Consider the following 243793-nt stretch of genomic DNA (forward strand, 5'->3'; position numbering starts at 1 on the left):
CTAAGAGTGTTTTTTATCGCTGCAAAGTTGACTTGCTGCGTAAATGGTTGTAGCGACTTGGTGTGTCACCTCTGACGGAGCCCCTCGCTGGCTGCAAGCAGGAGATCTGCAGAATTAGACAGTGTTTTGTTTTCCAATGTTGTATGGCTTCATCTCTGTGACAAGTGACTGTTCACATCGGTAAACATAAACGCTATACTGTGTGTGTTGACTTGTGGAGTTTGCTTTGTGGTGTTTAGCTGTTCAATTTTGTGTATTTGGCGAATTTTGCTCGTACCTGTTTTACTTATTTGGTTTGTGGATATCAATATGCACCGTTTCAGCAACCGAGTGTTTAAGAAAGGGCACAATGAGTGGAAGAAGAAATCTTTTGTTGTTTCGAAGGGAGATGTTGCTCAGACTGCTACACCGACTACTCCAAATGAATGTGATAGAACTTCTTCCAGCAAGAAACTTTGTGACAGCAAAGAAAAATTTGAAAACTATGGAAGTGACAGTGATGATGTGAATGAAATAATTAACATTTCCTTGCTCTCTAATATTTTGAAACATAATGTATTATGCCAAGTTTGCAAAGAAAGAGGACTGGGATTGAAAATAACTTCACACATTGATTTGGCGTGTAAAATGTTACTGGAGTGTAACAAATGTGCTGCAGAAGTTTCATTTTCTAATTCTAACAGTATTCCTCGTAGTGGAAAGAAGGTGGATGATATAAATGTTAGGCTAGTATGGCTTGTGTTGCATTGGCAAGGGCAGTGCTGCAGGGACAATGTTATGTGGAATTATGAACTTGCCAAAACCAACAATGAAGTTTGGATTTTATAATGAATTGGTGGTATCTCCTGCTGAAGATATTGCTCAAGCAACAATGAAGAAAGCAGTTGAAGAAGCTGTGACAGATAATGGGAACTGTAGAGATTTAACTGTTGCTTTAGATGGGCCATGGCAACGTAGAGGTCATAAATCTCTAAATGCAGTTGTGGCAGCTACCAGTGGAGACAGTTGCAAAGTAATTGATGTTGCTATTCTCTCAAAACATTTTAGATGCAAGGGCAATACCAAGGACAAACATAGTGAAAGTTGTGAAGCAAATTTTCATGGCACAAGCGGAGCGATGTAAGTAGAGGGAGCGAAAGCAATTTTTTCCATTCACAGGAGTGGTATAACGTAAATACACTAACCATCTAGGAGACGGTGATTCTAAGGGATATAAAGCTGTAGAGGAACTCAAACTTTATGGCAATGAAATTCACATTAAAAAGCAGGAGTGCATTGGACATGTGCAGAAGCGCATGGAGGCTTGCGCAAACTAAAGCAGACATTAGGATCCCAGAAGCTTAGTGATGGTGAGACCCTGATTGACAGATGAAGCAATCGATAGATTGCAGAGGTATTATGGGTGTGCAATTAGGCAAAATACAAGAAGCATTAAGCACATGAGGAGAGCAGTATGGGCATTATTTTTTCATACTGCATCAACAAATGGGCACCCACAACATGCACTGTGCCCCACAGGTGATGACTCATGGTGTTAAGTACCAATCAGGAAAGGAATATACCCATAAAACAGTTTGCCAAATGCTGTAATTGATGTAATTAAGCCCAAATTCAGAGATTTATCACAGCCAAGTTTATTGGAAAAGTGTTTACATGGGAAAACACAAAATCCAAATGAAAGTGTAAATCATTTAATTTGGATTAGGATTCCCAAAAGAGTGTTTGTACAGATACAAACATTGCATTTTGGAGTGTATGATGCAGTGGCAACATACAATGAAGGAAACATTATCAAATGTGATGTGCTGAAATGTTTGGGTTTCCAACCAGGACACATCATCATTTCCATAATGCACCTAATTGATGAAGAAAGACTAAGAGGTGCAGGAAGAAAAGACAAAAGCCTACAACATGCAATAAAAGGGAAGAAAAGACCAGTGAAAAGGAAACTTAACACTGGAAAAAGAAGAAGATGCCGATAATCCATCATACGGGGCAAGAATGTATTAAAAAACTTTGGAAGCCATTTCCCGTAACTTCAAAATTTTCATCTTTGAGGAACATTTTCTCGCTAACAGTATATCAATGAAATTTACACACAATATTGTTTACTTCTTTTCCTTCATTTTTATAACAAATTGTAAAAAAATATTGTATAATTCAAGAGTTATAGAAGAAAAAGTGCAAAATTAAAGAGAAAAAAATAAGCATTTGTTTAAAAAAATTGTAATACAAAAACCAATACATATTTCTTAACATGGCATTATAACTTTGTAGAGAAATATTCACTGAACACGTAGTCCAAATTTCAGAGCAATACGTTTAATTGTTCCTTCTATTTACCAAAATTAACACGGAGGAGATGGATCGTTCTGGCCGCCCTTAATCTGGTGTGACTGGTGCAGAGGAGACATAAGACTGTAGATTTCTTCCAGAAGAAGCAGAAGGAAAGGCACCATTTGAGCACACACAGTTTTCGTGTGCACCCGCAAATCTATACCTGGGGTCAGCAAAGTGAACAGAGAGTGAGTAAGGGCTCCTCTAGCCAAACGGTCGCTCAGTTCATTCCCCGGGAAACCCAGACTCGGGACCCAGAGAAAGACCACCGAGCAGGCAGCACGATGAAGGTTAGCAAGGTCACGAACGGCAGAGACCAAAGGGTGGCACGAATAGCATCGGTCAGTAGCCCGGAGACTGCTCACAGAGTAAGTACATATTAAAACACACTCGAGGGAGGCCCGTTTAATGGAGGGCTCGGCTAACATCTATCACCTCTGCTCTAAACGTGCTACACGTTCTCGGCACTGAACGGCATTCCACAGTGGCAGAAGGTGTAAAAGTATAACCTGTCTGATACACAGTTTTAGAGCTGTCAGTGTAAAAGAAGGTAGCACCCCGGAACTCTCGAAGAACCGGACATAACAGATGCTGAAAGATCACGAGGGTGACAGAGCCTACTTTAGGACTTAGGAAGAGTCTGATCCAAATCCATAGCCCGGGCAACATCTGAGGGGGAGTGCCCGAGGAAAGAGGGGGAGCACAATCTGTCGAGCAGAGAGGGAGTTCTCGCAGAGGGAAGTAAGTCACATTCCAGTTGGTAATCCTACCTGAGAGCGTGTATCAGAATGGTGACCCCTCTCGTGTGTGAAGAGAACGGGATATGTGGGACGATCACAGAATAGTCAAATAGCGATTGTAAAGGAGATCGAGAGCTGGTACCTTCGAATCTGAAGTGGGAACAACCCCGCGTCAGCAGAAGACTGTCTCCGGGACTAGTCCAAAAGGCACCAGCAGCCATTCACATACTATGATGGTGCACTGGTGCACTTAGTCTAACAGTTTTAAAGCTGAAGGAGCCATTGACCCATAAACCTGGCAACCACAGTTCTGTCAGGATGAAACCAGGTTCTGGTATATACAGGTAAAAGTAGCACCTGCACACCAACACGTGTGGGCAAGGAAGCAAAAAGCGTTAAGCTTCCATGTGTAGCTGGTCTTCAGGTGATGCATACGGGGCAGCGAGATCAGATTTTTATCGAAAGGAAGCCCACAAAATCAGACTGCGCTACGACGTCTAGGTGCCGGGTACCGAAGTATAGTTCCGGGTCGGAATGGACAACACTGTTATGGCAGAAAAGCACGATCTGCATTTTATAGGAGAGAACTGGAAACCACGGGAAAGAGCCCCTGCAGAGTGGACGGCACCTCGGAGCTGGCATTCGGCAGAGGCTACCGAGTCGGTAGCTGTACCAAACGCAAAAATCGTTGACGTACAATGCACGGGTGACCAGTGGCCCAGCAGTCAGCACCTCATTAATGCTGATGAGGAAAAATGTGACATACAACACAATACCACGTGTGACACCGTTTTCTTGGACCTGTGCAGAGCTGCACGAAGTTCCGGACTAACCCTGAACAACTGGTGGGATAAAAACTGCTGAATAAAAAATTGGTAGGTGGTCTTCGGAAGCCCCAGCCATGGGGGTTGAATAAAATGTGATGTCACCAAGCAGTGTCATACATCTTATGCAAGTAATAATAATAATAATAATAATAATAATAATAATAATAATAATAATAATAAAGAGACTGTGACAAAGTGTTGGTATTTAGAAGAAGCCTATTGGATTGCCATTTCCAACCTAAACAGATGGTCGATTGTAAATCATCCCTTTGCAAACCACACTGATAAGGATACAAGAGGCACCAAGGGTCTAGAACCCAGCATAATCTGCACGCAACCATCGTTTCGTGCGCCTTACTGAGTACATCGATCAAGCTAATCAGCTGGCAACTATCGAGAGACATTAGGTTCTTGCCTGGCTTAAGGATCGGGATAACTACGCTGTCTTGCCTTTGTGAGGGGAAGGCATCTCGGAGCAAAAGACGGTTGAAGATGAAGACCCTGACATGATGATGCCTTCGGAGAATATTTAGGGTCGGATCATCTGACTGTTAATTAAACCAGGGCCTGGGGCTGTGTCGTGGCCGAGGCAAGAGCCTGAAGTAGTTTCCAGTCAGTGAAGGGTTCATCACAGGATTCAGCCTGATGGGGAGTGAAACGTAACAGATGTCAACTTCGCTTCTGCAGTAGAAAGGTAGCCAGATGGAAGAGACACTGATGCTGTCGCACAGTGGGTTGCGAGATATTCTGCAAGAACCAGTGAATCGGTACGTAGACGAGCCCTGAAGGACAAGACCCGAAACAGCTGTTGAATGTTGGCGGCCCATAAGATCGTGGGGCCTGACCCACATCTGAGATGAAGAGGCACGCATCCCCAGCGAGGAAACATAATACTCCCACCATGCCTTCTTACTTTGTTAGAGTAAATAAGCAAACTATAGCACTAAGTAGCTTAAAGCTGACAAGCTTGGTCTGGCAGTGGAGGAGACATATACAGGATGATTCACGAAGATATGCAAATATTTTAATATGTTAGTCTACAAGTAAAACTAAAGAAAAAAGTTCATATAAACAAAGGTCTGCAAATGTTTAGTTACAGAATTACAGCTAATAAAAGATTTTGCCTGAAATTTAGAAACTTCGGTAATATGAAGCCATCACAAAACTGTATGAGGTTAAAGTAAAACACGATTTCCATTTATTTTGTTGTTATTGGTCTGGTGAATCTAATAAAACATGTCCCAGACGTGTATCTGCAGTAGTTTTCCAGAACATCCAGAGAAGCAAAGATTATTATACAAGTAAATTTGTTTACTTTCCATTAAGAATGTAGAAACGTTTAAGTCGTCATTGGCAATCATAATTGAGTTGTTTCAGTCATTTCCTAACCTTGAAACAAGTGAGTTTTCTGTATTATTCAATGAAAGAACATAACAACAACAGTGTATTTAAGTGAAAACACATAGTAACCATTGTAGTTTGTATATTATTTATGAAATAGGGAAGCCTTTCAAATTTACGACAGAGGAATACGCCAATATGGTGTTTGTTTATGGCAAATGTGATGGTAATGCTACGGCTGCAGTTAATGAATATTGCTTACGTTATCCAACTTGGAGGATTCCGAATGCACGAGCCATTAGTGCAGTATTTTGAATGTTACGGGAGACAGGTTCTCTACCTACACATCTGGGCAATATTTTATTAGATTCACCAGATCGATAACAGCAAAATAAATAGAAATCATGCTTTACTTTGACCTCGTACAGCTTTGTGATGGCTTCATATTAGCGAAGTTGCTAAATTTCTGGCAGAATCTTTTATTAGCCATAACTCCGTAGCTAAACATTTGCAGACTTATGTTTATATGACTTTTTTCTTTAGTTTTACTTGTAGAATAATGTATTCAAATATTTGCATATCTTCGTTAATCACTCTGTAGAAAGGGCAGCAGAAGTTTCAGGGTGTGGATGCAAGCTTTGTACCACCAGTACCACAGGAGGTGTGTGTATTGAAGTCTCCAATCAAGAGAAAAAGGGAGGGAGAGGGTTGTCGCACTGATTTGGTCAATTCAGTATAAGTAAGTGGTCTGCTGGAGGTAGGTAAACGACGCAAATGGTAACTGATGAGGTCATTTGCACCTGGATTTTCATTGTCCTCTAATGAGGAACAAATGAGAATCTATTCACCAATGTATGAACCAAAGTACAGATCAGCACAGTTTAGACAAAACGTACAATGACCACGCGGAGCAAGGGAGAATGGTCATCAGTGAAGTGCGTTTCTTGAAGAGCACTGCAAGCAGCAGAAGAGGAGGAAATAAGGTTTTTTTTTCCAGCAGTACATATTACAATTCCACTGAATAATAGTGTAACTAGTGGCAAAGTTAGACATGAATGGGCCAGGACCACCTCAGGATTGCTACCTGTCACCACTGGAAATGGAACCACATCGGCTCAGAATCTGATTGCATGAGTGGGGGGACCAGGCACCTCTGGGGGCACTGGAAGAGCCTTGTCCCAATTCTTTTGCTTCATAACTATTGGAGAACAAGGTTTGTTCAAGGAGCCATCTGCACTGAGTGCAGGGACAGATGAAGAGCAGCCAGCCCTGGGACCCACAGCAGCCTTGGGCCCTTTCTGTACATGCCTGATAAAATGTACTACTCACTTATGGTGATTATTCCAGAGTTCCTCATCTGTTTGGAGCTTACAACCTCTGTGGAAGATAATTCTTGGACCCTGTTCAATTTTTGTGAGGGGGAATGGTCACAGGTATGTTACCCAGATCACACACGTAAAGAGCTGCAGATTGGATAGCAGAGAAAGTTTTAAATAATAACAAACCATTTCATATTTTTCCCAGAGATTAAACAGCCCCAAATTTGTCCTCAATGTTTTCAACAAAAACTAATGGTTTCATTGCAGTAACAGTATCCCCATCAGAGTAGACCATGTACTGGGCGAAGTGTTCACTTCCAGCTGACTGGCTTGTCCCTCTTTCCATGTCATAGCCAGAGAAGGGAACATTATGGGGTCATCGCTCTCTCCATTATCATCATCTTTCCCATGTGAAGAGATTGCTGGGCCACTGCAGCTACCAGTGAAAGAAAACTTAATTTTCTTTATGAGTGAATCTTCTGCAATGGTGCCACCCACTCCAAACATGGGTGCTCTCCCAACTGGCTCTCCCCAGCCACAGGAATGGTTACCCACCCAGTAAACCATTACCCTGAGTCCCCGTGCCCGAGCCATGACAGGCACATACTCCCTGGACTGCATGGGGAGTTTCCACCTCAGCCACCAACAGTGCAATTATTGCGTGGTCACAGGGCTAGGTGATAATCTGAGCAGCCCCTTTAGATTGCTTGCAGATGACACTGTAATTTACAGTCTAGTAAAATCATCAGACGATCAATTCCAATTACAAAATGATCTAGAGAGAATTTCTGTATGGTGCGAAAAGTGGAAATTGGCACTAAACAAAGAAAAGTGCGAGGTCATCCACATGGGTACTAAAACAAATCCGATTAATTTTGGGTATGTGATAAATTGCACAAATCTAAGGGCTGTCAATTTAACTAAATACCTAGGAATTACAATAACAAGCAACTTAAATTGGATACACCACATAGATAATATTGTGGGAAAGCGAAACAAAGACTGTGCCTTGTTGGTAGAACACTTAAAAGATGCGACAAACCCACTAAAGAGACAGCCTACATTACACTTGTCCGTCCTTTGCTGGAATATTGTTGCGCGGTGTGGGATCCTTCCACATAAGATTGGCGGAGGACATTGAAAAAGTGCAAAAGGGCAGCCCGTTTCGTGTTATCGCGCAATAGGGGTGAGTGTCACTGATATGATATGCAAGTTGGTGTGGCAGTCACTGAAACAAAGGCGGTTTTCTTTGCAGTGAGATCTATTTATGAAATTTAAATCACCAACTTTCTCTTCGGAATGCAAAAATATTTTATTGGCACCCACCTACGTAGGGAGAAATGATCATCATAATGAAATAAGAGAAATCAGAGCTCAAGCAGAAAGATTTAGGTGTTCCTTTTTCCCCCACACACCATTCAAGATTGGAATGGTAGAGAAGCAATATGAAAATGGTTCAATGAACCCTCTGCCAGGCACTTAAGTGTGAATTGCAGAGTAACCACGTAGATGTAGATAGTGTTCAAACAGTGCCTTGTTATATAGCATACCAATGTTTGCATTTCTGCCTTCCTCACTCTGTGGTTATGTGAAAATGCTTGCCTCCTACCCTGACATCTGTTGAATTGCCAGTATGCTTTGTTGACTTTGAAATTGCACACCAGCCCAGAGCTAACTACTTCTGTTCAGAGCTCACTTTGTAGAGCCTTTTAAAAATTTTAGACATGTACAATAAATTTATTCTGATGTGCAACAATTCTTTTTATATTGCGAGCTTGAGTTTAATTGTCTTTAGCAGACACGAGACAAAACAATTCGCTCCTGTAGAGAAATGTTTGCGCATTTGCAATAACAGAATATCTGCATTCTAAATTAAATGCAACACAGAACATTTTATTTAAAAAATAACACGGCTCAATGAACATACAAGGGGATAGATTTTTTAGTCAAGTGAACAAATGCTACAAAGGGCAAGGACGTTCTTTGTTGATGAGATTAGAAAACATTTGGACATGAATGTTATTGCTAAAGATCATAATCCATGTAGAAATTTAGAGGGTGTTTATTCCTTAGCGAATGATGAATGGCTAATGATATACATGTGCTTTCTAACTTGACTGTTGAATGTATGGTACACTTGGCACGCACAACTTACTGCATGTAGGGGAGCAAGTGGGAACTCACAGAAATTGCTATTGAACTTTCTACACAGATTATCAATTGGAAAAATATACTGAGAGATGCATTCAAGTCAGTTTCTCTCCTTCATAACAGTAATGTTCATTTTCCTTTGTCTTTGACACTGTAGTTGGTTGTAAGTGGCATATTAATGGCCCTAACACATTTACCTGCAAGCATTCTGCAAAGGTTCACTGAAGATAAAATTTGTAGTTTCTTCCATACTGATAAGAAGTGTAAGGCAGGGCTTCATTGAAACTCAGCAATAAACACAATCAAATTTAAACGCTTCATTTGTCTCATCATGATGTCCACTTACCATATAATTATTTAAGGCATTCTAGGTTCATCTGTGGAATTGCTAAAAATGCATACTTATATCACCGTAAGTATTTTGTTTTATTGGATTAAAGCATTGTCATTGGGCTGGAATTAAACATATTTACAGTTATGATGCGATTGTAGAGTCACAAATGGATTGTGTAATAAACTTTTTTTTATAGCATCTAGCTCCTGTTAGTAAGCATAGTTGTTTAAGAGTATTTTACTGAGACTGTTTAACTTGCACGTGTTTGGAGTTTGTGATTATGTGGGCAGTTTGACGCAGCATTCATTCATTATATTGTCTTGTGTGGACTTATGCATGTGTCAGAGGTGGGGTTCTTACTTTTTACATCCAAACACAGGCTTGAAATTCTACACACAGCTCAGGACTGGATGACAATGCAATATTAACTCAGTTTCTTGCCTGGTGTGTGGCAGAGGGTACTTTACACACAACTGTCATTTCTCCTGTTTTGGGTGTGACTGGTTCATGTGAAGAATTATTGGTGGTAACCCTCTGTGAGCTCAAATCTTTAAATTTTGTCTTCATCGTCTTTTCAGAAGATACACGTGTGGGAAAGCAATATATATTAACTGAGGCAGATGAAAAACTGAAATAAACCTGAAATTTGCTACATCTCTTCTCTGTTATACCCCATAAAAATGTTTGAAATCAATTGAAAAATTTCACACGAAGACAAAAGCAAAAAATAAATACATAAACAAATAAAAATTAAATTTTAACACGCATTTTAAAATCAGACTCAACAGGTATAAATTAATTTCTCCTAGCCCAATATAGACTCCGAATCCCATACAGCTAATCCTGAAAATTTGTAATTATGAATCTTTAATAGCTGCGAAAATACTTGTAAAAAAAATTAAGACAAAAAACATGTAGCACACGCAATACAAAATTGATGCATGAACAATTCCCTCCTCACTATTATCTGTTGCATGTGCCCCAACTTTTCATTTTAAATCTTAAGTATTTTCATGCTATTAAAAATTCACAATCAAATTTTTGGGATTATCTGTATGAGGTTTGGAATCTGTACGAGGCTACGACTTATTATTTTACACTTTGTAGTCAATTTAAAATGTGGCATATTAAAAATTCATTTTATTTGAATAATTATTTATGATTGTACCTGAAACACTGAGTGTTTCTGGTTCAACCACTATAATCTTTATGTTCTTATGTATTGTATATCTTTGTGTATTCAAATGAGAACAGAACACTACCACTATGTATCTAATAGTTTTCAGCAAAGTCATATTGTGAGATTTCTCTCACTCTCACTCTCTCTCTCTCTCACACACACACACACACACACACAAATTTAGTGTTCAGCCATACATACAAACAAATCATGTACACATTGTCTGTACACCAACCAACTCGTTCAACACAATTTAATCTAAACGTGTGGCTGACATAGGGAACATACAAATATTTTTCCTCTTCTATATATATATATATATATATATATATATAATAGAGGGAAATGCGGATGGATATGTGTGTGTGCGCGAGTGTATACCTGTCCTTTTTTCCCCCTAAGGTAAGTCTTTCCGCTCCCGGGATTGGAATGACTCCTTACCCTCTCCCTTAAAACCCATATCCTTTTGTCTTTCCTTCTCCTTCCCTCTTTCCTGACGAGGCAACCGTTGGTTGCGAAAGCTAGATTTTTGTGTGTATGTTTGTGTTTGTTAGTGTGTCTATCGACCTGCCAGCGCTTTTGTTTGGTAAGTCTCATATAATATATATATATATATATATATATATATATATATATATATATATATATATATATATATATATATATATAAAAAGAAGAAGAAGAAGAAGAAGAATCTTCAGTCTCAGGGTTGGTGAAGCATGTTGCTATGTGACTGGGTAAAAGTGTCGGGAGAGTTGTCAGATCATGTCATACTTGGGTCACATTCCTGCTGTTTCAAATGCACAACTCTGTCCATTAAAACAAGAATTTGATATTTATAGCCCAAAAGACATTGGTTCTACATCTGCAAGCACACACTGCTTCTAGTTGCCTTTCTTAAACAGAATTATAATGCTCTTCTTCCACTTATTGGGTATGCCAGACTAAATTTCATATTGCCCAATTTCTGTTTCCATCATAAGCTTTAATCATGAAGATATTCACTACATCTAATCATTTTATTTACTTCTATTTGCACTTTCAAGATGCATTAATTTTCTGGAAGTAATGTAAATATTCACTTTATTCACAGTACAACAGTAAAATTTTGATTTTATGTAATATTTCTGAGCTATCTTGATTTGATCAATTGACTGTCATTCTTTATCTTGGCAGTATTACTAAGCTGAACAGTAAATGAAGTTCCTGGTGTTCTGGCTATAATACAAGTTTTTATTTGAAAGCAATAGAACAGAATATAAATCATCAGTAGTACATTCTTCTCCATTACCTTCAATATTGTCCTCTGTCAACAGTTTCTCAAAATACCAACTCAGCTATGTAGAGAGAAAGGGTGATGCAAAGAATTTTCGATGGCTTTCCAAATCCAGTGCTTGCTTAAAATTTGAATCGGTATAATTGGGCAGGATTTTTAACACCACCCTTCTTACACATTGGCATGTATCTTAACCAACCCCATACGGTCAATTCATTAACTCCATGTATGAAGGCAGTTTTTGTTTTCTCTTGTAATTGTCAAGACAAGTTTGAGAAGTATCTTTTCTATTAAAGGAGGTTCCCCAAAGATCATCAGGGCAGAAGCAGAATTCTGACAAAACAGTATTATGAAGAGAAAATTACCACTCAAGCACACCCTATATAGCAGCATTCCTTATCAGTAACATATCACCCAACCTCTGTAGAATAACTTTTGAATTGTTATTTGATCCTCTGCAAAGAATAAGTTCATCTCTCTTATCTATTATATTTCAGAGCTATGCCTTTCTTTTTCAGTTATAAATGATGCCATCCATACAAAAAGATGCAGACAACATATGTTACATTTGTCTGGCATTTTGGATTAGAGATATTTGCTTGCTGTTGTATCCCTTTATCTGTACTTCACTGTATTTTGAAAAAAAATGTTTGTTGAATTTGTTTTTCAATTGTTTCACACTAACTATGCAGTCTGTATGGGATCATCCACTTATAAAGTGATGATAAACATTTCATTTAACACTGTCTTGTCTAATACAACACTAGGCTTCTAGTTAATATTTTCAGAGAGATTTGTTAAGTCAATGATGTTGGTAAGAATGGTCCAAGTTTGAAGCTTGTGGTTCACAAAAATAACAAGTGCAAATTAAGACAAATGCCACTGACATTTATTCATTAATATTTTGTTTACACATTTTTTCATATGGGGTAACAACATAATGATCAAAATCCTTTTAACAGACAACTTTGGTTACTATGAAAATATTACAAAATAATAATGGCACTAGCAAAAAGATCTTGAAATGGTTGACAGTATAGCTGAGGTATTTTGGAAGACAGTGATATTTCAATCACTAATACTAAAAAGATAGTATTTTTAAACTTCCTCACTGAGAAAATTAATAAACTTACAAATGAGTCACAATCAGTACCTGAACAGTCAAAGATTCATTCTACTAAGTTGCTACATAAACAGTATATAAGACACTAGTATAAGTTTTCTTGTAAGACAGCTTTTGGCATAAATATATATATAGTACTGAAATGCATTAGTTTAAAATGACAGTCCAAAAATCTTTAAAGTAGATTCTACACATTACACACACGCATCCACACAGATGCAGTATCACTAAAATAGAAAGTTTTAACACTGGAAATGATACTGTTGTAGCATAGAAATAACAATTTGGTTGGTTTGTCAGTTGGCTGACAGTTTGGTTTGTTGGTTGATTTGCTGATCCACTGGTTAGTTGATGTTATTCAAGGTTCAACCTTCAGTAACTCAACATCGAATATCAGTGTTGCATTGGGTGGAATAGTAATTTTCATTAAGGAAAGTCTACAATCAACTTGTCTACATAAAAACAGCTAATACACATAATGAATCCCAAAACAAGTTTTAGCACTATAACAAATCATATTGGTCAAAGTAAACACAGAAACAAATCTGTTAAAGTACTGACAGCACAATCAAAAAACAAAAGAATAATAAATACTAGCTTTTACACACACACACACACACACACACACACACACACACACACACACACACACACACACAGATATATACAGACATCATAAAGGTGATTGCTGAGCTGCAGACAGGCACGTACAAAAGGCAATCACACTTTCACAAGTAAAATTTCAGCCATAGTTTTTGTCAGAAAATGAGAGTGCACACACACATTCACACAATCACTCAGATGCAACTTGTGCACACATGAGCACCATCTCCGGCCAATGCGTCTGCAGTCTCCGAGAATGCAGTCTGAGAATCAGATCCAAACAAACCACTCCTCATGCCTCCCTGACTCATCGGCAGCTGCAAGCCGAGGGGCAAGAAGTATGGCAGCACCGACTGCACGCTGATGGGGGTGGTAGGAAGGGGAGAAGCAGTAGTAATGTAGGAGTAGGGAAGAGGCACATGTACTTGACTGCACCCAGCCACTGCCAATACGTGACACCACAACAGACAAATCATTTCATCTACTGAGACAAACACCAAAGTTTTTCCAGTGTTTTCTTTTTTCCAAATTTCCCCGACATGTTCATTACATGTTCTCCCCAATGCTATTCACTACCTCCTCATTAGTTATGTGATCTACCCATCTAATCTTCAGCATTCTTCTGTAGCACCACATTTCGAAAGCTTCTAATCTCTTCTTGCCCAAACTATTTATTGTCCATGTTTCACTTCCATACATGGCTACACTCCATACAAATACTTTCAGAAACGACTTCCTGACACTTAAATCTATACTCTATGTTAACAAATTCCTCTTCTTCAGAAACTCTTTCCTTGCTATTGCCAGTCTGCATTTTATATCCTCTCTACTTCGACCATCATCAGTTATTTTACTCCCCAAATAGCAAAACTCCTTTACTACTTTAAGTGTCTCATTTCCTAATTTAATTCCCTCAGCATCACCCAACTTAATTTGACTACATTCCATTATCCTTATTTTGCTTTTGTTGATGTTCATCTTATATCCTCCTTTCAAGACACATCTATACTCTTGAAACTACCTAGAGGTCTATGGCAGAGGATACATCCCACTGTATCAGTTATTAGGGTTTCTCCTCATTCCATTCACAAATGGAGTGCAGGAAGAATGACTGACCGAATGGCTATTCTAATCTTATCCTCATAATACCTACGTGAGCAATACAAAGAGCATTAAAAAACTAAGAACCCGCCTCGATTGCGAAAAAAGCACCTAGTGTTAAGTGTTAACCCAGGTTTCGGCGTAGATAACTACACCTTCTTCAGAACAACAATAAAACCCCCCAAGTGCCTAAGAAGACCTTTGTCTCAGAACAACAATAAAACCCCCCAAGTGCCTAAGAAGACCTTTGTCAATGATTCTTAGGCACTTGTGGGTTTTATTATCGTTCTGAAGAAGGTGTAGTTATCTATGCCGAAACCTGGGTAAACACTTAACGCTAGGTGCTTTTTTCGCAATCGAGGCGGTTTTTTAGTTTTTTAATATATTAACCAACAATTGCTGACGTGCTGCGATGTTTAAGGTTCTTACAAAGAGCATTGTAGTATATTCACAGGATCACCATTTAAAGCCAATTCTTGAAACTTTGTTAATAGACTTTCTCGTGGTAGTTTACATCTGTCTTCAAGAGTCTTCCAGTTCAGTTCCTCCAGTTTCTCTGGGACACTCCCACAGATCGAACAAACGTGACCATTCGTGCTGCTCCCTCTGTATATGTTCAATATCCCCTGTTAGTCCTATTTGGTACAGGTTCCACACACTTGAGCAATTTTCTAGAACTTGATGCAAGTGATTTGTTAAGCAGTCTTCTTTGCAGATTAATTGCACTTCCCACTACACCAATAAACCGAAGTCTACCACCTGCTTTAACCATGACTGAACCTATGCGATCATTACGTTTTATACCCCTACAAAGTGTTACACACAGGTATTGTTTGCGATGGCCGATTCTAACAATAAATCATTGATATTACAGTCATAGGATACTACGTTTTCTTCATTTTGTGAAGTGCACAATTTTACATTTCTGAACAGTTAAAGCAAGTTGCCAATCTTTGATGCACTATGAAACCTTATCAAGATCTGAATGAATATTTACACAGCTTCTTTCAGATAGTACTTCATATAGATAACTGCGTTATCTGCAAAAAGTCTGATGTTACTATTTATTACTATTAATATACAACATGAACAGTAGGAGTCCCACCATACTTCCCTGGGGGCACGCATGAAGTTACTTCTACATCTGACAATAATTCTCCTGCGAAAATAACACACTGTGTCTACCCTACCACAAAGTCTTCAATTCAGTTACAAATTTACTTGATACCCTATATGACTGTACTTTTGACAATAAGCGTAGGTGTAATACTGACCCAAATGCTTTTCGGAAATCAAGAAATACTGCATCTGCCTGACAGCCTTGATCCAAAGCTTTTTATTGAAGTCGTTCTGAATCATTACCATAATGGCTGCATATAAAACGTCATAATAATGTAAAACTAAGCCTACCAAAGGAACACGCCATCAAAAGCCTTACTGAAAAAAAGGAACAAGTGCATACTCTTAGAGTGAAAGAATTCATTCTGCACACTTTTGCACTCAGCAATTCATTATGTCAATGGCGTAATTCCACCACCACCACCACCACCACCACCACCACCACCACCAAGATAAATCATTAACTGTTCCTTATTTATGATACTGTCTGGTCTAAGCTTCTCTCTTAAGCTTACCAACATGGTTTACTTTCTTCCTCCAAAAGGTGGCGTTTGAAGAAGCAAGACCTTCACATAACAGCCTTTTCACTTCTGTTACAGTAAAAAATAGCATTTTGAACAACATTAAGCCTCCCCTTAGGAACCCTGACCTTGCCGAGGTCTAAAATACGTTAAGACGTACCATAAGTGCAACCAAATCTGAGGGGTATCTGAAGAGTAATGACAAGTGATTCCTGAAAAAGGGCAGCAGCCTTTTCAGTAGGTGCAAGGGCAAAATTCTGGATGATTGACCTGGCATTTTAACATGAGACAATATGATCTTGCTATGCTTACATGCAACAGGAAACTATAGCCATTCTTTCTGAAGGCACACAGCACTACTATATTGTTAAATGGTGAGTCCATCATCTTAGACAAGATATTCTAGGGGTAAAATGGCAGCTCCTTTTAGAGCTTTGGACAGGTCTGATAATGATTCAGAGATGATGAGGCTGTACAAAATAAAGACGTGTGGAGAGCTGCATCAAATAAGTCTTTCAACTGAGGAAACAACACCACCACTCCATCTTAATGATTACAACAAACCCTTCATTTTAGCCATCTCAGAACCCAGAATTTCACTATGAGAGTAATGTTATGTTTATTCAGAGTTGAAATCTTACTTCAAACCTCACTAAATACAGCAGACAAAGGATATATTCCAGGATGACCACGTGACCCGTATGCATAATCTGGAGAGCATGTAAGGCGGGCTCGTTGACCAACACACATCTGAAAATAATTGTAGTTATTAATACAATTATTATCTCACAGTATACGGAATTTACAGATTTGTCACCAGCTTAGAAAGAAAACCAATTATCTGTTATTAATTAATGCAGTGGAAGTTGTTAAAATCATAGAGTGGTAATAAGTGCAAGCTTCTCTGAAGGTTTAAGGAATACATCTACATATGTCCACCTTCAGACACACACATTTAGTAACAACAGAAATTTAGTACAGAGCAAGATGAAGCTACTGATTTTCCCCCTGCCCTCCTGTTCTTTGAGTGTGTGAGTTAACAGCAGCATGCTGCATTAGACCAAGAATTATAGTAATTACTAAGTAGCCTTTCTGTTACCCATATATTTACAGCTTCAGGGATAATGAATGCACTCAACCAGACCTTTCTTATGTCTGGTATCAGCACGATAGAGTAATTTTTTGCCAAACTGCGTTTAAATGTGAAGTGGGCAATACTCACATAAATTTAATATTGGTGGACACCCATTCTGCAGCAAAGTGAAACAAAGTGAAAAAGTAGAACATTTAAATTAATTGGTTGGTTGTTTTTATATAATCAAACAAAAATGATGTGACTTACCAAACGAAAGCGCTGGCACGTCAATAGACACACAAACAAACACAAACATACACACAAAATTCTAGCTTTCGCAACAAACTGTTGCCTCGTCAGGGAAGAGGGAAGGAGAGGGAAAGACGAAAGGATTTGAGTTTTAAGGGAGATGGTAAGGAGTCATTCCAATCCCGGGAGCGGAAAGACTTACCTTAGGGGGGAAAAAAAGGACGGGTATACACTCGCGTGCACACACACATATCCATCCAAACATATACAGACACAAGCAGACATATACAGAGGCAAAGAGTTTGGGCAGAGATGTCAGTCGAGGCAGAAGTGCAGAGGCAAATATGTTGTTGAATGACAGGTGAGGTATGAGTGGCAGCAACTTGAAATTAGCGGAGATTGAGGCCTGGAGGATAACGGGAAAAGAGGATATATTGAAGAGCAAGTTCCCATCTCCGGAGTTCGGATAGGTTGGTGTTAGTGGGAAGTATCCAGATAACCCAGACGGTGTAACACTGTTCCAAGATGTGCTGGCCATGCACCAAGGCATGTTTAGCTACAGGGTGATCCTCATTACCAACAAACACTGTCTGCCTGTGTACATTCATGCGAATGGACAGTCTGTTGCTGGTCATTCCCACATAGAACGCTTCACAGTGTAGGCGGTCAGTTGGTAGATCACGTGGGTGCTTTCACACGTGGCTCTGCCTTTGATCGTGTACCAAGAGTGTCTTTCCACCGTCCACCTAACCTTCGTAACCTCTTAGTTCATCCCTATGAAATCCCCAAACCACCTACCCTACCCTCTGGCTCCTACCCTTGTAACCGCCCCCAGTGTAAAACCTGTCCCATGCACCCTCCCACCACCACCACCACCACCACCACCACCACCACCACCACCACCACCACCACCACCACCACCACCAACTACAGTCCTGTAACCCGGAAGGTGTACACAATCAAAGGCAGAGCCACGTGTGAAAGCACCCACGTGATCTACCAACTGACCTGCCTACACTGTGACGCATTCTATGTGGGAATGACCAGCAACAAACTGTCCATTCGCATGAATGGACACAGGCAGACAGTGTTTGTTGGTAATGAGGATCACCCTGTGGTGAAACATGCCTTGGTGCATGGCCAGCACATCTTGGCACAGTGTTACACTGTCCGGGTTATCTGGATACTTCCCACTAACACCAACCTATCCGAACTCTGGAGATGGGAACTTGCTCTTCAATATATCCTCTCTTCCCGTTATCCTCCAGGCCTCAATCTCCGCTAATTTCAAGTTGCCGCCACTCATACCTCACCTGTCATTCAACAACATCTTTGCCTCTGCACTTCCGCCTCGACTGACATCTCTGCCCAAACTCTTTGCCTCTGTATATGTCTGCTTGTGTCTGTATATGTTTGGATGGATATGTGTGTGTGCACGCGAGTGTATACCCGTCCTTTTTTCCCCCTAAGGTAAGTCTTTCCGCTCCCGGGATTGGAATGACTCCTTACCCTCTCCCTTAAAACCCACATCCTTTCATCTTTCCCTCTCCTTCCCTCTTTCCTGATGAGGCAACAGTTTGTTGTGAAAGCTTGAATTTTGTGTGTTGTTTATGTGTATGTCGACCTGCCAGCACTTTCATTTGGTAAGTCACATCATCTTTGTTTTTTTATATATATGGGGGGGTAGGCAAAAAGATGTTCATTGGTCCCATGCACATGATCTACGATGGCAGAAATCTGAACAATACAAACAACGCAGTTCCATCAAGGGGATGGAATAACGTCCAAATAAAGGGGGGGGGGGGGGGGGGAAGAGTCATCGCAGCAGCAGGAAAAGGAAAGGACAGGAGGGAGTGGGCGGAAATGGGGAGAGCAGGGGTGCCCATGTGATGATGCACCAGCAGCACAACTGGCCCATCCAGACACTCGCGCCATACCATACCATCATCACAATATAATTGGGACAACACCAGGGGAAGAAAGAAAAGGGGAAACAAAACAGTACAACTGCAGACAAAATACAGGGACAAGGCAGAGAGAAACTGGCCAGTGTGGAGGCAAAGTCAAGGCCTACACTGATTGAGGGACTCAAATTTTAGAGTAAAATTCAAGGCCTTTTACCTCACCCTGGACAATGAAGGTGGGAAGGCATATTTAATGTGAAGGGCCAAAAGGCAGGTGCAGTCCAGCAAAACATGAAATCACCATGAGGGAAGCGCCACAACTACGAAGTGGGGGAAGTGGGCAGTCACACTGCGGAGTAAAAGACCATGGGTCAACCTAGTATGGCCAATATAAATACAGCAGAGAATGGTAGATTCCCAGTGGGAGTTGCGGAGCAAAGAATGTCACATGGTGGGAGTCTCCTCGATGGCACAAAGTTTATTAGATAGAGGGTTAACCTCTGAAGAGTCGACCCATGACTGAGCAAAAAGAGATTTGATGTAAAGCCGCAAATCTGTCCCCAGAGGGGTCACAGATAATGGGGACATGGCAGCAAGCTCACCACCCGGAATACCTAAGTGGACAGGAATCCAAAGGAAATCAACTGAACAAGCAGCATCACCATGATAAGCAAGAGGGCATGTATGGCAGAGGCCAAGGGGTGACAGAGAAAACAATGAGTGATACCTTTAAGGCCACTCAATGAGTTCATACATAACAAACCTCAGGTGAGTCAGGACCGTTTAATGCAGAGCACCTGATAGACTGTTATCAATTCTGTAGTAAACACTCTACATGTAGCAGTCAGGAGATGGTGTTCGATGCCAACAGAAGACATGAACACATATGCCACATGATCGGCAGATTTAGAGCCATTGGTGTAAAAAAAATTCCTGTAAGAGCATGTGGAACAAACAACGCAACTCCAGTGGAGAAATGGATGCTTTCAGACCCTGAAAGAGATCCAGCTGAATCCAGGCTGAGGAACTAAGCAAGAGGGAAAGGGGAGGTGGGGGGGGGGGGGGTGTCTGGTCGGGAAAGGACAAGGAGGGGAGATTGAAGTCACAGTGGAGAGACGCAAGGTGAAGCCCAACCAATACACCCACCTGAGGGCAGGCAGCGGGCAGGCGACAGCCAGAAGCCACGAAAAGAATAGAAAGGAGGGGTCAGTGATGCCATAGGAAACCACCAGCTGGGACCACCGATTCAAAAGGTGAGTGATCCCAGTGTCAACCAGAAGACTATCGACAGCATTAGTGCGAAAGGCTCTGGCTGCTAAACGGATACACAAAGGTGAACCAGGTCCAAGAGGAGCAGCATGGAAGGGGCAGCTGATATATAAACTTGACAACCATAGTCCAGATGAGAGAGAATTATTTCCCAGTATAGGTGGAGAAGGGTAAAATGATTGGTGGCACAAGAAGTGTGGTCAAGGAAGCTAAGAACAATGGGTTTACTAAAACAGCCAATCTTCAGATGACAGCTATGGGCCAACCAAGTAAGCTTGTTGTGAAAAAGAAGACCCCAGAAACGGAACTGGGAGACCACGGTCAGGCATTGAGCATTAAGATACAGCTCCAGAGCAGGATCAGGATCAACTGTAGTACAGTGACAAAAGCATCACCCTAGACATAAGGGCAGAGAATTTAAGATTGTGCGAGGCTGTTCACATGGAAGCGCACCGGATGGCACCCTGGAGTCGACGTTCCACAGAGACCACCAAGTGGGAGCCAGCCCAAATACAGAAATCATTCACATCCATAGCAGAGGTGACCATTGGCCCAGGAGCTGCCCCATGTCCATTAATAGTAATGACAAGACGGGTACTTTATACTGAACCCTGTGGAACATAATTCTCCTGGGTCCGCAAAGAGCTGAGAACAGTGTCGACCCAGATTCTGAATGACCAATAGGAAAGGAACTCTTGAATAAAATCAAGAGTGGGGGGCCCAATGACCCCACTCACGCAGCATAAGGAGGATGTGATGGTGCTAAGCTGTGCCATTGGCCTCACAGAGATTGAAGAAGACTGCAAAAGGATAGCAGAGTTAAGAAAAACCTGCCGAACTGCAGTTTCCATTCGAAACAGATGATCAACCACAGACCGTCTCTCCCAAAAGCCACACTCTTAAGGAGATAGAAGTTCCCAGGGTTCAAGGACCCAACTGAGCTGACTAGCCACCATCCAGTCTAGTAACTTACAGGGGACAATGATCAGGCTGACAACAAACAAAGAATGATGCATCCTTGCCAGGCTTAAAGACATGCTGTCTCTCCAGTGAGTGGGGAAAATGCCTTGGAGCCACATATGATTAAACACCTGGAGGAGATCTTGTCACTGTGGAGGATTGGGGTGTTGAAGCAATTGGTTGTGGATGGAATTCAGGTGAAGGTTCACTACAGGATTCAAGGTGTAAAACGTAAGCGGGAAACTTCAGCCCACTGTTTCCAGACGAGGAAGGCAACGGTGGGTTACGAGGCCAACGCCGAAGCCTTAGGTCATGAGGTGTTGCGCAAGAACTGATGGGTCTGTACAAAGGCTATCTGAAAGGCAGGGCCTGAAATGGAAGACTGCCACAGAGCCTTGGAGGGTGCAGAGCATAGCTCACACCTGTGATGAGAGAGAAGAACCTAGAAAGGAGACAAAGTGTTCAACACATCCATTTGCTCTGTTTGATTAAGTAATGGGCTTTGGTGCAAGATAATAAGACCAGCAGAGCACAGGTGCCACTTAAGATGTCTCAAGGTGCAACAATGATTACAGATAGCAATGGAAATGGCCATACTCCTCTACAGGCCAGGGCCTTTCAAGTGGGGACAGCAATGCTAGCAGCACGGATTATCTCATTGGACTATCACAGACAACGTCATCTATGCAACCCAACAAAGAAGGTGGAAACATGACCTGAGAGGTACATAGAGGTCAATCAGCATGATGGAAAGCCCAGCAGGGCAACCTAATCAGAGGGAAGGGAACAGGAGAATCAATGGGAAGCAGTCACTATCACAGAGGCCATCAGGTGGCGACAATGTAACAAAGGAAGAAGGGGAGGGGAAGGTAGTGTAAGATCAATGGCAGAGAAAGTGCCATATGCAGCACTAAAATGAGTTTGGGGAACCACCATTAAGAAGGCATAGGTCGTGGTCCACAAGAAACTGGTCACTGAGGATCTCCCAACTGGGTGAAAAAGCACTGCCCCACGAAGGGTGATGGGCATTTAAATACCCAAGGAGGAGGAAGGGAGAGTTGCTGATGGAGGGCAGTTAGGACAGCAGATGTAGGTAGCCTGTCAGGAGGGAGGTAGAGATTGCAAACTGTGACTGCCAAGTCCAAGCAGACCACGACGGCATCTGCTTCCAACAGTGTACTAACAATAACTAAAGACCAACCTGCAGACACCACCAGAAGCCCTCAAAGAGCTAACCTGGTTCCAACAAAAAGCACGGAACCCAGGAAAGATTGGTGAGTGAGCACCAGTAAAATGAGGTTCCTGGAGAATGACAAGTTGCTGAGTGAAAGGCACTAAGGGATTGCCACTCTGGGAGGTGACTGTAGTATCCATTAGAGTCCCACAGAATAAGCACAGAATGGTTATCCAAATGGGAGGTGAATATGTTGGAGGTGACCACACTGCCGAGTGACATCCATAAATAAGAGGTCAGGCTCAGGTTGAGAGAGGGGGTGGATATATGGCACCTACAGCGACACTAGGGTGGCCTGTGGCCTTGTCCTGGGATTTCTTGTTCTCCTCCTCTTTCAGAGGGCGAGGAGGGTACAGCACAGAGGAAGAGTAGGCTTCTTCAAGATCTGACACCAAAAGAGAGCAGGCAACCTTGAGGTGCACAGACTGTGTGTCCCATGGCCCAGATGTGGCAGCAGGCCTCAGGCCTCTGACACGAAGGGAGCAGGGGGAGGGGGCAAGTCCTATCACCAACAGGTGCCAAACAAGGAGGTACAATTCTTCAACCAGGGAGTAGGAGTGGCACTGGGAAGGGAGGACGTGGGAACTGCAAGGGAGGGTAGAGGACGAGGGACCCAACTGGGGTAAGGAAGATGAAGGAGGTGAAAGAACATAACAGAGGCAGAAGTAGAAGTCTGCGACAGAGGATGAAGTCTGCCAAACTTCTGACAAGCGTCAGTGTAAAATGAACGATCCAGGGACTTACACTCTTGTATCTTCTTTTCTTTCTTATAAACCGGGCAATCCGGTGAGCATGGAGAGTGACAATGTACACGGGTGGCGGAACACAAGGGCACCCCCACAGAGTGCGTGTCTACAGTCACCATACAGAGGGTCCGCCGTACGTTGGGAAGACATATGCCCAAAACGCAAGCACTGAAGGCACCTCATGAATAACGGGACATATGGCTTCACATCACACTGGTAACAAATAACCATAATTTTCTAAGGGAGGGTATCTTTGTCAAATGCCAGAATAAAGGTGCCGGTCCCTGTGCAATTGTTCTAACAACCTTTCTGTACACGTTGAACAAAATAAAACACTTTGTCGTTCCAAATTGGCTCGGAGTTCATCCATTTGAAGGATGAGGTCCCTATGAAAAATAACTCCCTGGACCATATTCAAACAAGTGAGGTAATGGGCACTGGGACATCACCAAGATGATCGTGAGCACAAAAAGCTGCAGACTGGGCGGCAGAAGAAGTTATGATCAACAGGGACTCCAACCATACCTTACTGAGAGGCTCCACTCTGCCAAACTTGTCTTCCGACATACTCCACAAAAAACAACTGCTTTATGGCAGTTAATGTGTCCCCGACCATCCTAGCACAGGCCTTTTAGAGAGAACAGTGTTTCAGCCCAAGCCGGCAAGCCTAGCCCTCCTCCAAGGGCGTAGCCAGGGCAGGGAAGCCTGCAGTGTCATCAGGTATCAGAAGTGTGATCCCTGTTTTGTCAGAAGGATCAGCCAGATAGGTACATAACAGTCCCACCACATGGACTGGCTACTGCTGGTGACCTAGCGGAATGGAGGGGGGCTACAGGGGAAGTAAGAGGGGAGGGGAATCCACGCTGTAGACTGTAGGAAGGAAATTCTTCCTGAAGTGGCACACACTACAGACAGAAAATTTAGAAGTGAAGGCCAAACGACAAAGGGGGACCAAAAATGCCGAAGAGGAAGAATGAAAGAGAAAAGCCAAGGGGAACAAAATGCCAGGAATAAAATAAAACTAGGTGGATAGCCAGGTCGATATAAGTCAGAACACAAGACAGGAAAGAGGAGGCAGTAGGGAAAAAGCGAGGATGGGGACGGACGGGCACATGGAAGGAAATGCAACCTGAGGAGTAAGAATGGGCTACAATAGCTCGGGGCTCTGTGGGTGCCAAGCACGAATTCAAAAACTGAGTATGTTTAAAATGATTCTGCAGCACCTATTTTTAGTATTAACACAGCACTGGATCTTGATGGTGACAACATTTTCAGCACATGTACACAAATACTGCAGTATAAATGTTAAAGTAAAACTACATCAACTTCAACATTACTGAAGTAATGGAAATTCTTGGCTGGGGCAATACATAAAATAAAGGCAGCCATTCATCTATAGCAGATCAGTATGTGGAGCACAGAAACACACACCAGAAAACATCGTTCACCCTACCTTCCAAACACCTGCTGTTTCTCTAGAAAAAGTACACACAATCACACCCACAGCCACAGAAAAACCCAAACCATCTTCAGGTGAGGATGCTGATGCACAAACGCACTGGAACTGAGTTTCCAAGAGACTTGGAGGCTCCTTTGTACATCATGGCCAGCCCCCTGCAGCAGCACGGCTGCCCTCAAGTGGAAGTGAACTACTTGTGCACCAGTGGAAGAAATAGGCAAAATGATATATTGCTAGCTGAACCTCAATTAAAAGACTGCTTGTTGAAATGAAGGCCACTGTTGTTTAGTATCCGCTATAATCAGATTCCGTATCTTGAAAGGAAATCTTTATCCCAATTACTAATATTACCAGATAACAATCTCAATAGATTCCTTTAGAACACATTCCCAGGAACAGGAAGTAGAGCAATCATTTGTGTGACATTAGACATCACTTGACGTCACTCCTTAAGATAGTGTTCTGCCACTGAATTTCTCTGGCTGGAGCAAAATGGTTTGACAGTGGCGTCTACACACAGATGCTGAATATTACGGATAGTTTAGCCAATATGCCACCCCTCAATGATATGGAATTTTGTATGCTCAGATTTTCCTCAAACCCAAGTCATCCTTTACTGACACAAGAATGGCTCTAATCTTAGCCAAAGCATGAACACACTTTTGATGTCAATCTTAAAATTCTTGAAATTTTCAGGTATATATTTCCCGCAAAAGATAGAAAAGCAACAGATTTACAATTTTCCCTGACAGTTTGAATGAAAGAGCATGGCATAGGTATTTGTGGGTCAGCATAACTATTTTGCTTAAAAACAATTTTAAGATGGTCCAATTCTGGTATCAAATTTTCTGTATCGGAAATGGCATAGGCTCTTCTCCAAAGTCCGCAACACCCCATGCATTGGTGTAGTGGATGACAGCTGGTCAGATGGAGATAACTATCAGTATGCATAGGTTTACACACTCTGCTATGCCCCATGATCTCATTGTCATGCCGATAAACCAAAACACCAAGAAAAAGAGTCATCCTTTTCAACTTCCATTGTAAATCTGATACTAGGATGGAGTCAAAGGATCTAAAATACTGTTCAAAGCGAGGATACTTGCAAATATGCTGCTATTTTACCTTTTGCGAGGAATGTATCCTCAAGAATTTTAAGAAGATATGACAGCAAAAGTGTGTTTATGCTACTGGCTAAGATCAGTGCCCTCCTTCCATCAACAAAGGATGACTTGGGAATCAGGAAACCCAGAGTATACAAAATTCCTTGTCATTGAGGGATGGCATATTGGCCAAACTATCCATACTATTCAAGACAGATGTGTAGAACACTATCATCACACTAGTTTGGTCCAGCCAGAGAAATCTGCAGTGGCGGAACACTAGGAGGGATATCAGATGATTTATAACAAGACGCATATTATTGCTCTGCTTCCTGTTACCAGGAATGTGTTCTAAGGGAATCTATTGAGATTGTACTATCTGATATAATAAAGGGGTAAAAGATTTACCTTTAAGATGTGGAATTCTATTTTAGCTGGTATTAGAAGTGGTCTTCATTTCAACCAGCAGATTCTTTTAATTAAGGTTCAGCTAATAATTATTTATCATTTTGCTTATTTATTCCACTGGTGCACCACTAGTTTACTCTCCCTTGAGGTCAGCAGTGCTGCTGCAGTGGACTGGTTGTGGTGAATAAGGGAGTTGCTGATTATCCTGGAAACTCCGTTCCAGTTAGCTTGTGCATCAGCATCCTCACCTGAAGATGGTGGCCAGTTGGTCTGTTGAAATATTGTGTGAAGATGACATTATCCAGCTGCATACCCAAAAGTGCACAATCTGTACACTTGGGTGTTTATGTTGTGGTGTGTGTGTGTGTGTGTGTGTGTGTGTGTGTGTGTGTGTGTGTGTGTGTGTGTGTGTGTGTGTGTGTGAGAGAGAGAGAGAGAGAGAGAGAGAGAGAGAGAACGCTGAACTTTATGTAGTTTTACTATAACATTTATACTGCAGTTTTTGTGTGCATGTGCTCAAAATATTGTTACAAACAAGATCCATTGCTGTGTTAATACTAAAAATAGATGCTACAGGATCAGTTTAAACAGGCTACTTTTTCATTTGTTACAGAACTGGTGTTTAACTTCCAAAGATATTAAATTTATATGAGCATTGGCTTTACCTCATTTTACATACCGTTGAATCCAGGAATTTCCATAATGAGTTCACTGCTTTTACATTCAGTTCACCTCAAGTCTGAGTGGACCTTCTAGACCTTTCCACCACAAAGATTTGTGTTAGCTACTGGGAGCTCAGTATTACTAACCAAAAATGCTACCTGCCACCATGCAATTGGTTTGCTTTTCTCCTGTGACTGTTTTTACTGTTGTGGCATTACAAGACTAGAAAGGCTGTGTATCAAGCCAAAAAAGTTGTGCAACAATGAAAATAATTTTTGACAATATTATGTGATTGGATACATAAAAAACCTACTCATCAAGTGGCAGAATACACATACCAAAATAAATAAATAAAGGTTGTATGTATATAAACTTTCAGAGCCAGTGGCTCCCCCTCCTGGCAGAAGAGTTGAAGAGGAAGAAAGAGGAGTGATGGGAAAGGATTGGAGAGGTTTGGGAAAAGGGATGATGATGATGAAGTCCCATACCCTGTGATGGAGCATAGGGGAACGATGCGGGAGACCCGCACTGCCGTACTAGGCAAGGTCCTAGTAGAGGTGGTTTGCCATTGCCTTCCTTCGACCGTAATGGGGATGAATGATGATGAAGGAAATGGGATAGAGTTTGGATAAGTCACTCAGAACCCTGGATCAAGGGAGACTTACCAGTCTTTCCCTCTCTAACCCTTTTCCTAAACCTCTCTAGTCCTTTTTCTTCATCCCTCTTCATTTCCCTTCAACCCTTCTGCCAGTAGGAGCCACTGGGTTGCATACATAAAACCCTTTTTATATGTCATCCTGCCACCACTTGGTAAGTATATTTTTTTACCTATCCAATTACCAAAAAGTGTGTGAGGTTTAAGGAGGAGAGACACTCTGCACACAATGAATCTGAAACTATAATAAAATCAGTTGGCATAGATTCAAACGAGTCAGCATTACCATCCACAAGAAACAGTAGGCAACAAGTCAAGTCACAGATGAGGAAAATAGTGACACAGCAAAACAGTAAGGGTAGTTTTATGGATACTGCCCATGAAGCATCTTTATCAGCAAAATCCAGATGTAGTGTATATCCTATTACTGTTCTTATTCTAAATAGGCACTTCACAGAGTACTGCAGTGTATGCTATAACTACCTCCTCTCCCTGTTTCTCAGGCATAAACAGCGGTGCTGCCACCCTCGTCAGATAACCAGTTCACTTTGCCAGGTTATTAATAGCAGAGGAAAGCAACAAATAGAAATACATGTTACAAAAACAAAATATGTAGTAAGTAACCACAAAACAACTTACCTGTGCTACACCTTGATCCCAACCTTTAATGACTTCACCTTTACCTAATCTAAATTTGAATGGTACACCTCTGTCTCTCGAAGAATCAAATTTAACACCATTTTCTAGTGTACCTGTAACATAAGAAGTTAATGTCATTTCTTAATATGATATCAAAATAAAATGTCAATCTGACTAACATTATATGCTTCCTTTATTGTGTTGTCATATGTGCCTGACAAAATGGATCAACTGAACCTAATAATACCGGATAACTTTGTCCTCTAAAATAATGATGTGGCAATCTCACGGCAAATACAGACTTGTTTAGACGCTTAAGCAATTCTGTGGTATGGGCTTCCCAACCGAATTGATTAGAGTGTTGTAATCCTAGAAATTTAACACTGTCAAGTATAACATGTCTTCATATGTTATACTCCTGCTGGAAGGAAATCTCTTACAGGTTCTGAACTGCATATAGTGGGTCTTCTCAAAGTTTAATGACAGTGTATTAGCATTAAACCACTTAACGTCAATGAAAATTTGATTAACAGCTGTTTCTAAATCTGTACTTGACTTCCCACTTATTGCAATGTTTGTATCATCTACAAACAAAACAAATTTAGCATCTGGAAATGTAACAGACGAGAAGTTTTAATGTACACAAGAAAAGGCAAATGTCCCGAGATGGAACCTTGAGGACAACCACATGTAATTAAATACCAGTCAGATGAATACAGACTGCTTACTGCACAGGTATTTCGCAACGACACCCTTTGTTTCCTGTTAGATAAGACTCAAACAATTTCGCAGCAATGCCGGTGACACCATAATATTCTTTAAGAGAATGCTGTGGTTCACACACAGTCTAAGGCTTTTGACACGTCACAGAAAATGCCAGTAGCCTCTAATTTATTATCTAATGAATTAAGTACATTCTCACTGTAAATGTAAATAGTTTTCTCCATATGAGAACCTTTCAGAAATCCAAACTGTGACTTGGACAATATATTATTTGCAGTCAGATGCTTAAGGAGATGCTTAGTTTGATGGTGTCTCACTATCCCCTTTCTTATAAAGAGGCTTAACTTCAGCATATTTTATCCAGTCTGGAAATGTTCTGCTGATAGAGTGATTACACAAATAACTTAAGATAGAACTCAATTCACATGAGCACTCTTCGATTAACTTCATTGGTATGCTACGATATCCACCTGAATACTTAAAATTTAACTGACTGCAAAAGTGAGTAACAGCTGCAGCAAGTTTGGCACTTTGCCAAAGTCATCAATCTTTTGCTGAATCAAACCCAGAATACCTGCAAGTAAAAGTAAGTGGATAGTTCTTTGCGAAGGTATACCTGACAGGTATTCCAGACAAAATACAAAACTCCTTGTGGGTAGAACTGAGTACTTTGGACTGCCTAAAATCTTCAAACCACTATCCTACCTGACTGGTAAATAACGGTTGTGGAAGCTGACACTTCTGTCTCAAAGTTTAAAGAGAACTGTCACTACTTCATTGTTTTAAAGAGCACGAATCCAGTCACTGACACCAACACAGTTCTCTAATCATCCTCATTACTGCTGTATTATTTAAATTGCTCGACCTAAGGCTTTCTAAAAAAGCTTGACAATGCCATATGTAACATCCATAACAAAGTCTTCCATTGATGCCACATTAACAGACAAGGTTAATAGGTCTTATCAGCAGCTATCTTTTTCCTTCCTTGCCTAACCCAAACAACAATTTTGTCAGTTCCATGTAATATCATGGCATCACTACCTTTTACAAAATTGCTAATTTGCAGCATTACATAGTAACAAATGACATTACAATGTGTACAACCAATTTTATGTGAAACGCAGATCTGTTTGGGCACTTACAAGTTGGATCTCTTTAAATGCAGCTCTCAGATAGCTCCCTCCCTTTGATTAAACATATAAATCATACAGTTTAATACCACACTGCTCAAACTACATAAATTGCCACCAGTGTAGCTCATGTGGGCATTTTTTCTTCCAACAGTGTTTAGGGAGTTGGTTCTGCACAGTTTTGCTTAACGGGTGACAAGGGAACTGGGTGGTTCATGTGCCACAAGGATTTGTTTCTCTAGTATCAAAAGACATTCTGACTCTTGGTAACCATGCTGTTGAGTGACCACCACCACCACCACCACCACCACCACCACCACCACCACCACCACCACCACCACCACCAGCACGTATCAACTTAATGAGAGCTAAGAGATTGGCAGAATCAAAGTTTGGAGGTTGCTGTGAAAGGGGGCATCTACAGAGGGAAATTTTTTTATGGTTAGGCTGTTGGGAGAATTCAATGGTCTAAAAAGCGTTTAAGGAACAGTATGTGGCAGTTTTCGGGACTAATACAGATGGGACAGAGGTCCCTTTGGGGTTCGGATTTTACTGCAGTGGGAGGAAGCGAAATGCAAATGACTGCAGAGTGGTAAGTGTAAGTAAACACTATACAGGAATACTGAAGGTAAAACTGGGTGGCACACGACAGGAAAACATTTACTAAGTATGTAAAACAGATGTGAGGAACGGTCAGATGAACAAGTTACAGCTCTGTACAATGATTTGTCCGAAAGCTAACAAAGTTCTCACTCTTGTTTACATGCCTTTCAACAATTCAGCACCTGTATTATTTGGTAAATTAATCTCATTTTACCACATTTAATGCTCTTAATTTACAATGCCAAACTATCAAAACTTTATCTCTGTGATAACATTATTTTGACATGCTCCATATTGCTGAGCATTCTCCTGGGATCTCACAATTATCTGAATGAATAAATGGAATGTTTAGACCATAAAAATCACTAATTTCAATTTTCTGTAGTTTAATGCCCCAGACTTCATAATGGTTGGTTGGTTGAGGTTTAAAGTTTAACAGCAAGGTCATCAGTCCCTTGTTTCACATATGGTCCATTCCACTAATGTGACATCTCAGGAAAGTCAGAACAATAAAAGGGATAAAGCTAAAAACGTAAAGGGGCAGTCATGTTGTCAATGGTAAAAACAAAACGACGGAAGTCAGCAAGAGAACGAACCCAACGCTATGCTGAAGCAGCATAGGCAAGACCACCTGTGACTTAAAAGGTACAACCGCTAGAATGTAGAAAGTACCTATGGGGAAAAGGAGACTAACCAAGCCTTAAAAACAAGGGTAAAAACAGAGTAAAAGGGGAAGAAAAGAGGATTTCGGTCAGGGAGGTGAATCGGTAATCTCTGAACACTGCTTACAGTGGGAGAGACCCAAACACTCACCGCCCTGCCCAAATACCAGAGAGAGATTAAAAACCTTAAAACTGAGAATAAAAACCACTTTCCCAGAGGAAACTGAGAACCAGAGAGACCATCCGGGAATCGTCAGCCAACATCAAAGGTAAAGTGTGGGGGAGTCTGTACTTAGCACGCAGAGCCAAAAGAAGGGGGCATTCAACCAAAATGTGGGCTACCGACTGGAAGGCTCCACAACCACAAAGTGGGGGTGGCTCATCACGCAAAAGAAAACCATGGGTCAGCCTGCTATGGCCAATGCGGAGACGACACAGTGTGGTCGAGTCCTTTTGGGAGATGCGAAAGGAAGAACTCCATGGGCCTGGTGTCACCTTAATAGCACGAAGTTTATTAGACAGGGGAGTAGCCTCACAAGAATTGGCCCATGACTGTGCGAAGTGTGATTTGATGTGAAGCCGTAAATCCGTTGCAGGAGGGGTTACAGAAAACGGGGGGTAAGCGACTGCTCCCCCAGCCAAACGATCAGCGAGCTCATTACCCGGGATACCCACATGGGCAGGGACCCACAGGAAGTCAATGGAACAAGCAGCACGGTGAATATCAGCGAGATGGTCATGGATGGCAGAGACCAAGGGATGGCGCGAAAAACACCGGTCAATAGCAAGAAGGCCACTCATCGAGTCCGTACATAACAAAACGCAGTTGTGTTGGGACTGTTTAATAAAGGTAAGGGCCTGGGAAATTGCCATCAATTCCGCAGTAAACACCCCACATGTAGGTGGCAGCAGATGATTTTCCGTTCCGACAGAGGACGTGAAGGCATACCCCACATGATCAGTAGATTTAGAGCCATCAGTGTAAAAAAACAACAGCATCCCAAAACTCCCATAAAATTTGGCGGAAAAAGGAACGGAACACCACCGGGGGGGGATGGGATCTTTTGGACCTCAGCGGAGATCCTTCCGAATTCGAGGCCGAGGAACTAACCAAAGGGGGGGGGGGGGGGGGGGGGGGGGTGAGGAAGGCAGAACAAAGAAGGAAGCTGAAAATCACGGCAAAGAGACTCAAGGCGGAGCCGAACCGGTAAACCCGCCCGAGGGCGGGAGTCGGGTGGGCAACGTCCATGGTCTGTGAACAGGATAGAATAGGAAGGATGAGTGGGAGAGGAACAGATAGTGAGTGCATAAGACACCAGAAGCTGGGACCGCCGAACAGAAAGGGGAGGGGATCCCAGCTTCAACCAGGAGACTATCAACAGGGCTAGTAGGGAAGGCACCGGTGGCCAAACGGATAACACGATGGTGGACTGGATCCAGCACGTGCAGTGTGGAAGGAGCAGCTGAACCATAAACTTGACAACCATAGTGCAAGCGAGACAGAACTAGAGCACGATAAAGACGGAGGAGGAGGAGGGAACGGTCCGCACCCCAAGAGGAGTGGGCAAGGAAGCGAAGGACATTGAGTTTACGGAAACATCCTACCTTCAGATGTCTGATATGGGGCAGCCAAGTGAGCTTGTTGTAAAAAAGAAGACCCAGGAAACGAAACTGTGGGACCACAGGCAATCGATGGGCATCGAGATAAGAGTTCTGGATCAGGGTGGATCGTAGTACGGCAACAGAAGTGGACCACTCGCGATTTTAAAGGAGAGAATCGAAACCCGTGCGAGAGGGTCCATGCAGAGGCACGCCGTATAGCTCCCTGGAGCTGCCGCTCTGCAGATGCCATCAAAGAGGAAGTAACCCAAATGCAGAAATCGTCCACATACAGGGCAGGGGTGACCAAAGGACCGAAAGAGGCCACAAGACCATCGATAGCAATGAGGAAAAGGACACTCAAGACAGAACCCTAAGGGATGCCCGTCTCCTGGGTCCGTGGAGAACTAAAAACAGTACCAACTCTAACTCCGAATGACCAATGGAACAGGAACTGGCGGATAAAAATTGGGAGTGGGCCCCGAAGACCCCACTGCTGAAGGGTAAGTAAGATGTGATGGCGCCAGGCCGTGTCATAGGCCTTGCGAAGGTCAAAAAGCACTGCAACCAAATGGCGGCACTGGGAAAAAGCCTGCCGAACTGCGGATTCCAAGCGAAGTAAATGATCGATTGGAGACCGTCCCTCTCGAAAGCCACACTGGTAGGGGGACAATAGATCCCGAGTTTCGAGGACCCAATTGAGCCGACGGGCTACCATCCGTTCAAGTAACTTACAAACAACATTGGTCGAACTAATTGGCCGATAGCTGTCAACAGATAGGGGGTTCTTACCAGGCTTAAGGACAGGAACCACGATGCTATCCCTCCATTGAGAAGGGAAGTCACCCTGGAGCCAGATATGGTTAAATACCCAAAGAAGATGTTGCCATTGTGGAGCACTGAGATTTTGAAGCAGTTGGTTATGAATGGAATCTGGGCCAGGGGCCGTATCATGAGAAGAAGATAGAGCAGAAAGAAATTCCCATTCAGTAAAAGGTTCATTGTAAGATTCTGACTCACAAGGAGTAAAACATAAGGTGAAAGCTTCAGCCCGCTGTTTCAGGTGAAGGAAAGCAGCTGGATAGGAGGCTGATGCTGAGGCCACTGCAAAATGGGTCACAAGATGTTCTGCAAGAACTAATGGGTCCGTACAAAGGCCATCTGGGAGGTGAAGGCCTGGGAGGGTGGACTGCCGATGGCAACCTTGGAGAGAGCGAAGTGTAGCCCATACCCATGACAGAGGGACAGTAGAACCAAGGGAAGAAACGAATCGTTCCCAACATATCCGCTTGCTCTGTTTGATTAAATAATGGGCTTTAGCGCGGAGGTGTTTAAAGGTAGTAAGGCTGGCTACGGATGGGTGCCTCAAAGTGTTGCAAAGCTCGACGGCGAACACAGATGGCAATGGCAATGGCAATGGCCGTACTCCACCATGGGACTTGCCGGCGACGAAATGGTCCAGATGAGCGCGGGACAGCAAGGTTAGCAGCGCGAACAATCGCATGAGACATGTCACGTAGAACGTCATCAATACAACCCGACAAAGAGGGAGAAAACACGACCTGTGCAGTGTATAGTGGCCAATCGGCACGTTGGAAAGACCAATGACGTAACCTGTCCATCGGGGAGCAGGAAGGGAGCGAGATAATCAACGGGAAATGGTCACTATCACAAAGGTCGTCGTGTGGCAACCAGTGTAATGAAGGGAGGAGAGAAGGAGAAGAAAGAAAGATGAATGGCAGAAAAGGTACCATGACCGGCACTGAAATGAGTAGGGGAGCCATCATTAAGAAGGCACAAGTCGTGGTCTGCAATAAACTGGTCTATAAGAAGACCTCGTCTAGATGGAAAGGCACTGCCCTACAAGGGATGATGAGCATTAAAATCCCCAAGGAGGAGGAAGGGAGGAGGAAGTTGCTGAAGAAGGGCAGCTAAGGCAGCAGGTGGAAGAGTCCTGTCAGGAGGGAGATAAAGATTGCAAACTGACCGCAGAGTCTAGGTGGACCCTAACAGCAACCGCTTCCAATGTAGTTTGAAGAGGAATCCACGTGCTAGCTATGTCTGTACGGACCAATGTACAAACACCACCAGAAGCCCACAGGGGTCCGACCCGATTTCGACAGAAAACACGGAACCCACGGAGGGTTGGTGAGTGAGAATCAGTAAAATGAGATTCTTGGAGAACCACACAAGCTGCAGAGTAAGACGAAAGAAGGGATTTCAATTCCGGAAGGTGATGATAGTATCCACTACAATTCCATTGCAGAACCACACAACTATGATTTAAATGGGGGCTGAACACTCTAAAGCCAGTCACACCGCCGGATCCCCACCCGTCACCGACAAGGAGGGGGCGACATCCATGAACTACAGGTCAGAATCCGGTTGTGAAGTCGGGGAAGGGACCTCTGGTGACACCAGAGGCTCTTTGTCCCGGGACTTATGTTTCTTCTTCTTTTCAGGCTGAGATCGAGGGCGGCTGTGTGGCATAAAGGAGCCAGCTGCAGCAAGATCAGGAACAGAAAGAGGGCAGCAGGCCTTTGGCCTGGAAGGTACCAGGAACGGGCATCCTGGGAGAGGTGCCCTTGACCAGCAGACGCCGAAGAAGTGGGACACGACCTGTGCAGTGTATAGTGGCCAATCGGCGGAGGGGGAGGGGGAGCAGTGCCCAGAGGAGAAGGTGTGGGAGCCGCGGGGGAGGGGGTGAGGGGGGAGGAGAGGGGTCCGGGATGGGGGTAAGGAAGGGGGAGGAATGGGTGAAGATGTAACCAAGGCGTAACTAGATGTCATGGACACAGGGTGAAGACGTGTATATTTCTTACGGGCCTCTGTGTAGGTTAAACGATCGAGGGACTTTTACTCCTGTATCTTCTTTTCCTTCTTATATACAGGGCAATCTGGTGAACATGGAGAATGACTACCATGACAATTACACACACAGGAGGGGGAACACAGGGACTCCCCTCATGGAGTGGACGTCCACAGTCACCACAGAGAGGGGCCTGTGAACAACGGGAAGACTTGTCCAAAATGCAAGCACTTAAAACACCTCATAGGAGGTGGAATGTACGGCTTCACATCACATCGATAAACCATAATAACTTTCTCAGGGAGGGTATCTCCTTCAAAGGCCAGGATAAAGGCGATTGTCTTTAGGACCCTTCTGGACACGCCGAACAAAGTGAACACCCCGTCGTCCGAGATTGTCCCGAAGTTCATCAGTTTGAAGGATGAGGTCCCTGTGAAAAATCACACCTTGTACCATATTTAGAGACTGGTGGGGGGTAATGGACACAGGAATTGTGCCAAGATGGGTACAGGCACGAAGGACTGCAGATTGGGCAGCTGAAGCAGTTTTGATCAGCAACGAACCGGACCGCATCTTGCTCAGGGAGTCCACTTCGCCAAACTTTTCTTCAATGTGTTCCACAAAGAATAAAGGTTTGGTATTGGTGAAAGTATCTCCATCAGTCCTGGTGCAAACTAGATAACGGGGGAAAGGTTTTGCCCCTAGCCGACGGGCCTGACCCTCTTCCCAGGGGGTAGCCATGGAAGGGAAGGCCAAAGGGGCAAGAGAAGAAGCACTTGAAGAATCAGGTCCACGCAGAGATATGGCCGCAGAAGGATGGCCAGAGTTCTGGACCCGTATGCGTTTCATTTGCATAGCGTCTGCCCTGATACCACCCACTCCGATCAGGGGCTCTCCTCACGGGCACCACCCAGCCACAGCAAGAGCCGTCTGGCACAGCGGCCATTGCCGGGAGGTCCGATGCTCCAGGATGACGAGCAACCACTCCAAGGCATACACATGCATGAGGAGGTCACAGCTCAGGTATCAGAAGTGTGATCCCTGTGTGTTCAGGGGGCTCAACCAAAAGGGTACATAGCTACCCCACCACACGGGCTGGCTGCCGTGCTGGCTATGCACCCTAGCATCAGACAATGACGTGAAAGAAAAGGTGGAATGTACTAGGAAGGCGCACGTCGGAGACACTAGGTAAGGTGCTCTTCCCCAAATGGCTCACACTATGGAGGAGAAATTTTGTAATGGAGGTCAAACCCCAGAGGGGGACCCAGGAATGCCAAAAGGAGGAGATGATTATGCAACAAAGCTGGATTGTAAAACCAACAGAACCAGGAGAATAGCGGGGGCCAACATAAGCAAGGACACCAAGAGAGGGAGAGGAGAGGGCGATGGGAAAGGAGCAAGGAGGGGAAGGGGAAGGGGAAGGAAATGCAGCCCTGGAGAGAAAGAAGGCTGCAATAGCTCGGGGCCCCGTGCTCGCCACGCACGTATCCACAAAAGAGTTGTGGACCCCCTTGGGGGCAGACTTCGTAATATAACTAATAATTTGCTTAGTTCACATCAGACAAATATCTCCACAAGTTTATTTAAAGAGCCCTTTTCAGAATGGGGCTAAGATATTGTAATGGGCCCCTTATAAAAATCATGGCCATGGTAACTGATTTGTAGAACAGCCTGAGGTCTAGGTTAGGTGACAACCTCGTTGGGAGTTGGAGAACCTAACAAATGTGTATGTGAGAAAGGTTTTAACAGATTGATCAGTAGCCTAGCTGCATATTAGTGAGTGTCATATGCAGTGCACTATCAACTATAGAAACAAGGTACAACATAAATTAGACTTATTAGACAGACAAATATCTTATGAGTATTTTGTTGCACATTAAGCATTTTTACTATAAATGGAAAGAAGGGGGGGGGGGGCAGAACTATGTAGCTCTTACCACAACTGAGCAAATCACTATCAGCATACCTCAGGATTAAGTATGAGGTACCTTCTTGTTCTTGCAACAAGTAAATAGGTCATTTAAGCAGCTGCCAGTGGATGCACATGCATGTACAGAACTGAAGTCTGCTTTTAAGCAGAGCCTTCTTCTATTTTGGCTGCTCAGTGTGGCTGCCAGTTGCTTATGCAATGAGCAGCAAGAAGCAGCTAGAACCTGCACGAAGAAAGTTTTATAGCACTCCAAAGTTGCACGATTCTTACATGTGCAGAGCACTCCGAGTCATAGTGAGGGATAGTCTCCATGTGACCTGTGTTTACATTACTTGATTTTGCTACTTTCTCTTTGTTTACGGCTCTCACTTCAAATGAAAACAAAATGGATTACTATGACTGGAAGCTATCAAGTGAATTAAAATACATTCAAATAATCTTGAAAGACTAAAATTTGTTAGTTTCAGGTTTCTAAATTTATTTCCATGTTATTAGCAGTCAAGCATTCATTGTCTTGCAGATCGATGAAGTGATTTTTATATGTTTGCTAAAAAAAATTGCTGTTTTTAATCTTTTCTGTAGAGGTATTCAGTTTATATGAAACTATGTTTCATTCCACACTATTGGCTAGTTTCAATTGTTCTCTCAATTTCAAGTGCACATTTTCACTTTCTGGCAGGAATCACATTATGCCATAATAAAGAATCAAACATCAGATGTTACAATAGCGGTACTCCAAGAACAGTTGCATACCAAAAATGAGACTGAAAAGCTTAATATGAAGTACCTCAGTGTGAATGTGGACATACAAATGTGCACTTTAAGACGAATAATGCATTTTAGTACGGTTTACGAAATTCTGATGCTCTTTCAACCTTCTCTGACATTCAGTTTCTTTTACATGATAATGTAAGGTCTCTTAATGCTGTATATGTATGAACATACATAAATATTCACTTAAAGATGACTAAGCAGGCAAATTTGGTTAGTAGTATTTAATAAAATATTTTGTCTCAAATATGCTTTAGCAGAATTTTACAAACCAGCCTTCCGTGAAAAATAATGTTGTTCGACCACAACTTGTTTCAACACTATTATTTTTTTATAATTTACATCATCATAATTCACAGAATGCCATTTTTTGGTAAATTATAGACTGGGAGCCCACCGTGTTTTATCATTGTAACTCCCCACATGGATTTATATTTATTCCTAGAGTAGAATATGAACTGCCAGTCAGTGTTTCTTGGCTTTACAGATAACCTTGTTGATTATTTAAAGATATGGAAATAATCATGAAATAACTTATCCTTAGTTTTTGTGTACACAAGCACCTTTTATTTTTGCAAGAAATTAGTATTTGTTCTTACTTTCTTTTTGCAGTGCTGCGTGCATGTAAACCTGATTGGAAATGCTACATAACAATATTGCAGATAAGGAATTAAAAAAATTATGTTAAGCTCACCACAAAGCAAAGTATTAGGGTACGTTGAGTTGTAGAGTCTAGTTCTGAAATTAATATTATGCCAGGAACTGATTCCTTATTTTGCATTCCTTACCTGGCTACAATATGATAAAACAATTGCACTAAGTACAATAACTCATGACCCCTCAGAGGAACATGCAACAGTGCTGCACATGGTCACATAATGCCCCAGTATGCATTAAATTAGCCCGGAAATGTGACAAAAAGTGTATGAGCAGAGCAAACACCAAGCATGCACTTCCTACGTCATCTTATATGAGCATATACAACAACGCTCGTTTTCTCACAATACTGGCAATTGCTCAAAGTAATCTCGTTATGTCTCTCCACATTTCCTCTAACCATGTCTTCCTCCTGTCTCCCCAGTTCCTTTCCCACCTTGTCATTATGCCTCTACTACTCCCACCAGTTCCATGCACCTTCCCTTCCTTCCCTCACTCTGTCCATACCCTCTATTATCCACCTCAACTTCTCTCTGTTCTCGTTCATCAGCACCTCTAGCCCCTGCAACACAGTTCTATAAAGTTTACCAATGTTACTCCCACAACATACTTGACATGTAGGGCTGCCTACATGTAAGGGCCCACATGTGTGGGCTGATCAGCAGATTGGATTTGACAGGCCGATACTGGTCCCCTACAATATGCCTGTCATACATGGCAGCCTTCATGCCAGGGGTTGAAAAAAAAGATGTTTTTGCCCGGATCCCACTTTTATTAGGAGCTAGCAGGCTATAAACCTCCACAGTACCGATACTTTTGAGGCCTGCTGTCTCTGTGCCAAATATGGTTGGAAGTGATCCAGGGATTGGGAGGAGATAGCAAACAAACACCCCCCCCCAACACACACACACACACACACACACACACACACACACACACACACACACAAAGCCAACATACCTGCAGAAGACCTCTTTTCCCAGTGCTCATCCATTTCACATTAAGTGTCTGTATATTGAAACCACTTAAGTTTGTTGGAAGTAAAAGCAAAAAATTAAATGCCTAGCCTCAAAGTACAAGACATAAAATGAAGCATCATACAATACAAACACTGCCTTTATAAAAACAGCACTTTTCAGCAAGGAGTTCCAATATAAAATTGCAAACACAAAAACACAAGCAACAGTGTTGTGCTAAGTATTTTCTAGAGGTATTGTATGACCATTATGTAAGAGAAAGCATAATATTCATGATGTACAAGATTAAAGAATTAGTATGATTTGAAACCAAAAGGAGAGACTGAAGACAATAGGTTTATACACAAGCATCACATCAGATTTCAACTACATGAAGTTACACAAAAAATTACCTCCTTTTAATAGTTCTTTGAAGCAACAGTGTATCTAAGCATGGCATTTCCTTAGTATGCAATTTGTAATACAAAAATGCCAGATACAGTATTTTAGTTTTGGAATCAGGGAATCCTATGCAGTGTAAATATAAATTTGGAGTGGTTGAGCAGTGCTACAGGCGACCAAGCAACAAAACACACTGCTCATGTGTTAAGGCAGTGCCACAAGTTGCAGTAGCTAGAAAAAGCATATAACACGAAAGTATACAAAGACCCTTACATACCTGTGTAGTGAACAACCACAGTCTGGCCAGTTTTAGGGTACGTCTGTCCTGCAACAATTTGTTTCTTTTGTCAATTGCCATTATGTTAATGATGAACACACTTAATGCTTACTTTGTTAATATCTCAACATAAATATTGAAAAGCATTGATAAATAACACCCTTGTCTAGCACCTCTTCCAATAGTAGTTTTAACTGCTGGCTTCACACCAATTCTTACTATTACTTTCTTGTGTACAGATCCTTTATCTATCTCCTGTCTTTAAATCTTCCATTTTTAAATATCTCCAGGAGTATACTTCAGTAACCTCCACCCTATGTCTCACTCCAATCAACAAAACAGCTGGGCATACCCCTGTTAATTACCAACCCGCTTTATCTTATGATCCTCAAACATCCAATGGCATCTCAAAAGTTACTTCTGAATCCAACTTAACCCTGATCTCTCTTTATTTATCTTTCAAAACTGTAGATCAAGTCAACACACAGCCTTTGAAATATATCATTCAATGACCAATAATGTTTAGATTAGATTAAGTTTTCATTCCACAGACCCAAAAAATGAGATGATTCTCATGGATGTGGAAAATGTCAAAGTATAACATAAAAACATAAAACATTTGAATATAATACTTACTACCCTGATCATTTGGCAGGAGATAGTTGAAATACGTTAATACAATGCAGTAAACTGGAACAGCTAATATTCACAGGATTAACACACTGTCAGAATGAAACACTGTTATGTACTATTAATAAATTTCTCATACACAAAATACCTAATCTTGACTGTTGTGACCAAGTGTTCTCAAAACTGAAATCTAACATATTTTTACTTAAGCTGGCTTAACAGTCTCTGTTAAGATCTTTATCTATGGAGTAGGAGTTGCCTCTCAAAAAGTCTTTCAAAGTTGTTTAAACTGTGTTTGGCCTGAAACCAAGTCTCTAATGGTTGCTGGCAATTTATTGAAAATGTGTGGTCCTGAATATTGGAACCCTTTTTGGACCAAGGTAAGTTGGTTGGATTGGAGAAAGAGACCAAACTACACAGTCATCAGTCCCTCCAACCTTGGAATAACTAAAACTGATAAAAACTCACACTATAAGAGGGAACTACAATGGCAATAAAATTACGAACTATTGACAGAGAAGAAAGGGAGGAGGGAGACGAAGAAAGAAGGAAAATAAAGTGAATAATGACAGGGGCATGACGGAAGAAGCACAGGTAGACAAGATAGACACTCAAAACAGACCTCATCAGGAAAGGAGTGGGAAGGCAAAGGGTGAGGTTGAACCACCAAGCCCAGTCGAAGCCAGTGCAATTGGGACGAAGAGGAGAGCAAGACGGCCTGCCATCCCCTCCACCCACGGATAAGGTTGGAGGTCCCACCCTTAAATAAAGCGATAAAAACCCCCATCATGAAGAAATCTCAAAACTAGATCAGCCGCTGAGGCAGTGTCAGCTACCAGTAAGAGGTGAAGCACAGTTAACATGGATCCACAACACAATGACAGAGAGGGGGGGGGGGGGGGGTGTCCTCACGACAGAGGAGATAACTGAGTCAGCCAAGTATGGCCAATGCAGAGCTGGCAAAGGATGATAGAGGCCTTACGAGGCCCGTAAGGAGGACCACCACATAGGTGTAGAATCCTTTATCGCTCTGAGCTTGTTCGGTGAAAAAAGCGTGCCACTTTGTGTTCCAAAGTCCCAAAACCTGACAATGTAATGCCGAAGGAAAGTATATTTCCGGAATGCCAATAGCAAGAGATGGCCTGTTAGTAGCCAATTTAGCCAGTTGACTGGCAAGTTCATTGCCAGGGATCCCAACATGGCAGGGAGTCTAAATGAAAACTACTGAGCATCCACATTGATCAAGGAGAGGTGGACCAACAGGTGGCGAGGGAAGCTAACTGCTCAAGAAGTCACTACAGATAGTGAAGGACAGTCCTGAGCAGAAGTGGACATGGTCCAGTGTGTGCGAGATGGCTACCAATTCTGCAGTCAAAACACTACAGCCATCTGGCAAGGAACGAAGTTCCATATGTCTTGCATAGGTGCAAGCATAACCAGTGTGACCAGCAACCAAGGAGCCATCAGTATAAATCATTTCTGAACCCTGGACTGAACTGAGGAGACAGTAGAATTAGTGGTGAAGGGCATCCGAGAAACATAATCCTTTGAATTGATGGAGAGATCAAGACAGAGCTGTGGCCAAGACACACCATGGAGGGGTATGAGTGAGAGTGGAGAAAAGAGGCGGCAAAGGGAAGTGCTGAAGCTCAGAAAAGAGCAACTGAATGCGGGCAGCCAAAGGAGACCATAATTAGGGTGCTTTGGGTGCAGCGAATGCGGAGGGCGTAAGATATCATCCGTTGTTGACCCAAAACTCGCAGCAGTGGAATCCCCACCTCAGCAAAAAGACTAATCATGGGGCTAGTCCGGAAGGCACCAGTCAAGTTGTATCTCACAATGGTGGATGGGGTCTAGTCTCTGCAATGTCAAAGCCGATTCAGAACCATAGACAGGACTCCCATAGTCCAAACGAGACTGGACCAGCACTTTGTACAATCACAGTACAATAGAGCGGTCTGCACCTCAGGTGGTACTGCACAGAACATTGAGATTTAACCAGCACATCCTCTTCAGCTGGTGAAGATGAGGGAGACACATCAACCGGGCATTGAAGACCAGACCAAGAAGCGAGTGGTATCCAACACCTCGAGGAACAGGTCCGGATAGGGATGGGCCGAACGGCAACGGCAAAAATGCACAACACATAACTTGGCCATCGAAAACAAAGCCATGGTATAGAGCCCAAGATTGCACCTGATAGATCGCCCCCTGTAGGCGGCGTTCTGCACCACCCGTGACTGAGGAAGTGACGTAGATACAAAAATCGTCAGCATACAAAGAGGGGACACTTGGCCCAGCAGCCGTCACCTGTCCATTAATGGCTACGCGAAAGAGGGACGCTCAGCGTGGAACCCTATGGAACCCCATTTTCTTGCCGTTGGGAAGTGCTGTAGGAGGAACCAACTTGGACCGAGAAAGAGTGACAAGATAGAAAGTTACAGATAAAAATGGGCAGAGTACCACAAAGGCCCCATTTGTGAAGGGTAGTGAGGATGTGGTGGCACCAGGTGGTGTCTCAGGCTTTATGCAGGTCAAAGAAGACTGCAGTGAGGTGTCGCCGATGGGCAGGAGCTGATGGGATAGCAGACTCCACGTGGACCAAGTTATCCTCTGTAGAGGGGCCACAGCAAACACCTTTTTCATTTGATGACAAAAGTTCACGGTATTCAAGGATCCAAATCAGTCGCCAACTCACCAGGCATTAGGGGAGCTTGCAGAGGGTGTTGGTAAGGTTAATTGGACGGTAGCTATCCAACTGAAAAGGTGGCTTCCCAGGCTTCAACACCGGAATAACAATGCTTTCCTGCCACTGGGTAGGAAATACCCCCACTCCACAGACGATTGAAAAGGGTCAGTATATGACGGTGGCCAGTCACTGATAAAGTGTTTGAGCATTTGGTTATGTATCTGATCCGGTCCAGGAGCCGTGTTGGGACAAATGGCGAGGCCGCTGGCGAATTCCCACTCGCTAAATGGGGCATTATAAGCCTCCAAGCAGCGAAAAACTAAAGACAAAGGCAGTCGTTCCAAGTGCTCTTTCAGGAGGAGTAATGTGGGCAGATACTGAATCAATGCAGAGGCTTGGGCAAAGTGTTGAGCGAAATGCTCTGTGACAAAGTCCAGATGGGTACGGACAACACCATGCACAGAAATTCCTGCAACACCGTGGGACGACGATGGCAAAAAATTCACCTGAGTTTTGCCCAGACTTGTGAAGAGGGTGTGTGCGGTCCTATGGCAGCCACACATCATTCCCAGCAAATCCGTTTCTGAAATTTGATTAGGTAACGGGCCCGGGCACGGAATCATTTAAAGGCCAGAAGGGGAGTAGTAGAAGGGTGCCACTTTAAGTGTCTAAGAGCACGGCGGCAGTCTTATGGCCACAGCAATTCCCAGAGTCCATCAAGAAGGGATGGCTGAAACAGCTGCAGAAAGAATGGCAGCAGTCAAAGTCTGTGTAGACCTGGGAGGGTGAAGGAGTGAGACACACTGAAGGAAGGTCAGAACAACCAGGTAATGATCGTTGTCACATAAGTCATCGTGGACACCCCATGAATGGAGGGAAGAAGGCCGGGACTGCAGATGGAGAGGTCAATGGCAGAGAAAGTGCGGTGTGCCACACTAAAGTGTGTGGGAGTGCCGGTGTTCAGTAGACAGAGGTCAAGCCCTGCCAGAAAAACAACTGTCCTTCCAAGGACAGTAGTGGTGTGACTATCCCAAAGAGGGCTGTGGGCATTTAAGTCCCCTAGAAGCAGGAAGGGAGTTTTTGAAGAAGGGTGGTTAGGGCAAGGGCTGTGGGCAGCCTGTCAGGTGGGAGATAGAGATTACAGATTGCTATTGGAGTGTCCACAAGGACCCTGACAGCAATTGCTTCCAGAGTGGTATGGAGGGGAACCCATTGACTAACAATGTCCTTGCGGACCAAGGTGCAAAAACCACCAGAAACCCGCAAGGGGAGAAAGTGCAGTCGTGTTTTCAATGGTGAAAACTAAAGGAGGGAAAACAGCAAGTGGGCAACCTCAAGGCTATGCTAGAGGCAGGAAATATCCCACCTCTGATGCACTACAGGCAAGACCACCTGCTATTCAAAAGCGTTCAACCGCTAGAATGTAAAAGTGTTTATTGTAAAAGGAGACTAACCAAATCTAAAATGTGATAAATGGGAGAGAAAAGAGGATCGTGGCCAGGGAGGGGAGTCAGGAATCTCCAAACACAGGGAAGTGAACAGACTGGAGCTGGTCACACCACCGAGTCACCATCCATCACCGATAAGGATGGGGTAATGTCCATATAGGATGGGTCAGACTGTTGGTTCATTGGCTGGACGAGGGGAAGGCGGCACCTGAAGGGGTACTGGAGGTGCCTTGCCCTTTTTCTTGTGTTTCTGCTGCTTCTCTTGTGAAGGAAGATAAGGGCAGACTGCAGTGAGGTCAGGCACAGAATTACCCATGGCAATCTTGGTGCCCACCAGCTGCAGATCGCACAGCCGATGTGGAGCTGCAGATCACCTTTCAGGGGGTTGCCGGGAAGAGGAGTCCCGGGAGGGAGCTCCAGTACCAGTGGCTGCCGAAGAATGGGAGCGCTTTTCCGGTGGGGGAGGGGGAGCAGCATCCGAAGGGGTGGGTATGGGTACTGATGGGGAGGGGAAGTGGGAGTGGGGTGGGGGTGGGAAGAGAGAGAGAGAGAGAGAGAGAGAGAGAGAGAGAGAGAGAGAGAGAGAGGCGGTGAGGCAGAATGTGTGGGGCAAATGGGGCGGGGCTGGGAAGAGGAGGGGGAATGGATATAACTGAAGCAAAAGTAGAAGTTACAGGCACGGGATGGAGCCGGTCATACTTCCGACGAGCCTCAGTGAGGGCAAATCGATATAAGGTCTCTTACTCTTGAATCCGTCATTCTTTCACATACACCAGGCATGCTGGGGAGCATGTAGGATTCTGCGGATTACAATTTACGCACACTGGCAGGGAAACACAAGCACTCCCCTCATGGAGGGGGCTCCCACAGTCACCACAGAGGGGATCATTGGTGCAGCGGGAAGACATGTGGCCAAACTGTAAGCATTTAAAGCATCTCATCGGTGGTGGAACGTAAGGTTTTACGTCACACCGATACACCATCACCTTGACCTGCTCTGGGAGGGTATCCCCCTCAAAGGCCAGGATAAAGGCGCCTTTATCAGTGCAACTGTTTTTAGGGCCTTGCTGTACACGATGGAAAAATCGAACTCCTCACCTCTCGAGGTATGCACAGAGCTCCTCGTCAGTTTGGAGGAGAAGATTCCAGTGGAAAATGACGCCCTGTACCGAGTTCAAAGATTGGTGGGGTGCAACGGAGACTGGGATGTCACCGAGATGGTCACAAGCACACAGGGCTTCAAATTGGGCAGCAGAAGATTTCTTTACGAGCAAAGAACTGGACCGCATTTTACTCATGGATTCCACTTTGCCGTACTTTTCTTCAATCGTCTCCATTAAAAACAAAGGCTTGGTCATGGCAAAATTATCGTCATCTGTCCTGGTACAAACCAGGTACTGAGTGAAAGGTTTCAACCCAAGCCAGTGAGCTTGACCTCTTCCCAGGGGGTGGCCAGGGAGGGGAAGGCTTAAGGATCAGAAGGAGTGTCATGTCTTCTATCACTCTTAGAGACAGCCACAGAATGGCCAGGATGTTGAAGCTTTTGTCGCTTCATGTGCAAGGCGTCCACCCTAGTACCACCCACTCCAGCCACCCTAGTACCACCCACTCAAGCCACCCTAGTACCACCCACTCAAGCCACCCTAGTACCACCCACTCAAGCCACCCTAGTACCACCCACTCAAGCCACCCTAGTACCACCCACTCAAGCCACCCTAGTACCACCCACTCAAGCCAGAGCCTCACACATGGGCGTCCCCAAAGGAAAGTGATTTTAATTCTTTATGTAGACTGTTCTTATTCCTAGTATTGATACTATGTATTGAGCTATTGGTTGGAAACAGATGTATTATTTGCAACATATTTCATTAAGGAATAAACACTGAGAAGCAGTGGTTAGAACGCGAAGTTCCTTGAACAGGTTTCTACAAGATGTTCTTGAATTTACACCACTAATGATTCTTATCACATGGTTTTGCACCCTAAAAACTTTTGCTCAATTTGATGAATTGCCCCAGAATATGATCCCATATGACATAATAGAATGAAAGTATGCAAGTTTTTTTTATATTTATATCTCTTACATCTGACAACCTCACAGCAAATACAGACTTGTTTAGGCGCTTAAGCAATTCTGTGGTATGGCCTTCCCAACTGAATTTTTTATCGAGTTGTAATCCCAGAAATTTAACACTCCCAAGCTCTTCTATCTGAATATCTTCATATGTTATGCTGGAAGGAAATCTCTTACAGGTTCTGAACTTCATATAGTGGGTCTTCTCAAAGTTTAATGACAATGAATTGGTGTTAAACCACTTATCAATGTCAGTGAAAATTTGATTAACAGCTGTTTATAAATATGTACTTGGCTTGTGGCTTATTGCAATGTTTATTGCATCTACAAACAAAACAAATTTAGCATCTGGAAATGTAACAGATGATAAGTTTTAATGTACACAAGAAAAGGCAAATGTCCCGAGATGGAACCTTGAGGACAACCACATGTAATTAATTGCCAGTCAGATGAATACAGACTGCTTACTGCACAGGTATTTCGCAACGACACTGTTTCCTGTTAGATAGATAAGACTCAAACCATTTCACAGCACTGCCAGTGACACCATAATATTCTAATTTACTTGCTGTGATTCACACAGTCTAAGGCTTTTGACATCACAGAAAATGCCAGTAGCCTCTAATTTATTATCTAATGAATTAAGTACATTCTCACTGTAAATGTAAATAGTTTTCTCTATATGTGACTTGGACAATATATTATTTGCAGTCAGATGCTTAAGGAGATGCTTTAACACAACCTTTGCAAATATTTTTGCAAAGCTGGCAAAAGTGGTCGATAGTTTGATGGTGTCTCTTTATCCCCCTTCTTATAAAGAGGCTTAACTTCAGCATATTTTAGCCAGTCTGGAAATGTTCTGCTGATAAGAGATTGATTACACAAATAACTTAAGATAGAACTCAACTCGCATGAGCACTCTATGATTAACTTCGTTGACATGTTATCATACCAACTGGAATACTTAAGATTAAGGATTTTATGATGGATGCTACTTTCTTTGGGAGACAGGAGTGTCATTTCCATTTTACTGAAGTTATTTTTAAAGACTTGTCGTAGATACTCCATTGTACTGTTCACCAAACCTGCTAACCCCAAGCTGTCAGTAACAGAAATGAAGTACTCATTTAAGAGGTTTGCAACACTACATGTACTTGTTAACGAAGTCATTTATTTCTAGAGCTATCTGTTTCTCGTCTCTCTCTCTTCCCCCCCCCCCCCTCCCCCAGTTGTGTCTGTCTTCACAGTATCCCATACAGTTTTTATTTTGTTACCTGATGCAATTGTCTTTCTCATAATAAAGCTGCTTTGATTTCTGGATTACTTGCTTCAATATATTGCAGTATACTTTGTAATACATTACAATTCTAACATTAGAGCAGTTCCTAGATAGTGCACACAGTCTCCTCTCTGCCCCATATGATATCTTTATTCCTTGTGTAGGCCTAATCCACTGTTTATTTTTTGACTTCCATATGATTTGAGTTACCTTGAAGGGAAAACAATTTTCAAAAGTGGAGGCAACTTTATTAAAGAATGCTTTGTCTTCCATTTGAGTCCAGCCTATTGTAAACATCTATCCAGTCCATGTCTTTGAGCAATTTCCTAAATTTCTCAATTTTTCACTTATTTACTACCCTCCTGTTCTCAAATGTAATAGATTTAGAATCTGCAGTTGTTAATTCACACAAAAAAGATCTACAAGTCAAAAAGAACAATTACACAAACATTTAGTCTGAAGCACCATTCATGAATTAATATGCACTGATAATATTCCCCTGTAGCAAGGAAGCAGCCATAAGCTACATCACCTGGAAAACAACAATCTGATTCAACACTGATTAAAATTTAGTTTTGTTCCAGGATTTTATAAAACCTGGAGTATCATTAATACAAAAAGTAGGCCTATGTTGTGTTTTCATAAGTGAGCAGGCGTTACCTCGTTTTAGCCACAGATTTACTGAAATTTCAGCATTACAAGTTTATAGAGTTTCATCAGGGCAATTATTTTTCAAATTCTTATACTGGTAACTGAAAGAGTGATACTGGTTCATGGAATATACCTAAATCGTGTATTGCTGATGGTACTGCAGGCCCTACTGTGTCTGCAGTGCAGATAAACTTGAACAATTGATGAAAAGAAGTTTCTAACTAGTTAGAAAGTAAACCTGCTGACCAATTAAGATTATACTAGGACAATGTATAATGAAGACATTGTGCAGTTGAAGAGAACTAGACAGACCAGAATATTTTTTTAAAAAAAAATAAGCCTGGAATGCTTTTAGTAAACTTCATATAGGCTTTTCCAAAACCAAGCTGCTCATGTGCGAAGAAGTTTACAATCTGTGTCTTGCCAGTTTTGACTAACGGGTGTTTGGCACGGACAGCTAAAGCAAAAGCTACAGATTACTAGGAGGCTAATGGAGAGCAACATGTTAACCATTCAGACACACGAAAAATAAATTCATCTGTGGAAGGACTACATTGAGAAATATTGTGATCATTGAAAATTAATAAGGTAAATGAGTGGCCTGTACAAACACGTATGTACGGTAGACAGTTCGAGGAATCACTCTGCTGTATTCCGCGAGATAAAGCAAACGAATGTAGCTCTCGAAATGTCTCAATTTACCATAGTGAACACCACTGATGAAACCAATTTCATTCAGTATAACAAGGAGATATAGCTGTCTTCTTGTCACAGCAAATACGGTCCATTAGCTTTTGCTCTTTATTAACTGTATCAAATGCATTGAAGAACTAACTTTTTGAAAGCTTCTAAGAATACTTTGCGTTCATCCAGTGAAGTACACGCGAACGAAACATACAATCTTGGAATAACTGATAATCACCGTATGGTCTTGTGGCGAGTCTTCCTTTGGATCAGCACAGAAACAATCTTATATTCAGAAAAACGAGCGAAATTGAGGCTATTGTATAATGCCTAAGAGCTAAATTTTCATTTTCTGCTTACCATCGCCGGGTGAAATTACTTCTACTTCCACGCCCATTTTAGAAATGCCTCTCACAGTACGTAACTATTACAATTAATGTAGACTAGAGTACTGCTCGATGCTGTACCGAGTGCAAAGCAGGCTATAACACCACCACTTCAGTACACCTGCAGCGGCTAACTGTTCGTGCTTCTTGCCTTTTAGACAATACGCTGAAAATGGCGCTTTCAAGGTACATTTTGGGTCATGATATTTTTATTAACAAGATGTCGTTAGCGAAGCTTTCATGTAATTATTTAGAGATGAAAATAATTTGTGAAGAATAATAATCAATTAATATTGCATCCAAACGTAAATTAATTCTAATTTATTATGCAGCTTGAGTTCACTAGTAGCAAAGGTACTGTTTATCAGGGATTCACTTGCTGAGAACTGTTACTGTAGAGCCGCGCGTTTCAAATTTAAATTTTGTGACTTCTATTCTTACGGTATCAGGTCTGGACTTACTTCACGATAGTCAAAGTTAACATCCAATACCATCGTCAATAAATGTACCATCATTTGCACTGCAGCAAGCGAACGAAGGAAGGTTAAAGTGTAACCGATGTCACCACGATCGAAGTTAATTTCTTTCATTCATTATTAGCTACCAACTATGGCTGTTGCCAAGGCAGTGATCTTAACATTTATGTCTTTGTGTTAATTATCGCGTCTAAATTACTGCACCCACCCAGGCTGCTCTGCAGTTCCACGAATACTCATTACGAAAGACAATATTATCTATGACAGCCCTCTTAAAAGCCTATCACCAGATCTCAGCTGTGGAATATGATGAACAAGAACAAGCAGTTATTACTACTCCATTTGCCCTATGAGGAATTACTTTTATGTAAATTCAATTAAGCATCAGGCGTGGCGCTAGAGGGAGGGAGGCGTTTTTAGGGTCATGACACCCCCAACTCATTAACGACACTTACGAAACGTTTGTATTTTTACGCATATAAATTTTTTTATCTTCATTATATAATTTTCGAAGAAAAGGTTAACATATTGTAAATGACAAGGAATTCTAGAAAATTACAAATAATGTTTAACGGTGGCCACTTCAGTTGCCCAATTGAGAGCTAACACACATAGATGAGCCGACCAACTCCAGAGAGTATTCCAGACTGGTACAGGTGCCCGTTCACGGCCTGGACAAAACTACTGTATAAGCAACAAACCCTACTCCACACATAAACCTGGCAAACCAAAGGAGGTTAGCAACGCAGGTCGGAAAGGGAAAGACCTTCCACTAGGAATAAAAATAACAAAATGGTTCAAATGGCTCTGAGCACTATGGGACTCAACTGCTGAGGTCATTAGTCCCCTAGAACTTAGAACTAGTTAAACCTAAATAACAGAAAGACTAGCAATCACAAGCATAGTCGGAAATAACTGAAGGAAAGAGCATTCCTCTTATTACGTGATGCCATAGCCTTAGTCCTCAGACCTGTGTTGAAAGTTATAGTGCTAAGTGAAATACTGATAATGGTGCGTATGGTATGTTAAAAGTGTCAATGACAACAAATCATTTTTGTGGTGGTGGGGGGGGGGGGGGGGGCGGCGGGGAAAAAGGATGCTGTGATATCCCCCCCCCCCAAAAAAAAACCATACTCCGGATTCATGCCTGTTAAATTATGAATCTGACATTTTTCAAACATGTGTTAACGAAATACTGCAAAGATTAGGATTCTGTTTTGCATACATAATAATAATAATAATAATTTTATTGTCTTTAAGCCAATACAGTAGTAGATAAAGTCATACACATAATGCAATTCAGTTCTCTACATGCTATAAAAGAACAGAATTGTTAATAACGTTACAGTTTAATATCACAGGTCATGAAATCCTTTATATTGTAGAATGGGTTTACAACTAACCAGTCATAAAGTGTTTGTTTGTATTGTTGGTCTGCTAAATTTTGTATAGCTTGTGGAAGTTTGTTAAATAATTTGTGGCCCATAAGTTCATAACTGTTAACTGATTTTCACAGTCTGTGGTAGGGCGTATAGATAGAGCTGTTTGTCCTAGTGTTGTAACAATGTATATTAGCCCTGCATTGTACTTTAGGTAAGTTCTTTTTTGTGTAGATTAAAACATAATAAATATATAGGTTTATTACTGTCATGATTTTTTGTTGAGCCTGTAATTATCCTAATAGCTTTCTTTTGCAGCAATATAACCGAGCAGGGTGGCGCAGTGGTTAGACTCTGGACTCGCATTCGGGAGGACGACGGTTCAATCCCGGGTCCGGCCATCCTGATTTAGGTATTCCGTGATTTCCCTAAATCACTCCAGGCAAATGCGGGGATGGTTCCTCTGAAAGGGCACGGCCGACTTCCTTCCCAATCCTTCCGTAATCCGATGAGACCGATGACCACGCTGTCTGGTCTCCTTCCCCAAACCAACCAACCAACCTTTTGCAGCAATAGTATGTCTTGCACACAAGTGGAGTTTCCCCATAAAATAATACCATAGGATATGATGCTTTGGAAAAATGAATAGTAAGATACTCTAACGTAATTTTTAGGTACACAGTGCATTAATCGCCTTAACAAATAGATTATCCTAGACAATTTACCACTAATATACTTAATATGTGGATTCCAAGAAAGTTTATCATCCAAATATACCCCCAAAAATTTAACACAACTAGGATCATCTGATGGACACTAAATACCATCTGCTGGGTTTTGCTTTCATTAAGCAAGAACCCATTTGCTTTAAACCAGAGTGAAGCTTGCTCAATTGTCTCTGTAATACATGTTTTAAGGCTATTAAGATAATTACTGCTGTTCAGAAACGTTGTATCATCAGCATAGAGTACTGTTCTGGATTTAATAAATGATGGTAGGTCATTTATCATTATTAGGTAAAGGAAAGGGCCCAGCACGGATCCCTGCAGAACACCTACTTTAACTTGTTCTGTACTGGAAATTTCTTTCCCAGCACAGACGGTTTGCTTACGGTTTTGTAAATATGATCTTAATAGCTTAAGGCTGTTACCTTTAACACCATAAAAGTCCATTTTTTCGAGTAGTAGTGTATGTTCTACACAGTCAAAGCTTTGCTTAGGTCACAAAAAGTCACTTGAGCAAAGCATTTATCTTCAAATACTTGATGGATGTATTTAACAACATTGTCTATGACATCAATGGTTGACAGGTTTTTCCTAAAGCCATACTGTGATCCACTTATTAATCCTATGTTATCAAAGTAAACAGATAATTGTTGGTAAATTATGCATTCTAGAACTTTTGAAAAAACTGTGACTATGGATATTGGCCTGTAACTTGAGACAGAATTTTTATCTCCTTTTTTATGTACTGGAACTACCCTAGACAGTTTAAGCTCATCGGGGAAAAAGCTCTCCAGTATACACTTGTTTATACAATATGTTAGGGGGTACACTACACAGTCTATTACTTTCTTCAGCGTGTTACAAGACAGGTCATATACGTCTACACTGTCTGATGATTTTAACTGCTTCACTAGTCTTAACACAAAACCAGGTGAGACCTCAGAAAAATTGAAGGTACTTGTGTTTGTTGATGACCTAGCAATATTTTTTGACAGTAACTGTGATGAGCTGATTTCAGGTTTAACTATAGCACTTCCTACTTCCTCAACTGATTTAATAAAAAAAAAATCATTAAATTCCTGGGGAGAGATACTAATTTTGTCACTTCTTTTATCTTTGGCGACACTATTTATTAGTGTCCATCCTGCTTTGCACTTTTTGCTGCATCTGCAGCATCTAAGAACTCTTTCTACATCTACATCCATACTCTGCAAGCCACCTGACGGTGTGTGGCAGAGGGTACCTTGAGTACCTCTATCGGTTCTCCCTTCTATTCCAGTTTCGTATTGTTCGTGGAAAGAAAGATTGTTGGTCTGCCTCTGTGTGGGCTCTAATCTCACTACATCTACATCCATACTCTGCAAGCCAACTGACAGTGTGTGGTGGATGATTTCCAATCATCTTGGTAAGTATGGTCTGAGATTTAATCCCAGAAATTCTATGTTTGGCTTTCAGAAAACGGACTTTTTGAGATACTTCATTGTGTTAGATGGTGCCAAACTAGACTTTAAGAGCAGTCCAGCCACTGTAAATGCACTTCATTCAGAAACTATGCAATAATGACAAGTATTTCTCAGTATGTCGAATTTCTATTGCAGTCATTTAGAACTTGCTTTAGAGGGCCATGTTCTCCAAAAAGAATATCTGTAGCAAACAAAGAAGAATGGCAAAAGTAAAATTGACTAGATTCCAGAAACAACAGAACAGTTTTAAAAATTGTAAGGAAAATCTAGCCCAAGCAGCACTAATAACTTTTCCAAGGGTGGGTGTGAAGTATTGTTCATGGATGCATCAAACTTTACAACAGGAGCAGCCCTACAACAGAAACATGATGGAATTTTGAAACCTATTGGTTTCATTTCAGACACCTTTTTCCCCCTTTCTACAGTAATTATGCAACTTATGACTGGGAACTTCTCAATATTTATTTGACAATAAAGTATTGCAAATATCTACTCGAAGGTAAGATATCCTATGTCTGTAAAGATCATGCACCATTCACTTCAGTATTCAGACACCAGAAACGGAGGTCTTCACTGTTGTAAGTCCAGCACATTTCCCAGTTCACAACTAATTTGCATCACATATCCAGCACATAAAATTTAGTGCTCCATCATGTGTCTAGGTTGGGAAAATTAGAGAGGATGGACTACAATGAAATGGCTATCTGACAAGAAAAATGACTTGTCCCATATCCTTGTAGGTTCTCCTCCTTCATAGGATCTATGAAACATGATAAATGATTGACTGAGAAAGGCAAATAATTTCTTGACCTCTAGTCAGTTGCAGCACCTTGTGGCTATGTAAACAGGAGAGCAAGTATTGTGGTGAATATCTCTGAATCTAGATGACAGATGAAAAAGAGAATCTTTGTTGTTGGTTTGTAACCCAGTAATTTTATGTAATTTCCTCGAAGTTTAACACTTTTTTTTTAATTTTTTTTTATAGATATTGAGATTTTGGAAGTGATAAAAATTAAAGAAAATAAAGTTACAGCATCTTTTAATTGATTGTGGAATGTAATACCCACAAGTGATGACCCTGGCTATGGCACAAGATAAATTAATTAAGAGTGAAATCAGTTTACCAAAGGGTGTGTGCTCTCTACTCGAGGAATGCAGGGGGAGAATGTCAGACTGTTCCAGTAGCAATGTTAACATCTGAGCAAGTCATGGTCATTTTGCCAACAGGCTGCATCACATCATCCATGTTGCACAGCAAAGTTTGTTGAACCTCTGTATATGCTGCAGCAGCCTGATCTTTGTTTCAGACTTCTTGAGCTCTCTTTTGAAGCCTATGGACTCATGGACAATAACGTACAATTCGTCATCACTGTGGGAGCACTGGACTTGTGGACATTATTGCTACCAGCAGACATGCACAACATGCCCAAAGAAAGGAAATGCAAGTATATACACAATGAAACCAATGTATTTCAACAGGTACACAAACCAGTGAACATTCGCATTTAGCAAGTGCTGCAAAGAGCAATGGGGGACAAGATGCCTTTGGTCTTTTGGCAACACCTACAATCATTGGTTTCTGATGCTGCACTTAGGCAGGTGTGGATGGGCCAGCTACCTTTCGTGGTCAAGAGTGCATTGATTTCTGACACCTCCTCTTCATTTAACCTGCAGCTGCTAATCACAGACCAATTTTATCACATACTGTCGCTCTCAGACACAAGAGGAGCTTCAAAATTTGACAGTACAGCCTAGGAAGTATAGACACAGTTTTTGAGGACAAAGATCAACAACTCCCGCTAGATGAACAGGTGAGCACTCTATGACACAACTTCTACACTCTCCAGTGACAAATGCAAGCAGTTCAGAACAAAAGTTGATGGTACCCAACAGGGGAAACTGTTCTGGTACTATGCACATTTCAGGCAAACAAATGTCATCAGCCAGTTCCTTATCCAAACAAATACAGGATCCAAACTTAGGCACATCCAGTCGGTTCAGTGGACAGTGTCTAGGTAACCTGACACTTGATAATAGTGCTCCATTAAGCCATAGCCGACCGGTGTGGCCGTGCAGTTCTAGGTGCGTCAGTCTGGAACCGCGAGACCGCTATGGTCGCAGGTTCGAATCCTGCCTCGGGCATGGATGTGTGTGATGTCCTTAGGTTAGTTAGGTTTAAGTAGTTCTAAGTTCTAGGCGACTGATGACCTCAGCTGTTAAGTGCCACAGTGCTCAGAACCATTTGACCCATTAAGCCATAACAACATGGTACCTATCTTGTACTTAGCATTGGTAATGTATCTGTCTCGAGCTGGACTAGCAAGCACTTTAGACTTTACAGTATCTCCTTGTCACACCAACTTTACCTCAAAGACAGACACAATTAACTCATGTATTTAGTTCAGGTTCAGATGTCAGAGCCCTTCTGGCAACGACAACTAATCTTTTTCCATACAATCATTGTTAACAGCAGCAAATCAATTGGAAGATTCCTGCATATGGCAATGAAGAGGCAACTGTGAATCTGGGGTTTTCACAAAAATTAAGATGGACTTTTCTGATTGTTGACATCATTGAGCCAATTCACAGAAGTGATTTCCTTTACTATTATCATATCATCGTATCTATACATGATGCTACATTGCAGATGGACAATGAAGCAGTACATGAACATTTGAGGATGCTGCAAAGTGCTGCAGCGTTGACGACTACAACAACACAAGTTCAGGTATGGAATCATACTGTTCACCATACACCTACAATTTCAGGGCTGCCAGTAGTGTACAAGGCATGTTGGTTAGCTCCTGTTAAATATGCAGCTACAAAGAAGGAATCTGAGGAGTTAATTGCAGTGGGGGTTATCAGATGTTCTAACAGCCCTTGGGCATCAATCCTTCATCTAACGAGGAAGAAAAATGGGTCATGGCATCTTTGTGGACATTATCATACCCTGAATGCCCATACCACACCAGGTTGCTATCCAGTTCCACACTTGCATGATTTTATGACCACAGGGGCAGGCTCTAAGAAGTTCAGCATTATTGATTTTCAGAAAGTGTATAACCTTATTCTGGTAGCACCAGAAGATGTGAAAAAGACTGTGGTTACTACACCTTTCAGCCTATTTGAATATGTTTGAATGTCATTTGGCCCTAAGAATGCAGTGCAGACATGGCAACAGTTCATCAACTAGATTCTATGTGGCCTGAACTTCTGTATTGCATATCTGGACAATGTGTTGATTTTTTTCTACTTCTGCGCCTGAGCACAAAAACTGCATACAGACAATTTTTGGAAGACTTGGTGAATATGGATTGCAGATAAACAAAGACAAATGTTCCCTTCTCAAAGAAGCAGTGGATTTTTTATGACACTGGATAACCTTGGAAGGAATGAACCCCTTGCAATCTAAAGTATATTCACTATATGCAGTGCCACTTACAGAAAAATATAAACAATTACGCCAGTTCTTGGGAATGGTCATTTTTAACAGATGTTATCTACCACAGGTAGATAAGGTATACACACTGCTCACAGAAGTGCTTTCAGGCAGCCATTCGCGCAGACACAAGTTATTGTATGGACTCCAGAGATGTTAGTTGCATTTCACAAAGTCAAATTGTCCTTGCAAGAAGTGGTACTTCTACGTCATCCCATACAGATTTGCACCACTAGCAATGTAGGGACAGTTCTACAGCAGAAGATAAATGGATCATGGCAACCACTTGATTTTTTTTCTCTTGGAAAGGCAAAGATGCAATGGAGTGCCTACGATCGGGAACTTCTGGCAGTCTATGAAGCAATCAAGCTTTCCCAAATGCAAGTTGAGGTGCATGACTTTACTATTTTTACAGATCATAAATCAGCTTCCTTTGCATTTAACAATCCATGCAAATCCTCCTCTCCTTGACACTTTTCACCTTCTAGAGTTCACAGCACAATTCACGACGGGTATTCATTACCTTAGAGGAACAGACAAAATGGTTATGGACTATTTCTTCAGAATCAATGCACTCTCAGCAAATGTAGACCCAACACTGCTAGCTGCAGCGCAGGAAACATATAGAGAACAACAGTGGTCCAGACAATACAAATGACAGGGATGCAGTTAAAACAACTATCACTGGGTAACTCTCTCACTTGGTGTGATGTGTTTCGAAGCCAACCTCACCTCTTTGTGCCTGCAAGCTGTAGAAGACAAATGTTTGATGTGATCCATGGGCTAACACATTCAGGGGCCAATGCAACCATTGGCCAGGTGACATAGAGATACATGTAGCCTGGGGTATGACGAGATTGAGAGAGGGAAAATGAGTCAATAATTAAATCACTGGAAACTAAGGACTCTCGTGGATATGATAGAGTGTCTAACAGAATATTAAAGTACGTTGCTGCGTATGTTAGCACTGTATTTAGCCATATTTGTAATTTTTCCATTAGGAATGGTCAGTTTACTGAACGATTAAAGTACTCAGTAGTAAAGTTGCTTTATAAAAAGACAGAAAGGGATAATGTAGTCAATTTTAGACCTATTTCTATGCCATCAGTGTTTGCTAAAGTTACTGAAAAGGCTGTGTATGTAAGGATAATTATCGTTTTAAATCACACGATTTGCTATCAAATGTACAGTTCAGCTTTAGAAGTCTTTTAACAAGTGAAAATGCTATATTCTCTTTTCTCTGTGAGGTACTGGGTGGGTTAAGCAAAAGGTTTTAAATGCTAGGTATATTTTTTGATTTAACTAAGGCACTTGATTGTGTTGATCACAAAATATTGCTCAAGAAGTTGGACCATTATGGAATACGAGGAGTAGCTCACAACTTGTTCATCTCTTACTTTAGCAACAGACAGCAAAAGGTCATTATTCACAGTGTTGAGAATGGCTGTGATGTGTGATCAGAGTGGGGTACGATCAAGTGGGGGGTGCTCCAGGGATCAGTGTTGGGACCACTCCTGTTCCTTATATAAATGATGTGCTCCCTAGTATTACAGGTAACTCTAAAATATTTCTGTTTGCTGATGACACTAGCTTGGTAGTAAAGGATGTTGTGTGCAGCACTGGCTCAGTTTCAAATAGCGCAGTTCATGACATAAGTCCATGGCTTGTAAAAAATAAACTGACGCCAAATCACTCAGTTTTTACAGTTTCTAACACACAATTCAACAAAACCTGATTTTTTAGTTTCACAGAATGGGCATATGATTAATGAAACTGAACAGTTCAAATTTCTAAGTGTTCAGATAGATAGTAAACTGTCCTGGAAAGCCCACATTCAGGATCTTGTTCAAAGACTTAATGTTGCCATTTTTACTATTCGAATGGTATCTGAAGTGAGTGATTGTTCAACACAAAAATTAGTCTGCTTTGCTTATTTTCATTTGCTTATGTCATATGATATTATATTTTGGGATAACTCTTCCCATTCTAAAAGTATATTTTTGGCTCAGAAACTGACGGTTCGGGCAATAATTGGTGTAAGTTCACGAACCTCTTGTTGACCCCTATTCACAAGTCTGGATATTTTGACATTGGCCTCTCAATGTATATATTCCTTACTGTCACTTCTTGTTGACAATATTAGCTTATTCCAAGAATAAGCAGCTCCCACTCAGTTAATACTCGGCAGAAATCAAACATGCATTTGGATTGGACTTCCTTAAATCTTGTGCAGAAAGGTATGCAGTATACTGCTACATCCATTTTCAAAAATCTACCACCAGAATTCAAAAATCTTAGCAGTAATCCACGTGCTTTCAAATTGAAACTGAAGAATTTCCTCAGGGGTCATTCCTTCTATTCTGTCGAGGAGTTCTATAAAAAATTAAGCTGTTTCTTGTTGTATTGTTGACTGCATTTACTTAAACTTGACTTTTTTCGGGTTCATAAACATTTTATTTTTTATCTGTTACTACTTTTATGTTATAATTTCATCTACTGACACATTCCTCTATTTGGTCCTACGGAACTTGATGTGTAAATAAATAAATAAATTTACCAAACAAAAGCGCTGGCAGGTCGATAGACACACAAACAAACACAAACATACACACAAAATTCAAGCTTTCGCAACCAACGGTTGCCTCATCAGGAAAGAGGGAAGGAGAGGGAAAGACGAAAGGATTTGGGTTTTAAGGGTGAGGGTAAGGAGTCATTCCAATCCCGGGAGTGGAAAGACTTACCTTAGGGGGAAAAAAGGACAGGTATATACTCGCACACACACACTTATCCATCCGCATATACACAGACACAAGCAGACATTTTTCCCACGTGGAATGTTTCCCTCTATTATATAAATAAATAAATTGGCACTTATGAGTTAAAACATGCTTACCTTGCAAAGTGCCCAGAGTAGGACATAATGTTCATAAGCCACTTGGCTCATTTCAGGAGCCAACAGGTCGTTTTTCACATGTGCACATAGACCTCATAGTGTCACTACCACTAGTGCAATCATTCAGATAAGTTCTCACAGCTATCAACAGATCTTCCCAATGGGTCGAGGCTGCTCCTACCATAGTCATCAAGGCGGAAACAGCTCCAAAAACATTCATGACTATGTGGATATCAAAGTTCAGCTCCCTTATGGATGTGACAACAGACAGGCACCTTCAGTTTGAGTCAGCCTTGTTCAATGAGCTGACCGCACTACACAGGTTCATTCATCACCATTGCACCAGCTACCATCTGGCTAGCATGGCATGGTGGAATGCTGGCACAGGACACTTAAGTCAGAATTAATGTGTCCAAGTCTTCCTGGCATGACCTTTGATAGTATGTTTTGGCAGTGACTGAGATAATATAGCTGTTGGTGGTGGAAGGGTGCATAGGGCAAGTCTTGCAGAGGGGATGAATTGAATTGAATGAAATTTTATTGCCGTTTAGCTATTAAAGCAATTGGCAAAGTCAGGTTACATATATACAAGTTATACAGCATATATATAAGGGTTGAAGATCAATATGTCACTACTGGTTTTCCATATAATACAATATTTAAAATGAAATAATACAAAAACATTGCATCATAAATTATTCAGTTAAAGAAATTATGCTGCACTGTCCAAACCAGTACCACTATGATATTTTACAGTCATAAAATTTCTGAAGTGAGTAGCAAGGATTTGCAGCTAACCAACTGAGTAATTTGTCTTTAAATAAATCAAATGGAGTTTCTACCCACTCTAGTCGCAGTTTGTTAAACATCTTCATACACACTGCTTCGTAGCTGTTCAGTGACTTGGATAATCTGTAGTAAGGTATGTCAAGATGGCTACTATTTCTGGTTCCATGAGAGTGTACATCTCTTCTACGCTGGTATTCTGATAAGTTGCTCTTTATATGCAGTAGGGCAGTGTAAATATACATGTTCATAACAGTTAATATTTTTAAGTTGATAAACAGTGGTTTTCCGTGAGCCAGTTTATCACTGTTTGTGATAATTCGAATTACTTGTTTCTGAAGTACCAAAATATCCTGAAGGTGTGAGCTATTGCCCCATATTAAAAGCCCATAACATATAATGCTTTGGCAAAAAGCAAAGTAGGCCGATCTTACATAGGCTGCAGGTACATTTTTTTAAAAAAAATTCCTTAACAAATACACCACTCTAAACAACCTTGCACTAATGTATTTAATATGTGGCTCCCAAGTCAATTTACTATCTGTAACAATGCCTAAGAACTTAACACTATCCATGAAGTCTTCTACTGGCAGATCTCTTAAGCTTAATACAATCTTTTGAGTTTTACTCTCATTAAGCAGGAATCCATTAGCTCGAAACCAGACTGATGCCTGTGATATTGTCATTTGCCACATATTGGAGCATATCCATGTCTGAGCTGATATTGAAAAAAGTGGTATCCTCTGCATAGAGAATGGAGTGAGTATTTATGTAAGATGGTAGATCATTTGTCATTAGGATAAATAGCAGAGGTCCTAATACTGAGCCTTGTGGCACACCGCACTTAACTTCAGCTAGCTGTGATCTCTGTTTACCAATACAAAAAATTTGTTTACGGTTGCTGAGGAAAGATTAAAAAATGTTGTCAACTTCACTGTTTGTGATTCCGTAATAAACTAGTTTGTTGAGAAGTGAAATATGCTCCACATAATCAAAGGCTTTGCTAAGAGTACAAAAGGTGGCCTGAGCAAAATTTTTTCCTTCATAAGCATTAAGCACTTTTTTAATCAGGGAGTCAATGGGATGGACTGTGGATTTGCCCTTCCTAAAGCCAAATTGTACTGCAGTAATAATGTTATTACATCTCAGATATTAGCACAACTGGGAGTTGATGATGGATTCCAAAACCTTAGATAAAATAGGAGGCAAGCATTCGCTAAGGCATCCTGCAGCCACAGTTGATGTTCCGTGGACGTGCCTGCATTCCACATGGCAGAGTATTCCCCAGCAGCATATTCAGGCATTCAGGCACTCTTTGATCCTATGCCTTGAAGTCTAGTGGCTCTGACTGCAGCACATGGTGGCACTACTCTGTACTGATTTTCCGCAGTTGACAGTGTATGTACAGGTCTGTAAATCTAATCATTTGTGTAGTGTCATGTCCCTAATCAGTGGAACAAATTTCATAGTGACCACATCTCTCAGCCTTGGTGTTTCAGTTTCTCCAAACAGTACTGTATGTACAACAAAATGGCCTCTTAACAATCACAATTTTAAAAACTACTACATGAACAGAAATGACATAATGCTGGTGAAACCATTTTTAAAACAACTAACACTGCAGAATTATAAAATTCAAGAACAGAAATAAGAATAATCAGAACATACACAAGCAAAAATTACCAAGAAAATAGATGCTGGAGACTACTCAAAATAATACAGGGGGAACCACTGAATAATATAGTGGGAAAATAAACAAGTGACTGACACAGGAAACTTTTATTTGTACTTATCAACAGTCATAGCCCTCATAATCCCATCCTTCAGGCATGAATTATTCTTTGGAGGCTTCTTATAACGAAACAATCTACAGGAATATGGGGGCAGTTAAAAAAAAAAAAAAAAAAAAAAAAGAGAGAGGGGGGGGGGGGGAGAGAGAGAGAGAGAGAGAGAGAGAGAGAGAGAGAGAGAGAGAGAGAGAGAGAGAGAGAGATTACAGAAGATCACTAAACAAACTATGGGACTATGGCAAGGATAATTTCAGATGAAAGAAATGGGGAAGTATTGGACAAACAGGAAACTGAAAAATATTTTGTGTAAAATTGAGTATAGTGGTCCAATAAAGGGCACAAAATGTATGTAAATAAATAATAAATGGATAGATAAAAGATCTACTCACCAAGTGGAGGCAAAACACATGCATAAAAGAAGGTTGTAATTAGGCAAGCTTTTGCAACCAGTGACTCCTTCTTCAGGCAGAAGGGTTTGAAGTGAAAGGAAGAGGAGTGAAGGAAAAGAACTGGAGAGGTCTAGAAAAAGGGGTAGATTTTGCAAAAGTCATTCACAACTGTGGGCCAGGTGAGACTTACCAGATTAGATTAGTTTTTTGTTCGATAGATCCATGCTGAGGAAATCCTCATGGATGTGGAACTTGTCAATTTTTTTTAAAGCTGAAATAACAATACTAATGGTATGAGTATGCACAGTACATCATTTTAAGCTGAAATAACAATACTAATAGTATGAGTATATACAATACATCATTTGTTTCTATTAAAGAATTTGTCAATGGAGTAGAAGGAGTTGGCCACTAGTAAGTCTTTCAGGCTCCTTTTAAACTGATCTTTATTTGTAACTAAATTTTTTATGTTTGCTGGCAAATTATTGAAGATGAGTGTTCCTGAGTAGTGGACCCATTTTTGAACTAAACTAAGTGCTTTTAAGTCCTTGTGCAGATCATTTTTTTCCCTGTTATTGTATGTATGAACTGAGCTGCCTGTTGGAAAAAGAGATATATTATTTAGGACGAATTTCATTAAGGAGTAAATGTACTGAGAGGCAGTAGTTAGTATACCCAGTTCTTTGAAGAGGTTTCTACAAGATGTCCGTGAATTTATTCCACAGATAATACGTATAACACCCTTTTGGACTCTGAAAACTTTTGTTTGACTTGAAAAGTTACCCCAAAATATTATACCATATGACATTATCGAATGAAAGTAGGCAAAGTATGCAAGCTTTTTCATTTTTATGTTGCCTTTGTCTGCTAACACTCAAATTGCAAATACAGATTTGTTAAGGCGTTTCTGCAGTTCTGTGGTGTGCTCCTCCCAACTGAATTAATTATGAAGTTGTAATCCCAGGAATTTAAGACTGTCAACCTCTTCTATCTGCACTTCTTCATACTTTATGCATATGCTGGGTGGAAACCTCTTACAGGTTCTGAATTGCATATAGTGAGTCTTTTCGAAGTTTACTGTCAGTGAGTTGGCTTTAAATCATTTATTAATATCCATGAAAATATCATTAGCAGATCTTTCTAGAACTACACTCGACATACTATTTATTGCAATACTTTTGTCATCTGCAAACAAAATGAACTCTGCTTCTGGCAGTGTAACTGAAGAACAGTGTAACACAAGAAAAAGTAATGGCCCTAAGATGGATCCCTGTGGGACACCACATGTAATTTCTTCTCATTCTGATGATGACTGATGACTTAATTCACTAGTCCCTTGCACTGACACCCTTTGTTTCCTGTTAGTGAGGTATGACTTGAACCATTTTGCAGCACTGCCCGTGACACCATAGAATTCTAATTTATTTAAAAGGATATTGTGGTTCACACATCAAATGCCTTTGACAAATCACAGAAAATACATGCTGCTTGTAATTTGTTATTTAATGAATTAAGTACATTTTCACTGTAGGTGTAAATAGCCTTCTCGATATCAGAACCCTTCATAAATCCAAACTGTGTTCTTGATAATATGTTATTTGTGGTCAGATGGTTGAGAATCTGCATGTACATTACTTTTTCCAAAATTTTTGAGAATGCTGGCAAAAGTGAAATCGGTCTGTAGTTTGATGGTATCTCTTTATCCCCTTTCTTGAATATAGGTCTTAACATCTGCATATTTTAGCCAGTCAGGAAATGTCCCAGTTATAATTGACTGGTTACACAAGTAACTTAGAATTGTACTAAACACACAAGAACATGACTTAATTAACTTTGTTGATATTTCATTGTAACCACTAGAATGCTTTGTTTTTAAAGATTTTATTATGGGAGTTATTTCTTTTGGTGAAGTGAGTGACATATTCATGTACCTGACTATTTGTAAAGGCTAGTTTCAGATATTCAAGGGCATTATTTACTGATCCTGACAATCCCATTCTATCAGTAATAGATATAAAGTACTTGTTAAGTAGATTTGCCACACTATGCCCACCGGTTACTAATGTGTCGTCTACCCTTAATGCTATTTGCTCCTGTTCCTTTCTGGTTCTACCAGTCTCCTCTTTCACTATACCCCATATTGCTTTTATTTTGTTCCCTGACATTGCTATCCTCTTCTCATTGTGCATTTGTTTAGATGTCTGAATTCCTTTTTTTAATATTTTACAGTATTCCTTGTATTCAGCTAAATCATCAGCATTGGAGTTATTCTTGGTCGACAGATACATTTTCCTTTTTGTCTTACAGGAAATCTTTATTCCTTGTGTAATCCATGGGTTTATTATAGACTTCTGTTAAGGATGAAAAGAAAGATTGATTGTTGGGGACTGCATCAGACAAAATTTGAAAACCTGAGAGCTTAAAGGTGGAAGACAGGGTAAAATGCAAGACAGAGATTACTGCTTAAATATCGTGAATAAGTTAATATGAGTGAAAAACTAAGTGCATTGTACATAACAGAGGTGGAGGGGGCAGTGATTAAAAACAGAGAGGTAAGACAATGAAAGATGTAGAAAACTAAAATGGAGTGAAGAAAACAGTAGTTATTGTGAAGAAATGCTGAGATGAAGGAAACTAATGAAAATTAAGGCCAGGTGGGTGGCAAGAACCAGGGACATGTTGTAGTACTATTTCCTACCTGCAGAGTTCAGAGAAACTTGTGTCTGGGGGAAGAATCTAAATGGTGGGTCTGGTAAAACAGAGACTGAGGTCATGATTGCCATGTTGTAGAGCATGCTCTGCAATAGGATAGTGCGTGTTGTCAGTACACAACTCTGCCTATGGCCATTCATCCTAATTGATAATTTGGTGGTCGTCATGCTGATGTAAAAGGTCGAACAGTGTTTACCTAACAGCTGGTATATGACGTGTCATTTCACAGGCATGGGGATGGTCGCAGGGGTAGGTGCCATAGGGTAGGGAGATGGGTGCAGAAGGAGCTTAGGGTCTGACAAGGATATTGAGGAGATTGGGAGGTTGACAGGAAGCAATTCTAGGTGAGGTTGGTAAGATCTCAGACAGTATGGATCTCATTTCAGGGCATGATTTTAGGAAGTCTTGCCCTTGTCAAAGTAACTGATTAATACATTCCAAACCAGGATAATACAGTGTGACCAGTGATGTGCTCCAAAGTTGTTTTTTGGAGGGATCAGCATTACCAGGACTGTACATGATGGCCTGGAAAATCTGCTTTTGAACTTGACTGGTGGGGTAATTACATGCAGTGGAGACTGAAGTGAGAATCATGGTGTATTGCCGTAAAGAGTTTCAATCTGAACAAATACATTTGCCTGGACTGCAAAGGCTATATGAGAGGGAATGTTTGACAGGGAAAGGATGGTAACTGTCAAAATGTAAATACTGTTGTTTGCCAGTTGGTTTAATGTGGACAGAAGTGTGTAGCTGGCTTTTGTTGAGGTTGAGATCAACATCAAAGAAAGTGGTATGGGGGTCGGAGTAGGACCATGTGAAATTTAAGTGGGAGAAGGTATTCAGAGATTCCAGGAGTTTAACAGGTCAGCCTCGCCATGAGTTCATGTGGTAAAGATGTATCTAAACCAAACCAGGGGCTGAAGACTTATGGATCCCAGGAAAGCCCAGACCAAGCAATCCATGAAAAGGTTGGCATAGGAAGGAGCCATCATGGTTCCCATGGCCATACATCTAATATGTTTGTATTTCTGCCCCTCAAAGGTGAAGTAGTTGTTGGTAAATATAAAGCTGACTAAGGTGAGTAGGAAGGATGTCCCAGGTTTGGAATCAGGTGAGCACAGACTGTGGAAATGTTCAGCAGCAGACAGGCCATGTACATGGGGGATGTTGGTATAGAGGGACCTGGCATCAGTGGTGACAATCAAGGTGTGTGGTGGGAGTAGGACGGGCATGGATTTCAGACTATCTAGGAAATGGTTGGTATCTTTGACACAGGAGGGAAGTTTTTGTACTATGGGTTGCAGGTGCTGATCAACTAAGGCAGATATACTTTCTGTGGTTGCTTTGAAGCCCACAACTATAGGATGGTCTGGGTGATTCGTTTTGTGGATCTTAGGAAGAATATGAAAGGTGGGGGTGCATGGTTTGTGTAGGGTGAGAAGTTCTATGGACTGATGTGTTAGTTGTTGTGAGTGGCATGAGATTCTAAGGAGGGACTGCAGGTGAGTTTGAATCATAGGGACAGGATCATGATGGCAGACATTGTATGTAGAGGTGTCAGACAGCTGGCATAGACCTTCACCAACATACTCCTTTCAGTCAAGTACCACAGTGGTAGAGCCTTTGTCTGCTGGGAGGAACGTAGAGCCTGGAGTTCTGCAGAGGACAGGTTAAGGTCATGGTGTAGGGACCTGAGGAAGCGCTATGAGGTAATGCCAGATTTGAGGAATTCAGGGCATGCTTGTAAGGGATGATTTTGAGGTAGTGGTGGTGGGTCAAATTGGGATCATGGTCAAAACTGTTCAAGGCATGGTTCGATGTCAGGTTTGCTGTTGGAAGGTTTTTGGGATTGGGTTGCAAAGTGGTATTTCCATTTGACATTACATATGAAGGGAATTAGGTCCTTCACCAAAGCAGCTAGATTGGATGCAGATTTGGGGCTGAAAGCGAGACCTTAGGCTCTTGTGATTGTAGGTTCTTTTTGGTCTAGAGGCAATGGTGAAGACTGTGCGATGTTAAAGAGGTTGGCCAAGCTCAGTTTGTAGGAGAGGAATGGTGGTTGATGGTGTGGCTGTTTAGGGAGCTGCAGAGGAACAAGAAGGGAAACACCGCTGTACAGGCAATTTAAGAGAAGGTCGAATAGCTTTTTGAGGTAAAGTCTGGCATGTCGTTGCAGTTTGAAGTTGGCTTGGCAGATGATTCCATCCAAGAAAACATGAGGGGCAGATAACTACAGGATTTTGCAGAAGGAGAAAAGTCTGGTGGAGTGTAAATTGGCTGATAAGGCATATAGGTCACATATTAGCTTGGTAAGAGCAAGAGATAACTGTATTGGAAACTGTAAAAGAGCCTGGTGTAGAGTAGGTTTACATCCAGAAACAGGATTTCAGTATTAGTCCTTTCGGAGTAACTCCAAGGGACAAGCAGGTTTCAAGAAACTGAATGAGGGATCTTAATTTTGATAGTGCTAAAGCATGTTTTTGAAAAGAATGGATGTAATATTTGATTGGATTCATCATGGCAAGACAGGTCAGTTTGGAGTGTTAGTGATCGTGGGAGTGGAAAAAAAGATATCCAGAGGGTGGATAAAAGATAGAAATACAGAAGAAAATGCAAGGAAAAAATTCAGAAAAGTTCATATGAAAATCGTGAGAACAGACAATGTTTAATAAGAGGTAATGAATTGGCAATCTATATGACACGAAAAAGATGACTGGAGCAAAAAATCTATTGGGAAAGTGTGAACAAGAGACAAAATTTAAAAAACTGTGTAAATCAAAAGAGAAAGACGTAACAGAAAATGTAAACGACTTATAGAATAGAATAGAATCTTTCTGGTCACATGACATGTTATATATAATTATTTGATTGAAACATTGGTGACCCATCAGTGAATAATTCTATGCCTACCTAAGTATATCTTAAAACAAGATACATTACAATAAATCATATAAATGCTCCCAGAAGCACATTACAACATAAAAAGATAATTACATGTTAGATTTCTTCCTGTTTCTTAAAATTTTCCACAGTGGTTTAAAATCTTCCTTTTTAAGCATTTTTCATGTTTGTTTCTCTAGTTTAGAAATATGGATATACTTTATAAGAGCACATACTTCCATAAAAGTAATACGTATGTATACCTCTAGATATTTAGATACATAGTTTACACAATACATAGTTTATAAGTATGGATAAATATGAAAAGAACATATACCTTGATTAAAGGAGAACATAAGCATACACATTGAACATAATGTAGAAGAAACAGAAAAACAAAACAAATGTAATATCTCCTATTTGTCTTCCTTGTTTATAAAATCATCCACATTCTAGTAACAGTTGCTTTTTAAATATTTTTCAATATTTGCACCTGTGGGCTCTAGCTTGCAGTCCTTGATCTTTGAATGCATTTTATTGCTAAGCTTCAAAGCCATGTAATATGGGCTGTTTTCAAACAATGATAGTCTGTGGCAAAGTAACATGTTATCTTGTTTGTGCATTGTTTCATAATTATGTGTAAACAATTCCACCCCCCACCCCCCCTCGCTCCCCCCCCCCCCCCCCACCCCCAAACAAGGTGTGGGATTTTTAGCTCAAAGAGAAGTGTTTCATATATAAACATAGAAGGAATTGTCAGTAAGTCAAGGCTTGCAAATAAGGGTTTGTGTGATTGTCTATTGTTTGTTCCATTTGTAGCTCTGATAATTTTTTTCTGTAGTTTGAACACACTGAGGAGGCTTCCTTTTTCAATTCCCCAAAAATTATGCCATATCTTGCAACTGATATAAAATATGCATGATACACAATTTTTCTAACAGCTAAGACAGTTACTTTATTTAGAATCCTCATTGCGTTAACAAAACCGCTTCACATGATTAGTCCATGACAAGTTTTTGTTTATGGTCACCCCAAGAAATTTAACAGATTCTGCAGTGATCAGTTTTCTGCTTTCATAACTTAACTGTTTTATATATTCAACAGTTTCTTCGGTCCTGAGGTGTACAATTTGTGTTTTTGTTAACTTTAGCTTCATAGCATTATTATTTGTTCAATTTTCTAGTTCTTGAAGAGTTTGTTTCGTTTTCTGTGTTAACTTGGCACTTTCTGTGCTAGCTTGGCAACTACTTAGCTTGCCCCTTTGAGGGGCAGACATACAAACAGATCAGGTGTACGGCCATGGGAACCACGATGGCTCCTTCCTATGCCAACCTTTTCATCTATTGCTTGGAGTGGGCTTTCCTAGGATCCATAAGTCTTCAGCCCCTGATTTGGTTCATATACATTGATGACATCTTTACCATGTGGACTCATGGTGAGGCTGACCTGTTAAAATCCTGGAATCTCTGAATACCTTCTCTCAGTTAAATTTCACCTGGTCCTACTCCAACCCCCATACCACTTTCCTTGATGTTGATCTCATCCTCAATGAAGGCCAGCTACACACTTCTGTCCACATTAAACTATCCAACAAACAACAGTATTTACATTTTGACAGTTATCATCCTTTCCCTGCCAAACATTCCCTCCCATATACCCTTCGCATTTGAGGCAAATGCATTTATCGGATGCAGACTCCTTACAGCAATACACCACCATTCTCACCTCAGCCTTCACTATACATAATTATCCCACCAGCCTAGTTCAAAAGCAGATTTCCCAGGCCATCACATCCAATCCTGGTACTACTGGTCTCTCCAAAAAACAACTTCAGAGCACATCACTGGTCACTCTGTATTATCCTGGTTTGGAATGTATTAATCAGTTACATTGGCAAGGGCAAGACTTCCTAAAATCATGCTTTGAAATGAGATCCATTCTGTCTGAGATTTTGCCCACCACACCTAGAATAGTTTTTCACCGACTTCCAAAGTTCCTCAATATCCTTGTCAGAATCTATGCTCCTTCTGCACCCATCTCCCTACCCTTTGGTTCCTACCCCAGAGGCCAAAAAACAACATAACCTAGTCAGTATTGAGTCATCAAAAAATAAATTCAAAAACAGCATGGACTATAATAAATTCAGTGGCCAAAAGCAAGCAGAAAGCTGAGGTAGAAATTTCAGCAGATGAATTTAATAACTACTGTACAAAATCTGTTAACCAAATTAGGGAAAGCATTAGGAGGCCACAAGAAACTGTAGCTGATCTCATTAAATATAATGTAGACTACACCCTGAAAGATAAATTCCTCTTAACAGAGGTCACACCAGATGTTGTTTTAACAATTGTAAATAATTTTAGGCCCTCTGATAGTGAAGATATATATGGTATTTCTTGTAAGATGTTAAAAAAATAATTGGGCACATAGTATATCCTCTTACTAAATGTATAAACAGATGTCTAATTGAAGGAGTATTCCCAGATGTATTAAAATTATCCACGATAGTACCCATTTTCAAGAAAGGAGACAAAAATTGCCCATCTAGGGTTGTATTTTTGTAGTTCTATGGCTAAGGTTTTGTAATAGTATCAGGAACTGATTTTTTGATAGTTTTCTTCTACTGAATTTATCACCTCATTCTGATATTGTCTCTTGATTTGCTTCTTATACAGGTGGTGATTAGCATGGACCTCTAATTATAGACCCATCTCCTTCCTTCCAATGTTCTCATAGATTTTTGGAAAGGCTGCTAATGACAGAATATTGAACCGCATTTCTGATGAAAACATTTGAACAACAGCTGAATTTAGCTACCATGAAGGCTTATTCAGTGCTTGATTTGTAAGAAAAAAGGTTCCACTACTTTCATCTTCTAGGGAGGGGATTTCAAATTTAGACTTCATAAAATGTTGTTTTAATGCTTTCCTGCACATTTTAGAAGTGTGAATACAACAATTGTACTGGTTGTTGTGTGGCTAGGGCCTCCTGTCGGGTAGAACTGTTGCCTGGTGCAAGTCTGTTTATGTGACGCCACTTGGACGACTTGCGTCTTGATGGGGATGATGATAATGAAGACAACACAATATTGAGTCCCTGAGTGGAGTAAATCTCTGTCTCACCCAGGAATCGAATCTGCACCCATTAGCATGGCATTCTGTCATGCTGACCACACAGCTATCAAGGCGGACACTTGTACCGGTAAAAATAAAGTTCTATCATACCACATGTCAAAACCTGCAAGTCTAATTTTTTTTTACACTTCCGAACATTTAAAACAAGTTGCAAATCCTTGCAACATTTTAAAACCTTATCATGACCTGACTGAATAGTATAGCACCAGAGATAAAGAGATGCTGAATCAACATTTGGCTGTCAAGAGAGCAATGCATAAAGCCTTGAATGACCTTCATAGCATTGTCTTACTGAAATATCTGTTCATATGTAAAGGCTGTCAGTGGCACTCAAGTTAGTATCGAGACACGAGACATGACACAGGGACACTGTTCCACTCATAAATGGAGCCTGGGAAAAATTACTATCTATATGCTTCTGCGCAAGCCCTGATTTCTCTTACCTTGCCTTCATGTTCTTTATATGAGATATACTTTGGTGGCAGTATGATTGTTCTACCGTCTACTGTAAATACCACTTCTGTAAATTTTCACAATAGCATTTCATGCAAAGAATGTCTTCTTCCTTCCAAGGAATCCCATTTGAGTTCAGATAGCGTTTCCCTAATACTCGCATCTTGATCAAACCTAGTGCTAACAAATCTAGCACCATGTCTCTGAATTGCTTTGATGTGTTCCTTTAAAATGATATGAGGATTTCTAACACTCAAGCAGTACTCAGGAGTGGCCTACACAAGTGTTCTGTACGCAGTCTCCTTTGTACATCAGTTACATCTACTTAGAAGTCTCCCAATTAACTGAAGTCAAACCTTTGGCTTCTCTACAACTGACCTTACAAGCTTGTTCTATTTCATGATGCTTTTGCAGGGTTTTGCCTAGATATTTAATCAGCATGACTGTGTCAAGGCACACTACTAACATTGTGTTTAACTGTTGTGGGACTGTTTTTCCTATTCATTGCATTAATTTATATTTTCCACATTTAGAGCAAGCAGCCATTCATCACACCCAAATAGAAATTCTGTCCAGTCATCCTGTATCCTCCCACAGTCAGTTAAAGATGACAACGTCCCATACACTACAGCATCATCAGCAAACAGTCACAGATTGCTACTCACCCTATCCATCAGACCATTTATGTAAATAGAGAACAGGAGAGGTCTTATCACACTTCCCTGGGCACTCCTGATGATACCTTTGTCTCGATGAACGCTTGCTGCAAAAGACAGTCTACTGAGTTCTATTACCAAAGGTTGGGAACTTATTCCATATACTTGGACCTTTGTTAATAATCTGCTGTATGGCACTTTGTCAGATGCTTTCTGGAAAGTTGTGAATATGGCATCTCTCTGTTGTGCTACATCCAAAATTCACAGGATATAATGCAAGAAAAGGGAAAGCCAAGTTTTGCATGAATTATGCTTTCTAAATGCGTGCTGTTTGAAGATGGAAGCTTTCCTCTTTCAAGGAAATGTATTATTTTTAAACTTACAATATGCTCAAGAATTCTGCAGCAAATCAACATTATGGATATTGATCTGCAATTCTGCAGATCCATTCTTAGACCCTTCTTAGATACGGAACTCACCTGCACTTTTTTCCAGTCCCTTGGGACTTTATGGTAGATGAAAGATTCATGATAAATGCAATCTAAGTATCAAGTCAATCATGATGCAATGAGTACTCTCTATAAAACCGAATTGTGATTACATCTAAATAAGGCAACCTTTTCAGCTGCTTTTAATGCCAAGAATGCCTATTTCTGTGTCCTCCATATGGCAGTTTGTGCAGGGGTCAAACAATAGTATGTGTGTAACATCCTCCTGCATGAAATAAATTTAAAAATTCAGCTTTCCTTTTCCTGACTTCTACTGCCACATCAGACTGGTATAGGAGTGACTGAACTGAAGTCTCCAATCCACTTAGTTATTTTACGTAGAACCAGAACTTTCTAGGATAATTGGCAAGCTCTTTAACATATGACAGTGGAAATTACTGTAGGCTTCATACATCCATCTTTTCATAAATGCAAAAATTTCTACTAACTTTTGCCTCTCACCATTTCTACTTACTTTTCTGAACCAACAGTGGAACAATCTGTTTTCTCCATCCTTAATCTATTTATTCAGCATGTACTTCTCCAGATCATGATTTACAATAAGTTTAAAACGTGCCCATTGGAATTAAATGGCACCCATTCATTGTCTAAGGAGCATGCTACTGACTGTTTCACCTGTTTTCTAGCATAAAAACTTTCCTATCATTCTTGATGGAATTATTAAATACAATAACCATCAAGGCTATGATGACAACATAATTGCTAATCCCTGTATCTGTCTAGAAGGTTGGGTCTGTTTGTAGCTATAAGGGCTAAAATATTTCCATTAACTGTGGATTGAATATCCATCCGTACCACCTGCAAAAAATCTATAGATGTCCCAGTCTACACACGATGGTAAAGTTCTGAAGGTGGTAAAGGTGTAAATTTATAAAGATGGTAAAGGTGTAAAGGTATAAAGGTAGTAAGGGCAATATATTGGTATTGGTGTAGGGGCATATTAGTGGTAAAGGTTTAAAAGAAAAGTTTTAAAGGAATAAGTGTGGTAAAGTTGTTAAGGTATAAATGTGGTGAAGTTTTAAGGGTATTAGGGTGATAAAGATACAAACTTATAAATAATAGGTATACAGATGATAAAGGACACAAGGAGGAGCTCTGTGTACATCTACATCTACATCTACATTTATACTCCGCAAGCCACCCAAGGGTGTGTGGCGGAGGGCACTTTACGTGCCACTGTCATTACCTCCCTTTCCTGTTCCAGTTGCGTATGGTTCGCGGGAAGAACGACTGTCTGAAAACCTCTGTGCGCGCTCTAATCTCTCTAATTTTACATTCGTGATCTCCTCGGGAGGTATAAGTAGGGGGAAGCAATATATTCGATACCTCATCCACAAACGCACCCTCTCAAAACCTGGCGAGCAAGCTACACCGCGATGCAGAGCGCCTCTCTTGCAGAGTCTGCCACTGGAGTTTGTTAAACATCTCCGTAACGTTATCACGGTTACCAAATAACCCTGTGACGAAACGCGCCACTCTTCTTTGGATCTTCTCTATCTCTTCCGTCAACCCGATCTGGTACGGATCCCACACTGATGAGCAATACTCAAGTATAGGTCGAACGAGTGTTTTGTAAGCCACCTCCTTTGTTGATGGACTACATTTTCTAAGGACTCTCCCAATGAATCTCAACCTGGTACCCGCCTTACCAACAATTAATTTTATATGATCATTCCACTTCAAATCGTTCCACACGCATACTCCCAGATATTTTACAGAAGTAACTGCTACCAGTGTTTGTTCCGCTATCATATAATCATACAATAAAGGATCCTTCTTTCTATGTATTCTCAATACATTACATTTGTCTATGTTAAGGGTCAGTTGCCACTCCCTGCACCAAGTGCCTATCCGCTGCAGATCTTCCTGCATTTCGCTACAATTTTCTAATGCTGCAACTTCTCTGTATACTACAGCATCATCCGCGAAAAGCCGCATGGAACTTCCGACACTATCTACTAGGTCATTTATATATATTGTGAAAAGCAATGGTCCCATAACACTCCCCTGTGGCACGCCAGAGGTTACTTTAACGTCTGTAGACGTCTCTCCGTTGAGAACAACATGCTGTGTTCTGTTTGCTAAAAACTCTTCAATCCAGCCACACAGCTGGTCTGATATTCCGTAGGCTCCTACTTTGTTTATCAGGCGACAGTGCGGAACTGTATCGAACGTCTTCCGGAAGTCAAGAAAAATAGCATCTACCTGGGAGCCTGTATCTAATATTTTCTGGGTCTCATGAACAAATAGAGCGAGTTGGGTCTCACACGATCGCTGTTTCCGGAATCCATGTTGATTCCTACATAGTAGATTCTGAGTTTCCAAAAATGACATGATACTCGAGCAAAAAACATGTTCTAAAATTCTACAACAGATCGACGTCAGAGATATAGGCCTATAATTTTGCGCATCTGCTCGACGACCCTTCTTGAAGACTGGGACTACCTGTGCTCTTTTCCAATCATTTGGAACCTTCCATTCCTCTAGAGACTTGCGGTACACGGCTGTTACAAGGGGGGCAAGTTCTTTCGCGTACTCTGTGTAGAATCGAATTGGTATCCCGTCAGGTCCAGTGGACTTTCCTCTGTTGAGTGATTTCAGTTGCTTTTCTATTCCTTGGACACTTATTTCGATGTCAGCCATTTTTTTGATTGTGCGAGGATTTAGAGAAGGAACTGCAGTGCGGTCTTCCTCTGTGAAACAGCTTTGGAAAAAGGTGTTTAGTATTTCAGCTTTACGCTTGTCATCCTCTGTTTCAATGCCATCATCATCCCGGAGTGTCTGGACATGCTGTTTCGAGCCACTTACTGATTTAACGTAAGACCAGAACTTCCTAGGATTTTCTGTCAAGTCGGTACCTAGTATTTTACTTTCGAATTCACTAAACGCTTCACGCATAGCCCTCCTTACGCTAACTTTGACATCGTTTAGCTTCTGTTTGTCTGAGAGGTTTTGGCTGCGTTTAAACTTGCAGTGAAGCTCTCTTTGCTTTCGCAGTAATTTCCTAACTTTGTTGTTGTACCACGGTGGGTTTTTCCCGTCCCTCACAGTTTTACTCGGCACGTACCTGTCTAAAACGCATTTTACGATTGCCTTGAACTTTTTCCATAAACACTCAACATTGTCAGTGTCGGAACAGAAATTTTCGTTTTGATCTGTTAGGTAGCCTGAAATCTGCCTTCTATTACTCTTGCTAAACAGATAAACCTTCCTCCCTTTTTTTATATTCCTATTAACTTCCATATTCAGGGATGCTGCAACGGCCTTATGATCACTGATTCCCTGTTCTGCGCTTACAGAGTCGGAAAGTTCGGGTCTGTTTGTTATCAGTAGGTCCAAGATGTTATCTCCACGAGTCGGTTCTCTGTTTAATTGCTCGAGGTAATTTTCGGATAGTGCACTCAGTATAATGTCACTCGATGCTCTGTCCCTACCACCCGTCCTAAACATCTGAGTGTCCCAGTCTATATCTGGTAAATTGAAATCTCCACCTAAGACTATAACATGCTGAGAAAATTTATGTGCCATTTAAAAAAAATTACGCCAGTGCTACAGAAAACCGCTATGACTCAGATTCAGTGTCGGCATTATTGCTTATACTCCAATTAAAATTACTTTGTGACTTACATACTGCCATTGGAGAGGGGGGGGGGGACGGTATGCAGACATCCATGCTTCACAAAACTCTGTATGTAACCTAAAAAACAGGCAACACAGTGAGCACATGGGGCTTTAGAAAGAACTACGATAAGAGGCTACTCGCCCCTACCAAGCCTGTCCACAACAAACCACATGAAAAATACACAAGATGAGAGGAAACAGAACTTGATGTGTGAGGGCTAGGGTTTGATTGCAGAGTAGTGTGAACTTTTCAGGTATCTTACTAAACAAAAAAAGAACACTTGCCCCCTCCCCCACCACACCTTCTTCGTCTTCTTCTTCTTTTTCTTTTTTTTTTTAAAAAAAAGGAAGGGTTTGACAACCTTTTCAGTTTGCAGCAGCATGTTAGACATCGAAAACCATTGTGTACTGCTTGATGTGTACTTGGAGCTGAAGCCAAAAGTTCACAGAAAACAGATGGGTTCACTGGATGGAGCTAAGGAGTGATGGGTTAAGGCATGTGTTGAAGCATCTTCTCCTTCATGCAGTTTGGATTGTTTCAGAATAACAAAAGATTTTTCAGTTCTGCAAGTGAGTTTCTGTAATACACAAATAAGCATCAACAGCAGGACACAAAAATACTGAATCATAGCCTTACTTTATTTGCATGGCTTCATAGAGGTGCAAGAAAGAAGGTGGCATGGTCTTACTGTTACTATATTCCAACATGCAGTAGAGGCTGGCCCTGGTGGCTTTGTATTGCATTGCCTTGGCTTGCCTTGCCTTGCCTTGCTGTGGCCTGATGGTGCCCTGACTTGCCACGGTATTTGCTAGAAGTGTAAAGAAAGGCAGCTGATTACATTACGAGGGTGCAATTATAAAGGCAAGTTACAACTGCAAGAAAGATAGCAGTATGCTGACAAAATGTGCAATGACAATGTAATACAAGTACAATAAATGGCAACACATACATCCAAGGGTAAGATGGACATTATCCTCATACAGAAAGAGGCACATTACTCCAAGAAATGATTTCCATCATGATACATAAAGTAATCACAGAGCAGGCAGTGTAAACATAAGTCTTCCATAGTGACAGAGTGGTATTTTGTCACTGACATTCACCTTATGAGGTGTTCACCTCCAGCAGCAATGCCACATAGGCTAATAATGGGTGAACATGGAACCAAGGGAAGCACTGAAGTATGTAGCGATGGTAAAGATGATAGATCTGGTCCTCCTCAAGGAAGAACAAAAGAAAAATAGGATAGCATCATTGGTATGGCACTAGGGTAAGAAATTAGAGGGGGAACAAACAATAACTGGTTGGAGTAAGACCACAGTTGCCCACCACCACAAAATGCAGAATGAGTAACTGCATGTCTCACTGAATAAAGCAGCATTAAGATACACACTCATCAAATTTCTTGTTCCGTAGTTGTCTCAAACCCTCTGTGAGAGCAAAGAAAGGCAGAAGGTGAATACAACCTCAGAGTTGCGTCCTCAGTTAGGATGCAATGTTGTTTTCCATACTCAGCAAGAATGCAATAGATTCAGCAAAACACAGTTTGAGGAAACCTAATTCAAATCCCTCTATCATAGACCACACAGGTGCTTGGAACACCAAGTGTTTTTATGGGACCGATAAATAGAAACTTTTTGCGTGTTTTAATCCCTTGTGAGTTACCAGGTACACCTCATGGTGATTCATCAGGAATCACAGCTGCTGGTGGTGTTAAGTGACACAGTTTGAGGAAACCTAATTCAAATCCCTCTATCATAGTCCACCCAGGTGCTTGGAACACCAAGTGTTTTTATGGGACCGATAAATAGAAACTTTTTGCGTGTTTTAATCCCTTGTGAGTTACCAGGTACACCTCATGGTGATTCATCAGGAATCACAGCTGCTGCTGGTGTTAAGTGACACAGTTTGAGGAAACCTAATTCAAATCCCTCTATCATAGTCCACACAGGTGCTTGGAACACCAAGTGTTTTTATGGGACCAAGAAATATAAACTTTTTGCATTGTTTAATCCCTTGTGAGTTACCAGGTCCACCTCATGGTGATTCATCAGGAATCACAGCTGGTGGTGGTGTCAAGTGATTGAGGTATGGCTTTAGCCTGTCAAAATGTACTATCACGGTGTAATCAGTTAATTGTAACTCAATGTTCACAGGTTTACATCTACATACAGACAGGCCAATGTATGGTGCATGGCTGAGGTACCCTGTACCACTAGTAGTTATTCCCATTCCTGTTTCACTATGTGCCTCCATGCCCACCTTAATTTCTCTTGTCTTCACAGTTGTTATGTGAAACGTACTCTTGTGGTAGTACAATCATTCTGCAGCCAGTTGCAAATGCTAAATCTGTAAATTTTCTCAATCATGTTTCCCTTCAGGGATTCCCATCTGAGTTCATGAAGCACCTCCACAAAACTCACATGCTTATCAAACCTACTGGTAACAAAAGTAGCAGCACACCTCTCAATTGCTTATGTCTTGCTGTGGCCACGAGAGCATGTTTGGATGTCTGTGTGTTTGTGTGTGTGAATATGTATACCATTACTAGAAAAAGAGCTAATGCTTGAAAGCTACTGTTAATACTGTTTTCAGTTGTGTGTTTCTGTGATCCATGCATCAATCCACTGGAGGGGCTGCCTTCCTCTTACTTTACTTACTGCTCCATCCAAATTCCCATCATTGTAATAGTAATGTCAGACTTTCTCAGATGATATAATTATCTGTAAATGTTATCTGAAAAAAAGCTGCACAAATGTTCAGTTGGATCTTGATAAGATTTCAGAGTGGCGCTAAGTTTGGCAACTTACTTTAAATGTTCAGAAATGTAAAATCATCAACTTCACAAAACATATCAACACAGTATCCTATGACTACAATATCAATAAGCCATTGCTGAAATCAATCAACTTGTACAAATACCTGTGTATAACAGTTTGTGGTGACATGAAATGGTATGACCACAGAAGTCAAATTGTAGGTGAAGCAACTAGTAGACTTTGACAGATTGGTTGGATACTGGAAAAATGTGTTAGTCAACAAAGGAGACTGTTTAAAAAAACATATTAAATAGGATTAACAGATTACACTTAATGTATAGAAGTATGGGTGGCATGAAGGGTCACAGGTCTGCTTAACTAAGAAGAGCATTACAGACATGCCAAAAAGCCTGAAATGGCAGATGCTTGAAGATAAGATACCAACTATTTTCCCAAAGCCTACTTAAAATGTTACAAGAACCAGATCTTTTCGATAGTGAGTGTGAAAACGAGGTTAGGCTAATTACAATGTGCACAGAGGCATTAAGCAGTAATTCTTCCCACACACCATACACAAATGGAATGGGGAGAGATCCTAATACACGGTACAATGGCTGCCGCACAGCTCATGGTGGTTTGCAGAATATGGGCGTAGAAACTGGCCAACAACAATAAATCCAACAAAAAGATAATTGGTGATTTTAATGTGAAAGTATGGCAAAAACTACAGAATATATATTTTCTATGGGAGTAACTTTGGCTGTAAACCAGAAATGACAGATGTCATACATTAGAAAATTTGTGAAACTAATACATTGTTTGTCATTAAAATACTCTTGCAGAATAAAACAAACAGAAAATGGACTTGAAAGGGGCCAAATGCAATTAAAAATGAAACTGACCATATTTTACCAAACAACAGAGGAATTCTACAGGACATGACAGTCTTCAACCATTTTTGAAATACATAATTTCTTTTGAAACCTTAACTGCAAGTGAATACTAGGACATTTTTTTCTCAATGAGAGTAACTTAAGGAATTCAACCTCCATATGAAGAAAAAAATTCGCCGAAGAAAAAAATTCACGCATCAGATAGGCAGTAGCTGATAATCCAGTATATTGTCCTGCAGATGTAACAATCGATAGGCAAAATAAATACATATTGAATATTAAAGTGGACTACCAAATGGGGGAGAAATAAAACACTTACTTGCATTAATATGTTGTACAGGAGAAACCCAATTGCATGAATGCATGGCAACATATTGAGCCAAGCAGAAACATAATAAAATGGCAATGATAATAATTTGTACACAGTAAAAGTACAGTAACTAGAAATATACTGGCTTCCTGAAGTGAGTAAAATATAACAACAAACCACAATAGCTCAGAAAAACAAAGCATCTAGTACAGATGTAATGTGTGACGTTATCAATGTTATGCTCTACAGAACTAGCATGAACAAAACTGCAGTGCTGCAGTCCTCTCGCAATATCTGTATTCAGAACAACACATTTAACATTGGGACAGCAGCTGCAGTTGTGAGGGGGAAAGAAGAATAGTGATCTTGATTACATGACACTAGTGTGTCATGAACCAGGAAAATAATGATGAGATGCTATTGGCTAAGATACGTGATCACATGGTTACATGTTCATATTTCTGTTGCTCAAAGACTGTGGCAATGGTTCCTGGTCACCATATCTGTTATCTAAAAGTTTCAGCCAAGGACAATCATGAACTTTGTTGCATGGCACCAGTCTCAAAAGAATAGGACCATGATCCTATACCACTGCCAGACTCCCCTGGCTGTGGCTGCTGGAAGGGTATGATGCTCTTCCACTGCAGGCAGGCAGCTTTATAGCAGTGGCATTTAGCTGAAGTGATCAGTTCACATGTGGACTGCTCAACATGAGAAGCAGTGTTTTTAATATTCACACCAACATGTACACTGTACACTAACTTCAGATTAATGGCTGACTATGCCCTTCACTCACACACAGCCCTTTTTTTCTGTAAAGTGGTAGTAAATATGGTTTAATTTGATGAGAATTCAAACCCACTGTCATCCATCAAATATCTCTGAAAGGGGTGCTCTCAGACAAGAGAGTGTCAGTATGTTTAAATATACAGGGTGAACCAGAACCCTGAAGACAAACTGTCAGAGGTAGTAGTATGGACCAAAACAAAAAATCATTCAGTAAACAAGCACCCTAAAGCCCATACCTTAAGAGCCTGTGCAGTTCTATTTCACCTAGCATATTCAGCTGGAAACAAAGACCTCCATGTTTCTACACATTTAACTATAACTGCATAAGACTACAGATACGACATCTTTGAAGCATATGAACATTTTCATTCCAGTGTAATTTGTGATGATTTCACACAAGGAAAATATGTTGAAAACAGGTCTTGTTTTGGTGATGAATATTTTTCAAAGCAAAATATTCATTTTATAGTGAGACCACCTAAATCTCCCACCTAAATTCTATACATCATCTTTGGTAACCCCATAAAGCATGTCTGATAGCACCTTAAGCTCCATTTGCTTGGAATAATTACAATTAATATTCATATTACTTTTTTATGTATCAAAAGAGCACATCCACTTTGAACATTTCAGAGAGGTTCTTAGTCCAAAAGAGGATTTTAATGTTTTATTCATGCCATTTTTTGAGTTCTATGCTTCATTAAGTTTCAGGACACAATTATTTGATTTACAGGTTATCCACAATACACCCACATTCTGGAAACTCCTATAAAGTGCATGTTAGACTGTATCTTGTATTAGGGTTTCTCTGTGTTTCCTGACTGTCTACACATTGAGCACCCGCTTCTTCAGCATGACAATGTCAGACTACACCCAAGCACAGGGACATCTGCAACAATCTGATGCCTTGGGTTCACTGTCATCAATCATCCTCCATATGGTCCCAACTTGGCCCCATCTGATCTTCGTCTCTTTCCAGGACTTGCAGAAAATCTTTGAGAACTTCACTTGGACAGTGATGAAACAGTGCAAGCAGGTGGATTTTTCCTCCTATTATATTTTTCTATTCCTCCCCCCCCCCCCCCCCCACCTGCCATTTTTTTGCAAATATCTTCAAGATTATCACAGTTATAAGGCATGAGCACAGTACCAAAAGTCTCAAATATTTACTCAGGACTTAGCCAACTTGACTTTATTACCCATTACATTCATTTAGTTAATCAGAATCTGTTAGTGTGATAGGTTTACCTAAAAAAACTGTGCTGATTACAAGTACCAGCTATTGCAAACTTCAATATCACTGTTGGAAATATGTTAGTAACTTCTGCACTCATTTAGTTTCAGAGTAATTAGCATTCTTATCTAAAGCATTGTTACTGAAGTAAAATCACACATTTTGGCAAATTAGATGGCATAGTTCAATAGCTTTATCTATAAGTTCACATTGAGAAGCACATCTCTATATTATTCAGTTAACCTGGAATGCAGATGTTTACTATTACTACTGCCATGTCAACATTGTTCACTGGCCAAGGCCAGACAGACTGCATCACATCTTAGTTATTATGTATTAAAAACATTACTAAAACTAAGATAAAAGACAAAAAGCATTACAAACTCTGATGCTATAAATAGTGGTTATAATCAGAACTATTAAATGTTTCCAGTTTGTAACTTCACATGTGATGGTATCATGTTGAACAGTCTACAGTTCCATTTGTAGAAAAAAATTCATTTGCCAAATATAGTGGCTGCTGTTTGAGCACATGTGTCAGTCTAGCTCTGAATATCCTCAGTGGCAATGTTTGAACATCTGGTGGTAGGTGGTTGAACATCTTCAGAGCTGCTGTTGGAAAACTGAAAGTGTGCTGCTTAGGAGACAGCTTGGAATATCAATATCAGCCTTACTTTGTGTGTCATAGTTGTGAATCTCTTGTATCTTGCAGAAGGATCCTTGCTTTTCTTTTATTTAAATAGGAGAGTTGAAACATACTAGTTAAATATTGTCATTATTCCCACCTGCTTGAAAATGGGTCTACAGTGGTCAAATTTCTTGCTGGAAGATATTATTCTTACAACCTTCTTCTGTAGGAGCAATATGTTTTTACTTCAGTAGAGTGTCCCCATAGCAGCAATATGTATGTGATGTGGCTGTGGAACAGTGCACCATATACTGTGATTAAGTACTGATCTGTTTTCACACATTTGAGCTCCCTGAGGAGAGCAATTACTTTTGAGAGCTTGAAACCACACGTGCACTGTGTAAGCATCAGCTTATTGTCAGTTGTGATTCCCAGGAATTTGATGCTGTCAGCTGATCCGTGTGGCTCAATCAGCGATATTCCCGCCACCGGTATGGGTCATCATTCTGGTGGTGTGTGCAGAGCATGTGGTGGTGCTACCTACTGGGCCGATCAGGGAGCAAGCGGTAAGCACTAGCAAGTAGTGTGGGAATTTGGCTTTGGGACGCCTAGCAGTAAAGTCGTTTGCCAAGTCTGGCGGACAGTACAGGTGCCGTGCAAGGAAGCAGGAAGAGCACATCTAAAAGGGGCTGTTTCCCCAGGTGACAGCACTGTAGGCAATATCCAGTGTGGAAGCAGTCACGTTACTGGGAAGCCGTTGGTGTATTTTGCTTGCTATATGTCTCCTGGCACCGGGATCTGCGGCAGCTGGCTTCGTCAAACAAGCAAGAGGGTAAGGGCCTTGCTTGTGCTGTAAATTGTGGCCAGAATTGACTACTGGGTTCAGTGCTGTTGACTTCATTTTCTTGGCAGGACATTGCTACTCCTACTGAGTCTGTCCTCAAATGTGTTAATTTCAACTTGCTTAGTACGCAAGGTTCTAGTGACAGCTGTATGTGATGTGACGATTAACATTTACTAGGGCCTGAAGTGCTGATACATTCTGTTTGTAGATTTTACTGTCAGTGTTAACTGCCGTTGAAAACAGTTTGGCTGGTCCTCGTCTAAGTGCTGCCTGGTTATTGTATTTATATCACAAGATGGAGTTAATCTGGGCAATTGTTATAGATATACATGGATAAAATATTCCCTAGATATATTTTGCTGCAAACTGCAATAACATTACTGTTATGTTTCTATCTAAAGTCATAGTATGTCTGAGAGACATGTGTCTAATTCTAAATAAGTAGTCTCATAAATTCTTACAAGTTACTGAGAGGCCAGCTGTTATTCTGTGTTGAAATAGTTTGAAACTGATTTTATTAATGAAAGTACAAGAATTCCTTCAATGACAGTATGTGGATATGGTAATTAATTCTGATTTAATCACAAATATAAGTGTGGCTGTTTGCTGTAAGTTGCCTTGTGTTTTGTGTTGGGGTGGGGGTTCTCAATATACCGTTAGTCTGCACGCTAGTTACTTGCATTTGATTTCGTTTTATCGGGACTTCTGCTGTTTGGCTTGGTAGTGGGTGTGGGGTCCTGGGTTGCGTCCTGCTTGTGGTGTTCTGTATTTTCCACCCCCTTTGCCTGCATGTGACGGCTGGCCGTGTATCTGGTCACTCGCGGCTTAATGTATAATTGGCCTTACACACATAAGATAATGGATTTGTACTGCTTAGCTGATGTTCATTAATAGGTTGATTGATTCTACAGATGATGTGCTGTAATGAATTATTGTGTTTCTAGTTACTTAAGGCAGACGTCAGTCAGTTCTAGATACCCAATAGTTCTGGGATTTTTCGTGCCTATTCATGACCGTTGCTGCTCCCGTTTGGGGGTCATGCCGAGCCTGTATTGGAAACAGCTGAGTAGGCAGGCGTCTGCTTCTGGGCATTGTTTGTTGAATCCCATGAGGTTGCTAGGTCACATGAAAATTTAGATTTTATTTCCTACATTGTAGGGTGTCTGCCATTTAAGTAACATGTTTGTGTGTTATGGTATCTGCTTTGTTGTTGCCTGTACTGTGCATTACTTTGGTAATACCAATCACTGCAGTAACGAAAGACTACATTTCCTCATTAAATTTTAGTAAATTGTTCTTCAGGTTGATCATAGTTTTTGAGTAAATAATTTTTAACTCATTTCACTAAATGTGTAATACACCATAAGTGTCGTGGTTTATGAATATTTAAGTTTTGAAGTAACTTGCCCTCACCTAAATGGTAATTTTAAAAATGTGTTGATGGTATTATCTCTCAAGTGATGAACCATTAGTTTTAAGGAGCCGTGTGTGTCGTAAAATTGAAAGTTCTGAACATGTATTTGTATGGTGTAAGAGTGGTGGTTCTTTAGGTAATGATTGTGTAGTGCAAGGGGATGTTATGTTTTATTATTGTAATGTTTGATTTTAATAAATCTTTTGTTTAATTAATTAATATTATTCAACTAATCCTACACATTGATCTTGTCAAAAGACGAGAAGCGATTCTTCTTGGTGTTTTAGCTCTCAGGGGCACTCTGGGATGCTCTCAGTGTGAGGCACCGCTGTGTTAACACTGTGACCTTGAACGAGCTTTGGCGCTCCGCCACCGAGCGCGGCGCTGGCGACACTAGTCTTGACTTGTCGCCAGCCGCGGAGAATCAAGTTATCGGAGCATATGACGTCATCCGCGTGACCGTGGTGGGCTATAAATAGGTTGCGCAGGTGCGATTACGTCATTTGCAGCTGCACGAGCAGCCGCATGATGCCTCGTCGACGTTACGTTAGGAGGCGTTTCAGGCCATCTGTTTTTAAAGTATGTAAGAATGTAAGTCTTTCGCCAAAGTCAACCGACGAGGCTTCTCTCTTTTCTGGTGCTCACAGATGGATGGGTTTTGTTGCAAGATGTAGTTTGGCAATGTCCGTTCAAGGAACTGGTAATGGTTGGATTACTATTGCGTTTGTTCGTAGTAGTGATGCGAAGAAGAGTTCTTTGGATTCTTTTCCTACACGGGAAATTGCCAAATAAATGTTCAGTGCACCTATCGATTGTGATTGCCTGATGTGTCACTTGGTCCAGTCCTACCACCCCACAGCCTATTGTGCTGAGCTTGTGTCATTGTGTAAAAGTTGAATTCCATGCTCTGCTGACACTTCATTGGTAGCAGAGTGTGGTCGTGTTTCTGGGTCCCTGGATCAGGCATCACCATCCAGTGTTGTATCTGGTGATAAATTAAGTTATTTATCTTAACTTGTAATTTTTTGTGTGAGCAATCTCTGTTGGCTGTATTATGTTACAGCATGATGAAGCCAGTCACCTGCAGCCCCGGGGGTGTCTGGAATTGAGCCAGTTGAGGAGAGAGCAGCTAGTTTATGAGCTTAAGATACATGGGGTGCTGACTGATGGACAGTGACGGATCTGAGTGTGCATTTGTGGGGATTTTGAACCGTCCAGTATGCGTCGTTGGGGAAGTCTGGTGGACAGTTATTAGTGAAGTATTGAGAGTTAAGGGTAGTCTTTCTGATTTGTGGATAAATTCTCTCCACACATTAAGCATGATTTGGCAGGCCAATATTTTTAACTTGTCCAGTGACAACCCGAGACCTTCGAACAGTATATTGATGAAATTCACGTCGCCATTACAGCGCTGGACTTAAATATAACTGAGAGGGAGGCTGTAGAGAGTTTATTGCAGGGCATCATACCAGAGAACAGGTCACAAGTTATGTTTTCCCCAAAGCCAACTACCTTCAGTGAACTTGAGACTTTGGTTTATCAGATCGAGGGGCTCCATTTTGCTGATAGTAAGAGAGCCAGGGTGCGACCTGGGTGCAACCTCATTGTATTGAAGGAAAGATAAATGATGTTGGGAATAAGAGCTGTTTTCGTTGTGGGAGTTTCGAGCATTTGGTACGTGCTTGTCCAGAGAGATGGAAACTGTGCCCGAGTAGCTGACGGTTAAGGAACAGGGACACCTTTAGTCACGAACATCCAATGAAGCAATGTAATTACATAAGAACAGTTGGTAGCCAGTCACTGCCGTTCGTTTGCAGCACCTTGAACCATGAACCAGTCTGTGTGTTAGTAGATTCTGGCAGTAGTGTGTCCTTATTAGACCATCAATGGTATCAGAAGTATCATTCAGTACGTAACCTCCTTTGCAACCAACCTCAGAGGGATGTTGTGCGGTTAATGGGCTAAGCGTTGCCCCTCATGGGCTGTTGCTGGGGAAGTGTATCGAAACAGTTAGTGGTGGAAAACCTGTCCATTAATTTGTTATTGGGCTGTGATTCGATACAATGGATGGGTTTTGTGTTAGATTATGCCAGTAGGATGTTTCATTTTCTGTTCGCACCAGTGAAGAAGTTTAGTGTGTGTTCATGCCAGGGGCAGATCGAGGTAAACAATATATCTGTTCAGGATTCTGAATTTAGGCTCAGTCATTTGCCAGGTAGTCAGGCAGAGGAATTATTGATGCTTCTGAGTAGTTTTCCTGATGTGCTGACTAATAAGTTCAGTGTGACAGATAAAATTCGTTACCGTATCCGCTTGACCGAAGATGTGCCAGTTCGACATCCACCATACAGACTGTCACTGCCGAAGGCAGAGGCGCTGCGCCAGTTAGTTGATAAGATTTTGGAGGAAGGAGTGATCAGGAATTCGACTTCTCCTTATACTTCTCTGATGTTTTTGGTGTGTACGGCAGAGGCTGAGTATAGCCTGGTAGTGGACTATAGACGATTAAACCAGAAGGTTGTTTTGGAGCCGGTGCCATTGCCATTGTTTTACATGGTTAGCAGGGCAAATGTCGTTACCATCGTGGACCTCAACCAGGCTTACTACCAGATTCCATTATTCGAAGAGTCTAAATCTGTCACTGCATTTAGCACAGACTGTACTGTTATTGAGTTTAATCGGGTGCCATTCGGGTTGTCCACGGGTGCGGCAGTCCTGTCTCGGCTGCTAGATAACATCTTGGGGGATGTCAAGTACAAGATTGTTTATAATTACCTTGACAATGTGGTAGTATAAAGTCCTACATTTGAGGAGCACCTTCAGTATTTGGAGCAAGTCTTACTTCGCTTATGGGAAGCTGGGCTCATGGTCTAGCCTTCTAAGATAAGTATGGCATGTAAGGAGATTTTGTTTTTAGGTCATTTGGTCTCGGTAGGGATCATGAGGATTGACCAGGGGAGAACAAGGGATCTACATAAGTTTCCATCTCCTAAGACTAAGAAGGGAGTTGCCCGATTTATAGGGATGGCTAATTTCTTCCATAAATTTGTGCCCCATTTTGCGCAATTAGCTGCTCCACTAAACCAACTTCAGAAGAAGAATGTAGATTTTCAGTGGGGTGAATCCCAGAAATCTGCATTTCTACATCTACATCTACATTGATACTCCGCAAGCCACCCAACGGTGTGTGGCGGAGGGCACTTTACGTGCCACTGTCATTACCTCCCTTTCCTGTTCCAGTCGCGTATGGTTCGCGGGAAGAACGACTGTCTGAAAGCCTCCGTGCGCGCTCTAATCTCTCTAATTTTACATTCGTGATCTCCTCGGGAAGTATAAGTAGGGGGAAGCAATATATTCGATACCTCATCCAGAAACGCACCCTCTCGAAACCTGGCGAGCAAGCTACACCGCGATGCAGAGCGCCTCTCTTGCAGAGTCTGCCACTTGAGCTTATTAAACATCTCCGTAACGCTATCACGGTTACCAAATAACCCAGTGACGAAACGCGCCGCTCTTCTTTGGATCTTCTCTATCTCCTCCGTCAACCCGACCTGGTACGGATCCCACACTGATGAGCAATACTCAAGTATAGGTCGAACGAGTGTTTTGTAAGCCACCTCCTTTGTTGATGGACTACATTTTCTAAGCACTCTCCCAATGAATCTCAACCTGGTACCCGCCTTACCAACAATTAGTTTTATATGATCATTCCACTTCAAATCGTTCCACACGCATACTCCCAGATATTTTACAGAAGTAACTGCTACCAGTGTTTGTTCCGCTATCATATAATCATACAATAAAGGATCCTTCTTTCTATGTATTCGCAATACATTACATTTGTCTATGTGAAGGGTCAGTTGCCACTCCCTGCACCAAGTGCCTATCCGCTGCAGATCTTCCTGTATTTCGCTACAATTTTCTAATGCAGCAACTTCTCTGTATACTACAGCATCATCCGCGAAAAGCCGCATGGAACTTCCGACACTATCTACTAAGTCATTTATATATATTGTGAAAAGCAATGGTCCCATAACACTCCCCTGTGGCACGCCAGAGGTTACTTTAACGTCTGTAGACGTCTCTCCATTGATAACAACATGCTGTGTTCTGTTTGCTAAAAACTCTTCAATCCAGCCACACAGCTGGTCTGATATTCCGTAGGCTCTTACTTTTTTTATCAGGCGACAGTGCGGAACTGTATCGAACGCCTTCCGGAAGTCAAGAAAAATAGCATCTACCTGGGAGCCTGTATCTAATATTTTCTGGGTCTCATGAACAAATAAGGCGAGTTGGGTCTCACACGATCGCTGTTTCCGGAATCCATGTTGATTCCTACATAGTAGATTCTGGGTTTCCAGAAATGACATGATACGCGAGCAAAAAACATGTTCTAAAATTCTACAAGAGATCGACGTAAGAGATATAGGTCTATAGTTTTGCGCATCTGCTCGACGACCCTTCTTGAAGACTGGGACTATCTGTGCTCTTTTCCAATCATTTGGAACCCTCCGTTCCTCTAGAGACTTGCGGTACACGGCTGTTAGAAGGGGGGCAAGTTCTTTCGCGTACTCTGTGTAGAATCGAATTGGTATCCCGTCAGGTCCAGTGGACTTTCCTCTATTGAGTGATTCCAGTTGCTTTTCTATTCCTTGGACACTTATTTCGATGTCAGCCATTTTTTCGTTTGTGCGAGGATTTAGAGAAGGAACTGCAGTGCGGTCTTCCTCTGTGAAACAGCTTTGGAAAAAGGTGTTTAGTATTTCAGCTTTACGCGTGTCATCCTCTGTTTCAATGCCATTATCATCCCGTAGTGTCTGGATATGCTGTTTCGAGCCACTTACTGATTTAACGTACGACCAGAACTTCCTAGGATTTTCTGTCAAATCGGTACATAGAATTTTACTTTCGAATTCAATGAACGCTTCACGCATAGCCCTCCTTACGCTAACTTTGACATCGTTTAACTTCTGTTTGTCTGAGAGGTTTTGGCTGCGTTTAAACTTGGAGTGGAGCTCTCTTTGCTTTCGCAGTAGTTTCCTAACATTGTTGTTGTACCACGGTGGGTTTTTCCCGTCCCTCACAGTTTTACTCGGCACGTACCTGTCTAAAACGCATTTTACGATTGCCTTGAACTTTTTCCATAAACACTCAACATTGTCAGTGTCGGAACAGAAATTTTCGTTTTGATCTGTTAGGTAGTCTGAAATCTGCCTTCTATTACTCTTGCTAAACAGATAAACCTTCCTCCCTTTTTTTATATTCCTATTAACTTCCATATTCAGGGATGCTGCAACGGCCTTATGATCACTGATTCCCTGTTCTGTACATACAGATTCGAAAAGTTCGGGTCTGTTTGTTATCAGTAGGTCCAATATGTTATCTCCACGAGTCGGTTCTCTGTTTAATTGCTCGAGGTAATTTTCGGATAGTGCACTCAGTATAATGTCACTCGATGCTCTGTCCCTACCACCCGTCCTAAACATCTGAGTGTCCCAGTCTATATCTGGTAAATTGAAATCTCCACCTAAGACTATAACATGCTGAGAAAATTTATGTGAAATGTATTCCAAATTTTCTCTCAGTTGTTCTGCCACTAATGCTGCTGAGTCGGGAGGTCGGTAAAAGGAGCCAATTATTAACCTAGTTCGGTTGTTTAGTGTAACCTCCACCCATAATAATTCACAGGAACTATCCACTTCTACTTCACTACAGGATAAACTACTACTAACAGCGATGAACACTCCACCACCGGTTGCATGCAATCTATCCTTTCTAAACACCGTCTGTACCTTTGTAAAAATTTCGGCAGAATTTATCTCTGGCTTAAGCCAGCTTTCTGTACCTATAACGATTTCAGCTTCGGTGCTTTCTATCAGCGCTTGAAGTTCCGGTACTTTACCAACGCAGCTTCGACAGTTGACAATTACAATACCGATTGCTGCTTGGTCCCCACATGTCCTGACTTTGCCCCGCACCCGTTGAGGCTGTTGCCCTTTCTGTACTTGCCCAAGGCCATCTAACCTAAAAAACCGCCCAGCCCACGCCACACAACCCCTGCTACCCGTGTAGCCGCTTGTTGCGTGTAGTGGACTCCTGACCTATCCAGCGGAACCCGAAACCCCACCACCCTATGGCGCAAGTCGAGGAATCTGCAGCCCACACGGTCGCAGAACCGTCTCAGCCTCTGATTCAGACCCTCCACTCGGCTCTGTACCAAAGGTCCGCAGTCAGTCCTGTCGACGATGCTGCAGATGGTGAGCTCTGCTTTCATCCCGCTAGCGAGACTGGCAGTCTTCACCAAATCAGATAGCCGCCGGAAGCCAGAGAGGATTTCCTCCGATCCATAGCGACACACATCATTGGTGCCGACATGAGCGACCACCTGCAGATGGGTGCACCCTGTACCCTTCATGGCATCCGGAAGGACCCTTTCCACATCTGGAATGACTCCCCCCGGTATGCACACGGAGTGCACATTGGTTTTCTTCCCCTCTCTTGCTGCCATTTCCCTAAGGGGCCCCATTACGCGCCTGACGTTGGAGCTCCCAACTACCAGTAAGCCCACCCTCTGCGACTGCCCGGATCTTGCAGACTGAGGGGCAACCTCTGGAACAGGACAAGCAGCCATGTCAGGCCGAAGATCAGTATCAGCCTGAGACAGAGCCTGAAACCGGTTCGTCAGACAAACTGGAGAGGCTATCCGTTCAGCCCTCCGGAATGTCTTTCGCCCCCTGCCACACCTTGAAACGACCTCCCACTCTACCACAGGTGAGGGATCAGCCTCAATGCGGGCAGTATCCCGGGCAACCACAGTCGTAGTCCGATCAGGGGATGCGTGGGACGAGCTGGCCGTCCCCGACAAACCCCCATCCCGACCCCCACAGTGATGCCCATTGGCAACAGCCTCAAGCTGTGTGACCGAAGCCAACACTGCCTGAAGCTGGGAGCGAAGGGATGCCAACTCAGCCTGCATCCGAACACAGCAGTTGCAGTCCCTATCCATGCTAAAAACTGTTTTGCTAAGAACGTCTGAACTAATCTACAGAGAGCGTAAACAAATCGACAAAATTTAAACGGTTATTAAAATACAAGATTGCCTAGTAAATGCAGTAATGCTGCTACTTGCGCACTGCTGACACTGCTCGGCGGCGGAAGGAGACTAAGCGAAATTACACTATTCAGGTACTAAAACACGATGCTACACTCTCAAATACTATAATACGCCCGAAATTTATGAATTAAACAATGCAAGAACCAAAAACACGCAAAGAAATTAAGAATTAAACTATGTAACAAATGAGTGAGCTAGGAGTATACGACTTGCTGCTCAGCTGCTTATCCAACGGCGGCAGGGAGCACACTGACTGCGACCAACCGACACTGGCCGTTCAAAACAAAACAGTAGACAAACGACTACGCGAATTTACACTATTCAGGTACTAAAACGCGATGCTACAACTCTCAAATACTATAATACGCTCGAAATTTATGAATTAGACAATGCAAGTACCAAAAACAGGCAAAGAAATTAAGAATTAAACTATGTAACAAATGAGTGAGCTAGGAGTATACGACTTGCTGCTGCAGCTGCTTATCCAACGGCGGCAGGGAGCACACTGACTGTGACCAACCGACACTGGCCGTTCAAAACAAAACAGTAGACAAACGACTACGCGAATTTACACTATTCAGGTACTAAAACGCGATGCTACAACTCTCAAATACTATAATACGCTCGAAATTTATGAATTAAACAATGCAAGTACCAAAAACAGGCAAAGAAATTAAGAATTAAACTATGTAACAAATGAGTGAGCTAGGAGTATACGACTTGCTGCTGCAGCTGCTTATCCAACGGCGGCAGGGAGCACACTGACTGTGACCAACCGACACTGGCCGTTCAAAAAAAAAAAAAAAAAAAAAAAAAAAAAAAAAAAAATCCATCTGTGTTGGCTGTACCAGATTTTGGTAAGCGTTTTATTGTTCAGACAGACACGTCTAATTCTGGGGTGGCAGTTGTGCTGCTCCAGTAGGATGAAGGTGAATGTTGTCCGATAGTGTACGCATCCAGGACACTATTGCCTGCTGAGTTAAAATATTCTGTGTATGAATGGGAAGCATTGGCAGTACTCTTTGCTTTAGAAAGGTTTCGTTTCTACCTAGAATATAGACATTTCGACTTGAAGACCGACAACCAGGCATTAAGCTGGGTACTGGCCCGTCCCAGGAAAACCAGACGTATCGCCCGGTGGGCAGTCCGCATATCAGCCTTTAGATTCAATGGAAAATTCTATAGCGGACACACTGAGTAGGATGTTTGAGGAGGGACAGGAAGGAAACCAGTTTGGTTATGGGAGTCCTAACTGAAGTTCCAGAGTTGTTTGGCAGTTTTAGAGAAAAGCAGGGCATGGATCCTACCTTGAGTCCCATAAAACAGCAGCTCCTAGAAGGGAAGCAGGTGCCAGGCTATAGTATAGAAAAGGGCATCGTATGCAAACAAACAAAGAGCGACGGAAGGGTTAAGATTTGTCTGCCGAATGAACTAGTCCCTGCGATTTCCCATTATTTCCATAATACTGTGGTGGGAGGCCACTTGGGAGTCACCAAGACTAATGCTAAGATTCGGGAGTATCTAACCTGGGTGACATTCTATAAGGACATTTGGAGATTAGTAGAGCAGCGCCATATTTGTAAGGAGTCCAAGACCAACTCTAATGCGAGGAGAGGGTTGCTGCGATCTACCAGGGAGAATGCACCAATGGACAAGGAGTTCATTGATTATATCAGTCCATTACTGAGAACACAGAATGGCAATAGATATCATTGATAGTGATGGATGTGTTCATGCACTTTGTATGGCTCATCCGTAGTAGTGGAACAACAGCTGGTTTAACCATTCGCCTTCTGACTAACATTTTTTTGATCTTTGGTCCACCAAGGTCGCTTGTTAGTGGTAACACCCCTGCTTTTGTGTTGTGGCAGTTTGAGAGATTTTGTTTCGAAAGTGCTATACATCATGTCACTACTATTCCCTGTTACCCTCAAGCTTCATTTGCTGAGAGAGTAAATCGCAATCGTAAGGTCGCTCTCATAGCCTTCCACCAGAAGTCACAGTGAAGATGGGATGAGACGATTCCTTGGTTGAACTTAGCCTTCAATTCCACCTGCGATGAAGGGAGTAAGGTATCCCCTCTCTCTCTAATGCTTATTTATCCTCTGAACTCCCCACTTGCCAATTTGTGGTCCATCAATGATTTATTGCTCGAGGAGGTGACCAGCAAGCTCATTCAGCAGAACTGAAAATGTGCCAGGGAAAATATCGAGTTCGCACACTGGAAACTAGTGCAGTCCTACAATGTTGGTTACCGTCCATTTAACGTCCAGCCAGGGGCAACAGTTTTCATTTGTAATTTTGTGGCAGGGGGGCAAGGGAAAGACAAAATCTTGAGCAAGTTATCACTATGTTTCGTGGGATCCTGCCAGGTGTTATGGGTCTTGAACCCAGTCAGTTTGCTGGTTCAGAATAGTTGAGCGGGGAAAACTTCATGGGTCCACACCTCTCTGGTCAAGGGAGGGAGCTAGCTCTTGTCTCTTGTCTTGGACGAATGGGGGATGGTTTCCGGTTTTCTGAGGGGGAGGATGGGCTGTGTGACTTGATCAGCGATATTCCCGCCGCCGGTGGTGTGCGCGGTGGTGCCAACTACCAGGCCATTTGGGGAGTGAGTGGTGAGCTCTAGCAAGCAGCGTGGGAATTTGGCTTTGAAACGCCTAGCAGTAACGCTGTTTGCCAAGTCTGGCAGACAGTACAGGTGCCGCGCGAGGCAGCAGGAAAAGCACATCTAAAAGGGGCTATTTACCCAGGTGATGGTGCCGTAGGAAATATCCAGTGTGGAAGCAGTCACATTACTGGGAAGCCGTTGGTGTATTTCGCTTGCTATGTGTCTCCTGGCACTGGGACCTGTGGCGGCTGGCTTCGTCGAACAAGCAAGAGGGTGAGGGCCTTGCTTGTGCTGTAAATTGTGGCCAGAATTGACTACTGGGTTCAGTGGTGTTGACTTCATTTTCTTAGCTGGCCGTTGCTACTCCTACTGAGTCTGTCCTCAAATGTGTTAATTTCAACTTGCTTAGTACGCAAGGTTCTAGTGACAGCTGTATGTGATGTGATGATTAACATTTACTAGGGCCTGAAGTGCTGATACATTCTGTTTGTAGATTGTTACTGTCAGTGTTAATTGCCATTGAAAACAGTTTGGCTGGTCCTTGTCTAAGTGCTGCCTGGCTTTTGTATTTATATCACATGACGGAGTTAAGCTGGCCAATTGCTATAGATATACATGGATAAAATTTTCCCTCTATATATTTTGCTGCGAACTGCAATAACATTACTGTTACGTTTCTATCTGAAGTCGCAGTGCGTCTGAGAGACATGTGTCTAATTCTAAATGAGTAATCTCATAAATTCTTACAAGTTACTGAGAGGTCAGTTGCTATTGTGTGTTTAAATAGTTTGAAACTGAGTTTATTAATGAAAGTACAAGAATTCCTTCAATGACAGTATGTGGATATGGTAATTAATACTGATTTAATCACAAATTTAACACTTTCGCTGCGGCATCGGTGCAGGTGTGCAACTCTCCAGTGCGGGCCCGGCAACATGCAAATGTGGGCCAGTAATGCTCGAGTGCGGGCCGGTAACACTCTGAAACGGCAGGTACCGCTCGGAGCCAATGCTCCTAAGCACACCTGAGCTACAGGCTGACGTAAGGTCTGGAGGATCATGTTCTATACTGACTTAGTGATGACACCTTAGATGCATTACTTCAAATAAGCTTCGAATGTACTGTGGTCATGTTTTAAAGTCTGTTTGCTGTCTGACGCCTATAGGGGTCACAGGCGTCATTCAAATGTTTGTGATTTGTTGATAATGTAACAAAAAATACAATTCAAACAAGCAACAAATCCACTGCATTCAGGAAAAATTTGGATTCCGAAACGCAAATTCTTAAGAATGAAAAAAAGGGAAAAGGAAACTGGATTCATTTGAAATTAAATTTACTTCAAATGCACATTTTTTAGATTGACTTTGATAGAGGTCATCAATTTAGTAGCATGTTTGCTCCTGGTATGAGAGAATTAGCCGTCTACATTTCCCATAGACGCCCAGGGGACGCCCGGATGTGTAGAAATTAGTAAGTGAAACACACCCTACGTAGAGGCTTCTCTCACTTCCCCCATCACTTCAAATGTGGTGCTATTAAAACAAATTTAGTACAACAAATTCTTTCGCAAAAAACTGAACTTTACAACGCAATAAGGAATAAGTCGACTTAATACAAAATAAAACCTCATTTTCTGAGCACTCGTCAAAAAAAAGTTCTAACCTTTCACGTCATAAAAAGAAACCATGCAATGTCAAAAGAAATAAAAGAAGTTGTCTTTGATATTATCACGTTTTTGCTACTTATGGGAAATTATACAGCAGTTCAAGCAGTATCCAGGTTTGTCTGGGCAGGTTGTACACTCGTATGGTGTATCAGTGCGCTTGCCTTGCTCCGCGCACTTCTTACACCACTTCCTCATAACTTGCTTCTTCCCTGCAGTAGCATCCCGCTTTTGTTCAATGTGTCACTTGCTCCATAACATTTAGATGTTCTGTGGAAATGTAGGAAACCTCTCTTCAATCCTTCCATTTTCCAATCATAACTCCATTAGAATACCGCGTAGTTGTCTCTCCTCTCCCAAGTTTTGCCGATACAATGTCTTTGGGGGTATATTTCCTATTTAATTTCAGAGTACCTGTGGACAGTGTTTTTAGGTCAACAGAGTTGTAGCTAAATAAAAACTGTTATAATAATTGTCCAAGTAAATGTGATGACCAACATGCAGCTTTTCTGCCATCATATGCAAAATGGCCTTTTCAGTGTGACCTTTATTCCCCATATCTCCACTACTTCCCATGTACAGAGTGCACTTATTTATGAAACTGTCTGAATTGTTGAGCATGTACATCTTAATGCCATATTTAGTACGTTTGCTTTTTATGTATTGTCTAAATGACAATCTTCCCCTCCAAAGAATAATTGATTCATCTATTGATAAATCTCTTCTTGGGTAATACACTTGAGACATCCTCGTGTTAATATAATCCATTATAGGTCATATTTTATACAAACGATCATCTGGTTTCGGGTTTCCTAAAGTGGATTTTTTGGAAAATGCAGAGAACGTAATATGATCAAATACTGGTCTCTGCTTATACTCATCGCTATTCCTCTATTCTCAAACATTGATTCTTTCTTCCAGTAGTCTTGTAACTGTGGATATTTAATGCTACCCATATGTAATGAAACACCCATGAAAACTAGTAATGCACGTATATATAGAGGTTTCCATTTACAGATCCTAGATCCCTCTTTTGTATTTTCACTCAGCAATATGTTGACTGCGTTATCATTCGTCAACTACAAGTTGCAACACTTCGTCTGTTACCAATAATCTGAAGAAATCCATAGGAGAATTGCCAGCAGGATGAATTTGCAAAACTTCTTCCTCCGTAAATGGGTGATACTGCATATTATGTGGTTTTTATGCCAGGAATCACCTGGATTATCTCCGCGTGACAGGTTGGGTTCTTTTTCGTTGTCGATTTCCACACAATCATCATGATCCGTATCGTCAGATTCGGAACTGTCATGAAACAGATTCGAAAGCTGTGCTTCTACGCTATCATCACTCTGCAATTCTTCTGCAGTCTCTAAATGACAATCTCCATGGTATGCCTCGTCCTCACTATACAGAAAATCACTGTCGTCTAGTACAAGTAACTGTTCCTCTGTCAGTTTAACACTTTTCCTGCTCCTTTTCACATTGGAAGGTCCAGGTGTCAGTTCATTAGCTGCCATTATGAACAATATACGTTCAATAATTGACCACACAAAACAAAAGTTTACATGCTTTGATGCTAGCTTAGATGCTAACTGAGTAATCTGACAGTGAGTGCGGACGCTTATAAGTGTAAGCTGCACTGGCTTGTGGCTTGTTTTGACGCCTGTGAGTGTTAGCCGCACTGGCTCATGGCTTGTTGTGACACTTATAAGCGTCAGCTGCAGCGAAAGTGTTAAGTGTGGTTATTTGCTGTAAGTCGCGTTGTGTTTTGTGTTGCGGGAGGGGGGCCTATATTTACTGTTAGCCTGCACGCTAGTTACTTGCATTTGATTTCGTTTTTTCGGGACTTCTGATGTTTGACTTGGTAGCGGATGCGTCCTGCTTGTGGTGTTCTGTATTTTCCACCCCCTTCACCTGCGCGTGCCGGCTGGCCATGTATCTAGTTCGCTCGCGGTTTAATGTATAATTGGCCTTATGCATATAGGATAATAGATTTGTACTGCTTATCTGATGTTCATTAATATGTTTATTAATTCTACAGATGATGTGCTGTAATGAATTACTGTGCTTCTAGTTACTTAGGGCAGATGTCAGTCTGTTGTAGATACCCACTAGTTCTGGGATTTTTCATGCCTATTCGTGACCATTGCTGCTGCCGCTAGTGGGTCCATGCCAAGCCTGTATTGGAAACAGCTGAGTGGGCGGGCGTCCGCTTCTGGGTGTAGTTTGTCGAATTCCACGAGGCTGCCATTTAAGTAACATGGTTGTATGCCATGGTATCTGATTTGTTGTTGCCTGTACTCTGGATTACTTTAGTAATACCAATCACTGCAGTACATCTACATCTACATCTACATCTATACTCCGCGAGCCACCTTACGGTGTGTGGCAGAGGGTACTTATTGTACCAGTATCTGATCCCCCCTTCCCTGTTCCATTCACGAATTGTGCGTGGGAAGAACGACAGCTTGTAAGTCTCCGTATTTGCTCTAATTTCTCGGATCTTTTCGTTGTGATCATTACGCGAGATATATGTGGGCGGTAGTAATATGTTGCCCATCTCTTCCCGGAATGTGCTCTCTCGTAATTTCGATAATAAACCTCTACGTATTGCGTAACGCCTTTCTTGAAGTGTCCGCCACTGGAGCTTGTTCAGCATCTCCGTAACGCTCTCGCGCTGACTAAATGTCCCCATGACGAATTGCGCTGCTTTTCACTGGATCATGTCTATCTCTTCTATTAATCCAACCTGGTAAGGGTCCCATACTGATGAGCAATACTCAAGAATCGGACGAACAAGCGTTTTGTAAGCTACTTCTTTCGTCGATGAGTCACATTTTCTTAGAATTCTTCCTATGAATCTCAACCTGGCGCCTGCTTTTCCCACTATTTGTTTTATGTGATCATTCCACTTCAGATCGCTCCGGATAGTAACTCCTAAGTATTTTACGGTCGTTACCGCTTCCAATGATTTACCACCTATGGCATAATCGTACTGGAATGGATTTCTGCCCCTATGTATGCGCATTATATTACATTTATCTATGTTTAGGGAAAGCTGCCAGCTGTCGCACCATGCATTAATCCTCTGCAGGTCTTCCTGGAGTACGTACGAGTCTTCTGATGTTGCTACTTTCTTGTAGACAACCGTGTCATCTGCAAATAGCCTCACGGAGCTACCGATGTTGTCAACTAAGTCATTTATGTATATTGTAAACAATAAAGGTCCTATCACGCTTCCTTGCGGTACTCCCGAAATTACCTCTACATCTGCAGATTTTGAACCGTTAAGAATGACATGTTGTGTTCTTTCTTCTAGGAAATCCTGAATCCAATCACAAACCTGGTCCGATATTCCGTAAGCTCATATTTTGTAATGAAAGACTACAGTTCCTTGTTAAATTTTAGTAAATTGTTCTTCAGGTTGATCATAGATCAGGTTGATTCACTAAGGCTGCATAATAGTTTCTGGGTTTTATCTTAATTTAATTTAATTTTGTTTGCTTTGAACCACATTTTGGCTACTTTGAAAAAAATAACAACATCCTTCAGTGCTTCCACTGAATTTCTACCCTTAGCTATTAATGTTATATCATCTGCAAAGAACAGGGTATGACTATCATCACAACTTAAGACATTGACAAATATCAAAAGAGCAGAGGACCACATACAGAGCCCTGCAGTACACATCACTCAGTCGCCATTTCATGAGATACAAATACTCTGCTGGATACAAATACTCTATTCAGTCGCCATTTCATGAGATACAAATACTCTGCTGGATACAAATACTCTGCCACCTGTCTCTTAGGTAAGATGATAGTGTCATAAATGACACCATTTATACCATAAGATTTTAGTTTTTTCAACTTTATCTTATGGGAGATGCAATCAAATGGCTTGTTTAGATCACAAAGAATTAAAGCCATGCAATAATTTTATTCAAATGCTTACATTATTTTTGTTATTACATCAAGCATTGCAGTAAATATAAATTTCTCTCCTCTAAATCGATATTTGTTATCCAGGATGTGCATAACATCTTCAAAATAACATGACAGTTGATACTTCATAATAGTTACAATCACTTTTGTTAGTATAGATATTGTGGAAATTGCTCTATAGCTGGATGGACTGTTAGAATCACCCCCCCCCTCCCCCCCCCCCTATTTTTTAATACACAGGCACTATTTTTACATCTTAAGAAAGCTAGACAAACACTAACCTCAAGGCATTGGTTAATGAAGTTAGCCAAAGGTTCAACAATATCAGATACAGTATCCTGTCCATATACGAGGTGGAATCCAAAATTTTTGGAACTGGTGCTGTGATCTGGAAAGTAGGGGTAGTAGATCTTTGCACCACTAGGTGGTGAGAGCTGCACATCTGATGAGTCAGTGTGCGGAGTGGCATTCAGCTAGGGCGACGTGTTATGTGTCCACAGTGATTTCCATAATACTCTATGTTTGGTGTGTGGCGATTTTACAATGGATCCACGAACAGAACAGCGTGTATGAAATTCTGTGCGAATCTCGGGAAAAGTACTACAGAGACCCTCGCAATGATTCAACAAGTGTTTGGGGGACAGAGCACGAGCTGTACGCGTGTGTTTGAGTGGCATGCTTGGTTCAGGGCCAGCCGTACAGACAGCGAAGATCATGCTCACACTGATAGGCCCATTAGCTGCACAATGCCTGACATTGTTCCAAACTTCAACAATTGGTTCCTGCTGATCCACGTCAAACCATTCCAGACCTTGCGGATGAAGTGGATATTGGTTATGGTACATGTCAATGAATGTTGACTGATTAATTGGGCATGCATCAAGTCACCGCAAAATTTGTGCCAAGGATCTTGACTGCCGGTCAGAAGGCACAGCATGTTGAAGTGTGCACGGACCTTCATCAGACCGCATCTGATGATACAACCTTCTTGTCACAGGTTATCACTGGCAATGAGAGCTGGATTTATGGTTATGACCCAGAGACAAAGCAACAATTGTCCTAGTGGAAGAGCCCAGACTATCCAATACCCAAAAAAGCGAGACAGATGAAGAGCAAAATGAAGAGCATGATCATCGCTTTCTTTGATACTAAGGGAGTTGCACACAAGGAATTCATCCCACCCAACCAAACAGTGAATTCCGCATACTACTGTGACATTTTGTGACAGCTCTGTGAAAACATGCGTGATGACAGCCCGAACTTTGGAGTTAAGGGAACTGACTGCTGCATCATGACAATGCACCCTGTCACACGTCCTTGCTCACCAGGACCTTTTTGGCCCAAAACAACATGGCGGTTGTACCCTACCCACCGTACTTGCCAGATTTGGCACCTTGCAACTTCGCAATGTTCCCAAAACTGAAAATCAAGTTGAAAGGCTGTCAGTTTGACACTCTAGAGAGGATTCAAGAAGGTTTGATGGCGGTGATAAACACCGTCAAAGAACAGGCCTTCCAGAAAACGTTTGACCAGTGGCAGAAGCGCTGGGACCGGCGTGTATGTGCAGATGCGAACTACTTCCAGGGTGATGGTGACCATAGTCCAAAGGTAAGGTTTTCAACAGATGGCAGCACCAGTCCCGAAAATTTTGGATAGCACCTCGTATATATGGCCAACGGTGTGTTTAAACCATTCACCTCTTGAAGCACTTTCTTCCACCTGGTCAAGTTAAAGCTATTGCTAAAGCTTGTAATACTTGAAATTCCAATTTCTAAATCTAATACTTCAGCTGCTTTCTTCCCAACAACATTATAAAATATTTGTTATAATCATCAGCGCCACAAGTTTTTATGGTACTGGGCTCTTTTTCTGTGTTAGTTAACCAGTTCCCAGGCCACTTTGCATGGGTTGCAGGCTTTAGAAATGAACCTAACATTATAAGCCTTCTTGCTGCTTCTAGTTACTTCCTTTCTGTAGATTATTTTAGCTTTCAGATAATTACAATGAAACATATCTTGGCCCTGGCATCTGTTGCTGTTTTTGCTTCGACATTTAGCAGCAAACTGTAACTCATAAAAAGATATTGGGCAACAAAGGAACATTTTGGAAGCCATTTTAGTCAGTCTGCGGATAGGTATGATGTGAGCAAGACCTGTGCCCAAAAATTATTGCACAACGTATGCAGACAAGTTATAACAAATCACAAGTCATAAGAAGGTGCTCAGTTTTATTTAAATTCTTTGTCCAAGTCTTAATATATTGATTGTTTTTTCGATGATTGGTTGTGATCTCATAATTAGATTCATGAATCGTGTTAATACTCAATAATATTTTCTGTGCCAATAGTAATGGATTGTGGACTGTGTTATTTCTGAATTATATATGAATGCTCGATTTCAAGGACAGTGATTTGAGAACTATATTCAGTGACTGTATTAATGCTTTACTTGCCACACACAAACGTTTGGGTCACTTCAGTGTTAAGTTACTGAACTTGAACAATGTCAATATAGAATATCTTGGATGAGAGCCTAGTGTGGACCACATCATTTAAAATCGCCTGCTTCAAACAACTACTTTTCAGCCTTATTCGACAGAGGCGCAGTTACCAGAGGCATATTAACACAAGTATGTCTACACTTCAAGGTGAAGTTGTGGCCCCTTCTACAAACTCAAACATTTTAACACGACATATTCAAACTGGTCTCTTGTTAGGAGAAATGTGTTCACTGCCAGGGCGATTATGTTGAGAGAAAAAAAAAAAAAAAAAATGTAGACATGAAGAATAAAAATGTAGAATGCTGACATTTTATTTAGAATGCTGATGTTTTATTTAGAAAGTTTTCACATAAAAAAATATGGGCATTACTTTTCAGCACACCCTCATATTACTAACTAATTACCTTTCTTATTGAACACTATATCCAGGCTAAAGTTTTGCAGTAGTTAATAAGTATGTACTGAGTGTCAATTACGATGTGCCTTGTAGTTCACATATACAACACTTATCAAATTCAACACGTGGCTTTACTCCTACCCATCCTTTCACAGCTTGAATGGATAGTTTGCACAGCTGCTGATATCAGACAAGTTATACACTACTGGCCATTAATATTGCTACACTATGAAGATGACATGCTACAGTCGCGAAATTTAACCGACAGGAAGAAGATGCTGTGATATGCAAATGATTAGCTTTTCAGAGCATTCACACGAGATTGGCGCCAGTGGCGACACCTACAACATGCTGACATGAGGAAAGTTCCCAACCGATTTCTCATACACAAACAGCAATTGACCGGCGTTGCCTGGTGAAACGTTGTTCTGACGCCTCATGTAAGGAGGAGAAATGCGTACCATCATATTTCTGACTTTGATAAAGGTCGGATTGTAGCCTATCGCAATTGCGGTTTATCGTATCGCGACATTTCTGCTTGCGTTAGTCGAGATCCAATGACTGTTAGCAGAATATGGAATCAGTGGGTTCAGGAGGGTAATACAGAACGCCGTGCTGGATCCCAACAGTCTCGTATCACTAGCAGTCGAGATGACAGGCATCTTATCTGCATGGCTGTAACGGATCATGCAGCCATGTCTCGATCCCTGAGTCAACAGATGGGGACGTTTGCAAGACGACAACCATCTGCACAAACAGTTCGATGGCGTTTGCAGCAGCATGGACTATCAGCTCAGAGACCATGGCTGCGGTTACCCTTGACGCTGCATCCCAGACATGAGCACCTGCGATGGTGTACTAAACGACGAACCTGGGTGCACGAATGGCTAAACGTCATTTTTTCGGATGAATCCAGGTTCTGTTTACAGCATCATGATGGACGCATCTGTGTTTGGCGACATCGTGGTGAACGCATATTGGAAGCATGTATTCGTCATCACCATACTGGCGTATCACCTGGCGTGATGGTATGGGGTGCCATTGGTTACACGTCTCAGTCACCTCTTGTTTGCATTGACGGTGCTTTGAACAAGAGTGGACGTTACATTTCAGATGTGTTACGACACGTGGCTCTACCCTTCATTCGATCCCTGCGAAACCCTACATTTCAGCAGGATAATGCATGACCTCATGTTGCAGGTCCTGTACGGGCCCTTCTGGATACAGAAAATGTTCGACTGCTGCCCTGGCCAGCACATTTTCCAGATCTCTCACCAACTGAAAACGTCTGATCAATGGTGGCCGAGCAACTGGCTCATCACAATACGCCAGTCACTACTCTTGATGAAGTGTGGTATCGTGTTGAACCTGCATGGGCAGCTGTACCTGTACACACCATCCAAGCTCTGTTTGACTCAATGCCCAGGCGTATTGAGGCCGTTATTACGGCCAGGGGTGGTTGTTCTGGGTACTGATTTCTCAGGATCTATGAACCCAAATTGCTTGAAAATGTAATCACATGTCAGTTCTAGTATAATATATTTGTCCAATGAATACCTGTTTATCATCTGCATTTCTTCTTGGTGTAGCAATTTTAATGGCCAGTAGTGTATATAGTCATGTTGTTACCACATTGAAGAATCACCACCTCATAAAAGCAGTATGTAGCACTTTCCATTTGATATCTCCAAACACATGATGCCTACATTTTAATTTATTTAAATTAATTAAGGCCAGCATACAAGTGTATTTCAAAAGAAAGACTAAATGGCATATTTACATTTAGTCTTATTCTGCTATCTCTCTTTGAGAGAGTTTTACATATAGCCTTTAGGCCACTCCTTTACCTCATTTCTATGGCTGAAAGAACTGTTTGTTCTGAAAGCTTGAGAGCCAGCTTTCTTTAATAATAGTGCTTTTTCTGTGGGCTTTGCTTAAAAGACACAAGAAATGTTTGTGACAGTTATCAATTGAAAAATTAAGACTGCAGTTGGATGCATCAGTAGTGCTGGCACATCCTCAGCAGCTGTAGCCAGGCCTTAGCAAACAATTGTAGACTGTGGTTTGCCTGAAAGTGTGTCAGCTGTGGTTGCATTCCATTAGAGAAAATCATTCCTCTCAGCTTTATTGTGGTGGGAATGATACTAATTTTCCTCAGACAGTTCTCAATATTTTGATCTAGGTTGCTACTATCTAGCAAGTATGTCAAGTCTATTTTGTCATGGTGAGCTAACAACTATTTGTCATAGGGAGCTAACAACTAATTTTCCTTGCAAAAACTCAACTGAAACACATGCACACACAGACTAAAAATGTGTTTCTTGGGCTGACAGAGTGGTGAAAGAGGAAAGATGTCTGGCAGTTGGCAGTGGTAAGATGTTCGGGCCTAGGGTGTGGGAAGTTAGTGAGAAAGAACACCCACACTCGATGAAGAGAAACTGCTGGATGTTTCTCTTTTAATTATGTGATACCCACACTCTTGATGTCACCTTTTCCACAGCTAATGCTGGATCACACATACTGTTTACATTGTTGAACAAAATGTACAAATGTGAACAACGTAAGACTCATTTTGCCCCGTGTATTAAATATGCTCATGTAAATAGAGAAACAGAATGCTGAATTATAACAGAAAGTACTAAATTCTTCTTTAGATAAAAATAATTGGTTTGGTATCTGCTCCGTATTTCCCTAAATAGACAGTGAGTTTTGAGACATCTTGAATAGTACAAAGGAGAGTGTATAGCCATCTACTTTACTTCTGCTCCACACAGTCTGAATGTAATATGCGGAAACTGTAAAAGTATACACGGTGTGGTACATGAGACAACTACTACTTCCCAGGTACTATTAATACTTCATTACATTAAGAAATAAGTCACTAGTGAAACAAAAAATACTGGTGTCTTTATCCAAATTCATTCATATAATACTTGTCACACATTTCCCAATAAAAATTTGTTACATCAGTCTATAACAACACAACCTCTTACTACGGTAATAACATAACAATAAAATATGCCACACCCTCATGAGAACAGAGGTGAATGATGTATCCATATCATTACATACAAAAATATAGGCTTCTCTCTTATACAGTATTGCACATAGGTCCAAAGAAATAAAGAAAAACAATATAATCATTTTCTGTAGTCTGTTAGTATCCAACATAAATGCACAAAAGAAAAATGTTTCACTATTGACACATCACATAAAAGATATCACAGCTATAAAACAAACCAGTACAAAAACATCTACCAAACAAGCTTCAGTGCTTGTATTTTACAAACAGAACTTCAGAAATATCAGTGCTTGTGAAAATATTTGATTTTCAATAATAGCTGAAGTTAATGTTATGTAATTTACTTCTTAAATAACAATTTACAAGATGCCTTGGTACATTTGCAATACCATGTTCTGAACTATTTGAGATTACTGCTCTTCTCCTGTAAGTGAAGTGAGGAGATCTTTTCCCTATTGTCTATGTCTTAGATCATTATACAACTTAAAAAAAAAAAGACAAAATTCTTACACAGAATCAAGATATCATTATTCCCAACAGATAACACAACAATACCTAAAAAAAAAAAAATTACAAAATCGAAACACCATCAGAGAAACAAAATCCATGAAGTGAGCCTCATTAAAGGATTAAATGACAAAAAAATTTTGTTATCCACAATTATTTCAGATCATGACTACTAAATTACATGTCTATCAAGTCCTAAAAATAGAAAAATACTGTAGCAGAAAAGGACAGAACACTTTCAGATACATAATGTAAAATTCACACCTTCAGACAATAATGTCAATGTCTGGGAATGTAATAATAATTCCAGTTCTGATGCAGCAAAAAGCTGAAATGATAAACTACAGTAATCACATATCTCAGGTAGAATATCTGCACATGCAAAAAATAATCTTTTGAGCCACACCTGGAAATTTGTGATCTATTATAAGCATGACATTAAAAAATTCATTTCTGCACATTCAATTTGATTATCACCTTGCAATTAAAGACCAAGTTTACAGTTATGTACTTAGATAGTTCCAGTTTTTAAACATATACATTACAGCCTATATTCATTTCTAAAACATATTTAACTACAATGGACTACTTCAGGAAAGAGAGAAGAGTGTTGAAGAAATGCACTTCCTGGGAAAGCATATTTGGAACATGCAAATGTTGGCATGTATAATGACAATTTGTGAAAGTGGAGACTGAGTAAATCATCCTGAAATTCATATAATCCTGGAATTCACAACAGTGTTAAACTGAAGAATCAGTGACACCTTTAAAATTCCAACTACACAAACGAACAACACAGGACTCTAGTCCATAGGAAAAAACAAGGGGCCACATAATAGAATCAACAACTTACTACAGCAAAGGGGCTCAGAAACACAGAGGATTTGACTGTTTCCATCACTAGCAGTTGGGCAGCTGGACGTGTGAAGGAATGTGAGAATTTTATTAAGCAGAAAACAAACAGAAAGATAATAAAACACACAACGAGAAGTAACAAAAAAGGGATGAAGGAAATGTAATAGAAACAGAACATATGGTACCTCTTAATTTGATTATAAAAAGATAGCTGATGGTAGGAAGCCACAATAGAGTGGTCGGCAGCTACACACCAGTCAGTTTCTGTAATTACATTCTGAAAGGTAGGAACTAGAAGTATGTATTTTCAGCATTTGTCTACTGCAACAAATGATTCCATCACTCCCACTTAATTTTGGATGTCTGCTATACAAGTCTTTCAGTATTTATACACCCCTCCTTGAGCTACTGGTTTTGTGCCTGTGGTGCAGGAAAATGAATACTGCAGATGTGCCCTCACATCATGTGTGCACCTCTCCAGTGGCTCCACTTCTGAAGAAGTGACTTTCACCTGTAACTGGACAGCAGTAAGTACAGTGACTATATGAAAAATCCTTGCATCTTTCAGGGTACTTGTGCAAATTTTGGTGCCCGTTATGTCAGGAAGTCCATCTTCTGTTCATATAATCAGAGGCATTCTTAAAATCATAATAATGTCCCATATTTATATTAATCATAATGACAATATCCAGATTTCCTATATATATGTATGTGTTTAAAACTCACACCTAAACAGTAATCACCAGCTTTGCTGTCATGGCCACTGCTACCCAGTCCTGTCAGTTATTTGTTTCCACCTGAAGCTTTCTGTTACTGTAATATTACATTATTTTTCTAACTTAGTTTCCACACACATCATACTGATAATGACAAGAGACAATTGCCCTGTAAATGCTGCCAGGGAGGAAGTATATTCTAATACTGTACAAATGGATGTTACTATGATTTCCATATATACTGACTGTTAACTATTCAGACTTGTGTTTTCTGTAACTACCTAATGAGCTTTTAATAAACAACTTGGCAGAAACTGCATAAGATATAACTGGCTCTCTACAGATGAACTGCACAGTTATTTAAATTAGCTGCGAATGGCATACCTCTTAACATTCAACAAGCAGAATTGGTACTTTTTGCAGACAAGTGTTATAATAAATACTATTGGAGAGAAAGCTACAGAAGAGACTGATGATGTTTTTCAAAAAAATATTAAGAGGTTCTCTGAAAATGAACTCTACCTCACTTTGGAAAAAACCCACAGTTTATTCAATTCTATACAAGAAATAGAGTCATATAAACAACTCATGTAGCACATGAACAGGAGTCAGTAAATACGGTGAAATGATCCAAATTTTTTAGTTTACTTACTGATGAAAACTTGAACTGGAAGAAGCATATTACAGAGGTTCTCAGACAACTATGTTCAGCTACTTTTGTTCTGTGTGTAATTGCTAATCTTGGAAACATATGAACCAACCTCTGACATATTTTGCATATTTACATTCAATAATGTCCTGTGGAATAATTTATTGGGCTAACTCATCACTTACAAAGAAAGCACTGATTGCACAAAAGTTGGCAACTGGAACAATATGCGGTGTTCACTCACGGTCATCACATAGGGATCTCTTTAAGAAGTTATATCTTCTAATGAAATTCATCACAATTTGAGAAGAACACCAGAGGAAAAAATGACCTTTATTAACAATGATAAAAGCTGTCCGTAACTCAGAAAGGAGTTCAATATGTAACAACAACAAAAGTTTCAAATCATTTGCTCCACAGCATGAAATGTCAGACAGGGAGCAAAAGGTTTCAAATCTAACCTAAAATCATTTCCCCTGGACAGCTCCTTCTGTTCCATTGATGAATTTCTACTTAAACAAATGGTAGCTGTAAAAAAACTAGTTTTTAAGTATAACTGCATGAGCAAGGCCAAAAAATGTATTCATTAATGTTAACACTAATCATATATATACTAAAACTGACTCGTTCTGCATCATTTTAATAAAAGACTCATTCTACATAATTTTAGTAAAAGAATCATTCAAATGAACTTTGGAACATGTAACTAATTAACTATCAAGTTAGTCACTGGCAGAATGTTTTGTCTACCCCCCATAGAGGTACATAAGAGTTCAATGTCATGATGGCTTGGAATTTGCTGTACTATCAAATGCAAAAAAAAATAAATATTTTGTTTCAAAAAAAATAATCCACTGTAGCACAAGACAAGTACCATTTTATTTGCAAGCTAAACTTCTGACTCACTTTTACAAGGTGAGCCACTTAAAGATTTTTTGTATTTCTAAGTGCCATTGCTTCTGTACTCAGAAAGCCAAACAGACTAATTGATGCAGGTAAAATGATTATTTATGATGGTCCTTATGGAGGAAACTCTAACATACAAAGAATGATATTAAAACAATATGTATCTAGGTTGGAACGTACATAAAAGGGAATATGTAAAAGAACTTTTCTTTACATGATGTAATTTTGGTAATAACAATATCACTTTACTCATCAGCCATCATTTACCACATGGTTAAATCAAACAATGGAAACTCCAAGTGGGAATATTAACAATATCAGGAAAAGGATAGGTTGCTGCTCACCACAAAGATGACCCACTGAGTTGCGTGTAACAGTGTGCCTGTCTTACATGAGGTTACATAGGCTGTACTACATTTAAGGTCTCGTACATAGTTCTATGGTATATTATGTGACTACTCTTCCCACTTACAGCCCCCACACCCCGCCATTTTATGAAGTACTTCACTTTCTACATCCCAGGTGTGACTCACCATTCTGAAAGACTTTGATGTACACTTTCATTTTTTCTCAGCTTGTTTTTAATGTTTTCAGATAAATTCATGAGGAATAACATACAATAAATCTCACTGAAATGAGAAGTAACCCAAAAAATGGGGCCATGAATTATATAAATCATATTAGGATACTGTATCAGTAGAAGTTGATCGAATTACATCAAATGTGAACAGTGAATGTTAACCACACTAGTTAGTAACAAAAGACCAAAAACTTTCTTGTTCTGGCAAACAACAATGAAGCTTTATAAATATAATCCAATGACACACTTGGTTAAAGAAATGTAAGAGCAAAATCAATGTAAAGCTTTCCAATATAAAATGTGAAACACAACACCTTACCATATCCCTCAATTAACAAAGAAAACTTCTTCATCTAACCTTTGCTAGTATTTAACATTCCAATAACAATATAGAATGTACAATAACTATTTAAATCAGGAGCAGCAGTAACAATTGCTGGGGAGTCTGAATGACTAAAAATTCCTATGATAGCAAACAAGGAGTTTGACTGGAAGGAACAGGGACATTACTTGTTGAAGATTCCACCATACTTTAGAAGGAGGTGTTAAACATACATTTGGAACTGGTTTTTATGTCAGAAATGACAGTGTATCAAACTTAACAAATTTTACAGCACAGTGAATCCAGGAATTTCTGTACTCTTACTTGATTTGCTATATCGCATTTTACTTGTGTTGACTGTCACGCACCTACATAGGATAGTACACACTAGAAGAAAGATACTTTCTATGTAGAGCTGGAAGACATTGTGGAAGCTGTCCTGAAAGCTAATATTAGAATCCTCATTGACAACTATAATGCCTAAGTTGTGAAAGGGCTGTGTTTTACTTCAGTCGTCTAAGTTTTCATAGTCTTCGTGATAATTTTAATAACAATGGAACAAGGTTTGTCATTTTTCTACATGATATGGCATATTTGTGAGCAGCACTAAATACCTCCACAAAGATACATATAAAGGCACATAGGTATCTTCATATGGAAAAACTGTCAAACACATAAATCACATAGCAATCAAAGCTGAAGCTAAGAGCTAGATTACAAATGTCAGAAGTTCATGTGTAGTTGAAAGCAGATTTGAACATTTCTTAGTGAATAGTAGCTTTTCTAAAATCAGTGAAGAGGAGTGATCTAAAGAAAATGCAGTATTCTGATGTAGTTAAACAAACCCAAGAAGGAAGTAGAAATGATCTGCAATTGAGATTCAAAACAGTTTTGTCATATTGACTTATGCAGAAGAGCAGGGTGCAGAACAACAATGGAAAGGTATTAAGAGTGTATTCATATGTGGGGAAGAGTCAGTCATCAAACAATAAGTAGTGACAAAAAGGAGTGGTTTAAGCAAATCTGTGAGAACGCAACTGGAAATAGGAAGCAAGTCAATGAAAAATTAAACAGTGGCCAATTATTCAAAGCAGCATTTGAGGAGGAGGAGGAGATTAGTGTTTAACGTCCCGTCAACAACGAGGTCATCAGAGACGGAGTGCAAGCTCGGGTGAGTGAAGGATGGGGAAGGAAATCGGCCGTGCCCTTTCAAAGGAACCATCCCGGCATTTGCCTGAAGCGATTTAGGGAAATCACGGAAAACCTAAATCAGGATGGCCGGAGACAGGATTGAACCGTTGTCCTCCCGAATGCGAGTCCAGTGTCAAAGCAGCATTTGAGAAAATGCATACAGACACACTTTCTGCACCAAGGAGAAAGAAAAATCTCTCTTCAAAGTGTAATACATGATGCAGATGAAGATTTTCTGAGATACATTAGCAACGATGTTTACAGAAAGATATCCTTTCTAAGAACAAATCACATATCTATTGTGAAATTCATATAAAAACACTAAACGAGAGGTGTCAACAAATGACTCTTAGATTGCAAATACATAAAAGGAGTGCTTCAGCAATCTACTGAACTGCCCATTCTCAACAACACTGTTTTCTTTTCACAACGAGCACACCATGCACTCTCAGTATGAACCATCAACAGTGGAAGAGATGAAATCAAACACGATATGAATCAGCAAGTGGTATTCAATTAGAAATCATCCATAAATGTGGTGAAGACATAATTTTGAGATCCACAAGTTAATAATTACTTCATGTATGAATAGCTTTCACAAGACTACAAAACTGCTTTACCCCGTTCACTGTCATACTGGAACTATTGGGGTATTGCATTGCTCATTATTTATTATAAAATATTCTCAAAGTGCTTTTTAGGTTGAATTAAGCCCTTAGACCCAATAATTATAGAAGAATACTATGGTGGATTTCATAAAGGGAGATCTACAACTGACTAGATCTTTGCTGTATGGCACATTATGAAGAAAACATAGGAATTACATATACTTTTTGTTGATTTCAAGAAAGTATATGATAGCATCCACTGAGAGAGTATGATCAAATGTTTAGAGGGATATTATTTCAATAAAAAGTGTGTGAACTTTACAAAAGTACACCTGGCTGACACTTCAGTCAGAATCATAATAGTGAATTAGACAGGAAAGGAAAACACTGTCCAAACAGATCTTTATGGCCCAATGGATGTGGATATGGTGGGATATGTGGTCAGCACACTGCTCTCTCGGCCACTGTCAGTTTTTGTGATCAGTGCCGCTGTTTCTCAATCAAGTAGCTTCTCAGTTGGTGGAATTAGGTGACAAGAGGATTCAAAAATCAAAATCGGGTTACAACAGGTTGACAGTCTTTCCCCTGTACTATTCAGTTTTGCTTTGTACTTGATTATGAAAGAGACAATGTCTAAAAAGTTCAGAAGAATTCAGATAGGAAATGAGAGCATTAAGTGGGTTGAGTATATCAATGACTTACAGTTACTATCTAACTTAAGGAAAGAACTACAGGTAGAAGTGGCTCAGACACTGAAATCAGGTGCAAGTAAATTAAGACTACAAAAAAGAATATAGGAGGCTAATTATGGTCAGAAATGGATCCTTGGAAGCATTTCTACATTTCTGAACTGCAGGCAGATCTTACTCCCACATCCAAGAATTCAAATATCAGATGCTATATTCAGACAGGAACACTCCAGCCAAGTTGGAACAGAGGCAAGATTACAAGCTGCCAACCACTGCATATTGTGACCTTCATCATCATTTTCAGAAGTCTGTCAACACATTTTAAATTAAACATATAAAAAAAGGTATCCAAAGCTGCACTATATGGATTTACTACCTGAAGCACCAAGTAACAATAGCTGTCAGTGTTTGAAAGAAAGGTGCTTTTTTAAACTGTAGGATCTGTTGCTGATACACAGAGTGAAGAATCTGTCACAATGCTGAACTCTACATAATGTACAATCAGCCAAACATTGGAGCTGTAACAAAAATACAATGTCTACAGTCAGCAGGATGCACTGTTTGCTTGCTAGAAGCAAGAAAATTCAGTGAAAAAAATTAATATTAACTGTCAAAATGACTGGAACCAGTTCTGTGGCAAGACCCCAAACATAGTGGATGGATGGTTTTCGAAAGGTCGGCAGTAAGTTGGACTGCTGGTTGAGTCATTGCATGAGCAATGACCAGACACCACTGGGGGCAATCACTCAAGAAGGTGCATGGTCCACAGGACCTGATCACGATGGTTCACACTAGTGCATGGAAACAGAACAGATCATGCCTGTCTGACTTGTTTCAGAGAAAGAAATCAGTCATTGCCACATATAAGGATTCATTACATTTTTGCACTTCAGGTGAATTCATACAAACAATAGGGAGCCTGCACAAGAAACCACTTACATAATCTTTATCATGTAGTGTTTCCTAAGCTTATTAACTGATTAATGCCCACATTGTGTTTTAACATATGTTACACATTTGTTTTGATTTTATACTGTCACCACTAGATAGAACAGTGTAGACTGCTTACAATTGTTTTTGTGGACATTCTGCAGATGCTGCTCCATAACATTGGTATTCCCAGTGAAACGAAAATACCATAATGGCACAGTAAAGTCATTTCCTCTTAGTATTACTGTGAACTGGCAAAATAATGTGTAATAGGTAAGAATTTTATCCTATACTGAAGCTGCTTATATTACTACTAATGTTTGGCTTGTTCCTGTTTTAGTATTACTCACAGTAACAATTGAGCACAATGTTGTTTCTGGTTATAAAAGCTTTTTCTAGGCTTCGGTAATACAATAATACATTGTTGTATGATAACTGTCGCTACCTTTATGCCTAACTCAGTTAACATTCCTTTTTTTAATTTTTGGAGTACAATATTTGATGCAATTGCTTGCAGAGGTCATTTTGCAAAATTCTTAGGTAGTATACTTTATTGGTATGTAAAGTGAATACTATTATAATCGAAATGATCCTCACAATCCAGAAGAGATTCTAAAAATGCTTGAGAGCCTCAGTGATGAAAATAATGTCAGCGGTGGAATAGAATGAGCAGTTGAGCTGGATTTAGTCCTCCTTCCACCACATGATGGAAATGATTCTGAATGTAATGATGCTCCTAGTGACGAAAGACACATTAGTTTCAGTGACATTGGTACAGGAGACCTTTTGCAGCAAATGGAAATGCAAGCCATTGCAGAAGGAAACAGGAATGATGTTGCTGAGCAGCCTGTGACAGACAGGAACAATGAAGATAACAACACACCACCAGAGCAATCAAAGAAACTGAATACTATGAATGTTGGCAGTCAAGTAGATTTCACATAAATGCCTTTTCTTGCAGCTGAAATGAAGCAGTTTCATAAGATGCCTATAGACATATTCAAAGAAGTTTTTAATGAAGAATTTATGGAGTATAACTCTAAAGAGAGAGTCAAATATGATACTCAGAAAGGATGTTTAGACTATCAACGTTCTCCTGATGAATTACATAAATATTTTGGCATTCTATTCTTGCAAATTACAATACAGCCCCTTTTAGATGAATGTATTGGGAAACAAGGGCAGATATTTACAACTGTCTTGTACGTAATTCACTCAGTCGAAACAGGTTTGAAAAAATCCATCACTTTCTACATTTCCAAAGATAACACAACTATAGATCCAAGTAATAAAATTTATAAAATTGATCCTCAACACCATATTTCTGCAACATGTTCAGCCAATAGGGCAGTTTTCTCTTTAGATGAAGCCAGGGAGTCCTACTGTGGACATAACAGGATGAAACAATTCATAAGGGGAGAACCTATTCGTCACGGATACAAGTTCTGGTGCCTTGCAGCATCTGAGGGCTATGTTGTGAAATTCAGTCCACACACTGGCGCTGGTGACAAAGCAGGAGGAAAAGTATCGGGAACTCCAATAACAGAAAAAAATGTGTATGTTTTCTTCCTCCTCATTCTGTTTTCTTTGTTAACACGTATTTCTACTACTAAGTAGTTTTTCATAGTAATTTCAACGGCTTACTGCTGGATGTAATCATGCAAAATAGACTATACACCAGAGTCTCATTTCTCTATCTTAATTTTTTGTCATGCAGTTCCACACTGTAATATCACATTTCACAGTTTAAGATTTCATTTTCATTGTTTATGCCATTCTTGAACGTACACTGTTTCAGACACCTACAAGCTCTTTTTACACATTTTTTAAATGAATGTTGGACATGAGAATCTCATTTGATTCCAATACTTCAAGGACAAAAGGCTATTCACCAATTAATTTTTAATCAATATTAATGAACCATTCATTAGACAACATAATTGGAATCTGTATTACTAATCATCAAAATCAATTTGATGTTAGCTTCATCATGAATACATCACAAAATTACTTTTTGTTGTGTGAATACTTCAAGAGACGACTGCTTTAGAGCAGCAAATAAATTATAAGAACATGTATAAATGAAAAGCAGGCGCTTTGCTTCTTTGTTTTAAGATGCATAGCTATGCATTTCTTGTATTTTTGTTACATCAATGATGAAGCAAAATACTGTTTCCGAAGCATGTATTACACATAGAAGAATATAATGTTCCATAAATCAAGCTCATAAAAAATCTACACCACTGACACAAAGAGAGGCGAAAAAGTGCTAAAATGTAAACATTCATCACCTGGTAGAAAAACTCTATGATCATCCTTTCTTTATGATAAAACAAGACATGTAAGACCAGCTTACACCAGTTCCAAAAATAATATAAATTAAATCAAGCACAGTGTTTCCACACACATCAAATTAAGATCAGGCTCTTTTATATATTTCTAATGCATGAGTTAGTGTGAAAATAACACATCACAATGAGAATTAATTACAATTCATAATAACACCACCAATGAAGAGTTGCCTCTTTCTCCTCATTTTTTTTCTCATTTATAAATGGCAGTAAGTAGATATAATACTTCATCGTTGTTCAAAATCTGTCACTAATCCACTGCAAATAGAAAAGAAGAGGTATTATGTTTCTTTTTCTTTAGGCGTTTCATAAACTCGTTCCTTTAGTGCCCTTAAAATACTTCCAGGTGTCCGCTGGTGTTTCCGGATAAGATCTTCCAAAGCAGAAGCTATCTGTAGAGAAACCAAATCAGCAATTACCAAAAAGAACAACTATAAACTTACGACTTACATACAGCATGAAAAATGCTGCAGAAATGTGTTGTTTACTTGCAAAGTTAGGCATACAGATTTTTTCAAACATAATAATTGTTTCTAAATTTAATACTTAACATATTAGAAACCAAAGAATTTCCAACAACTTAAATAACTCCTTTCGTATTCCCAGACTAATAAATCATAGCTAGAACATTATCATAACAATAATACGTTGATATAGCATTGATTTTTCTGTAAAACCACACAAAATATAGTAAACTAGATAAAAGAGTCCTTAAATGGCATTAAACACAACTCTCAAACAGAAAATTTGAAAACAGAAAGTTCATTACATTTCTTCCAGAGCTAGCAAATATAACATAACATAACAATGGAAATTCCTGGTAGCAATATCAACAATTTAGGAAAAGATAGATTGCTACTTAGTGCAAAGATGACCTCTTATTGTAAAGATAACTTATTAAGTTGCAGACAGGCAGGATTATAAGACACTTAGGCATAAGCTATTAGCCACAGCCTTCATCACAAAAAGAGGAATACACACAGTTTATTCACACAAGCAAACAAGCCTCATGCACACATGACTGCTAACTCCAGCAGCTTGAGCCATAATGCAACAACATGTAGGATGGAAACAGCAATCTGAAGAGGGTAGAGAAGGGGAAGGGATAGCAGTGTGAGGGTAGGGGGAGAGGAGAGTGCTTTCTGGTGGAATGTGCAGGATCTAGTGCCAAAAGGTGCAGTGCCAGGAGGTTATGGACCAGGGAGGTGGGGAAAACTGAGTGAAATGCAGTAAGTAGCAGTCTATCTTTTTCCTACATCATTGGCAACAAACTTAGTTGTGACAACAGAAACAAATCTCCATTTACATGGAAGGGCAGAGTTCTTTCTGAATAGGTGTCTTTTTACACAGAGAAGGTCTCTTTATTGGATAAAAATAACCACTGAAACAATATTTAAGTGATATTTCGTATTTGTGCCCCAAAGAAAAATTCTCTTGGCACTTAAATAATTCAATTTACCTTAGCCTGCAGTTGTTCTGGTGTGAGGCTGCCATCATACGGTATTGGTTTACCAATGTGGGTTTTAAGCTTAACAGGAAATCCCCCATATATCGGAACAAGAGGGAACCTTGTGATGTTGTACAGTCTCAACCAAAGACGACCACCAAGACCAATACTGCGAAATGCTTCCCTCAAGTTCTGAGTGAACATTGGGATAACTGGCTGCAAAAAATAAATTAAATAATTTTATTTACATTTGTCTCACATTCTCCATGTGATACCCTGTTCATAAAATGCAGTGGATGGGGTCAAGATAAGCACTTACCAATTAGCGAAGGCATGCGCAGTGGATAGATGTGCAAATAATAATTACAGCCCACTGGAGTCTCAATGCCAGGAGAGGACTATCCATTTGGCAGTGCAGGATTATATTACCAAGCTTGATGTTATTGTGAAGGTAAATAGCACTATCCATGAAAAGGGCCATACAATTTTTAAAATTTTGTTTAAGAGGGAGGATGGGATGTATGCTTTTGGGATAGAGATGGAAAACCATTATACATCATGGCAGATTGACACTTTGGCAGGATAATGCGGATAGGTGAGCAGCGGTCTATGGCTTTTTGCTGATGATGCTGTTGTTTACGGAAAGGTGTTGGCATTAAGTGACAGGAGGAGGATACAAGATAACTTGGACAAAGTTTCGTGGGTGTGATGAATGACAGATGACTCTAAATGTGGAAAAATTTAAGATAGTGCAGATGAGTAGGAAAAACAATCTCAATGTTTGAATACTGCATTGGTAGAATACTGCTTGATACAGTCATGTCATTTCAATATCAGGGTATAATGTTGCAAAGTGATATGAAATGGAAAGAGCATATAGGGATGATAGCAGGAAAGGTGAATGGTTGATTTTGGTTTATTGGAAGAAGTTTTGGAAAGTGTAGTTCATCTGTAAGGGAAACCACATAAAGAAAAAACGTGTGAGCCATTCTTGATTACTGCTGAAATGTTTGGGATCCCCATCAGGTCAGGTTACAGGAAGACATTGAAGCAACTCAGAGGTGGGCTGCTAGATATGTTATTGGTAGGTTTGATGAACATGCAAGTATTGCTCCGATGCTTTGGGAACTCAAATGGGAATCACTGGATGGAAAGCAACTGTGTTTTTTAGGAACACTAATCAGAAAATTTAAAGAACCAGTATTCAAAGCTGACTGCAGAGCAATTCTACTGCCAGAATGAAATTTTCACTCTGCAAGGGAGTGTGCGCCGATATGAAACTTCCTCTACCAACACTTGCCCCCCGAAAGGCAAAGATCCCGAGCTCGAGTATCAGTCTAGCACACAATTTTAATCTGCTAGGAAGTTTCAATTCTACTGCCACAAACGTACATTCTCCATAAGCACCACAAAGGTAGACAAGATATATTAGGGTTCGTACAGAGGCATACACACAGCTGTGTTTCCCTCTCTCTATTTGTGAGTGGAATAGGAAAGGAAATGACTTTTATTGATACTAGGTACCCTCCGCCACACTCCATATAGTGGTTTATGGAGTATGTATGTGGATATAGATAAGTGGAGAAAAGCTGCCATATCTCACATGGAACTTAAAACTTTATATTTCATTTGATTTAGTTAACCTTCTGAATTATTTAATGTACAAAGATGAAACTGGCATCAAGGTGTTCTTGAAGAACTTGATTATGTTTTCCTCATAGACTTATTTACAGCAACAAATTTTTAAGCTGATGTAAAGAATGCTTACAAAAATGCATTTCCTGACAAAGTTAGTGATTTTCTGACAAATGGGAAACTTTTTTGTCACTGAAACTAAGAGTATATATTACACAAACAAAATCTTAAGAATAAATCATATTTTCATCAGCTCTGATGTAGAACTGTGTCACAGAGTTCTAACGTGAGGTAATCTGAGTTACTGTGATACATAATGCTTCTTCCAGTTGCAAGTGAAGAGCTCTCATAGTTGCAGGAATTATTATTTTATTTTTTGCTTGTTGTTTGATGCTGAAAAATATCAGAAGCCAGGGTGTTAACAGTTATGAGTGGAAATGTTGAACACTGTTCCCTCGAGGAGGGGGGGGGGGGGGGGGGGGGGGTGAGGAGGGGGGGTGAGGGGGTGAGGAGGGGGAGAGCTATGTGAAGTGGTCATGAGAAAGGGTTTGCATTTTGTGAATCTATTTTGAGAAAGAAAACTTTAATGGAAGCTTGTTTATCTTCATTAACAAGGCGGTTGAAAAAGCTGCTGCTGCTTTAAATATAAACAAAAACACTTCAGTACTGTAAGGCAGACAAGGATATGTATGAGAATGAAAAGAAAGCTGGAAAATCGTTGAGCAGGAAAACTTGGGAAAACGCTGTACAGGTCAGCGAATTACCAAAATAGCTTATTTGCTGGGAATATAATATATTACGTTTATGATTATATTGCAGAAAGGAATATGTGACACTTAAATTATTGATCATGCTTAAGGAAGCAAGTATACTGAAGAGCCAAAGAAATTGGTACATCTGCCTAATATTGTGTAGGGCCCCTGCGAGCACACAGAAGTGCTGCAACACAACGTGGCATGGACTCAACTAATGTCTGAAGTAGTGCTGGAGAGAACAGATACCACAAATCCTGCAGGGCTGTCCATAAATCCTTAAGAGTACGAGGGGGTGGAAATCTCTTGTGAACAGCACATTGCAAGACATCCCAGATACGCTCAATAATGTCCATGTCTGGGGACTTTGGTGACCAGCAGAAGTGTTTAAGTGCAGAAGAATACTCCTGGATCCACTCTGTAGCAATTCTGGATGTGTGGGGTGTCTCGTTGTCCTGCAGGCATTGCCGAAGTCTGTTGGAATGCACAATGGATATGAATGGATGCAGATGATCAGACAAAATGCTTATGTACGTGTCATGTCACATGTCAGAATCATATCTAGACATATCAGGGGTCCCATATCACTCCAACTGCACACACACCACACCATTACAGATCCTCCACCAACTTGAACAACAGTCCCCTGCTGAGATGCAGGGTCCATGGATTCATGAGGTTGTCTCCATACATGTACACATCCATCTGATCGATACAATTTCAAATGAGGCTCATCCAACCAGGCAATATGTTTTCAGCCATCAACAGTCCAATATCAGTGTTGAGTACCAGGCGAGGTGTAGAGCTTTGTGTTGTGCAGTCATCAAGGGTACACGAAGGGGCCTTTGGCTCCGAAAGTCCATATTGATGATGTTTCGTTGAATGGTACACATGCTGAGACTTACTGATGGCCCAGCATTGAAATCTGCAACAATTATTGGTGGGGTTGCACTCCTGTCACGTCGAACGATTCTCTTCGGTCGTCGTTGGTCCCATTCTTGCAGGATCTTTTTCCGGCCGCAGCAATGTCAGAGATTTATTGTTTTACCAGATTCCTGATATTCGCGGTACACTCGTGAAATGGTCGTACGGGAAATATCCCCACATCATCGTCACCTTGGTGGTGCTGTGTCTCATCGCTCGTGCGCCGACTATAACACCACGTTCAAACTCACTTAAATCTGATAACCTGCCATTGTAGCGGCAGTGAATGATCTAACAACTGCGCCAGACACTTGTTGTCTTCTATAGGCATTGCCGATCGCAGTGCCTTATTCTGCCTGTTTATACATCTCTGTATTTGAATACGCATGCCTATACCAATTTCTTTGGCACTTCATTGTATCTTTCAAAACATTCACATGAGATAATTCACAGCTCTGGGCAACCTGAGCTTTCATGGTTGACATCTCTCTGGACATAAGCTATTGATGGAGAGAGAAGATATAACTGCGTGGCTGATGACAAATCAGTTTCATTATGAAAAACAGATTTCTGAGTTTATAGCTAATCTATTATTACATTTCCTGACCAACCACACAGTTAAGTCTTCTCTATCCATCAATATCTTATGTCCAGAGAAATGTCAGCCATGAAAGCTCAGGTTGTGCAGAGCTGTGAATAATCACATGTGAATGCCTTGAAAGATACCTGCTTCCTTAAGCATGATCAATAATTTGTTAAGTGCCACATATTCCTTTCTGCAATATAATTATAAACTTAATATATAACATTCCCAGCAAATAAGCTATTTTGGTAATCCACTGATCTATACAACTTTTTCCCAAGTTTTCATTTTCGTTGATTTTCCAGCTTCCTTTTCCTACTAATACATTTCTTTGCCAATCCTTACAGTATTGTAGTGTTTTTGTTTGTATTCAAAGCTGTATCAGCTCTTTCAACCACCTTGTTAAAGGAGATATATGAGGTTCCATTGAAGTCTTCTCTCTAAAAGTAGACACACAAAACAAAAAACTTTTCTCTCAATTACTTCATATGGCAATCCCCTAATTGAATGGTGTTCAGTGCTCCCACTCACACCTGCTTCTGACACTGTTCAGCATTACACAACAAACAAAAACTAAAAGAAAGACTCCAGGAACCATACTAAATGAAAACAAAAAGAGTCACAGTGCCCAACAAATCACAAGAACAGCAACGTGCCTCAACCTCAAGGAAACAGGAAGGAAGGAAAATTTGAGTTTAATGTTCCATTGACAGTGTGGTCATTAAAGATGAAGCACAAGCTCGCGTTAAGGATTTGGAAGGAAATAAGCTGTGTCATTTTGACAGGACCCATCCAGGCATTTACCTGGAGTGAGCCAAGGAAATCACTAAAAACCTAAATCTGGATGACTGGTGGAGATTTGAACCATGGTTCTCCCAAATACAAGTCCAGTGTGCTAACCACTGTGCTACCTTACTCAGTCAACTTGAACCATAAAGCAGATTGGAAGTGGTGGTGTGGGGGTGAAGGTTTGGCAATTGTGATTATTGGCCACAGCCACTGGTCTCATGGGATTGGCTGAATGTGTACCATGCTCCCATGTGATCTTCGCCCCACTGCATCCTAGTTAGTAGTTAATTTAACAGTATTTTGAACAGAGTACAGTCTAAAAATATAACCACAGCTTCCATCAGAACTTCAACTATCTCTCATTCTATCACAAGATGAGGGATATCCTTTCCTCCGAAGTGGTATTCAATCACTCTCACCATATGCAACACCCCAAGTCCATCCCCTAGCCACTACCGTTCCAATGTTGTACCCAATACCATATTTACTCAAATCTAAGCCACACTTTTTTTCCGGTTTTTGTAATCCAAAAAACTGCCTGCGGCTTAGAATCAAGTGCAAAGTAAGTGGAAATTCTGAAAAATGTTGGTAGGTGCCGCCACGACTAACTTCTGCCGTCGAATATATGTAGGCATACTTTGCAGGCACAAAGATAAATACTGGCGCCAAAACCTCTGCGTCAGTAAATAAATTAAAAAGTAGAAAAATGTAAACATTATGCCATGTATTCTTTCATGTTTGCTACTATCTCATTTAAATCCTGTCTGCCTAATAAACTACGAAACTAGAGTGAGACAACAGCAAACGCGGAAGAATATAAATATCATGTCATGTTTATATTCATATTATTCTTATGCTGAATAGTGACACATTCAGAAATGAAGCACGACAACTAACAAGATTTTTAAATTTAAGATGACTCATTTCTGCGCAGAATGTAATGTACTAAAGAAGCGTCTGCAAAGATTTTCAAACAGAGAAAAATTTTCGCTAAACTCTCATTCAGAACATCTTCTACAGTCTATTATTTTGTTCTTGTTGATCATTATCAAAGAAAGCAACAGTGTAAGTAACAACAAATAGCAGTCTTTTGCCATTGTTTCGCTTATGAGATAATTGCTCCCTTCCTTTTTTTTTTTATTGTAAGCCACGGTACCGCGCACAAAAACAAGCAATGCTGTGAGCGGCGACAGGTCGTGAGCACTCAGTATCAGAATGCGACAAACAATGCACGACACAATACAATAATGCGTTTTCAGCTTAAAGTGACCTAAACACCTATAACAAAGAGAACAACACTTATCAGATCATAGCAAAAAAGCAATCGATTCAAACCAGATGAAGCACGTGAAAAAGGAAGGGTACCCGTATAAATATGGGCAGAGCGCCTGACACATGGCAATGGCTACTTGGTAAAGCTTAAGTGTTAAACTTACGACTCGACCCAAACTACTGTAGCTGTATTCAAAAAGATTTCGAGCTTGCAGCCGGTTGTCGTGGTAGCTGTGTCTTCATCCATTCGACCTCAGTTGTGTCTCATGTTACAATGGACCGACTGTTTCGGTTTGGAGGGGTGGTCGAAAACTTTTCTCTCACCTTGAATTTTGAGTCTCAAATTTCAGGAGCGGCTTAGATTCGGGAAAAGTTTTTTCCCTCGATTTTGAGTCTCATTTTTCAGGTGTGGCTTAGATTTGAGTGCGGCTTAGATTTGAGTAAATATGGTAGGTCATTCTCCATGGATGACCAATGTGCAAGCCTGTATCATACATCATACACCACTGTCTATTCCATTCCAGTCATAGGCATTTCCTGTCTGGTCAAAGGCAGTGCAAAGGCAATCAGGTTTTATATCAGCTATCCTGTAAATACTTGGAAGTTTTTATGTTTGTATGATAAATAACCTGTTCTCTACATGCTGGTCACCGCCAAACTGTAGCTAATCACAAACTTGACCTGCCTTCAGCATCTGCTCCTCTGAATTGCATGCTCTCCATTCTTACAACTACACTGGCCTCAATGTGTACTAGTTCTCTTTTGAGCCACTCCATATTGTCTCCCACATCCTAACCCTTTCTTCCCCTTCACATCAAACTTGACAGACCTGTACATGCTACTGCACAGGATCACTTTTTGCTACTATTGTTAGTAGGGACAAGCAAATTTTGTGAAAGCAACAACACAAAAATAACAGCTTTTAGCAAAAAATGCAAAATTGGTGATTTTTACAAGATATCACAAAATTTAAATCTTCCTGTTGAAAATCTTAATTTTTGTAATTGCTGGTTATTGAATGTTGAAATAGCATTTTGTCTTCTAATCTCCTCGAGGTTGAGGTTTGTGCATAATCTTAAAATGATAGTTCAGGGGGTTCATTTCACATTTAAATTGGCAAACCACAGAATTTGGTAAAAGAAAAAAAAACATATTTGTAGAAGAAACAACACAGAATTTGTTGGAAGCAACATGTAATCCGGCAAAACGGCACCAAATCCGGCAAAACGGCACCAAATCCGGCAAAACGGCACCAAATCCGGCAAAACGGCACCAAATCCGGCAAAACGGCACCAAATCCGGCAAAACGGCACCAAATCCGGCAAAACGGCACCAAATCCGGCAAAAACAACACCGAATTTTTGAAAACAACATGTAATTTGAGAAAATACTTAATTTCACAAAATACCGAATTTGGCAAGAAATAATGTGGGCAAAAAAATACCAAATTTGGCAAAAAATTTCACAAAAAAAAAACACTGAATTTGGCAACGATCATGGAATCTGAAGAGGACCAACACCAAACCTAGAAAGTAAAAAAAGAAAAAGAAAAAAGTGATTTCACAATCATAATCACCAATTATCGGGGGGGTGGGGAGGGGGGGGGGGTACCATCTCTGCCCAAACTCTTTGCCGCCGCTCATACCTCACCTGTCTTTCAACATCATCTTTGCCTCTGTACTTCCGCCTCGACTGACATCTCTGCCCAAACTCTTTGCCTTTACAAATGTCTGCTTGTGTCTGTGTATATGCGGGTGTGTGTGTGTGTGTGTGTGTGTGTGTGTGTGTGTGTGTGTGTATAAGTGTATACCTGTCCTTTTTTCCCCCTAAGGTAAGTCTTTCCACTCCCGGGATTGGAATGACTCCTTACCCTCTCCCTTAAAACCCATATCCTTTTGTCTTTCCCTCTCCTTCCCTCTTTCCTGACGAAGGAACCGTTTGTTGCGAAAGCTAGAATTTTGTGTGTATGTTTGTGTTTGTTTGTGTGTCTATCGACCTGCCAGCGCTTTTGTTTGGTAAGTCTCATCATCTTTCTTTTTAGATATATGTATGTATGTATGCATACATAGATACATACATAATGTTCCATAAATACCATCAAAGAAAATGGCCCTCTGAGGTGTGGTGTAAGTAAAGTTATGCATTCACACTAGCAACTACTGCGGGCTACTTCTGTAAAATATCTTAACTAATACTGACTAGTACTCATCAACTCATAACTAAGAGAACTACTTTCATATATCCAGTCAGTATGTGTTATTTGGTTTATGGCAATTGACACTGACTTTTAGTAACAAAATCACTTGGAAACTGAGGATGGTAAGAGATATGCATGCATGAATGAAGAGCATCCCTTAATGTACATTCTAAGCAAAATTCATATTCAAGTTCTGAAAGCCTCATTTCAACCAAGAATCGAGACCTGGGAACCTTAAGTGCAGTAACAGAGTCAGAAGAATGTACACACTTTTCTGTTCTGGATGCTTACAATCATAGACTAAGAATTAGGATGTGTACAATTACATGTTTATGACAATTCTTGTATTAATTTTTATTTGTTTCATATATTTGAAGACTACTTTACTAATGTGCTGTTAAATGGCTGCTACATCTAAGTATGTTATCTCTTGAGTAAAATATGTATTCTATATTCACAATGGTTTATTCAGTCTGGATCTATGTAACAATCAATGCAAATAATGAAACAATGTACAACAAGAGGTGTGCATACCTTATTTACCACTGAGAAAGAATGTTAAGGAAAATGGAAGACACTAGCTATTTCTGGTATGTGGTGCACTCTCATCTGATGACCTTTAATTAACTAAGTATGATGTCAGTAGTACAGTTACAAACACACACAGATATACACATATTTACCACTTTGGCTTCAAGTGCAACTTTTGCAAAACCGAGTCTTTTCTTCCACATTAGTCTGTAGTATGAATCTCCAAACTGTGCTTCATACACACCGCCTGGTGAAATAGCAAGCAGGTTATTTTCCTTCAGTATATTAGCACATGTGTGCACTGTGCCAGGTATCACTCCCAGCACCTCAGATACAATTGTCCAACCTACAAAAAAAAATTATACATCATAAAAATATTGATACACTTAATAAGGTACAATGTAGCAGACTTCAATACATATAATCCATTCTGCCAGTACTTTTGTTACCATATTAATACAGAATTATTTAATTTTTAAGTGCACACCTACATATCTAAACTCAAGACATTAACAAACACACACACACACACACACACACACACACACACACACACACACACACACAAGCTGTTAAAGAACAAAAAGAACAGAGAACAGAGAAGACATATGATGACTGATGATATTTCATAGTGAGGGATGGCACAACTATGTGTATTTTAAGCAAAGTTTGTCTTTACAGTCTCAGTTGTGTGACAAAAGTTGTGTGACAAAATAGCTGATGACTAGTTTTGACAATAAAAATGATCATCTTCAGAATTGAGTGTTTACAATTCATGATAAGTCAACTCAAATAAAGAGCATATATATGTGGCTGGCTATTTCGTAGACTCTATGTCTGTTAGTATATGAGGAGGATACCACACCATAAGCAAATGATCACCAGCCTCTCCAGAGAATCTGAGAAAGGCTAGCTGTCTTCACCAAAGCAGCTAGCCACTTGCAAAAACTGAGTATTGCCTCTGAACCCTAACAGAAAGCATCACTTGTGGTGACATGAGTGATCAGCTGGGTGCGTGCAGCATGTTTAATCACCATTGACAGAGCCTCTTGCACATCCCGGACAAGGCCCATACAATCAGAGTGGACCTGCTCATTATTTACTTAAAAGGGTATATCACCTGCCTAACACTGGAGCTCCCAATGAGCAGCACACCCAGCCTCTACACTTGTCTGAAACATTGAGGAAGATCAGGCCCAGTATCAAAATACAAAATATCCAATGTTGTCTCAGATGTACTTCAACAAGTATCAGTGCACCAATGCAAAGCCAGTGCTTTGGCCACAGGGCAATACCACTTTGTTATGTATCACAGCTGAGTAGCAGTGCTCTCAAATATAATCTGCAATAAAAAAATGTTGCAAAATTAGGAGAATATTACTGAAAAATTGGTATTCAGTATAATCATTAGCAACTGATACCACAAAAAGGAAATGTAAAATATTGCACCTAGATAGATAACATTTCTCAATATTGTTTAAGCACACTATCAGCAACAAAACACCTGACACTCTAATATTGTTTTTCAGCTTACATCAGTGTTAACTAACTTAAAGCCAATGAGCTTTTAATAGTGACTTCTCCTCTGCCACTCCCAAGTGGAATGAAAACTGTATGTGATAGTTCTTAGATGATGGTCTATCTATAAGAGTCTCATTAGACACTTAAGTTACTTTAACTCGACTCATCTGCATTAGATACAAATAAAATAAATTTTTAGAGACAATATTCCCTCCAGGGTTCCAGTCAGAAATTGATTTTGTGTGAGAGAGGAAGGGTACATATAAACACAACCCATGCTATGGATGTCTTGCAGCAGAAGTGAGGTAAAGAAGAAATACTGATCCTGTGAGAAAAAATAGTTCAGGAAACCCAAAAATAGCAACTGTAGAGGCCAAGAGTTTCACACATACCAGAAAGACTTCAGCATAAGCAGCTGCACATGAGTATTTAGATCTCTCCAGGAGATGTTCCTGAGGTGTGACATTTATTACGGCAGCAGCACAGAACAAAACTGGTTCACTGGTATTGATACTTAGACAAAAAGTTCAGCAGAGGATATTTCACAAAAAAAATTATGTCTTGACTGGTGAGAGACAATATTAACCCAAAATCAAATACCATCTGATACTCAGTGCTTCCTCATGAGGAGCCCACACAGCAAGATTAAGAGAAGTCACCGATGTGAGAACAAAAGGGATACCTCATTGTCATTATAATTGTCTACCTGTCCTCTAGGCAATTTCTACTCACTGAGTGCTGAACTGTAAGTGGCATGCTGCTTACATCAAGTCATGTCTTTTGGACTTTGAAGCACCTCAAGTGAAATTATATTTATGTCCTTTTGCATAATAGCAAACCACAAATGCATGTTCAATACCCCTTCGTCAACTCTTAACCAAACAGTCGACCTTGAGCTACACTACAGATCAGTCCGTCACAGCATCCTACATTCCAAAAACTAATACAAATGCGAAAGAAATACTCAGCGTAGGTATGATGTCATATGCCACATCATCATTACATTATGAGACAAAATTCAACATGCAGTATTGATAGATTCAGTTGACCATGAATGCAAGACTAGCAGTAACACCAGCCACTATTTTGTAGACTAAAAATTCACAAATACTACCCACCCCATTTACTTGATATGAAATCATGTGGCTTCCTCTTTCCTATGACTGAAGAAAAGATGTAACTGCAGATATTTGCTTAAGCTGAACATAGTATATCAGTGCATCAAATGACATTCACCATAAAAATCTACTAGAACCATTGGTGATGAAGGGAAAGGTGCATAAAGTTTTGTGGGAAATATTTTCATAGGCTTACTGAAAACATTTATTACAACAGGTTCACTAAGGACACTTTTAGCACAATTCTAATAAATGTTTTTAAAACCATATATGTACATGAAATCTGTTAAATCAGAACCGAGAACTAATATTTTAAGTAAGAGGGCACAAAAAGTAAAGATACATGTTTATTCAAGGTATTTCAATTTCTTCAGACATTTTAAGTCTTAACAGCATTTATAGCAAACAATATCTATCATTTACAACAACAGTACAAGAAATTAAAATGATTTTTTTCAGACTGTCTATGTTTTGGTGCAAACTGGAACTCTGTATTCTGCTGCAACGGTCTTCAACAAGCTCCCATCTGATACAAAACAAGAAATTGTGAATCCCTACCGACACAAAAGATTATTATCTGATTACTTTGAATAAAGATTGAAGAGCTCTGTTAGTGGTCTGCAGCAGATGTTAAAGGATATTGGTGTTGTCGAATACAGCCTGTTCAGTAACTCTGTGATAAAGTATGCATTTAGTCACTGTTTGGCATGGGCATTTATGTGACTAGATAGCTGATTCTCTGTCATACCTGCAGGGAACACAGACCTGTAATCGCAGCATAGCTGGTATAAGATGTGGCTGTTTTCACATGTTGCAGTAAGAAATGCCTGTGACTTTACTGCAACAGAATGTGTGGGTGGGTGCACATATGTATCAGGTACCTTGTTAGTCCATGTGAGCACGATCTGTAGGATGGAGGGTTAAAAGCAGGGGCAACAAATGGGTGGACTACAATTCTGTGCATGTCAAGTGGGCAAAGTAATTCTAGTTTGGGTGGTGATGATAGCAAGAGGTAGTCAGACAGCTGGAAAATAATGATGTGGAGTTTTTCAAGGTCCAACCAACACTGGATGATTAGGAGAGGCCTGACTGAAGTGTGATCTGCCAAGCTGGTGACTTATTGGTGTTGCAAGAAGGAATGGTGTGGAAAATTTGCTTCTGGATCAGCTGCCTATAAAGGCTCTGGCACGGTTATCAGCATATACAGATAGTTACTGATTCCCGCTGCAGGAGTGATGTCCATAGAGGCTAAGACAACAAGAAAGGGTCTTTTTGATGTGAAACTGGTGACATTTGTGGTTAGTATATTTGATATGAACAGAGATTTTTATGGAAGCATTTGAGAACTATGAGGGTTGACCAAAAAGTAATGCCTCCACCTTCATAACTCTTCAACAGTTGACAGCATTGGTATGTGGCAAGTACTGGCTTGTTCCACAGCCTCTTCTCTATAGCTCCAGTTGGCGGGAAGCCTTAGCATTGAATGGTTGTGTTGTTACAGTGTAAAGTATGGAACCCTGTGCAGACAGTCAGTCAATGTGATTTAAGCAACGTGCACTCATTGAATTCTTGACAGCAGAAGGTGTCACCCCAAAGGAGCTTCATCAGTGGATGAAAGCAGTTTATGGTGACTGTGTTGATGTGAGTACTGTGCATTGTTGGGTGAGTAAGTTTAAAGATGTTGAGGCGCGAACATATGACCTGCATGACAAACAAAGAGTTGGACATCCTCTGACAGTAAACACCGAGTTTCACAAGCAAAATGTAGACAGATTGATTCAGGACAATGGTCAGATCACTCAGAGAGAAACTGCAAGCACAAGGACGGATGGGTCACATTATTGCTTTGCTTGGTTATCTGAAGATCTGTGTACGATGGGTACCCCGGATGCTGACACCTGAAATGAAAGCGCACAGACTTGAAATTTACCAGGAACTCCTCTTGCGTTTAGAGAATGAAGGTGATGCCTTTCTCCATTCAATTTCAACAGGAGACGAAACGTGGGTACATCATTATGACCCAGAGATGAAATGTCAGTCTATGGAATATCGACACAAACACTCGCCCCAGAAAAATAAATTCAAGACGCAGCCCTCAGCTGGAAAAATCATGGCCACAGTGTCCTGGAACGCAGATGGTGTTATCCATCTTAATTTCCTTGATTGTGGAACAACAATAAACTCAGAGTGTTACATCACAATGTTGCAAACTCTGAAATGACGGCTAACAAGGGTCCGAAAGGAAAAGGGAAATGTTTTCCTGCAGCATGGCAATGCCAAGCCACACATATCATGTGCCACCAGAGCAGAACTTCAGAGACTGAATTTCACCACCATACGGCACCCTCCATACAGTCCAGATTTAACACCATCTGACTTTCACCTGTTCCCGATAATGAAAGACGATTTGCAGGGACATCATTATGCTTCTGATGAAGATGTTGAGAGAAATGTGAGGCTGTGGTTGTGGAAACAGAGTGTCGACTTCTTCCGTGACGGCTTCAGAAAACTTGTTCATCATAGGCAGAAATTCATCTAATTGGCTGGCGATTATGTGGAAAAGTGAATATTGTTAATTAAAGATCACATTCTAAGGATTACTTCTGTGTTTGATTTATTAAAATATTCTCATCCAAACCCAATTAACAAAGGTGGAGGCATTACTTTTCATTCAACCCTCGTAGAATGTAGATCAATGGTGTGATAAGCACCAGGTGAAATGGATCCAGGAGCAGGTATCTACATGCAGGAGGAAAGACAAAATGATGTCTCTGACATCAATCTAAACTACGTAGATGTCATCAATGGATCTGAAATGTGCGAAGGACATTTAGGCATTGAACAGATAGAGAGGATTCATTTAGATAACCTATTAACGTGTTGGAATAGCATGATGCCATGGAAATGCCTATATTAGTTGTGCAGATTTGTTTGCAGATTTGATTCTTCAAAGGAGAAGAGCTGTGCATTACACTGATTTGTCAAACTGATTATGAAGGAGCAGTGTCAGGGCAATGTTAGGAGTTGTAGAGTTATATAGCAGCAAGACCATGGATATGGATGTTTCCATAGTTACAGCATCCACAACAGTGTCACATCTGCAGTGGGAAGCAAGAGCTTTTGAAATGTGCCAATAACCTTGCCAGAGCCATTACACACAGGCAATATTCCATCCAGATGATTCAATAACTGATTTTATATGCCATTTCTTCTGTGACACCACAATCTGACACCACTACAAACCAATACTCCCCTTAAAACACAACAACACTGAAGTATCGAAAGTTCAACCGCATCATCCACAAGGGCTTTGACTACCTTTTGCTTTAATCTAAGATGAGAGGTATTTTACTTGAAGTCCTAACCTCCCCATGTAGTATTCCACTGCCTATTCAATCTGTAACACATTCTGATGAATTCCTACACCATGCACACCTGCTCCCAATCCTCGGCCTCACGATGTTCCCTATGAATGACCCATACAAAATCTGCCTGAACACCCACATGCCGTAGACTCCTGTAGTCCAAACAAATCCACTTCCAATCCAATCAAAGATGAAGAAAAAGTGGGTTTTCACAAAGAATTATTATTAAAATGTAGTGTTGCCCTTGGTAACCAAATAAATAATAGATTGAAAGAGTGAATTGCACATGTTAACCTAAATGTTAGAGATAATTATCACAAAGAAAATTGGTACTGGTGACTTACTACTAGAAGTTGCAGCATTGTAATCAACCACGAAGATTCCAAAAAAACATCAGAATGGAAGAGAGATGGCCAATTGTTTAGACAGATAGTGACTGCCTGGATTGGATGACCAGAAATATGCAGCAATTTCCAGATCACTGAACAGCTACTTTACCGCCTTACTGAGAGTGATGGAGGCACAGTACAGTCTACAACACAACACAGTAGAAAGCTCAGAAGATCGAGGTAAATGATACAGACAACAGAACATTTTATGATTTTTTTATTTTTCTGTCTTGTGTGATACTGTCTATGTTGCAAGGGGAAGGATTTTGTTTCAAGCAGTGATTTTCTAGGAAACTATCAGTAACTCTCATGAATTAGGGAAGAGCTTTGCACATAACATTATCTAATTTGCATGCCAGTATTAACACAAAAAATGGAGGAAATTTTATGAGCTATTTCTGACCGAAGCACTAAAATGGAACAGTTAGGTAGTGACCTGAAAACAGAGATAGATCATAACAATGTTAACTTAGATGTCAAATTAGATACAACTAATCCAAAGGTAGACCAACAAGCCAATAAGTTACAGGAAAATATTGCTGAGTCACTTCAAAAAGAGGCTGGAATAGAAGAAAAAATGTTTTAAAGGACATCATATTCATCGTTGACCGTATAAATTATTTATTTTACAACTGCAGTTTCTGTCTAAGGCCATTTTCAAGTGATGCTGCTAAAGACTTTGCTTGAGCATGCCAGACTTTAAAATCCTCTGACATGTATATATGTCATTCTAAAAAAAAAAAAAATTCACTGTAGAAACACAATAACATCAAATGAGTGTGTAGCTCTGTGTATCACGAAATGATGGAAATTATGCAAACTGTTACCAATGTTAACATCCTTCACATAAATTGCTACAAATCAATGTTCTAACACACACTATATGTTTGTGTCAGTGTTCTAACACATTGTTTATATGTAAAATGTATTGGAACCTTGACTTGCAGCTATTTATGAGATGGATGTTAACAGTGGTAACAGTTCATGTAATTTACATCACTTCAAAATGTGCAGAGCTTCACATTCATTTAATGTTACTATTTTTCTATAGTGAAAAGGCTTATTTTTTGACAATGACATTTATACATGTCTGTGTACTTTAAGGACTGACATGTGCTGAAGCAAAATATTTTGCAGAACCACTTGTAAATGGTCTTAAGCAGGCATTTCAATTGTGAAATAAATAATTTCTGCTGTCAACAGGGAATACAGCGACCTTCAAAAAATTCCACATGACTGTGAACTCTGGTCATGAGAAACTGATCAAACCGAAACAACTCACAATCAGACCAAAACAACTCACAATCAGACCAAAACAACTCACAATCAGACCAAAACAACTCACAATCAGACCAAAACAACTCACAATCAGACCAAAACAACTCACAATCAGACCAAAACAACTCACAATCAGACCAAAACAACTCACAATCAGACCAAAACAACTCACAATCAGACCAAAACAACTCACAATCAGACCAAAACAACTCACAATCAGACCAAAACAACTCACAATCAGACCAAAACAACTCACAATCAGACCAAAACAACTCACAATCAGACCAAAACAACTCACAATCAGACCAAAACAACTCACAATCAGACCAAAACAACTCACAATCAGACCAAAACAACTCACAATCAGACCAAAACAACTCACAATCAGACCAAAACAACTCACAATCAGACCAAAACAACTCACAATCAGACCAAAACAACTCACAATCAGACCAAAACAACTCACAATCAGACCAAAACAACTCACAATCAGACCAAAACAACTCACAATCAAAGACAATTATCTTGAATTTAAAAGGTAAACTACATTCTGAGATAATTAAGCAACATGATTCAGTAGGGCACGAGGTAAATAGATAGTTCAGTGAAGTAAATATGGATCTAAAACAAATTAAGAATCCACTGAACAGAACTGCATATAAGCAAAAACAAATTTCAGATACTAGCAATAGGTTAAATATTTTTGAACAGTGTATAAAATTCAGATCCCCCTCACGAACCACGGACCTTGCCGTCATCGTGGTGGCTCGTGTACCTCAGCGATACAGACAGCCGTACCGCAAGCACAATCACAATGGAGGGTTATCTATTGAGTGGTCAGACGAACGTGTGGTTTCTGAAGAGGGGCAGCAGTCTTCTCAGTAGTTGCAGGGACAACAGTCTGGATGATTGACTGATCTGGCCTCGTAGTATCAACCAAAATGGCCAACTTGTGCCGGTACTGTGAACGGCTGAAAGCAACGGGAAACTACAGCCATAATTCTTCCCGAGGACATGAATCTATAATGTACGGTTGAATGATGGTGTTCTCTTGGGTAAAATATTCTGAAGGTAAAATAGTCCCCCATTCAGACCTCCAGGTGGGAACTGCTCAGGAGGGTGTTGTCTTCGGGAGAGAAGAAACTTATCATTCTATGGATCAGAGCATGGAATGTTAGATCCCTTAATTGGGCAAGTAGGTTAGAAAATTGAAAAAGGGAAATGAACGTCATTGTTTAATTTAAAAAGGGAAATGGACAGGCTGAAGTGAGAATTAGTGAAGTTCGGTGGCAGGAGAAACAACTTCTGGTCAAGTGAATACAGGGTTATAAATATGAAGTCTAACAGAGAAAATGTAGGAATGGGATTGATAATGAATGAGAAAATAGGAATGTGGGTAAGCTACTGTGAACAGCTTAGTGAATTCATTATTGTAGCCAAGACAGACATGAAGCCCACACCTACCACAGTAGCACAAGTTTACATGCCAACTAGCTCTGCAGATGAAGAGATTGAATAAATGTATGAGGAGGTCAAAGAAATTATTCAGATAGTTAAAGGAGACGAAAATGTAATTGTGATGGGGGACTGACATTTGATGGCAGGAAAAGGTATAGAAGAAAAAGTAATAGGTGAATACGGACTGGGGGAAAGGACTGAAAGAGGAAGCCGCCTGATAGAGTTCTGCACAGGGCATAATAAAATCATTGCTAACACTTGGCTTAAGAATTGTGTACATGGACGAGACCTGGAGAGAGACTTAGGAACCAGATTTTAAATTGTAAGACATTTCCATGAGCAGATGTGCACTCTGACCACAATTTGTTGGCTATGAACTGTAGATTAAAACTGCAGAAATTGGGAAAAGCAGCAGAAGACAAATTGGTAGCTTTACGAGATGAAGTAGTGAAGGCAGTAGAGGACAGAATTGGTAAAACAACAAGGCCTGGTAGAAATTCTTGACTAACACAGGAGATATTGAATTTAACTGATGAAAGGAGAAAATTTAAAAATGCAGCAAACTAAGCAGGTGAAAGGAATTACAAATATCTAAAAAATGAGATTGACAGGAAATGCAAAGTTGCTAAGCAGAGATGGCCAGCCCCTTCCCTGTCCCCATTCCAGCACAACACAGCCATCATTCCCGAGTAGCAACTTACCTTTTCATAATATAGCAGATGAGTTTTGCTATTTGGCCATCAGCATAACAGACAATGATTGAAGCAGAGAGGATATAAAATGTGGACTGGCAATGGAAAGAAAAGCATTTCTGAAGAAGAGAAATCCATTAACATTAGAAAGTCTTTTCTGAAATTATTTGTCTGGAGGGAAGCCATGTATGCAAGTGAAACATCAGTGATAAACAGTTCAGATAAAAAGAGAACAGTGGCTTTAGAAATTATGTGCTACAGAAGAATGCTGAAGATTAGATGGGTCGCTCAAGTAACTAATAAGTACTAAATAGAAGTGGGGAGACAAGAAATTTGTGGCCCAACTTGACCAAAAGAAGGAAGCAGGACACATTCTGAGACATCAAGAGATCACCAGTTTATTAGTACTGTATTGCAGGGAAGTGGAGGGAGGGGGTTGAAACTGTAGAGGTAGGCCAAGAGAGGAATACAGTAAGCAGATTCAGAAGATATAGGTTGCAGTAGTTATTCAGAGATGAAGAGTCTTGCACAGGATATAGTAGCAAGGACAGCTGCATCAACCCGTCTTTGGACTGAAGATCACAACAACAAACAAAGATTCAGAAGTAGCTGTCCCAGACTCCCTTCACAACACTGGAATGTAACAGAGGAAGGTGGGATTATTATAGTTGTTCATGTACCACTCCTGGTGCAAAATATTTTTTTCCTTTCTTTTCTGGTCTCTTTTCATCAGTTGCTCATAGAAGAATAGCTACACAAAAAAAACTAATTTCTTGTTCAAGCAGTATTTCATTATTCATTGGATAATTTTCTGATCACTGATTATAATGATATATTTAGTTCTTATGGACATATTTTATTTAAAGAAACATTCACGACTTATTATACTTGCAAACTATGAGAATATCATCCAAAAACTCCATTTTTCAAAAGTTTTTCATATGTTTTTAAAACTTTTATGTTCCAGAATGTTCCAATCTGTAAACAATATTCTTTAAAAAAAAAAAAAACTGATACTTTTTTCCTAAATGTGATGCCATAGTCGTGCAGCCTCAGTTTTTCTATTGGCAAAAATATGTACTTTTACTTAAATAACCTGTTAGTTTGTCAATTATTCAATTAGAAGATTTCATTCTCTCAAAACTTTCCGCTGAACTTTGGGAATCCCTGTGTACATTTAAAATAGAATTGATAACTTAGCCATTTACTGGTTATATAGCTCTTTCTAGGGGAGGTCCCCATGGAAGGGTCTGACTTTTTGAAATCATCTGCATTATGGTGTCGGTTAGGGTCCCATGTATCCCTCCAGCAGCCATTCATCAATGAGGGTCTTTGTCTGCGAGGAGAGTGAGTGACAAAAATGAATTTTTCCTGATGGTCTACAGCCTTAAAAGTAATAGAATTATGTAGAGCAGTGGTGTAGCATATTGGTTCAAATCCTATCAGATGCATTTAAACTTTTTACTTTTGAATATTTATGGAAATGACATGGTCTTTTTTTATTCAGTTAACTAGTTTAAAAATATTTTTTTATTTCTAATCCTTTGCTGTGTTGTCTTCTTCATCATACTGACTTTTTTATTTGCTCTTATTTTTTTCCTCTTCTTTCATTTTTATTTATTATTGTATTTAAACGTTCAAAAATGCCAATCTACTGATTAAACAGAAAAATATGAAATAATTTACTTGAAGTTGCTGTGCAATGGTATCAAAAATGTCTGTTTCATTACAAGATACACATTTTTTCGATGGTAATTGTTATAAGAACATTCAAAACATAAATTCTTGTTTCATTATCAACAAAATAACACAGATGAAGATTTAAACAACAGAAAGGATTATAAATGACACAAAATTCCAGCAGAATGAGGAATACACTCCTGGAAACTGAAATAAGAACACCGTGAATTCATTGTCCCAGGAAGGGGAAACTTTATTGACACATTCCTGGGGTCAGATACATCACATGATCACACTGACAGAACCACAGGCACATAGACACAGGCAACAGAGCATGCACAATGTCGGCACTAGTACAGTGTATATCCACCTTTCGCAGCAATGCAGGCTGTTATTCTCCCATGGAGATGATCGTAGAGATGCTGGATGTAGTCCTGTGGAACGGCTTGCCATGCCATTTCCACCTGGTGCCTCAGTTGGACCAGCGTTCGTGCTGGACGTGCAGACCGCGTGAGACGACGCTTCATCCAGTCCCAAACACGCTCAGTGGGGGACAGATCCGGAGATCTTGCTGGCCAGGGTAGTTGACTTACACCTTCTAGAGCACGTTGGGTGGCACGGGATACATGCGGACGTGCATTGTCCTGTTGGAACAGCAAGTTCCCTTGCCGGTCTAGGAATGGTAGAACGATGGGTTCGATGACGGTTTGGATGTACCGTGCACTATTCAGTGTCCCCTCGACGATCACCAGTGGTGTACGGCCAGTGTAGGAGATCGCTCCCCACACCATGATGCCGGGTGTTGGCCCTGTGTGCCTCGGTCGTATGCAGTCCTGATTGTGGCGCTCACCTGCACGGCGCCAAACACGCATACGACCATCATTGGCACCAAGGCAGAAGCGACTCTCATCGCTGAAGACGACACGTCTCCATTCGTCCCTCCATTCACGCCTGTCGCGACACCACTGGAGGCGGGCTGCACGATGTTGGGGCGTGAGCGGAAGACGGCCTAACGGTGTGCGGGACCGTAGCCCAGCTTCATGGAGACGGTTGCGAATGGTCCTCGCCGATACCCCAGGAGCAACAGTGTCCCTAATTTGCTGGGAAGTGGCGGTGCGGTCCCCTACGGCACTGCGTAGGATCCTACGGTCTTGGCGTGCATCCGTGCGTCGCTGCGGTCCGGTCCCAGGTCGACGGGCACGTGCACCTTCCGCCGACCACTGGCGACAACATAGATGTACTGTGGAGACCTCACGCCCCACGTGTTGAGCAATTCGGCGGTACGTCCACCCGGCCTCCCGCATGCCCACTATACGCCCTCGCTCAAAGTCCGTCAACTGCACATACGGTTCACGTCCACGCTGTCGTGGCATGCTACCAGTGTTAAAGACTGCGATGGAGCTCCGTATGCCACGGCAAACTGGCTGACACTGACGGCGGCGGTGCACAAATGCTGCGCAGCTAGCGCCATTCGACGGCCAACACCGCGGTTCCTGGTGTGTCCGCTGTGCCGTGCGTGTGATCATTGCTTGTACAGCCCTCTCGCAGTGTCCGGAGCAAGTATGGTGGGTCTGACACACCGGTGTCAATGTGTTCTTTTTTCCATTTCCTGGAGTGTAGAAATAATGAATTCAATTACATCAATGAAAATATAAAATGAATGAAAAGCACTGGTTTTCCTTATTTCTACAGTATAGCTTTTATTGTATTAACCGGTTTTCGGCTAACAAGGGCATCTTCAGACATTTACTAAGTATTATCACCAAAGAAGTTACATTCTTTGTAAACAAAATTGAAATAGAAATTGCACACCTATATTGAAGCAGAAACATACAGAAAGTAATATCTTTAACAGTGTGGTGATAATGCAATGTAAGAAGCAAAATGTTGAACAGTAAATTAAAAAAAAAAAAAATTGGAGTAAACAGGAAAAACATCTATCTCACAGTACAGATCTAATCCTAAATGACCAGACACAGCTTAACACTTCCCCTCTCCTAAACTTCACATAATCCTCTTTGTTTTTCATTACTTCCCACACTGCCGGTTCTCACATATTCCTCCATTTTCCTGTATTCATTGAGTTCTTTTATTTTATTGAAATTGTCTATGTCATCCATATATACTGTAGTTTCAATTGTTAAGGATTTCTTTTAACTGGTGCTTGTATTACTTTCCATTTTTAATACCTCTTGTAGTTGTTTCATCAAGTATTATTTTATTTTACTTGGTTCACTTATTTGATGCAAACTTACATACACACAGTTTTGAGTAGTGTTATGTTTTTCCCGTTTGCTCCTTTTGTATTTGTGTATTGTTCCACTTTTTTCCTTTTAAAATGCAGTACCACTATACTATCAAAGATTGCATTTACTGTATGTTCCCTCACACTCCTCCATTTTCCTGCATTTATTCATTTCTATTTATGTTGTTGATACAGCTTAAGTTCATTATATGTTCTTTTGATACATTGATAATTGTTTCTTCTTTTAATTGGTCTGTGTATCGCTCTCCATATTTTAAACCTCCTGAAGTACCCTTGTAAGGAACAAATTTTATTTCACTTTATTCGATTTGTTTATTAATGTAAACTGTTATGTAGGTTAGCTGTTCCTGTTTTATGTTAAAGTTTTTTCCCCGTTTACTTCCATTTTTATTTATTTACTGTTCAACTTTTTACTTTTTACATTGCTTATCACGGCACTGTCAAAGATGTTATTTACTATACGTTTCTGCTTCAATCTAGACGTGCAACTTCTCTTCCAATGTAACTTCTTTGGTGACAATACTCTGTAAATGTCTGAAGATGCCCTTGTAAGTTGAAAAAATAGTTAACACAACAAAAGAAATACTGTAGAACAAAGGCAAACTAGCACTTTTCATTTATTATAACGTTGTTCTACAAAGAACTAATGGAAGATTCAATTACCATGAAAATATAAAGTGATAAAAAGGAAGAAATTAAAAGTAAATGCGTAAGAATAATTAAAATCACATGGACAAAGACTGCAAATGAAAAAAGAATGATAGGAACAAGAGAGAGAGAGAGAGAGAGAGAGAGAGAGAGAGAGAGAGAGAGAGAGAGAGCGCAAATAAAAAGGTCAACATAATGATGAAAATGACGTAACAAAGAATTAGAAATGAAAAAAGAATTACATTTAAACCAATTAATGGAATATAAACAATGATGAAAGTCACTTTGACAAAAATTTAAAAACAAACAATTTCAAAGCACCAGACAGGATTCAAACCCACAACCTTCTGCCCATCAGTAATGCATCTTAAGCATACACTACACCACCCCTCATTACAACACTATTATTTTTAGGGTTGGTTGGTTGGATTAAAAGAGGGGAAAGGGACCAAATTATGAGGTCATCAGACCCTTGTTCCAAATATAACAACAAAACAAGTGTGAGAACAAAACAAACGAGACTGATCACTCAAAATGGAATGAAAGGAAAAATCACAAATATGTAAATGGACAAAAGGGGACAAGAAAACCACAGAAATGCAAGAAACTGGATGAAGAGATTAAAATGAGGCAGATTACCATGGCTAGCTGACCATGAGAATAAAAAAGGAGAAGCCAGACACTGCGCAACACATTAAAACCTCCACCCTAAAAGCACTATGGCAGAGGACACAGAGGGACAAAGGACATGCGATAAGACTAAGGTCAAATGATAAAACGCACCCTCATGAATAAAATGTAAAACTAAATCAGCTGATGAGGCGTTGTCAGATAAAATCAGCAGCAACGAGACCGGTACACCAAGATTTCGTCGCTGGGCAATCAAAGTAGGACAGTGCACCAGAATATGGACCACTGTCAACTGGGCGCTGCACTGACACTCAGGCGGGTCTTCACGGTGCAGGAGGTAACCGTGAGTCACCCAAGCATGGCCAATGGGGAGACGGCAGAGGAAAACAGATTCCCTGCGAGAGGACCGCATGGAAGACTTCCACACATTTGTAGTCTCCTTAATGACATGCAGTTTGTTGTGAGTACTATTATGCCATTCCGTCTCCCAAAGCCGAAAAACCCTAAGGCGTAAGTCAGAACGCATGTCAGGTTCAGAGATGCCCGTCTCCAGAAGCCGTTTCCGTGTAGCCTGTTTGGCCAGCCTGACGTCAAGTTCGTTGCCTGGGATGCCGACGTGTCCCGGGGTTCACACAAACACCACTAAATAACGGGACCGGTCCAGGGCATAAATGGACTCCTGGATGGATACTACCAAAGGATGGTGAGGGTAGCTCTGGTTGATAGCTTGTAGGCTGCTCAAGGAGTCAGTACACAGAAGAAACGATTCCCCGGGACAGGAACGGATATACTGAAGTGCATAAGAGATGGCTTTCAGCTCTGCAGTGAATACACTGCAGCCATCGGGCAAGAAATGCTGTTCCAAATGGCCTCTGTGGATGTAGGCAAATCCAAAATGACCATCAGCCATCAAGCCATCGGTGTTAACCTCTTCAGAGCCCCAAAACACATCAAGAATTGAGAGGAAGTGACAGTGGAGTGCAGCTGGCGTAACTGAGTCCTTAGGGTCATGTGGAAGGTCCAGACGAATCTGCAGCCTAGGTGTATACCATGGAGGTGTATGCGGACGGACCCGGATGGGGGGTGGTAAAGGGAAGGACTCCAGATCAGACAGAAGGGATCGCACATGGACTGCAATCGTTAGCCCTGATCTGGGCCACCGATGCAGGAGATGAACTGCCATGGGTGGAAAAAGGAGACGGTAATTCGGATGTACAGGAGAACTATGAACGTGTGCGACATAACTGGTGAGCAGTTGCGCATGCCTGACCTGCAATGGAGTGACTCCAGCCTCCACCAGGATGCTGGTTACTGGACTCATACTAAAAGCTCCAGTCGGTCGAGTAAACGCAATGCTGAGGGCGCCGCCAAACCATAAACCAGATGCCCCTAGTCAAGGCATGATTGAACAAGGGCTCTGTAGAACTGCAGCAGCATAGAGCGATCTGCAACCCAATTGGCGTTGCTCGGGCAGCAGAGGGCACTGAGGTGCTGCCAGCCCTTCCACTTAAGCTGACGAAGGTGAGGAAGCCAAGTCAATTGGGTGTCAAAAACCAGTCCTAAGAATCAAAATGTCTCCTCTACAGTGAGGGGATCATCATTAAGGTAAAGTTCTGGTTCTGGATGAATGGTATGATGCCAAAGGAAGTGCATGGCACACGACTTAGCGGCCGAAAACTGGAAGCCGTGGTCAAGAGCCCATGATTGCGCTTGGTGGATGGCTCCCTGTAGGCGCCGCTCAGCAACACCAATGCTGATGGAGCAGTACAAAATGCAAAAGTCGTCTGCAATGAGAGAGGGTGAGACGGAAGGCCCTACAGCTGCTGCTAGACCGTTAATGGCCACTATAAATAGTGATACACTCGAAACAGAGCCCTGCGGGACCCCATTCTCCTGAATATGGGGGGAACTATGGGAGGCACCAACTTGGAAATGGAAAGTATGGAGGGACAGGAAATTCTGGATAAAAATCTAGAGCAGGCCTTGGAGACCCCACCTGTATAATGTACCAAGGATATGATGGCGCCAGGTGGTGTCATATGCTTTGCGTGGATCAAAAAAGACAGCAACCAGGTGTTGGCATCTGGAAAAGGCTGTTCAGATGGCAGACTCGAGGGACACACGATTACCAGTGGTAGAGCACCCCTGGCGGAAGCCGCCCTGACACGGAGCCTCCAGGACCCATCCCAACCAACGACACACCATACACTCCACCAGCTCACAAACAACAATGGTGAGGCTGATAGCTATCCACATCAAGTGGGTTTTTGTTGGGTTTGAGCATCAGAACAATGGTGCTAAGATGCCATCGCACCAGATCCAGTTGAAGATGACGAGGAGATGGCGTTTGTAGTGACACGAGAAATGTTTAATCATCTGCCTGTGGATCCGATCTGGCCCAGGAGCTGTGTCGGGGCAATGTGCAAGTGCGCTGAGGAACTCCCACTCCGTAAATGGGGCATTATATGATTCACTGTGGCATGTAGTGAACAAGAGGACTTTCCTTTCCATCCGCCGTTTGTGGGTGTGAAAGGCTGGGGGGATAGTTTGCCGACGCAGAAGCTCCAGCATAGTGCTCAGCAAAGTGCTCGGCAATTGCGATTGTGTCGTTACATAGCACGCCATTGATGTTAATACCGGGAACACTTGTTGGGGTCTAGTACCAGAAAACACGTTTGATCTTCGTCCAGACTTGGGAAGATGACGTATGGCACCCAATGGTCAACACGTACCTCTCCCAACACTCCTCTTTCTGCCATTTTATAAGCTGGCGCACAAGGGCCTAGAGCCGCTTAAAGGCTATCAGATGCTCTAGGGAAGGGTGTCGCTTATGTCACTGTAGAGCTCGCCGATGGCCTGCAATTGCCTCAACGAGTTCCGGCAACCACCAAGTCTTTCCCCGAGGGAACCCTAAAGAGCAAGGAATCGCACGTTCTGCCGCAGAAACGATTGTGGTAGTCACCTGCTTAACCATCACATTGATGTTACCATGTGGGGCAGAGTCAACGGTGACATCAGAAGAGAAAGTTTCCCAGTCCGCCTAGTTTAAAGCCCATCTGGGTAGGTGTTCGTGTGCCTGACGCAGGGGCAGTTACAGGAAGATGGGAAAATGGTCACTACCACACAGGTTGTCATGTGCTTTCCAGTGGATAGATGGGAGAAGCCCTGGGCTGCAAATCAATAAATCAATGCCCAAGTAACTACCTCGAGCCACACTGAAATGTGTGGCAGCCCCAACATTTAAGAGGCTGAGCTCGAACTGAGACAGTAAAGTTTCGACATCTTTGCCTCAGCCAGTAAGCATGGTGTCACCCCACAAGGGGTTATGGGCATTAAAATCTCCCAAAAGTAGGAAAGGTTTAGGGAGTTGATCAATCAGTGCAGCTAATACATTCAGGGGTACTGCATCATATGGAGAAAGATATACATTGCAGACAGTTATTTCCTGCATCGTCCGTATTCTGACAGCCACAGCTTCAAGAGGGGTTTGAAGGGGCACAGCTTCACTACAGACTGAGTTTAGGACATAAATGCAAACTCCACCCGACATTCTATTATAGTCGCTACGGTTCCTGTAATATCCCTTATAGCCACAGAGGGTAGGGGTCCGCATTGCTGGGAAGCAGGTTCCTGGAGGGCAATGCAGAAAGCAGGTGTAAAGTTTAACAGTTGCCGTGGCTCAGCCAGGCAGTGGTAAAAACCACCACAATTTCACTGGAGGATGACATCATCGTAAGACTGGGAAGCCATGAACATTCAATGAGGCAGGTTACATCTCAGGGTCACCTGCTGCCACCACCTTATTGCCTGAGCAGTCTATATCCATTGTGTCTGAGGCTCCGGCAAGATTTAGGTCCTCAGCAGACGCCAGAATCTCCATCCCATCCTCAGACACAGCCTTACTCTTCTCTGGCTCAGAAGTGGGGACTGAAATCCCCGATGGTTGGGGAGGTGTTGCTCGCAAAGTAGGTGGTGTGGGAGCAACAGGGAGGGAAGTGCTCCCCCACCATCAAGGGGGCAGGTGTAGTCTCCCAATTCTGAAAGGCGACAGGAATACGAGGAACTGATGGGGCGAGAACTGTTCTCATAGCGGTGGCATATGAGGAGGTCATAGCCACAGGTTGTAGGTGCTCAAATTTCCTCTTTGCCTCAGTGTGAGGTCAGTTGGTCCAGGGTCTTATATTCCATGATTTTCCTCTCTTCCTGTAAAATCCTGCAGTCTGGCGAGCAAGGTGAATGATGCTCTCTGCAGTTGACACAAATGGGAGGAGGGGAGCATGGAGTATTGGAATGTGATGGATGTTCACAATCTCAACAGGTGGGGCTGGAAGTACAGCAAGTAGACATATAGCCGAACTTCTAGCACTTAAAGCACCACATCGGGGGAGGCATATATGGCTTGACGTCACAGCAGTAAACAATCACCTTGACCTTCTTGGGCAATGTGCACCCTCAAAGGCTGGTGGTAACCTGGTTACCCCTCGGACCGATGCTGTTTTTATCAGAATGGACCTAGAGTGCATTTTGGACAAGCCCTCCACCTCCCCAAACTTTTCCTCCAAATGATCCACAAAAAACTGAGGCTTCATGGACACGAATGATTCCCCATCAACTCTCATACAAACGAGTTACCGGGGCGAATAAGCTTCACTGCCATCCTTAGCCTGGCATTTCTCCCATGGTGTGGCCAGGGTGGGAAACGACTTGGGGTCACATTTCTTAGCACTGAAGCTAACCACCAGCAAGAGATGACGTACTACGCTTCATGGCATGTCATCCCACCTGATGCCACCCACTCCGACCAGGGGCCCTCCCCACGGGTGCCACCCAGACGCAGCAAAGGCCACCTGGCAGGATGGCCATTGCTGGGAGTCCCGATGCCCCAGGGTGATGGGCATCTACTCCTTGGCATAGGTGGAGAGTTAATGGTGCAGGCATAGCAGAGTGATCCCTTTGCTGTCAGGGGGCTACAACCTACAGAATACATGGCAGCCCCACCACAACAGATTGGCTACAGTGTTGGATACGAGGTACAAAGAAGTCCATGGTCATCGTCGGCATAGTGCATGGTGGAAAACTCACCCAGGAAGGTGTCCTCGTCCAAGAGATGGACAATGGGCGGGACTACAATGCGACGATGCGACAATGGGCTAAAGATCTCAATGCACAATGGACACGATGCACCATGTAAGGAGCCCTTCCCCAATTGGCTCGCTCTTCACGAAAATTTTGAAAAATTGAGGTCAAACCCTACAGGGGACCATCACACAAAGGCTGAAATGTGTGAGACTCCTTTTTGTCCCCTCTTACGACAGGCAGGAATACCTTGTACCTATTCTTAGCCCTGGACCCGCAGGAGAGTATTTTTAGGGCTCTAGGGCAGTGGTCATCAAACTGAGGCTCACAGTTATCAGGTATATTTTATAATACTAACACGAATCTAGCAACCACTAGCTGAATCCAAGAACATCGAGTAACATTAACAGCTTCTTAAGAGTGTAGCTTTCCTGATGGTTAACAAACGAAAATACTTCTGGAGATTGTAATATTTAAACATATGTTTAATTTTAATTGACATTGATGAATCAAGCTGTGAGATACATACAGTTAGGCATGTATACAGTGCCATGTCCACTGCAGGTTTACTGGATGTGAGAGGGGGGAAGTGTTTTATTGTTTCTTTCCAATACTAACATCTCAGACAAGCACCATTCATTCCTACCAATCAGCTGCATGGACTCATGAAAGCATCAGTTAGTTAACTATAATAAAGTATTTGTGTTAACATTAATGTGCACCTTAGTTTTTGGACCTACTGACACAACTAATAAAAAAACTGGTCTTATTTCAACAGGCTACCAGTTTTTTAATGGAAATGCATCCATGGAATACGAGGAGTTGTCAATGAAAAATTATTTTATGTTAGTTTTAAAACTTGCTTTGCTACCTGTCAGACATTTTATGTTACTGGGTGAATGTTCAGATGTTGCTGCATACTCAACTCCTTTCTGAGCCACTGAGTAATGAAGGTCTTTTTTCCTTTAGTGCTGTAAGTATGGACATCGCTGTTCTTCTAACACTGTGATGGCTTATTTATCACAAATTATATTAGAATATACACATAATGTGATAGCCCACTCCTTGACGAGGCACCTACATAATGTCCATGGGTGAACACCATTTATTATTCTTATTGGTCACTTTTATGCAATCAATACCCACTAAGTGATGAGTTACCTGAGAAAATTATTGTGTAACACATTATTGAGTGGAAATATGCAAAATATGTCAACAAGTTGATTCTTTTGTTTCCAAGATTAGCAATCATATAAAGGGTAAAATTAGGTGAACTTAGTTGTTTGAGAAGCTCAGTAATACACTTGTTCCATTTTCAGTTTTCATCAGTGTGTACATCCAAGCATGTGGAGCAGTGTACCCTATTTACTGACTCCTCTTCGTGTGTTACATCAATTTTGGTGTAACCAGTTGCTGTACTGTACTGAATTGAATATAGTGTAACATGTTTCTTGTGCTGGTCATTTTCGCAGCAGCTGTATATAAATTACAGTGGTTCAAAAGGAGAACGCCTTTTGCATGCTGCCCATTAAGTTTTTTATTTATGTTGTGTGCCGAGATGAGTTTCGCCTTAATTACAAGGCAGTTTCCGTGGCTGTCCTGAAATACCACAAATTTTGTGTGTGTCTATATATATATATATGTCTGCTTGTGTCTGTATATGTGTGGATGGATATGTGTGTGTGTGCGAGTGTATACCCGTCCTTTTTTCCCCCTAAGGTAAGTCTTTCCGCTCCCGGGACTGGAATGACTCCTTACCCTCTCCCTTAAAACCCACATCCTTTCGTCTTTCCCTCTCCTTCCCTCTTTCCTGATGAGGCAACAGTTTGTTGCGAAAGCTTGAATTTTGTGTGTATGTTTGTGTTCGTTTGTGTGTCTGTCGACCTGCCAGCACTTTCATTTGGTAAGTCACATCATCTTTGTTTTTAGGTATATTTTTCCTTCGTGGAATGTTTCCTTCTATATAAACCATATCATTAATTTGAACCCAACAATTACGTTTGTTATTGTCGCCTTTGCATTTCGAAATCTTTCCTGTCGTCTTATTTCTCTTTTTTCTCTTTATTTTCGCTTTCTGTTTTTACCAGTAGTTTCACTTTGTATTCACCTTCCCCTTTTACCGTAATCTACTATACAATTTTATCCCACCTGTATATGCTCAACAATACGTAACCTACTTCCCAACCATAACCAAAAAATTTTATTTTCCGCCTTCAACACTACCGCTGCTATAAAATCCACCGTTTCTAGTTCAATAACAGCTGCTTTCACGTATTTAACAACCATTTCGGCTAGCTCTAATAACTTTAACTTTATTTCCACTTCCGTTTTTCGCACTTCACTGATCATTTTAGCCGCTCCCCACAGGTTTTAACGTCATTATTTCTACAATTGTTAGCCCCATTTTCGTAATCTTTCACCACAACACCACTCCTTTAATACGTTTTTTCGAAATTTTCCCGAATTTCTCCGTCCTTTAACGTGATTTAGCGGCAACACAACCACCTAACCTTTTTGCACATCGCTGTCTACCAACCCAAGTTCACCACAGGATCAACTTAACCAACACTTTTTCGTCTTTTTTCATACCAGATCTCCAATTACTTTCTAGTTCACCTTTATCTCTCCCCATATATTTCTATCTTTCTTTTTCATTTCAACCTCATGTTAAACTTTCCACCTTCTAATACCATGTCACCCTCACAACACCCCCACAATGACCCCATTAAGTTTTATTTACATTCCCTCCGCAAACATGCCTTCACCCTAGCCAGATTACGCTCACATATTTTATTTTCTCAGGCTTGTCTGAAATTTGGCATAACCCCCAAAGGCCTCACACTTAAAGTTCCCATCTCTGGCTGCAACCCTTCTTTCCATCAGTCCCTATACCAGTTCCAAACTGAACAATCCATTGCCCTCACCCACCTAATCCTTTATCTACACATCAACTCAGCCAATGAACACACCCGTCAACTCCTATCCTTAATAAAAGTCCTCAATCTTTCCTCTCCCACATCCACACCGGCTATTCAGAGCATCCTCCTACAGGCCAACCGCCAATTAGAAAAGCATGCCACCCTTCACCTCAAAAAACTATCCAATCTCCTGGTTTCCCACCTCCGGAAAGGCAACTCACTCACCCCTCACAACCTTTCCAGCAAACCTCAACCACCTCTCATTGCACACAAACCCAGTCTCTCCCATCTACTCAATCTCCCACTTCCAGCTCCACTCCCTCCAAAACCTCAAAATTCCGATCAACACAATCTGGCACCACAACACCCTAATTCAGTAGTTAACCTTTCCTCCAAACCTCTCTCCCAATCCGAAACCTCTGTCCTATCCAAAGGCCTCACCTTCAGCCCCACTCCCAGATTCAACCAAACAGCCCTCGTCAAAGATTTACTGTCCTACACTCGTACTCTCTGCTGGAAGTATCACTTTGCCACGAAGAAAAATGATCCTAATCCTACCCCTAATGATCCAACTCCCCAAGACACTATCCAAATTGAACCCTGCCTGGAACAGTTCCGTCCTCCGTCACAGCGGGACCCACCTCCTCTTCCTCAAAATCACCCTCTCCAAACCTTCCAGGAATTTCTGACTTCCAGCCTTGCCTCTCAATCCTTCTTAAAAAACCTTAATCCTACTCCCAACATCACCACTGCTGAAGCCCAGGCTATCCGTGATCTGAAGGCTGACCGGTCCATCGTCATTCTTCCGGCGGACAAGGGTTCCACGACCGTGGTACTTGATCGTCGGGAGTATGTGGCTGAGGGACTGCGTCAGCTTTCAGACAACACCACATACAAAGTTTGCCAAGGTAATCCCATTCCTGATGTCCAGGCAGAGCTTCAAGGAATCCTCAGAACCTTAGGCCCCCTACAAAACCTTTCACCTGACTCCATCAACCTCCTGACCCCACCGACACCCCGCACCCCTACCTTCTACCTTCTTCCTAAAATTCACAAACCCAATCATCCCGGCCGCCCCATTGTAGCTGGTTACCAAGCCCCCACAGAACGTATCTCTGCCTACGTAGATCAACACCTTCAACCCATTACATGCAGTCTCCCATCCTTCATCAAAGACACCAACCACTTTCTCGAACGCCTGGAATCCTTACCCAATCCGTTACCCCCAGAAACCATCCTTGTAACCATTGATGCCACTTCCTTATACACAAATATCCCGCACGTCCAGGGCCTCGCTGCGATGGAGCACTTCCTTTCACGCCGATCACCTGCCGCCCTACCTAAAACATCTTTCCTCATTACCTTAGCCAGCTTCATCCTGACCCACAACTTCTTCACTTTTGAAAACCAGACATACCAACAATTAAAGGGAACAGCCATGGGTACCAGGATGGCCCCCTCGTACGCCAACCTATTCATGGGTCGCTTAGAGGAAGCCTTCTTGGTTACCCAGGCCTGCCAACCCAAAGTTTGGTACAGATTTATTGATGACATCTTCATGATCTGGACTCACAGTGAAGAAGAACTCCAGAATTTCCTCTCCAACCTCAACTCCTTTGGTTCCATCAGATTCACCTGGTCCTACTCCAAATCCCATGCCACTTTCCTTGATGTTGACCTCCACCTGTCCAATGGCCAGCTTCACACGTCCGTCCACATCAAACCCACCAACAAGCAACAGTACCTCCATTATGACAGCTGCCACCCATTCCACATCAAACGGTCCCTTCCCTACAGCCTAGGTCTTCGTGGCAAACGAATCTGCTCCAGTCCGGAATCCCTGAAACATTACACCAACAACCTGACAACAGCTTTCGCATCCCGCAACTACCCTCCCGACCTGGTACAGAAGCAAATAACCAGAGCCACTTCCTCATCCTCTCAAACCCAGAACCTCTCACAGAAGAACCACAAAAGTGCCCCACTTGTGACAGAATACTTTCCGGGACTGGATCAGATTCTGAATGTGGCTCTCCAGCAGGGACACGACTTCCTCAAATCCTGCCCTGAAATGAGATCCATCCTTCATGAAATCCTCCCCACTCCACCAAGAGTGTCTTTCCGCCGTCCACCTAACCTTCGTAACCTCTTAGTTCATCCCTATGAAATCACCAAACCACCTTCCCTACCCTCTGGCTCCTACCCTTGTAACCGCCCCCAGTGTAAAACCTGTCCCATGCACCCTCCCTCCACCACCTACTCCAGTCCTGTAACCCGGAAGGTGTACACAATCAAAGGCAGAGCCACGTGTGAAAGCACCCACGTGATCTACCAACTGACCTGCCTACACTGTGATGCATTCTATGTGGGAATGACCAGCAACAAACTGTCCATTCGCATGAATGGACACAGGCAGACAGTGTTTGTTGGTAATGAGGATCACCCTGTGGCTAAACATGCCTTGGCGCACGACCAGCACATCTTGGCGCAGTGTTACACCGTCCGGGTTATCTGGACACTTCCTACTAACACCAACCTCTCCGAACTCCGGAGATGGGAACTTGCTCTTCAATATATCCTCTCTTCCCGTTATCCACCAGGCCTCAATCTCCGCTAATTTCAAATTTCCGCCACTCATACCTCACCTGTCATTCATCAACATCTTTGCTTCTGCACTTCTGCCTCGACTGACATCTCTGCCCAAACTCTTTGTCTTTAAATATGTCTACTTGTGTCTGTATATGTGTGGATGGATATGTGTGTGTGTGCGAGTGTATACCCGTCCTTTTTTCCCCCCTAAGGTAAGTCTTTCCGCTCCCGGGACTGGAATGACTCCTTACCCTCTCCCTTAAAACCCACATCCTTTCATCCTTTCGTCTTTCCCTCTCCTTCCCTCTTTCCTGATGAGGCAACAGTTTGTTGCGAAAGCTTGAATTTTGTGTGTATGTTTGTGTTTGTTTGTGTGTCTGTCGACCTGCCAGCACTTTCATTTGGTAAGTCACATCATCTTTGTTTTTAGGTATATTTTTCCTTCGTGGAATGTTTCCTTCTATATAAACCATATCATTAATTTGAACCCAACAATTACGTTTGTTATTGTCGCCTTTGCATTTCGAAATCTTTCCTGTCGTCTTATTTCTCTTTTTTCTCTTTATTTTCGCTTTCTGTTTTTACCAGTAGTTTCACTTTGTATTCACCTTCCCCTTTTACCGTAATCTACTATACAATTTTATCCCGCCTGTATATGCTCAACAATACGTAACCTACTTCCCAACCATAACCAAAAAATTTTATTTTCCGCCTTCAACACTACCGCTGCTATAAAATCCACCGTTTCTAGTTCAATAACATCTGCTTTCACGTATTTAACAACCATTTCGGCTAGCTCTAATAACTTTAACTTTATTTCCACTTCCGTTTTTCGCACTTCACTGATCATTTTAGCCGCTCCCCACAGGTTTTAACGTCATTATTTCTACAATTGTTAGCCCCATTTTCGTAATCTTTCACCACAACACCACTCCTTTAATACGTTTTTTCGAAATTTTCCCGAATTTCTCCGTCCTTTAACGTGATTTAGCGGCAACACAACCACCTAACCTTTTTGCACATCGCTGTCTACCAACCCAAGTTCACCACAGGATCAACTTAACCAACACTTTTTCGTCTTTTTTCATACCAGATCTCCAATTACTTTCTAGTTCACCTTTATCTCTCCCCATATATTTCTATCTTTCTTTTTCATTTCAACCTCATGTTAAACTTTCCACCTTCTAATACCATGTCACCCTCACAACACCCCCACAATGACCCCATTAAGTTTTATTTACATTCCCTCCGCAAACATGCCTTCACCCTAGCCAGATTACGCTCACATATTTTATTTTCTCAGGCTTGTCTGAAATTTGGCATAACCCCCAAAGGCCTCACACTTAAAGTTCCCATCTCTGGCTGCAACCCTTCTTTCCATCAGTCCCTATACCAGTTCCAAACTGAACAATCCATTGCCCTCACCCACCTAATCCTTCATCTACACATCAACTCAGCCAATGAACACACCCGTCAACTCCTATCCTTAATAAAAGTCCTCAATCTTTCCTCTCCCACATCCACACCGGCTATTCAGAGCATCCTCCTACAGGCCAACCGCCAATTAGAAAAGCATGCCACCCTTCACCTCAAAAAACTATCCAATCTCCTGGTTTCCCACCTCCGGAAAGGCAACTCACTCACCCCTCACAACCTTTCCAGCAAACCTCAACCACCTCTCATTGCACACAAACCCAGTCTCTCCCATCTACTCAATCTCCCACTTCCAGCTCCACTCCCTCCAAAACCTCAAAATTCCGATCAACACAATCTGGCACCACAACACCCTAATTCAGTAGTTAACCTTTCCTCCAAACCTCTCTCCCAATCCGAAACCTCTGTCCTATCCAAAGGCCTCACCTTCAGCCCCACTCCCAGATTCAACCAAACAGCCCTCGTCAAAGATTTACTGTCCTACACTCGTACTCTCTGCTGGAAGTATCACTTTGCCACGAAGAAAAATGATCCTAATCCTACCCCTAATGATCCAACTCCCCAAGACACTATCCAAATTGAACCCTGCCTGGAACAGTTCCGTCCTCCGTCACAGCGGGACCCACCTCCTCTTCCTCAAAATCACCCTCTCCAAACCTTCCAGGAATTTCTGACTTCCAGCCTTGCCTCTCAATCCTTCTTAAAAAACCTTAATCCTACTCCCAACATCACCACTGCTGAAGCCCAGGCTATCCGTGATCTGAAGGCTGACCAGTCCATCGTCATTCTTCCGGCGGACAAGGGTTCCACGACCGTGGTACTTGATCGTCGGGAGTATGTGGCTGAGGGACTGCGTCAGCTTTCAGACAACACCACATACAAAGTTTGCCAAGGTAATCCCATTCCTGATGTCCAGGCAGAGCTTCAAGGAATCCTCAGAACCTTAGGCCCCCTACAAAACCTTTCACCTGACTCCATCAACCTCCTGACCCCACCGACACCCCGCACCCCAACCTTCTACCTTCTTCCTAAAATTCACAAACCCAATCATCCCGGCCGCCCCATTGTAGCTGGTTACCAAGCCCCCACAGAACGTATCTCTGCCTACGTAGATCAACACCTTCAACCCATTACATGCAGTCTCCCATCCTTCATCAAAGACACCAACCACTTTCTCGAACGCCTGGAATCCTTACCCAATCCGTTACCCACAGAAACCATCCTTGTAACCATTGATGCCACTTCCTTATACACAAATATCCCGCACGTCCAGGGCCTCGCTGCGATGGAGCACTTCCTTTCACGCCGATCACCTGCCGCCCTACCTAAAACATCTTTCCTCATTACCTTAGCCAGCTTCATCCTGACCCACAACTTCTTCACTTTTGAAAACCAGACATACCAACAATTAAAGGGAACAGCCATGGGTACCAGGATGGCCCCCTCGTACGCCAACCTATTCATGGGTCGCTTAGAGGAAGCCTTCTTGGTTACCCAGGCCTGCCAACCCAAAGTTTGGTACAGATTTATTGATGACATCTTCATGATCTGGACTCACAGTGAAGAAGAACTCCAGAATTTCCTCTCCAACCTCAACTCCTTTGGTTCCATCAGATTCACCTGGTCCTACTCCAAATCCCATGCCACTTTCCTTGATGTTGACCTCCACCTGTCCAATGGCCAGCTTCACACGTCCGTCCACATCAAACCCACCAACAAGCAACAGTACCTCCATTACGACAGCTGCCACCCATTCCACATCAAACGGTCCCTTCCCTACAGCCTAGGTCTTCGTGGCAAACGAATCTGCTCCAGTCCGGAATCCCTGAAACATTACACCAACAACCTGACAACAGCTTTCGCATCCCGCAACTACCCTCCCGACCTGGTACAGAAGCAAATAACCAGAGCCACTTCCTCATCCTCTCAAACCCAGAACCTCTCACAGAAGAACCACAAAAGTGCCCCACTTGTGACAGGATACTTTCCGGGACTGGATCAGATTCTGAATGTGGCTCTCCAGCAGGGACACGACTTCCTCAAATCCTGCCCTGAAATGAATCCATCCTTCATGAAATCCTCCCCACTCCACCAAGAGTGTCTTTCCGCCATCCACCTAACCTTCGTAACCTCTTAGTTCATCCCTATGAAATCCCCAAACCACCTTCCCTACCCTCTGGCTCCTACCCTTGTAACCGCCCCCGGTGTAAAACCTGTCCCATGCACCCTCCCTCCACCACCTACTCCAGTCCTGTAACCCGGAAGGTGTACACAATCAAAGGCAGAGCCACGTGTGAAAGCACCCACGTGATCTACCAACTGACCTGCCTACACTGTGATGCATTCTATGTGGGAATGACCAGCAACAAACTGTCCATTCGCATGAATGGACACAGGCAGACAGTGTTTGTTGGTAATGAGGATCACCCTGTGGCTAAACATGCCTTGGCGCACGACCAGCACATCTTGGCGCAGTGTTACACCGTCCGGGTTATCTGGACACTTCCTACTAACACCAACCTCTCCGAACTCCGGAGATGGGAACTTGCTCTTCAATATATCCTCTCTTCCCGTTATCCACCAGGCCTCAATCTCCGCTAATTTCAAATTTCCGCCACTCATACCTCACCTGTCATTCATCAACATCTTTGCTTCTGCACTTCTGCCTCGACTGACATCTCTGCCCAAACTCTTTGTCTTTAAATATGTCTGCTTGTGTCTGTATATGTGTGGATGGATATGTGTGTGTGTGCGCGAGTGTATACCCGTCCTTTTTTCCCCCCTAAGGTAAGTCTTTCCGCTCCCGGGACTGGAATGACTCCTTACCCTCTCCCTTAAAACCCACATCCTTTCGTCTTTCCCTCTCCTTCCCTCTTTCCTGATGAGGCAACAGTTTGTTGCGAAAGCTTGAATTTTGTGTGTATGTTTGTGTTTGTTTGTGTGTCTGTCGACCTGCCAGCACTTTCATTTGGTAAGTCACATCATCTTTGTTTTTAGGTATATATATATATATATATATATATATATATATATATATATATATATATATATATATATATATATATATATATAGACACACACACACACACACCTAAAAACAAAGATGATGTGACTTACCAAATGAAAGTGCTGGCAGGTCGACAGACACACAAACGAACACAAACATACACACAAAATTCAAGCTTTCGCAACAAACTGTTGCCTCATCAGGAAAGAGGGAAGGAGAGGGAAAGACGAAAGGATGTGGGTTTTAAGGGAGAGGGTAAGGAGTCATTCCAGTCCCGGGAGCGGAAAGACTTACCTTAGGGGGAAAAAAGGACGGGTATACACTCACACACACACACACACACACACACACACACACACACACATCCATCCGCATATACACAGACACAAGCAGACACATATATATATATATATATATATATATATATATATATATATATATATATATATATATATATATATGATATGGTTATAATAGAAGGAAACATTCCACGAAGGAAAAATATACTTAAAAACAAAGATGATGTGACTTACCAAATGAAAGTGCTGGCAGGTCGACAGACACACAAACGAACACAAACATACACACAAAATTCAAGCTTTCGCAACAAATTGTTGCCTCATCAGGAAAGAGGGAAGGAGAGGAAACGACGAAAGGATGTGGGTTTTAAGGGAGAGGGTAAGGAGTCATTCCAGTCCCGGGAGCGGAAAGACTTACCTTAGGGGGAAAAAAAGGACGGGTATACATTCGCACACACACACACACATATCCATCCACACATATACAGACACAAGCAGACATATTTAAAGACAAAGAGTTTGGGCAGAGATGTCAGTCGAGGCAGAAGTGCAGAGGCAAAGATGTTGTTGAATGACAGGTGAGGTATGAGTGGCGGCAACTTGAAATTAGCGGAGATTGAGGCCTGGTGGATAACGGGAAGAGAGGATATATTGAAGAGCAAGTTCCCATCTCCGGAGTTCGGATAGGTTGGTGTTAGTAGGAAGTATCCAGATAACCCGGACGGTGTAACACTGCGCCAAGATGTGCTGGTCGTGCACCAAGGCATGTTTAGCCACAGGGTGATCCTCATTACCAACAAACACTGTCTGCCTGTGTCCATTCATGCGAATGGACAGTTTGTTGCTGGTCATTCCCACATAGAATGCATCACAGTGTAGGCAGGTCAGTTGGTAGATCACGTGGGTGCTTTCACACGTGGCTCTGCCTTTGATTGTGTACACCTTCCGGGTTACAGGACTGGAGTAGGTGGTGGTGGGAGGGTGCATGGGACAGGTTTTACACCGGGGGCGGTTACAAGGGTAGGAGCCAGAGGGTAGGGAAGGTGGTTTGGGGATTTCATAGGGATGAACTAAGAGGTTACGAAGGTTAGGTGGACGGCGGAAAGACACTCTTGGTGGAGTGGGGAGGATTTCATGAAGGATGGATCTCATTTCAGGGCAGGATTTGAGGAAGTCGTATCCCTGCTGGAGAGCCACATTCAGAATCTGATCCAGTCCCGGAAAGTATCCTGTCACAAGTGGGGCACTTTTGTGGTTCTTCTGTGGGAGGTTCTGGGTTTGAGAGGATGAGGAAGTGGCTCTGGTTATTTGCTTCTGTACCAGGTCGGGAGGGTAGTTGCGGGATGCGAAAGCTGTTGTCAGGTTGTTGGTGTAGTGCTTCAGGGATTCTGGACTGGAGCAGATTCGTTTGCCACGAAGACCTAGGCTGTAGGGAAGGGACCGTTTGATGTGGAATGGGTGGCAGCTGTCGTAATGGAGGTACTGTTGCTTGTTGGTGGGTTTGATGTGGACGGATGTGTGAAGCTGGCCATTGGACAGGTGAAGGTCAACATCAAGGAAAGTGGCATGGGATTTGGAGTAGGACCAGGTGAATCTGATGGAACCAAAGGAGTTGAGGTTGGAGAGGAAATTCTGGAGTTCTTCTTCACTGTGAGTCCAGATCATGAAGATGTCATCAATAAATCTGTACCAAACTTTGGGTTGGCAGGCCTGGGTAACCAAGAAGGCTTCCTCTAAGCGACCCATGAATAGGTTGGCGTACGAGGGGGCCATCCTGGTACCCATGGCTGTTCCCTTTAATTGTTGGTATGTCTGGTTTTCAAAAGTGAAGAAGTTGTGGGTCAGGATGAAGCTGGCTAAGGTAATGAGGAAAGAGGTTTTAGGTAGGGTGGCAGGTGATCGGCATGAAAGGAAGTGCTCCATCGCAGCGAGGCCCTGGACGTGCGGGATATTTGTGTATAAGGAAGTGGCATCAATGGTTACAAGGATGGTTTCTGGGGGTAACGGATTGGGTAAGGATTCCAGGCGTTCGAGAAAGTGGTTGGTGTCTTTGATGAAGGATGGGAGACTGCATGTAATGGGTTGAAGGTGTTGATCTACGTAGGCAGAGATACGTTCTGTGGGGGCTTGGTAACCAGCTACAATGGGGCGGCCGGGATGATTGGGTTTGTGAATTTTAGGAAGAAGGTAGAAGGTAGGGGTGCTTTCAGACAACACCACATACAAAGTATGTGGCTGAGGGACTGCGTCAGCTTTCAGACAACACCACATACAAAGTTTGCCAAGGTAATCCCATTCCTGATGTCCAGGCAGAGCTTCAAGGAATCCTCAGAACCTTAGGCCCCCTACAAAACCTTTCACCTGACTCCATCAACCTCCTGACCCCACCGATACCCCGCACCCCTACCTTCTACCTTCTTCCTAAAATTCACAAACCCAATCATCCCGGCCGCCCCATTGTAGCTGGTTACCAAGCCCCCACAGAACGTATCTCTGCCTACGTAGATCAACACCTTCAACCCATTACATGCAGTCTCCCATCCTTCATCAAAGACACCAACCACTTTCTCGAACGCCTGGAATCCTTACCCAATCCGTTACCCCCAGAAACCATCCTTGTAACCATTGATGCCACTTCCTTATACACAAATATCCCGCACGTCCAGGGCCTCGCTGCGATGGAGCACTTCCTTTCATGCCGATCACCTGCCACCCTACCTAAAACCTCTTTCCTCATTACCTTAGCCAGCTTCATCCTGACCCACAACTTCTTCACTTTTGAAAACCAGACATACCAACAATTAAAGGGAACAGCCATGGGTACCAGGATGGCCCCCTCGTACGCCAACCTATTCATGGGTCGCTTAGAGGAAGCCTTCTTGGTTACCCAGGCCTGCCAACCCAAAGTTTGGTACAGATTTATTGATGACATCTTCATGATCTGGACTCACAGTGAAGAAGAACTCCAGAATTTCCTCTCCAACCTCAACTCCTTTGGTTCCATCAGATTCACCTGGTCCTACTCCAAATCCCATGCCACTTTCCTTGATGTTGACCTTCACCTGTCCAATGGCCAGCTTCACACATCCGTCCACATCAAACCCACCAACAAGCAACAGTACCTCCATTACGACAGCTGCCACCCATTCCACATCAAACGGTCCCTTCCCTACAGCCTAGGTCTTCGTGGCAAACGAATCTGCTCCAGTCCAGAATCCCTGAAGCACTACACCAACAACCTGACAACAGCTTTCGCATCCCGCAACTACCCTCCCGACCTGGTACAGAAGCAAATAACCAGAGCCACTTCCTCATCCTCTCAAACCCAGAACCTCCCACAGAAGAACCACAAAAGTGCCCCACTTGTGACAGGATACTTTCCGGGACTGGATCAGATTCTGAATGTGGCTCTCCAGCAGGGATACGACTTCCTCAAATCCTGCCCTGAAATGAGATCCATCCTTCATGAAATCCTCCCCACTCCACCAAGAGTGTCTTTCCGCCGTCCACCTAACCTTCGTAACCTCTTAGTTCATCCCTATGAAATCCCCAAACCACCTTCCCTACCCTCTGGCTCCTACCCTTGTAACCGCCCCCGGTGTAAAACCTGTCCCATGCACCCTCCCACCACCACCTACTCCAGTCCTGTAACCCGGAAGGTGTACACAATCAAAGGCAGAGCCACGTGTGAAAGCACCCACGTGATCTACCAACTGACCTGCCTACACTGTGATGCATTCTATGTGGGAATGACCAGCAACAAACTGTCCATTCGCATGAATGGACACAGGCAGACAGTGTTTGTTGGTAATGAGGATCACCCTGTGGCTAAACATGCCTTGGTGCACGACCAGCACATCTTGGCGCAGTGTTACACCGTCCGGGTTATCTGGATACTTCCTACTAACACCAACCTATCCGAACTCCGGAGATGGGAACTTGCTCTTCAATATATCCTCTCTTCCCGTTATCCACCAGGCCTCAATCTCCGCTAATTTCAAGTTGCCGCCACTCATACCTCACCTGTCATTCAACAACATCTTTGCCTCTGCACTTCTGCCTCGACTGACATCTCTGCCCAAACTCTTTGTCTTTAAATATGTCTGCTTGTGTCTGTATATGTGTGGATGGATATGTGTGTGTGTGTGTGCGAATGTATACCCGTCCTTTTTTTCCCCCTAAGGTAAGTCTTTCCGCTCCCGGGACTGGAATGACTCCTTACCCTCTCCCTTAAAACCCACATCCTTTCGTCGTTTCCTCTCCTTCCCTCTTTCCTGATGAGGCAACAATTTGTTGCGAAAGCTTGAATTTTGTGTGTATGTTTGTGTTCGTTTGTGTGTCTGTCGACCTGCCAGCACTTTCATTTGGTAAGTCACATCATCTTTGTTTTTAAGTATATATATATATATATATATACCTGTCCTTTTTCCCCCTAAGGTAAGTCTTTCCGCTCCCGGGATTGGAATGACTCCTTACCCTCTCCCTTAAAACCCAAATCCTTTTGTCTTTCCCTCTCCTTCCCTCTTTCCTGACGAGGCAACCATTGGTTGCGAAAGCTAGAATTTTGTGTGTATGTTTGTGTGTCTATCGACCTGCCAGCACTTTTGTTTGGTAAGTCTCATCATATCCCGCAACTACCCTCCCGACCTGGTACACAAGCAAATAAACAGAGCCACTTCCTCATCCTCTCAAACCCAGAACCTCCCACAGAAGAACCACAAAAGTGCCCCACTTGTGACAGGATACTTTCCGGGACTGGATCAGATTCTGAATGTGGCTCTCCAGCAGGGATACGACTTCCTCAAATCCTGCCCTGAAATGAGATCCATCCTTCATGAAATCCTCCCCACTCCACCAAGAGTGTCTTTCCGCCGTCCACCTAACCTTCGTAACCTCTTAGTACATCCCTATGAAATCCCCAAACCACCTTCCCTACCCTCTGGCTCCTACCCTTGTAACCGCCCCCGGTGTAAAACCTGTCCCATGCACCCTCCCACCACCACCTACTCCAGTCCTGTAACCCGGAAGGTGTACACAATCAAAGGCAGAGCCACGTGTGAAAGCACCCACGTGATCTACCAACTGACCTGCCTACACTGTGATGCATTCTATGTGGGAATGACCAGCAACAAACTGTCCATTCGCATGAATGGACACAGGCAGACAGTGTTTGTTGGTAATGAGGATCACCCTGTGGCTAAACATGCCTTGGTGCATGACCAGCACATCTTGGCGCAGTGTTACACCGTCCGGGTTATCTGGATACTTCCTACTAACGCCAACCTATCCGAACTCCGGAGATGGGAACTTGCTCTTCAATATATCCTCTCTTCCCGTTATCCACCAGGCCTCAATCTCCGCTAATTTCAAGTTGCCGCCACTCATACCTCACCTGTCATTCAACAACATCTTTGCCTCTGCACTTCTGCCTCGACTGACATCTCTGCCCAAACTCTTTGTCTTTAAATATGTCTGCTTGTGTCTGTATATGTGTGGATGGATATGTGTGTGTGTGCGAGTGTATACCCGTCCTTTTTTCCCCATAAGATAAGTCTTTCCGCTCCCGGGACTGGAATGACTCCTTAACCTTTCCCTTAAAACCCACATCCTTTCGTCTTTCCCTCTCCTTCCCTCTTTCCTGATGAGGCAACAGTTTGTTGCGAAAGCTTGAATTTTGTGTGTATGTTTGTGTTCGTTTGTGTGTCTGTCGACCTGCCAGCACTTTCATTTGGTAAGTCACTTCATCTTTGTTTTTAGGTATATTTTTCCTTCATGGAATGTTTCCTTCTATTATAACCATATATATATATATATACACACACACACACCAGCCATAACCATCCCAGGAAGAAATCTCAAACTCTTCGGAACTGGTTTTGTAGTACACAAATCGATACTGGACTCCGTAATAGATTTCACCTCAAAATCAGAAAAAATGTCGACACTCACGATAAGATCTGGAAACAAAGCCTATACATTAATCAATGGACATGCCCCCACAAACAATTATAACAAGAAGAACCCAGAGATGATTGAGGAATTCTGGGAAGATCTGGAAGAAACTACCAGCAAAATCCCCAAGAATCACATAAAAGTGTTACTAGGAGACTTCAATGCCCAGTTAGGCAAGGAAAGAAAATTCCGAGACACGACAGGGAAACACACGGCCCACATGAGAACAAACAAAAATGGAGAGAACTTGATAAACTTCTGCAGAAATTTTGATCTGAAAATCATGTCAACACAATTCCAGAAACCACACAGAAAACTTGTAACTTGGAAATCCCCCAACCATGCTCTAGGAGAATTTCAGATAGACCACGTAGCAATATCCACAAAAAACACCAGAGAAATAATGAACGTAAGAACAAGGAAAGGAGTTTTCGAATCTGATCATCACCTTCTCCAAATTACAGTAAAATTTATACCCAATAGACAAATCAAGAGAACCAACAGATCTTTCAGAACAGATCCAGAGTACCTACAAATAAACAAGAAGGAAATAATAGAAGAAATTATGAAAATCAACAGCAACAACTGGACAGAACTGTCAGAAAAAATAAAAGAACTGATAAAATTGGGGCAGCCACCGAGAAAAAGAAAACACCGATGGTGGAACATGACATGCGACAGGGCCATAGAAGACAGAATACAAGCCTGGAAAAAATTTAACAGCCATAAAACACAAGAAAAATGGGAAGACTTCAACAGGATACAGAAAAACACTTCAAAAATAATCCGAAGAGAAAAAAGAGGTTACGAAAACAGCAGGTTGAAGGAGATAGAAGAAGACTTCGCCAGAAACAACACACGAAATTTTTACAGAGTATTCTGAGAAAATATGACAGGATATCAGCCACCAAGCTTATGCTTCAAAAGACAAGATGGAACACTGGAGACAAATCCGAAGAAAAACTGTGAAATATTAGCCAGATACTTTGACACGTTACTTAACTGTGATAAACCAAAACAGAGATTACAGTTTACAAAACCAGAACCCAACCGGGACTCCGAATCCCCAACATATGAAGAAATCGTGAAAATAATAAAATCCTTGAAAAATAATAGAGCACCAGGAGAAGATGGACTGATTGCAGAAATCTGGAAATTAGACCATGAAAACATTACACCCAAAATTCATAGTATAATAAAAAACATCTGGGAAACAGAAAAGATACCAGAAGAATGGAAGTCAGCCCTAATACACCCCCTCCATAAGAAAGGAGACAAAACAGATCCTAATAACTATAGAGGAATTTCGTTACTGCCGGTGGCATACAACATTCTATCAAAAGCTCTGTTAAATCGCCTAGAACCTCAGATAGATCCACAGATCGGAGAATACCAAAGAGGGTTCAGGAAGGGAAGATCATGCAGTGAGCAGATCTGGTGTCTGAGAACATTATTAACAACGAGAAAGTCCAGAAACACCACAGTAACATTTGTTGATTTCAAGAAGGCTTACGATTCCATGGATAGAGAAACACTTTTTAATACACTAGAAGAAATGAAGGTAGACAATAAGACCAGAAAACTAATTCAGGAAACATTAACAAATACAAAGTCAAAAGTGAAGTTCATGGGCGAGATCTCAGAATCTTTCGAAATCAAGACAGGAGTGAGACAGGGAGATGGCCTGTCACCCATTTTATTTAACGCTGTTTTAGAGAAAATAATCAGGACGTGGGACAAAGGAGTCAATGGGGTAAAGATGGGGAGAGAGAAAAATAGAACCGTCAACATAAAATGTCTGGCCTTTGCCGACGATATAGCCATCATTACAAATGGCAGAAAAGAAGCCAGAGAAGCCCTAGAGATATTGCATGAAATCACAGCCAGAACAGGACTACAAATATCATACGAAAAAACCCAGTACGTGGACACAAAATCTACAGACAGAAGCCCATTGATAACAAAGTACGGAAAGATAACACAAGTAGAAAGTTTCAAATACCTGGGAGAGATTATACAGAAAACAGGGCTGAATTCAACAGCCAATGAAAAAAGGGTTACAAAACTACAAAAAGCATACAGACTTACATGGAACCATTACAATAAAAGAAATATTTCTGTCAATGCCAAATTAAGACATTACAAAACAGTAGTCTTACCTGAGGCCTTGTATGCCTCAGAAACAACAGTAATCAGAGGAAGAACTAAAATCAAGGAAATGGAAAAGCAAGAGAGGAAAATTCTGAGAAAGATCTATGGGCCAGTTCAGAGACGGGGGATCTGGATAAAGAGACCAACAAAGGAATTGTACAAACAGGCAGAGACAATTACAGACAATATCAGAAAAAGAAGGGCAAAATTCTATGGGCACATTCATAGGATGAATGAAAATAGGCTGACCAAGAAGATTTTTAACATAGTGGTGACGAATAAGACGAAAACTAACTGGGTAAAGGAAACCATGGAAGACCTCAAAAATCTAAACATCTCCACAGAAGAAATATCAAACAGAGGAAAATACAGAGAAAAAAATCAACAAACAGAAATTCGAAGAAACACCAAAAGAGAAGAAACCAGGAAAGAAGTGGACAGAAGAGAGGAAGAAGAAACACAGTGATTTTATGAAAGGTTTTTGGGAAGAGAAAAGAAAGAGACAGAAAAAAGTGCCATGAATTTGAAATGTACCAATTTATGTACCATATTGTCATTGTGAATATTGATTGTGTTTTAACGCTCTCCTTAATGGGGAATTAATGATAATAATAATAATAATAATAATAATAATAATAATAATAATAATAATAATAATATATATAATGTTATAGATTTAAAACAGTTCACCAAGATTTTTACAATAAAATGGAAAGGTACTACCAGATCAGTATCTAATTCATTATATCTAAGCCAAACAGCTTTCTCTCATGTCAAACTGGCTGAAAGTTTCCACTTTTCTTTTTGTCACTGTTCACTACACAATGAAAACAGTGGCAAAAATGTAAGTGCACACTTATTACTGTCTCATACTTACTGTCATTTACCTGTTTCATTCTTTTTTTTTTTTGTCTTTGTCATTCAACTAAATAGGTAGAGCTTTTATCTTTTAATTGCTCCACAATGTGTCATTTACTTTATTATGCAGTGTATCTATCTTGTTTTATTTTATATTGTTGATGAGTTCGATTTCATGGAAAGATTCAAAGGTGAATAAAGCATCTGTAGTTGTAGTTATTTAAGACAGAAACAAACATCAAGCATTGCACATTAATAATAAGTAATGCCACTTGACAATATACCTAATACTTCTTAAGATCTCAGTTGGAAGACAGCTGATTAAATAACAATAACATATTCCAATTAAAATAATTAATTTTTGACAATATCCTCACCAAGTGGCAGCAGGAGAAAACACACACACACACACACAGGTGTGGCTGCTCCTTACAGCATAAGAGTTGAAGGGGAAGGCAGAGTGTGAAGGAAAAGGACTGGAGAGGTTTAGGAACAGGGGTACATTTTGTAAAATTCACCCAAACCACAGATTTGGGGAGACTTTAACGGATGGGATGAGAAGTAAAGGCTGATTGTTTGGGACTGCACTGGACAAGATTGAAAACTTGAGAGGTTAAATTAGGAAGACAGAGTAATATGCAAGACTGAGATTTTTGATAAAAAATTGTGCATCAGTTAATAAGAGTGAAAAGTTAAGTGCATTGTATGTGACACAGGTGGAAGGGGAGACAATGAAAAACAGACAGGTCAAAAAATGAAAGATGTAGAAAACTAAAATGAAGTGAAGAAAGGAATAGTTACTGTGAATAAATGCTGTGACAGAAGGAATTAACGTAAATTAAGGCCAAGTGGGTGGTGAGAAACAAGGACATGTTGTAGCACTAGTTCCCACCTGTGGAATTCTGAAAAACTGGCATTTGAGGGAAGAACACAGATGGCGCATGTGGTGAAACAGTCACCAAGGTTACAATTTTCGTGTTGTTGAGCATGCTCTGCAATAAAATATTGTGTATTTTTGGTATACACCCTCTACTTATGCCGATTAATCCTAATTGGCAACTAAGTGGTAATCATGCCGATGTAAAAGGCCAAACAGTGTTTACGTAACAGCTGATATATGACGTGTCATTTTACAGGTGGCTCTCGCTTTGATAATATATGTTTTGGCAGTTATAGGGCTGATAGGGCGATGGTACGAGGGTGTACAGGGCAAGTCTTGCAGCAGGGACAGTCACAGGAGTAGGAGCCATAGGGCAGGGAGATGGGTGCAGAAGGGGCATAAGGTCTGCCAAGGATATTGCAGAGATTGGGAGGGCAATGAAAAGCTATTTTATGTGTTGTGGGCAAAATCTCAGACATAATGGACCTCATTTCATGGCATGATTTTTGGAAGTCATGACCTTGTTGAATTAGCTGATTAATAGAGTCAAGACCAGGATGATATTGAGTGACAAGTCGAGCACTCTGAAGTTGTTTTTTGTAGGAATCAGCAGTGTGATGCCACGGGAAACACATTTTTCAACTAGGTTGATGAGGTAATCCTTTTTTCTTCTTCCTGTGATCCACAAACCCAATCATCCTGACCACTCAATAGTTGCTGGCTTCAAAGCACCCCCGAACGTATCTCTGCCTTCACTGGTCAACACCTGCAACCCATAGTCCAAAGACTTCCCTCCTATGTTAAAGATACCAACAATTTCCTAGATCATCTGAAATCCGTGCCCATCCCACTGCCGCCTCACACCTTGCTTCCACTGCCACCTCACACCTTGCTTGTCACCATTGATGCCAGCTCCCTCTATACCAACATCCCCCACATACATGGTTTGTCTGCTGCTGAACGTTTCCTCAGTCAGCACCCAACTGATTCCAAATGTATGACATCCTTCCTGCTCACCTTAACCAACTTTATACTTACCAACAATTACTTCACGTTCGAGGGGAATACGTACAAACAGATCAGGGGTACGGTCATGGGAACAAAGATGGCTACTTGCTATGCCAATCTTTTCATGGATTGCTTGAAGGGGGCTTTCCTGGGATCCACAAGCCTTTAGTGCCTGGTTTGGTTTAGATACATTGATGACATCTTTGCCATATGGACACATGGTGATGCTGACCAGTTAAAATTCCTGGTATCTCTAAATACCTTCTCCCGATTAAATTTCATACGGTCCTATTCTGAATTCCTCAATGTTGATCCCATCCTCATGAAAGACCAGTTACAAATTTCCGTCCACATAAAACCTACTAACAAACAACACCACTTACATTTTGACAGTTGCCATCATTTCCACGCGGGGGCGGGGGGGCAGAGGGGCCACGCGGGCGGGGGGTCAGAGGGGCCACGCGGGCGGGGGGGCAGAGGGGCCACGCGGGCGGGGGGGGCAGAGGGGCCACGCGGGCGGGGGGGGCAGAGGGGCCACGCGGGCGGGGGGGCAGAGGGGGCCACGCGGGCGGGGGTGGGGAGAGGGGGCCACGCGGGGGTGGGGAGAGGGGGCCACGCGGGGGTGGGGAGAGGGGCCACCCAAGGAGGGGAGAGGGGCCACCCAAGGAGGGGAGAGGGGCCACCCAAGGAGGGGAGAGGGCCCACCCAAGGAGGGGAGAGGGCCCACGCAAGGAGGGGAGAGGGCCCACGCAAGGAGGGGAGAGGGGCCACGCAAGGAGGGGAGAGGGGCCACGCAAGGAGGGGAGAGGGGCCACGCAAGGAGGGGAGAGGGGCCACGCAAGGAGGGGAGAGGGGCCACGCAAGGAGGGGAGAGGGGCCACGCAAGGAGGGGAGAGGGGCCACGCAAGGAGGGGAGAGGGGCCACGCAAGGAGGGGAGAGGGGCCACGCAAGGAGGGGAGAGGGGCCACGCAAGGAGGGGAGAGGGGCCACGCAAGGAGGGGAGAGGGGCCACGCAAGGAGGGGAGAGGGGCCACGCAAGGAGGGGAGAGGGGCCACGCAAGGAGGGGAGAGGGGCCACGCAAGGAGGGGAGAGGGGCCACGCAAGGAGGGGAGAGGGGCCACGCAAGGAGGGGAGAGGGGCCACGCAAGGAGGGGAGAGGGGCCACGCAAGGAGGGGAGAGGGGCCACGCAAGGAGGGGAGAGGGGCCACGCAAGGAGGGGAGAGGGGCCACGCAAGGAGGGGAGAGGGGCCACGCAAGGAGGGGAGAGGGGCCACGCAAGGAGGGGAGAGGGGCCACGCAAGGAGGGGAGAGGGGCCACGCAAGGAGGGGAGAGGGGCCACGCAAGGAGGGGAGAGGGGCCACGCAAGGAGGGGAGAGGGGCCACGCAAGGAGGGGAGAGGGGCCACGCAAGGAGGGGAGAGGGGCCACGCAAGGAGGGGAGAGGGGCCACGCAAGGAGGGGAGAGGGGCCACGCAAGGAGGGGAGAGGGGCCACGCAAGGAGGGGAGAGGGGCCACGCAAGGAGGGGAGAGGGGCCACGCAAGGAGGGTAGAGGGGTCACGCAAGGAGGGTAGAGGGGCCACGCAAGGAGGGTAGAGGGGCCACGCAAGGAGGGTAGAGGGGCCACGCAAGGAGGGTAGAGGGGCCACGCAAGGAGGGTAGAGGGGCCACGCAAGGAGGGTAGAGGGGCCACGCAAGGAGGGTAGAGGGGCCACGCAAGGAGGGGAGAGGGGCCACGCAAGGAGGGGAGAGGGGTCATGTAGGGAGGGAGAGGGGAGGGGAGGGAGAGGGGGAGGTGGGTAGAGAGAGAGTCAGGGTGAGAGAGAGAGAGAAAATAGCTGGTGTTATTAGGAAGAATCCAGACAGCACAGTAATCACTGAAGTGAAGCCAGTTGTGTTAGGCAGCATATCACGCAAATAGGTGGTCCAGCTGTCTCACCACCTTCTCGCTCATTTGCTTCACTTAGTTCTTCTCAGCCCAACTAGCCACTTTCGTCAATGTTGACTTTCACTTCAAAGATGGCTACATCAGTACCTCCATCCAAAACAAACCTAAAAACGACCAGCAATATCTTCACTTGGACAGTTGCCACCAATTCCATACCAAGTTGTTCTTAACAGCTTAGGCACCAGTGTCTGTCGTGTCTTTAGCGATGAGCAGTCCCTCTCGAAATATACCAAGGATCTCACTGAGGCCTTCACAGACAAACTACCCTCCCAATCTCATACAAAAACAGGACTCCTGTGCCTCGTCTCAAGTCATTTACCAGCTCCCACATTCCCACTGTCTGGTTACTCCCCTTGTACCTCAGTACCGCCCACGACCGGCGAAACTGAATCCAACCCCTCCCACAGTGGTATTCCGCCACCTAATGAACCTAAACAATATCCTTGTCCATCCCTACTCTACCACTGCTCCAAACTCCATGCCTCATATCCCTGTAACAGATATAGATGCATGATTTGTCCCATACTTCTTCCCAGCACCACCACCTTCTCCAGTCTAATCACAACCATCACCTATTCCATCGAAGGCAGGGCTACATGTGAAAGTAGTAATGTGAGCTACAAACTAAGTTGCAACAACAGTGTTGCTTTCTACATGGGCATCAGAAACAGCAAGCTGTCTGTCCACTTGAATGGCCACTGACAAACTGTGGCCAAGAGATAGCTGGACCATCCAGTTGCTGGACATGCTGCTCATCACAACATGCTTCACGTCTATGACTACTTCATAGCTGCACCACCTGGATCATTTCTAAGACCACCATCTTTTCTGAATCACACAGGAGGGAATTTCCCTGCAATACACTATTTGATCAAAAGTATCCGGACACCTGGCTGAAAATGACTTACAAGTTCGTGGTGACCTCCACTGGTAATGCTGGAATTCAGTATGGTGTTGGTCCACCCTTAGCCTTGATGAAAGTTTCCACTCTCGCAGACATACATTCAATCAGGTGCTCGAAGTTATCTTGGGGAATGACAGTCCATTCTTCACAAGTGCTGCCCTGAGAAGGGGTATCGATGTCTGTCGATGAGGCCTGGCATGAAATCTGTGTTCCAAAACATCCCGAAGGTGTTCTTTAGGATTCAGGTCAGGATTCTGTGCAGGCCAGTCCATTACAGGGATGTTATTGCCATGTAACCACTCTGCCACAGGTGGCGCATTATGAACAGGTGCTCAATCATGTTGAAAGATGCAACTGACATCCTGAATTGCTCTTCAACAGTGGGAAGCAAGAAGGTGCTTAAAACATCAATGTAGGCCTGTGTTGTTATAGAGTCAAGCAAAACAATAAGTGGTCAAGCCCCCTCCATGAAAAACATGACCACACAATAACACCACCACCTTCAAAATTTTCCTGTTGGCACTACACACGCTGGCAGATTATGTTTACCCGGCATTCACCATACCCACACCTTGCCCTCTGATCGCCACATTGTGTACCATGATTTGTCACTCGACACAACGTTTTTCCACTGTTCAATCATCCAATGTTTACGCTCCTTACACCAAGCAAGGTGTCATTTGGCATTTACCAGTGTGATGTGTGGCTTATGAGCAGCAGCTCGACCATGAAATCCAAGTTTTCTCACCTCACGCCTACTGTCATAGTACTTGCGGGGGGTCCTGATGCAGTTTGGGATCCCTATGTTATGGTCTGGATAGATGTCTGCCTATTACACATTACGACCCTCTTCAACTCTTGGCGGTCTCTGTCAGTCAACAGACAATGTTAGCCTGTACGCTTTTGTGCTGTACGTGTCCTTTCACGTTTCCACTTCATTATCACATTGGAAGCAGTGGACCTAGGGCTGTTTAGGAGTGTGGAAATCTCATGTACAAATGTATGACAAGTGATACCCAATCACCTGACCACATTCGAAGTCCATGAGTCCAGCGAAGCACCCCATTCTGCTCTCTCACAATGTCTAATGACTACTGAGGTCACTGATATGGAGTAGCTGGTAGTAGGTGGAAGCACAGTGCACCTAATATGAAAAACATATGTTTTTGGGGGTTACAGATACTTTTGATCATATAGTGTATATCCCAAGTTACAGTAACACCCGTGGACTCAACTTTCACTAGTCCCTGTCCTTCATACACCTATCCCCTTCCCTGTTCCCACTCTAGCACTACACAGCCTTCTATTCCACCAACACACCCGCTAATTTGTCTGTGTCTTTCCTCGAGCCCCTCCTCTACTTCACTCCTTTTATGCTTCCCCCCCCCTCCCTCCCCCTCAAACCTCCAGACAACATCTAGCAGCCCTATCCTGTCCCCACCCCATCCCTGCATGTTCCCATAAACAGCACTATGCCTCCCTTCACCATTATAATGCTATCTCTTCCCCTTCCCACCCCACCCCAACCTGCTCCTTATCCCCATCACCCAGATTGCTGCTCCCATCAGATGCAGTTGCTCGCAGTCCAGCCTCAATGGTGAGAGACAGTGGTCATGTGTCTGCGAGGTGTGAATGTGTGCACGCGCGCGCGCACTCTTCATTATAAGTAGGTCTTTTGACTGAAAGTTCACATGAATAGCAGTATTTTTGTTGTGCCTGTCTGTGACTCATCTCCTCTATATAGTGAGTAGAAATCTTTCATAATATATGATAATATATAGGATAAGTGTACCAAGAAGGCAGGCCCTATAACTGTGTAAATATAATGGGGGATAGGTTGGAGGATGTGTAGAGACACACTACGTTGGAAGGGAAAAGAAGGAAAGGTGATTTAATAGGAGAAAAGGATGTATCTTAGGAATTGGGTGAAAGTAGTATAATGAACTTTAAACATGAAATAAGGGAAAGGCAAACATTCACCTGTAGTGGATCAATGTGTGGAGTACAGCTCTATGAAAGTAAGATTTTTAAGTAATCAGAATGTAACTTCAACAAAATTAACTTTAAGACAAAAAACCCTATTATAAAATGAAAGAATAGCCAGAGTGCTATGGTACTTATGAGACGTCAATGTCTTTAAGATTATTTCTTATAACTAAAGTATGTAAAAGCGCAATCAGTTTTGTTTATCAACATTTGTATTAGAAGTCAGAGTCATGTAAAATCATTCAATTATTAACACATACCAGCCTGGCATCCTGGTTAAAAAACCGTAAGATTACCAGAAATGTTTGTCATAATAAAGCAATACTATGGAAAGACGTAAAGCATGTTACTCTCCCCATATTAATTTTGTTATTCATTTTCTAATATAGAGTTATAAATCTCTTTTAGAAGTATCATTACTCATGAAGATGTATGGTGACTGTTACCAAAAGTATCATTATCAAGCTGGTTTTTTAATGGGTGAATATAGGTAAGCTTATGTATCAAAAAAGATTACTATTCACAGTTAAAGACTTCTAAATGGTGCAAAGATTCCAGTTACACTGAGGTGACAAAAGTCATAAGATAAAGCCTAATATTGTGTCAGACCTTCTTTTGCCTGGCACAGTGCAGCAACTCTATGTGGCATAGACTCAACAAGTCGTTGGAAGTCCCCTGCAGGAATATTGAGCAACGCTGCCTCCATAGCCGGCCACAACTGCAAAAGTTGTTACAGAATTTTTTGCACAAACCAGTCTCTCGATTATGACCCATAAATGTTGAATGGGATTCATGTTGGGCGATATGGGTGGCCAAATCGTTTGCTCAAATTGTCCAGAATGTTCTCTAAACCAACTTCAAACATTTATGGCCTGGTGAAATTTTGCTCATACATAAAAATTCCATAGTTGTTTGGGAACATGAAGTCTCTGAATAGCTGCAGATGGTTTCCAAGTAACCAAACAAAACTATTTCCTGTCAATGGTCGGTTCAGTTGGCTCAGAAGACCCAGTCCATTCCACGTAAACACAGCCCACACCATTATGAAGCCACCACCAGCTTGCACAGTGCCTTGTTGATGACTTAGGTGCATGGCTTCATGGGCTCTGCACAACACTCAAATACTACTGTCAGCTCATATCAGCTGAAACTGGAACTCGTCTGACCAGCCCACGATTTTCCAGTTGTCTAGGGCCGAACCGATACGGTCATGAGCTCATGACAGGTGCTGTAGGCTATTTTGTGCTGTTAGCAGACACCTGCACCACTATTAATGCCAAAGGTAGCCACACCATCCTAATGGGTATGGTCATCATACATCCCACATTGACTTCTGTTGTTATTTTGCACTGTGTCACTTGTCTGTTAACATCGACAACTCCATGCAAACGCTGCTGCTTTCCGTTAAGGCCATCAGCCACTGCATTGTCAATGGTGAGAGGTAATGCCTGGTATTCTTGGCACACTTTAGATACTGTGTATCTTGCAGGATTACATAATCATTCTCGAAATGGAATATCCCTCTAGCTCTAACTACCATTCACTGTTAATTCCACTTGTGCGGTCATAATCCCATTGAAACCTTTTCACACGAATCACCTAAGTACAAATAATAGCTCCGCCAATGCACTGTCCTTTTATACCTAGCATGTGCAATACTACTGCCAACTATATATGTGCATAAACTATCCAATGACTTGTCAGCTCATTGTATGTGCCACAAACCAATCAGCTGCAGATGAGTAGTGCCCGATTTCCATTTTTGTTTAAATGAAGTTAACTGTTATTCTAACAAATTGCGACATGGTCACAGGAGCCGGCGAAAGTGCTCGCTAGGCAATGTGATCTTGTACCTGATGCCTACATTGCTTTATTAATGACTGAATGCCTCTCGCATGTGTATCTTGCCCTGTTGTTACATAGCATAAAGTGCATCACTTATTTGCTCCATTTTCTACCATCTTTCATTTTACTCTTGCATTTGATTTTCCCTTCTTCTTTTATATAATACATTTCATTAACAAGCTATTTGTATTAAGCAACTGTTACAATATTTTATTATACTTTTCTTGCAGTGGCATGTCACAGGGTATATGAGGCTCTCTGGTGGTTAAGTTACTCCGGCTTCTAGCCTAAGCTGCGTTCGGGCGGCTGCGCTAAAAGATGTCGCTGATCATTAACTTTAGTCTTTTGTTTTCATCCTTTTTCGCTTCTTTCCTTAGTTATTCTATCAAGTTTATGTTATTTAATGAACTCTATGAGCATTTGATTGTGTATCTCATTATTCTTATCTAAAATGGCCACCAGAACATCTCCGAGTCATATATTATCACTTAACCATTTCCTTTTAACAATTTTAAATTTAACTTTGAGTTTTTAATTATTACACTTCATCCACTGTAATAACTTATACATTTGGCAAGCCCAATACAGACTTTACTATTGTACTCTTTATTTCTTAAATACTGTACAATCTTTATAACTGACGAATATGTGTAGACTTAGAGTAGTGACATCTAATGAGCCATAAACATATGTTGTGGCTACTATATGCAGTCTGTTATGATCAGTAGTGATAGAGGCAGTGTGGCTTTGCCAGAACTGTGGCCTAGTTTACATAATATTTTACATATGTGTGATGATATTATGCTGATTTTGAATATATTTTGTGACACTGTCACTACGGCTTTATTACACACACACACACACCCCAAAAAAGTTTTGCATCACCTCAGTTCTCAGAGTTCCAGAACCTGTACAGAAAATTGGAATAAAGATCAACATAAACATCTTTTCCGCCCTTTTTATTGCTCGTGAAAACCACACATTGCATGTTGTACCACCATAAAGCGAGACCTTCAGAGGGGGTGGTCCACACTGCTGTACACATCAGTACCTCTAATACCCAGCAGCATGTCCTCTTGCATTGATGCATGCCTGTATTTGTCGTGGCATACTATCCACAAGTTCGTAAAGGCACCATTGGTCCAGATTGTCCCACTAATCAACTGTGAATTGGCATAGATCCCTCAAAGTGGTTGGTAGGTCATGTTGTCCATAAACAGCTCTTTTCAATCTATCCCAGGCAGGCTGGCCACATTAGTTGAGCAATGTCGTTATCCTGTAGGAAGTTATTCACAAGATGTGCACTTCCATGAAGACGAATGCCTCACCAATATGCTGCCGATATGGTTGCACTATCGGTCAGAGGATGGCATTCACGTACCATAGAGCCGTTATGGCACCCTCCATGACCACCAGCGGCATACGTCGGCTTCGCATAATGCCACTCCAAAACAGCAGGGAACCTCCCTCCACCTTGCTGCACTCGTTGGACAGAGTGTGTAAGGCATTCAGCCTGACTGGATTGCCCACAAACACTTTTCTGACGATTGTCTGGTTGAAGGAATATGCAACACTCATTGATGAAGAGAACTTGATGCTAATCCTGAGTGGTCCATTTGCATGTTGTCGGGCCCACCTGTACCGTGCTGCACGGTGTCGTGGTTGCAAAGATGGACCTCACCATGGACATCGGGAGTGAAATTGTTCATCATGCAGCATATTGAGCACAGTTTGAGTCTTAACACTATGTCCTGCGGCTGCACAAAAAGCATTATACAGCATGATATCATTGCTGTCAGGGTTCCTCCAAGCCATAATTCAAAGGTAGCGGTCATCCACTACAGTAGTAGTTCTTGGGCTGCCTGAGTGACGCATGTCATCGACAGTTCCTCTCTCTCCATATCTCCTCCATGTCTGAATAACACCACTTTGTTTCACTCCAAGATGCCTGTACACTTCCCTTGCTGAGAGCCCTTTCTGGCACAAAGTAACAATGCGGGTGCGATCAAACCATGGTATTGACCATTGAGGTATGGTTGAATTTCAGACAAAATGAGTTGTCTACATCCTTCCTGGTGGAATGACTGGAACTGATCGGCTGTTGGACTCCCTCTGTCCAATAGGCGCTGCTCATGCACAATTGTTTACATCTTTGGGTGGATTTAGTGACATCTCTCAACAGTCAAAGAGACTGTTGTCTGTGATACAATATCTACAGTCAATGTCTGTCTTCAGGAGTATTGATATGTGTATTAGGACATGTTATAAAATATGTTTGTCTCATCATACAAGGTGACAATTATTGAATTATATGAAAAAAATGTAAATTAGTTACAAACTGCAGTGTGCACACACTTTATTCAAAACGTAAACATCACTACAGATATTCGGATTTAGGTTATGACATGTTCGATATGCCTGACATCATTGGCGATGATGTGGTGCAGAAAAATAATGAAATTCTGCATGGCCCACTCAAGTGTCAGAACATCAATGCTGTTGATGACCTCCTAAATGGCTGTTTTCAGCTCAGCAATGGTTTTGGGGTTATTGCTGTACACCTTGTCTTTAATATAGCCCCACAAAAAGGAGTCATATGTGTTCTGATCCGGAGAATATGGTGGCCAATTGAGGCCCATGTCAGTGGCCTGTGGATACTCCAGAGCCAGAATGTGGTCCCCAACATGTTCCTCCAGGATATCAAACACTCTCCTGCTTCGGTGGGGGTCGAGCTCTGTCTCACATGAACCACATCTTGTCTATACCAGCGTCACTTTGGATAATGGGAATGAAATCGTCTTCCAAAACCTACACATACGGTTCGGTAGTCACCACACCACCAAGGAATATTGCACCAATTATTCTGTGACTGAACACTGCACACCACACAGTCCACAGTCACCCGTTGAGGGTGAAGAGACTTCTTAATCGCAAAATGCAGATTCTCAGTCCCCCAAATGTGTCAGTTTTGGTTACTGATGAATCCATCCAAACAAAAGTGGGTTTTATCGCTAAAACAAACCATACTAATTCCCATTATGCCCCACGGCCAAGCTTGCAGTTTCAACGCCCTAATGCAAACCTTTCAGAAGTTATGATGATTTTATTTCATATACTTCAATAATTGTCATCCTGTATTTTACAGGCATGCTTTGATAGTCATGAAAATAGTAATTTTTCTTTAGGGGATATTTTATTGTTCTAAGATGTAATCTGTTGACTAGTTGTATTTAGTTTCCAATGTTTTGAAGCAGATTTGAAGATGGTCATTGCTGACTGAAACCAGTAGTCTAAGGACCAAACTGTTATTCTTTCATAAACATCAGCATGGACATGTGATTGTTATGCTACCAATAGAAGAAAAACAGCAGTTATTTATTTCAACTCGGAAAGTGGTATTCCCCTGCTATCCCCCTTTTTCAACAACTAGCATTCTTGCCACATTAAATGTAGCCTATGTAAGTACACATTACACTCTAAATTCCTTTTACTAACACCTGCCCCCAATATTAAGTAAGCGTTTGCCAAAGAAATGCAATCACCTGGTATTTTGAAGAGGAACCTGTCTGCGACTGTATGTATAAGACGATTCTTAAAAAGGTAGGCCTTTGATATAAAATAATACAAGTCAACAGGAATAGCACCATGATAGTAAACAATTAAGGCAGGTGATTCATCTGGGATGTTATCCATTCCATTGACTTCATAACCTGGAAATAAAATAGTATTATTTAACTCCAAAATATTTCTGCAATTTAGGTATGTAAAATAATAGCTACCTAACAGAATAAGCAAATACTGGTTTACTACATTTTTAAAAATATTTATTACACAGAAATAACACGAATAGTAAGGAAATTTAACATTTTTCTCTATGTACCTTGCTATGTCAATTTGTAAATACATCTACGCTGTATATAATTGTAGGTACAGATACCATAAGCATAACTAATGTTCTCAAACTGATGGCTTACCCAAATATTATGGTGCTTTATATGGCGTGGTACAACAAGAGGGAGGAGTTGTTATGTTCTGTGTTTCTCTGACCCATGATAAGATTACCAACTCAGTTGTCTGAGTGCAAAGGGGAAGATGGATGAGAGTACAGATTTCCATTCAATCTAGAGTTCTGACAATAGACATGCTTGGTAATTTTCATATATAAAAAGCATTTCCAGCAATCTACAATGATATTAGTCCCACAAAATAAGTTCCAGTACTATCTGGAAATATAAAAATTACTATAATTATTTTAAAATTTCCAGGACGAATATAGGTTACTTCTGTACTGGTGAAACGAGTTTTAGTTTTATTAATATTTATATTTCAGTGGAACGTAAACTGTTTTTAGAGGCTATACCAATTATGGTTGATCACATACTTGTGGCTACGGTCTTAGAAATAGATATTTCTTATTTAATGTTATTATTGCTTTGAATACGTATTTTTAGTTTTCTTACTCATTCAGTATATCTAGGTAAAAAAAAGACTTCGGATTTCCTGAGTCTCTAGTAACTGAAACCTTACATATTTTGGTTAGCTGAAAGGGATGTCGAGTGCCTTTGCCATGTCCCGTATTTTGTGGCTTAGAGGAGTGTGACTACTGCTGATTTACTGTGTTTTTCAAGCAAATATGCCACCACTTGTTCACCGATAAAGCCTCCTCCTTTTTCTTTGCAAATTTATGCTGATATATTATCACTTGTTGATACCATCTAACATACAAAACAATGAAGACAATTTGCCTAGCATGTATCATTTTAAAAGTTTCATACGCTGAAGTGCCAAAGAAACTAGTTTAGGCATGCGTATTCAAATACAGAGATATGTAAACAGCCAGAATACAGCACTGCAGTCAGCAAAGCCTACATAACACAAGAAGTGTCTGGTACAGTTGCTAGATTGGTTACTGCTGCTACAACGGCAGGTTATCAAAGATTTAAGTGAGTTTAAATGTGGTGTTATAGTTGGTGCACAAGCGATGGGACACAGCATCTCTGAAGTAGCAATCAACTGGGGATTTTCCCCTACAATCATTTCAAGAGCATACTGTGAATATCAGGAATCTGGTAAAACATCAAATCTCTGACACTGATGCAGCCGGAAAAAGGTCCTTCAAGAGCGGGACCAACGACGACTGAAGAAAATCATTCAACGTGATGGAAGTGCAACCCTTCTGCAAATTGCTGTATATTTCGATGCTGGGCCATTCAATGACTGCACGACACAAAGCTTTACGCCTCGCCTGGACCCGTCAATACCGCCAGTGGACTGTTTATGACTCGAAAAATGTTCCCTGGTCAGATGACTCATTTAAAATTGTATCGAGTGGTTGGACGTGTACAGGTGTGGACCATTCATGTCAGCAGGGGACTGTTCAAGCTGGTGGAAGCTCTGTTAAAGATGTGGGGTGCATGTAGTTGGAGTGATATGGGACCCCTAATATGTCTAGACATGACTGACAGGTGGCACGTACGTAAGCATCCTGTCTGATCACCTGCATCCACTCATGTCCATTGCGCATTCCGACAGACTTGGGCAATTCCAGCAGGAAAATGCAACACACCATGTCCAGAATTGCTACAGAGTGGCTCCAGGAACATTCTTCCAAGTTTAACCACTTCCACTGGTCACCAAACTCCCCCAGACATAATTATTGAGAATATCTGGGATGCCTTGCAACGTGCTGTTCAGAAGAGATCTCCATCCCCTCATACCCTTACATATCTATGGACAGCTCTGCAGGATTCGTGGTGTCAATTTATTGTGAGTAGCAAATATCCTTTTCATAGTATTGTCATTATTACTTCCTGGATTTTCCATTTTTTGATCTATCCTTTCTGTAATATAGCTGATATCTAACCTCGACTTGCACAGTCTAAGTTTATACAATTATATTTTTGGAGAAATGATGTTTTGTTGTAATTCATATTAAAAAATCAGATAGCTGTCATGGTTCATTGAAATTAACGAGCAGTAGTGTACCTGACAGGCAGTTTTAATAGTAATATCAGATTTTTTTGCAGATGTGCAGTTATGCATAATTAAGTACAGGGTGGTTATAATTAAACTTCCGCTACCTGATGGGGTCCCCATGACAAACATGTGATCATAGAACAATGAAACTTAGTAGAAACATTCAAGAAGAACATGCAGAAGAGAGATAACCAATAAATCATTGAAAGAAACACATTTTAATTTAATGAGAGGGTAACATCTGTTAACTGCGTACCATATTTACATTCCATGTTACAAACATTGCTCACTATGGCAACCATTTGCACCCATGACAGCCTGGAAGCACACTAGAGATTGCTCTGCTGCTGCCCCAAACAATGGTGGACCATGGAAAGTCAAGCTGTTGTGACACAGCCCATGCACTGCTTGAAGGTTGCACACTGCATCCAGTATTCTCAGCCATGGAAACTGTAACTTCTTCAATAATTTGTGGTGCAATTGGCTGTCAGCCTCTCCCAGGAGCAACTCCCAAATCACCAGTTCATTAGAACTTCTGAAGCATGTTCTTCAACCCCAGTGTGGAAAGATTACCTCTGTGTAGCAGCACTATTGCTGTTGTTTTGATAAAACAGTTTACAAGTAAAGCCCTGCTCACCTTGTACAGATCCATGTTGACTCTGCAACTGTAATGCAAACTGATGCTTACGTTTTCAATCCTATGTTGCTCTGCCAGTATCGGTGCCTAATGGCAACTACTAACAACACAAATCCTGCTGCGCACAGTCTGCACCTCAATCCTCTACAGGTTGGTAACCATATGGTAAATAGTCTCACATCCACACTGAACATATGCAAAGAAGATTAGTTTGACCATGGAAGAGCTTACAGAGTTGCAGAAAAACCTGAAGTTCAGAAACTTGGATACATATGACAACTAACTTGCAAAAGCCTACTTACAAAATTTTGAGAACCAGTATTAACTGAGGATTTAGTACTATACAACAACCCTCTATGTATCACTATTGTAGGGACTGCAAAGACCACATTAGACCAATTACACCAAGCACAAAGCATGTAAGTTATCATTCTTCCTGTACTCAATACACAAATGGAATGGGAACAAGCACTAACAAGTGATAAAATGGGAAGTACCCTTTCTATATCTACTCTACATACATGCACTTCACTTCATAGTGGTTTCCACAATATGGATGTAGATTTACATTTTACAGTAAACTTAGCGGTATTTGAGATTATACACAGGAGTGTTAACAGGCTTCCTTATTGCATACCATTTTGTGAATGGAAAAGGAAAGGGGGGGGGGGGGGATGTATGCAGTATACTCTATAAGCTCTACAATATAACACCTGGTGGCTGTTTGTGGGAAGTCAGATAAGTTTTTTTAGATATGTGAAAGAGAAAGAACCCTAAGAGCAACTCAGAAATTGTGCATGGTTTACTCAGCAAATACAAATATGTAAGCCTCACAGCTGATGCAGTTCTCACTACATGAACTCTAATACTTTTGACATAAGCCAAGGCTTTTGATTGTATAGTAAAAGAAATAAATTTTGTTGAGCAACATTCTCACATCGCATAATATTACAATATGTCAAGTGGGTGTTGTGTAGAAATGCCAACAGCAGAGACAGAAAAGTTTTCTCCAATTGCCAATAACAAAGGTCTATCATGCTGCCTCTACTAGTAATGACCCAGATACTGAATTGCTTCACAAACACTCATTTCCTATTCTGTGAACTAACTGAAACATTCTCCTTTGTACTTACCTCTTTAATCTCTTAGTTTTATTATCTTATAATGTGCGTGATGTTACTAAAGTTATGTTGTTATGAACTGATCAAAAATTTTTCCCAGACAGACTCAAGACCCAACTCTTGCCTTGCATGTTCCACTCAGTTTTCCACATTTTTTTTAATCAAAAAAGGTAAAGTACTACCTTAAGTTATGCTGCCTCTAATTTTATATGAACTGTGGTTACAACAAAAATATTCAAAATTACATGTTTACATGAGAAGAATTTATGGTATCAAGTGTTATCTACCATGCCAAAGCCAGCCATGGGCGTCCCATAAGGCAGCAATTGTTTTCCGAGCACCATCCCAGAAGTCTGTCTCGTATGCATGTCGAAGACGTTCCCTGTAATTTTCATGCACACCATGTTCAACTGAAAAATTCTAACAGTAATAAAAGGAGCTGAAAGAAAGAAAGAGAACTTGTCTTTTCTAGCACACAATCAATAATGCATGCATGCACCCCCCCCCCCCCCCCCCACACACACACACACACACACACACACACACACAAACAACCAAACTAAATTACTGGAGCGGGAGGGAGAGAGAGGGAGGGAGAGAGGGGGGGAGAGGGAGGAAGAGAGAGAGAGGGGGGGGGGGAGGGGGGGAGAGAGGGGGGAGAGAGGGGGGGGGAGGGAGAGAGAGAGAGAGAGAGAGAGAGAGAGAGAGAGAGAGAGAGAGATGAGGGGGCGGGGGGAGAGGTTAGAGGAGAGTAGGTTGTGTACTAATATTAGATGGAGAACAAAGTTCAAAAGGTACTGTGATGACATGCTTTTACAAGAGCACTAATGTGCCACACAACTGTCTGCAATGTGCTTTATAATTTTTCATCTGTTGTTCCCTTCTTCAAATTTCCATTGTTATAAAATACTGAACAGCTGTACCAAGTATCAAAAATTTGAAAGGTTTCTTGGTGTTTTCAGTATGAAACGGCAATCATCAATTTTTAAGTTAAGTGATTACACATCTTTCATAAACCTGGAAAAACGAGTTTTTGTATTATTCTTCTAGGATTGGTCCCTCAATGGTTCGTTAACTAATTTCTCATTAGATATTGGGCAGTAGCTTGGCTTTGACACAGATGGGGAAGAAATTGGGTGTTATCTGAATGTAGGGTACAAGTTAAAACTTTGTTGAAGACCAGTACTATCTCCACTGTTTTTTATTTTTCATATAATCAAGGAAAAATGGAAAAATTGAAACAACAAAGAGGAAATACATGTGTAAACAGTTAATTAGGGATGATATGGCAACAAGTCTGAATTATAACAGGTTGCAATTATGAGCTAACACTCCATTAACACACACACACACACACACACACACACACACACACACACCACACACAGTTTATGTATATAAAACATTTCACAAACAAAGTAAAAATAATTCAAAGCATCAACAAATAAACAAATGACAACAGCTGAACAAGAAATTAAGTGAATTTGACTTACTCTAACAGACACTGTTTACATAGCAGACACTTGTTTCTAGACCAGTGTTAAAACCTTGGGCTGACTCAAAAACACTGTCCTTGACCTATCTTTGTAATTCCTTAATAACACAATACATGCCTCCTGAAAGACTTACACACGCAGTACTTCCACCTGACATCTACAATGGATTCTCAATTATCCAACCTAATGTTGCAGACGGTCAAGCTCAATAATAAAAAAGCTGAATAGGCTCTCTTCCAGCCCCAGCTGTACCATTCAAAACACCCTTTTTTATACCAAAACCCAATTTTATAAATATTTAGTGACTTCTTACATAATATATGTAAGTCAGAAGTGTTTGTTAGTACATGAAACATAAAACAATCTGCGTTGTAAAGAATGAATGTATGATTACACATGTCAAAAGTCAGACCTAACAAAAAAGAGGTCTTTTTAAAAGGCTTTGATAGATGACTGTTTCCCTCCTTTAGCCCTCTCCTGTGCTGTAATATCCCTCCACTTGCACAATCAGATGTTGTCAGCTGGCATTGCTTCCTCCTGCTCACTAATGTACTGTTGTGCTGTCTCAACCATCTAGAACCCTTGCAAATGTGGGACGAGATTTCTCCTGTCACCTAAGTTTGCCTCCTCCTCTTGTGTTACTTCGACTGCATCATCATTTCCAGAATACTGTTCTCAGTTAATTCATCAGCATGATCATTTGCCATCCATTGCATCACGTCCTCTGCATCAGTGTTCTTACAGTCCAGTACATTTTTGACCAAGAAAACAATATCATCATTTTCGTATTTCAATTTGGCTTAACACATGGGTTCAAAATTAAAATACCCAACTTCATTGTCTAAAAGACTTTTCATGACTTTAAAAATGATATGTTTGGAATCTCTTCCCACACTTCAGCCAATCACCTTATGACATATAGCAAGTCAATCCTCTTCAGTACACTGACTGTCTTCATTATTATCAATCACCGATAAACAAACTGAGAGGACTTAAGCAATACTTCTTTTTAGCAACTCAAGGATGCCCCTGCTCCATCGGCTGAAAAAGAGCAGTCATATTTGGTGGTTAAAAAAATGCTCTGATATCTCCACCTGTGAGTTCATCACTGGTGGGATGTGAATGTGCATTATCAAAAAGGAGCAACAGATTTCCTCAGTAAACTGTTGATATTCAAATGTTTATCTACAGCTGGTATGAATTCATTTTGGAATGAGGTTTAAAAGACTTATGAATTCATCCATGCTTTCTTTTGATTAGTGTAATGTAGGGGCAGTGATTTGTGATTTTTCAGTTTTAAGCTTCCATGATTATGCTATCACTGTAAAACTAAGCTTGTGGTTGCCATTTGCATTACTCCAAGCCAATATGGTAACTAATTCATTAATTTTCTTGTATCTGGGTGCTGCAGCTTCCTTTTCTGAAGCAAGCATTTTCATTTTCATAGGGTGCATCTTGTAATTTAAACCAGTCTCATCACAATTATACAACTGTTCACCAGAAATTCTTTCTTCATAAATTAACTTCAAAAGGCAGTCTTCAAACAATGATACAGCCTCTTTGTCAGCAGATAAAGCCTCTTCAGTAATGGTAATTTGGCAAATAGTGAATTGTTTTTTCCACCACTCCAACCACCCATCACTGGCAATAAATTCTCAATCTGCTCCTCCTATTTGCCACTGAAATGGCAATGCTTTTTCCTGCAATAGTGACCCGGTAATGAGCTAAACTTTTCCTCATGTCCATGCCTCTAAAATAAAGCTTTCTCAGTTTCTTTATGCTTACCATTCAACATTGTCTTCCTTAATCTTATTCCACTTCCACTAGCTTGGGAAGCACACCACTTTTCTATTTCTGCTTGATTTTTCTTCAAGTCTCCAACACTATTTTTTTTTCCTACTCCTAACTCCAAAGCAATAATTTTGGCTGCTACCTCAGAATCCAATCGCATTGCGGCATGCTGTTTTTAATGCATAGTCACTACAAGTTTTTTCTGTTTATCACCCATTTAATTAAAACACAAAGGACCACACAAAACAACAATTTAACAACACATGCACTTTGGACATATGATACACAATTGAAGAAACAAAGAGCACAAAGTTGCCAACAGACTGCTCTTTATGCATGTTCATCATTGTTAGTGAGAGTTCTTGTAAGTATCATTTGTTGAAAAGATGTTCCAGTAATTTCTTCAATATTTGCAAATACAGTATGCACCTTATAATTGTGACTCCAGATGTGCTAGGTGGAATGAAGACACACAAAACATTTAGTAAGGCCATACAACACTGTGCCTGGTGACCGGTTGCTAAAGATTTGGAAAAGTACAGTGAGTACAATAAATTAATCTCCATTTTATCATGGAGTAATATTAATCAGTAATATCTGATTAACATACTGTCAGCTTACTATGCAACTGCTAAACTGCTAATCATAACAACACCTAATCACTTAGCAATTACTGAAACTCATAAAACAAAATCTTATTAACAGTGTAAACAATGTGATTATTTGGACTATTGTAATATTTATTAAAACACCAAAAGATAATATATGTATATTTGAAACCAGAAACCTGTTAGAAAGTTTTGGATGGGGTACTTTCAGAGCAATTAACAAAAATGTAGTCAGCATTGTTTATCTGTATCATTTCACTAATTTTTCTGTGGAAACAACATATTATTTGAACTTGTATTCCACTTCATATACTTCAATTGTAACCACCAAATGATAACATTTTCTGTAATTTTGAACAACAACTGTGATTATAATTAGCAAAATTACTATATGTAACAATGTTACAATTGGCAGCAAATGTATGCAGCACCTGCAAGTAACTGCACAAGGTGACCAGTAAGATATAAGATTCTGACAAGGACTCTGATGTAACATATAGTACACCTGAAACAACAACAACTGTCTTTATATGACTACTGAGAATCATACAGTAATCCAGCTTTTTTTCACTTAAAAAATATCCAGGAAACAGTATCTGCAGCGAAGCATCAAGAGCAAGATAAGTTGACACTGTTAATTATTATTCTGAAGGTACTAAGTTATACCCACTATATTGCAAGAACTTGATTTATCAGTGATCGTTAACATTACAGAAAGATGATTAACTTGTTTATTTTCTTATAGTGACAACATTTTCTTTTATCCCCAGCATTGCAGTTACACCACAGGGGCCTTCGGCTTTCATGGGCAAGTGCTCTACTGACTGAGCTACACAAGCACAACTCACAACCTATCCTCACGGCCTTACTTCCACCAGTACCTTGTCTCCTACCTTCCAAGCAAAGCTGTGAGGAGTCGGTCATGCTTGGGTAGCTCAATCAGCAGAGCACTTGTCCACAAAAGGCAAAGGTCCTGAGTTTGAGTCTCTGTCCGGCTCAGAGTTTTAATCTACCATGAAGTTTCGCACACACACACACACACACACACACACACACACACACACACCACCACCACCACCACCACCACCACCACCACCCATCTGACACCTACTACAGTGTATTTAATACTTAATTGGCAGTAGATGATGATGATAGTGATAATAAAATTCAGATGGATTATGATTCACACAATCAAAATCCAATAATCAAAAATAATTTCCATTATAGACTTCCTCCTTGTTTCAGGTTCAAATGGGGATCTTTATTTTGGAATTGCCATAAATTTGAAAGGAAACAAAACTTGTACTATTTGTAAGTCTTTCCAAAAATTATCTAATTACATGATTCAAGATTTCTATCAGCTGCAATATCAGAGTAGTCATTCAAATAACAAGGATGCAGTACTATTATGAATAGTGTGAATAGTTGGAGTCAGAAACAATGGCACTCGAGTTTAGGCTTGTTCTGTGTAGATACATCACACACTTTCTGACAGACAATGAGAATTCAGTAATGTTCTGAGGAGTCTGCTGTAAATGTCAGTGCCAATGCATGCATTAAATGTGATCATAGTGAAATGTTTAGTGAATTTTTATTACAGTTGTTCAGAGTTGTCATCACTGATGGTGATAGAAGCAACAAGTAATATTATAAGTAATTCTACTTATATAATTAAGAGAGTGACATAATTTGGAGAAAACAAATTCATTTCAGGCACAAAGTATGTGTGTGTGCACATACCAGAACTGTCACTTGGAACTGGCAACACTGCAATCCCTGTCTGGGCCTCAACCTGCGAGACCCACCATCATTTATGAACTGGGCTACAGTTTATGAAGACTGAGGAAACAACACCATTGCTCAAAGTATCGGCTTTTCTCCTAAATTTATTGTGTGACATTTAATTTGATTAAGCAAAAATAGTTTACAGCAATTTAATAGTCACTAATTAGTAATGCTGTTTGTTAATGTACATCTTGACCCCCTTATACATTCCTGAAGATTTTCTTTTGCGATAACATGTGCAGAATAGACTGGGTGGATTGATGAATGAATGAATGAATGAATGAATGAATGAGATGGAGTGACTATTGTAGAAAAATTCTAGGATGTCAAATATTTTTACTTGTATTAGATTTATTAGCATATTACGAGACATGACAACCCTTGGTGCAACTATGTGATTACCTTTTATTTTGAGCTGACAACTCTCAAGAGGGCAACAAGTAGAATTGTCAAAGAAGTTTCAGAAGATACTATCATCATATCTGGAACCCATAAACATACACTATGTGATCAAGAGTATCCAGAACCCTGGCTGAAAATGAGTTATAAGTTTGTGGCACTCTCCATCGTTAATGCTGGAATTCAATATGGTGTTGGCCCACCCTCAGCCTTGATGACAGCTTCCACTCTCGCAGACATACATTCAATCAGGTGCTGGAAGGTTTATTGGGGAATGGCAACCCATTCTTCAGGGAGTGCTTCACTGAGGCCAGGTATGGATGTTGGTCAGTGAGGCCTGGCATGAAGTCGGCATTCCAAAACATCCCAAAGTTGTTCTATAGGATTCAGGACAGGACTCTGTGCAGGTCAGTCCATTACAATGATGTTATTGTCATGTAACCATTCCGCCACAGGCCGTGCATTATGAACAGGTGGTCGATCTTGTTGAAAGATGAAATCACCATCCCCGAATTGCTATTCAACAGTGGGAAGCAAGAAGGTGCTTAAAACATTAATGTAGGCCTGTGCTGTGATAGTGCCACACAAAACAACAAGGGGTGCTAAGCCCCCCATCCATGAAAAACACAACCACACCATAACACCATTGCTTCCGAATTTTACTCTTGGCACTACACATGCTGGCAGATGACATTCACCAGGCATTCGCCATACCCACACCCTGCCATCTGATCGTCACATTGTGTACCATGACTGTCCGTCGATACAACGTTTTTCCACTGTTCAATCATCCAATGTTTACGCTCCTTACACCAAGCAAGGTGTCATTTGGCATTTACCAGTGTGATGTGTGGCTTATGAGCAGCAGCTCGACCATGAAATCCAAGTTTTCTCACCTCCCACCTACTGTCATAGTACTTGCAGTGGATCCTGATGCAGTTTGGAATTCTTATGTAATGGTCTGGATCGATGTCTGCCTATTGTACATTACGACTCTCTTCAACTCTCAGTGGTCTCTGTCAGTCAACAGATGAGGTAGGCCTGTACGCTTTTGTGCTGTACGTGTCCTTTCACGTTTCCACTTCATTACCACATTGGCAACAGTGGACCTAGGGCTGTTTAGGAGTGTGGAAATCTCATGTACAAATGTATGACACAAGTGACACCCAACCACCTGTCCTCATTCGAAGTCCACGAGTCCAGCGGAGCACCGCATTCTGCTCTCTCACAATGTCTAATGACTACTGAGGTCACTGATATGGAGTATCTGGCAGTAGGTGGCAGCACAATGCACCCAATATGAAAAACGTATGTTTTTGGGGGTGTCCAGATACTTTTGATCACATAGCGTAGCCAGACAGATAAGTAGTTTGACTGGGTGTACACTTGCCTGACCTTTGGTCATCCTGAACTGAAGGACACACATTAGGACCACTTTCGGTGTTTTGTGACACCTTTCCACCATTCTGTTGCTTTCATGCATTGGTAAGATCCATGTTGGTTTCACTCTTTCAATGGACACACTGATAGTTTTTCCATTTTGCAAGATGTCTATAGCATGGGCATTACATCACAGTACTTGGTAGGGCCCAGTATTAGGAGGTTGTAGAGGAGCCCATTGGCATCCATGCGCAATATGATGTGCGAGCAATTGGCCAATGCTTTGTGAATGAAGACCAGATGTTAGTGATGGTGAGATGCCGGTGGCCCTGTGTGCTGACCTATTAGTAAGTCTGGCAACTCTTGATCACTCTTGTGCTATGATGAGGTGATGATGACCTAAGAGGACACAGTCGCAACCAGGCTCAAAAAAACTATTTTTTTTTTTAGTCTTAATCTATGCGCCAATTATTTGGCTACAAAATGCCGTTTGTTTCATACAAATCTGATTATTAGATTCGGAGTTATTAATTTGTTCATGAAGCATGGTAACTAGCGCCACGTCCATTTTTGCTGTGTCTTGTGCAGTAGTCAGCATTGACTATAGTACAACAATCATTTATGTTCCACAGATATAAATACTCTTTATTTGGGTTGCAAAAAAGAATTGTTATTCTGATGTTTGCCAGCCTGTCTGCCTTGTCGACTATAGTTTGTCAGTTTCTTCATCCTAGTTGTTTACGTTTTGGTGATATAAATGTAATGATTTTGTGAAACGTTATAACACAATGGGTAGAATAAGGAAGTTTGGATATAAGCCTAAGTTTTGTGGAAATAAATATGTAAAAATAAACCATGAAACTGCTAGTTGTGAACAGAGGGCAGAAAATAATATTGAAAGTGAAGTCAGTGCGAGTGTCAGTGCTTCAAGCAAGAAGCTTCTAGGTGCTGCCGGTTTTCCAAGTGCCTCTCAAATGCGTGACAATGTAATATGTGGTGTGAACAGTGTTTCTGTTGTTACTGACACAAACATTGTGATCTCCATGAGGTTATTACGTGAACTTATCGAAAAATACACAAATTGTAAAAACTGGTGGAAACGTTACTTTGCACGGAGATGTGGTGAAAACCAAGGGAATTGTTTGTAATTTAGTTTTGACATGTTTGGAATGTAGCTGTACTGCCAATACAATGTCATCCCACGTAACAAGAAGCAGATTGTATGAAAACAATATAAGATTAGTGTATGAACTTAGATCTATTGGGAAAGGGCGAAGTGCAGGTGCTGTTCTTTGTGCAGTGATGAACATTCCTCCACCTCCAAGAAAGTTTGCTGTTTACAACAAGACTATTGGTGCAGTTGTAGCTGAGGTAAGTGAATCTACAATGTTGAAAGTATCCAAAGAAGCAGTTCTGTTGAATGATACGAAATCTGACCCAAGGCAAATTTCTGCTGGTTTTGATGGCAGTTGGCAGAAATGTGGGCATACATCCCTAAATGTCATTGTGTCAACAACTTCTTTTGATACTGGGAAGGTTCTGGATATTGAAATTATTACAAGTACTGTGACATCTGTAGCAAAAATCCCACTATACAACATGTGTGCGACAAGGACTATGATGGTTCTAGTGGAGGCATAGAAGTGGCTGGTGTTGCTAACATTTTCAAAAGGTCTGTGCAGTCAAGAGGTATCCTCTATACAGACTATCTTAGGGACGGGGATAGTAAGGCTTATGGGCCTAGAGTCAAAATTAATAAACTGGAATGTATAGGACATGTACAGAAAAGAATGGGATCACAACTTCTAAAGATATGTAAGGAAAAAAAGTTAGGTGGTAAAGGGGGCCTGACAAAGGCTGAAATAGACAGGATCCAGACTTATTATGGTATGGCCATTAGAAATAACTGCAACAATGTAGAAGCAATGAGGAGAGCCATCTGGGCTATATTCTTTCATAAAATTTCAACAGATGAGGAACCACAACATAACCTTTGCCCACGGGGACCTGACAGCTGGTGCAAATTCAACAACCCAGCTACATCTTCCAGCTATAAGCACAAACATTCAATTCCAGAAAAAATCCTGCTAGCTGTGAAACCCATTTTCAGAGACCTTAGCCAACAAGAGCTCTTGAAAAAGTGTCTCCACGGAAAAACTCAAAACCCAAATGAAAGTTTGAATTCTGTCATTTGGACAAGGCTACCAAAAACTGTTTTTGTTAGAAAACAAACACTAAAATTTGGTGTTCATGGTGCAGTGATGTGCTTCAATGCTGGTGTGTCAAAGAAGACTGACGTATTAAGACACTTGGGAACATAGGATGGTATCAATACTGAAAGGGGACTGAAAAAGATTGACATGGACCGTATCCATTATGCTGATATTTCTGCAGGAAATGCTACCAAGGAGGCCAGGATAGCCAGAAGAGCAAAGAAAAGAAAAAAAGAAGATAAAGATCAAGAAGCTGAGCCACAGTATAGCCCTGGAATGTTTTAAAAGTGTGTCTGTATGACATTGTAATTACTTTCTTGCATGTAAAACTTTAATACCATTTTTCTCAAAACTACATTTTTTGACCTTCTGGTACACTTTTCTCAAAAACTGACTGCTACAGACATCATACTTACAGTATCTCTTGTTAATACAATGATGATTAATTAGATAAAAAATAGACCAGTGATGATAAAAAGAACAGATTTACAAGCTCCAAGGTGTTTAGAAAAGTTTCAATTTTTTGTCTTATAGAACAAAAAAATGATTACTCATGAAATATATAAATACATTAACCATTTTTATGTGATTTGAGAATGATGTTTCAGCTGTACACTGTAAAAGTTTCAGGTCTTTATCTCCATTAGTTACTTCAGAAAGTGTACTTGACGTTTGCTCGTTTTAGCATTGCTTCCTAATGGGAGTTCGAACTCTATGTGATGGAACATTTGTCACTGATGTTGTGGAAGGCTGACATGGTAGGTTTATGATCCATGAAAACTGTCGCTGGTTGGGCTCCAATGTAAGGGCGAAAATATCTCATGCTCTCATACATTGCTAGTAACTCCCTATTCCAAGCACTCCATTTTGTCTGCCTGTGCTGTAGCTTCTTTGGCAAAAAAAAACCAAAGGCTGTCACTGTCCATTCACTTCTTGGTGTAGTGCTGCTCCAATTGTGACCTGGCTGGTGTCTACCACAATATTCAATGGTGCATCTGGGAAAGAGTGGGCAAGCAATACTGCTTCTTCAAAGCTGGCTTGTAATTGGCTGTAAACATTACTCATTTGTGGTGTCTAGTGTAGTATATGCTTGCCCTTGGAATACTTAGCTGCACGCTCGTCCGTTAGCGGTACCTTGGTGGCAGCTGTTATTGCCAAATGACAGCGGTAAAAATTTTCCATGTCTAAAAATAGTCTAAGGTGCTTATTATCTGTTGGCTTTGGTAGATTACTTAACGTGGCAATTTTTCCAGGCAAAGGTCGGATCCCATTGGCCAAGACCTTGTGGCCTAGGAAAGTTAATTCGCTTTTGCGCATGATGCACTTGCCTTCATTTAGTACCACTCCATAGTTACAGAGCCTCTACAAAACTTCACATATATGATGGTCAGGAACTTGTGCATCAGCTGAATATATTAATATGGCATCTAAATACCTGAAGCAAAATGGCAAGCCTTGCAATGCTTCATCAATGAATCCCTGCCAGGTTTTGGCTGCATTTTTAAGACCAAATGGCATGGATATTAGGTACTGGGTACTTATCTGGGGCTGTTCTTGCATACAGCCTATGGTAATTGCCACAGGGGCCCCATGTGCTGTCCTTTTTGTGCACTTGGTGTAATGGGGATGACCATGGGCTGTCTGACCTCCATATAACACAAGCACAGAGCATATCTTCAAATATTGCTTATTCTCAGCCAATCGTTCTAGGGATATTCTAGAGACACGTCGTTAAAACTGGCACACCTGGGGTCATGGGTATATAATGCACTGTATTGTGCTTAACACTGGCTGCACCGACGTATCTGGGGTTAACTGTTTACTTGCAGCATTAATTACTCCTACACTCCTGGAAATTGAAATAAGAACACCGTGAATTCATTGTCCCAGGAAGGGGAAACTTTATTGACACATTCCTGGAGTCAGATACATTACATGATCACACTGACAGAACCACAGGCACATAGACACAGGCAACAGAGCATGCACAATGTCGGCACTAGTACAGTGTATATCCACCTTTCGCAGCAATGCAGGCTGCTATTCTCCCATGGAGACGATCGTAGAGATGCTGGATGTAGTCCTGTGGAACGGCTTGCCATGCCATTTCCACCTGGCGCCTCAGTTGGACCAGCATTCGTGCTGGACGTGCAGACCACTTGAGACGACGCTTCATCCAGTCCCAAACATGCTCAATGGGGGACAGATCCGGAGATCTTGCTGGCCAGGGTAGTTGACTTACACCTTCTAGAGCACGTTGGGTGGCACCGGATACATGCGGACGTGCACTGTCCTGTTGGAACAGCAAGTTCCCTTGCCGGTCTAGGAATGGTAGAACGATGGGTTCGATGACGGTTTGGATGTACCGTGCACTATTCAGTGTCCCCTCGACGATCACCAGTGGTGTACGGCCAGTGTAGGAGATCGCTCCCCACACCATGATGCCGGGTGTTGGCCCTGTGTGCCTCGGTCGTATGCAGTCCTGATTGTGGCGCTCACCTGCACGGCGCCAAACACGCATACGACCATCATTGGCACCAAGGCAGAAGCGACTCTCATCGCTGAAGACGACACGTCTCCATTCGTCCCTCCATTCACGCCTGTCGCGACACCACTGGAGGCGGGCTGCACGATGTTGGGGCGTGAGCGGAAGACGGCCTAACGGTGTGCGGGACTGTAGCCCAGCTTCATGGAGACGGTTGCGAATGGTGCTCGCCGATCCCCCAGGAGCAACAGTGTCCCTAATTTGCTGGGAAGTGGCGGTGCGGTCCCCTACGGCACTGCGTAGGATCCTACGGTCTTGGCGTGCATCCGTGCGTCGCTGCGGTCCGGTCCCAGGTCGACGGGCACGTGCACCTTCCGCCGACCACTGGCGACAACATCGATGTACTGTGGAGACCTCACGCCCCACGTGTTGAGCAATTCGGCGGTACGTCCACCCGGCCTCCCGCATGCCCACTGTACGCCCTCGCTCATAGTCCGTCAACTGCACATACGGTTCACATCCACGCTGTCGCGGCATGTTACCAGTGTTAAAGACTGCGATGGAGCTCCGTATGCCATGGCAAACTGGCTGACACTAACGGCGGCGGTGCACAAATGCTGCGCAGCTAGCGCCATTCGACGGCCAACACCGCGGTTCCTGGTGTGTCCGCTGTGCCGTGCGTGTGATCATTGCTTGTGCAGCCCTCTCGCAGTGTCCGGAGCAAGTATGGTGGATCTGACACACCGGTGTCAATGTGTTCTTTTTTCCATTTCCAGGAGTGTATTACATTGTCCACAGAACATCTCTGAATTACTTTTACCCTGCCACATCGTGTCTCACTTATAAGCCCGCATTTGCCAAGTCTACAGTCAGTGTGAAGTGCAACAGAAAATCAGCACCTAAAGTGCATTGTGTAATATCCACCACCATGAAACTCCAATTATACAGCATAGAAAAGCTGATGTCTATTGCCATGTCTTTGCGCCTATATGCTTTGATGTTAGAGTCGTTCACAGCTAACAACTGTAAGGGCTCCTTGTGCCCATAACTGGAAGGGTGCTGACCGCTGAACTGGTGTCTATTAAAAATCTTAAGCCTGAAATCTTATCAATCACGTGCAACCGATGTGATGTTGTGACGTGACTCTGAAAAGTAGTGTGCATGCCATTGTGGGGCTTACCTTTGCCATGTATCCATCTGTGCTTTGCTGCAATACAATGCTTCTTACATCGGCAGTGCCACTCGTGAGCACGCAGACCTTGGTACCTAATTCGGACTGCCCTTGCCATTTGGATACTCACATGGCTTAGTGCACTTTGTAACATGGGAGCTGAAATGTCTATGGTACCAGCAGATATCATCGGCAGTAATTTGACCTCGAGTGGTGTTTAACGGCTGTAGGTTGCATGAACAATGTGACCGCGTTTTCTTATCAGAGTCTGTCCGTAACTCCAAGATCTGTAACTGCGTGACAACTTTTCCCATTGTGGTCCGTAACTATTTGGGTTCCCCAGTGATGTCTGATGATTGTTGATAAGATGCGGCATCACAATTCGATATCGGCTCCTCCAAAAACTCCAATACGTGTCTTCACCTTTTGATGTGATGCTAGTATTTGTTACTGCTACACAAGTCACAGTAGTTGACTCCAATGTGGGATATGCTCTATCACTTACTTGCAGTCATTTATCCAATGGTTGTCCTTCACACATTATTAATGTCAACTCTACTCAAGATGGAAGCTGTTGTCACCAAATATGTAGCAGCAACTCATTAGATATTATGCAACAGTCCACTAACACTCTCAAATGTCTCCAAAATTCCGACATGTTTCTGTCCCCACATTTCTCTCGGTAAAACACTTGTGAAAGCCTCTGGCCAGGTAACTTCATGCAGTGAGTGATTAGCGAAGGCTTCAGCATGAGGTATGCTTGTTGATGAGGTAGGTGTAGAATCATATTGGAAACTATTGTCATCGCTCTCTGGTCCAAACTGCTAATTGTCAGTATAAACTGTTCAGTCTTCCATGATCCATTGTCATGCAAAAATGTTTACCAAGATTGCAAATCAAATGTTTGGTTGTTTGGATGTAAATGGAGGTGCCCACAATTGTAGGTGTAGTGCAGTTGATACAAACAAACTGGCACATACAAAATTTTCGGCGTGGCTATGCACTCATGGGGTGTCCGTTATCGCTGGAGTTTGTGATTTCGTTATGTCCGTCCTGCTGTTGTTTCTCAGTGTCGACAGTTCTAAAACATCAATCTCTTGTTGCAGCTGCCAGATCTCGTCAGCAATAGTACATAAAAAATTATTTGTGCCTTCCATTATTAACGGATGTAATCGGAAAAAGGTTATTGTGACTTAAACTGTTCCTGTTTCTGGGGTCACCAATTATGTAGGTCAGAAATTGAGCCCACATGTACTTTGAGACACTTATTTAGTTAGCTTACAGTCAGAAGTACAACTTTAAAGAAAAACAAAGAAAAACATCCAACTCTCAAAATCAGTTACTCTTCCAAGGAATAAACAATGCACTGCACTGGTTGGTCTCTTGTTACCACAAAACATTCATAAGATTTGTTCACACATCAAATCAACATAACACATGTGATTTGATTGTAACATAATTCCAGCAGTACATTTAAAACTCAACAGCAGTCTTTAGATGTTTATACATTCAAAATTTGACAGGTGCCTCAAGATGTTCATTACATAGTCATGTGCTACCTCTCCAGAGATCATGAAGTTAAAAGAAAATACAAAGATATGGGGTGGTAAAGGACTCAAAGATACATTATTTTATAATGACATAAACAATATTAAGCTGACTGTGTACTGACTCATATTTCATTTTTAAAGACAGCAAAAAATTATTGTACTTAATTTTGGGTTGTTCATTCAATAATTGGTCTGGCTCCTTTATCTTATATTTATATATTTTTCATTGCTCATGTATGTTAAGTCTCATTCCTTTGGGTGCTACATGTAAAATATATGATAGTATTTTCAATACCAAGCCACATGTTTTGTGCTTTGTAAATGCTTGATCCCTACACAAAAGTAGATTCTTTCAGAGGTGATGGGGATAAGTATTCCCTCTTGGGTCAACCGATCCTCACGAGTATGTGCATTAGCTGGAACAAAAATGATGAAACAAAAGCACTCGTCCAATACAAGGTGTGACGTGATCCATGCCAATGGATGCTTGGCACACAGGATGATGTGCCATGAACAGAACCTCGGGGTTACAGGAAATCTTCTGGGGTAATTAGCCTTACACAAGTGTGAAGTTCCTCTGATGTCGACCAATATTTCTCCAATGCTCACAGAACCAAAAGTGGAGAACAATGCAGGAAAACAAATAAGCTGAAGGGCTTGATGTGTAAGATACATCAAACACCCAAACACTGGGCAGTGAACCAATGGAAGCTGTTTCTGCAACTAGATAGGGAAATACACCAGTCTCAGAAGTGAAAAACATTTTTGAGAATTTGGACCAGATTAAGATCAGAACTTTGTCTTGGACAAGAAGGAGAAAACTCCTCAGAGAACAAAGGGAAAAGGAAAGTAAAGAACGGCTTCTTAAGAACAAATGGAGGCATTAAAAGATCTTGCTCCAAACACCTTTAAGAAAAGACACTCTCAAAGGGAAGGGGGTAAGCAAACTCTTTCTACTTCTAAGACAGGGAATAAAAGATGAGGGAGCAGACTGATACAGTTCACAGGGTAACTGTGATCCTGAGGAGGAGGAGGGGGGGGGGGGGGGAGGGATGAAGTCAGGAATCAGGAAAACAGACCAACAATACTGCAGTCTCAGTTTCCTAGATGCCAGTAATCCAACACGGATATCCTTATGTCAGCATCATATTACAGCAGGAGGAGCTAGTCTAGATAACTTTCTTCAGAAAAGTTGGGGAAGATGCCAGTCAAAGACCCAATTTATGGAATGACTACATGTAAAATGATCCGCCACTCTTCACTTGAGAGGGGATATGGATAGTGGACTGGCTGAGTGAGATGGTGCCCAGGAAAGCTCAGTGGTATGACGAAGTTGCTGGTCAAGACAGCAGGGGAACTACTCACAACCACTAAGATATTAATCTGTGTATCAAAACTACTCAATACTCTGCTGGAGAAATTACAGGTTGAAAAACAGAAAATCTCAGCAAAGGACTGGAGGCATTAACCAGAAAATTGGAACTGATGGCCAAACCTTTGAGGTGGAAGTTGGAGAAAAATTGCTGCAGGCAATGTAAGAGCAAGACCTAAAACTGTATTTCAGGGTCTTACAGATTACTGTCAGGGTGATCAAGGACATCAGAGTTGACAATGACAACTTGGCAGCTGCAGGTGTTGTAGATAAATCTGCAGCACAGTAAGGGGCAACTGCCATCCTGAGTCACTTTCTGGGAAATCAGAAGGTGGACGTGGCAGTGATCCCAGAATCCTATTTCCAGAAATGGGCTATTTCAGGTCTTTGAGGAACTGGAGGTAAGTTGATTTATGACAGGAATCGAAAAACCCCTACAACATGCATTTATGTTAGAGAAGGTATTTAATTCAACCTGATGATAAATTACATTCCAGGGACAGAGTGCCCAATAAAGTGAAATAGTGTGATGAAGGGAGCAGGAGGAAATTTTTATTCACGTCAGCATACCTTCCTTACGAGGACAGCACACCTCCATCCCAGGAAGTGAGGAGACTGGTAGACAGCTGCTTGCAGTTGGCTGAAAAACTGCGGCGGCTGCGGTGCCCATGCCCACAACCTAGTGTGGAGAAACAGCAGAGGTAAGTACCTATTTGAATATCTATTCAAGTAGTGGTCTATTAATTGTTGGCAGTTCATTTGTATGGTGAATAATGGTACCCATTAGGGATTAACTGTTGTCAGTTCAAATGTACAGCAAATAATGGTACCCGTTAAGGAAATGAAAGCAAGGGATGAGAAGCAACATCCAGTAGACTCAATGCATATGGCTGGTGGCTTCATTCAGCATGTTCAAGAGGCTATTTTGGCAGCCACTGAGGAAACAGGGTGCCATCAACTGCAGACCTTGGTGCACACTGGAACACACAATGCCTCTCAGCTCGGTTCTTAGGTCATACTTGGATCATTCCAGCGATCAGCACAGACGGTTGAGAATGCCCATCTTGCTCATGGAGTTTCAATGAAGCTCATAATCTGCATCATTGTTCCTACAACAGCTTATGACCCCATGGTCCTTAGTTGAGTGGAAGGCGTGAACCAGAGACTCCAAGGGTTCTGCGACAAGCTAGGCTGTGACTTCCTAGACTTGTGCCATTGGGCTGAAAGTTGTACAGTCCCCCTAAATAGGTCAAGTATGCACTACACATCAGAGGCAGTTACCCAAGTAACAAACTGTGACAAGCATTTTTTGGATTAGGCATTCCTTCACCCAACCCAGACAATGATAAATGTGGGAAACCCATACATGTCAGTGTAAGGGCAACATAAATATCTCCCACAGATGAGAGTATCAAAATCCTAGTGATTAATTGCCAAAGCATTCACAACGAAGTGATAGAGTTTGAAGAGGTCCGAAAAACAAACACTGAAGCTCACATAATAAGATGATTAAAACCTGAAGTTCACAGCAGTGCGACCTTTGGGGAAAATTTAAGCATATACAGAAAGGATAGGGAAACGGGAAATGGAGGTGGGGTATTTGTTGCATAAGACAAGAAACTCAAATCCACTACGATAGAAGTTCAAGTTGCATATGTCATTTTTGGATAAGACTCCGTTCAAGGATGGGCAAAAAATTATAAAAGGGTCTTTCTATCAAAGCTCAGCTTACTTGTACATAAGTTCCCTAATGATACTGTAATCATTGGAGGAGACTTTAATCATCCAGAAATCAACTGGAATAATTATAAATCTATTTTTAAATTTTTATATAATAATTATAGTTCTGTTAGTGGTGGACATGACAGGACATCCTGTGAAATGTTACTAAATGCCTGCTCTGCAAACTACCTAGAACAGATAGTTCAGAATGGACACACATTAAGATCTAGTGGCAATAAACAGAGCTCTATGAGGCTGTCAACATCGAAACTGGGATCTGTGACCATGAGGTAGTTACAGCAACAATTAATACCAAAACACAAAGTGCAACAAACGAACAAAAAGATTTATATGTTCAGCAAACTAGACAGAGAAACAATAGTGTCATACCTGAAACTTTTAGTTCAGAACAAGAGCATGTAGAGAACTATGGCTCAAGTTTGAAAGAATAGTTGACCATGCAATAATTAGATATCTAAATATGACAGTTTATAATAGGAGGGATCCTCCATGATATACAGTCGCTGTAAGGAAACTTCGAAAGAAACTACTGCATAATAGGTATACCACAAAGCATAGGGCTATAGATAGAAGGATGCTGAATGAAACATGTTTGGTAGTCAAGAGAGCAATGCGTGAAACATTCAAAGACTACCGTAACAGAATATCGTCAAATGATCTTTCACAAAACCTAAAGAAATTCTGGTCTTATGTAAAAGCTGTTAGTTGCACCAAGATTAGTGTCCAGTCACTCATGGATGAGACGAACTGGAACCTAAAGCTGTTCAATGAAATTGTGCCACTAGAGGTTGGGTGGGGGATTGGGGTGGGGGGGGGGGGGGGTGGGAGGGTCAGAGAAGAGTGATATGGTCCAAGGCAAAAGGTGCTCTTATTGCACTAGGGGATGATGATGATGTTGATCTGAAGAGAGGGGCACTCGACATCATGGTCACCAGTGCCCTGACGAAAACTCAGCATGTTAATCTCATGGATAGTGACGAAGGCTGTGTCCACATGTGGAGCAGTTTATAATGTATTAAAGTCTGCCTCCCTTCCCCACCAACTTAGGGATGAGGCCTGACAGTTCACAAAATTTCACCACCCTTGTAACACTGGAATCAGTATCTGCGAGGATGCTGGGCAGACCTCTATCAAGACTGAGGGCTGCCCTAATATCAGTATATAGGACACACATTGCCAAAGTATGCTGAACTGAAAGTGGCATGCCACAAACTTCACAGAGTGGTGGATCCTCTTGCCGAAGGAGGAAGCCATGTGTGAAAGGGCTATGTTGGATGTGCAGTCTGGGAAGCAGAGTCTCTTTCCAGGGGAGAGGCCGACATGAAGTTCGGCATGCTTTTGTGGTTGATTTGAGTGACCGCAGTTTGTTTTCTGTCACTTGTGACCAGTCAGTCTCCCATTGACGCATGACGCATCTGTCAGAAAATGAGATGATGTGCACTAGGCCAGCCTGTGGAAAAAGCTGGGGGGGGGGGGGGGGGGGCGCTTAGTCCCAAGAGCATGTTGACTAAAGAGCACTATCTCTCTGGGGAAAATGGCACTGGTATTCCAGGTGGAGATATTCGCTATCAGAATATGTATGAGGAGAATCTACACAGATGTAACATGAATGATAGCATATACATCAATTCAGACAGCCAAGTATCTCTGAAAACTATAGGCCCCTGCAACTCGATCAAAGTTTATTTGAGAATGCCATGGAATCTTTGAGAGGCTAGGGGAAAGCAATAGGGTAAACCTGCTGTGGGACCCTGGTCACTCACGTATCAGTGGCAATGAAGAAGATGATAGTCTAGCCGGGATGACTCCATCTGTTGACCAGAACTACTTATATTACTAAGGTGATGGTAAAATCTAAATCATATAGCTGTATTCGGAGGCAGTACATGGAACACTGAACTAAAACCTGGAAAGAAAAATGGGAAGCTAAGTTTAAAGAAAAGTTCTGTATTCCTGAGGTTGAACAGGAGGCAGATTAAACTCCTAAGTTTAACGAATGGTCATGGAAACTTCAAGAAGCATCTGTACATGATAGGAAAAGTGAAAGAAGTACCTAATTGCACACTATGCTGTATGGGGAATAAAACTGCACCACATTTAATCTTTTAATGGAAAGCACTGGAGGTCAAAAGGAACAAAAATATTTGAGTCACTAATTCTCAAACAAAATGGGGCTAACAGAGACCTAGTAGAGGGACTCCTCCTACTATTTCAGAGTAATGGTTGGCTTTCCTAGACTTACAGGGAGAGATACCACACAAATAACTTAATTTTGGTGCAGGGAACAGGAAGCTAAGACCACTTTTGATTTTTCTAACTGGTTAAATCAGACCAAATCAAATTATGTAGACAGCATTCTATGGTCATACAATTTGTCTGGTTTCAACCAGTCTGAGTATATGAGGCACAGGAATTCTTCAGGTCCGGAACTTAAGTAAAGCTGGAGGTCCAAATGGCAATACTGCATTTGCAAAAAAGCAGAAAAGGCAAGATGTCAAAGACAAATAAGGAGCAAAACAGCAACCTCAAAAGTAACTCCTGTGCTATTTTTGAGAGAGTTTCTTCCAGGATGACTTTTCATTCCTACAGAAAAGATGTTACTGTGTTTCTCAATATCTTTCAAACCATTTCAGCACACTATCTTTAATTTTTGGCTGTCACACTTTTGTAGTGTGTCAAAACTGATGGTCTCATAGGCAACAGTGTGGCCTCGCAGTTCCCTACAATATACGCCAGGTCATCATTACATTAATTACTTCATCAGGTGCTCAATAGTATGAAAGTGACAATCAATCAACTTGTATCAAGCTTTCTCATAGTTTAGTCACTGCATAACCTCTTCACCCACTGACAGGAATGAGGTAAGCACGAGGTTTTTTGATGGCGAGATCATTTTTATAGAACCCGATTTACATTCCATGGTTTTTGTTTGGTTTACATCTTACGGTGGTATAGCTGATTTAAACAACAACACCACACAATTCAATAACGCGTACTGTCAGAATCGCCAGTTTCATCTCTACATTTACGAATAAATGGCAATGTCACTCACTTACTCATCCTCACCCAGCTCCAACTGCTAAGGATAGAAACCAGATATTTGGAGAGAGTGTTGATCTTATACTTTAGGGATCATTTAAGATTGGATTTTTCGAAATTCCACTACTAAGGGCGTGAAATAGGGGATGAAATGTTTTTTATGTTTTTTTTAAGTATGTCACTATTAAAGCAATTTTGAAGCAAGAACTACAAAAATTGGTATTTGGTTTCTCCCTCAGAAAAAATTTACGTATTTCACATTTTTGGAAATTTGAACCCTGTGGGGGTGAAATAGTGAGTGAAAGTCTTTTTTTTTTTTTAAATAAATTGTTATTAAAGAACTACTAAAGTATTTTAAACTACATCTTTGAAAACTGGCATTTGACTTCTGGGTTACAAATAAAAAAAAATGTGTGTTCCAGTATTTCTGGAAATTCAACCCTCAAGAGTGTGAAATAGGAGATGGAATGTTTTATGAACTATTTCACTATGAATGGATGTTCAAAGCTAAATCTATGAAAATTTGCATTTGGCTTCTTGGTTATAAATAGAAAATCTGATGATGATTAAGTCCCATACTCCTTGACAGAGCATAGGCAATGATGCAGTAGATCCGCACCGCTGTACTAGACAAAGTCCTAGCGGAGGTGGTTTGCCATTGCCATCCTCTGACCATAATGGGGATGGATAATGATGATGATGATGACACAACAACACCCAGTCATCGCGGGGCAGGTGAAAATCCCTGATCTCACCGGGAATCGAACCCGGGACCCCATGCTTGGGAAGCGAGAACGCTACCGTGAGACCACAAGCTGCGGACTATAAAAAAATGTATGTCATTCTTTTTGGAAATTCGACCTTAATGGGGTGAAATAGGAGGTGAAATGTTTCTGAAAATTTTTCATTGTGAAAGCATTTATAAAGCTAAATCTATGAAAAATGGTATTTGGCTTCGAGACAGAAATGAAAGAAATACCTGTTTCAATGTTTTTGAAAATTCAACCCCTAAGGTGTTGAAATAGGACCAGACTGATTCACTGACTCATCATTGCCCAACCGAAACTGCCAAGAAGAGAAGCTTAAAATTTGAAGAGGGGTGTGGATCATATACTGTAGGTATTGCTTAAGGGAGTGAAATAGAGGAAGGAAGGCTTTTTGAAAATATGTCACTATTATGGCAATTTTGACGCTAGAACTACGAAAATTGGTACTTGGTTTCTCAGTCAGAAATTTAAAAAATATATACATTTCAGCATTTTTGAAAATTCAATCACTATGGGGGTAAAATAGTGGATGAAAGTTTAATTCATTAATTAGGAACTATTAACGTATTTTTAAAGCTACATCTATGAAAATTGGTTTTGGTGTTTTTGAGATTCAGACCTCTAAGAGAGGAAAAAAAATATGGGATGAAGAGTTTTAAGAATTTTTTTTTAAATTATGGAAACATTATCAAAGCTATGAAGATTTGTATTTGGTGTCTATGTCAGAAATTAAAAAATACGCATTCATTATGTTCAGGAATTCAATCTCTTTGGTGCTCAAAATTTTTAAGAAAATATTTCACTATATTAAAAAAATTTAAAGCTAAATCTATGAAAACTCTTATTTCACTTCTCAGTTAGATACAAAGAAATGAGTGTTAGGGGATGAAAGTTCCTATGGAAAAATCACTACAAGAACACAAAAGACCATACAGACTACGCGAGCAAAGCAGCGGGTGCTAAGCTACTCCATGATAATGTTACAACATTCACCTATTATACAACTTAAGTATGTAGCCAGAAAGCTGGACATTTTTGCCCTGTAGACAGCCTCCAATCTTTTTCATAATGACAAGGTGCCAAGCTGGTTATACTTGTGCACTTCAGTCTTTACTAAGGATTCTAATTTGTGGATGTGATGCTCTACAAACCTTTGGTTCAGACAAATGCCACATTATTGGCATACAATTACTCCTAATTCTTTCCTGCATTGATATAGAAATGGCTCAAAATACAACTCACTATGGAACTGACAAGACCTTTTATGTGTGTAGCACTAACTGATTGCCACTAGGTAGTGAAAATTGTCTGTAGAGAGGGTGTACACAGAAGTCTTTTTATGTGTGATATACTGAGCACTGTGTCCAGCATTTTCAGAAATCTAAGTCTTACTGAAACACATGGTGCTTTTGAAACAAGTTGTGATAACAATTACATGGTATTGTAAGAACTGATCCCCATCAGTTCCTCCACATTCTTCGGCCAAGCTGTATTGACTGCATCTAACACACACTGAACAAAAAACTAAACTGGTCACCCACAGGAGACATTACACTAATGCCATATAACACAGTCTCTAGCCCCAACAAGTCTCAGTTTGATAAGGTTGATGGGAACATGTAAAGATACAAAACTGCTGGGAAGTTGCTTGTGATGTGTCACGCGCTGTTCCAAAAAGTCCCAAACATTTCCTGTGGGATTAAGACCAGATGATTTAGCATGCCAGTTGAGGTGTGATAGGATATTCAAGTGTTCATCAAACCAAGAATGTATATATGCACGCAGTCCCATGAACACAGCTGTTGTCGTCTTGGAAGATGGGAGCGTCCACAGCATACTCACTATGAAGATGTAGAAGATAGGGGGAACACTTGGTCACCAATAATGTTAAAATAAACATCCCGGTTACACTTCATGGTAACCTGAATGAGTGGCACCTGTCACAGTATGAAAACCACCCCAAAATATCACAAAAGCAGCTCTGGACTGAACTGCATGAGCACCCTCCAAACACGGCGGTCGAATGCCTCATAAGGCCATTGGTGTGCATAACACCTGGCATCATTTGAAAAGAGGCAGAACTCTGCCTTGTTGGTCACATTACAGGCTTCCAGTCAGCTAAGGTTCAGTTTTTGTGTCATCTGGGCCACTAAAGACGTGCAGTTTATGAGTTGCGATCGAGTCATCCTTGAAGACGCTGTTCTAGAAGGCTGGCCCATTGAGAGCTGTGGTAGATCGCAAAATTGTCGCCAAAGAGGGAGCTCAAGACATCGGGAAGGAGACAATCCATAATTGGATTTATGGCGATGGCAATGGCAAACAGTACAACACTTAGCTCGGAGCCCTGGGGCATCCCATTTTCTTGGGAGAAGGTACTGGATAGAGTAGTGTTCACCTGCACTTTAAATGTGTGATCTGTCATAAGTTCATGGATGAAAAGAGGTAGCCAACCACAAAAGCCCCAATAGAACAGTGTGCAGAGGATGCCTGTCATCCAAAAGATATCACGTGCTCTCTCCAGATCAAAGATCACGTGCTCTCTCCAGATCAAAGAATATTGCCAACGTTTGGAGTTTCCTGTGAAAGTTGTTCATGATATTAGTGGAAAGAGCAAAAAGATGGTCATCTGCGAAATGATGCTTTCGGAAACCTCATTGAGAAGTGGTTAAAAGGTTTCGGGACTCCAGCCACCAGCCTAAATGGCAATTTACCATATGCTTCAAAACCTTACAAATAATACTCATGAGAGAGATTGGGCGATAGCTGGAGGGTAGATGTCTGTCCTTTCCCAGTTTCGGAACAGGAATGACGATAGCTTCCCGCCATCTTCTGGGAAAGGTTCCGTCGACCCAAAGTCGGTTATAAAGGAGGAGGAGGTTGTTTTGTTTTGTTTTGTTTTAGGGTGCAAAAGCAACTGCAGTCATACATGCTAAAGTCAAAACTATAGAACATGAACAAAGAGAGGAGTTAAGCAACTATATGCCAGTCCCTATGGACAATTAAGAGACAGCTGAAAACAGGCACGTGGAAAACTGGCTATAAAACACCATACAGAAATGGAGGTCCAAAACTAAAAATTAAATGGCCTGGTGACGGAGGTAGCACAGACTAGAGTATGATATATGCAGCAACATTTGGACGTGGATACCATCTGGTCCCGGAGCAGAAGAGCAAGAGGAGGAGAGTGCATGTCCGAGTTCCTGCATTGAAAAAACGGCTTTATAGCTTTCGCTATTTTGAGAGGAAAAAGCAAGAGGTTACACTTCTGCTACCCGTTTCCTTGGGAGAAAGGCTGGTGGGTAATTAGAAGAGCTCGAAATCTCAGCAATGTGTTGACCCAATGAATTAGAGATTGTGCCTGGGTCCGCTAAGGTATCCTGCACAACAGTTATCCCAGAGATCGGGAAATAACTGGACATGCCGGAGAGCCATTGGATTCGACTCCAAACTAATGAGGGTGTGAAGGTATTAAAAGGAGCTGGTAAAGCAGTCCCAGCTTGCCTTCTTGCTATCGCGTATGATGCAATGGCATCACGCACGTGACAGCTTATAGTGGATACAATTGGCCAATGTAGGATAATTGCGGAAAATGCGAAGAGCACCTCTCCGCTCGTGTATTGCATCACGGCATGATTCGTTCCACCAAGGAACTGGGGGGGGGGGGGGGGGGGGGGGGGGCGCCGGAGCAAAGGGGAGGTACAGGGTACTGAATGTTCTGCGGCTGTAAGAATAACTTCCGTAACACGAGTGACTTGATCATCGATGCTAGGAAACTGACAGTCATCAAATGTTGCTAGAGAGGAGAAAAGTGTCCAATCGGCTTGGGAAAAATTCCAGGGTCTTGGGCGCATAGATGGCACGCATGGCTGTAATCGAACAACACATGGAAAATGGTCACTCGAGTGTGTATCAGCAGAAGCGAACCATTCAAAGCGCCGAGCTAGCCGAACAGTACCAACCGAAAGGTCCAAATGAGAGTAGGTTGACTTTGAGGCAGACAAAAATGTAGGTTCCCCAGTGTTGAGCCAAACAAGTTCTGCTTGGTGGAAGAGGTTAAGCAATAGGGAGTCTCTCAGACAAGGATGTGGAGATCCCCAAAGCGGGTGGTGGGCGTTGAAGTCCCCAACCAGCAAATAGGGGGATGGGAGCTGACAAAGGAGATAAGGAGATCGGCTCTTTCCATTGGCATGGGCGATGGAATGTATATGGTAAAAAGAGAGAAGGTTAATCCAGAAAGGGAGAGAGGTACAGCGTTAGCTTGGAAGAAACTGTGGAAGTGTATAGGGTGGTAAGTGATAGTATCATGGATGAGAATATTAAGTCCCCCACGTGCTTAAACGCCAGCAACAGAGGGGAGATCAAACTGGACTGACTGGAAATGAGGGGAGACAAAGTGATCTTGGGGACGTAGCTTTGTTTCCTGAAGACAGAAGATGATCACGGAGTAGGATCGTAAGAGGATCGACAGTCCATCCAGATTGGAGCGAATTCCACGGATATTCCAATGGATAATTTACATAGGGTGGACGAAAAAAGGAAAAATCTCACCATGGTTGCCACCAACTCAGCGACCTCTGAGAGCCGGTGGCTGACAGCGTGGAATGGCACTGAGCCAGAGGCAGAAGATCCTGATACATAGGTTGTTTGAGAGCAGTTCCTGCCACCAGTAATCGGCTGGTTGATCAGCCACCAGCGGTGCGTCTCAGCGACACGAAAGACCGCCGAGGGCACCTATCGCTGGGTGGCACTGTAGAAGACACACACCATGGCAGAGATGGAGAGGAACTGTGCTTGTTATGAGCCTTCTTGCAAGCAGGATGTTAAGATGAAGGAGGAGTGGAGGATTGGGAGGTCTGGGTACATAAAAAATCTTCATGAGTATGCTCTTTTTCCCAAGTCCGGGCATCCAATTTAGCAGGAGCCGATGAAGGTTGAGCCTTAGAGTGAGCGGGAGATAAGGGGAGGTGGAACGAGTGATCTTTGGGCTGGCCGATCTGACAACAGTGGCGCTAAAGCTGAGATCGCATGTCAGCAAGGCTACCTTTTTAGTAGGTCAAGGAGAGGCGAGGACATTGCTATATTTACCTCCTGGGAGCACAGTGGGCTTTCTACTGAGGAATAACTTATGAGCAGCAAAGATAGACACCTTTTCCTTCACTCGGATTTCCTGAATAATTTGTTCATCTTTAAGAATAGGACAACCTCTAGAAGAAGCAGCGTGGTCGCCTATACAGTTGATGCAGCAAGGGGATGAGGTGGACAATCACCCTCATGGGCATCCCTGCCATGGGTAATGCATTTGGCCATATTGGAACACGACTGGCTGGTATGACTATACCTCTGACACCGATAGCAACACGTAGTGTTGGGGATGTAAGGGTGATCTGAAATTATCTCACATCCCGCTTTCATGTTCCATGGAAATTGAACTGTCATATGTCACGAAGAGAGTGTGTATCAGTACCAATTCCTTTTCAATCCTTTTCATCACTCTATGTACGGCCATTACTCCCTGATCAGACAGGTAATTTTGAATGTCCTCATTTGATAATCCGTCGAGTGATCAGGTATAAACCACCCCATGCAATGAGTTTAACGTACGGTGCGCTTCCACCTGGACAGGGAAGGTGTGTAGCAGTGTAGTTCGAAGCAATTTTTGTGCCTGGAGGGCACTGTCTGTTTCTAACAAGAAGGTGCCATTTTGTAACTGGGAACAAGACTTCACCAAGACCTGCAATTTTGTCGACACCTTTCTGAATAATAAAAGGGCTGACTGTTGAAAAGTCTTGACCTTTGTCAGACCAAGAAATAACTAGGAACTTTGGCACTGAGGGAATATGATGATGATGATTATCTTTGGTTTGTGGAGCACTCAACTGTGCAGTCATCACTGCCCGTACATATTTCCAATCTGTACACAGTCCAATCTAGATACTGTCATGGATGATGATAGAATGATAAGGACAACACAAACACCCAGTCCCCGGGCAGAGAAAATTCCCAACCCAGCCAGGGATCGAACCTGTGATCCAGAGGCAGCAACGCTAGCCACTAGATCACGAGCTGTGGACACTGAGGGAAGAATTTTCTGTGACTGAGACTCACCTAGCTTTCTTTCATGGCCAGAAGTTGCAGAACTAGCAGAAACCATTACGAAATTATCCCCCATAATTACCAGCATCTCCGATGGTGCGCTCCTTCCTAGTGGGGGCCAGCCCTCTCTGAGGGCACTCCGGCCTCACGACGACGACGACGACGACGACGACGACGACGATGACGATTGGTTTTGTTGGGCACTTAACTGCACGGTCATCAGCATCCGTACAAAGTTCCGATTTTTTCCACCCAGTCCAAATTAGCCACTGTCACGAATGATGGTGGTGGTGGTGGTGGTGGTGGTGGTGGTGATGGTGGTGGTGGTGGTGGTGGTGGTGATGGTGGTGGTGGTGGTGGTGGTGGTGGTGGTGGTGGTGATGACAACACAAACATCCAGTTCCCGTGCAGAGAAAATCCCTAACCTAGCTGGGAATCGAACCCGGGACCACGTGATCCAGAAGCACTCCCACCTTAGGTGATTGTCCATAACTCAGGTCACACATACCAAGAAACAGACTTAGGGACCAATCATCACATTCAGAAGGTACCAGATCAGGTAATCACCCCTCCCTGGGCCTGACCTTTACCAGGGGGTACATACTTGTCCTACTTGTTGACCTGGGGTGGGGAATTGTGCATTACCCCGTCACCGGCTATGCACGGAAACATGTGAGTCGACCTTCAGACACGCACAGGGAGTAAAGAAAGAGAAAGGGAGGAACAAAGAAAAGGAAAGAAGAGAAGAATTCTCAAACACTGTAGTGGAGAAGGAGGTAAAGAGAAGAATCAAGGAAAAGAGAAGGACAAAGTAAGGGCAGAGACTTTCCATTACAGAAATAAAAGAAGAGAAACAACATCATACATTCACAAGCACTCGTCTCTGGACGTAGGCACAAAACATGCTCTCAAAGAGAGGGAGAAGGGGAAGGGAAAGGGCTGGGGGGGGCGGGGGATGGAGGAAGGATCAGGGACAGGGAGGGATGTGGAAAGGGAAGGTATGCAGTCCGGAAAGGAAAGAGAACTGGACTAACTCGGGGTCCTGTGCTCGCCACACACGTATCCACAGAAGAGTTGTGGACCCTCTAGGGGGAGCGAAAATATGTACGGTTATTTCATGCAGGGCAGTGCAAGACCACATATCACCAATGCTTCTATGACAGCAATACAAAGCTTTTTGATGATAGGGCAGCTGACTGGCCTCCTCATTCTCCAGATCTAAATCCGTGACATTTTTAGCTTTGGGCAATGTTAAAAGATGAGGTGTATGCAACGCTTGAAGAGTTGGAAGACAGGGTTCAGCCAGTCATTTCCGCAGATGTCAGCAGCCGAAATTTTTTGAGTGTTTGCTAATGTTTCCAGAATGAGATTTTCACTCTGCAGCGGAGTGTGCGCTGATATGAAACTTCCTGGCAGATTAAAACTGTGTGCCCGACCGAGACTCGAACTCGGGACCTTTGCCTTTCGCGGGCAAGCGCTCTACCATCTGAGCTACCGAAGCACGACTCACGCCCGGTCTCACAGCTTTACTTCTGCCCGTATCTCGTCTCCTACCTTCCAAACTTTACAGAAGCTCTCCTGCGAATCTGCAGGACTAGCACTCCTGAAAGAAAGGATATTGCGGAGACATGGCTTAGCCACAGCCTGGGGGATGTTTCCAGAATGAGATTTTCACTCTGCAGCGGAGTGTGCGCTGATATGAAACTTCCTGGCAGATTAAAACTGTGCTAATGTGTTTACGAGACATCAGGCTGCTCTTACCACAGAGGGACACCATTTTGAACACCGAATGTAAATAAAGGTAAGAATCAGATGGCAATGTTGTTTGTGCTTCACTCACGGGAAGTGCACACACAGCCAACCACCAGCAGACTAGTATCTGAGAGTCGGGTGCAGCAGCTGCCAGCAGGTGCAGCTGAGGCGACCAGTGGCTGTGTTGCGGACCCCTCCGGGGTGTCTTTCGTGAGACACCCTGTACCTTATGGATGCGGTGGACTGTGAAATGGTACAGTGGCTCAGGTTTGCATTAGCACTGCCGAGTGTACCTACTACGTGAAGTAATCTGTCAACCTGATTCAGTGCCAATAATTGTACTGTGGTCCTTCATCCCTGCCTGCAGAGGGTCGAAGGCTGTAAGAGAGCTCATATTCTCTAGCAACTAGCTGTGAAATTACATAACCACTCTTTAAAAATCTCTTCTGTGTTTAACATTTCTCGAAAGATATTACAACATCCAGTGAGCGGATTGCTCACATACACTGAGGTGACAAAAGACATGGAATAGTGATATGCACATATACACATGGGGTTGTACTGTGTACACGAGGTATAAATGGCCAGTGCATTGGTAGAGATGTCATTTGTAATCAGGTGCTTCATGTGAAAAGGTTTCCAATGTGATTACGGCCGCACAATGGAAATTAAAAGACTCCAGTCACTGAATGGTTGTTGGAGCTATATGCATGGGACATTCAATTTTGAAAACCATTAGGGAATTCAATATTCCGTAATTCACAGTATCAAGAGTGTGCCAAGAATACCAAATTTCAGGCATTACTTCTCACCGTGGACAATGCATTGGCTAACACTGACTGAGAGCAGCAGTTTTGTGTAGAGTTTTTAGTGCTAACAGACAAGCAACACTGCACGAAATAACTGCAGAAATCAGTGTGGGATGTACGACAAATGTGTCCATTAGGACAGTGCAGCGAAATTTGGTGTTAATGGGCAATGGCATCAGACAACTGAAGTGAATGCCTTTGCTAACCGCAAGCAGTGCCTCTCCTGGGCTCATGATCATATTGATTGGATTCTTGATGACTGGAAAACCGTTGTCTGGTCAGATAAGTCCTGATGTCAGTTAGTAAGAGCTGACAGAGTTCAGTTGTGGTGCAGACCCCATAAAGCCATGAATCTAAATTGTCAACAAGGCACACTGTGCAAGCTGGTGGTGGCTCTGTAACAGTGTGGGGTGTATTTATATAGAATGGACTGCACCCGCTGCTCCAACTTAACCGATCATCGACTGGAAATGGTTATGTTTGGCTACTTGGAGACCATTTGCATCCATTCATGAACATGTTCCCAAATAACAATGGAATTTTTATGGATGACAATGCACCACATCACCAGGCTACAATTGTTCACAACTGGTTGAAGAACAGTATTTGGCCACCTATATCGCCCAACATGAATCCCACTGAATGTTTACAAAACATAATCAAGAGGTCAGTTTGTGCACAAAATCCTGCACTGGCAACACTTTCGCAATTGCAGATGGCTACAGAGGCAGCATGGCTCAGTATTTCTGCTCGGGACTTACAACACCTCGTCGACTCCACGTTATGTCGAGGTGCTGCACGGTGCCGGGCAAAAGGGGGTCCGACACGATACTGGGAGGTACCCCATGACTTTTGTCACCTCTGTGAACAACATGCTTGTAGCCAGTATAGACAAAATAACTCATCAAATGACAGTAAGTACGTGATTACATAACATAAGCTTGTTTTTTCTGAAGCTAGACCATTGTCATCAGATCCCTTCTTCTCTGGAGTACATAGCATACCCAAAGCGCAACTGCAAATTGTAAACAACTTCTCCATCCCAAGCAAAGACTCATTGTCACAACTTGCTGATGAATGTGCTCAAATTTCTCTCTTTACATCTGTATATACACCTATCAGCCATAACATTATGACCACCTACTTAATAGCCAGTATGTCCACGTTTGGCACAGATAACAGTGGCAACACATTGTGACATGGAAGCAATAAGGCCCTGGTATGTCACTGGAGGGAGCTGGCACCACCACATCTTTACACCCAAGTCACCGAATTCTGGTAAATTCTACAGAGGGGGGAGGGGGGGGGGGATGAGTTGAGCTGACACCACATTCAATCACATCCCAGATTTACTTGATCAGGTTCAGATCTGGTGATTTGGGGAGACAAGCACAGCAATCAAAACTTGCCACTGTGTTCCTCGAACCACTACATCACACTCTTGGTCTTGTGACATGGTGCATTATCTTGTTGAAAAATGCCACTGCCAGTTGGAAACATGATGATCATGAAGGAGTGCACATGGTCTGCAACCAGTGTACTACACTCGTTGGCTATGGAGGTGCCTTTCACGAGCTCCACTGGGCCCACAGATGCCCACGTGAATATTCCCAAGAGCACAATGGGGCCGCCATCAGCTTGTCTTTGTCCCTCAGTACAGGGATCAAGAAGCTGCTCACCAGGAAGATGGTGAATTCGTACCCTCCCATTGGTATGATGAAGAAGGTATTGGGATTTATCAGACCATCAAATTCTCTGCCACAGTAGCAACATCCAGTGCCAATGGCCACGTGCCCATTTCATGTTGTAGTTCAGATGTGGTGTTAACATTGGCACACGCATCAGTCTGCAAAGGCCAATTGTTAGGGGTGTTTGGTGCACTGTGTGTTCAGACACACTTGCACTCTGCCCAGCATTAAAGTCTGATGTTAGATGCACCACAGTTCACTGCCTGTCCCACTTCACCAGTCTGCCTAGCCTATGATGTCTAACATCTGTAATAAGGAGTGGCCACCCAACCCCATAACATCTGGATGTGGTCTCACCTCGGTTTTGCCACGTGTTGAAGACACCACGGCACTCCTTGAACACCCGACAAATCTAGCAGTTTCCAAAATGCTCATGCCGAGCCTCCGGGCTATCACAATCTACCCTTGGCCAAACTCAGATAGACAATGTGCCTTCCACATTCTACACAAGAACAGAACACTCTCTGATGCTAAACGCCCTGCACGTATGTCTTGCTAGCAGTCATACCTTGCCAGGTGATGCTGTTATCACTTACACAAATTTATATCTATAGTAGGGTCAGTGGTCACAATGTTCTAGTTGATCCAAAGAAGAGCGGCGCGTTTCGTCACAGGGTTATTTGGTAACCGTGATAGCGTTACGGAGATGTTTAACAAACTCAAGTGGCAGACTCTGCAAGAGAGGCGCTCTGCATCGCGGTGTAGCTTGCTCGCCAGGTTTCGAGAGGGTGCGTTTCTGGATGAGGTATCGAATATATTGCTTCCCCCTACTTATACCTCCCGAGGAGATCACGAATGTAAAATTAGAGAGATTAGAGCGCGCACAGAGGCTTTCAGACAGTCGTTCTTCCCGCGAACCATACGCGACTGGAACAGGAAAGGGAGATAATGACAGTGGCACGTAAAGTGCCCTCCGCCACACACCGTTGGGTGGCTTGCGGAGTATAAATGTAGATGTAGATGTAGATAAATTCAATAAATGAGCACACAGTTTGTGGTCCTTTTTATACTACTAATTAAAATCACGTTTCTCTGAGAATATCTTTCATCTGTACAGTAGAAAGAAGTGAGACATGTTGCTATACTAAATAAGAACATGTACTCCTACAGCAATCAGGGTAGCTCCAGTGTAGTGTTCTCCTTCCACAATATGCAGCTGTGTGCAAAGTAGGTATGACCAATACTGAGTCTCTTTGAAGGGGATGAAGTGACATTCTCCACTTTTTGGAGAATGTCTTACTGTTTTTAGTTTGTTGGGCTGGATGTTGATCATCTCCTTTTGTTTTTACTTTTATAAGATTCGGTATCTGAGTCAGCATACAGGATTTGTATCAGCTGCAGGACCATTGTGGAGATTTACTCAACTAATATATCGGCATGACCATTCCCTTTAATGTTTAGGTAGCTCAACATCCAGATGCATACTACAAAGGTTCTTATATTTTCGAAGTGGCATAAAACTTTACAAAATTGTCAAGACAAATCAATGAGTTGCACAGTAATTTTCAATCATATTTAAACTGCTAAGAGAGTTGTTGAGCAGGAGAATATTTATTGAAGGTTGAGGTTTCACGTGTGAGGGAGCTCTGTGTACTGCTGCCAATTCTTCCATGTAGATGCTGTATTCAGTGAGCTGTTTTCCGTTCTCAAATATATAGCTGACTTTCTCATCGTCCTGGTAGCCACTGGTATATTTCAGGCTAAGGGTTGTGCAGTCTTTAAGGAAAGAGTAAACTTACAGTGATGGATATTAGAGTCTGGTCTGGGGATACACTACATGGGAATCTCTGTATGTTGTGCCCAAGTTGTGGGCAAAAAAGGAGCCCCTGTTGCATGTCTTCTAGTCTAACCCCTGTTCTCCTCCCTGTCCTCACATGATTCATAGATCTCACATGGAAAGTTACAGATACAAGGTGGACTCCATTGTGGTGCACACACTCTAATAGGCCTGAAATGGAAAGTGTTGCTAAACAGTAAGTGGCACATAAATGGTTTAATCACGCTAAAATCAAATACTGATAAAATTTTGCTAGAATCTGTTATTCTGCTCCCCAAGAAGTGTTTCCACACACAGTTCATATTGAGCTGCTTTAAATGTGGTAATTATGTCAGTTTTGATAAACTGCAGTCCTAAAAGCAAATGTGATTTACCACTTCCCGCAGTTGGTTATCCAGATAGAATTCAGGATGTGGTTGTATGGATTGAATTCTGCAGAAGTATATGACCACAGATTTTATGATTTTATTGGTAAAAAACAATACTCTTGATTGGTTGTCTGAAGGTGACATTCTGCTGACCACAGTGATGTTGAATTACAGTACAGATAAAAAAATCAATGACAGACCATGGTGATGATACATTTGGTCCTGCAATACCAGAAAATTGGGTAATGACAAATGCAAAGAGATTAGCACTCAAGAGTGAAACCACTGGAACCCTTTTTTCTTGTACATGTTGATTACTATGTACTATATCAAGTCTAATGCAGAAATGCCGATCGGATAAGAAATTTTTTAATAACAATTGGTAGACTGTCTCAGAAGCACTACCCATACAACATGGCTAAGGTGTGTAACTGCCATGTTGTACTGTATGCCTTTTGTAAATCGAAGACCTCTACCAGGTGTCGACTATGCACAAAGGCCTCCCTGACCATCAACCCAACCATAAAATGTTGTCAGGAGACCTTCAAGAGCCACATTGAAATGGCAAAAGCAAATTTCTTATCTTCCAGACACTAACAAAGCCCCTTATTCAGCAGTTTGCATAGGGTTTCTGTTAAAGTTATCAGTCTGTAGCTATCTGTATTGTGACAGTTTTTAACAGGTTTCAATATTGGCATAGTGATACTTTCTGTCTATGAGTGTAAAAAATCCCCTCTTGTCAAATCTTGTTAATCATCATCAGAATACTTTGTCTGCTATTTCACCAAGATGGTGAAGCATTTGATTGTGTATGCTGCCTGGGGAGGTATCTTCGCACTTTGTGGCGACTACCACAAATAAGCACAGTGGGTTTCAAGTATGGCATTCATTAAATGACTAGGTAACAGACGATGTTTTACAAATCACTGTGGACATGCCTTTGTGTCACAGCTAAAAGTCTAGGTCTGCAAAGTATTAAGCCATCTGCAGTAAAATAAAATGTGTTGGTATCCCTCTATTCTGACAAAGCCAAAAACCCAAGAAGACTTGCTCAACTGGCTGATCTGTACTAACAGTGTGTGTTGAAATCACAAAGCAAGGTAAAAGAGCTGTGGTGTTACACACTACTCTAGACAATTTGTGTGTATCCCTGTGAATTATTACCAATTAATGCTACTCATGAAAAAATCATAAAATAAGCTACCGTAAAGAAGATACCAAATACTATGTGGCTCTGTTATTTTATTTGCATGTGGAAAATCATGTTGGAGGATGGTGTCTCTTCAATACGGGACACAAGAAGAAGTTACTGTGTGAACATGAACATGGATGCTCCTAGCATTGCCGGCCTACTTTGGAGACGTGCCAAGTCCTTGGAAAATACATATATATTTTTGACAATAGTTATGTTTCATTCATATTCATATTCATTCTTTAGACAGACTTGTGTGCCGAGGTTTCATGCTGGACATTATGATCTGACAGAAGATTGATGTTATCCAGTTGACGTGGTGTTATGTTTATCAAAACATACAGATCATAAATATGAAAGGTTTCACATAACAGCTATAGAAAATGGACAGAATGCTACTAATTACACAGAGGAGGCACTGAGTCGCAGACAGGTGCAGTGAAAAAGACTGCTAAAATGTTAAGCTTTCAAAGTCCTTCTTCCAAAATAGAAAACACACACATACACACAAGCACAACTCGCACAGATATGACTGCTGTCTCCACACACTGGAGCAGTTGTGCTCCAATATCTGGAGACAGTGGTTGTGTGTGAGTTGTGCATGGCCTTCTCTATGTGGTAAAAAGCAGTCTATCATTTCCATATAGTTATTATTCCATCCAGGACTTTCCAAAGGTCTTTAGTATATTAGTCAACAGAAGTCAGAGAAGCAGTTTTAAATTTCCTGAGAGCAATAATCACACAAAGAGGAGATAAAGTGTGTCATAGTCTTACACATGGACACAACTGAACAACAAGAATGTAATGAGGAAACAATATTAAAATCTCCATTAAATAAATCAAGTCAAACTGAACAGAACAGCAAACATAACTCTTCTGGCTCCTGATGGGATATACCTGTACATTGGTGGGGATGTAGGTGGCAGTTTATAAGTTGCAAATTGTTACCAAGTCAGTCAGACAATCGAAGCCCAACAGTTACAGCTTTCAGTATGGTGTTCAATAGCACCTGCCCACTAAAAGTACACAATTGTACCAACATGCAAATGCCTCTAACAGCCCTCACTGCACTAGTTCAGTTGTTACTGAAAATGTGGTGCCATATTTACTCGAATCTAAGCCGCACTCGAATCTAAGCCGCACCTGAAAAATAAGACTCGAAATAAAGGAAAAAAAAATTTCCCGAATCTAAGCTGCACATGAAATTTGAGACTCTAAATTCAAGGGGAGAGAAAAGTTTTAGGCCGCACCTCCAAATCGAAACAAAGTTGGTCCATTGTAATATGAGACAATTTAGGTCAAACGAATGACGATACAGCTACAGTAGTTTGGTTCGAGTCGTAAGCTTAGCAGTTAAGCTTTACCACGTAGCCATTGCTATGCGTCAGGCACTCCGTCCGTATTTATACGGGTACCCTTCCTTTTTCACGTGCTTCGTCTGGTTTGAATTGATTGCTTATTTTGCTTTGATCTGATAAGTGCCGTTTTCTTTGTTATAGGTGTTTGCGTCACTCTTAAGATGAAAATGCATTACTGCACTGTGTCATGCATTGTTTGTCGCATTATTTAAAAAAAAAAAAAAAAAAAAAAAAAAGATGAGAGAGGAATCATCTCATTAGCGAAACAATGGCAAGAGACTGCTATTTGTTGCTACTTACACAGCTGCTTTCTTTGATAATGTTCAACAAGAATCAAATAATAGACTCCGTATGATAGAACATGTTCTGAACGAGAGTTAGGCGAAAATTTTTCTCTGTTTGAAAATCTTTGCGGCCGCTTCTTTATTACATCAAATTCTGCACAGATATTAGAGTCATCTTAGATTTAAAAATCTAGTCACTTGCCGTGCTTCATTTCTGACTATCACTATTAGACATAAGAATAATACGAATATAAACACGACACGATACGTATATTCTTCCGCGTTTGCTGTTGTCTCACTCTAGTTTCGTAGTTTTAGGTAGACAGGACTTAAATGAGATAGCAGCAAACACGAAAGAATACATGGCAAAATGTTTATATTCATACTATTCTTATGGTGAAGAGAATACTGTATGTGATTCAAATTTCATCAGGTTCCTATTAGCAACCATCTCTTCTCACAGATAGGAAAAAATTCAGAACGTAGAGTTGGCCATATTGACAAACATCCCAAACAGTCTTGCCAGTCAGATTTTCGTAGTACACTGAAATTGTGCTACATTCGAAGATGAACAATACGGAATTTGTATTTACTTCGTTGGATAATGTATGAAAATGCAGTGGTCGAAACTCGCGGCGGAGAAAAAAAGCTCGTCTTCTACTATTTTTTTTTTATTTATTTACTGACGCAGAGGTTTTGGCGCCAGTATTTATCTTTGTGCCTACAAAGCATGCCTGCGTAGCGCTACATATATTCGACGGCAGAAGTTAGTTGTGGCGGCACGTACCAACATTTTTCATAACTTCCGCTTGCTTTGCACTAGATTCTAAGCCGCAGGCGGTTTTTCGGATTACGAAAACCGGAAAAAAAGTGCGGCTTAGATTCGAGTAAATACGGTAGTTTTTGACTGTAGGACGGCAATCTCCCAATAACCACAATTCTTGAAAGCAACATAAATGGCAGAGAAGAGGGACATCAGTTGCTCGAGTTCCACGAATTGGCAGTAATAACTGTAATAATTCCATTGTATGATCATTAAAAAGAGAACAGGGAGTTGGGGTACCAAAAGTGAAAAGCAGTGAAACATTCACATTTACAGGTAGTTTTACTGTAAACAAAGATTCACCAGAAAAAGGTATTGTCAAAAATATTTCTGATTAACATCTTTTCCTTTCCTTCTCTCACTTTTTCCCTTGGAGGACTGAAATTCTCATGAAAGCTTTCATGCTGTATATCTGGATACAAGGATGACTGAACCATGTCAAGGAACTATGCTTGTACTCCTTCCTCCCATCGATTTTATTTGCGTGTGGATCAGTTAAAATATGGGGTGGTATGGGGAGAGGGGGGAGGGACATTTTCTCCAGTGAAGCTGGAGGAGGATGGAATATCTCCAGCTACATCAGCACAGCTGTATCCATTTGCACAGAATGAGTGGCATTCAAGGTAGGTGCAACCTTTGTTCGAACAGTTTACCAGTTTTTGTGGTTTTAGGGCGCACAACTACAGTGGTCATTAGCGCCCAGACTAAGTTATGAATGCACTGCAAGGCACAAGGTTAAAACAGCAACTAAAAGGGACAACACTATAAAAGGCACATTAACAGGCAAGGGATTAAAAGAAAACAGCATAATCAAATGTCCTCAGACAGGTTTGTCAAGTGGATAAAACGAAGAACGCGAGCAGCTGCTCCTGGGTCATCCGCTAAAATGGCATCCAGAGTACATGGCAGGCCAAAATCAAAGCGCAGTGTATTAAAATTTGGACAGGACGTTAAAATGTGGCGTACCGTCAGCAATTGCCCACATGGGCAGAACAGCGCCAGCGCAGCCGTCAGCAGTTGTTTACCAGTTTGATATGTAGTTTATGACTTCTAAATTTGCAAAATTTGTTATCATATGAATTGGATGAAAAGTTGCCTCTTTTTCGGGTTTTGAAATATGACAGTAACTAATTTTACATTCCTCTATCAAACAATGTAAACTCTAGGTTGGAATATCAACAATGTAAGAAAAAAGAGTGATGGCTACTCACCATAAAGATGACGCATTACGTTACAGACAGGCCAAATTAAAAAACAATTACCCATTGGCTTTTGGCTACAGCCTTTGTAAGAAAAATAAAGAGAAACACAAAAACATTCATCATATCTGGCAGCTCGGCAGCCCGGTCATGTGTGTGTTATGTATGCTTGCTGGTGTGATGCTGTCCAAGCTGCCAGAGACAATGGTCATGAGGGTATGAGGTGTGCTTGCTTATTTGAATGAACGCACGCATGTTTCTCTTTCTTTTCTATCGAATGCTAATGTTCAACTGTCTTAATTGTGCCTGACTGCAACAGGACTGTCAAAGTAGTAATCAATCTTTTCCTCACATTATATTCCTCTATTTTTTCTTCCTATTTTAAATCAGGCAAACCTGCAACCATGGCCAGTTGTGGCATGCACAGTGGAGGTTGTTCACAATGTATATCGTAGTACGGAGTTCAGCCACAGTTTTCATAGATGGGTTTTGAAGTACAGTGAGATGACATGTAACAAAAAAGGAACACCAGAAGTAGCTCATGGGTGGTGGAAAGTAGGGCTTAATGCCAGTTCATAAACTGTGGTTTTTACTTTTTCCGGTAACGTGTCCTTCCAATGTGCAAGCACGTGGTGTATTCCTTCAAAATGCACTGTGGAGGGAGACACACTTACCCAGTTAACAAATCAACAGAAGCAGTGTTGTATACTGTCACTGGAGGAGGGTCTGGAGTTAAATCCAGAACACTGGACAACTTATTTCCCGTCCCTAAAAAAATTTTGAAGGTGAAAAACTTGCCACATCTGAGATATGAGCTGATTATTATAACTGAAGCGCTAGTGAATGAACAGGTTCTATAAAATGTGACACCATATGACATAATGGAGACACATTCCCAACAAAGCTTTCTGTCTGTCTTCAGTTGTGGAAATTTTCTACAACACTATCTGATTGTTGATAAGACATCATGTTTATTTATGTTCTGTGTCAGAAACTGTATGCATTGCTTTATTTTTCTCTTTTCTCTGTAACATGCGAAAATCTTTTTCTGTAAGCCACATGCAGGTCCTACCTACTACTCTAATGGAAATCCACTTACATTACATTACAAAATGTTTCTTTCTGGCACTTGTAGCACGAATTTCTACTAACTTTGGGCTGTCGTCATCTGTGAGTTCTTTTCTGAGCCAAAAGTACAACAGTCTTCGCTTTCTCTCCAATTTCCAAATTATGTTATTAAACCTTGGTGGGTCTTTTCTGTACTTAAAACTTACTCGGCACACACTTCTCCAGGGCATAATTTACAATCCATTTAAACCTGGTCCTTAATTCCTCTACATCCATTGTATTGGAACTACAGGATGTCCATTTTGTAAGTGGAATGCTAACAACTGCCAATCTGCTCTTTTTAACAAAAATACTCTCTTAGCCTTCATGATTGATTTTTTAACATTACTGTTGTTATGATGACATCATGATCATTATTCCCTGTCTCTATATTGACACTGTTGATAAGGTCAGGCCTGTCTGAAGCTATAAGGTCTAAAGTATTTCTATTGCACATGGCCTGTCAAAATAGATGCTGAAAACATTTTTTGGAAAAAGTGTTCAAAAGTACTTCACAAGACTGCCACTTTGTACCACCTGAAATGAATCCATAGGTGTCCCTGTCTATACACGGAAGGTTAAAGTTGCCTACCAATACTACATTACTGGGACATTGCCACACTACTATGTGTAGTCCTTCTCTGAATGATTCTAAAACTGTCACAGCAGAATTGGATAGCTGGTAAAACCATCCAATAACTAGCTTGAGTTCATCTAGAGCTATTACAAGAGTGCGGATGACTTCACAGTCAGACTAAATTTTGACCTTAATAGCTACAATATTTTTGCTGACTGCAATTAACACTCCTACTCCTATGGTATCTAATCTGTCTCTTCTAAATATGTTCCATACCTCAATATTTCAGAGTTTTCTACTTCAGGTTTCAGACAGCTCTTAGTTCTGAGAATAATTTGAGTATGTCAACTTTACTAGAGGGCAGTAAATTCAGGAACTTTGCTGAGAATAATTTGGCAATCTACTGTTAAAGTTTTGAAAGTCAAAGTGTCTATTTTGTACGCAGTCTGATTTCACGTACTGACTGGCGAGCATTCATCAAAGGACTTCAAACTACTGCCTAGCCTAATAAAACAGTAGTCCACTAAGCAGGAGCAGAAAGGAGAGGAGTGGAGATGGGGAAAAGACTCACTGAAGGTGATGGGAGGCAAACTGTGAGGAAGTGACAGGACAGATGGGGCAGGAACAGTTGGATGGAGGGTAGGGGGATAGTACATTACTGTACATTGAAGCTGGGATGATTTCAGGAATGGAGAATATCCTGTAACCGTAACTCCCATCTGCATAGTTAAGAAAAATTGATAGTGGAGGGAAGGGTCCATATGACATAGGTTAAGAAGCAGCCATTGAAATCAAGCACCTATGTTCAGCTGCATGTCTAATCCCATCAATCCTGCCATGTTCCGTAGATCATTTTCATGATTATTTTATCGATATGATGTGGAAGAAGTCAGACTACAAGATATAAGCTGAACTTAATTGTTTGAGAAGCTCAGTAATATGCTTCTTCCAGTTCAAGTTGTCATCAATGTGAACACCCAAAAATTTGGAGAAATCTACCATGTTAACTGAGCCCTGTTCATATGCTATATCAATTGATGGTATGACTATTCGGTGAACAGAACTGGATAGAGAAAGTTTTTTTCAAAATTAAGGGAGAGTCCATTTTCTGAGAATGACTTAATAATTCTTTGAAAGACATCCTTAACAATATCTTCAGCTGCTTTTTCTGGAATGGGATTTATTATAATACTCATGTCATCTGCAAAAACTACTAGTTCTGCTTGCTGAAAGTTAAGTGAGAGGTCATTCACATGAATAAGGAACAGCAGAGGACCCAAAATTGAACCCTGTGGGACTCCCTTTGTGGCAACTCCCCATTCACTAGAATTTACCACCCTCCCAACATTATTTGTGTTATTCAGCACAACTTTTTGCTTTCTCTTCGCTAAGTATGATTCAAACCAGCTGTGTGTATAGCCTTCAATTCCATAAAACCTGAGTTTTTCTAAGAGGCATGATCCACACAGTCAAATGCCTTGGAAAGATCACAAAAAAAAATACCAACTGGTGATAATTTGTTATTTAGGGCTTGTACTACTTGATGGGTAATAAGTCATTCAGCCTGCCTGAGGGCACCATTATCAAAAAACTATCCTACTTCGTCATCAGCCCCTAGTAGCAACCAGACTCCGTCTAAGTGACCTTTTCCATTTGCAACATCCACCAAAACTCCCTTCCAACACTCCACTAAATCCAGAGTTGAAACAGTAATACATCACTGTTTTTAATCTTTGCACTAAAAATACTCAGCTCCCCAGAAGTTTCAGCTATATACAAAGGCCTCACCTTCAGCACTACACCAAATTTACCCACATTAGACATGTCAAAGACCTGCTCTTCTTCTCCCCAACCCTGCAATGGAAACACTTATTTGCCACAAATCCCTCCACCCAAAGCCAGTCTAATCCCAACACTAAACCTGCCTCTCTGGTTCATACCACTGTCCCACCGTGATCCTCCAACCCTCGCACCTAACCACCCCTGGTCACCTTCCAGAATTCCTCACATCCAACTTGGTCTCACCATCTTTCTGCAGGTCATCCCTTTCTAAGAACACAAACCTTTCAGCAGAAGATAGGATAGCCATACACAGCCTATAGCATATCCTCATCTAACCTCCCTACCTGCTGACAAATTTCCACCACTGTTGGCATCCAGCAATTATCTGACTATGCCACCAATAAATTCTGCCACAGTGATCCCATCCAAAAGGTGCAACATAACTTCCACACCCTACTTAAAAGCCTTAGGGCCTTCCTAGAGCCTCTCCTGTGAATCCATTTCCCTCCTCACCACTATGACACCCCAGACACCCAACTTCCACATGCTCCCCAAAATTTACCAACCCAACAATCCTGGACACGCCATTGTAGCTGGTTATTGTGCTCCCACTGCAAGAATTTCAGCCCTCATTGGCCAACACCTCCGATCTATGGGCCAAAATCTAGCCTCCTACATCATACGTACCAACCACTTCTTTTGTCAACTCTCCACCATCCACATCCCTCTACCTCCTGGACCCCTACTCGTCACTGTTGGCACCACATCCCTGTACACCAACATCTGATATGTCCATATAGTCTCGCCACTATTTAACACTAATTCTCCGAACATGCTTCGTACTTCAAACCCACTACCTCATTAGTCATACACCTTAGTAACTACAACCTAGCACACCTACTTTATATCTTTATGATCTGGACTCAGGGCCAGAACACCTTATGCTCATTTCTTCACAACCTCAATCCTTTCTATCCCATCCATTTCACTTGGTCCTCCTTAACCCAGTGTCCCACCTTCCCAGATGTTGAACTACTCCTTTCTGATGGCTCCATCCAGACCTCTGTCCACATTAAAACCACCAACAGTATCTGAATTTCGAAAACTGTCAGCCCTTCTACAACAAAAAATCGCTGCAGTGACTGTGGCAGTGCTATGTTGTCCACAGAAGACACCTCATACTTCGTGTGTGTGTGTGTGTGTGTGTGTGTGTGTGTGTGTGTGTGTGTGTGTGTGTGTGTGTGAGAGAGAGAGAGAGAGAGAGAGAGAGAGAGAGAGAGAGAGAGAGAGAGAGAGAGAGAGATCACCATCAGAGCCTGCTATTGGCCCCAGTATGTTTAAGGCTGGTCAAGCTATTCTACAATCGCTTTGTGTACAAATTGATGGAAGTGAGGTCCGTCAGTTATGCAAAACATCGTTTTTTCCAAGTTCCCAAACATATTTCAGCACTTCTGTGCCATTATCAGTGGGTTTCTGTTTTATTTAATCTGCAACGTGAACATTTTTATTAAACAATTGCAAAATTATTTGGATATTTAGTTCAAACAACAATTCGTTTCTTTTTGTTAATACCTTTACAATCAGTTTATATTGTTTTTCAGGACCATTTGTGTATTATTTATTACAGATAGCTTTTCATCTGCAACTAAACGATGTTGATGAGAAATTTTTTTGGGAGTTGGGGTTGGGTTCTTTGGGGAAGGAGACCAGATAGCAAGGTCATCGGTCTCATCGGATTAGGGAAGGATGGGGAAGGAAGTTGGCCATGCCCTTTCAAAGGAACCATCCTGGCATTTGCCTGGAGCGATTTATGGAAATTACGGAAAGCCTAAATCAGGATGGCCGGACGCGGGATTGAGCCGTCGTCCTCCCGAATGCGAGTCCAGTGTCTAACCACTGCGCCACCTCGCTCGGTGTTGGGAGTTAACCTATAATTTTATGCTCTAAACGTAATTTAGTTTGTCGCGATATTTTGTGCTTATATTTGTTTTTCCTTATGTTTTTGTGTACATAATTGGTTCCTGTTGAACGCTACTTAAATAATGTTTTCAAGTTGTTAATGCTTCTGTGGAATGAAGTTGTTTACAGTGTATTGGTTGTGTTGTGTTGTACTGATACCTAATTACAACACAACTAGCAATGAGTGTGGTCCTGTTCTCTGCGCAAATTTGTACTCTAGTTGGTCGTCCATTTATTCTCTCGGTGATACAGAGGACATTTTATGTTGGTTGTTGAACAGCAAGAATCATTCAGTAATTAAAACTTCCGGGCTTAATTACTGAAGACGCCGGCCGCGAAAGCCTACACGCTATGATAAGAATCATTCACTCAGCACTGCACCACGAATCACAGGCACTGGACGATCAAATTCAAATACTTCAATCACTAGCTTCTGTTTTGTCTAGTCAGTCAGTCAGTCAGTCTGTCTGTGTCACCTGCTGTTTTGCCCTCCAAAGCCCCCTTGGTTTATCTGCCTCCAATTAATACATACAATGAGTCTGTTGAGGAATGGGATGCATACAAGAAATGTCTGCGACAACACTTTCAAGCTTTAGGGATTACTGATGCTATTTTATGTCCTGCATTGTTCCTTTCGAGGATATCACCAAGGATGTATTAAGTCCTATGTCAACTTGCCCCTTTGCAAGACCTGTCTTCTTTAACATCTAACCAAATGAGTGAACATCTTTCAAAGTACTACTGTAAGCACAACCATGTTATTGCATCCTGGGTTGAATTTCACCTCTGCAGGAAGCAACCACATGAATCCTATCAAGCATGAGCAGCTCAACTCCACAGATTACGTCGTCATCATTTTGTGTCCGATGTGCGTAAAGAGCCACATGCTGATCAGATGGTGAGAGATACTATCATTCATTAATTCTGGATCATGAGGTGTGAAAGTGTGCCCTCCAGTGTGGAAATCAAGCCCTCTCCAGGGTTTTAGCTACCGCACAGTTGTTCAAGGTGTCACAAGCTGCTGGTAATCAGACTGAGTCACAGTGGGAGGTATTGGCAATCCAACCTTCTCCTCCACACCAAGCTTCTGATAAGTTTCAGGGTCATGCTTCAGATAGTTCTCAGGGGGAAGACACAGTGGTGGCAGTCTGCACACGATCACAGCATCAAGGCAGCTGGCCTCGCTCTCAGCAGCAGCTCCACCAACAGAGTAAATAGGCCAGTCAACAGCAATGTACATGCTTCACACTCTCGGCCTGCACTTATTGTTTCATTAACCACAAGCACCCAGACTGCGCTGGACTACCTGTCAATTGTATCAGAAAAGGTCACATTGCTTCTGTTTGTAATGCAAAAATCCAAAGGTCCTATTGTTGATATGGATGTAAACATTGTCTCGGCTATTTCTGTTACACCAAACAAAGCTTTTCACTGATGTTATGGTTTTCCATAAAGTTCTGCACATGCTGTGGTAACCTAGTTAAACTCACAAACTTATATGGACTTGGGCTCCCCTTCGCTTCTCCCTCTGTCACAAAAGTTAGCCAATTCTCTGCCCCGGTGACCTATAAAACAGTAGTCTGGTTACTTCAAATGGTTCAAATGGCTCTGAGCACTATGGGACTTAACTTCTGTGGTCATGAGTCCCCTAGAACTTAGAACTACTTAAACCCAACTATCCTAAGGACATCACACACATCCATGCCCGAGGCAGGATTCGAACCTGCGACTGTAGTCTGGTTACTTACATTTCTTGTTGTAGATAATGTACATATGGAGAATCTTTTTGGATTAGATGCTTTTAAGTTGTTTGGTTTTACTGTTTCAGATGACAAGAATTTAATGTCTGAGCATGTGCAGACAGATGCATTACATTCCAAGTTTTCCTCTTTGTTCTCTCTTGGATTGGGGTGAGCCAACAATTTCCTTTTGCAAATTAGTGTGAAACCTTCTGCTCGTTCTTATTTTTTCTGGGCCTGTCTGGTTCCAGTGGCACTCAGGGAACAAGTCAAAGATGAATTACACTGGCTCACAGAATCTGATGTTGCTCAGCTTATTGCATCAAGTGATCGGTGTAACCCTTAATTATAGTAAAGAAACTGTTGGACCAGTCATGCCTCTGTGGCGATTTTAAAGTTTCTGTGAATGCACATTCCCGATAGTGCACCTGGACGAACTCTTTGCTAAGTTACCAGGTGGTCAATATTTCTCAAAAATTTAATTGTCAGAAGCCTACTTACAACCTTTTTTTTTTTTTATTATTTACACGTCAAGTTCCGTAGGACCAAATTGAGGAGCAATCTCCAAGATCATGGAACATGTCAGTACATGAACTTACAACATAAAAGTAATAACAGATAAAAATAAATGTTCATGAACCTGAAAAAAGTCATTCCACAAGTTTAAGTAAATGCTATCAGCAATACAATGAGAATCAGCTTAATTTTTCAAGGAACTCCTTGACAGAATAGAAGTAGTGACCCATGAGGAAACTCTTCAGTTTCGATTTGAAAGCGTGTGGATTACTGCTAAAGATTTTTGAATTCGAGTGGCAGCTTATTGAAAAGGGATGCAGCATTATACTGCACACCTTTTTTCACAATAGTTAAGGAAGTCCAATCCAAATGGAGGTTTGATTTCTGCCGAGTATTAACCAAGTGAAAGCTGCTTGTTCTTGGAAATAAACTAATATTGGTAACAAGAAACGACAATAAGGAATATACATATTGAGAGGCCAATGTCAAAATACCCAGGCTCGTGAACAGAGGTCGACAAGAGGTTCGTGAACTCACACCACTTATTGCCCGAACTGCCCGTTTCTGAGCCAAAAATATCCTTCTAGAATGGGAAGAGTTACCCCAAAACATAATACCATACGACATAAGTGAATGAAAATAAGCAAAGTAGACCAATTTACGTGTCGAAGTATCACTCACTTTTGATACCGTTCGAATAGTGAAAATGGCAGTATTAAGTCTTTGAACAAGATCCTGAACGTGGGCTTTCCATGACAGCTTACTATCTATCTGAACACCTAAAAATTTGAACTGTTCAGTTTCACTAATCATATGCCCGTTCTGTGAGATTAAAACGTCAGGTTTTGTTGAATTGTGTGTTAGAAACTGTAGAAACTGAGTCTTACTGTGATTTAATGTTAGTTTATTTTCTACAAGCCATGAACTGAGGTCACGTACTGCACTACTTGAAACCGAGTCAATGTTGCACACAACATCCTTTACTACCAAGCTAGTGTCATCAGCAAACAGAAATATTTTAGAGTTACCCATAATACTAGAGGGCATATCATTTATATAAATAAGGAACAAGAGCGGCCCAAAAACTGATCCCTGGGGCACCCCCCACTTGACAGTACCCCACTCAGATCCCACATCACAGCCGTTATCAACATTGTGAATAATGACCTTTTGCTGCCTGTTGCTAAAGTAAGAGGTGAACCAATTGTGAGCTACTCCCCTTATTCCGTAATGATCCAACTTCTGGAGAAATATTGAGAGATCAACAGTCAAATGCCTTTGTTAAATCAAAAAATAGCATTCAAAACTTTTTGTTTAGCCCATCCAGTATCTCACAGAGAAAAGATAATATAGCATTTTCAGTTGTCAAACGACTTCTAAAGCCAAACTGTACATTTGATAGCAAATCGTGTGATATAAAATGATCAATTAACCTTACATACACAGCCTTTTCGATAACTTTTGCAAACACTGATGGCATAGAAATAAGTCTAAAATTATGTACATTATCCCTTTCTCCATTTTTATAAAGCGGCTTTACAACTGAGTACTTTAATCGCTCAGGAAACTGACCATTCCTAAAGTAAAAATTACAAATATGGCTAAATACAGGGCTAACATGTGCAGCAAAGTACTGTAATATTCTGCTAGACACTCCAGCATAACCATGAGAGTCCTTAGTCTTCAGTGATTTAATTATTGACTCAATCTCCCTCTTGTCTGTATCACAGAGGAGTATTTCAGACGTCAATCTCAGAAAGGCATTTGCTAAGAAATTTATATGATTTCCTGTAGAAACTAAATTTTTATTTAATTCACCAGCAATGCTCAGAAAATGATTGTTAAATACTGTACATGTATCTGATTTATCAGTAACAGAAATATTATTACTGCGAACTGACTTTATATCATCGACCTTGTGCTGCTGACCAGACACTTCCTTCACAACTGACCATATGGCTTTAATTTTATCCTGTGAATTAGCTATTCTATTTGGATACCACATACTTTTTCCCTTGATAATAACATTTTTAAGTGCCTTAAAATACTGTTGTAATGGGCTACTGTAGCTTGATTGTGACTAATTTTAACATTTAGATATAATTCCCGCTTTGTTCTACATGATATCCTTATCCCACTAGTCAGCCAACTGGGCTGTCCATTACTGCTAGTACCCCGTTTAGGATATTCTAATGGAAAGCAACTCTCAAAGAGCATGAGGAATGTGTTATGGAAAGCATTGTATTTATCATCTATATTGTCAGCACTATAAACATCTTGCCACTCTTGTTCCTTGACAAGTTTTGAAAAACTCTCAATTGCTGTTGGATTAACTTTCCTATGTAGTTTGTAATTAAATATGACATTGGTTTGAGTATGAAAACATTTTAGTGTTAAAATTTGTGCATCATGGTCTGAAAGGCCATTCACCCTTTTACTAACAGAATGCCCATCTAGTAATGAAGAATGAATAAAAATATTGTCTATGACTGTGCTACTATTCCCCTGCACCCTAGTTGGAAAAAAACAGTTTGCATCAGATCATATGAATTTAGGAGATCTACCAACATCCTTTTTCTTGCACAATCATATACAAAATCAATACTGAAGTCACCTCATATAACTACTTTCTGGTACTTCCTACAAAGTGAATCAAGAACCCTCTCTAGCTTAAGCAAAAATGCTCTGAAGTTGGAGTTAGGAGACCTATAAACAACAGCAATTAGAAGTTTAGTTGCACTAAACTCAACTAATGCTGCACAACTTTTAAATATCTGTTCAGTGCAGTGTCGCGATACGTTAGTTGTCAATAATCCTTTTAGGCTGTACCAATACTTGCGGTTGCCTTTTGGAGTCGCCAATGCTCCCACTATTTTTCAACATTTTTTGGAATAAGTTCCAGTGTCTGTGATGGGTTGTGCAAACTATCTGGATGATATTGTAGTTTCCCATGCCTCCACTGAGGGACATTTGCAAACTCTTTTGGCATCCTCCAGTTTGAAGTGTAATTTAGAAAAATGTCAATTTTTTTTTTTTTTTTTTTTTTTTCCAACCTTCTATCGTTTATCTTGGGTCTGAAGTTACTTTTGAGGGTCTCAAACCCTGCATCAACATGTTTCTGCTACTGAGTCGCTTCTACGTCTACGATGTTAGTGTCTGATAATAGTCCACAATTTTCATCACAAGAGTTGGCGGCATTTTGCGATTCCTGTGGTATTCATCACACTCTCGCCCCACCTAGTGCAAATATTAAAAACTCAGCTAAAAAGTACATTGCCAATTCTTTGTCTGACATTGCCTTACATCAGTTTCTCTCCTAGTACTCTTGCATGCCATTTGGCAAGAACAGCCCAGTGGAGCTACTCCACGGGCACCAGCCGAGGACACTGCTACACTTCCTGTGTCCAACACCTGGACATCAACCCATGCAGCCGCCATGCCTCTGCTGGCCGGGAGTGACTGTTTGAGCACATGGTAGTAACGTATTCTACCAAAAAACTGAAGTCTGCTACTTGCTTTACCCATGAATTAGCCTAAGTGATCATTCCACTTCATGTCGCTACTAAGTGTTGTACTCAAGTATTTGCACGAGTTTACAGATTCCAACTATGACTCATTAGCCCGGAAGTGTTTACTGATGATGAATGAACCATTAATACTATATTCGTCAGATATACCTTTTTTTGTTTTGTCTCATGAAGTGAAGAATTTTATATTTTTGAACATTTAAAGCTAGCTGTCAATCAAAGCACCACTTTGAAATCATATCAAAATCAGACTTAATATATACCCAAAAACAAAGATGATGTGACTTACCAAATGAAAGTGCTGGCAGGTCGACAGACACACAAACGAACACAAACATACACACAAAATTCAAGCTTTCGCAACAAACTGTTGCCTCATCAGGAAAGAGGGAAGGAGAGGGAAAGACGAAAGGACGTGGGTTTTAAGAGAGAGGGTAAGGAGTCATTCCAGTCCTGGGAGCGGAAAGACTTACCTTAGGGGGAAAAAAGGACGGGTATACACTCGCACGCACACACATATCCATCCACACATATACAGACACAAGCAGACATATTGAAAGACAAAGAGTTAGGGCAGAGATGTCAGTCGAGGCAGAAGTGCAGAGGCAAAGATGTTGTTGAATGACAGGTGAGGTATGAGTGGCGGCAACTTGAAATTAGCGGAGATTGAGGCCTGGTGGATAAAGGGAAGAGAGGATATATTGAAGAGCAAGTTCCCATCTCCGGAGTTCGGATAGCTTGGTGTTAGTAGGAAGTATCCAGATAACCCGGATGGTGTAACACTGCGCCAAGATGTGCTGGTCGTGCACCAAGGCATGTTTAGCCACAGGGTGATCCTCATTACCAACAAACACTGTCTGCCTGTGTCCATTCATGCGAATGGACACAGGCAGACAGTGTTTGTCGGTGGCTAAACATGCCTTGGTGCACGACCAGCACATCTTGGCGCAGTGTTACACCATCCGGGTTATCTGGATACTTCCTACTAACACCAACCTATCCGAACTCCGGAGATAGGAACTTGCTCTTCAATATATCCTCTCTTCCCGTTATCCACCAGGCCTCAATCTCCACTAATTTCAAGTTGCCGCCACTCATACCTCACCTGTCATTCAACAACATCTTTGCCTCTGCACTTCTGCCTCGACTGACATCTCTGCCCAAACTCTTTGTCTTTAAATATGTCTGCTTGTGTCTGTATATGTATGGATGGATATATATGTGTGTGTGTGTGCGCGCGCGAGTGTATACCCGTCCTTTTTTCCCCCCTAAGGTAAGTCTTTCCGCTCCCGGGACAGGAATGACTCCTTACCCTCTCCCTTAAAACCCACGTCCTTTCGTCTTTCCCTCTCCTTCCCTCTTTCCTGATGAGGCAACAGTTTGTTGCGAAAGCTTGAATTTTGTGTGTATGTTTGTGTTCGTTTGTGTGTCTGTCGACCTGCCAGCACTTTCATTTGGTAAGTCACATCATCTTTGTTTTTGGGTATATTTTTCCTTCGTGGAGTGTTTCCTTCTATTATAATCAGACTTAATATATTTAGATCTCCATTTGGACTGCATTTCATTTTTACAGTCAATAAAGTGATCATCTACAGATAATATTGCATGCTGAACATCAGGAATTTTCATAGTGTAGGTCCACATTATGCAGCATTTCATGTCCTCTGGACTGAACAAGTTTTTCTTATAAACTTTTTTTTTATTTTCCCTACATATTAAAGTCGTGAGATGTCAAGTCTGGCGAGCATACATGCAATTTTGTGTTTCCTAAATGACCAATCCAACAATTTATGAATGTTATGTTATGGAAAATTTATCAATTTCTTTTACCTCTAGAACAGCAATTACCTGTGCAGATTGGGAGGGACTGGCATCATACAGATTACCTTTTGTCCAGTGGGATGTCCTTTAATGACTGTGAAAACATGTCCGTTAAGAACTGCAGACATTTGTGATTATTTAGAATCCCATCAATAAAACAGATAGCAATGGCATAATTTTTGAAAAGCCCGCAGCATGCTGAGAGATAAAGATCATTGTTTATCCATTTCTCTGTGGATTTTCAGTTCATCAGTAAGTGCATACACTGAAGACAGTCCATGGCTTGTAAATGCTTCATCCATAAACAAAATCTTGCATAGAAATGCACCACCACTTTTCTGTTTCCAGAGATTCACAGAACTGAAACCAATTTTGAAAGTACTCCCCATGACGCTGTAAGTGAAATGTGGAAAGAATGAAATATGCGAGACTTTGCTATTTGCACGATACTCCTTTATCTGATCCCATTCAAACATACAAGTTGCCCAACAGTGACAGATGGTTTGTGTGTTATCATTGCTAAAAATATTAGTTGCATTTCTCCAATCAGTTCTCGTTCTTTAAAGTTTTTGTCTTTTATTCTTCACACCTCCAGTGAAGAATAAAAGTCCTTAAAACTTTTCTCACAATATTTGCAAAGACGGGTCGTAAGGGCTTGGTACAATCAGGACATCTTTTGGGATACCACCTATAGCATTTCTCAAACAGTCCTGGGACATTTAGCATTAACAAAAACCATATTCTCTTATGTTCTATAAGCTGTTCAATTTTAAATAGCTTCACCAACAAGTTGTACGATCATTACAAAAGCAGAACATAGCTTGACTGACTTCATACAGGTAAACACACAAATTATATCTGCTTTAGATCTTTTTATTATATTTGGTGGCAGGGCACACATTTGTGGAGCCTCTTTCCCTGACAGCTGGATGGTAGTTCGTGGCACTTTTATTGTGTTATTATTTAATCTAGTTCAATGCATTACACCGTAAAAATCCTCTTAGAAGGCTCTTTGCAATGCCACAAAAAGGCATATGCTTCCACTTACAAAAAGAAACCAAGCTGGTGTCATACTTTGGCAGCTATAAATGTTGAAAACAACTTTTAGAAATAGAAATGTAACATAAAATATCTATCGGTAGAAATAAATTATTTTCTACAAGGATACCCAAGTTTCCCTTGGAAAATATTCTGTACATGCAAACATTTCCTAGTAAAAGCACACTCCACAACTATTACAGTATTTTACTGTCTTCCTTGAACTCTATTATACACAGTGTTATAAATGTTAGTCCACACTGTAGCTTTTTTATTATTTTGCATTGCAGTCCTAAAATACAAAATCCCAATAAAATAAATCAGTATAACTTTACACTGGGAAAATGGTGTGCAAAGAATGTTTCAGAGTTCTGTCATCCGAGATAAATCTTGTCTCACAAGTAATGGCAACTGTCTTCCAATTTACCAGCAATATATATGGCTACAGGCATATCTTTCCCATATTTTGTCCTGTGCAATAATTTATTAAATACAGTATTCGTCATAAAAATTTTCTATTTATTGCAGGCATCAGGTTAAAGTCTAGGACATAAACATTGTGTACAGAGTACAGGCAAAAATGTGATATCTGCTCAGAAAAGCCTGTCCTTTTCGCACATAATCGATAAACAGGGTGCCAGTCAAGGAAAATAAGTTTAATTTCGAGGAAACTCTACACTTAAATACCTTTTAAATTAGTAAATTGAAACTACCGAAGAAAAATTTCAACTTACCTATGTAGCTTGTAAATGTAGAGTATAACGGCATTCATATAGAACATTAAAAATATGACTAGAGGCAACATGAAGGTAAGCAGAAGCGGCGCTAAAAGCCATGTCAACCACAACGTAAAGTGGACATCTATGTATTCAACTGGAAAAAAAGGACACGGAAAAGCCAAAGGCAAAAATTACTAATTATTGGCCACTGTCAACATCTACGGGAATATCGCACAGAATGTGTGCCTATGTGCAAAATCTTATTCTGAGTATATAACGCTCTGCAACCTACCAATCGCATTTTCAAAATATCTTGTGACATTTGTCAAAACTGTCATGCCTATAAAATTGGCAAACTTATTGCTTATGAAAGTAGGAAATCGTATGGTGTGCTGCACTTGCGGTACGTCACTTTTACTGTGACAAACTTAAAATAATTGACGCACGGACCATGCTTACTGGTCACATTTGTATGTCAACACACGTAGTCACTCTCCTGTGATGGAAAACAACGCGCTAGAAGATATGTCAGTTTCGCAATAGCTTGCATGGCATTACGAGTCGAATATACCGTTATGTGAAGAAATGTGTGTCGCGAGAGAAGTGCGACGACGAAGCTATGCATCATATCTTCATTATGCCATTTTTGCCTTAACCAATGTGAGGCTAATGTTTGTGAATTTTCAGTTTTCTACGAATGTCGCTTGTAACGTAATTTATATGGAATCGAATGCTTTGTTCAGTACTCATATTCTTTACGAATTCTATGTGTCGCATCTTGTTTTTATTAAGTCCTTGCGCCCCATTGCAATATATACATATGTGATTAGTGACATATTTTCCCTTTATTTACAGAAGTAACAGAATACGCCGCAGAAAACCGCAATTTGATATAAGTGCACTACTCACACCTGGACACATACTTCTAAAACGCAAACATGACGGAAACACCAATTTATTTAGATTTGTTGATGATATACATAATTACTTTTAAACAGTGTTCACATATAGACGGAGATCAGCAATCGTTATGCACTTGAAGCAGTGATGGTTATGGTTCAATGGGCTTCCGAGACAAAGCAGCAAAATATGCGCGTTCTCTGAATTCGATAAGACAGGTAATAAATATGAAGAGCATTATAGAAGCCCTAGAAACCGAGTACCTAGTACAATAATTAAAGATATTATGGGACAGCAAATGTACACTAACAATGTTAGGGACCGTCTTAAGAATTTTCCGACCAGCAAGTACAAAGGAACCAGTAAACCATTCGCAGGCATTAATCCAATCAAGGCTTCATGAACTAAGGTTGTCGCTGTATCTTTCGTTCACAGAAAACGCCTTTTTTCCGGTGAAAAGAACTTGATTGTAGCGTAATATGTCGTGTGTAGAAATATTAGGTTCTGCACATGTGATATAACAAAAGTATATGTATTTCCTAGGGTAAATTACTAAAAATATTTCGTTTGAACTGTAACTACGAAAGCACGTCTCTAGGCACAAATTTTATAACTAATAGCTCAAATTAACCCGACTCCCAACTGCAAAATTTTTTTAAATCTATTAAATGTCCAGTTACACCAGCTGTGATATCGAACAGCAGTGTCAGATAGTGTTATAGTTTTGACTTCTGTCTGCATAAATTTCCCTAACTCTCATCATAAAATTTTACTTCCTTTTCCATTTTGTTTCAATAATTATTTTAGAAACAAAGCATCATATGTTACACATAATTGATCTAAAGTAACATTTTTAATGTTCTTTTATGCGTTAATTCTTAAATAAGGAACTTTGTATCACATTACACATACGTGATGGACCGAGACTCGAACTCGGAATCTTTGCCTTTTGTAGCTGGGGATAAATTTAAAATGTGGGCTCTGTTGTAGGTTAGTAAGGAAAGGGAAATGTTGCGTACGGTATTGTGGAATTCACAGAGAATGAGAAAGAAATATCTGTACCGGCACAGCCACAGGAGGTGAACCGCTTACGTAAGATTAAGAGGGAAAGGGTAATGTTGTGAGTAGTGGCTTGCAATAATAGTTGGTTACTTATTTTCATGGTACCTGGATCATTTAGCACTGTACATAGTAATGATGTAGAAAAACTCATTTTACATTTACGACGCAAATTCTGGATATTTCTCCTACCTATCATCTTTTACACATTACAATAATAGAATTTTTTCTAGGAGATATCAAGGAGAAACTTTCTCAGTATGTTTTCAGATTTTACTTTTCTGCCTGTCAGACGTTTTATATCACCAGGTAAGTGATCAAAAATTTTTGTTGCAGCGTTGTGCATTCCTTTTTGTGCCAAAGACAACCTTAATGTGAAGAAATGAATGTGATTTTTTCTTCTGGTATTGTAATTATCATTGTTTCTTTTGAACTACAGCGGATTATTTACAATAAACTGCATAAGGGAATAAATATACTGTGAACCAATAGTCAGAATGCCCAATTGCTTAACATATGTCTACAAGATCGTTGTTGGTGAGCACAACAATTTATTCTTACAGTATGTTTTTGAGCAGCAAAGACTTTCTTTATTACAGGTGAGTTACACCACGTCATTATTTCATATACCATTATTGAATAAAAGTAAGCAAAATATGTAAACTTACTGATTTGCCTCTCCCCAAGTTTTGCAACGATTCTAAGCGCAAATGTGGCGGAACTAAGTTGTTTTATGAGTTCCAAAATGTGTTTTTTCCAGTTTAAATACTCATCAGTGTGAACAACTAAGAATTTTGAAGGTTCCACCCTACTGATTAGTTCCTCACCTTGCATTATTCTTATCATTAGTCTAGTATCCCTAGATGCACAGAGCTGAACATGTTTTTAAAATTGAGGATGAAACCATTTACAGAAAACCAGCCAACAATATTTTTAAGAACTTTGTTTTTCATTTCTTCTCTTTCTATTTGTCTGCTTAGATTGATTGCAATATTAGTGTCACCTGCAAAAAGAAATAATTCTGCTTGTTGTATACTAGGTGGATAATCATTAAGATAATAAGAGGAACAATAGCAGACTTACAATTGAGCCCTGGGGAAACCCCATACACGATTTCTTCCCAGTCAGAATCATGTCCTTGGACTATATTGACTGAATTGCTAAGTACAACCTTCTGCATTCTTTTGGTTAGATATGACATTATCCATTTGTTTGCTATACCATCAATTCCATGCAACATCAATTTATCTGGGAGAATACTGTGATCCACACAGTCAAATGCCTTAGATAGGTCGCAGAAAATACCAGCTGCCACTATTCTTTTATTTAATGGCAGAAGGCAGGGAGAAAGATGTTGCGCTATGAAAATTTAATTTGGACCCCCCCCCCCCCAAAAAAAAAAAAGAAAAACAGTATTTACCAGCCATCAAGGTTAAGTCTGTTCACACATTCCACCTTAAGGTGTATACCCACACATGAGCTCTACAAACCTAGGTGTTTGGAACTGGAGACTGGTTAACATTAACTGACTGCACAACACATTGAGTTTTTATTTTTATTTATTTTATTTGCATAAAGGCTGATTCCCTCTAGATGTCAATAGACCTTCATGTCAGGGTGTGTTCACAGTGGAGGTCATGTCACATCACATCAGTTCACTTAAGCTTAAGATACCATACATGATACTTACAAAAAGTCAGAATATAGTATAGGACTTGAGGAACTGAAAACAATAAAGTTTATTAACAGCCAAATATAACTTCATAACATATGTTCTTAATCAATTTTATGCGGAAAAGTACCAAGAAGTGAAGTGAAGAATTTGAAACCAATGACATTTACTTACTAGCAAAAATATATACATACAAACACATAAAACAATATTAATTTTACAAGGGAATAAATAGAGCCCATTTACCTAATCCGTCATGCTTATTTTCCTACATAACAAAGAAAACTATAAACAACTGCAAGTTTCTCCTTCCTTACAGCTGACTTTTTCACTTAAAAATGTTATTGGATAAAAATTTCTTCATCAGCTTAAGTTCTTACCTGCTCTGTTCTGTTATTGTAAAACCTATACAATGTTTCGTTATCAGATATCTGATCTCACTTGCAGATGAACACTATGGGAAAAATATACATATTGTTATGGAAGATTTGCAAATCACCAATAAAGCAAAGCAAATAACGAGTATGTGCGGCGAAAACAGGTAAACTTCCAACATTAGTTGACGACGAAACCGTAAAAACTCTCTTCCCAGGAAACCTTGACGGTGATATGGCGAGATGGGATCATATGTTCATGGCCTATGTGAATGTTGCAATTTGAAATGCACTGTGGAATGTTTTTACATGACGTGATGGCTAATGTGAATCGGCCTATATTAATGGCGCGAATCTGTGTGCAAGTACTAGATGATAATAACGCTCAAAACTTGAAGAAGAACGACTGATTTCCTGTTACATTCATTGGATTGGAAAAAACAGCCAGCCAGTTGCAAAATACAAGTGCATTAAATGTTGACCATGGTTCTGACAATTTTAAAACTATCTTGTTCAGATGGTGTTGTAGATTTTAACAAATATTATGACATTGTGTGTGGAACAAATACGGTATCATAACCATAAACAAAATTACAGGAAATGTTTACAAAAATCTTAGTGAAGCATTCTGATGTAGAATGACGTGAGAGTCATTGACTCTATCCAGCAAATGTGTTTTTCATCCAGTTAAGTGCTCTCTGCTATAGAGCTTTGTCTTAAAACTTTTGAAAACACCACAAATTTGACAATGGCTCCAACAATATATAGTGTACCACTTGAATAATATGTATGTATAGGACATTTAAATACAAAACGTCACATTGGATCCGACAGAGTGTAAATATGCCATGTACAGAGCTAGTGAGTTGCGTTGACTGAGTAGACACACTAGCCTTAGGTCGCCTCTTGTAGGTGGCGCTCCTGCACATCCTATATGCGTGTAGCTTGTGGGGCGGCGGGTGGAATTATTGTTAATATAAAAGGTTTAATGTAGAATGTTATGTAGAAAAGATGCATTCTCCGGACGATTAACCATATGTGGGGCGGCGGGTGGAATTAATTGTTATAAAAATGTTCCTATTAATTATGCAGTCCTTAATGCTGTTGTTTGCCGTTCTCAACACTGGCACTCTAACTACAATATTGGCAACCAGAAAGTGATTAGCAAAAACGTGAAGCCTGTAATTAGAATTCCTAGTGCCCACTTCATCTGAGAAATACACTTATAGCTACAGCTTATAGCTCTGAGGAATTAGGAGATTGTCTGGGATTCATAATCAAAAACGATTCTCTCTAAAATATTCACTATATTCTGAAAATCACAGACCAAAAAGAATCCACACAATCCAACTACCAGAGCAGTTCAGAGTCTAATGCGCTGATGCAACTATAACTGTTCAAATTAAAGGTTTAAGTGAATGCTCGCCATAATTTGATGATAATGTTCATCAAACGCCACACTAAATAATGGTAGAATGTCTGTCCCGCGGCGGCACGTGAAAATACGACATATGCCTACTGAAGATAGATCATTTAAGTCATCCCAGAATTAACACTTCACTCGAAAAACGATTTCATCGTTATGCGTATCCCGAGTAACTTATTACA

The 243793-nt window shown here is 41.4% G+C and overlaps 2 protein-coding genes across 2 annotated transcripts; both read right to left on the bottom strand.

Moving 5' to 3' along the window:
* Window positions 1-12372: 12372 nt before the first annotated feature.
* LOC126092487 (peptidyl-prolyl cis-trans isomerase Fkbp12) lies at window positions 12373-50884 on the bottom strand. The gene is made up of 5 exons (XM_049908105.1): window positions 50671-50884; window positions 40856-40903; window positions 28337-28449; window positions 16649-16722; window positions 12373-13044 (listed from the first exon to the last, which is right to left on the bottom strand). The coding sequence occupies exons 1-5, from the start codon at window positions 50705-50707 to the stop codon at window positions 12987-12989; spliced, it is 330 nt and encodes a 109-aa protein (XP_049764062.1). The 5' UTR covers window positions 50708-50884; the 3' UTR covers window positions 12373-12986.
* A 67605-nt stretch (window positions 50885-118489) lies between these two features.
* Window positions 118490-238691, bottom strand: LOC126092486 (transmembrane protein 68). The gene is made up of 7 exons (XM_049908104.1): window positions 238473-238691; window positions 238196-238334; window positions 184481-184575; window positions 180002-180169; window positions 128710-128903; window positions 119887-120090; window positions 118490-118819 (listed from the first exon to the last, which is right to left on the bottom strand). The coding sequence occupies exons 1-7, from the start codon at window positions 238516-238518 to the stop codon at window positions 118709-118711; spliced, it is 957 nt and encodes a 318-aa protein (XP_049764061.1). The 5' UTR covers window positions 238519-238691; the 3' UTR covers window positions 118490-118708.
* Window positions 238692-243793: the final 5102 nt, after the last annotated feature.

Source organism: Schistocerca cancellata, chromosome 7 (genome assembly GCF_023864275.1).
Source record: "Schistocerca cancellata isolate TAMUIC-IGC-003103 chromosome 7, iqSchCanc2.1, whole genome shotgun sequence".
Classification (NCBI taxonomy): Eukaryota; Metazoa; Arthropoda; class Insecta; order Orthoptera; family Acrididae; genus Schistocerca; species Schistocerca cancellata.

Coding starts and splice junctions, on each gene's coding strand:
- LOC126092487 (XM_049908105.1), bottom strand. CDS start 50,707: ATGGGCGTGGAAGTAGAAGTAATTTCACCCGGCGATG. Junction 16,723..28,336: donor GGGATCAAGGTGTAGCACAG/GTAAGTTGTTTT, acceptor AATTATTTTCAG/ATGTGTGTTGGTCAACGAGC. Junction 13,045..16,648: donor TCACGTGGTCATCCTGGAAT/ATATCCTTTGTC, acceptor AATGAAAATTAC/TATTCCACCCAATGCAACAC.
- LOC126092486 (XM_049908104.1), bottom strand. CDS start 238,518: ATGACAGTTTTGACAAATGTCACAAGATATTTTGAAAATGCGATTG. Junction 238,335..238,472: donor ATATTTTGAAAATGCGATTG/GTAGGTTGCAGA, acceptor CTTTTTTTCCAG/TTGAATACATAGATGTCCAC. Junction 120,091..128,709: donor TTGCACTTGAAGCCAAAGTG/GTAAATATGTGT, acceptor TATTTTTTGCAG/CCAGTTATCCCAATGTTCAC.